Source organism: Delphinapterus leucas, chromosome 4 (genome assembly GCF_059928025.1).
Source record: "Delphinapterus leucas isolate spDelLeu-1000000601 "Yukka" chromosome 4, BTC_Dleu_Yukka2, whole genome shotgun sequence".
Taxonomy (NCBI): Eukaryota; Metazoa; Chordata; class Mammalia; order Artiodactyla; family Monodontidae; genus Delphinapterus; species Delphinapterus leucas.
This window is the reverse complement of record NC_143132.1, coordinates 139,359,171-139,613,778: the sequence shown is the minus strand read 5'-3', so window position 1 is coordinate 139,613,778 and position 254,608 is coordinate 139,359,171. Positions and strand designations below refer to the sequence as shown.

At 44.0% G+C, this 254,608-nt stretch overlaps 2 protein-coding genes and 3 pseudogenes across 6 annotated transcripts; 2 read left to right on the top strand and 3 right to left on the bottom strand.

The window, feature by feature from the left end:
- The first annotated feature begins 59,902 nt into the window (after positions 1 to 59,902).
- SH3BP5 (SH3 domain binding protein 5) lies at positions 59,903 to 138,941 on the top strand. Of its 2 annotated transcripts, XM_022561776.3 has the most exons (9): positions 59,903 to 60,122; positions 61,848 to 61,910; positions 87,894 to 88,022; positions 124,812 to 124,976; positions 131,789 to 131,919; positions 134,310 to 134,352; positions 135,027 to 135,246; positions 136,816 to 137,076; positions 137,478 to 138,941. In XM_022561776.3, exons 1-9 carry the CDS (start codon positions 59,988 to 59,990, stop codon positions 137,687 to 137,689), a joined length of 1,359 nt encoding a protein of 452 aa, XP_022417484.1. In that variant the 5' UTR covers positions 59,903 to 59,987; the 3' UTR covers positions 137,690 to 138,941. The 2 variants fall into 2 exon arrangements, with proteins under 2 accessions (XP_022417484.1, XP_022417485.1); XM_022561777.3 differs by lacking the exons at positions 59,903 to 60,122; positions 61,848 to 61,910; positions 87,894 to 88,022 and adding an exon at positions 123,196 to 124,602.
- An 846-nt stretch (positions 138,942 to 139,787) lies between these two features.
- CAPN7 (calpain 7) lies at positions 139,788 to 177,280 on the bottom strand. Of its 4 annotated transcripts, none has more exons than XM_022561775.3 (21): positions 176,962 to 177,276; positions 174,372 to 174,480; positions 170,521 to 170,678; positions 168,947 to 169,014; positions 166,765 to 166,965; positions 164,932 to 165,018; positions 161,288 to 161,414; positions 160,405 to 160,490; positions 159,052 to 159,145; positions 157,058 to 157,204; positions 155,744 to 155,850; positions 154,505 to 154,625; positions 149,987 to 150,131; positions 149,758 to 149,857; positions 149,337 to 149,472; positions 148,675 to 148,750; positions 145,022 to 145,167; positions 144,182 to 144,244; positions 143,462 to 143,592; positions 141,083 to 141,175; positions 139,788 to 140,989 (listed from the first exon to the last, which is right to left on the bottom strand). In XM_022561775.3, the coding sequence occupies exons 1-21, from the start codon at positions 177,061 to 177,063 to the stop codon at positions 140,845 to 140,847; spliced, it is 2,442 nt and encodes an 813-aa protein (XP_022417483.1). In that variant the 5' UTR covers positions 177,064 to 177,276; the 3' UTR covers positions 139,788 to 140,844. The 4 variants fall into 4 exon arrangements, 3 of the variants coding, with proteins under 3 accessions (XP_022417483.1, XP_089767287.1, XP_089767288.1); XM_089911161.1 differs by lacking the exon at positions 176,962 to 177,276 and adding an exon at positions 176,647 to 176,938; XM_089911162.1 differs by lacking the exons at positions 145,022 to 145,167; positions 149,337 to 149,472 and having other exon boundaries at positions 176,962 to 177,280.
- A 55,392-nt stretch (positions 177,281 to 232,672) lies between these two features.
- On the bottom strand, positions 232,673 to 235,392 carry LOC149749447 (F-box only protein 28 pseudogene; annotated as a pseudogene).
- A 15,695-nt stretch (positions 235,393 to 251,087) lies between these two features.
- Positions 251,088 to 252,261, top strand: LOC111168173 (large ribosomal subunit protein eL15 pseudogene; annotated as a pseudogene).
- A 2,246-nt stretch (positions 252,262 to 254,507) lies between these two features.
- Positions 254,508 to 254,608, bottom strand: part of LOC111168172 (serine/threonine-protein kinase PAK 2 pseudogene) — a 2,285-nt pseudogene continuing 2,184 nt past the window's right edge.

Sequence of the window (254,608 nt, the reverse complement as noted above, 5' to 3'; positions counted from 1 at the left end):
CATGTTTGCCCATTTCCCTCTGCTTTGGTTCATTTTATGTGCCTCCTTAGGACCAGTGTCCACAAATGCCACTTTTGCATTGGAGGTCTCAGGAACACCCCATGGCTCCCTGCTTCGTTCTTGAGACCATCTGTAATTGGGCCAGTCCCTGGCCACAGTGCCCTGAGGGAGACGGGAAGGCCATCCCCTGTCCCAGCTCCCCACTGGGAAATGCGGCGGCAGCAGCTAAGAGGCAATGACTGCCATGGCTAGTTGCTGAGGTGGCATATGGGAAAATCCTCAGATTGGTCTGCTGACCTGTTTCCCAAGCATTCCTGTGTAATGACTTTCTCTTTATAAAATGAAATCAGAGTTCTTTTGGCCTGCTAACAAAGCTGATCCTGTAGGCCATGATGTTTCCTGTTCATGAGAATGGTTGTCTTGAGTGTACTGCCTGGACCGCACACACAGCCAGCTAGGGCCCTTCAACGCCAAACATATTTGAAGGGGAGGGGTCCCTGTGGGGAGGGGCTGGCCAGTAGTCATAGCCGTTCCGTACAATTAGAGTCAGCCCTGCCGCTCCCGGAGAGAAGAGGGACAGGCAGTGAGGCTCAGGCGGCATGCTTGCTGGGTGTCCTCACTCTGCCATCTGTCCCTGACTGCTTGGGAGGGCGCTAAGGGGCAGGGGAAGCAAGAGGAGCCCCTGTCTGTTGCTTTATGTGTTCTCTCCCCTTCTTTTGAAGGCTGGAGGATGGCTATCCTGGGTAAGAGCAGAACTGATGAGGACTAGTACAGAGTTGTCCTTTGAAATCAGCTTGTAAAGAAGATGAACCTGGTGGGGGACGGGGACTCACGGGCTTCCTCATGGAGCGAGGGGCAAGCCCAGCCCCAGAGCAATTTGTTGGGGGAGAGCCTCAACCAGCCCCAGGCTCCCCACCTCCAGTCCAGAGCTCTTTCCTCCAAGTGGCTCCAGCAAGTGCATCCCACGCCCAGCTTCAGCCCCAGAATGCTGCTAAATGCCCCCTCCTCAGAAGTCCTTTCACCTGTTTCCTCCACTAGGTCTGACCAATGTCACTTGGGTTTTAGTGGCTGAGCTGGATAAAAACAGGATATTTAAAGTAGAAAGTGGGGAGCAGTGTGGTGTAGTGTAAGCGTGGGCTTTTGTTGTCAGAAGTCAGTTGTGGCCTCCCCACTCACTCTGTTTGAACCTCAGATTCCTTACTTGTAAGACATGGATAATTGTCCTGAGACCTACCAGAGGTGGCTGATCTGGCCGACCACGTGCCCTGGAGACGGGAGTGACTCTAAAGCAAGCCGAACAGGCTGACGAGGACCTGGCCCCTCTACCTTTGCCAGGAGTTGCCTGAGGGGATGCCTGTAAATGAGGCCCACGGTTTCCTCCAAGCACAACTTGGAGTTGTCTCTGTCCTCAGGAGGAATGATGGCCCCAAATTCCTGCCCCATAAAGGAAAGGCTGCAGATTTTTCACCTGGAATATTTAAAGCTGGCCTAATGACATGCACACCTCTGACACCCAGCCAGGTAACCTCTCAGTAACCCCACTTTAAAATGTGGTTGTAAAACATACTTCTAGTTAAATGAATGCAGTGACATGTCTATCATGGTTTGGGCTAGTGGATTGGGGTAAGAAATAATAAAAACATGGCTTCAGTTCTCTTGCCTTGGTGCCCCCGTGTTCATTCTCCCTGGGACACTTCCATTACTGCACCCCAGATTAAGACAGGGGAGCAGAATCTTCTGCTGGTTGGGTGCCCGGGAGATCCAGGAAAGCAAGGCCACAGTGTGTTTAGTAGCAAAACTCTGTGACAGCATTTGCTAAATCATAGACTGTCAAGAGTCAACCAGTATTGCCTTGTCTTCACAGGCAGAAAATAGCCCCAGAAGGGTAGTGAGTACTGGTTTACAGTGCTATAGAAAATAGCATAAGTACTATAGTGCTCTTTAGTAAGGTATATATACCATATATAGTATAGAATATATATATTATACTATGCAGTGTATACCGTATACGATACTATATGGTACTATTAACTTCATTCGAGTTTTTGATATATACTACATACAACAATAACGCTATTTGGAATATAAACATCTGGGTTCAAGTCCAGGACTTGGCCCATACAAGTAGCCAACTTCTCCAAGCCTCAGTCTTCCCATTTCTAAGACTGAGATCCTGTTACCTGTAGCACAGGACTGCAACCAGATTAAATGAGTGCTTCATTTACTATAGAGTTACAGTCAAGTGCTTGTTATTTCTATTAGTTTGTATTCCCCAAGAAAATGACTTAATCCATACTCCTCTTCACGAAGCAGTCATATTTAATCTGACAGGGCCCTTTGAAAGGGCCCAGGATTTGGATGAGCCACCACAAGGTGGCGCTAGGTGCCAGATATTCCCACTAGCCTCAGCTGGGCCCCAATCTTAATTGCAGTTAAAGCGTGTCCATTTTTATTGTCTTTGAAGAGGAAGGGAAATGCTTGCAAATGTGTTTTCTAGGTCAACTTTAGCTCATAAGATCAATTTTGGCCTCACAGTGGGGATAAGAAAGCAAGGGTGCTTTTCTCCAGCACTCATTCTACTTTGCCTGCTGAAGGCAACATTTTTAGGCAATGGGCTCTGAAAGTGTCTGCAAGGCCTCACCCCTCCTCATCCTCAAGTGGTTCTGTGGACTTGCTTTTACGTTGCCGGGGTTTCAAGCAAGAGAAGGGACTGCAGCGTGGACACTTGTTTGCCTCACACATTATTCAGTTATCTTTGACAGCCTTCGGTTCTCTATTTCACAGCTGTCAATCAAGGGAGGGAAAATTGTGAAGTAAATCGTGTCTACCAAGAGAGTGTTTTCCAGGACCAGGTTTGCTGTTGGGGAGCAAATATTTAACAGAAACTTAAATAGGCTCCATTAATGAAACCAAAAATAAAATTAGCTGCGTTTTCACTTTTCCTTTCTGCCCTTCTCAGATGTGTGGCATTTCATTAGATAGTATTCAGTAGGTACCGGCTGGGCACAGGGTCCCGTGGGGTCACTGTGGCTGGAGTACATCATTGGGAAGGGAGGCAGTGCGGGCACATACTGAGAGGTAGCCCTGGCCGAGTCTTCACTCAGCCAAAGCAAGACAGCTAGGAAACCAAATACAAACACAACGACCAGAGGAAAGAGAAACAGGAAGAAAGGCTATGGGAAACCTGAGCGTGACAACCGTCATCATTTAGAAAGAATATTTTCACATTTTCACAGTAGAGGCATCATACGCTGTGGTCTGGGGCATGGCCATGAAGATGAGAACGTGACACACAGCTCCTTTAGAGTATCTTACCAAGCACATCTAGAAAAACATCAAGACTAACAAAATGAGACAATTCCCAGAGGAATTATAACTGCTAAAAATATGGTCAACTCTAGTTAGAAATAATCACAAATTAAATTGAGACTCTTCTTTTTCCTACCAAATGGATAAAGCTTAAAAAACAATACTCCATGCTGGTAAAGAAGAAATAGATGTTCAGATTTGTTCAACTACAGCTGATACTTTTTCTTCTTTATACTTTCCTGAAGTTTCCATGATTTCTGTAATGAGCATATATTGCTTTTACATTAAGAAAAAAAGTAATCTAGCATCCTCAGAACTCCTTTGAAAACCTCATAAGTTATATGAACTAAAATCCTTGTGACAAATCTGCTAGAAATACCTTTTGAACCTTTAAGATTCTTACCCACCAGGAACTAGAAGACACCTCCCAGGAATAAGAGAATGGGTATCTTAGGATATTCTTTTTGTTCCCAGTGCTCTGGACTCATGGGGAGGTGCCTTGGATGGGGGATTTTCATCTGTTGGGCTGGGCCCTCCATGGCTGCTTTGAATTTGGAAATGCATATCCTTCAGTTCCTTGGGGAATTTTACTCGAAATTTTTATTTAGTTATTCCTCACCACTACCAACACACACATACAAACACCCCACATGTATTTTCTCTCTTTCTGGAACTCTTATTAAAATGTTTCACTTCCTGAACATCCTGAACTCATGCCATAATTTTACAATCTGTTCTCTCCTTCTCTGCCATCTCTCTTTCTTAACATTTTGCTTTCTGGGAGATTTAGCTCACAGTCCTTTCATTGAGTTTTTAAATTTCTGCTTTCACAATTTTAATTTCCAAGAACCTTTTTTATTCTTTCAGTGTCCATTTTATTTTATAAATTTATTTATGTATTTATGTATGTATGTATTTATTTATTTTGGGTACATTGGATCTTCTTTGCTGCATGCGGGCTTTCTTTAGTTGTGTCGAGCGGGGGCTGCTCTTCATTGCGGTGTGCGGGCTTCTCATTGTGGTGGCTTCTCTTGTTGCAGAGCAATGGCTCTAGGCACGCAGGCTTCAGTAGTTGTGGCACACAATCTCACTAGTTGTGGCTCACGGGCCCTAGAGCGCAGGCTCCATAGTTGTGGTGCACGGACTTTGTTGCTCCGCGGCATGTGGGATCTTCCCAGACCAGGGCTCGAACCCGTGTCCCCTGCATTGGCAGGCAGGTTCTTAAACACTGTGCCACCAAGGAAGCCCTCAATGTCCTTTTTTTTTTTTTAAACAATGTTTTTATAATTTATTTTATTTACTTATTTATTTTTGGCTGCGTTGGGTCTTCATTGCTGCACATGGGCTTTCTCTAGTTGCGGCGAGCAGGGGTTACTCTTCGTTGCAGTGTGCGGGCTCCTTATTGCAGTGGCTTCTCTTGTTGCGGAGCCCAGGCTCTAGGTGCGCGGGCTTCAGTAGTTGCAGCTTGTGGGCTCAGTAGTTGTGGCTTATGGGCTCTAGAGCACAGGCTCAGTAGTTGTGGCGCATGGGCTTAGTTACTCCGTGGCATGTGGGATCTTCCCGGACCAGGGCTTGAACCCGTGTCCCCTGCATTTGCAGGCGGATTCTTAACCACTGTGCCACCAGGAAAGCCCTGTCCATTTTTAAAATAGCAATTTAGTCATGTTTCATGGAAGCAATGTCTTCTCTGATCTAAGGCATATACTTTCCACAGGGGCAAAGTTGTCCCCCAAAGGGGCAAAAATCGGTTCTTTGGGGGTTGGCAAAAAATATTAGATATTACAATAAATTGCGGCCCTCCAAAACTCAACCATATTTGACAAAATCATATTCTTTAATACTTAATTTCTATCATTAGGAAAAAATAAGTTTTGATTCTAATTTTTCTCCTTAGAGATGTAGTTTAGTTTTCATCTCCCTATATAGTCTCCCTATCAGTCTGGATTCTCCGGAGAAACAGAACCAATATATATAATTATATATTGTATGTATAATAATATATGTATACATTATATAATTATATAACATAAATAACATAATTGTATATTTTTTCCTTAGTCAGCTTTTTATTATGATTTTGTTATTTGATTTTATCCACACAGTTAGATGTTCAAGTTCTTTATCCACTGAACCAAGTGGAGACATTTAATAGACAAATGGATGGATTTGGGGGTATATTAAGGATAATGTAAACTGATAGCAAAACAAATAAGTGTCTGACATTTAGAGAGGGAAAAACAAGCGGAATGAGAAATTCACAAAAAAAGCAAAGAGATGGGTAATTTAAAAATAAATAAGTAAATAAGGAGAGAGAGAGAGAGATTGGTTTACTATAAGGAATTGGCTCACACAGGATTGGTTTACTATAAAGAATTGGCTTACACACCTATGGAGGCTGAGAAGTCCAGGATCTACAGTTATCAAGCTGGAGGCTCAGGGGAGCAGAGAGTATAGTTCCAGTCCAAGTCTGACGGCCTAAGAAGCAAGATTGTTGATGGTTTAAGTTCAAGTCTGAGTGGGTCTGAAAGCAGGAGAAGACCAATGTCCCAGGTCAAAGACAGGCAGAGAGGAAAATTCGTTTTTACTCAGGCTTTTATTCTATTCAGGCCTTTAACAGATTGAATGAGGCCCACCCACACTGAGGAGGGCAACCTGCTTTACTCAGTCTACTGATTCAAACATTAACCTCATCCAGAAACAGCCTCACAGACACAGTCAGAAATGATGTTTAACCTATCTGGGTATTCTGAGGCCCAGTCATCACACTCCATTTCCTTTTTTTTTTTTTTTCTTTCCTGTTTTGGTCTAAACCTTTATTGTTAGGGGCTGTCCTCAGGTTTGTGGTGATCCTTGGTTTTCCATTCATTTTTTTTTTTTTTTTTTTTTTTTTTGCGGTACGCGGGCTCCTCACTGTTGTGGCCTCTCCCGTTGCGGAGCACAGACTCCGGACGCGCAGGCTCAGCGGCCATGGCTCATGGGCCCAGCCGCTCCGCGGCATGTGGGATCTTCCTGGACTGGAGCAAGAACCCGTTTCCCCTGCATCGGCAGGCAGACTCTCAACCACTGCGCCACCAGGGAAGCCTTCCATTCATATTTTTAAATGGGGAGCTAAAAGCTGGTTAGAGCTCTGAGCATCAGGAGTTGTCAATGTGGGCTTCTCTGTATGGCAATCTGCCTGTTGCTTTATATAACCCACATTTTGATATCTTTAGATCTCTCCAGAAAATAATCTTCCAGTCCCTGCCTGGAAGATACCATCCTAGCTACCCGTGATCTGGGAGCCAAGCCAGTGAGGGGGTGGGGAAAATCTCAGTGTTCAGCATGTAAGCTTTCTCCTAGTTCACTGTGAAAATCTTTAGTACTACCTTCAGAACAGTGCCCCATCCTTAAGGTTGCCTGGTGTACCGTTATCCAGAGACTTTTGTTTTTAGCCACTAGTCTTGTTGTGGGGTTGGGGACATACAGTTGTCTGGCTCTGTGTGCATTGGGAGGGGGTTGGGAGTATAGATGCTCTTTAATGATTTTCAACCAGTTCTGTTTTTAGTCCCTTCTGCACCCACACTTCTAGAAATAGCTGGTGCCGCCAAGTCCTGGGCCACAGAGCCTTTGGGAGTTCTCAATGCAAACTGAGTTGCTCTTTGTCTTTCCTCACTTTGGGCTTAAGGTTCAGCTTCTCATCTACAAGTCAGCTGCTATTCATCCTCCTGTGTTCAAGCCTCCCACATTTTATCGTCTTTTTATTGTTTTGTGCAGTAAAGAATCCTTTTGTTATTTTAGTGGGGTTTCCAGAAGGAGCTGAAATAAGTACATGTGCTTAGTACATGCAGACTAATTAGTCAGTTGGGTTGGGAAGGAAAAGGTAGCACACAGACTGGTGGACAATTTGAGCAGGGAGTAGATTGGCATGGTTGCCAAGGGTAAAGGGCCTGACAGATCTGGAGGCGTGGAGGCAACTCAGGGGAGCTGAACTGGTGGTATGTGCTTCGAACTTAAAAAAGGTTCGTTCCAGGTATTGCCTTGACAGAGTCCAAGGTGTTGCTGAATCAGGATCGGGTAACTATTCAGAGAGCTGCTTCAAGTCGTATCCCAATGTATGCATCAAGGACCTTAGAAATAGCCATACTTTTTTTCCATTAACTTCATTCTTAGGATTCTTGCCTAAGAGAGAAGCTTATATATATTTATTAGTGTATATATATATATATATATATATATATATATATATAGTAGCTTCTCTTAGGAAAGTATACATATGTGTATACATGGACTTTTCCCCAAAGATGTTCATTAGCAGTATTTTTATAATACCAAATATTAGAAACAGTCTAAACCAGGGCTTAACAAATGATGGCCCATTGGTCAAATCCAGCCCTCCTCCTACTTTTGTAGATGGAGTTGTGCTGAAGCACAGCCACCCCCAAGTACATATCGTTTATGTCTCCTTTCCTGCTATAACAGCAGAGACTATGGCCAGCAAAGCCTAAATACTTAACTGTAAAAAAACCCACATAACATAAAATTTACCTTCTTAACCATTTTTAAGTGTACAGTTCAATAGTGTTAACTATGTTCACATTGTTGTGAAACAGAGCTTCATCTTGCAAAACTGAAACTCTCTACCCATTAAATAACATTTCCCTTTCCCCAGCCTGGTATTCTAATTTCTGTTTTTATGAATTTGAATACTTTAGATGCCTCAGACGAGTGGAATCATGCAAGTTTTGTCTTTTTGTGACTGGCTTATTTCACTTAGCATAGTGTCCTCCAGCTTCATCCATGTTGTAGCATGTGACAGAATTTCCTTCCTTCTTAAGGCTGAATAAAATTCCATTTTACGTATATACCACACTTTGTTCATCCATCAATAGGTATTTGGGTTGCTTCTGCCTTTTAGCTATTGCGAATAATGCTGCTAGGAACATGGGTGTACAAATATTTCTGTGAGACCTTGCTTCCAATTCTTTTGGCTATAAACCCAAGTGTAGTGTGGCTGGATCATATAGTAGTTCTATTTTTAATTTTTTGAGGAACCTTACTGCTATTTTCCATAGTAATTGTACCATCCCCCCCACCTTTTTATTGAAGTATAGGTGACATACAATATTTTTAGTTCCAAGTGGACAACATAGTGGTTTGACATTTATATGCAATACAAATTGATCACCACGATAAGTCTAATAACCGTCTGCCACCCTAAAAAGTCATTACAGTATTATTGACTGTATTCCCTATGCTGTACATTACATCCCTGTAACTTATTTATCTTATAAGTAGAAGTGTGTACCTCTTAATCCCCTTCACCAATTTTGCCCAACTCCCCACCTGCTCCCCTCTGGTCACCACCAGTTTGTTCTCTGTATCTATGAGCCTGTTTCTGTTTTGTTGTGCTTGTTTGTTTCCTTTGTTTTTTAGATTCCACATATAAGTGAAATCATACAGTATTTGTCTTTCTCTGTCTGACTTATTTCACTTAGAATAATACTAAATCCATCCATGTTGTCACAAATGGCAAGATTTCGTTCTTTTTTATGGCTGAGTAATATACCCTTGTGTATAGAGTTGACCCTTGAACAACCCCAGGGGTTACAGGTACCACCCCTCTGTGCAGTTGAAAATCCATGTATAACTTTTGAGTTGGCCCTCTGTATCCACAGTTCAATCCACAGGTGAATCCACAGATTCAACCAACTGCATATTATGTAGTACTATAGTAGTTATTTATTGAAAAAAAAAATTGTGTATAAGTGGACCCTTGCAGTTCAAACCCATGTTTTACAAGGTTCAACTGTATATACCACATCTTCTTTATCCATTCATCTGTGGATGGACACTTAAGTTGCTTCCATATCTTGGCTATTGTAAATAATGCTGCAATGAATGAAGGAGTGAATATATCATTTTGAATTAGCATTTTCATTTTTTTCAGATAAATACCCAGAAGTGAAACTGCTGGAGTATATGGTAGTTCTATTTTTAGTTTTTTGAGGAACTTCCATACTGTCTTCCATAGTGGCTGCACCAATTTACATTCCCACCAACAGTGCATGTGGTTTCCCTTTTCTCCACATCCTTGACAAAACGTATTTGTCTTTTTGATAATAGAATAACAGATAATAACGTTCTGACAGGTGTGAGGTGATATCTCCTTGTGGTTTTGATTTGCATTTCCTTGATGATTAGTGCTTTTGAGCATCTTTTCATGTGTCTGTTGGCCTTCTTGTGCAAAAGCTTTTTAGTTTGATGTAGTCCCATTTGTTTATCTTTGTTTTTGTTCCCCTTGCCTGAGGAGACAAATCCAAAAAAATATTGCTAACACCAATGTCAAAGACCATACTGGCTATGTTTTCTTCCAGGAGTTTTATGGTTTCAAGTCTTACATTTAAGTCTTTAATCCATTTTGAGTTTATTTTTGTATATGGTGTAAGAGAGTGGTACAGTTTTTTTCTTTTCTTTTTTGCATGTAGCTGTCTAGTTTTCCCAGCATCATTTATTAAAAAGACCATCTCTTCCCCCCTCCTCTGTTGTAAATTAATTGACCATGTACACGTGGGTTTGTTTCTGAGCTGTCTATTGTGTTCCATCTATCTATGTCTTTTTGTGCTGGTACCATAGTTTTGATTACTATAGCTTTGTAGTATAGTTTGAAATCAGTGAGCATGATATACCCAGTTTTGTTCATCCTTAAGATTGCTTTGGCTATTTGGAGTCTTTTGTAGTTCCATGCAAATTTTAGGATTATTTGTTCTACTTCTGTGGAAAATGTCATTGGTATATTGATAGGGATTGCACTGAATCTGTAGATTGACTTGGGTAGTTTGGACATTTTAACAATATTAATTCTTCCAATCCATGAGTACAGTATGTCTTTCCATTTATTTGTGTCATCTTCAATTTCTTTCATCAATGTCTTATCGTTTTCCAAGTACAGGTCCTTCACCTCCTTGGTTAAATTTATTTTAGGTATTTTATTCTTTTTGATGCAGTTATAAATGGGATTGTTTTCTTAATTTCTCTGACATTTCATTATTAGTGTATAGAAATACAACAGATTTCTGTACATTGATTTTATATCCTACAGCTTTACTGAATTCATTTATTAGTTCTAATAGTATTTTTGTGGAGTCTTTAGGGTTTTCTATATATCGTATCATGCCATCTGTATAGTGACAGTTTTATTTCTTTTCTAATTTGGATGCTTTTTATCCTTTTTTTTTTTTTTCTTATCTGATTGCTCTTGCTAGGACTTCCAATACTATGTTGCATAAAAGTGGCAAGAACGGGTATTCTTATCTTGCTCCTGATCTCAGAGAAAAAGCTTTTAGCATTTCACTGTTGAGTATGATGCTGGCCATAGGTTTGTATGTATGGCCTTTATTATGTTGAGGTGTGTTCCCTCTATACCCACTTTGTTGAGAGTTTTTACCATAAATGGGTGTTGAATTTTGTCACATGCTTTTTCTGCATCTATTGAGATGATCAAGTGATTTTTATCATTCATTTTGTTAATGTGGATATCATGTTGATTGATTTGTGGATATTGAACCATCCTCGCATCTCTGGAATAAATCCTACTTGATCATGGTGTACGATTCTTTTACTTTATTGTTGAATTTGATTTGCTAATATTTTCTTGAGGATTTTTGCATATATGTTCACGAGGGATTTGGGCCTATATTTTTTTTTTGGTAGTGTCTATCTGGTTTTGGTATCAGGGTAATGCTGGCCCTGTAACATGAGTTTGGAAGCATTCCTTCCTCTTCAATTTTTTGGAATACAGTTGACCCTTGAATAATATAGGGGTTAATTCACATATAACTTAGAGTCGGCCCTCCATATTCAGGGCTCCTTCACATATGTGGATTCACCCAAACACAGGCCATGTAGTACTGTAGTATTTACTATTGAAAAATATCTTCATATAAGTGGACCCATGCATTTCAAACCTGCGTAGTTCAAGGGTCAACTGTGGTTTGCAAAGAATAGGTATTAACTCCTTTAAAAGTTTGGTAGAATTCACCCGTAAAGCCATCTGGTCCTGGACCTTTGTTTTTGGGAATTTTTAAATTACTGATTCAGTTTCATTACTAGTGGTCAGTCTGTTCAGATTTTCTAATTCTTCTTTATTCAGCCTTGGAAGAGTGTATGTTTCTAGGAATTTATCCATTTCTTCTAGATTGTCCAATTTGTTGGGGTGTAATTGTTTGTATTAACCTCCTATGACCCTTAATATTTCTGTGGTGTCAGTTGTAACTTCTCTTTCATTGCTGATCTTATTTATTTGAGCCCTTTCTCTTTTTTTCTTGATAAGTCTAGCCAAAGGTTTATCAATTTTGTTTATTTTCTCAAAGAACGAGCTCTTAGTTTCGTTGATCTTTTATTTTCTTTTTTAGTTTCTATTTCATTTATTTCCATTCTGATCTTTATTATTTCCTTCCACCTGTTAACTTTGGGCTTTGTTTGTTCTTCTTTTTCTAGTTCCTTTAGGTGTAAGGTTAGATTGTTTATTTGAGGTTTTTCTTGTTTCCTGTTGGAGATCTGTATCACTATAAACCTCCCTCTTAGAACTGCTTTTGCTGTGTCCCATAAATTTTGGAACGTTGTGTTTCCATTTTCATTTGTCTCAAGGTTTTTTTTTGCAGTACGCGGGCCTCTCACTGTTGTGGCCTCTCCCGTTGTGGAGCACAGGCTCTGGATGCGCAGGCTCTGGACGTGCAGGCTCAACGGCCATGGCTCACGGGCCCAGCCACTCCACGGCATGTGGGATCTTCCGGGACTGGGGCATGAACCCGCGTCCCCTGCATTGGCAGGCAGACTCTCAACCACTGCGCCACCAGGGAAGCCCTCAAGGTATTTTTTTTTTTTTTTTTTTTTGCAGTACGCAGGCCTCTCACCGTTGTGACCTCTCCCGTTGCAGAGCACAGGCTCCAGATGCGCAGGCTCAGCGGCCATGGCTCACGGACCCAGCTGCTCCGCGGCATGTGGGATCTTCCCGGACCGGGGCACGAACCCGTGTCCCCTGCATTGGCAGGCGGACTCTCAACCACTGTGCCACCAGGGAAGCCCCTCAAGGTATTTTTTGATTTCTCTTTGTTTTTTGTTGACCCATTGGTTGTTCAGAAGTATGTTGTTTAGCCTACATGTGTTGGGCGAGTTGCAGTTATTTCCTTGTAGTTGATTTCTAATGTCATACCATTGTGGTTAGAAAAGATCCTTGATGTGATTTCAGTTTCTTAAATTCTCTGAAACTTGTTTTGTAGCCTGTCATGTGACCTATCCTGGAGAACTTTCCAGGATAGATCTTGGAAAGAATGTGTATTCTTTGAAAAGAATGTGTATTCTATTGAATAGAATGTGTATTCTATTGTGTAGAAAAGAATGTGTATTGAAAAGAATGTGTATTCTATTGTATTCTGGTGGAATGTTCTGTAGATATCTATTAAGTTCATCTGGTCTAATGCATCATTTAAGACCAATGTTTCCTTCTTGATTTTCCGTATGGATGATCTATTCTTTGATTTAAGTGGGGTGTTAAAGTTCCGTACTATTATTATATTGCTCTCTGTTTCTCTCTTTATGTCTATTAATATTTGCTTTTTGCATCTAGGTGCTCCTACGTTGGGTGCATAGATATTTACAAATGTTATAGCCCCTTGTTGGGTTGATTGTTTTATCACTTTGTAATGCCCTCCTTTTTCTCTTGTTAAAGTCTTTGTTTTAGAGTTTATTTTGTCTGATGTAAGTATTGCTACCCTAGCTGCCTTTTTGTTTCTATTTGCATAGAATATCTTTTTCCTTCCCTTCATTTTCAGTCTCTGTGTGAGATCTGAAGTGAGTCTTTTATAGGCAGCATGTATATGGGTTTTGTTTTTTATTCATTCAGCTACCTGATGTCTTTTGATTGGAGCATTTAGTCCATTTACATTTAAAGTTACTATTGATAAGTATGTACTCATTTGTCATTTTATTAATTGTTTTAGGGTTGTTTTTGTAGCTATTTTTTGTTCCTTTCTTCTTCTTTTGCTCTCTTCTCTTGTGATTTAATGACTATCTTTAGTGGTATGTTTGGATTCATTTCTCCTTTCCTACATGTCTGTCATACGTTTTTGGTTTGTGGTTACCATGAGGTTCATATATAACAATCTGTGTACACAGCAGTCTTTTTTAAGTTGATGGTCGCTTAAGTTTGAGTGCATCCTAAAAGCACTACAGTTTTACTACCCTCGCCATCACATTTTATGTTTTAATGTCATACTTATATCTTTTTATTTTGTATATCACTTAACTGATTATTTTAGACATGATTTTACTACCTTTGTCCTTTAACCTTCATACTAGCTTTATAGGTAGTTGATCCACTACCTTTTCTATATGTTTGCCTTTACCAGTGAGATTTTTTTTCTTTCATAATTTTCTTGTTTCTAGTTTTGGCCTTTGTTTTCTGTTTAAATAAGTCCCTTTAACATTTGTTTTGTAAGACCAATTTAGTGGTGATGAACTCCTTTAGCTTTTGCTCATCTGGGAAACTCTAAATCTCTCCTTCAAATCTGAATCATAACCTTGCCAGGTAGAGTACTCTTGGTTGTAGGTGTTTCCTTTCACCACTTTAAATATACCATTCCAGTCCCTTCTGGCCTATAAAGTCTCTACTGAAAAGTTAGTTGATAGCCTTTTGGGTATTCCCTTGTATGTAACTAGTTTTTCTCTTACTGCTTTTAAGATTCTCTCTTTATTTTTAACCTTTGATATTTTAATTATAATATGTCTTGGTGTGGATCTTTCGGTTCATCTTGTTTGAACCAGTTCATTTTGTTTCATCCCTGGACTTGGATGTGTTTCCTTCCCCAGTTTAGAGAAATTTTCAGCCATTATTTCTTCAGATAGGTTTTCTGTCCCTTTCTGTCTCTCTCTTCTCCTTCTGTGATCCCTATACTGTGAATGTTAGTATGCTTGATGTTTTCCCAGAGATCCCTTAAACTATCCTCATTTTTAAAAAGTCTTTTTTCTTTTTTCTGTTCCAGTTGGGTGATTTCCATTACCCTGTCTTCCAGATTGCTGACTCATTCCTCTGCATCCTCTAAACAAGGGGTCCCCAACCCCCGGGCCATCCATAGCCTGTTAGGAACTGGGCCACACAGCAGGAGGTGAGTGGCGGGTGAGTGAGCAAAGCTTCATCTGCTGCTCCCCATCGCTCGCATTACCACCTGAACCATCCCTCCCCACCCCGTCCATGGAAAAATTGTCTTCCACGAAACTGGTCCCTGCTGCCCAAAAGGTTGGGGACTGCTGCTCTAAACTGCTGTTGATTCCTTCTCATGTGTTTTTTTTTTTTTTTTTTTTTTATGGTACGTGGGCCTCTCACTGTTGTGGCCTCTCCCGTTGCGGAGCACAGGCTCTGGACGCGTAGGCTCAGCAGCCATGGCTCATGGGCCTAGCCACTCTGCGGCATGTGGGATCTTCCTGGACCGGGGCACGAACCCGTGTCCCCTGCATCGGCAGGCAGACTCTCAACCACTGCGCCACCAGGGAAGCCCCTCTCATGTGTTTTTCATTTCAGTTATTGTATGCTTCAGTTCTGACTAGTTCTTTTTTATATTTTCATCTCTTTGTTGAAGTTCTCACTGAGTTCGTCCATTCTTCTCCCAATTTCGTAAGCATATTTGTGACTATTATTTTGAACTCTTTATCTGGTAAGTTGTTTATCTCTGTTTCGTTTAGCTCTTTTTCTGAGGTTTTGTCTTGTTCTTTCTTTCAGAAGGTATTTTTCATCTCCTCATTTTGCCTAACTTTCTGTGTTTGTTTCTATGTATCAGGTATATCAGCTGTGTCTCCTGGTCTTGAAAGAATGGCTTTACATAGAAAGTGCCCTGTGGAGTTCAGTGGCACAACCCTCCTCCCTGCCATTCCAGTCACCAGAGCCAGGTGCTCCAGTGGTATTCCCTGTGTGGGCTGCATGTGCCCTTCTGTTGTGGTTGGGCCACAATTGATGTGAGCGTGCTGGTGTGCAGGGCTGGCCCCCAGAACAGAAGCCACTTTGGAGGGGCCTGGTTTCAGCTAGGGCCACCCACCAGGTGTGGTGGGGTGGGAGCTGCTTTAGGTGGGACAGGTCCTCGGGATCACTGGGGTGGGGTGCATGGTTTTAGCTAGACTGATGGAGAGTGATAGATATGGCGCCTGCCAGCACTGGCCCAGCTATGTGGAAAACCAGTTTAAAAAAATGGTGTCTGCCAGCACTTCCATCCCCAGAGAAAGTTCCACCAGATCCCTACCTCTGCAACACACATCCTAAGATCAGTCAATGAATCTTTTTCTTGCATGACCCAGGCGCTTTTCAAGCTGCTGCCTCTGCACTGTGACATAAGGCCAGTGAGTTTGTACACGAGTCTTTCAAGAGTGGAGTATCAATTTCCCAATGCCCTCTGCTGTCCCAGATGTAAACCCTGCTGGTTTTGAAAGCCAGACATTATGGAGACTCATCTTCCCAGTGTAGGTCCCCCAGGTTGAACAGCCCAGTGTTGGGCTTGAATCCCTTGCTCCTCAGCAGGGAACTCCATGGTTGTGATATACCTCCTGCTTGTAGGTTGCTGCACCAGGGGTGTGGGTGCTGACTAGACTGCATCTCTGCTCTGCTTACCCATCTCTGCATGGCCTTTTCTTTATATCCTTAGTCATAGGAAATCTGTTCTGCTCATCTTTGGGTCATTCTCAGAGATAGTTGTTCTATATGTAGTTGTAGTTTTGGTGTGTCTGTGGGAGGAGTTGAGCGCATAATCTTCCTACTCTTGCATATTGATCTGGAACTCAGTAGTTGAAACATTTTACAATCCCACCAGTTGGAACAAGGATTCCAATTTCTCCATATTCTTGGCAACACTTGTTATTTTGTGTATTTTTGATAGTAGCCATCCTAATGGATGTGAGGTGATATCTCATTTTGATTTTGATTTATACTTCTCTGATGATTAGTGAAGCTGAATATTTTTTCCTGTGCTTATTGGCCATTTATATATCACTTTTGGGAAAATGTCTCTTCCAGTCTTTACCCAATTTTAGTTGGGTTATTTGACTTTTTTGCGTTGAATTATAGGAGTTCTTTATATATTCTAGCATCCCCTTTTGCTGGAATCCCTTCTTGGTTTTACAGTGGCCTGGGTGTTGTAGCTTCTCAGCTGGTCTCTAGAGTTCTCACAGAGGTATTCTGTTTCATATGTTGTAGGTGTCTCTGTGGGGGAAGGAGGGCCTGTAGCTTCCTAGACTGCTATCTTGCTGATGTGACTCTCATAGGAAAATGTTTTTAGGATTTTAATAGAATGTTCATGTCGTAATGTTAAGTTAAAAAAAGAAAATCCAAATATAAAATTATATAGTCTGTTCTGAACTATGTAAAAATATTCATAGAAAAAATACTGGTAAGAAATTCAGTACCATAAAATGTTACTACTTTTCTGTACTCTCAATATTTTACAACAAATATATATATATATATATATATATATATATATATATATATATATACTTTTATAATCAGGGAGGGGAGGAAGGCAATTAAATAAAACAACCAGGAGCTTAGAGGTAGACTTGGGGGTCAGATTAGGAAAGGAGCCTTTGTATTCAGTGATCCAAAGAGCAGAGAAATAGTGCTCTGAGGGCATGCAGGGTAGAGTTAGGAAAAAAGAACATAATGGTGCAATAAGAATAAGAGGAAATGAGTAGAAGTCAAGCCAGTACCTTTGGGACAGAGGGGTGGGGAGAAAAGAAGTGACCTTCTAAGTCAGCCAAGATGTCTGAGGAGTTGACACTGGAACATCCCCACTAGAGGCATACTTTGAAGGGGAAGACTTCTGCCCACTGTGACATGGTCTATGCCCTTTAAACATAAGGGTTGGCACAAGGCAAGGGAACCACAGAGGAAGAGAAAGGGGAAATACCAGGAATTTCAGTCCTTCATGTAATGACAGTCCAAAGGTGCCCAACTTGAGGAAATTCCCCAAAGTAGGGTGACCAGCAATGCCAGTTTGCCAGGACTGTCCTGGCTTTAGCATCACAGTCCTGTATCACAGGACCCTCAGTACCAGGTGATCTGGGCAATTAGTTACCCTACAAGCCATACTCTTACACACACACACACACACACACACACACACACGGCTACCTAGCTTTGGCAGGCCTTTGAGGTAACTGAGAATGAATTCATCTTTTATTAGACACTTCTCCAGTGGACAGTTTGGTGGAACCCCATTAATGAATGAGTACTTTTATGCAAAATAGATAAAGGTATTTATCTGGGCAAATGCAGCTAGAGTGTAGCTTGGGGTAGTACCTTTGTGTAGAAGGTGCCCTCTGGCAGACAGAGCTCCTCGCTAGGGGACACAGCTTGGCAAGCAGAGCTGTGGCGGTCTTCCAGGCTCCCATCCTCTTAGCAGGTATTTTCATGTGGTACACAAACCACACAATCATTGGTGGTGGGCAGGCCTGCCACTCAGACTCCAGAGGATTTGTTTTCTGTCCCAGATGTCTCTAACATCAGCAATGCCAGAAAAAAGAAAACACTTTCATATTCATTGAACTATATATTTATTTTTTTGCCTAGGAACTTTGTCTGCCATGCGTGTAAAATCCAAAATAAACACTGGATTAAAAAAATTTTTCACACATAGAATTAAGACCTACTGGAAATAGATGAAAAAGAAATAAAAAAACATCTGGAGGGGAAATGCTATAGCCAAGGATGAGACTAGAGGTGGAACTCAGCCCTTTGATGTGCTTCTCTGATTCCAAGGAGAAGGAATTCATCCATAGGCACAAGCATGGAGACTACCTGTTTCTTTTCAGCAGGCTCTTGGCTCAGTCAGTGCTATAAAGGTCACCTTGTCAGACCTTCACTACATCTTTCTCCTTTCAGGCCTCTGATAAAATGTATGGTTAGGCTTTAAAAATACGTTTTCTATGTGTCTTCTATATTTTCCATCTTTTTGTCTCTTGTAATGACACTCTGGATCATTTCTTCAGATCTATCTTCCAATTCTCTAATTCCTTCTTCAGTTGTATTTATTTTGCTGTGAAGCTTCCATTGAGGTTAGTATGTATGTATGTAGGTATGTATTTTGGTTATTGAATTTTTTTTGTTAGAAGTTCTACTTAGTTCTGGGAAGACTATGTCACATGATGGAGTTTCCTATTCCCAAAGATATCAACAAACCCGCCTTGTTAACTTGCCTTGTTGAATTATTTGAGGCTTGTATTGAAGGTTCCTTCCTTCAAGAAGTATTTGCATTTGCTCCTGCAAGGTATATAGAGGCACCAAGAGTCTCAGATCACCTTCAATCAAATTCAAGGATTGATATTCCCTGACCCAGACAATTAACAGTGTCTACCATATGAAGAAATGAACCAAGGAAATGAGAGAAACACACACACATTTAATATGGAAGATGGGAGCATGCTGCAACCAGAGGTTGTCCCTGGGATTGCAGGCTATAGGACGCACTTAATTTCTTCTGTGTAGCAGCAGCAATTGTGTCAACAAGGGCAGGGAGAATAGTGAACTCCCAGGAGAATACGGACATGGTGGGAGCCTGCCAGAAATCAGTCAAACTGCCCCAAACAGCAGGCAGAACACTGTCAACAGAGGAAAATTTTGGGGTCCCCAAGTGCTCACCTGATTGGTTAGAGCTCCTAGTGAGTCCTCCAGGGCTTGTTGTATAGAAATATCAGCATCAATATGTGATATGAATGTCTCAGACATGCCAGTCCATGGCGTTTGCAAGCTGGGGATTGGTAGCTTAGATTTGGGACTTTTTTTTTTTGTTCTAAATGCTGTGTCATCATCATGGAAGGATCACTTCCTCTCTCTGGGCCTTGGTTTCTCCAGCTGTGAAACAACAGCATTGTGTTTGATCAGTGTTTCCCAGTTTTTAATGGTCACACAGATCCCCTAGGGATCTTGTTAAGCTGTGGGTTTTGATTCGGTGAGTCTGGGATCGGCTCAGATTCTGTAGCTGTTTAAGAAGCTCCCAGGTGATTCCAGTACTGAACCATGGCCCACAGTTTGAGTAGAAACTTTTAACATAAGCTCCCCTCCCAGGTGGGTCAAGGCAAATAGGGATGCTTTGGAGGCTTGCTGGTTAAACAAGCCTCCTCCTCCTTGATGGGATGATATTTCAGGGCTGGGCAGGGTCACCGTCTCTAGGAAGCCTTTCTTGGAATCTCTGTCATCAGTGCCTCTGACCCCCAAGCACTGTGATGTCTCCCGGATGGCAAAACCCTGTCTCCAGTATCAGCACAGTGCCTGGCACAGCTGAAACTCAATTAATGTTTGAGATATAAATGAATGGTAGGACAAAATAAATTTAATGGTGGGGTAAGGCGATTGGGGGCAGGGGGTGACTCAGCATATTCCTGACCAGGCCTTAAAAGCCAGGTCTCTGTTTATTCTCAGAATTGCAAATATCCACTTGTCTCCTGTTATGAACTGAATTGTGTCTCCCACCCCACCCCACCCCCACCCCAATTCATGAACTGAAGCCCTAGCCCCTGATATGACTATATTTGGAGACAGGGCCTTGAAAGGGCTAATTAAGATTAAATGAGGTCATAAAGTGGGACCCTAATCCAATAGGACTGGTGACCTTATAAGAAGAGGAAGAGACACTGGGGATATGTTTGAAGAGAAAAGCAAGAAGGCGGCCGTCTGCAAGCCAGGGAGAGAGGCCTCGGGAGAAACCAAACTGCCAGCACCTTCACCTTGAACTTCCAGCCCCCAGACTGTGAAAAGATAAATGTCTGTTGTTCAAGCTGCCCAGTCTGTGGTGCTTCATTTTGGCAGCCTGAGCTGATGAACACGACTCTTGGAATGAATCGAGCCTCCATTTCTAGGCCAACTGCCTCTACGTTAACAGGAGAACTTCGGCCCACAGAGATCTCCCTCTGGGTGTGCTCAGCAATTTTCAGCCGTCCCAGAGACCAGGAGAGGAGAACCTCCTCTGGGCTAGGTCATTTTTGTCGGAAGACCAGATAAAAGGACTGTGCCAGATGGAATTTGTGATACCTCCACTGCTGGTTGGTTCTTGGTGGGACACGTTTGAACCCTAAGACTTGACTTTCAGCTGCCACATGCTTGCCTCACCCCTTCCTCTCGGTGCCTGTACCCGGATGTTGTCTGGGCCTCTTCAGCCTGGTTCCTGCCTTTCCACATTCTACTCTGTATCTCGGGGGCTGGCTGCCTGGAAAATGCATTTCCCGAACTTCCTTGCCAGCTGGGTTCCTTGCCAGTTAGGTTCTGCGAGTGCAGAGCACCAGTGTGAGGTTGATTGGAACGCAGGAGGAAGGAAGAACCCTTTGTTCTTCCTGTTTATGACATCAGCAGCTGTGCTAAGGGGTTGTGGGCTCTGCACTGGCGGGTGCTGCGGTGGGGCAGCAGTGGGGGGCTAGGTGACCACAGGCTCCCCAGTTCTGGTGGCAGTTTCAGTAGCGTGAACCGGAGGCTTTGGCTTTTTACTCAACAGGAGAGGCAGTGATTTTTTTTTTTTTCCGGCTGTGCTGTGCAGCTTGCAGGATCTTAGTTCCCCAATCAGGGATCAACCCAGGCCCTTGGCAGTGGGAGCATGGAGTCCCAACCACTGGACTGCCAGGGAATTCCCGAGAGGAAGTGATTTTAATGGTCGGGGCAGCAGCAGCCACACTCTTGATGTGTCAGTTGTGAATGAGGGCGTGCCTGTGGGCTCTGCATACAGCTACTCTCCCCCCTTTCCTCTGTGTTGCACGTATATCAGAATTTCCTTCCTTTTTAAGGCTGGATAATATTCCATTATATGTATATGCTATGTCTTGCTTATCCATTCATCTGTTGATGGACACTTGTGTTACTTCCACGTTTTAGCTGTTGTAAATAATGCTGCTATGAACATGGGTTTGCAAATATCTCTTTGAGACTCAGCTTTCACATCTTTTGGGTATACACCCAGAAGTGGATTGCTGGATCATACGGTATATTTTCAAGTTTTTGAGGAACCATATTGTTTTTTACAATATTTACAGTGGCTGTACCATTTTACATTCCCACAAATGGTACATGAGTTCCAGTCATTGGTTTCTTAATAACAGTACTTCCTCCTTGGGCCATGGGAAAAAGGTGTGAACATCACAAAAGCGGTCTGAATATAAAAGGCCTTGGGTGCCTTATACATCATTCACATTTGGTGATGTTCTTAAGTTGTTGAACTGTAGGAGTTATGCTGAGGACATAGAGGCGATGTATATTCTAACTCTGATTGGGCTTCTATCAGAGGTGTAAGTCATATGCCTCTCTGGGCCTCAGTTTCCCCATCGGTATATAAAGTGATTGAATTATCAATACATAGTGTTAAACATAATTGAGCTCCGAAACTGTTTCTGAGATTACCTCTTTGGTAGCATGCCTTAACAGAGTCAAAAGCTCAACTCAAAAACTGGAGAAATGATTGGAGTAATTGGGAGTCTTTGGCAGGGTCTCAAATTGGAAACTCAAGGATCAGTCAGCCCACAGATGTTTAGCTGATTGGATGAATATTTTTTAAACTATTGATTTTGAATTGCTGTAATCACAGATACAGGACAGTTTAAAATCATGAAAGAGACTGTTAAATGTCACTCTATGGTAGCAAATGTGAAAACCTAGAAAAAAGATTTCTCACAAAATGTAAAATACCAAAAATTGACATAGGAAAAGGTGGAAAATTTAAATAAATCAGTTATTATAGAAGAGATTAGAAAACTAATGAGATTTGACGTTGAAAAGGCATCAGGATGAAATGGCTGCATAACTGAATTTTATCTAACCTTTAAAATACAGATAATTACCATCTTATTCAAATCTTTGCTACTCAAGGTGTGGTCCATGGGCCAGCAGCATCAGCATCCCTGGGAGCTTGTTCGCCCCCATCCCCACCTTCTAAGCTAAATTCTGCATTTTTTTTTCTAAATAAATAAATTTATTTTTGGCTGAGTTGGGTCTTTGCTGCTGCGTGTGGGCTTCCTCTAGTTGCCGTGAGCAGGGGCTACTCTTCATTGCGGTGCACGGGCTTCTCTTGATGCGGAGCACAGGCTCTAGGCACACGGGCTTCAGTAGTTGTGGCACGTGGGCTCAGTAGGTGTGGCTCGTGGGCTGTAGAGCACAGGCTCAGCAGTCGTGGCGCACGGGCTTAGTTGCTCCGTGGCATATGGGATCTTCCTGGACCAGGGCTCGAACCCGTGTCCCCTGCATTGGCAGGTGATTTCTTAACCACTGCGCCACCAGGGAAGTCCTATATTCTGCATTTTAACAGGAGTTCACTCACCTAGAGAGGTGATGGCATGTATATCAGTGATTAAGAAGCACTGGGCTAGGGCAGTGGTTCTCAACCCTGGCTGAATATTGGAATTATCTGAGGAGTTTTAAAAATACTGGCATTTGGGGCTTCCCTGGTGGTGCAGTGGTTGAGAGTCCGCCTGCCGATGCAGGGGACACAGGTTCGTGCCCCGGTCCAGGAACATCCCACATGCCGCAGAGTGGCTGGGCCCGAGCCATGGCCGCTGGGCCTGCGCGTCCGGAGCCTGTGCTCCACAACGGGAGAGGCCACGGCAGTGGGAGGCCCGTGTACCGCAAAAAAAAAAAAAAAAAGACTGGCTTTTGAATCCCACCCGCAGAGATTCTGATTTAATTAATCAGGTGCATTGCCTGGGCATCTGCATTTAAAAATACTCCCCAGATGATTGAAAATCAGAGATTTAAACTGGGCCGTAGAACAATATGGATAGCTTTAAGAAATAAAGCTGACAAAGAATGTACCCACAAAGGAAAAACCAAAATGAAACTACAGACAAATCTCATTTATGATTAAAAATAAAATCCAGTAATGATAAAAATACAAGACCAAGCAGAGTTTATTTCAGGAATACAAACAGTAGTATGCTGGTTTAATAACCAGCTCTCTGGGAAGGATAGATTAAAAAGGCCTGATTTGTAGCATTTGTCAATTCCTGTGGTGTAAATACTCCTACTAAGACTAATTTTAAGCATAGTTAATTTTAAGCTACCACCATGACCTCAACTGGCTTGAAAATTCCTGAAAATTAAACAACTGGCTCTCACAATCTGATAAGACCTCGCTGCCTCAAACCACTAGAGGTTGATTCAAAGTTAGGAAATCCACCAATGAATCCATTCTGTCAGTACATTAGAGAAGAGTAACACGTGACATTAAAGAATGTCACATCACAAGTGCGCTCGGGATGGGATGTCTCCGGTGGGCTCCATCTCCACACAGGCCCAGGCCACATCCCTGTGTTGTCTCTCACCTAACTGGCTTCACTCGGGTGCCCGACCCACTGGTCCCTGAAGACATGTGACTTTCTGACACCTGCTTGGCTGCCAGGATGGGCCTAGCCCAGACTTGCTGGGGCCACTATGCCCCTGTGGTCCTGGCAAGGCCCAGGCTTGATCAGGTCCTTTGGAGGTGGGTGATGAAGACGTGACCGTCACCTCTATTTTTCAACAGGCAGATCTGGCAGGGGAAAGTGCGCTGCTTCCTAAATCCTCAGACATCCTGCTTCAGACAAGGTTGCCCTTTCCCAGCCCTGAAATGAATGGAAGAGAGAAGGCAGGGGCCCACCTAATGTCCCTAGGAAACGGGATGGGTTTCCTGCCCCTGCAGCGTTCTCGGCTAGTCTTCACGTGGTTCATCTACTCTGCCCTGCGTTTCTTTGCTTCCTTGGCTTAATCATGCCAGTCCATTTCTCCCTCTGGAACTATGAGCCTCTGATATTGTTCTAGTAAATTCCCATTTTATTGAGATACCCAGAGTCCATTTTCATTGCTGCTGAACTATTCCTGGACAACACCATCACTCTTAACTGAGAGGACTGCCTAGTACGGGAATCCATATTGGTGTTCACGTCAGCTGTGGTGACAATTACCAAAGTCATTTTCTGGGCCTTGTAATAGGATTCCATGGCAGTGGGATCAGCAGCAGCTTCTGGGTTTGCCAGCTCTTCCAGGTCACCTTGTGGTTTCAGGGATTCCTAAAGAGCTCCTGGAATCACTGTGCTGTGCGGAGTCATTGCCTCTTGTGTTCCGGGGAGAACGCTGGCCAGCCTGTGAGCTCTTCCTCCACACACTGCCCTCTCCACCTTGCAGGAACAATTGCGAGAAGCTGGCAGGGATTCTGCCACACGAGCTTGTTTATTCTCAGTGGGACAGGTTCTATTTATTAATCACCAAACAAATAATGATTGAGCACCTATTAGGGCCACTTTGTGCTGGGGACAGAGCAGTGAACGAGTTGGATGTAAACCCCTAAGCCCTGTATTTCATCAGGGGAAGGGAAAGTGAACAAAAAACAGACTAAAAAAATAAAAAAATGAGGTGATCTTCGGTGGGCATAAGGGTATGGAGAAAGTAAGAATGTAGAGGCACAGAGAGGAGGCGGGAGAGAGCTCAGAAAGTGAGGGAAGGGCATTGTGGGGAAGGAACCGATCTGAGAGCTGAGTGAGGAGGAAGGACCAGCCCTGTGAGGACGGGCGGGAAGAGCTCTGCAGACCCAGGGAGCCGCAGAGGCCGTGAGGGGCGTGGGCTTGGAGTGTCTGGGGAGCCAGTGTGCAGTGTTGTTGCGCCGGGCCTGGGTCACCAAGGGGCTGGGTGCTGAGCACTGAGGCGGTGGGATTCGGCTTCTCATGGAAATAGGGGTGGGGGCTGGGAGGCAGGGAGGTTGATAAGATCTGATCGGGGCTGGAGAGGTCGCTGTGGCCGCGGTGTGGAGAAGGGACTGGGATGGCGCAGCCAGAGGCAGGACACGGGCTGGGAGGCCAGGGACGCCGGCCGTGGCAAGCCATGGTGACGCCAAGCCAAGCTTAGTCATCTGAGCTCGCTCCTCAAAGACACCTCCACAGTCAGAACCGTTGCTGCAGCCCAGAAACACAGCAGTCACCTGCCAGAACAAAACAACAACAACATGTATTTATGCTGAAACAATAGTGATTACAGGGCAGCGCCTCTTCAGCCATCCCTGCTGACTCCTGATCGCCCTGACAACCTACTTCCTGCACGGGCGGGATCTGCTCGGCCCGCCTACTCTGGCTTTATGGGCCGCTTGATCCCCCCAGGCCTCCGCCACCTCTGCCCGCCTCTCCCCCTGCTAGCGTGGTGGACCTCCACTGCCGACTTGTCATCATGCAGTGTCAGAGGTGCGGGGAGCAGACGGATTTTTGGAAATAAGCGTCACATATTACAAATTATTTGATTGCTTTGACGTAACTTGGTTATTCATCTCCAATCCTTTATCATTCTGGAGGAATGTACCCATTCGTTCCTTTATCCATTTATTCATTCATTCAGTCAACAGGTATTTGTTGAAGCACGACTATATGCCACCTGGCTAGGAGCTGGAGATACTGAGGCAAGGGCACCGAACCCCCCAGGGGCATGGCCACCTGCAGATTTCACTGCCACTGCCTCTTCACTCGGCACCACCACTAACCAGACTTTCAGACCACAGAACTAGACTCTCTCTCTAGTAGAAGGAAGGAAATGAAAATTCTCATTTATCATTTACTCTGCGCCAGATACTGTATAAGGTGCATCTACACACCTAACCTTTAGCTCTTGTAACATCCTGTAAAATAGGTTTGATTGTTCCCATGTTTACTGATGAGTATATTGCGGCTAGAAGAGGTGATACTGTCTGCATGCTGTTATATAGCCAGTGAGTAGCAGACCCAGGACTGCAACCAGCTTTACTTGGCTGAAAAACCCATGCTCTTTCCACTTCACCATAGTTAAAACGTAAGGAAGTAGATCAAACTCAAACAAAAGGGGAAAACTTGAGCACGTGCTCAGGCCTTCCTGAGTCAAAGAAGAGTTTGAGGACAAGAAGGAAGTCAGGGGTAATAAAGTCCCAACAGCAACCAAAGAACTGTGAAAACAATAGTAACAAATACAAAGGGACGTCATGGAAGAACCCAACCAGCTGTTTCATGTCACAGAGTGAGTCATCCCTGAAAGACTTCGGAGGAAGATGAGAAAATGGATAAGTTGTGGAATAATTACTCACTTGAACTTACTGCGAGGCAGAGTCCTGCCAGATGCGGCGTATTTAGCATTCAGCTGCCTGAGGAGGTGGGAGGAGAGCTCTCCTGGGACTTCTGGTTAAAGTCAGCCAAATGGTTCCCTCATCTCCGGGTCAGGAAGAGGAGCCCTAGGTCCCTGGGTACTTGCACCCACTGGATTATTGGCAGGCCAGGGCGTAGAAGAAGAAACAGGAGAAAGAGGACAGATTTTTTTTTAGGAATGTCCATTTTTCTTAAAAATTTGAGCAAAACCAATGACATTACTCTGATAACAAGTGTTAATATATTATGAAAGAGACAGTTTTACAGGAAATTTGAAGATAACACATTTTCAAGGAAGTTTCATGATCTTTGTGGATCACTTCAAGCTTTGTTCCCAGACTCCTAATGATCCATCATCTTTGCAGGCAAATACTGAGATAGTCCTCACGGGTATCTCAAACCTGTGTCAAATCAACTACCCATGTCCCACCCTCAAATCAGTTTTAACCAACATTAACTGAATTCTCATCCTGGGCTAGATATTCCACTGGGTCCTGTTTAAGATGAACAAGGTATTGTTCATGTAGTAAGCCAGAATATATGCCCACAGAAACTATAACATCATGTGTTACTTATGCTATGGTAGAGGCATGTGGAGAGAGTTATGTGCACTTAGGGGAGTGATTAATTTTACCTGGGAGAGGGACCATGGCAGAAGACTTTGCAAAGAAGTTTCATCTGAAGGGAAAGGATTCTGCCATGCGGCCCTTCCTCATTCCAGCAGGGAATTTACTGCCGCTGGGGTGTAAGGAACGTGGGAAGCACTGGCCGGGGGTTAGTAAGGTAAATTGTTGGATTCAGATCATGCAAACCTTGAATGTCATCCTGGGCATCCTAGACTTTATTCTGGAGCCAATGGAGGGCAGGCATTGAAAGGTTTAGAATGGGTGAGAAATACAATCAAACCTGTGTTTTAGGAAGTTAATGAAGGTGGAGGGTGACTTGGAGGGAAGAGGTCTTGTAATTCAGGTTCTGGAGCCAATCACTGAGGTCTATCCTGAAACCAGCCTTTTGGGCAGCTCAGCCCATTCCTGTCACAGACAGATTTGACACATTTATGGAGCCCATTGCAATGTGTAATCACCCCTATAGGATGAAGTTATGTATTGCTAGGTTACAAGTTGTGGTAACATTTTGATAAATGCATTTCAATATAATTGGTTTCCTTTGTAATCTTATATATTTTCTTTTATGCACTTAAAAATATTGTTTTGGGGACTTCCCTGGTGGTCCAGTGGTTAAGATTCCACACTTCCACTGCAGGGGGCACGGGTTCGATAGCCAGTTGGGGAACTAGGATCCCGCATGCCGTGAGGTGCGGTATATTGTTTTGGGAAAGACTCTGTGGACTTCACAGACTGCTAAAAGGGTTCATGGTCAAACGTTCAAAGATACTACATAGACCATCTTCTTCCCTTTCTCCACATGTAGTAACTCCGCAATCAAGCAAGCATTTATCAGACACCTCTCACTGACTCAGGCCTGTGTCAGAGGCTTTACTCTGAGAATGTGGAGCCAGGCTGCCTGGGCTGGAATCCTGCTGCTGCCTTTTCTAGGCAGCAGAACTTAACTTTCACCTCCCAGTTTCCTCCTCTGTAGATGAGGATAACAGTAGTACTCACTTCAGGGGGCTGTTGTGAGAAGGAGATCAGCTAATGCGTGTAAGCTCTACACAGTGTCCAGCCTCCTAGTCCCAGACCGCAGTGTGTTTACAGTAGAATTAGGGGGACATGATGACATCAGGTGACACTGCTCAAGAACACAGCCGCTATTTGGTGCGACTCTCATTGTTTTCATTTCTCTTTTCTGGGTCTTCCTAAGGATGACCTGGAAAATTCGGCTAAAAAAAGTAGCAAGTAGTCATAGAATCCCTTTAAAGTCTGTATTTATCTAAAATTTGGGTAGCTGTCTTAGTTGAGCTCCCGCCAAAAGTGGACCCTGAGGTAAAGGATTTATGTCAAGTCATCTTTGGGAAGCGATCCCAGGAAAGCAGAGCGGGAAGCGGGGAAGTGGGGGAGAGAAGAGAGCAAAGCTGAAAAGGGGGAGTTAACGAGCAGGTTGCCCATGAGGGCAGTGGGGCCTCAATCCTGCTGCGGCCCCTCTGAGAGGCTGTGCAGAACACGCGTCCAGCTGTCCCACTAGGGTGAGGGCCGGTGGGCTCATTCACCAGCTCCTCTCCCTCGTCTCTGAGGCTGGCCTGGGGATCTTGTGTGCCGGCCCAGCCAGCTGCTGTGGCAGAAGCAGCCCGTAGGCGGCCACGTGGGTGCCCGAGGGAAAAGCCAGTGTGTGCGGAGCTGCCTTCCAAAGCCAAGGGGACCACACGGAGGGGCCCGGCCGTTGCTGCTTCAGTGGGGATGGCGAGGGAAACACGCCCTAGTCTGCAAAAGAGACAGGAAACAGATGAGTTTTCCCTTTATTTGATTAAAAATGTTACTGAAGGAGGTTTGATCCCAGCCTGCATCTTTCAACTCCTTCCTGCCCACCCCTTCTTGTCACAGTCTGTGATTTTCACCCAAGGTTCCTAAAGCAATTTCTGTGTGATTTGGTCTTTATGGGTGTGTTTATCAGAAATCCCAGCCACCCACACTTCAAAGCCCGCATATTATTGTAGGTAAATTTGTCAGGGATTTGAAGTTGGGGGAGAAGGTTGTGTCATAATATATTCATTATTTTGGTACCTGCTTATTAGCAAAGAAAATTGAGTCCCTGGAGTGATTCTTCTTTGCTGTTGTCTGTTAATCAAACAAACACCAGGACTTACACAAATGTAAAATCTTAGGACCGTGGGACGTTAGATTCATCTGGTTAGATTTCAATATAAGTAGAGCCATAAGAGCTCGCACTTCTTTGAATAAATGAGTGACTGTCACAGTGTTAAATTCCATAAAAAGCAGTTACATCTGCTCAGTTTCCAGATGAGAGACCATGGATGCTGGGGAGCAAATTTATCATCATTATTTTAAAAAGCACTCAGTAAAGGAAAAGAACTGTAGAATATCACATTTTTATCTATACTGTGAGTACAATAATGTATGAATTACATAACTTTATGGGCAAGAACAGGAAGGTAAAATGGGGAAATGAATATGGTTTTGCCAATACAGTTCATTTTCTTTTTAAAACAGAAGGAGGAGAGGCCAGCAGTAACCTATCATCAAATCCCAGTGTGACATGAAACTCTCGGTGTCCTTTTATTACCCTCGGCAACTTTCCTAGGCTCAGATCAAATTACTGAGGAATTTCCCCAAATTTCCTACCACCCATTTCTGTCTCCTCTAAAAGTAGGCCAAAAAACCGGAGCTGGCCAGAGGGACACCGCAAACACGGATAAACCTGGAAACCAGTACGCTAAGTGAAAGGAGCCGGACACAGAAGACCACATATTGTTCATCCCATTTATATGAAATTTCTGCAAAGAGGAGATGCTATGGATATGGAAAGCAGATCAGCGGTTTCCTAGAGGCTGCTGGGAACAGGGATTGAGTATAAAAGAGCAGGAGGAAAATTTCCAGGGTGATGGAGTTGTCCTAAAACTGTATTATGGTGATGGCTGCATCGCTGTGTAAGTGTAGTACAATTCATCAGATTACGAATTTTATGATATGTAAATTATACAATAAAGCTGTTTGAGACAGAAAGAGAAGGAGAAAGGGAGGGAGGGAGGGAAGGAGGAAAGCACTGGGAATTGTGCGCTGCTACACCATTTCTAAAATGCAAAAAAAGGTTAGACAACAACTTCTGGTTACTGTGGGGCAGAAAAGCTCCCTGCTGGATGAGTTATAACACCTTGACTCGCAAGTAACATCCAGCAGCCCCTGAAAATAAACCTTTACCCCCAACATGCACTCTAGGGGAAAACTGACCTGTTTTGCAAGGGAACTTCAAGACAAACCTCCTGCCCTCCCCTCCAGCAGACTGCCTGCCCCTCGGCCCCTTCAGAATAGATGGGCCAGCGCAGCACTGTCCCCTGGAAACACAAGGGGAGCCACATGTCTGTCCTTCTACATTTTCTGGTAGACACATTAAAAAAGAAACAGATGACATGAACTTTAATAATATATTTTCTTTAACCCAATGTGTTCAAAGTATGATCATTTCAGCATATCATCAATATAAAAATTATTGAGATGTTTTACATTCTTTTTTTCATACTATATCCTCAAAATCTGATACGTGTCCAACAGCACATCTCAATTTCGACCAGCTGCATTTTCAAGTGCTGGAAAGCCACAGGTGGCTATTGCCTTGGACAACTCAGGCCTAGAGGCATCCTGTGGATCATGCAGAGACTTCAGATTGTTTGAGGAGAGAATGGTTTTCATGCAGACTTCCACTGCTAATTAAACAAGCAAACAAGGAAAGGTATATGTTGGATTGTATAAAACCCTACTCATCTCTGTGATCCTCAGTTTTTAAAAAATTAATTTTTCATATGGTCCTGAAGAATTTTTTTAATGTACTCAGGGAGTTTCATTTTCAGGTCTTGGCAGTTAAATCTCTATGGTCAGCACACATGGCAGTGTTTAAAATTAACATTGCAAAGGAGGCATTTTGAGACTAGGAATTATGAAGCAAGGATTTTAGTTAAGATTAAAGGTATGTCCTTTATCAGGAAACTGCATTCTGGCCTTGCAAGGGAACAGCTGTGATGATCTACAGTAATAAGTCTGATTATTGTAGTTATCGAACTCTAAATATCAGCCATCTAGAAATGACGGCATCACAGACCATCTCAACCTACAGGTTGAAAGGGTCTCAGGTGGGCTTTTTTAGCTTGGCTTGATTAGGGGTGAGATAGAGGTTGTCCAGTTTGGGATAATACAACCAGTTAAAGTACTGTCAAGATTCTTACAATATATATTCATTGATGGGTTCTAGTCTGCTGTCTCATTACAGGAGAATCTGATTAATTCTACAATATTCGCTGTCCAACTTTGACAATTCTACTCGGATCTAACTACCCAGCTCTCTTGTGGAAATAAAAATTATTCTGCTGCTGGAGCACCTGAAAAAATATTTCTTTTCCCAGAAACACAAGAACTACATTTTCTCTGTCAACTCAGAGATCCAAATAAGAATAAAGCAACCTCATAAAATCAGCTGGAGGAAGGCAAGTGATTGTTTGATTTCTCAGTTATTGTTGATTGTTCTTGGAAATCCCCCTTCGCTAATGGTGACCTTTTGTTCTGCTCTTCCTTTCCTTGGGTTAAAATCGTGCCCTTGGGATGCAGGTGTGTCCCTATTGGACTGCTTTTTATCCCTGTCTCCTTCTCCTCATTTCCTGCCATACAAATAGCCCCACAGCCAGGGATGGCCTTGTCGTTAGAGCCACGGGCTGATTAGGGGTGTCTTCCATGGCAGGCCCCTCACACAAATGTGGGGATGGGATAGAGGTCTTCACCCTTGGTCCCTGCAGTTGATCTAGACCACCTCTCCTTCACAAGTCTGCTCTGCCCACTTGTTCTCTGACCCTGTAACCTCAATTCAGGCCTCCCAGGCCTCCATGGTCTGCTTGGAACATTTGTCTCTCCCTCAACCCACAGCCTTTTCCATTCACACCTTCCACACTAGGGCTGGGGTTGTGAAATACATCCATGCCCAGGATCAGCCAGGCTCTCCTTCCCTGGCCTATGTCAAGAGTCAACCTGGCAGCCTCACTTTGTTACCAGCGGGCAGAGCTGAACCCCACTTCTTCAGCTTCTGGGACACTCCTCTTCCCAACAGTGCAGCTTCCCTTTTTGTTCTTGTTCAGCAAAGGAGCAACTTTATTTCTGAACATTCAAGATAAACACACTCCCATCATGCTCACTGATGCATGTTTTAGTTTAGGTTCTCCCCCAAACAAACCCTCAGCAGAGACTTGGGTCTTGGGTGCAGGTTGCCTTTTGGGGAGGGTCCCGGGAGGTAGGAGAGAGGGAGTGGGGTAAGAGGAGAAAAAAGCCAGTAAAGGCTGTGTGCATCCACTGGTTATTGTTGTGGACATCAGGGGCTCCCTGTTGCTAGGGACTCTCCAAGGAATGGTGTAGAATGTCTTCCAGAATTGTACCCCTGAAGAACCAGAGACTGAGGCCACTGACTTTCCATCCACCCCAGTGGTTGAGGGTTGCCCTGGGAATATTAACACCCTCTGTTCTTCGGGCTGCCGGTGTAAGGGCAAAGTGAACTATCGAAGCTTCAAAAAGCCCTGAGGAAGGAGCTCAAGGTGGGTGCTGGTGGTGTGCACAGAGAATGTCCCCTCAGCTACAGCTGAAACCCCGGAAGGCCAGAGGGGAAGTGGTGGAGAACACAAAAGCACTGGCTTTTTCATGATCCACCTCACCCCCTCAAAAAAACAAAAACCAAATATGTTTAAATGGAAATGTCCCCACAACCTGATGTAACTTCTGCAGCTGTTTCTTCATTTCAAGAGGATGGAATCCTCAAAGACAGCCAGCTTACACATGGTCAGGTCAGGGCCAAAGCAAGGGCCCTTTCTGCTGGAGGGCCTAGTCTTCTAACTCCTGTCTGTTCTTAAGTTAGATGTGTTTCAGTAGCCAAAGTCAGGCCAAAACTGTGGGTCTTCCCTAGCCCTGTCGTCACTCTTCATCAGTCTATAAGAAGCTGACTCAGAGTCACACGGGGCTTGGGGATAGAACTTTCCCCTCCTGTGCAAGCTGTAGTTTGGGGAACATTCAAAGCCAAGCTGCAAACTGGCCCAAATGGGGACTGCCTTTATTTCCACAGCAGAGCAGTCCCCACGGTGACATCTTCAAATGTAGAGACGACGAGGGGAGAAGTTCCTCGTCTTTGGGGCAACCAAAGCAAGTCCAGATGGCTGCTGAGGACTTTAAGTCTGGGAAGAGGAGAGCTTGGAGAGCTTAGCAAGGAGCCCTCGGGTGCTGCCTATGGGAGACACTTAACGTCAGCAGATGACCTTCTAAAGCCTGTGACCTTTGAAGATACACTTGCTTAAAATTACGCTACTAATCACAGGATTCCCAAAGCATCAAGGTCATTCTTCAAACAGACACACAGACAAGCTGGACTGTAGGATAGGATTACCCAGGAGATCTGGGATGCCCTTCGTAGTCATGGCATAGCTTGGCCTTCTTGGTAAGGGTTGGGTGTCCTAACAGATACTGTCCTTCCGCTGCCATTTATTGTACTCAGAATGCATACACAGACCTTTATTTATATTAGCTTGTTTAATACATGACAGCAAAGTAGATCTATTATCACCAGTTGGCAAATGAGGCCCCGGTGGCTTACGGAGGTTAAGGACCCACCCAGGGTCACACAGGCTCATAAGGAGCAGATGTGGGATTCTAAACCGGGTCATGGGCTAAGACAGAAATGTGGCTCGTGTATGATTGTACATACCCCTTTCTATGATCCGGGAAAACAGGCAAGCTAAAGGATCAGCCTGCACCTGTATAAAATAGGATGGCAAACGGTTCAGAGCTCAGATTTTGGGGTCACATCATCTCTTTGAAGACCCTCGGGGAATAGAATTAGATACAGAATTATCTCTGTGTCTTCTTTACAGTCTTTAAAGTGATTAAATAGTTTTAAAAATAACAATAGGTTCTGTGTACATGAATGTGTGAGTGTTTTGTCCTGGATGTTTGTCATAAACTAAATGTTTCCCAGAAAAAAAAAAATTGAAACAAAAATGATCCTTTGTATCCTTCTGCAAGATGCATTTGTGTCCCAATTTCAGAAATCTGCTTACCCTTTGGGCCGCACGTTTATATTTGGCAACAGATTTCAGAAGTTTGTATGAACTAGCTTCCTTGGGAAAGTGAGGAGGGAAGAACTGCGTGTCCCACCCAGCAGAAATGAAACTGCTGGCCTTATGGGTTTGCAGCCTTCTGACAATGGGGAGAAACCCATGAAAATCTACACTCGTCTCTCTGTGGCTGCAAGCTTTCTTTTTCATTTTGGTTTTTCTTGAATCTCTATGCATGGATCTCTGTTTTGCTCCATCCAACTTCCCAATGAACTATCAGGGAGAAATGCCTCATTAGCGTCACAGACAAGTGATGAGCTGGCCCAGAGTAGGCGTTTCATGGAGCCAAAGCTCCACAGCATTGAAAGGGACTTTCAAGGCCATGAGCCTACAGTGGAAATGCGTGGTTTTGACTCATTCGTTAGCAAAACTCGTCAGAAGAGGTCTCTATGTATTTGCTGTCTCCACTGGCCCACATCCCATGTTTTCCTCAATCCCATCCAGTCAGTGTCCAGGACCCCTACTCACTGAAACTGCTCTGGTCAAGGTTTCAGACAGACCTCCTGTCACCGAATTTGGTGATCACCTCTCTGTTCACCTGTCCCTCCACCACTCAGTGGCATTCAAGCCAGTGGACCACTCCTTCCCATCATCTCCCAGCTCCCTCCCGCCTTCCCAGACACTCCTTCTTAGTCTCTCCATTGATTTCCATGCCGAAGACTGGCCTCTGATTCTTGCCCAGCCTAGGGGTCTCTCCACACCACTTCCCAGGAGGTATTTCTTCCTGGCTTCTGGCTTTCAATACTAGCTATTTACGGATGATTCTCAAACTTGGACTCTGAGCTCCAGACTCAAGTGTTTAACTGCTTACATGACTTTGCCTCTTGGATGCCTGACAAACATCTCAAACTTAGTATGTGCCAAACAGAACTCTTGAATGCTCTTTTCACCCAAACTGCTCCTCCCTGAGCCTTTTTTCTTTTTGTTAATGGGACCACCATTGGCCCAGTTGTTTAAGCCAAAACTTAGAAGTCATGTTTGATTGCTCTTTCCTCTCATCTCTGTAGCCAATGGCTCAGCAAGTCCTGTGGGCTTCCTCTTCTCAACATGTGTGCCAAATTCATCTTCTCTTGGTTTTTCACTCTGTCCTTCCTCATCTGGATGGTTGCCATAGCCTGCTACTAGTTTTCCCACGTTCACTTGTATCCTCCTATAATCCATTCCCAGAGCAGATCTTTTAAAAATGGAGGTCAGATCACGTGACTCACTGGTTTAAAACCCTCCAGTGGCTTCCTGTGACTTAGAATAAAATTCAGATCTCTCACGAAGACATATAAGGCACCCCCTGACTTAGCCCAGGGGTTGGCAAACTTTCCTGTAAAGGGTTGGGTAGTACCTATTTGGGGCTTTGTGAACCGTACGATCTGTGTTGCAACTTCTCAGCTCTGTTGGACCATGACTGCAGCCGTAGACAATATGGCAAACAAATGAGTGTGGCTGGATTCCAAGAAAACTTCATCTACAAAAAACGCAGTGGGTTGGATTTGGCCTGTGGGTCACAATTTGCTGACCCCGATCTATTATCCCCTTTCTGCCTTTCCAACCCTGTCGCATACCACTCTGCCCTTCACTGTGGCCAGCCGGGCCAGCTGGGGTAGAAAGCCTCCCGAGACGGCTGCCACCAGTTCCTTTGGTCCCTACACACTAAAGCCACAACCCCTGAATATGCTGGCCCTACCACTACTTTGGCCGGTGGAAAGTGGTGGGAGGGATGTTCTAGGGCTTCCAAGCTGAGGATTTAAGGAAATTGGCAGCTTCCACCTCCTGTCTTGGAGTCCAGCCACCATGCTGTGAAAAAACAAAAGCCACACGGAGAGGCCACACTCAGGAGAACAGAATTCTGGGCCATCGTCCCAGAGGCCCCCCAGCCGTGTGAGCGAGACACCTTGGAGATTCCAGCCTTTAGATGACTGAGGTCAGCTGGAATCACACGGAGCAGAGAGCTGTCGAGTGAGTCTGGTCATTTCACAGACTGTGAGAAAGAAAATGGTTAGCACCTTAAGCCATTAAGTGTTGGTGCTTTGTCTTACAGCCATGGATGATGGAAACAACCGGCCTCCTTTCTGTCCCTCAAACCCATTCCTCCATCGGCACCAGCTGGTCTCTCTGCCTGGAACACACCTCCCCCAGGTCTTCACATGGCTGGTCCTTTTCATCCCTCAGTTTGGCCTGTAGCACCTCAGGTTTTGTTATTGTTACTGTGGTTATTGTTGTTTGTTTTGGAAAGTTGCCCTTTCTTTGCTCAGGCTGTGTGGCCAAACCCCCACTCTTTGCATCTCCCCATTGTCTGGACTCCAGAATCAACTTGCAGTAAAGGCCAAGGCAATCGGTCGTTCTCCCTCTCCGCACCCCGACCCCCCAGCCTCAGTTATTGATTCAGGGATGGACGTGTGACCCAAGTCAGTTCAATAAGAGTCAGTCCCAGGAATTGTGGGTGAGGGTTGTTAGGCAGGTTTAACTCAAGCCTGGAACTGCTGGTGCCCAACTGTCCACCACAAGGGGCAGGCTTGTCTGGGAACAGAGCAGACACAGGCGAGAGCAGGGAGGAGAGGTGGAGATGGTGAGAGAGACGCCCGGATCGAGCCATACTTGACACTCGAATTTCCTTGGATTTTTAAGTTACACGAACCAGTACATCTGCCACTCCATGGTCACCCCTCCCTTCCTTTCTTAAGTCAGTTTGAGTTGTATTTCTGCCACTTGCTCAATTATTTGACTCACCTTCCACCATCTCCACCAAGGGTTAGGTTAAGCCATATGAAATTGCTGTTCTTGTAGGTCAAAAATGACTGAACATCAGTAATTTCATCTGGCTAACTTATTTGAACACCTCCAGAGACAGGAAACTTGCTACCTATTGTGGCAGCTCAATTGAAAATTAGATAAACTTAACTGACAGAAAATTATTTTTCTAAAATGAAAATCCATATCCCTGTCCCTTCAACTTCACCTGGTGCTCTCCTCTGAACACACTTCACATTTAGCATGGCACTTGACTGCAGACTCCAGGAAGGAGTCTCCCTTAGTTGTCTGCTCTGTAGACACAGTACCTTCAGTAATGCAGCCTACAGCATCCAAATCTTTTCAAAAAATGTTATGTCTTAAGCCATGTTTCTCCATCTTGTTCTAGTTTATTTCAGACTAAGTTCAGGACCTTATATTTAGTCCCAGTGAATTTCACTCTGTTCTGTATGTCCCACTTACCCTAAAGGCTTCTGCCCCTGCCCATAGGTCAAAGTCTTTGTGAATTATTTTCTCTATAGTTGCCATAGTACAACAACACAATGGAAATCCAATGCCACAATCCGTATGAATCATGGTTGTACAATCTGGGTACCCCTTCCAACCTTGTGTATCCTGCAAGTTTGAAAAGCATGCCTTCTCTACATTCAGTGAGTCATCACTACAGATGTTGAAAGGGACAGAGCTGAGAGTCAAGCCCAAAGGAGTGTGTGTGGTTGGACAGTGATCCATGAGCTATTGGGTTTGGTTGTCCAGTCAGTCACTACTTCTCTGACCTGGGCTAGCAACTGCGCATTTCTCAGTGTGTCTGTAGGAAGTCACATGACACCAGCTAAGTGTCTTGATGAAACACATAAGGGGCTCCTCATTACTGGGTATGCATGATCCCATTCCTGAAGGTAAGTAGAGCCGTGTGTTATTTGGGATAGGTGAAGCCATGGTAGTAAACAGACCCAAATGTTGAATGGCTAAACACAGTGGAATTTTGTCTGTAGCTTAGGTAACAATTCAGGCACTCAGGTTGGTACTGTCTTCTGGGCAGCCCCTCTGGGACCTAGGTTCTCTCCACCTCATGGGTGTGCCATTCTCCAGGGCATCACTGTCATCTGTATCCAGCCCAAAAGAGCAAAGAGCATAAGAGAGCGTACGTGGGAAGTTTTTGTGGGGCAGGCCTGAAAATGCCGTATCATTGCCGCTCACTTACTCAGCAAAACCACGTTCAGCCAAATGGGTGGTAGGAAAATGCTGTTTAGCTAAGTGCTTAAAGAAAGGGAGAATGGATTTGGTGAACAGCTGGTGGTCTCCACTATAGGTAACTAACGTCCTCATGACACAAGATTAATCACTAAAAAGCTGACCTCACGCACATTCCTTCCTTTTAAAACCAAGCTTCTGTCCCTGTCTATTGGGTTGAAATCTTTGTCCAGTATCCCCTCTAGAGTTGTCAGGCTACAACAACATAATGCAAATACAAGGCAAATAACATCAAAATTGGTGGCAAAGTGCAACTGTCAGTCTTGCAAAATAAGCTAGATTTCAAGATTAGGAAAGCTATTTTGGGGAACTGCCCTCATCATTTGCAAAGCCATTGACTAATGAGGAAATTGTAGTGTTAGATCAGAGAAAGAGGATGAGGACCAAAAAGACACTTTGAGAACGATATTAACGTCAAAAGGGTAAGAGAGACAACTGGAAAAAAATCAACAAACGCCTCAAGTATTTTTGCCAAAGTTATGCTGTTTATGATTGTGCTGTGAAAGTCAAATCTTAATTGAAGAATTTCATATTATATGATATGAAAAGTTTATCAGAAAAATATGCCAAAAAAAAATCCTCGGGCTTCCCTGGTAGCGCAGTGGTTGAGGGTCCGCCTGCCGATGCAGGGGACACGGGTTCATGCCCCGTTCCGGGAGGATCCCACGTGCCGCGGAGCGGCTGAGCCCATGGCCGCTGGATCCCACATGGCCACTGAGCCTGCGCGTTCGGAGCCTGTGCTCTGCAACGGGAGGGGCCACAGCGGTGAGAGGCCTGCGTACTGCAAAAAAAAAAAAAAAAAAAAAAAATCCTCAAAGACGGCAGAGGGTTAGGAGGACATGGAGTTCATCTCTCTCCGCAGATGCATCAGAAATACATCTATAGATTTAACAATTCTCACCGAATACCACCTGAAAACTAGCAGAAGACCTTGGACCAGAAAGGACTAAAACAATCCCTGCATAACTGGGTGGGACGGAAAAAAGAAGGGAGAAGGAGGAGGAGAGGAAGTGGAACCTGCACCCCAGGGCAGGGGAGCTGAAACAGAGGAGAGATTCCTGAATTCGGGGAAAACCCTCTCCACTGGGGAAACCCGCAATGGGGAAATCGATTGGGACAGAAGGCAAGCATTTGAGGCTCTCGGAAGATGCTGAAGCAGCTGATCTGTGGCAGATGGGGACAGAGTGAGACACAGACGATCTGTATCAGGGCCCTAAGTGTCCCGACTGGGACGTGTGTTCACAGGTGTGCAAGCGGGCTGGGAGCTGGTGCATGGGGACTGGAGAACAGGCCCAGAGTGAGAACTGCTGTTGGCTGTGGGGAGACAGACTGAGGGGACGGGAGGGAAGAAAGCCGCAGCAGGGAATGCCTACAGAGGAAGACAGGACTGCCATGGAAGCAGGCGCTATTGCTGAGTCACACGCGGGGGAGGAGCCACTATTGTAGCCTCTCTCTCCCCACACACCAGCGCCTGCCGAGGACAATAAAAGAAGCCCGCTCAGGGCTGGCTCTTGCACGCTGGCTGCCGAGCAATAAAAAAAAGCTCCCTCAGAGCTGGCCCTCACGTGCTGGCTGCAGGGCAATTAAAAGAATAAGCCCTCTCAGGGCTGGCCCTTGCACGCCTGCTGCTGGGTGCCAGGAAAACCCCAGCCAGGACTGGCCCTCACGGGCCTTATGCTGGGCACCAGAAAAGGCCTCACTTGGGCCACATCTCTTGCGCCTGTGGCCACCGACTTCCCTGTGCATTTGGCACTGCCCGGGCTCCCACGATCCAAGCAGTCATACCACTTCTGTGCCCTGTCCTCACTGGGGCAGACCTAAGAGCTCCAAGGCAGCCTCTGGACCAGACTCCTGTGGGTGGACCACACGCAGAGGTGGGGATAAACCAAAGCTGAACCCCAGGGACGGGGTGACTGAGGGAGAGGATTGAAAATCTTTTCATCAGCTGTATAACCTGCAGGTTAAATCCCCGCGATCAGCTAGGTAGACCCTTGCGTCTATGGAATATCTGAGTAGATAATGAGTGTTCCCATGAAAGAAAACGGTCTAGCTCTGGCAGCTGTGGACTTTGGGGGCAGCACACGCAGGAACTGGGCCAGATCAGAGTATGAGGGGTCTCCACAGGTACCACAGCAGGTCCAGACACCAGCCCAGAGGCAGGACAGCCTCTTGGGGAGACGGAGGTGGGCTATGGCTCACGGCGTGTGCAAGGACACTTACAGCGGAGACCCCAGGGAAACATAATTATTACTATTAATTTTATTATGTTTTGATTCATTCTGTTGTTCAGTCTGGCTTCTTTTGTTGTTGTGTTTTCTTCCTTTTTTTTGTTTGTTGTTGTTTTAGTACTCTTTTTTTATTTAGTCTTCTGAGATCTTCATGTTTCATAACATATTTTTTATTGTTTTTTAAAATATATTACTATTTTTACTTTGCTTTTCTGTTGTTCTGTGTTCTTTTTCCTAATTTTTTCTTCTTTTTCTTTAATATGTTTTAAATTTTTTATATTTCCATTTCTACTTTGCTTTTCTGTTGTCCTGTGTTTTTTCCCTTTTAATTTAATTTTATTATTATTTTTAAAATCATTTTTATCAGTTTGTTCTGTTTCCTTGCTTTATTCTTCAGTTGGCACACTGCTATGGCTTTGTTTTTAGGTTTTGTGTTTTTGTTAGTTTTGATCCTAATTGATTTCATTTTTGAGGTCTTCTATTTGTTTCGTTGTTCTCTTGCTTTTTTGTTTTATCTGGTTCTGTTTTTTTCCTCTTGCCTGTGTGTGTGTTTGCTTGTTTCTGCTTTTGTTTGATTTTGTTTTTACCATTTCTCTGGGGTTTTGTCTTTTTTTTCTTTAATATATTTTCTATTTTACTTTTTCATATTTCTATGTCTATGCTGCTTTTCTATTGTTCTATCTTCTTTCCCCTTTCTCTTTTTCTTTTTATCTTTTTGTCAGTTTGTTTTGTTTCTTTGCTTCATTCTTCAGTTGGCACTCTGCATTGGTTTTGCATTTTTGTCAGTTTCCTTTTTAATTGTTTGATTTTGTTCTTGGGTTCTTTTGTTTGTCTGGTTGTTCTCTTGCTTTTGTTTTATTTGGCTCTGTTTTTGTTTCTTTTGTGTGTGTGCATGTTTCCTTGGTTTTGTTTGTTTGACTTTACTTTTTATCATTTGGGGTTTTGTTAGCCTTTTTCTTTTTTTTAAAATCCCCTTTATTGCAGGGATGAGAGACTTGCGGGGTCTTGGTTGCTTGACTGGAAGTCGGGCCTGAGGCTCTAGGGTGTGAGCACCAAGTCCAGGACGCTGGACCACTGGAGAATTCCTAGCCCCAGGGAAGAATAATGGCTGAGAGCTCTCATGGAGGCCTCTATCTGAATCCAAGACCTGGCTGCACCCAACTGGCAGCAGCTCCAGCACTGGAGGCCTCACACCAAACAACAAACAAGACAGGAACACAAACCCACCCATCAGCACACAGACTACCTAAAGTCATACTAAGTTCACAGACACCTCAAAATATACCACCTGACATGGACCTGCTCATCAGAGGGAAAAGATTCAGCTCCACCCACCAGAATGCAGGCACCAGTCCCTTCCATAAAGAAGCCTACACAAGACACTTCCCTGGTGGCACAGTGGTTAAGAATCTGCCTGCCAATGCAGGGTACACAGATTCGAGCCCTGGTCCAGGAAGATCCCACATGCCGCAGAGCAACGAATCCCGTGTGCCACAACTACTGAACCTGCAGTCTAGAGCCTGCAAGCCACAACTACTGAGCCCGTGTGCCACAGCTACAGAAGCCCATGTGTCTAGAGCCTGTGCTCTGCAACAAGAGAAGCCACCACAACGAGAAGCCTGCACACTGCAATGAAGAATAGCCCCCTCTCGTTGCAACTAGAGAAATGCCTGCACACAGCAACGAAGACCCAATGCAGCCAAAAATAAATAAATGAATAAATAAATGTATTAAAAAAAAAAAGGAAGAAGCCTACACAAGCCACTGGATCAACCTCACCACCGGAGGCAGAGAACAGAAGCAAGAGGAATTATGACCCTGAAGCCTAGGAAAGGGAGGCCTCAAATACTGTTAATTAGACAAAATGAGAAGACAGAGAAAATCTTGCAGGCAAAGGAGCAAGATAAAAACCCACAAGACCAAATAAATGAAGAGGAAATAGGCAAACTACCTGAAAAAGAATTCAGAGTAATGACAGTAAAGATGATACAAAATCTCAGAAACAGAATAGCGAAAATACAAGAAACATTTAACAAGGACCTAGACGAACTAAAGAGCAAACAAGCAGTAATGAACAACACAATAACTCAAATTAAAAATACTCTGGAAGGAATCAATAGCATAATAACTGAGGCAGAAGAACGGATAAGTGACCTAGCAGATAGAATGGTGGAAATAACTGCCACAGAGTAGAAGAAGAAAGAATGAAAAGGATGGAAGTCAGTCTCAGAGACCTTTGGGACAACATTAAGCGCACCAACCTTCGAATTATAGGAGTCTCAGAAGAAGAAGAAAAAAAGAAAGGGTCTGAGAAAATATTTGAAGAGATTATAGTTGAAAACTTCCCCAACATGGGAAGGGAAATAATCAAGCTCAGGAAGCGCAGAGAGTCCCATAGAGGATAAACTCAAGGAGAAACATGCCAAAACACATATTAATCAAACTAACAAAAATTAAACACACAAAAAAATATTAAAAGCAGCAATGGAAAAATAACATACAAGGGAATCCCCATAAGGTTAACAGCTGATCTTTCAGCAGAAACTCTACAAGCCAGAAGGGAGTGATGAAAGGGAAAAACCTACAACGAAGATTACTCTACCCAGCAAGGATCTCATTCAGGTTTGATGGAGAAATCGAAAGCTGTACAAATAAGCAAAATTTAAGAGAATTCAGCAGCACCAAAACAGCTTTACAACATAATGCTAAAGGAACTTCTCTAGGCAGGAAACAAAAGAGAAGGAAAAGACCTACAAAAACAAACCAAAACAGTTAAGAAAATGGTAATAGGAACATACATATCAATAATTACCTTAAATGTAAATGGATTTATCTTAAATGTAAATGGATTAAATGCTCCAACCAAAAGACACAGCCTGAGTGAATGGATACAAAAACAAGACCCGTATATATGCTGTTGACAGGAGACCCAATTCAAAACTAGGGACACATACAGACTGAAAGTGAGGGGATGGAAAAAGATATGCCATGCAAATGGAAATCAAAAGAAAGCTGGAGTAACAATACTCATATCAGACAAAATAGACTTTAAAATAAAGACTATTACAAGAGAAAAGGAAGGACACTACGTAATGATCAAGGGATCAATCCAAGAAGAAGATCTAACAATTGTAAATATTTATGCACCCAACGTGGAGCACCTCAATACATAAGTCAAATGCTAACAGCCATAAAAGGGGAAATTGACAGTAACACAATAATAGTAGGGGACTTTAACACCCCACTTACACCAATGGACAGATCATCCAAACAGAAAATAAATAAGGTAAGACAAACATTAAATGTCACATTAGAGCAGATGGACTTAATTGATATTTATAGGACATTCCATCCAAAAACAACAGAATACACTCTCTTCTCAAGTGCACACAGAACATTCTCCAGGATAGATCATATCTTGGGTCACAAATCAAGTCTTGGTAAATTTAAGAAAATTGAAATCATATCAAGCATCTTTTCCAACCACAACACTGTAAGACTAGATATCAATTACAGTAAAAAACTGTAAAAACTACAAACACACGGAGGCTAAACAATATGCTACTAAACAACCAAGAGGTCACTGAAGAGATCAAAGAAGAAATGAAAAAATACCTAGAGGACTTCCCTGGTGGTACAGTGGTTGAGAGTCTGCCTGCTAATGCAGGTGATGCGGGTTCGTGCCCCAGTTTGGGAGGATCCCACATGCCGCAGGATGGCTGGGCCCATGAGCCGTGGCTGCTGGACCTGTGCGTCCAGAGCCTGTGCTCCGTGGCGGGAGAGGCCGCAGCGGTGAAAGGCCCATGTACTGCAAAAAAAAACTAGAAATAAATGACAATGAAAACTTGATGATCCAAAACCTATGGGATGCAGCAAAAGCAGTTCTAAGTGGTAAGTTTATAGCAGTACAATCCTACCTCAACAAACAAGAAACATCTCAAACAACCTAACTTTACACTTAAAGCAATTAGAGAAAGAAGAAGAAGAACAACAACAAAACCCAAAGTTAGCAGAAAGAAAGAAATCATAGAGATCAGAGCAGAAATAAATGAAAAAGAAATGAAGGAAACAATAGCAAAGATCAATAAAACTAAAAGCTGGTTCTTTGAGAAGATAAACAAATTGATAAACCATTAGCCAGACTCATCAGGAAAAAAAGGGAGAAGACTCAAATCAACAGAATTAGAAATAAAAAAGGAGAAGTAACAACTGACACTGCAGAAATACAATGGATCATGAGAGACTACTACAAGCAACTATTTGCCAATAAAATGGACAACCTAGAAGAAATGGACAAATTCTTAGATAAGTATAATCTTCCAAGACCAAACCAGGAAGAAATAGAAAATATGAACAGACCAATCACAAGCACTGAAATTGAAACTGTGATTAAAAATCTTCCAAAAAAAAAAAAATCTTCCAACAAACAAAAGCCCAGGACCAGATGGCTTCACAGGCGAATTCTATCAAACATTTAGAGAAGAGCTAACACCTATCCTTCTGAAACTCTTCCAAAATATATCAGAGGGAAGAACACTCCCTAACTTATTTTACGAGGCCACCATCACCCTGATACCAAAACCAGACAAAGATGTCACAAAAAAAGAAAATAACAGGCCAATATCACTGATGAACATAGATGCAAAAATCGTCAACAAAATACTAGCAAACAGAATCCAACAGCACATTAAAAGGATCAGACCCATGATCAAGTGGAGTTCACCCCAGGAATGCAAGGATTCTTCAATATACGCAAATCAATCAACGTGATACACCATATTAACAATTTGAAGGATAAAAACCAGATGATCATCTCAGTAGAGGCAGAAAAAGCTTTTGACAAAATTCAACGCTCATTTATGATAAAACCTCTCCAGAAAGTCGGTATAGACAGAACCTACCTCAACATAATAAAAGCCATATATGACAAACCCACAGGCAACATCATTCTCAATGGTGAAAAACTGAAAGCATTTCCTCTAAGATCAGGAAAAAGACAAAGGTGCCCACTCTCATCATTATTACTCAACATAGTTTTGGAAGTTTTAGCCACAGCAATCAGAGAAGAAAAAGATGTAAAAGGAATCCAGATTGGAAGAGAAGAAGTAAAACTGTCACTGTTTGTATGTGACATGATATTATACATAGAAAATCCTAAAGATACCACCAGAAAACTACTAGAGCTAATCAATGAATTTGGTAAAGTTGCAGGATACAAAATTAATGCAGAAAAATCTCTTTCATTCCTATACACTAATGATGAAAAATCTAAAGAGAAATTAAGAAAACACTCCCATTTACCACTGCAACAAAAAGAATAAAATACCTAGGAATAAACCTACCTAAGGAGACAAAAGACCTGTATGCAGAAAATTATAAGACACTGATGAAAGAAATGAAGATGATACAAACAGATGGAGAGATTTACCTTGTTTTTGGATTGGAAGAGTCAACACTGTGAAAATGACTATAGTACCCAAAGCAATCTACAGATTCAATGCAAGCCCTATCAAATTACCCATGGCATTTTTCACAGAACTAGAACAAAAATTTTACAATTTGTATGGAAACACAAAAGACCCCAAATAAGCAAAGCAATCTTGAGAAAGAAAAATGGAGCTTGGAGGAATCAGGCTCCCTGACTTCCGACTATACTACCAAGCTACAGTAATCAAGACAGTATGGTACTGGCACAAAAACAGAAATATCAATAATTGGAACAGGATAGAAAGCCCAGAGGTAAACCCTCACACATATGGTCACCTTATCTTTGACAAAGGAGGCAAGAATATACAAAGGAGAAAAGACAGCCTCTTCATTAAGTGGTGCTGGGAAAACTGGACAGCTACATGGAAAAGAATGAAATCAGAACACTTCCTAACACCATACACAAAAATAAACTCAAAATGGATTAAAGACCTAAATGTAAGGCCAGACACTATAAAACTCTTAGAGGAAAACATAGGCAAAACACTCTATGACATAAATCATAGCAGGATCCCTTTTTACCCACTTCCTAGAGTAATGGAAATAAAAACAAAAATAAACAAATGGGGGCTTCCCTGGTGGCACAGTGGTTGAGGGTCCGCCTGCCAATGCGGGGGACACGGGTTCGTGCCCCGGTCCAGGAAGATCCCACATGCTGTGGAACAGCTAGGCCCGCGAGCCATGGCCACTGAGCCTGCGCGTCCGGAGCCTGTGCTCCGCAACAGGAGAGGCCACAACAGTGAGAGGCCCGTGTACCGCAAAAAATAAAAAAAATAAACAAATGGGACCTAATGAAACTTAAAAACTCTTGCACAGCAAAGGAAACCATAAACAAGATGAAAAGACCACCCTCAGTATGGGAGAAAATGTTTGCAAATGAAGCAACTGACAAAGCTTTAATCTTCAAAATATAAAGCAACTCATGCAGCTCAATATAAAAAAGAAAACCAACCCAATCCAAAAATGGACTGAAGACCTAAATAGACATTTCTCCAAAGAAGACATACAGATGGCCAACAGGCACATGAAGATATGTTCAACATCGCTAATTATTAGAGAAATGCAAATCAAAACCACAATGAGATATCACCTCACACTGGTCAGAATGGCCATCATCAAAAAATCTAGAAACAGGGGCTTCCCTGGTGGTGCAGTGGTTAAGAATCCGCCTGCCAATCCAGAATACACGGGTTCGAGCCCTGGTCCAGGAAGATCCCACATGCCGTGGAGCAACTAAGCCCATGTGCCACAACTACTGAGACTGCATCTAGAGCTTGCGAGCCACAACTACTGAGCCTGCATGCCACAACTACTGAAGCCCGCACGCCTAGAGCCTGTGTTCTACAACAAGAGAAGCCACAACAATGAGAAGCCCACGCAACAAAACCAGGAGTATCTCCCGTGCGCTGCAACTAGAGAAAGCCTGCATACAGCAACAAAGACCCAACACAGCCAAAAATAACTAAATAAAATTTTTAAAAATCTAGAAACAATAAATGCTGGAGTGGGTGTGGAGAAAAGGGAACACTCTTGCACTGTTGGTGGACATGTAAACTGATACAGCCATTATTGAGAACAGTATGGAGGTTCCTTAAAAAACTAAACATAGAACTACCATATGACCCAGCAATCCCACTACTGGGCATATACCCTGAGAAAACCATAATCAAAAAGAGCCATGTACCACAATGTTCATTGCAGCTCTATTTACAATAGTCAGGACATGGAAGCCACCTAAATGTCCATTGACAGATGAATGGATAAAGAAGATGTGGCACATATATAGAATGGAATATTGCTTAGCCATAAAAAGGAACGAAATTGAGTCATTTGTAGCAAGGTGGATGGGCCTAGTATCTGTCATACAGAGTGAAGTGAGTCAGAAAGAGAAAAACAAATATTGCATGCTAACGCATATATATGGGATCTAAAACACCAGTACCGATGTACCTAGTGGCAGGGCAGGAATAAAGACGCAGATCTAGAGAATGGACTTGAGAACACAGCGGGGGAAGGGTAAGCTGGGACGAAGCGAGAGAGTAACATTGACATATATACACTACCAAATGTAAAATGGATGGCTAGTGGGAAGCTGCTGCATAGCACAGGGAGATCAGCTCAATGCTTTGCAACGACCTAGAAGGGTGGGATAGGGAGAGTGGGAGGGAGGCTCAAGAGGGAGGGGATATGGGGAGGTATATATGCATATCGCTGTTTCACTTTGTTGTACAGCAGAAGCTGGCACAGCATCATGGAGCAATTATACTCCAATAAAGATGTAAAAAAAAAAAATCCTTGTCAGTTGACTGATCATTTTTGTGGTGGTGAGTATTGCTATTCTGATGAGCTGGTGGCAATACTCTTTCCTGACTTCTCCAAGGCCCTGCCTCTAGATGTTGGTGTGCTCCCAGCTTCATCCTGGTCCTCTCCCCTTCAGCATCCCCCCTGTCCTAAGTGATCTCATCCAGTTCCATGGTTTTAAATATCATCCATATGCAGTTGACTCTCAAATTTATATCTGTGGACTTGGCCTTCAGATGTGTATCCTCCTGTCTACTTGATGTCTCCACTTGTGCGTTTAATAGCCTCTCAGAATTAGGTGTCCAAAAACACACCTCATTTTTTAAAAAGTTAATTAATTAATTATTTTTGGTTGCATTGGGTCGGTTGCTGTGCATGGGCTTTCTCTAGTTGCGGTAAGCAGGGGCCACTCTTCTTTGTGGTGTGTGGGCTTCTCATTGTGGTGGCTTCTCTTGTTGGGGAGCACGGGCTCTAGGCATGCAGGCCTCAGTAGTTGTGGCATGCAGGCTTCAGTAGTTGTGGCTCGTGGGCTCTAGAGCGCAGGCTCAGTAGTTGTGGCTCATGGGCTTAGTTGCTCCATGGCGTGTGGGATCTTCCCGGACTAGGGCTCGAACCTGTGTCCCCTGCATTGGCAGGTGGGTTCTTAACCACTGCACAACCAGGGAAGCCCACACACCTCATGTTTTAAAAATTTATTTTATTGAAGTATAGTTGAACTACAATGTTTTATTAATTTCTACTGTACAGCAAAGTGATTCAGTTATATATATATATATATATATATATATATATATTCTTTTTCATATTCTTTTCCTTTATGGGAACTGAATATATATCCTTGTGCTATAGTAGGACCTTGTTGTTTATCATTCTGTATATAATAGTTTGCATCTGCTAGTCCTAAACTCCCACTCCATCCCTCCCCCACCCCCTCTCCCCCTTGGCAACCGTAAGTCTGTTCTCCATGTGAATCTGTTTCTGTTTCATAGATAAGTTCATTTGTGTCATTTTTTTTAGATTCTGCATATAAGCAATATCATATGATCTTTGTCTTTCTCTGTCTGACTTACTTCACTTAGTATGATAATTTCTAGGTCAATCCATGTTGCTGCAAATGACATTGTTTTATTCTTTTTTATGGCTGAGTAGTATCCCATTGTATATACGTACCACATCTTCTTTACCCATTCATCTGTCAATGGACATTTAAGCTGCAAAAACATACGTCTTGACTGCAAACCTTTTCCTCAAGTCTTCCCTGCCTCGCTCAGTAAATGGCAGCATCTTTCAGCCACTTCTCAAGTCAAAATCTCAAGAGTCATTCTTAATGCCTCTGCCTCCGCCCATTCCCACATGTTGGATTTGTCTTCAGAATACATCCTCAATCAACTCACTCCATTTACACAGCCCAGCCATGTCTCTTTTTTTTTTTTTTTTTTTTGTGGTACGCGGGCCTCTCACCGTTGTGGCCCCTCCTGTTGCGGAGCACAGGCTCCAGACGCGCAGGCTCGGCAGCCATGGCTCACGGGCCCAGCTGCTCCACGGCATGTGAGATCTTCCCGGACCGGGGCACGAACCCGCGTCCCCTGCATCAGCAGGCGGACTCCCAACCACTGCGCCACCAGGGAAGCCCCTCAGCCATGTCTGTCGCTAGGGCCCCTGTGACAGCCTCCTAACTAGAGTTCCTGCTCCCCCTGTTGCCTTCATGGCCATCCCTTTTCCACAGAGCAGCCATGGTCATCTTTTAAAAATACAAAATGGATCTTGCTATTCCTCAGCTTCAATCCCTCCAGTGGCTTCTCATCACATTTATAATAAAATCCAAACTCTTTCCTGTGGCGTCCCAGGCCCCACATTATCTGATATGTGACCATGGTCATTTCAACACCCTGTCCTCCCTATTCACTCTCTGGCCATCTCAAGGGCTGTCCAGCCAGCTCCCTGCTCAGGGTCTGTGCCATCCGGATCACTCGTCCCTTCAGCGTGTGGCTGCCCCACACCTCCTCATCAAATCTCAGCTCACATGTCATATCCACGGAGAGCCCTCTCCATCTCCCGTCTGAGGCAGCCTCCACCCTCCAGCCTCTTTATTTGGTTTTCCTATGTTTTTTGTTGCTCATCATGGCAATTATCATTATCACTAACTGCAACTATTTTGTTTACTTATATATTTAACTTTTTTTCCTGTCTTCCCTTAGACTATAAACCACAATGAAGGCAGGAATTTTGTCTAATTTGTTCACTGCTGGGTCTTCATTGCCAGAGGCCATCACATAACAGATGCTCAGTAAATATCTGTCAACTAAATAGTCTTTAAAAGAGAAGAAAAAACTTATTTTCATAATTTTAAGTTTATTTTGCAGAGTAAAGCCCCAATAAAAGTCTTTTTTCATTATTTAATGTGAAATTTTGGTTTCCTTTATAAGTGGGTTTATTTAAGTGGCCTTTTCCTCTACCAGTTATCTTTGAATAATGAAGATCTCCTGTCTTGCGTGTTTCCTTCCTTGGCTAGACTAATAAACTTGTGGAATAAGGAAGGGAGGGCAAGGCTGACATAATTTGTTCTTGGTTAACCCAAGCTAGATCACAGTAATCTATCATTTTTCTTCTGGGGCACAGAAATGACCTTTCCCTTTAAAATCCATTCTAGAATCATGCCTGCAATCTGTTATACTCACTGTTTTGCAGTGTATGGAACGCTCTTTCTTTTTAATGGAACACTTTTTTCTGTCTCCATGATTCTGGCACCATTTGAAATATCTGCAGGTCCTTTAAGACCACAGATAAACATTGAAAGTTTCTTTCCTGGGTTCTCTAAGTACTCTGGCCTATAGTTCATCTGGGTCAAGACACTTGAGCTTAATTCAATTTAGGACACAAATAAAGGTTCTCATTAGAGGGGAGCAGCCACAGTGCAAGACAACTTGGCAATACTATATACCGATGTCACCAAGTCACAGAATTAAACAGATGCTTTGTGATCTGGAGGCCCTGATCCCTTTCAAAGAGCTGGATTCTATGGCTCCTTGACTTCTGAGAACCAGTCATCTGGGGGCGAAGAGCATTGTTGAGCGTTTTGAGGTCTGCTTTAAAGTTCTCTTCCCTCTTACCACATGCCGTGGTCCTTTGGAGTTGGTAGGAAGAGAAGGGAGGGTGGGAGGAAGGCAGAGGGAACCTGCACCTCCTCGTCACCTTAAAGCGTCACCTTAGTGCCAGGGTGTGGCCTGTGAGACTGAGCAGGTTGGCCTCCAGGGCTCTGAGGCTAACATATCCTTTCCAGAGGGTCAGCCACTCCTCCCATCTCTGGACTCTCGCCAAATAGAGAAGTGTGAATTTTCTTGTATTGCCTGGATTTTAACTGCTGCCTCAAATTTACAGAGCACCGTGCCAGCCAGACAACACGTGCCCTCCAGTCTGATACAGCCAGAAGCTCCCAATCTGCCACCTCTGACCTAAGGCAGCAGGTAAAGATGGCAGGGTGGACAGGAGAAGATGCTGATGTCTATTTCTTCAGCCACTGCCACCAGGATGTGGTGTGAATGAAGATCCACTCTTCCTTAGTCCGGAAGAGCAGTTCCTATTTTATAGGGGTTAACAAGCAGATGCAAATAACTTTTTAAAAATCCGTGTTGCAGGGAATCTTCATTTAAATGGCATTGAAGTTTGACAGGAAGAGCCTTAATTTCACAGGAAGGAATCCCGTGATTGCTTCCTTGGGGCACAAGTTTGGTGGGGACATGTCTCCCCAAGTAGGAAGACCCTATGACTTTGTCATCTCCATGTTTGGGGCCCTCAAACTGGCACGTGGAATTGTGCATACATGTCAGAGGTGCTTAAAAACGTATTGAATTCATTTTGCTGACCACTTTCAGCTTGCAGATTTCACTTTTAAAAACATTTAAAAAAATCTCTTGTGTAAAATACCTGATTCCCTCAGGTCTAAGCCATGGGGTAGAGGAAGAGAAGACAAGGGAAGCACCATGAATTAAAGTTTTGTCAGGAGACTTCCCTGGTGGTCCAGTGGATAAGACTCCGAGCTCCCAGTGCAGGGATCCCTGGTCAGGGAACTAGATCCCGCATGAATGCCACAACTAAGAGTCCACATGCTACAACTAAAAGATCCCGTGTGCCACAACTAAGACCTGGTGCAGCCAAAATAAAAAAATAAATAAACAAATATTTTAAAAATATAAAATAAAGTTTGGTCATGTGCCAGTAATTCTGTAAATACCATTTTATTTAATCTCCACCTCTCTGATTGGGAGGCACCGGTGTGATTACCCTTATTGTACAGGCAAGGATACTAATGTTCAGCTTGTCTAAAGTCAGCTCACAAAGGGTTCAGCTGGGATTTGAACCCAGTTAAAATATCATTTTTGTCATTGCTGCTCTCCAGGAGCCCCACCAAAAGAAGAGATTTCCACTGCACCTCTGTTTCCTGGAGCCCCTGGTGTCAGAAATGAAACCGGCGTGATCCTTGCAGACCAGCTGAGCTGGACCCCACTTGCTATGGTAGGGAAGTGTATGGAGGCCACAGGAAAGGTCTTCCAAAGAGTTTTGCTCAACCCTTGGGTAACCTGGATCCCTATTTCCAAGTACAACAGGTAGTCAAACCGTCAGGGTTTTCCCTTTAAAATCTGTATGTTCTAAAAAAATGATAATTTATTATCTTCCCAGCCCAAACTTCTATAGCATAGGTCCCAACTAATGGTGTCATCAAGTCCCTCAAACTGGAAAGTTTGGAATCATCTTTGACTCTCCCTCCTTCCCTCCCTCCCTCTCTTCCTCCAGATCTTACCAATCACCAGCTTCCATGTAGTCTCAGGTCCATTCCCATCTTTCTATCCCTTGATTCAGGGATGGATCATCGCTCCCTGGAACTATTTTAACAGCCCCTCCCTCACCCCCTTACGCCCGCCCTTCCCGTTTGATCCAGCTTAGATCCCATGAGCCACCATTAAATCCCTACACCTGCTGTCACGCGCGATTCCCTCACCCCTCTTCCCCACCACTGTGGGAGCCCAACATAATCCCAGCCCTGGTGAAATCTCGCGTTCTTACTACTTTCCACCTGTATCCTGACGCTGAAGTTGGGTAGGCAAAACCATTCATCCTGTGATGAGTGGTCTCATTGAGAATCTCCAGCCACTGATGGGTCCTCAGTGCAGCCTGACAATTATAATATATTCCCCTGGGCACTCACTTCCCAGCTCTCCTGGATAGCCATTCACATCTCTCCTCTAACCTCCAGGGTTTCTTCAATGCCCCCCTTATTCACAGCCGATGACCTTGCTCACAATTTCACTGAGAAAAGGGCAGTAACCAGAAGAGGCATCCTCATCTCCCAGCCTAACTATCTTACTTTCTCTCCCACCAAGCCCCTGGGACCCCCTACACATGCTTCAGGCGCTGGAGTGCTCTCCCCAAAGGGACGTGGGGTTTGCTCTCTCATTTCTTTGGGGTCTTGACTCAAAGTGCCCTTCTCAGGGAGCCTTCTCCATAACCACAACAGCACCCCTCTTTCTCTGTCCATCCCCTGCTTGGCCCTTGGCCCTGATCACCCTGACCTATTATACTTTTATCTCCATGACAGCAGGGAGGTAGTGTCTTTTGTTCATAGTGATACCTTGGCCTCTGGTATAGTGTCTAAAACATATTAAGTACTCAGTTAATATTTGTTGGATGAATAAATGGACAAACGAGTGAACAGCATCTCATTGTCTATGGTCTGTAGTTCAAAGGTTGAGCCTGTCACTCAAGGCCCTTGAGGACCTGCCCCAGACTCTACTTTAGGCTTCATCCCCTGCCCCTTCCACTTCCCACTGTCCCTCCTGGGTCCCAAGTTGAGATGGTCTCTCTCTCCGCTATTCCTGACCGGTCCAACCCCTCCATGATTTCCCCATGTTATTGCCTATCTGGGAAGCCCTTTCTTTCTTTCTTTGGCAAAATCCTCCTCCCTTGTTTGAGGAAATTCTGTTTATTATTCAAGGCCCAGTGTCATCTTCTCCGTAAAACCACGCTGGCCCTTGCAGGCAGAAGATGGGATGACCTCTGTGTCCCCACAGAGTGTGACACAGCCCTTTACGCAGCCAGGAGGGAAAGGGCTGCTCCTTCAGCCAGTGAATGGCCAGCACCAGCCCTCATTCTGCCTAAACTCCGTCCAAACTCCCTGAGGTCAGCAGACCTCCTTACTTCCTCTCAGGCCTCCACTCCTGGGTGTTCATGAGTTTGGGGGAAAAGGTCACGTTTCTCTTTTCACAAAAAAGGCTGAGAACATTTTAAACACAGTTGGAGACCCTCTCTTCACCCGAAGACAGGAATGTGAGGTCCCTTGAACATGGCAGGATTTTCTTTGCGTGTTTATTAAATAAACCCAGGTTTCTTTCCACATCTATGGAAATAGAAACATCCCCAAACGCTCACTCCAACTGGGGGACTAAATAAGGAGAGGGTCTCCCTTTGCTGGACACTTGCTTGCTTTATAATTCAGGCAGGAGGAGGCTTGGATGATAAATGTATGACACCAGTGAGGAGGTGGGGTTACAAAAGGAGAGGTTGACATTAATCCCATGAAAGAAACCAGATCATGACAAATAAGGACCCAATATGGAGAAATATGTAAACCCAGGCTCATCCTGCCAGATACCTTTTTCCTCCTTCTTTCTAAATGTCAGCCCACTGTGCTCTGTGGCAACTGGGACAGCACAGAGGCTGTGATTTTCGTCAAGGAAGATTTTCAGCTTGAGGAAGTGGAGGGGCAGGGAACAAACACACATATTTCCCCCCAGTTTAATCAAATTACAAGGAGATAGTAAAAATAAATTGAACAGTGTGGACAAAGAATGTTGCAGCCATCAAGTCATCAGCCCTGCTGGCGAACCCTGAGGGGATTCAGGATGGAGAAAACCAGGATACTGGCCCTAGATAGTTACGATGCACATCTAAGGAATAATTTCAATGAGCCCAGGCGCTTGCATCTTCACATACATAGAAAAGCATGAAAATCATTAACTTGAGATGTCTGTTTTTGTGATTAGCAGTCATCTTTTGATGTTTGGCTACATGTTTCCCCCCACCCCCAGCAAAAACTTTTAAATGTCCTGGCTTCCCCCACCTCTTTGGAGCAGTTCCTTCAGAGCTGCCTGAGAGGCTGCCTCCCGGGCTATAGTCCTCAGGACGTTCCCCAAATAAAACATAACTCGCAACTTTTAGGCTGTGCATTTTTCTCCAGTGGACAACAGGGAGTATGTCTCCTAGTAAAGCAGTCCTCAGGATTCTGCTAAGACATCGGCCATCCCCACTTTGCCCACATCATGCACCATGTGATCAGGCTGCCAAAAATCACAGCTCTGGTACAGGTGTGCCCCCCACCACTCGGGACCCCCCAAAGCCTGGCAAGCAGAGGCGTGTTCTTGGAAACCACATCACACACAAGGCACTAAAAAGCTGACTGTTTCTCCAAAGGGGCAATGTTATAACTGGGTGATGAATTCTTCATAGGAATTGACAAAATATAGATCCCAGGAAATAACCATAATGATCTCAATCACTTAAATTATATTTAAAGTCTTTTGAAATGGGCAAAAATGTACTGTGCCCCAAATACTCCACCAGTGGGGTCTTGGGAGGGGTGATGAATCTTTTGAGTGAAGGAGGCAGTGGAACATTTATGGAAATAAAAAAGGATAACTCAAACTGGAGGATATGTTTCCTCTGGCTCAGTGGTTCTCAAACCTTTTGTTGCCAGTACTTCTTTATATTTTTTTAAGCCACTGAAGATCTCAAAGAGCTGTTGTTTATATGGTTGCATCTACAGGTGGTTACTGTGTAGAAATTATGGCAATTTTAAAAACTTTAAAAATTAATTCATCTAAAAATAACAACACATTGACTACATGTTAACATAAATATCACAATTTTATGAAAAATAACTCATTTCCAAAATGAAAAATAAAATTGTTTCCAAAACAAAACAAATAGTGAGAAGGGCATTGTTTTACATTTTTGCACGTCTCTTTAACGGGTGGCTTTAGCAAGACGAAGCTGGATTCTCGTATCTTCTGCATTCAGTCTGTTGTATCGTGTCATGTAACTTCTGGGAAACTCCAGTGAATACTTGTAAGAGAATGGGAGTGGGAAAAGCAAGTCTTGTCTAGTATTTGTCTAAAACTAGTTTTGATCTCATGGGCATCCTGAAAGTATTCAGAGACCTTCAGAGGTCTCCAGCCCATACCTTTAGAACCACTCATCTAGATCAGTATGGCAGCTAAAATAAATACTAAGCATTTGCTTGGGTTACGAGCCACTTACATGGTTTGCCTTCTTAGTATGTGAGGTAGTCAGAAGTATAAGATTGCCCCATTTCCTGCCCCCTGCTGTACATATTCCTGTAAAATGTGGGAGCTTGTAAATATAATGGGACAGTCACCACCATGATTAGGTTGTGAATATGGCACAGTTGACTTTATTCTGTGTGGACCTGACCTAATCAAGTGAATCCTTAAAAGGGACTGGGCTTTTCCTGAACAGTAGATTGTAGTGTGAGATGGACTCAACCCAAGGAAATTCTCTGCTGCTGGCTTTGAAGATGGAGGGGGTCATGTGGCAAGGAATTCGGGTTGGCCCTTGGCTGAGGGCAAGGAAATGGGGACCTTAGTCCTACAACCACAAGGAACTGAATTCAGCCAGCAACCTGAATGAGCTTGGAAGGACTTTTTCCTCAGAGCCTTCAGAAAGGAATGCAGCCTGATCAACACCCTGATTCAGTCTGGGAGACTCTGAGCAGAGAAGCTAGTCACACCCTGCCTCAACGTCAGGCCTACAGAACTGTGAGGTAATGAACAAGTGCTGTTTTTATTTTTGCGGTACGCGGGCCTCTCACTGATGTGGCCCCTCCCGCTGCGGAGCACAGGCTCCGGACGCGCAGGCTCAGCGGCCATGGCTCACAGGCCCCACCGCTCTGCGGCATGTGGGATCTTCCTGGACCGGGGCAAGAACCCGCATCCCTTGCATTGGCAGGCGGAATCCCAACCACTGCGCCACGAGGGAAGCCCCACAAGTGCTGTTTTAAGCCAATAAATTTGTGGTAGTTTGTTACACAGCAATAGAAAACTAATACAGTATGCACTTTCAAAATTTATTTTAGAATTACACAAATAATCATTTGTAAAAAATGAAATGTAAAAATGAAAATGTAAACATTATCGAGAGATTAAAAGTTCCCTTTGACATGCCCAACCCCATCCTAGCCAATCTTGGGCCCCTTCATACTGCCTTTTCCAGGGCTAGCCACTCTTTGTTGGGTATGAATCTTCCTTCCAGACCCTTTTCTATGCATTGATGTGCATATGTATGTGTCAATAGAAATATATAGTACTGCTGTGCTTTATTTATTTTCCTTACTTTAACTTCAGAACATCATGCTATAGCTGGCCCAGGTCTTCTAAAAATAAAACAACAAAAGTCTACAGTGATGTTCAGTGTTCAGGAGCAGTTGCCCTATATCCCATAAAGGCTTTTTTTTTTTTTTTTCGGTACGCGGGCCTCTCACTGTTGCGGCCTCTCCCGTTGCGGAGCACAGGCTCCAGACACGCAGGCTCAGCGGCCATGGCTCACGGGCCCAGCCGCTCCGCGGCATGTGGGATCTTCCCGGACCGGGGCACGAACCCGTGTCCCCTGCATCGGCAGGCGGACTCTCAACCACTGCGCCACCAGGGAAGCCCGGCATTTTTTTTTTTTTAAGAGACTACATTTTATTTATGTATTTATTATTATTATTATTATTGGCTGTGTTGTGTCTTCGTTGCTGCACGGGGGCTTTCTCTAGCTGTGGCGATCAGGGGCTACTCTTCTTTGCAGTTCACGGGCTTCTCTTGTTGCGGAGCATGGGCTCTAGGCACATGCGCTTCAGTAGTTGCAGCATGCAGACTCAGTAGTTGTGGCTCGCGGGCTCTAGAGCACAGGCTCAGTAGTTGTGGCGCACGGACTTAGTTGCTCCTTGGCATGTGGGATCTTCCTGGACCAGGGATAAAAACCGTGTCTCCTGCATTGGCAGGCAGATTCTTAACCACTGCACCATAAGGGAAGTCCCCCCATAAAGGCATTTTGAACCACCCTATTGCTCTTAGATCTAAGCTTAAACCGTAATGTAATTTGGAGGCTATTGTTTGAATGGTGATGATGAGGTTCCACCACTTGGGAAGCATTTAGAATCAGGGCTGACCTCATTTGTTTTCAACCTCTGTCTCAGTTTGTGACTCTTAATGGCCATCTTGACCCTGCCTTCATCCATCACTGGAAAATGAAAAGCAACTATGGCTTTAGCAGGGAATTTGAGAACATCTCACAAAAAATTGCTGACTCTCACTTGATTTAAAGAACAGTGAACAGGTGTGACCTGTTCAGAACCAAACCCATGGTGTACACCTGTGTTACCTCCAGGAGACAAGGAAGCTCCTGTGATGGTGGACCACAGTGCCAGAGTGTGTAGGGTGGAACCTTGCCCAAGGAGTAACCCCCCCAACTTAGATTTTGATAAAACCATCATAAGCAGGTTTCCCAAGGTTGGCTTTAATGACAGGCTCTCGGAAAGAAGCTCCTTTCTCAAGCAAGTCTGCCCTCCGAACTCACAGAGCCCACAGGCCACAAGCTTCTGTGTAGAAAGTGTGTACGCTCTGCATTTTTGTAGTGAAGGAGACATTAGCAATGGCCAGTGGCAATGTCCTTGCCTGCTTTGCTAAGGTCATCTGACCCTCTGCTCTCCTGACATCATAGTGGCCCTGCCATTTCATAAAAGCACAAACATTCCCCTTATTCTTTGGCTTTTTGTGATGTTGAATTTGCCAGGCAAGTTCTGGCTCTCCGCTTGTTCAGGGTGGGCAGGAAACCTCACCAGTTCATCAATCCTTGGATGGCGCGTGCCCATGAACAGGGGTTACACTCGCATCTCCTTGAGAAGGGTGTACTGGCAGGCACCCACTCACTCTCGCACATCCCTGATCAATGGATTTTCCATGCTTCCTGCCTCTTCAGGTAGGACCATCCCGCAACTGTGAAAGCACAGGAGCTTGCGTATGGAGCTCTGCTCAATGGGGGCCGCAGCCTTTGGGCAAGGAATCCACGCAAGGAGCTGCAGCTGGCTCCCTTCTTTGTTCTTTTGTGTCTATGTGAGCATATGTTTCAGTTCCCTTTTCTGGGGAAATCTTCAGGTACACACATTTCCCCAGGTTAACCCAAGGGGACAAAAGTGCTTTGAGTGTACACGGGGGTTTGAGTGAGTCTTGGGACTGGTCCAGGGTCACTGAGTACAAGCTTCTAAAGGTGCCTTCAGATGGTGGGAATACCCCAAACTTTCCTTGCATGCAGTCAATTGCCTTAGCAGAGGAGGGAGGGAGAGAAAAGCACCCTGACACCAGGCGGCCGACGTTCGGTAAATTGTGATCTAGTCGGGCTGCTATGGTAAAAGGGGGTGAGGGCTCCCCCATTTCACCACCCTCACGCGTTTTGGGAGTGAGGTTTTGTGACGGAGCCCCGGCTATCCCCGCCGGCCGGCTAGCCAGGTCTAGAGTCGGGACCGCGCAGAGCCGGCGGGCTGGGGGCGGAGCGGGCGGCGCTGCGCTGACGGCCGCGGCGGAGAGGGGGCGACCGCGCCCACTTCCTCCTGAGCTGGGCCCGGGAACCCTCGGCGGCCAGCGGCGCCTTCTGAGCTCGCCGGGCGGTGGCCAGACGGCTCCGGCCCAGTCTGCGGCCGCCACCCCCGCGCTCCCAAGTCCGCCGCCCGCATGGACGCGGCGCCGAAGCGGAGCCGTCCGGAGGAGCCGGCCGAGCTGCCGCCGCCAGCCCGGGACTCGGAGGAGGAGGAGGAAGGGATGGAGCCGGGGCTGGAGGAGGAGGAAGAGGTGGACCCCCGGATCCAGGTAGGGCGCGCGGGGGTGCACAAGGACCCCGGCAACTGCACTGAGCCCGCCTCGCAGCCGCCTCCTCCAACCCCCCCACCGGTGCTTGCGCCCGGGGGAGGTGGCAGCGTTAAGTCCGGGGCTGGAGGAGAGGGTCTGAGTACCCGGTTTCCCCCGGTTCCTGGGAGGCTGCGGTGCCCGCGTGGACGCAGCCTGACTCTATCGCCGGGATTCCCCGGCACGATCCGGGGGTCGCAGCAGCGTGCCCAGCGCTGCGGGCGGTTGCGCAACAAAGAGGAAAAGGGGCGGGGGCGCCACGCCGGCGTCTGGGTACCCGGCCGGGCTCGCGGCGCCGCGGGCTTTGCACAACCTCCGGGCTCCGGGAGCCGGGCGGGCCGCTTAGGCGCGGGCTCCCGGGGCGGTGGGCGTCGTCGGCCCCTGCAGGTGGGCGGCCACCCGTGCCTGGGGGTCAGAGCCTCCTGCTGGCAGAGGTGCCCGGCCTGAGCCATCTCCCTTCTCCTCTGATTCATTGTTAGCAAACCGAAGGGCTTGTTGTCACCACTGGCTCAGCTCTCCGCTTGGCCTCAAACGGTTTAAAACCCAGCTTTCCCTCCTTATGAGGTCGGGTGTGAACAGAAATCTGGGACAAGCGGTGCGCATAGCTGACGCGCGAGAAAGCAAGAGGGTTGGCCCGGTTCCTGTGCCTCCATTTCTCTGGGAGATGGTTAAAAACGATTTCTAAGCCGAGATCTCGGAGTGACAGCTTAACCTCTTCACCGTCCAAGCAGAAAGCACAGCACATCGCTTTCGAAGACCCGTGTTTCTACCCTTTCCATAAAGCTTTTTTTTTTTTTTTTAAATATTGCTTTTCAGCATGCGCTGCGGTTTCTGGAGACTTAATTGGTTTTTCAGCGCGCAGATCAATTAAAAGCTCATTTAACTCAGCTGTTGCATTTAAATGAATTGTTATGGCAGGTTAGCAAGATAAAAATCAGGTGGAAAAATCTTTGCATTAGGAATTCTGTTAAATAAAATCAGTTCGGGCTACTCAATTTTGTTTTCTTTGTAGGGGAATTCTGTTCACAAGGTCCTTTGTTTGCTGAGTAAAATGAGTTAACTTCACGCTGGGCACTTTTTTTTTTTTTTTTTACAAAATGTCAGTGTGTGAATGTTTATTTAAAGGATCAAGATTAAAGCTAGTTTTAGTTGTTTGTTTTGTAAAACAGCCAGGTAGGTTGAATAACTAGCAGTTTGAAAAAGACTTTTCATTCCTACAGAAAAATACTCAACCATGGATGAGATAATGCCAGAATTGTACCCTTGATTTAAATTATTTCATTGGGTTTATACTTTAGGCTTGGCTTTGTTTTCTTTTATTATCTTTTCTGCAAAATCCTTGCTCTAAAGCAGAAAGCATTGTTTTGATTCAGCCTCTAAACCATTTGTAACAGGTGGGTTTACCTGAAGGCACATACCTGGAATAAATAATTGACCTTCTAAGAAAAGACAAATTCCTAGGACCTTAAAGTCATTTTCAAAAAGGCCACCATCAAGAAAAAGGTTTCAGAAATGCTGACATTCATTTGTTCTTCCAGCCAAGGCTCAACTGTTTTCCTTGAGAATTACCACTGACTCCTTCCTCTTCCTACAAAGTGTGCCAGAGTAATTTGCAGGTACTGCGGCTGAGTCATACTGGCAACAAAAGACAAATCCCTGAATCTTTTTTCTGTCCCTTTTCTTCATCAGGGAGAGCTGGAGAAGTTAAATCAATCCACGGATGATATCAACAGACGGGAGACTGAACTTGAGGTACGGAAAGCTGGGTCTCTTTTCTCAGTGAAGTGGCGTCTGTCCCGCTGACACCAGGCTGGTTCATTTTGTTTTAATAGCTGGAGGGTGGTTGCTGGCATTCCCTCCTCGAAGTTGAGCAACAGCCTGCTGCCTGACAGAATAAATTACACCACTGAGGCCAGCTTGTGGGTGGAACACGCGTGGATCCAGTTTCACGTGGTTTTCATCATGGAAGCTCCGAGGGGCCCAAACCAAGGGCATTACACACGCTTAAGCCCTAAAGTTAATGTGTCTGTGGAAAAGTTAAAAGGACTGAGGGGAAAAGTAGCTGTGCTCTTTAATGGACAAGAATGAATGAGCTCACAAAATCTTTTAAATATTTTAGGGCAGCCCCTTTACACTGGTACTCGGAAATATTGTGTTTCCTCAGAAAGACTTAGACTTGTTTGACTTTCCGGCCCTAATCATTCACCCCCTTCCACTCCCCTGCTTTTTTTTATCTTTATTGTCTGCTTGTGCGTAGAATATGATGATCTTAATGGTACCGAAAAGCTGTTTAGACTGGGAAGGGCTTTCCTGCTGGGAAGAATCTTGGGAGCCGAGAACTTGATTTGAATTTCATGAGCATCTTCCAACCTGAGTGTAAACAGATTAGCATTCTTCACAGCTCCCACTTAGTCCGCATCCCTTTTCAGCACCGGTTGGTTTTACCATCCATCAGATTTGAACAACCCCCGCTTCTGTCTGAGAGCTGTGGGAGGACCCGTTTCTGTAGCAGGAGGAATGGCAGGGAAGGTCAGCGGAAGGGGCAGGACACCGCTGGTCCCTAGAGTGAGCGGGTGGGAGGTAGGAATGTAATCTTACCAGCAACACCCTGGCAACCTTGATTTCTGCCTGCATGTCCAGGCCCTGGAGGTATTGTGGCCCAGAGGGTTAAAGCTAGTTTTCTGAGCTGTGTGTGAAGCGTTCTTGCTCTGTTCTGATTCCAGGTGTCTATGAACACTCTTCTCCCCTAGGTGAAGTACAATCTGTGTGTTTAAATTTTTTTCACTTACGATGAATCAAGTCTCTTCGTTGGGCAATTGAAATCTCTCAGAATCTCGCGTTTGTAATACATCCAACAACAAAACCCCTACCATTTCTGTCAGGATTTGGCATTTCCAAAGTGCTTTTACAAGCTTTATCTCCTTCTTGCCTGTCACAGTAGGCCAGAGCTGTGCTGTCCAGGATGGCAGCCTTTTGCCACATGTGGCTATTTGAATTTAAACTTAAATTAATTACAATTAAATAAGATGAAATTTCACTTCCTCAGTCACAGTAGCCACGTTTCGAGGGCCCAGTAGGCACTGTATTGGACAGATCAGAGAAGACTCCCATCACCATAGAAAGTTCTACTGGACGGCGTGGGCCTGGCAGGTAGGGACCGGCAGGGACCACCTCTTCTCCAGGGGAGGACACGGAAGCACAGCGTCCTCACAGTTCAGCGACATGGCAGAGCCTGGTCATTTTCCAGGTCCCCTCCAGCTCTCCTATTCTATCCCAAATATGAACAAACAACTTAGAACTCTTTTTTTTTTTTTTTTTTTTTTTGCAAATTACTGGTTATTCATTCAACACACACCTGTAGGCCTGCTCGATGCTGGCCCCTGTTCTGGTGGTGCTCCCCTTCTGAGGGCACAGTTGTTTCAACTCTTAACTCTTTCTTCTTGATTTCTGAGCCCTCTTTCGGAACACACTTAGGTCTTTGTGTGTCACAGGAAGCCACGGGACGGGTGTTTCCTGCCTGCCTCTGGAGAGTATTAGGCAGTAGCCTAGAGAGGTGGTCAGGGCTGGCCTGTGTCACTGGCTGCCCTTTCCATGGCATTATTATAACCCAGCTGGACTCAGACAACTATAGTGGCAAGCTCTGTACGTCATGAAAACTTCCTAGCAGCCATGCTCAAAAGCAACAGGAAACAGGTGAAGTTAATTTTAATCTAGTTCCTTTAACCCAGAATGTCCAAGATGCAATAATTTCCATATGGAATCAGTACAATCATGAATGAGATGTTTTACATATATTTTTGTACCAAGTCTTGGAAATCTCGTGCATCTGTTACACCTAGAGCACATCTCACTTTGGACCAGTCACGTTTCAAGTGCACAGGAGGTGCACGTGGCCCTGGGCCATAGTGGGCGTCTAATTGGTGGGGTTTCAGCCTCTGTGCAGGCTCTCTGGATGCTTGTCATGCTCCCAGAACCTGCCAGGGACCTTGCGGCCGTGTGTGTGGTGGGCTGTGTCCCTTCAGGCAAGCACTGGCCACCCACCTTGTGTTGGGCACTGTGGCCCCTGCAGATACAGGTAGATATGGGTACAAGACAGAGGCTTTGCCTCCGGGAGTTGATGTTTCAGGTGGGGGTGAGGCGTGGAGGGTTCGCCAGTACTTACTGACTGTGGTGAGTCCAATAGAAGAGTGATGTGACAGAGGAGTCTCCAGAAGACACCTGAGCAGAAGCCTGCTGAGCAAGGGAGCCGGTGTGTGGAGTGGCAGGTGGAGAGAGCAGTGGGGATGATGGCGGGGGGGGGGGAGTGCCAGAGGACGCGGGTCAGGAAGCAGCCACCTTAGTATATGGTCAGTTGTCCTTATTCGCGGTAGTTTTCACTAAGGTCGCCGTGAACCTTGAATTAGTGAATACTGAGCCGTGGCTCCCAAGGGAGATGTTGTGACCAGCGGCGTTCGGGAACTTAAACCTCATTAGGCTCCTGTGAGCCTCTGGTCCCAACACCTTCATCCACTGATCAGTACGTAACCGTGTGTTATGTGTGTTTCTGTTTAAAGACACCTTACTTAATGTGTATTGTTGGTTGAACTTGGCCATCAGCAGCATGGCTCAGCCTGATCGAAGCTCATTTAACACATGTTTTCTCCATAATGCTCACCACAGCTTTCCTGGGCTTAGGACAGTAGCCAGCACTTCAGCGCTAGGCTTGGGGGCTGTTTTAAACAGCCAAATCACCGACACAAAGCACAGAAGTGCAGAAAGCCTGGCACTAAATGGACCGTGTAAAGGATGTTTGTTTACAGCATGAGAGCTGGACCAGGGTGGAGGGCGTCTGTTCATCCTCCCTGGAAGCAGGCACGTCGGGCTACTGGAGTTCCTTGCCACTCTGTGCGGGTCCACAGATGACTGTGGAGCAGCACAGTATTGATTTTGGAATCAGTTTTAGTGAGTAGGCAGATTCACAAATTTGGGATCCACAAATAATGAGGACTGACTGTATATAATTCGCATCCACTAGGGGAGGGTCTTTTGCTGTCTGCATTTCCTTTGCTTTGCTTTTTGATTATGGTCTGCAGGGCCCAACACCCCTCCTGACTTTGAGTGGTTAAAGCCGATTGGTGACCCCAATGTTCATAGCACTATTTACAGCATCCAAGATATGGAAGCAACCTAAGTGTTCACTGACAGATGAATGGATAAAGAAGATGTGGTACATATATACAGTGCAATATTACTCAGCCATAAAAAATGAAATAATGCCATTTGCAGCAACATGGATGGACTTGAAGGACATTATGCTAAGTGAAATAAGGCAGACAAACACTGTATAATAGTGCTTATATGTGAATCTAAAAAAATACAATCAACTAGTGAATATAACATAAAAGAAACGACTCACAGATATAGAGAACAAACTAGTGGTTACCAGTACGAAGTATTGGGTGTAAGAGAGGCTCAAGGATGTATTGCACAACACGGGGAAAATAACCAATATTTGGTAATAACTGTAAATGGAAAGTAACCTTTCCAAATTGTATAAAAAAATTGAAAAAACAACGAATTGGTGACCGATTTGTGGTGCAGTTGCCTCTGGGCAGCCGCAGCTGAGGTGTCAGCTGGGATTCGCCCTTGGATCCCATTCTGTTTCTCGGCAGTTTAAATGGGAGATGACCAAAGGTGTCTGATGGCTGGCCTGTTGTCAAGCAGACACCTGCCCCTTCCCATGACCACGGTTTACCTCTGGCCTTGTCTGGACAGCATGGTATCCCCTTGGCACTCTGATTTGTGTTGAGAGAGCCAGCCTTTTCAAGCTGTTGAAGGGAGTAATCTTTTAACTAGAGAGGCTCTTGGATATAAGCCTGATGTTTCAAGTTAAGAAAGCACATGTATTTTCTCACAGGCGCATTGGTTAGTTAGCTTTAATTATTAACTCATGGAGTATTTCTTGAGCACCTACTATTTGCTTCCGTGAAAGCCCATCTGAAGGGAGCGAGCCTCGGGGCCTTGTGCGGGAAGGGCGTTCCAGCAGCGGGAACAGCCAGTGCTAAGGTGAGAGAGAGAGGGGCCTGGCCCAGCTCAGGACCAGCCAGGGGGACCAGTGCGCTGGGGGTGGGGAGAGCGATGGATGGAGAGAGATAAACAGGTCATTCAGTGCGCAGCAGCCCTGCCAGGTGAGGCAGTCCAGGTAAACGTGCTGATGTACTTTTACAATGCGTACCCAATAGAGCGATCTCTTCTCAAATGTTTGTTAAAACAAGAGGCAGCACAATTTCTAAATCATTTAAATCAAGATTTGTAATAGTCCGTGCCAGTTATTTATTTTTTACTATGATGTGTAGTGTTTTTGTATTCCTCCTGCTTCCTCTGAAGGCGGGCTATTCTAGGGTGTGAGATGGTCCAGGAGGAGGGGGAAGGACACAGCCAGGCCTAGCTGCCCACAGACAGCTTTTCTGGCTCTGAGTAATCACAAGCTGACTTTTCCAGCCTGTCCTTACCTGGGGAGGCAAAGACGGTTGATTGTAAACGGCTGTGTGCTTCCCCTCGGTGCTTGGGCGAGGGCAGTTTGCAAAGCATTTGATTCTGGACATCTGTGTTCCTCAGACTCGCATAAGGCCTGCACCCAGAATCTGCCTTTGTCCCTGCCAGAAACCAGCAAACATTTTCTCTTTAAAAAAAAAAGAAAGAAGACTGTCCTGAGCTTGGAAACCCGGGGTCGGGGGGGGAATTGGGAGCAGCCTGGACTCTCTCGTAATGAATTTTTCACACAAGTCAGGGGAAGAGAGAGATTCTTTTCTGAGAGGACAGTGCCATCACATCTTAGCACTTTCCCCTTGAAGACACGTGTGTGTGTGTGTGTGTGTGTGTGTGTTGTGCATGAGTGAGGCTGGGATCTCTTTTGTAGCCAGGTTAGATCTAGTTTGAGGAAACAGAGGCCTGGAGGCGTTCATGGAACCGGCACTGAGGGCCCCCTGTGGGCTGAGTCCTGTGTGGGGTTCTCACCTCGCGGGGGTGGGGGTGGGGAGGGGGTCCTGGATTCAGGTCTTGGACACAGAGCGAGGGACCCGGGCAGGGTCTTCGAAGCCGGGGGACGCTTTGCTGCAACAGGGGGCGTTGGAGTCGAGGCCTGGGGACCCTAGTTATTTGGGAGGATTAGCAGCCAGCAAGTGGAGGGGACCAGTGCAGACATCCCTTGCAGCCTGTGCAGTGCTACGGGCGGGGAGCATTGCTGATGGGACCCTTTGTTCATTGGCTGGTTGTAAAGATCAACACACTTGAGGTCTTTACTGGGCCTCCTGGGTCCCCGAGCTGGGGCTACTTCTGTCCCCACAGCTCTGACCTGAAGTTTGGCCATTGGAATAGTAGGCCTTAGGGCTTCCTGCTTGGGTAGTGGTCCCCACACTGCTGCTGGGATGTTGGGGGACAGTGACTTTTGACCCAGCAGTTGCGCTTGTAAGAATTTATTTTAAGGGGTTAACTGGGCAAGGATGCAGGTCCAACAGTGCTCACTGCAGCATTGTTTAAAATGTTGCAAAAATTGTGAGTCTGCATGACTGTCAGTAGGGGGTTGAGGAAATAAATGAATACCAAGCCCAGGCGATAGCTAAGAGAATCCAGGCTTTTAGATGATGACACAGCTTGTTATTAACCTAGAAAGGCATCTGAATGGAAAACAGGTTCCAAAAGCTTGGAGTCATGATTTAGACTCATGATGCTATTCTAAAAAATATGTTTATATGCATAAAAATATCAGGAGAGGATTACATGCCAGTTATATCTGGTGAGAGTTGAGTAAGACGTATTCTCTTTATACTTTTCTATATTTTCTGAATTATTTGCACTGAATTGTATTACTTTAGAATCAAGGGGGAAAAAACCCAAAGTCATGGGGAAGGGGTGGGTGGAGGGACGTCTTGGCATCAGGTGACGTGGTTAGAACCCGAGCTCTGCTGACTTTTGGGGGCACTTGCCCCTTTGGAGCCTGAGTCCCCTCATCTGTGAACTGGTGTCATTATTCTTCCTGGGTGGCCTGGGGGACAGGAGGAGACACTGTGTGAGGGAGGGCTTTGCTAGCGGCACAGCCTGGGTGAGGGAGAGGCTTCCTGCGTGCGGGGCTGGCAGCGAGCGCCGGGGACTGCCGGATGCAGAGAAAGTTCCATCGAGATGTGCATTGGAGCCAGGCCCACCGCAGCTCTGCCCTCTTCCCCCCAGGCCCCGCCATGACGTCTCTTTGTCAGAGACCTGCTCTGGGCAAGGGGCCAGAGAGAGGGCTCGTAAGGCTAGGATTACAGCAGGGTGGACTCTGCAGTCTCTGGAGCAAGAGGGCTTTGCTCTGTGGCTGGTCTGCGGGGTGTGGAAATCAGTTGTTTCCCTGCATGAGCCCTGCTGTGTTAGGCTGCCTTCTCTTGGGATTTGCCCGGCACATAATGGGTGCTCAGTAGATGTTTGAGTGGATGAATGTCAACAGGTTGCCCCTTCGTGGCTGTGTGACCTTGGGCAAGTTACTTAATGTCTCTGGGCCTCAGTTTCCTTATTCCACTGCTGGTGCATAGTAGGCCATGAATAAACATCATTGCTGCTGTTACTGGAGCAGGGCAGGTGAGGGCCGCAGCATGGTGGGTACTTGCAGGAAGGACTTGTGTCCATCCTGGAATGTCTTTTCTGCTTGTTTTTGTCTGCTCTTCAATAATAATGATAGTTAATAATAATAACAATAATAATAATAAATGCCTACCATGTACCAGACCCTGTTCTAAGCACTTTGCATAAAGCCACTGAATGCTCAGCACGACTTTCTGTGATAGATACTATCATCCCCATTTTGCTGATAACAAAACTGAGGCCTGGAGTTCAAGTGTCTTGCTCTCGAGGAGTTGCCCAACTGCGCTGTTGACATCGTCTATTGACGTTCTTTGTTGTGGGGGGCTGTCTTGCCCACTGTAGGAGGGTTAGCAGCATCGACTCACTAAAGGCCAGTCAACCCCACCCCCACACCTCAGTTGTGACAGACAAGCATGTCTCCAGACTTGCAAGTGTCCCAGGGAAGGGGGGCAAAGTTGCCCCTGGTGGTGAACCAGTGCCCTAGAGCAGTGCCATCAACGTGTGGTCTTTGCATCGCAGGACCAAGCTGGAATTGCAGAGTCTTGGGCCCCACCCAGACCTGATGACTCAGAATCTCCGGGGGTGGGGGATGGGGCGGCGGTGCCCAGGAGTCTGTCCTCACCAGCACTAGCAGCTTCGCGCATATCCATTAGGCTGTGTTCTGGTCATTTGTGTATTTGGCTCCCCCACTGGACTAGGCCCCTGGAGGGAGGGGCTTGGCCTCCCCATCTTTGTGCCCTAGTATCTCATGTGGTGCCTGCACACAGGGGTACGATGAATGTCGGAATGCATGGCTAGAGTTTGTGGTTAGAACCAAACACCTTGTGGACTCGTGGCTCTTGGCGTTGCCATACACAGTGTCCTGCAAAACCGGCAGGTCCCTTTTCCCTAGTGCCTGCTCTGGAAATGCACTGGTCCCTGGGCTTTCCTTAGGCAGGGCCAACCCTGGGCACAATGGCAGCGCTGCTAAAGCACAACCTGTGACCTCCTTCCGCTCCCCTAAGCCCTCACTCCCGGAGGTCTTAGCTCATGGAGGTATAAGATTCTGCCCTGCTTGGAGATGCCAGGGTTTGAAGAGTGTTTTGCATTAAAATAGGATGACATGTGTGGTTGTGGACCCATGGCCATGATCTATTTAGTGGAAATAAAATCTAGTGGGGGAAAACATATAAAGCTATGTGTAGAGTATATGTAAAAGCATATATACATACAGTAAAAGAACATGTACATTTAACAAAAAATGTCTAGAACAGAGATATTCATAGTGTGGTCCACAGGCTATGATCTGCTTGTTACCAGTTAAGGTGAAGTACATACAGAAATTGAGAGTAAGACTTTAGAAATTCTTCTCTTTAGCAGTTTGACATGGCTGTGACATCCATGTGGCTTTTCACTTTTCTAGTTTATTTTTGTTGTATTCTACAGAAGTGTTGATTCATGTTGGTTGGTGATGGGGTGGAGGGATGCATTACCACAGAGTCTGAGAAGTATGTACCCTCAGATGTTACTAGTGGTTAGTGCTGGCCGCTAAGAATGCTGGTGATTTTAATTTTTCATTTCTTGATGTTTTCTGAATTATTTGCAATGACCATATTTTATCATTTTCATAGGCGGGGCATGAGGGTGGAGAACAAAGCACTATTATAAAAAGATGTCTTTATGAGTCAAAGAGACGAATGTCTTCGGAAGGAATTTTAGGAATGATGAGGGCTGGTGGGAAAAAACTTTCAGATTGGTAGTCCCTGCCCTAATTGTAGATAAACGCAGATGTTGGTGGGTTTGCTTGGTGAATTACTGTATTGTTAAACTCTCATGTGGTAATTCACGGAGGGATGAAAAGTGACTTAAAGGCATTTTAGAATTGTCTGCAGCCAAGAGACCCTCATTTATGAAAATCCAAAACAATCACCAAGATAGAACAGTGGAAAACATTCCAAATATTAAGAATATTTAGATATTCAAACTTAGTTACTATATGGATTTGAGTAGTAGCCTCCTTTCTACATGGATAAAGACTTGTGGGCACATATAAGTGGGCGTCATTCACTGTAGTCACTTAGGCAAAATGATTATTAGTGTGGGCTGTTGGCTAGAATATAGAAATAGCTGTCAATATTGAAATGGAGTCTACTGCTTTAAAAATATCAGATGTGTCTTTCTTTTAAACTATAAAGACCAGTGAGATAGTATGTAAACTTTCCTGGCCCCTTAGCTGGCACCATTGTGGGAACACGGGCCATTGCTGTTGTAGTACAGTGACATGACTGTGTCCCCACGTTTATCCGGGATACCTTCCCTCTGACTTCAGGTGTCTAGAGGTGTCCCCACCTCAAAAGAAGACAGGCTCTGAGGGTTGGCGGATCCATTGTTGTCCCCACGGTTGATAGAATCTTCAGATACCCCTGTTGGCAGAGAGCTGTGGTCCCTGTGGGCTGCAGCCTTTTAATATTGAGCTGTTATTTTCCTTCTGAGCGTTTATGGTAGGAACTTTGAACATAGCGGTGTATTTGTGTGTGTGTCGGCTGGATGAATTAAACATCTATTGAACCTCATCCTTTGGCAGCATCCCGGGTATCTTCGACCAGCCCTCCTTTCCGAGAGTTACTTAATCTGCCTATCACCACATAGATGCTTCTAACAGTAGAGACTGTATCCCTTTTATGCAACACATCTTAACCAAGAGTCTCACGATAATTTGCAGATTTGCAAAGGCACTCTTAGAGAGCTCAGAGAATCAGCCTCTTTCATTTCCTTAAAGGAAGATGGAAAACAATTTCGTTCTATTTTTGCCTGACTTTTTTCCTTTGCTGTGTTTTGCTGGATTATCCAAGAGATATTAATGTTTGCTCTGACAGAAAGAAACTGCCAGCAGGGAGACAATGACAGAAACGTCCGCTGTTTATTCTCACTGCAGCCGAACCCACTTAATGTAAACGCATACTCTGTGGCATCAGACTCACCCGAAGCGTGATGAACAGGGTTCGGGTATGTTCGTCCACCTGACCCTTTTGTTGCCAACACGGAAAAGGCTTCAGCTTCATTCTGATAAGATATGAAACCTGCAGATTTGATGTTTTCTTCCCTGGTTTTGGGCTTTTTAAAAAAAAAATTTTTTTTGGCTGCGTTCGGTCTTCACTGCTGCACGCAACCTTTCTCAACTTGCGGTGAGCAGGGGCTACTCTTTGTTGCAGTGCGCAGGCTTCTCATTGCGGTGGCTTCTCTTGTTGCAGAGCATGGGCTCTAGGTGTGCAGGCTTCAGTAGTTGCAGCACGTGGCCTCAGTAGTTGCAGCACAGGGCTCAGTAGTTGCAGCACGCAGGCTCAGTAGTTGCAGCACACAGGCCCTAGAGTGCATGGGCTTCAGTAGTTGTGGCACGTGGGATCAGTAGTTTGTGGCTCGCGGGCTCTAGAGCACAGGTTCTGTAGTTGTGGCACACGGGCTTAGTTGTTCCGCGGCATGTGGAATCTTCCCAGACCAGGGATCGAACCCGTGTCCCCTGCATTGGCAGGCGGATTCTTAACCGCTGTGCCACCAGGGGAGTCCCAGCTTTTTTGGAAGAAGAGATGAAACGAAGATGTCCTTCCTTATGGTTCTGGTTACTATTTCTACCTAATGAATTACCCCCCAAACTACTTTACCCCAAATCAAATGCTTTATTTTGCCCATGATTTGTTGGGTCGGGAATTTGGAGAGGGCTCTGCAGGGTGGTTCTCGCCGGAGGAGTCTTGAGCAGTTGCAGGCAGATGTCGGTTGCGGGTGGGGTGGGGTGCTCATCCAAACGCCCCACAGGACTGGTTGTCCGAGGAGGCCCACTCCTGTGTCTGGCCGTGGATACTGGCTCTTGGCTGGGGGCTCAGCTGGTCAGTGGTCAGTGTTTACATGCGACTGTCCCAGCACGGTGGTCCCAGGTACTCTGACCTCCTCATGGTGCCTGGCTTCCCACAGTGGGCATCCCAAGATGACCAGGTGGTAGCATCATAGCTTTGGAAGTCCCATAGCAGCACTTCTGTCGTATCCTGCTGGTCCAAGCAGCCATGAACCTGCCCAGGTTCAAGAGGAGATGGCCCAGACGCCATCTCTTGATGGGAGCAGTCCTAAAGCATTTCGAGCCCTGTTTTAGAATGGCCATAGTCCTGGTGGTGATACAGAGACAGTGACTCGTTCTGAGGCCCGCAGGATGTCCGTTTGCTTCATGAACAGCCACATTTCACAGTGCCTTGCCGAACTGCTTTAATAGTTAACCATCCAGCAGAGCAAGGACTTTGATTCGTTCTGTCAATAACCCTTAAACCAACCAGCTACAATTAAAGCAAGAGGGAGCAGTTTTGAGCAGTGCTATGGGTCTTGCGATAGGGAATTCTTTGCTTTGCCTGTTTCTTAAAAATGTTGTCTGAGAGAATATTATGCCATGGCTTCAATGCCTATTACAGAAAATTAGTGGAGCCTAGAGTCCCCAAAGTACAGTAGCTAGACAGACACTTTATAAATTCAGGGGGAAGGTTCTTAAGCTCCTTGGATAGCTCTTGAGCGCTGCTTTCTTTCCCTGCCACGGGTTTTGCTAGCGTCCCCACTGCAGAAATAGGATCCTGGTATTGCATGCATTTGCTGGAAATTGGATCCACTCCCCAAGTTGGAACTTGTTCAAGCAAATCATACTTTGATGCTGTGAACCCTGGGATCAAAAAAGCACAGGAAAACTTGTTTTGGAGCTAATAGAGGAAAAGCATGGGCTTGGGAGTTCAGGAGAGCTAGGTTTGAATTCTCCTTCTGCCTCTTCATAAGCTGTGCAGTCTTGGCAAGGTTTTTAGCTTTTCTGGGTTTTTCATTTCCTGCTCTCTAAAGTGGGAAGAGCAATACCTATCTTGCAGGGTTGTTAAGGATTAAATAAGGTCATGATTGTAAAGGGCCTGGCACAGTACCTAGCATATAATACGTTCAGCCAGCTTCGGCCCTTCCCTTTCTAACCATTGCTATTTATTGAATAACAACACCTGCGTAAAAGTCATGATTATTTATCAAAAGCTTATTGTTATTCCAAGCATTGTGCTAAGTGGTTTGTATAGTTTATCCTGTTAGTTCTCAAAACTAACACAATGTCTTGAGGACATTGATGAGACATGGAGATTGAACCAGTTCTCACGGGTCACATGGCCAATGGGATGAGGACCCAAGATTTGAATCCAGGAGTCTGAGACTGGAGCCCATGCCCTGAAGTAGTTTTTTTTTTTTTTTTTTGCGGTACGCGGGCCTCTCACTGTTGTGGCCTCTACTGTTGCGGAGCACAGGCTCCGGACGCGCAGGCTCAGCGGCCATGGCTCATGGGCCCAGCTGCTCCACGGCATGTGGGATCTTCCCAGATCGGGGCACGAACCCGTGTCCTCTGCATCGGCAGGCGGACTGTCAACCACTGTGCCACCAGGGAAGCCCCCTGAAGTAGTTTTTAATATGTGTGTTTGTGGGTGTGGAGGCTCTGCTTCAGAGGTCCTCACTGAGGCTGGTGAGATGAAAGAATGCTGATCTAGAACAAGCTTTCAGTCTTTGCCCTGACGCTCGCCAAATACACATCCTTGGGAGAGGCTTCAGTTTCCTCCTTTGTGAAATGGCAGCCTCTGAGCTAAATGATGGGCAATGGCTTTTCCAGCCCTGATATTGAATGACCGAGATTTTTAAAAAAAATTTATTTTATTGAAGTATGGTTGATTTACAATGTTGTGTTAATTTCTGCTGTATAGCAAAGTGATTCAGTTATACATATATATACATACTTTTTTTAAATAGTCTTTTCCATTATGGTTTATCACAGGATATTGAATATAGTTCTCTGTGCTCTACGGTAGGACCTTGTTGTTTATCTATTCTCTATATAATAGTTTGCATCTGCTAATCCCACACTTCCAATCCATCCCTCCCCCCCCCAACCCCCTTGGCAGCCACAAGTCTGTTCTCTATGTTTGTGAGTCCTCACAAACTTTTGTAGATAAGTTCATTTGTGCCATATTTTAGATTCCACATGTAAGTGATACCATACGGTATTTGTCTTTCTCTGTCTGACTTTCTTCACTTAATATGATAATCTCTGCGTCCATCCATGTTGCTACAAATGGCATTATTTCATTCTTCTTTATGGCTGAGTAGTATTCCATTGTGTATATGTACCATGTCTTCTTTATCCATTCATCTGTCAATGGGCGTTTAGGTTGTTTCCATGTCTTGGCTTTGTGAATAGTGCTGCTTTGAACGTTGGGGTGCATGTACCTTTTTGAATTACAGTTTTGTCCAGATATATGCCCAGGAATGGGATTGTTGGATCATATGGCAGCTCTATTTTCAGTTAAAAAGAAGAAATTATTTATTTATTTGGCTACGCTGGGTCTTAGTTGCAGCATGCGGGATCTTTGTTGCTGCGTGCAGGATCTTCATTGTGGCATGCGGAATCTTTAGTTGCGGCACGCGGGATCTTTTTTAGTTGTGGCATGCAGGATGTTTAGTTGCGGTATGCGGGATCTTTAGTTGCAGGATGTGGGCTCCTTAGTTGTGGCATGCAGGCTCTTTTAGCTGCAGCATGTGGGATCTTTAGTTGTGGCATGCGGGATCTAGTTCTCTGACCAGGGATCAAACCCAGGCCCCCTGCATTGGGAGCGCGGAGTCTTAACCATTGGACGACCAGTGAAGTCCCTATTTTCAGTTTTTGGAGGAACCTTCATACTGTTTTCCATAGTGGCTGCACCAGTTTACTGGAATGATTGAGATTTTGATTTGAATCTAGCTACATGCTGAATGAGCTGAGTCCCCTCAGTCTTGATGATGGGGAAATACAAAGCATTGGTCAGTCTGTGCTGCAGCCACATTAAAGTCTGATATTTATTGAAGCAATACTTGCACATAGTTGAAGAAAAGCCCCTGAGAAAATGAAAGTCCTCTGCCTCATTCCTTCCCACCCCCAGTTCTGCTAGAAGCAGCCACTTTTCCTGTTTTTAGCCACTTCTGGGTTCTCCCGTGTCTCTTAAACCAATGGCAGTGGATTTTTACTTTGTTTCCTTTACATCCTTCGTCCTCCTTTCTTTCCATTCTGTTCCTTGAGCTGCAGTCAGGAGGAAGGTCCTCCAAGAGGAGCAAGGCAGCAGCTTGCCTGGAGTGCTGGGAGGGGGGTGCATGCTTTCCACAGAGGCCTCACTGCCTGGTCCCTCGAGCTTCCCTAGGCCGGGCCGTGAACTCACCTTTGCCCTGATGCTGACACTCATGTTAATTTAAAACAGACCTTGTATTGCATAACTGTTTGATGGGTGGCTGAAACATCACCCCTGATAAATGTTCACATTATTTGTATGATCCCTCTAAAATCCAATATTTGCACATTTTTTTAAAATAGGAAGGCCTATTTTATTTTATTTATTTATTTTGGCTGCATTGGGTCTTTGCTGCTGCGCGCAGGCTTTCTCTAGTTGCGGCAGGCGAGGGCTACTCTTTGTCGCGGTGCGCAGGCTTCTCATTGCAGTGGCTTCTCTTGTTGCAGAGCACGGGCTCTAGGCCCGCAGGCTTCAGTAGTTGAAGCACGTGGGTTCAGTATTTGCGGCATACAGGCCCTGGAGCGTGCGGGCTTCAGTAGTTGGCGGTGCGTGGGCTCAGTAGTTGCGGTTCTAGGGTACGCGGGCTTCAGTAGTTGTGGTGCATGGGCTTAGTTGCTCCACAGCGTGTGGGATCTTCCTGGACCAGGGATCGAACCCATATCCCCTGCAATGGCAGGCGGATTCTTAACCACTGGGCCACCAGGGAAGTACCCCTAATATTTGCAAATGTTTGAAAAAAAGTGAGTCTTAAAATTGAGGAAATATGTTAAGCCTTTTGGTGCAGACATGGAGATAGTTCACTTGTGGTTGAACTCCATAAAATGCCTCAGTTTCAGCAGTTCTGCCTCCTCTCACACAAAGAATCTTGTGGATTTAAAAACGTGTTTGGGGCTTCCCTGGTGGCGCAGTGGTTGAGAGTCCGCCTGCCGATGTAGGGGACACGGGTTCGTGCCCCGGTCCGGGAAGATCCCACATGCCGCGGAGTGGCTGGGCCCATGAGCCATGGCTGCTGAGCCTGCGCGTCTGGAGCCTGTGCTCCGCAACGGAAGAGGCCACAACAGTGAGAGGCCCGTGTACCAAAAAAAACCCCAAAAAAACCCACATGCGTTTGGCTCTGAATGAAAAAAGCAGCGCGTCCTTTCAGCCTTCTCAGCTCTGCTGTGTATGTGTGTGTCACTGTGTGTGTGAGAGAGGGTGTCTGTGTGTGCATGAGTGTGCCTGTGTCTTTCTGTGTATGTGTGTCTGACTGAGTGTGTGTGTGTGTGTGTGTAGGGTGGTTATGTAGCTTCTGTCCCTCCTCCTGGGCCTCATACAATTGACCGTTGTGCCTGAAGACTAAAGGGCTGTTGGGTTTTCTCCTTTGTGGTGCTTTGGACCTTAGGCTATTTAAACCTATTTTTTTGTAATTGGTTAGATTCCATCCTGGTGGCTCCTGGCTATGTAACATCACCAAAAAAGGTGAATTGAAAGTGAGTCTTTCCCAGTGACAGACATTCTACATAATAACTGGTTCATATTATTGAAAACTATCAAGGCCATGAAAAACTGAAGAATGCTTCCAGAGTAGGGAGACTAGAGAGAGATTGACAGTAGATGCTGTTTGAGTCCTGGACTGGATCCTGGACCAGGAAAAATATCTTTTTCCCTTTGCTGTAAAAGACATTGGTGGGACAGTTGATGCAATTTGAACAAAGTCATAGACTGGTTTAATGGCATCGTATCAATGTTAATTTTCTGATTTTGATCATCCTACTCTGGTTCTGTGAGAGAATGTCCTCATCTTTAGGAAATACACACTGAAATACTTCAGGGTAAAGGGACATCAAGTCTGCATCTTACCCTCATTTTTTCCAAGTCTGAAATTATTTCAAACTAAAAACGTTGAAAAAAGAGCTTTTTCTTTATTCCCAGACCTACCGACTGCCTTAACTCGGCCTCCAAATGGCTGTGGAATCTTGATGTTGCACGAAGCTGGGTGGTCCAGTGTGGGGACAGCTGCGGGGGCTGCTTGTGCTCTGGGAGACGGGAGTGGGTCCTCACCTGCTTGTTTGGAAACATCCCTCTAGTCAAATCAGAATTCTAGAGCACAGCCTTTCTGCCTGGGAGTAACTTGGTTCCACTTAGGCCTAAAAAAGCTCTCAGACCCTTGATAACCTCGGAAGAGGCCAACTGGCCCCAGGAAACCATGCTGACCAACTGTCTTTTCTTACTTTCCTTTTCTCCTCTCTCAGTGGAAGGAAGCTCTTGGTGGCCCAGAAACAGGACAGATGGTGTGGTGCTGTGGAAAGAGGAAGCAGGGCTGACCTTGTCACCAAGGCTGCCGAGCTGCACAGGGCCTGCCCCTGGGTCTGGAGCTGGGATGGAATCCCCTACACTTTCTTCCAAACCACTCAAAGGGCTTAAATAAAAGGCAGGATTTTCCTTCATCAACCCCAAGGGTGGGGAGGGCGTTGTAGAGCCTTGAGCAGGGACACCAAGCATCCCAGCATCGTTATTCGCAGTCCTCACTCTCAAAGGTGCCTTTGCCAAAGGTTGGTAAATGATGTGGCTGTGTAATTGCAGAATTCGGGTCGAGAAGCAGGATCATCGCCCGCATTCCCCCTCTGCTGCCTCCCCTTCTCTCGTTTGCTTTCTCTTCCCTCTCGGTCAACTCTCTCTGTGTCCCCATCTCTCCCCGCTCTGGCTTCCTCCGTTTTGTCCCCTGTGAGAGGGTCTTGTGTCAGAAGCACAGCAGTAGGGCTCTGCTTACGCATGAGGCACAGTCCCCACAGAAGGTGGGCTTGGCAGACGCCTCAAGAAGCCTCTGCCTCTGAAGTTGGGGTTTGAGGTGGGAAAGAAGAGGGGGTGGAGGGAGGGAGCTAGGCTAGAGGTCCCGGTAGTGATTCTGTTGCTTCCAACTCGGAGGCCCTGGTACTGTCTCCCCCTTCTTTCTTTTCCGTGCACGTTTCCATCCTTTTGCAGCTGTCTTCACCAGGCTCCCTGGTTGGATGAAACTCGCTGATGGGGAATTGGGCCTGAGGGGTGCTGGGCGGGGAGGGGCTGGCTCCAGTCCCCCGGGGGCTCCTGCCCTCGCCCCCCCTTCTCCACCTCTGCCTCTTCTCTGCTCCTGGGCCCTCTTGCCTGGGCCTTTCTGGTTTGGCTCCCCAGGTCCCGGCTCTGCCCTGGCGCCGTTTTTCCACTTCTGCCTCTGCTGCAGAATTCCTGAAGGTGAAATCAGATTGTCCTGGCCGCCCTTCTCACAGGGCTGTGACAGCTGCTCCTTGTGGCAAGAAAAACCAGGCAGAGGCAAGGAGACAAGGCAGCAGGAGGACCCGGGAGTGTGGCGTGATCTCTCCAAGTGGGGAGCGGGGTGAAATCTGGGGTCCAGGAGCTGGACCTGTGCTGTCCGGGATGGCAGCCACTAGCCCCATGGGGCGATTTGAAGTATACTTTAAAAATTAAAATTTAATACGAAATCCAGTTAGCTGCACTAAGCACATTTCAAGTTTTCATTTAGCCGCCTGTGGCCGGTGGCCTCTGTAGTGAGCTACACAGATACAGAACATCTGCATTGTTGCAGAAAGTTCTAGCAGCCAGCCCTGGAGGACACTTGATCCCTTTCACCGAAGCTCTAGGAAAATGGTTTCTTTGTGTGTTTTAGTAGCTACCACAAGTGCTGTTAAAGAATAGATTGGATGGGTGGGGAAAAAACATGTTGTAGTAACATTAAAAACGTTTCAGGTACCTTAGAATTGGTCAGGAAGTTGGAGTGTTTCCGGGTGTGCCTTTCATCGTGGAATTCTGGAACATTCCTGATACAGAGACTTTACATCCCCACTCTCTCGTTCTTCTGCCTCTGTCATAATTTTTGCCTTGTTCTAGTTCTTATGTACTGTTTATTCTGTATTTTCCTTTACAAGGATTCACATTCGTACGTAAGTTTGTTTGAAAATGAGACTTCATGACCAGAAGTGAAAAGTCATCAAAGGGAAATAACTTTGTTTCAAGCAGGCTTTTTTTTAAACATTTTATTTTATTTTTTATTATTATTTTTAACATCTTTATTGGAGTATAATTGCTTTACATTGTTGTGTTAGTTTCTGCTGTATAACAAAGTGAATCAGCTATATGTATACATATATCCCTATATCCCCTCCCTCTTGCGTCTCCCTCCCTCCCTCCCACCTTCCCTATATCCCACCCCTCTAGGTGGTCACAAAGCACCGAGCTGATCTCCCTGTGCTATGTGGCTGCTTCCCACTAGCTATTTATTTTACATTTAGTAGCGTATATATGTCAATGCCACTCTTTCACTTCAGTGAAGAATCATATGGACGTGCCCAACTCATAGGGTCCCGCTTGCTGACTTTGCAGAGCAATGCTCTTTTGTTTCCAGTGGGTTTATTGTTTTGCTTACCAAATTCTAGCAGATTCCCTTTGGGGAGGACTCTGAGCCTAACTCCTCCTTTCTTAAAAAGGAGATTAGCAAACGTGAAGAAGGGCTATGAAGAGATAGTGACCCCAAATGGAGGCTTTCTCCTCTTGGGAAAATCAGAAGGAGTAAAGGAAGGCCTGAGAAGGAATAGCTGCTTCTCTGTTACTGAAAATACACTGGTGTTTCCCTCCAGCAGGGTCTCTGCAGGGCAGCCCAGGGGCAGGGTGTGGTTTGGTGGCACCAGCTGACCCGATGCTTCTTTTTTTTTTTTAATTGGGGTATAGTTGTTTTACAGTGTTGTGTTAGTTTCTACTGTACAGCAAAGTGAAGTAGAGTTCCCTGTGCTATACAGCAGGTTCTTATTAGTTATCTATTTTATACATATTAGTGTATATATGTCAATCCCAATCTCCCAGTACATTCCCACCGCTTTCCCCCCTTGGTGTCCATACATTTGTTCTCTACATCCGTGTCTCTTATTCGTGCCTTGCAAACCTCGCCCGATGCTTTTGGGCCTGAGGTTCCTTTTACACTCCTGTGATCACTGAGCATTTCAGAGAGCTTTTGTTGTTTGTGGGGAACATCTACAATATCTGCCGTGTTAGAGATTAAAACAGAGTTGTTTTAAACACTTGTATTCATTCATTAAAAATGACAGTAATAAGCCTATTACCTGTCAGCGTAAAGAATATATCTTATCAAAAATAACTATTTTCCCAAACCAAAAGAAATCCGTGAAAAGAAAGCTGTCATTTTATGGTTTTTATGAGTCTCTTTCATGTCTGACTTAATAGGAGAGCTGGATGCTCATTTCTGCTTCTGCATTCTGTCTCTTGATGTCACCGCTCAAGTAGTCTCTGGAAACTCCACTCAACGCTCATGAGAGAATGAAGGTGAAAGAGGCAAATTAAGTCGAACTCAATTATGAAAATGGTTTTGACCTTGCAGACTCCCAGAAAAGGTCTCAGGGAACCCCCAGTCCCTACCCCTGTGTTCCCTGGACCAGACTTTGGGAGCCAGAGGTGAAGGGAAAGACACATGGAACTTAGGACTAGTGATCTGTGCTCCTGACGCTAGCCTGATGCTCCCCTGCGTGTGACCTTAGGTCAAGACAGCACTTCTCCCCTGGGGCTGAGGTCTCTTATCTGGAGACCGGGGACCGCCCTTCTTGCTGAGCCTGGCCATTTTGTCCTACAGGGTCCTTGTGAGTCTCAGATCATGCCTGTGAAATCTTTCCATGAGCAGAAAGCAGTGTACTTATAAATGGCATTACTAGGGATCTTTTGAAGTTTGGTGTCACCCTTAATTTGTAGGACAGTTATTTTTAAAAACTGACATCGTGTCCTAATCTCGCTTGGTTCTGGGGACGTCTTTGTGAAGGGGAGAGGCTGCCCTTCTCGGCTTACAGGTGAGATCATCGAGGCTTGGGTGAGTGGATTGGCCAGAAGACAGGATTGTCCCCAGGGTGGTGACCCCTGCCCGCTGTTTCCAAGGCACACTGGTGCTGGTTTCGTGGGGCTGAGGTCCTTGTCTGATAGGGGGCTGCATTTCTGACACACGGACATGTTCAATCAGGGAGACTGCCACCCTCAGCAGTTCTCTGCGTGAATAAATTGCCCTCAGCCTGAGTCACCTGATGGATGTGACACAGTTTTGAGATTGGAAGATCTGAGGCCTCATCCAGGCCAAGGGAGCCCTTTTAGAACTCCTTCAAGTGGTGATCTAAAAAAAGTCAGCTGGTAAACAGCCCTGGCTGGTATGTGGCTTATTTTTGTTGACTGGTGAAAGCTCTACTCGTTCTCCTGAGGTGTTCGTACTTCTGAACTGCTTCCCTCCATGGATCACTTACCGTAGGGAAAACAGCCAGCTCTCCTCCCTGGACACTCCTGGAAGCAGCCCCCATTCTGATCTTGGGAGACACATTTGCCTGTAATTGTAGGAGACAAAGAACCACGGTCGAGTCTTTTCTCACACTAGGAAATAAGGCAAAAAACACAAGTTCAATTGTGGCCAGCTGGCCTTAAGATGGATTAAGAAAAAAAAAAAAAAGAAATGCTTTATACAGGGTAGGTTGAATTAAATTCCCCAGACCCTGCTCCTCATAAGCATGGCTTTATTATCAGGGGCAGAAGCCCTCCAGCAGTTACCTGTATTTAGTTACAGTGCTTTGCCACATTATAGACTGTAGATTGACTTTCCCCTCCCTGAATACATTAATATGACTACCTTAAGGCATCTAGTATTTTTCAGTTTTTTTTTAAAAGCTTAATTCAGTTGCAAATGATAGAAATTCAATTCCAACTGGCTTAAACACAACATAAAGCAAGGGGGGACAATTGGGTGTGTGTGTGCATTATTTTGCCTCTAGGAGAGTGGAGTATGGGGTTAGACTGTAAAGCATTGCTAGGACCAAGAGCTCAAAGTGTCATAGGGACTCCCTCCCTGCCTTTGGCAGGCTTTGCCCTCATGGTGCCAAGATGGCTGCAGTCTGCTCCAGCTTTCATTCCATCTTCTCAGCCATCTCAGTGCAAAAAGTTCCTCTAACAGTTTCAGAAAAGTCCCAGAATGAAATCTTACTGGTTCTGATCAGTCCCGTGCCCTCCCTCAGCAATCCCTGAGGCTAGGAGTATCCCCGACTGATTGGCCAGGCGTGGGACCAGTTCTGGGACCAGGGTGAGGCCTGGGAAAATCAGGGCTGTTACGTTGGGTAGGCAGGAAAGGTTTTGGTTTGTGGACTCCCACACCCCAGCATTTGTGGTGAATTATTACTCAGGTAGCCATGACCCTTTGTGGGATGGTACCAGAACTAGGCCCACTCTTTTATCAGGAAGAAGCCTGGTTTTATGTTTAGCTTTTAACACGTCTTGGATGAATAAGTTGTTGGTGCTTGGCTGTCGGCCAGCCATGCGTCATCCTCTCTGGCAACACAGCCTCTTTTATAGAGGGAGACGCTGACGTCAAATCATATTTCCTGGGCCCAACACCCTTTGATGGTCACACGCTTGACCAGGCTGGTGGTCCCTGAATCTGCCGACCAGACTCAAATGAAGACCCCAGTCCACTCTTTGGTAAAACCCAGATTTGATCTGGAGATGCCTCTGCTTAAAAATCCACCGTGATATTTTACTACAATTTTAAAAAGGGCAGAAAACAAAATAAAACAGGCAACACCCTCCCCCCACCCCATCCCCATTTATTTCTCCCTTAGAGGCAATTTAATTGATCAGTTTAACATATTTTAGCTGATTATTTAGGTATTTACATCTGTGACTCTAGTGGCATCTTTAGGATTCTCTATGTATAGTATCATGTCATCTGCAAACAGTGACAATTTTACTTCTTTTCCAATTTGGATTCCTTTTATTTCTTTTCTTTCTCTGATTGCCGTGGCTAGGACTTCCAAAACTGTGTTGAATAATAGTGGCGAGAGTGGACATCCTTGTCTTGTTCCTGATCTTAGAAGAAATGCTTTCAGTTTTTCACCATTGAGGACGATGTTGGCTGTGGGTTTGTGGTATATGGCTTTTATTATGTTGAGGTAAGTTCCCCCTATGCCTACTTTCTGGAGAGGTTTTATCATAAATGGGTGTTGAATTTTGTCAAAAGCTTTTTCTGTATCTACTGAGATGATCATATGGTTTTTCTCCTTCAGATTGTTAATATGGTGTATCCCGTGGATTGATTGGCGTATATTGAAGAATCCTTGCATTCCTGGGATAAACCCCACTTGATCATGGTGTCTGACCCTTTTAATGTGCTGTTGGATTCTGTTACTTCTGTGACTCTAAACAGTAGGCTTTGTGTGGCTACTTCTTGACTTTTTCGTTTTAGTTTTTTTTTTTTTTTTTTTCTTTGTGGTACGCGGGCCTCTCAGTGTTGCGGCCTCTCCCATTGCGTAGCACAGGCTCTGGACGCGCAGGCTCAGTGGCCATGGCTCACGGGCCCAGCCGCTCTGTGGCATGTGGGATCTTCCCGGACTGGGGCACGAACCCATGTCCCTGCATCGGCAGGCGGACTCTCAACCACTGCGCCACCAGGGAAGCCCTAGTTTTAGTTCTTATCTGCAGACACCCCCTATGGAAGATGAGGCTTTAGTCTCCTTCCTCCTGTGTCCTCCTCCACCCCCGTCCCTCCCAGCAGGACCGCGTTGTAGTCAGTGTTCGGCGTTTACACTGTTACAGCTAGGAAAGATCTATTCACAGACATGCCGTCCAGGGAACGATGCGAACTTTTGTTTTTTTGTGGTAGAGAATTCTTCAAGCATTGCTGACGACAGGCATGTGGCAAGTAAATTGAGACTCACACGAGAAACCCACCCTGTCTCCCATTGCGTGTGGGATAGAGTTCAAAGGCCTCAGTGTGGCCCACGTGCCTTTCCTTCCTCCGTCCCACCAGCCCTCCCACCTGCCACCCTTCGCTTTGCTGGTCCTTCGATGCCCCCTTCTCTGTCTGGTGAAATCCTCCTCCATCCAAGGCCTGGCTGGAATGGTGCTTTCTCTGGGTGTGTCCTTCCTGGTTGTGTGTTCACTGCAGTGTGTAGACTGAGGTCTTAGTACTTATCACACTGCACGGTGCTTATTTATTTACCGCTTGAGTTTAAATCTTGGCTGTGCTGTTTCCCAGTTTTGGGACCTTCGGCAAGCTACCTAGTTGCTCTGTGCCTCAGTTTCCCTCTTTGTAAAATGTGGATAACAACCATAGCACCCACAGGGGACTATACTCAAGATTTTGTAATAACCTATGATGGAAAAGAATCTGAAAAAGAATAGATATACATGTATAGCTGAATCACTGTGCTGTGCACCTGAGCTGTACACCTGAAACTAACACAACATTGAAAATCAACTATACTTCAATTAAGAAAAAAAAGGAACAACCATAGCACCTACGTGGTAAGGTCGTTAGTGACTGCATATGCTGATGGAATGAAAGCATCTGTAAGTGTCTGCCCCAAGGGAAACTGTCCATCTGTTCCCTGTACCCGCCTCATGCAGGCAGGTGGCTTATATGCACTGGTGCCCAGAATAGCTCTGGGCAAATCAGAAGTCTCTGAGGGCCTGGCAGGGGAGCTCAGTGAGTGAAGCAGGCTGGGTGTGGCTCAGGCACAGGACATGGGGACTGGAAAGGACAGTCTCCAAGGGGTGTCTTCTCCTTTACTTCTAGCCAGTGGTTGCCAAGTAGGAATGGGGGCCCAGTTTTGCCAGATCATCTGATTTAAAATTTTTTTTTTTTTACGAGAAATGTGAGCATCCGCATTTAAAAAAATATACGATTTTTCCTGACATTTAATACACAGCGTAGCGGCTGAAGGCCCTAAGCCTGTGGGCCCATAGGCCACTGGTTTGGGGCACAATTCTCATTTCCCAGAGGAGGTGCAGAGTGATGGCGTGACCTGCCCTGGGTCACACGCTGACTGATTTGGCCCCTGGTGTTCCCACCTGTGGTCTGGACGTGGTGCTGGCCCCTCCCCCACCAGGGTGCTGAGCGGGAGGATTCAGCCATGTGTGTAGGTGCATCTGCCAAGCCTCTGCCCACACGGTAGCAGGTTATTCCCGCCCTCACGTCAGCTCCCCCTGCCTCAGAGCCACCCCCTTGGTGGTGTTTAATAGGATCGTGGGTGTCTTTTTATGCCGGGGGAAAAAAATTGTGTGCATTTATTGAATACCTGCCGTGTGCCCAGGAACTAGTAGGTGTTTTATGTTTGCATTCTCTCTTATTCCTTCCAACAGCCTTCCCTATGAGATGGAAAGTCACCATTTTATAGGTAATAAAAATTATTCATAAGGAAGTTACCTGATGGGGGCCTCACAGAAAGAGGTTTAACCAGGATTAGATCCATCTCTCTGATACAAATCCCGAGCTCTAGACAACATGTTACCTCCCACGTACAGGAAGTCAAGTCTAACAGAAGCTCGGTGGAGCTTTGCTTGTCCCTGGCGGCCTGCCTGCATCTGTGGCGCGTCCTCTGGAGGACAAGCCTAGTCTTGTTCTGTCTTCGGCAGCTGTAACTGTAGCACGTGACTGCAAGCCTGGCCAGTTAGGAGGGAAGGCAGAGAAAATTATGATAATGAGGAGGATACAGGCCTGGGGGAAGCAACCAAGGCCTCTGTCAGAAGTAGGATGGGACTCAGGAGCTGAGAAGCTCCCATACAAGACAAAGGCCATGTCTTCATATGCTGCAGCCCTGGCACTTTCAAACCCATCTAGAAAACCCACGGTATGAGATGATGGGGGAAAGGAAATTAGAAGTGATCGGGGCCTTCCTCACCCCCATGAGCCATCCTGTTGGCCCAAGAGGCCCGTATAATTTTATGTTTAGAAATAGTTTTCAGATAGTGACGCAGCCCCTTTGTAGCCAGCGGAGCACACGTGTTTTACCAGCAGTGCGGCCGGCTGCTCTTGGGGCCGCCCCATGGCTGGTGATCATGTGTTGTTCCTCTTTCCCTGGGCACCCACTTCTGCTCTCAAACGCACGCACACACCCTGAGGCATGGCTGTGACAGGCCAGTGCCCGAGGGCAGAGGAGTAGAGGGGAGGGACGTGGGGTCTCTGAAGCCCTCACCGACCATCCAACATGTCCTCCTAGACCTGGGACTAAATGTTGTCTTTTTAATTTTTTTTCCTCCTTGTGGCATCCATGAATCTGGTTTCCTGACTTTCACAATGTGGTTAACCCTGGCACCGCCCACCTGCCTGTTCTTCTCTCCCAAACTCTTATGCAGGCCACCTTGCTCGTGGCATCTCTGGGAGGGGTGGCCGCCCTTATCTCTAGCCATTCTCTGCATTCCAGACGTCCAGCTTCCTTCAGTCTCTGGAAAACGCCACACTACTCCCTCCCCCCACCCAGTGGGCACTGGTCTGCCACCTGCTCTGGACTCAGTATTTTCTCTCCTCCCCAGGTGCCCATCCATGATTCAGGCTTCTGTGCAGACAGTAACCCCTGGAAGTTTCCTGCGAGTCTCCCTCTAACCTCGTCCCCCTCCCCCTGCCTGCCTGACCTGGCCTGGTGAGGTTCTCTGCCCTGGGTTCCACGGCACCTGTACTGGTCCCATCCTGGCTCAGACTCGCTGGGTTGGGCTGTAAATGCCTCCCTCACCCACCAGACAGGAAGTGCCCTGAAAGCAGGGACCAAGCCCAAGGCCTAACACAGGGTCTGGCATGTGGGAAATCTGTACCCGCTGTTTAATGTTGACCACGTTACACGGGTGGGGACATCATGGGAGTGTAGCAAATGGTGCCGTCATTAGGGAGTGAAGCTGCCAGGCGTGGCCAGACTGGGCATCTTCCCCTGGATGGAGCCTTTCAGTCTAACCTGCATTGTCCAGTGAGGTAGTCACTGGCCACATTGTTTACATTTAAATATAGTTACTTAAAATGAAAGTTAAAGACTCAGTTCGTCAGTCTTGCTAGTCAGTGTCAAGTGTTCAGTAGCCATGTGTGGTCAGTGGCTGTCATACTGACCAGTGCAGCTCATAGGACACTCCAGCATCGTGGAAGTTTCTCTTGGATGGTGGTGCTCTAGACACCGTCTTATAAAGGCATGAAATCAGGGGCTTGTAGGCCGAGTGGAGGCCCTTCTGGGTGCTTCCGGTTAAGTAAAGCAGATTTCCGCACGTTCCTTCTTAAGCCTGAACTGTGTCCTCAATTTCCTGTCTGCAGGACATTCGTCAGAAGTTCCGCTCTGTTCTTGTTGAGGCAACGGTGAAACTGGATGAGCTGGTGAAGAAAATTGGCAAAGCCGTGGAAGACTCGAAGCCCTACTGGGAGGCACGGAGGGTGGCGAGGCAGGTAAGCTCTCCTGCTCTGCCCATCACCCCACGCCGCGCCATGGGCGCACCTCTGACTCGTGGGCCTCCTGCTGAAGCTCAGGGGCACGGGACAGCCGTGGCTTTGTCCACAGGTGCGTTTGGAGTCAGCCCCTTGTTTACCTCCCCCCCACAGGTCGCTTTCACTCCCGCTCTTGGTACTATTAGTAGGGTGAGCGTGCTGGCATTTGGATGCCCCTACCAGTGGGCGCTGCCTTACTGCTGGAACTGGTACCCAGGTCCACCTCCCAGGCGGCCGGACCAGAGGCAGTGCTTAGAACATCAGGCTTGTCCTCCGCCTCCCTGATGACTGCCTGTCGGACAGCAGGAGGAACACTCCCTCCCTCGTATTCTCCTCCCTGGTTTGGGAGAAATTAGCCATCTGCTTCTCTTGGAACATTGGTTCTTTGTCCTGAGAGCCCAAATAGGCAACAGAGGAACCAAGACCAGAAAAGGGGCGGCAGAGGGGCTGCGGTCAGGCAACTGCCGGGGCTGCTCGTTTCAGAGTGTCTTCCTTGGATCGTCACCGATGCGAGGACTTCCCAGCCTGAGATGCAGGCCCCGTGAATGGGAAGGAAAAGAGCTCCCAACACATGGTGGTACCTGCTGTGTGCCAGGCCCTGGGCTGGGGGCTCTCACACCCCTTGGACCACACTGGGGCTTCCTGCTCAGGTGACTCTTGAGGAGCTGGTCCCGGTTGAGTTCCTGTTCCTGCTGTGTGTTATGTGACAGAAGATTCTGTCGCCTCCCAGGGTCTCTTCCTGTAAGCAGATACTCAGTGAGTGCAGGTACCACGGCAGGCCCCCACTGTGTGTGTGCAGTGTGCTGTTGGGCTGGGGCGGTTGGGGGGAGGCGATGGGAAAGCGAGCCCTTGGGAAGCGAAGCCCCAGGAATGTGTTAAGATGGGAGCCATCGAGGATAAGGGGCCAGGACTCGGGCATTCCTCTTCCTTGCCCCGCTCCGTGCACCCCTCAGATTTCTCATCCCCTTGACGCTTTGGTGGTTCTGCCGAGATTCTAGCTACGTATTTGGGTTTTGCACTCTGAATGCTGAACTGAGCTTTCTGGTTGGAACCTTCCAGATAATGTGGCCTTTGTTCCTAGACAGACCAGCTGCCCGAAACCCTTCCTTCCCTGTCCTGCTGCCCTGGACTGTACAACATCCAAGTGCCCATGACTTGTTGGCCTGCAACAAGCCTGAGCAGCCGTCCTTCTCTCCGCCTCCCTCTGGGGCCCCACCCAGGCTGCAGCTTTCTAGAGAGAAGGAGCCCTTCTCCAGAAGGTGCTCACCAGTCCCCAGAAGCTCCCCAAACCTAAGGCATCCTCCCTCCAAAGTGCCCCACGTTGGCGATGTGTCTCACCCACCATAGCCCAGGGCGGTAGTGGTCTTGACCTTGCAGTGAGAAGGGTTCTGGTTAGGTTTGAGGAGAAATTTCTGATAATTTAATGTAAACATTGGGTCAGTGCTGAGGAGGTCATGAAACCTCCTCTTCTGAAAGTCTTCAACACTTGAATTTATGGTCCCTTTGAGGACACAAATATCTATATAAAAACATCCATGTCCCCATGCCGTGGGGTGATTTCATAGTGGTCTGTGAAAGCATTCCCTTGGAGCCTCGGCAGTGGCTTCCCCACGGGAGTTTCCCCACTGGGTCCCCTGAGCTCAGATTTTGGAGCAGAGCTGGGGAAGGGACCTTTGTGTTCAGGGGCCTCTGGAGGTTGGCCGTTTAGCCACCAGCCCCAGCTGATGGGCCTTACCCTCCTTTGGCTGAACGGATGTCATGTATGCTCCTACCTCAGAGTCTTTGAACCTACTGCTCCCCCTGTTTCTTGTTGTCTTAACCATAGGGTTTGCACGGTCCACTCCATCTCCTTCAGCTTTCTGCTCAGATGTCACTTTATCAACAAGGCCTTCCTGGGCTAACATTTAAATGACAACTGCCAGCCCACCGTCTCTGCTGCCCCAGCCCTCATTCCTTGATTGCCTTTTTCTTCATAGCAGTTCTCATCCCCGACCTGTTATTGTTTACTTGTTTATAGTAGTGAAACTCCACAAATTCCCAGACAGGGAATTTGGTCTGTTTGGGTCATTGCCAGCATACAGAAGGTGTTCATGTCTTGAGGAAACAAACAAATGAACCAATGAGTGAATGATGAGGTTGACCAGGTGTTCCTCCCGGCCTTCCGTTGGCATCCTGGGCTTTCCCTCTCCATTGCCGCTTTACTCACAACTTCTTCCCTGCAGAGGGATAGGAGCATGACTGGCAAATCCAGCTTCATCTGGGTTGGGTTCGTTCAAATCTCATTTGGTGGGTGGGTCCCCAGTTGGCTGTGACACACCTGGAATAGATTTCACACCACTCCCTTTTTGTTCCTCACCCCAATCCTCTTTGATGGAAAAAGAGGTAGGAGGGAGCTACGTTGGGAGGGTCCCACTGCTGGGCAGCAGTGAAGTGTGGCTTTGCGCCTTCCTCTCATCTCTTGGCCAGTGAGGACAATTACCGTGCAGTTACTGAGTCCTGTGGTCAAGCCGCTGAGTCATCAGGCCTCACCAGGTGATACAGACTCTGGGGCTGAGTGACTCTCTGTCAGCTGGCAGAGCCCAGGATGAATGTTGAGGGAATCCTGCCTGGCGTTATGCCTGCAAACACCCCCCCCCCCCCTTAAACTCCTGCCTTCTCGCAGGCAGGAAGAAGGGTAGAAAAGGCTCAGCGTGATGCCTACCCCTTAGCCCCAAGGGACCTTGTTGGTCTCTGGCCGAGGAACTGGAAGGGCGCTCAAAGGCTGAGGCTGGGTGAGGATGTCACTTTTTATCTCTGCGGACGGTGGGCCGTCTGGGCTTGGCCAGGAGGCTGAGTCTGTCTCTGACCTTCCTGGTGGTAAAGGGGGCTGCCAAGTGGGGCTTCCTGTTTTCTTCCTCTGGTTTTACCCCCACCCCTTCCTTTCTAGATATACAAACTCCTCTGACTGTGTGTAGCAGGGATGGTCTCTGAGAGATGCCTTCAAAGCGTCTCCTCCAAGTGTGTCTCGTGAGGCACTGCGTTCTCAGAGCCTCAGCATCCTCGTCTCTGTGGAAACAGTGATCTGAAAACAGTGAAACAGTGATGGTCATGGACCGTGAGAGTCCTGAGGTGTCCTTAGGACTTAAATGAGCTAATGTTTGATGATGGAATCCCTGTATGATCTTAGATTTTGATTTCACTAAAAAAAAGATTGTAGAAAATTCAGAAAATAGACAAAAAGAAGAAAATAAGTCCCCATACCTTCTGTTAATATTTGATGTATACCTCCTTTAAAAAAAAAAAAAAAGAAGAGGTAATGCTGTAGTGATGGTTTTATAATGTCTGAAAAGCTCCTGTCCATCCATCCAGAGTCTCAGCGAACAGCGGAGACTTCAAAGGAAAAGAGTTCTACAGCTTGGTTTTCCATAAAGCGTTTACAAAGACTTGTGATTGTTGGGCCAGTAGGAATTGTGTCTGATCATCAGAAATTTGCACTGACTTTATTGTTCCTGATGTCAACTCATTTTCCTACCAGGAGTCGGATCCAGTTCTGTGATCTTGAAAACCCAATCCACATTCCGCCAAGAGTGGGCAGAGCACTTGTTTTTTTTCCTGGGCCAGGTGGGGGCAGGAAACTGGCTTTGATTTATTTGAGGGTTTTGTCCGTGAGCCAGAGCTTGTTTTTAAGGTGGCTTTGACATATCTGCCAGCCCATCTGGCCTTCAGTGTGTGGCGGGGGACATTCTGAAGGGGGGTGGGTGGGCGTGGAGCCCGTGTGACTCAGCAAACTTGAATGGAAGACAGTTTCTTGCTTTCTCTGCTCCCTGTGTTCTAGCTAGTCCAACAGTGGCCCCGGGCCTGTCATTTTATCACTGCCTGCTCCAACCCTTGTGATTTTTTTCCTTTCTAAAAAATGGTGGTAAACTGTATTTAGCATAGGATTTACCGTTTTAACTGTTTTTAAGTACACGATTCAGTAGCATTAAGTACATTCACATTGCTGTGTAACCCTCACCACCATCCGCCTTCAGAACTTTATCATTTTCCCAACTGCAACCGTGTACTTATTAAATAATTACTCCCCACTCCTCCCTTCCCCCAGCATTTGGCAACCACTGTCCTACTTTCTGTCTCTGAATTTGACTCCTCTAAGTACCCCATGTAAGTGGAGTTGTGCAGAGTTTGTCCTTTTGTGACTGGCTTTTGTCACTTAGCATAATGTCTTCAAGGTTCATCCATGTTGTAGCCTGTGTTGGAATTTCATTCCTTTTTAAGGCTGAATAATGTTCCACTGTATGTGTAGACCACATTTTGTTATTCATTCATCCATTGGTGGACCTTCGGATTTTTTTGCGGTACACGGGCCTCTCACTGTTGTGGCCTCTCCCGTTGCGGAGCACAGGCTCCGGTTGCGCAGGCCCAGCGGCCATGGCTCACGGGCCCAGCCGCTCCGCGGCATGTGGGATCTTCCCGGACCGGGGCACGAACCCGTGTCCCCGGCATCGGCAGGCGGACTCTCAACCACTGCGCCACCAGGGAAGCCCGGACCTTTGGATTTTGAAATGATTGGAATGTGTCAGGAGACTTTGGAACCCTGAAGGGCAGCATAAATGCAAAATAGTGAGGGTTATTCAGTGCTGACGGTTGCCCGTTTTGTGTTTATGGGACCAGGTAAGTCCACGTGCTTTAACCTCCTTTGGGGGAAGTAAGTGGTTGGGGAAATGTTTGAAACTTAGCTGACTTAACTGTAGGACCACTGGCGAAGCTTGGCCTCCGAGCCAGACTGCCTGGCTTTTAATCCCATTTTACCATTTAATAGCTATGGGACCTCTGCAGGTTACTTAATGTTTGTGCTTTAATTTCTTCATCTCTAAAATGGAATTGTGTATCAGTTAGTTGTTGCTATGAAACAAACTAAACTCATTGGCTTAATACATTTATTTAGCTCATGATTTTGCTGGGCAAGTTTTCTGAACTTAGGTTTTGGCTGATCTCATGAATGTGCAGTCAGGTGGTGGGTTGGCTGGGGCGTTGGCTGACCTGGGATGGCTTTATCTGTCAAGCGGTTGACTTGTTGTCAGCTGAGGTGTCGGGTGGCTGGACCACGTGCATCTCATCCAACAAGCTAGTGTGGGCATCTTCATATGGTGCTGGGATTCTAGGAACAGAAACGGCAAGCCCTTTCCAAGCCTCTGCTTGCATCACATTTGTTAATGTTCTGCTGGTCTGAGTAAGTCACATGGCTCGTCCAAAAGAAAGAGGTAGGGAAAAAATAAACTCCACCTGCAAAAATACCTGCAAAGTATTACTGCCATTTTTGCAGTTTACCACAGTGATTAAGTTAGTTCATGTAAAGCATTTGGATGAAAGAAAATGAATGTTAAGTTATTATTCCAGATGTATTTTTCTATCAAATATTATATCTCCAAGGTGGATCTGCTATGTTAAAAAACAAAACAAATACACCACCGCAAAAAGATACCCTGTGGGTGGAAGAAGAAACAGTCCTCTGCTGGCTGGGAGGGGATATGGAAGATGTAGAGACAGAAGGGTGACCCCAGGCAGGGTGGGTACATACCAAGTTGCTTGTGAAGATAAAACGTGGCAGAGGATCGAAAATGACGATGAGGGGATAGCTGACTTACCTTGCGACTGATGGAAAGCCTTCCAAGCCCAAACGGATGAGTGGCGGGGACCTTGAATGGAAGGGAAGTCATGTTTCCAATGAAAGGAGTAAGTCAAATATGTCAGATAATCCCCTGAATTCTTATGTTAATCACTATCATAGTCTTCTGTTGTTGGGAAATCTGGACGTTGATTTTGTTTACAGAAGACCTTCCCTAAGTGGAGAACAGGAAGCCTGGGACTTTGCAGAGATGGGACGAAAATGCAAGTGTATGTGAATACAGGTTATACTCTACTTGTCCATGAATTTTTTTTCTTCTAATTCATTATTTTCTTTCATTCGACAGATACTTACAGTGTTCCTACTAAGTGTCATGCACTATTTTAGCCACTTGTCAAGAACAGAAGAAAGACTGTGTCCCGTAGAGCTGACAGTCCCCTCATAGCAGTCTTATGAAAGTTGTGTGGGATGGAATGTTTTGGGCAAAAGCAGAATCTTTGTTACTGATCTGGATTCGTGTGTGTGTGTGTGGTTTTTCCCCCTTCATTTGAGAAATGGAGTGAAGCATTGCTCCCAGGGAAACAGGATTGTTCCTGAGAGCCTCTGGTCACAATTTCATCAAACACAATTTTGTTTTATGTATGTTTCTCTTTAAAGGCACCTTCTTTAATCTGTATGTCTTATTAATTCTATACAATGTTTCTTTACAATGAAACACTAGCCCAGAAGGGATGAACATTTCCCTGCCCCTGGGTGAGGGAACCAAAAATTTCTCTGGCTTTCAGCCCCACACCGTATTGTGCTTCTGTCGTGACCTCTCATGCATTGTTGCCACACATTTAGCCGCGTTTCCATGGCTTCATCTTGCACTACAGACTTGACGTTAGCGCTTACTGGAGCAGCGTCTTGTACGGATCTGCACATTCATTTCCTCTTCCTTTTTCTGAATGTACTGTATTGTTGATTCATTAACAGTGAACGCATGGCCAACGGCATAATGACTCACGCCTGGAAGTGGCTCATCTAAAACACGTATTTTCTCTGTAAGGCACGTCACAGCTGTCCTGTGCTTAGGGAAGACCCCAGATGGCACTCAGCACTAGGCTTGGGGGCCACCTTAGAGAGGAACCACCAATGAAAAGCACAAAAACGTGAAAAACATGGCACTCAGTAGACCGTGAGAAGGATGGGTGTTTGCAACCTGACAGCCGGAACAGAAGGCAGGGGGTCCTCTCTGCTTGGCCTCAGCTGGCATCATGCACATCAAGACTCACATTTTTTTTGCTTCTCTGGGCTGGTCCGTGAATGACTCCAAAAGTGCAGTAAATGCTGATTTTGGGGTTACAAATAAATCATAGCGGGTAGGCAAATTCACAAATATGGAATCCATTGAATAATGAGGATCAACGTACTCAACAAGTGGAGAGCCCAGTGGGGAGGAACATCTGTTAGAGAACAGGTATAGATGGCACAGGTGTAGACTGTGTGGAGGAAGCCGGTGGAGTGAGGTCACGGGGTGTGTGCGCATGTGTGTAAAGCTTTGGAAACACACTTGGGCCCCTGAGTATGAGACAGTCTGCGTAAAGGACAGAGGAGCCGCAATCTGAGGGTGGAGCCGGCATGGACGGGACCTGGCCTGAGTCCGTCAGCTCCAGGGCTGTGTCGTGGGGCCTCGGGCAGCTGAAGGACCAGACAGGGAGGGAACCGCATGGCCCGATGAGGGAGGGTGCAGCCTCAGCCTAGCCTCCTGCCTGGGTAGAGTAGCCGCGGTGGCTCTTGTGTGCGGGCTCAGGTTGTGTTGGAGAAACTGATGGGGCACTGATGCCACATGTTGGGTTCGTACTGGTGGCAGCTCCGCATGGAGGTCCAGCGGTGTCTCAGGCACCACGTGTCCCCATAATACAGATGAGAAAACGAGCCTCGCAGCCCAGAGACCATCACTCGGGCCTTCACATGTGCCTTTCCCGTGCTGTGATCTGATCTGGGAGGACGTGGAGGGGGCTGGATCGGATCCAGTGGTTAACCAGCTGCCAAGAGTGAGTCATGAGAACTCCAAGGCTGTGACCCGAAGAGGCAGCAGGCAGTTGAAGCGCAGTCGGGTGTAGCCCTGGGAGAAGGTGGTGAGCTTCTCCTCCCCTGAAAGTTCTAGCAGCACCTGGTGCCCGAGTGGGAGCCTCACAGTGATGCAGGCACGTTGCAGGGGGGCTCTGGGCGTGGACAGCACAGAGGTGACTGTTTCCGGGAAGACAGGATGTGGACAGAGCCATCAGAGGTCAAGGATGGAGGGGAAGGAGGGTTGTTGTAATGCTTTTTGTACACCAGGCACTTTCCCAAGCACCAGGGCGATACTTTTTTTTTTATGCGGTATGCGGGCCTCTCACTGTCGTGGCCTCTCCCATTGCGGAACACAGGCTCCGGACGCGCAGGCTCAGTGGCCATGGCTCACGGGCCCAGTCGCTCCGCAGCATGTGGGATCCTCCCGGACCAGGGCACGAACCCGTGTCCCCTGCATCGGCAGGCAGACTCTCAACCACTGCGCCACCAGGGAAGAAGGGCAGTACTTTAAAAAAACCTTCTACAGAGGAGGAAACTGAGGCTTAGAGAAAGGTTATTCAAGGGGCTCCCATGGCCCTCATTTATTCGGATCTGTGGGGTGCCTGGGCCTGCAGGGGTGGGTCCCTTATAGACATGAACCCACTGGGGCCTGACGGAAGGTGGCCAGGCGATGGTATCATTACTGTCATCACACGGAGGGGACGGTAACTAAGGCTTTGGGAGGTAAGGGAACGTGCCCAGACCACAGACCCCGTGGAGAGGAGCGAAGATTTGAACCCCCATTTCCCTGCTTCTGGCTGTTGCCTGCAGCCTGGTGCTGGCACCCTGACAGTATTTAGGGACTGTTGAAAACCTGACCACGTCCTGACACGTCTTATGGGAACAGGTAAGAGAAATACTCAACTCGTAGGGCTAAGGGGAGATGCTGGGCTCACCTGCAGTTATTTCCCTGCCTCTGCTGCCCTGGGGCACCTGGGAGGCTCTTGCCAAGTCATTGGTGGCCCCTTGAAACTTCTTCCCCTCCTGGGACCTGAGTGCACTTCCGTCCTGCCTCCCTCTTTCCTGGTCACTTTTGTTTCTGCTGAGCCTGTGCCTGCCTGGGTGGCAGCTGTCTGCGTGAGGAGGGCCGGGTCAGTGACGTCCGTCCCTGTGATCCTGGTCACATTCCCACTGGGCGGCCACAGGGCAGTTCCTGGGAACTGCATCACCCATGCGCCCGGGCTGAGGGCAGGCCGTTGGGTGATGGGGGCACCTGTCCCGAAGCAGAGTTTCTGGTGATTTACGGCAGGAGGGGGATGTGCTATTAACCCTCCTTGGCCCGCAGGGCCGCCCTGCCTTGCAGTCTTGGCTGGAGATTCCAGGGAAGAAGCAGCCACACTGGGAGGCCTAGAATCTTGTATCAAGATGGGGTCAGTGGGGAGACGAGGGGCAGCCTCTGACCCAGGGTGAAGGCTCCTGACATAGAGCAGGTCTCGAGGCTTCCAGAAGGACCCACCCCCTTTTGGAGCCGTTGCCCCTCCTGCTGGGCTGGCCGTGCTTCCAGCATCCTCCACTCTCCCATGACTGGAGAGGGAGTGTGGCAGATCTGAGGTTTTCTCTTCTGTGGTGCGAGGACCACTTGCATTTGATCCCTTCCTGCCTGGTGGGCAGCAGGAAGCCAGGAATGGGGCTAGTGGCCAGCAGGGTCTCAGCGGGGCAGTATGATGCTGGGGGTGCTGCCCCCGTGCCCCCCGCCGATGCCTAGTCTGTTGGGGGCTTCTCAGGGACAGTCCCCTTTTCCTTTCAATGGCCTTTTGCTGAGGCCTGGCTGATTCCCATAAGTGCTGCTTGAAGCTGACAGATGTGGTTTGTCACCGCAGGATAGTGGTTGGAGGGGAAGCAGGATGTGGAGTTCTGTCCCGAATCTGAAACCATGAGGATCCTTGGATGTTTCTCTTTTTCTTTTCTTTCTTCCCTCCCCCGCCTCCATCCCCCCTTCCGTCTATTATCAATAAAATCAATGAAATTGCTGCTTCCACATGGATCGCCCTTCCCTCCCCCTCCTGTAAACCACTGGCATTCCCTAGAGGGAGCAGCAGGGTGACTGATTTCTCAGTTGAAGAAAATCAGAGTATGGGATGTATTTTTGCTACCAGTTTTGTCAACATGGGTAGGCCTCTTATGTTGCCAGGCAACAGGGTTTGGTCCCCAGCCAGCGGTGACGTTTCTCTTGAACATTTTGACTTAGCTTTCCTCGCCTGGGGACACCCCCTGCCCACCCTACTTTCCTCCTTTTCTCTCCCCCTTCCCAGTGTGACTTCCTGTCCCCCCTTCCCTTCTAGGAAAACTTCCCCCTGAGAAGCTGATGGACTTATTCATGCTGAGAAGTGGATGACTGATAGGCTTCGAGATTTATGGTCTTTGGATGTTCAAGTAGTTCTGCTTAGAAATACTCCCATAGCTTGGGTTTTTCTGATTGGGGCTCATCACGCAGGGGGAGCTTCTTGAAATGTGTGTAAGGGAACCATGCCCATCACACCAAGAGGGAGGTGCTGAGGAGCCCAGGCCATAGACGAGTTTTCGTTTCTGCCTGGTTAAAGATCCTTGTGGAGTTGAAGCCCTAAAGGTAGGGTCGGCAGACAGAATACAGGACACCCAGTTCAAGTTGAATTTCAGATCGTTTTTTTTAAGCATCACTCTGTCCCATGTAAACCTTGGGACACACTTCACTGAAACAGATTATTTGTTTATCTGAAATTCAAATGGGCCTGGGAGTCCTGTATTTTTATTTGCTAAATCTGGCAGTCCTGCTGAGGAGGGAAGCTGTGGTCTGAGTCATCAGCCAGGCGGAGAAAGTAGTTTCAGAGTCGGCCGCCCCTTCTCGGGGCTCCTGAAGTTACAGCGCTCAGCCGTGGAGAGTTGTGGTCCCCACCTTGCCACCTGGCAGGTACAGGACAGGCACTTGTGCTAGGATTCCAAATGACTAAAATGCACTCAGCTTGGTGCTTCTAGGAGGAAATGAGGTTCCTAAGAGAGGTGCCTGAGGCTGACATTTTTTTCTGTCCCTCCCTGGCCCTCCCTAGCTTGATCGCTGCATTCTGAAGGGCCTCATGGGAGGCCACAGCACTGGGTCTCCTCTGAAGGACCTTCCAGAAGGTGAGCTCCCCAGCTGTCCTCCCTCCGCTGCCGGGCGTAAGCCTCCCTCCAGCTCTCTCTCCTTCCCCATCCTCGAGTGCCTTAATTAGTTTGATCATTTATTCATTTGCTTGTTTATTCATGTTTCCGTTTAGAACTTCCTTAGGCACTAGAGGAAAGGGTGCCTCTTTGCTTCAATTAAGGCAGTGATCAGCTGGCTTTAGGAAGCCTCACTTTGAAGAAGTGGTTTAAATGGAAGTAAAATAAACAAAATACCATGTGTTCATCAATTTGTTACTGGCCTCAAGTGCATTCCACAGCCTTTTGGCAAAGCACTGTACTGCAGAGAAGGTGATGGGCCTTTTCTGTTTCTGAAAATCATGGTGTGTCTTCTAAGTTCTCTCATGCTTTGAATTTAAGTCTCTTGATCTCAGGCTCAAGCCAACTGAGCGAAGATTCTCTTTATACAGAGACGACTGGGAGGTGTTTTCACACTGACTCTGGGCACTCAACCAGGGTGGCTGCAGGCACCTGTAGCGGGCTCTCCTGAGAGCAGTTGTTGGAAAGAAATTGACATGTGAGGCAATGTATTAGTTTAGGTAGGTTTCTCTTCAATCTGGCTCCACCCCAAGCCCATAAAAAAATATACAAATGAACTTCTACAACCTAAAATTCTGAAATTTATATTGCCTTGTACACAAAATAATGGCCTCATCCTGTATCAGCCAGGAATTTCCTTTTGCTGCAAGTAACACAGGGCTTAAAAACAGTGGCCGAAACACACAAGAATACTTTCTCTCACCTGAAAGAAGACCTGAATTAGGCAGTCTAGGTTGATACCCTGAGTCCAGGGTCATCTGAGATCCAGTGTCGTATTTATTGCTCAATCCTAGTGTGTGAGTCCCATCCTCGGAGTCACCTCATTGTCCAGGATAGCTCCAGACGCTCAAGCGATCTCATCTGTATTTCAGGAAAAGAGGAAGGGGAAAGGACGTATGCCCCTTGTATTTGAAAGAGTCTACCCAGAAGTCCCAGGCAACACGCTGCTTCTCTTTCATTGCTGGTTCTCTCATTCTTTGAATTTAAGTCTCTTGATCTCAGGCTTACAGCTGAACAAAGTTTCTCTTTGTACAGAGAAAACTGGGGAGGTGTTTTCACACTGACCCCGGGCATAGTCATGGGTAGCAAGAAAGGCTTGGCTTGGAGCGTTTTAGCTAGCAGGGTTGTTTCTAAGGATGAAGAGAAGCATGGATACTGAGAGGCAGCTAACTACCTCTGCCGTGTCTTTGCTGTGGTTTATTCATCTTCTACGGAGGCTCTTGGTTGGAAAGACTTAGAGGTGGGCATATGTGACCCATAGAGCAGGCATAGGACTCCTCCTCCGAGGGAACTGCTGCAAACCCCATACCTCTCTGCTCCATCACTTCTGTCCCTTTCTGCTACATGGGAAACTTCCTCTCCTTTGCATTATGTTGGAGTCCTAGGTGAAAATGCTAGCTTACCATAAAGGAAGGGGTGTGTGTGTGTGTGTGTGTGTGTGTGTGTGTGTGTTTGTGTGATTGTGAGAGAGAGAGATTTTGTAAAGTCACAGAATCTATTCATACCTTCTTTTAACACACACTCATTAAACGACTCATTTCCCATCACCCCTTCTTTGGTGGAAGCCCTCATGTCTTACCTGGATTGTTGAAATCGCCTTTTTCCGTTGGAATTCTGCTTCTCCCAGTCCCCCTTCTCCACTTCTCCCCCATAACCTCCCAACTCAGTCTTGGCAAAGTCAGTTTTGCTGATAATCCTGCTCAAAAACTGTAGTGGATGTGCTGCTTAATTTTTTTTTTTTTACATCTTTATTGGAGTATAATAGCTTTACAGTGGTGTGTTGGTTTCTGCTTTATAACAAAGTGAATGTTACACATATACATATGTTCCCATATCTCTTCCCTCTTGTATCTCCCTCCCTCCCACCCTCCCTATCCCACCCCTCTAGGCGGTCACAAAGCACCGAGCTGATCTCCCTGTGCTATGCGGCTGCTTCCCACTAGCTATCTACCTTACGTTTGGTAGTGTATATATGTCCATGCCACTCTCTCGCTTTGTCACAGCTTACCCTTCCCCCTCCCCATATCCTCAAGTCCATTCTCTAGTAGATCTGTGTCTTTATTCCTATCTTACTCCTAGGTTCTTCATGACATTCTTTTCCTTAAATTTCATATATATGTGTTAGCATACGGTTTTTGTGTTTCTCTTTCTGACTTACTTCACTCTGTATGACAGACTCTGGGTCCATCCACCTCATTAAAAATAGCTCAATTTCGTTTCTTTTTATGACTAATATTCCATTGTATATATGTGCCACATCTTCTTTATCCATTCATCCGATGATGGACACTTAGGTTGTTTCCATCTCGGGGCTATTGTAAATAGAGCTGCAATGAACATTTTGGTACATGACTCTTTTTGAATTATGGTTTTCTCAGGGTATATGCCCAGTAGTGGGATTGCTGGGTCATATGGTAGTTCTATTTGTAGATTTCTAAGGAACCTCCATACTGTTCTCCATAGTGGCTGTACTAATTCATATTCCCACCAGCAGTGCAAGAGTGTTCCCTTTTCTCCACACCCTCTCTAGCATTTATTGTTTCTAGATTTTTTGATGATGGCCATTCTGACTGGTGTGAGATGATATCTCATTGTAGTTTTGATTTGCGTTTCTCTAATGATTAATGATGTTGAGCATTCTTTCATGTGTTTGTTGGCAGTCTGTATATCTTCTTTGGAGAAATGTCTATTTAGGTCTTCTGCCCAGTTTTGGATTGGGTGGCTTGTTTTTTTGTTATTAAGCTGCATGAGCTGTTTGTAAATTTTGGAGATTAATCCTTTGTCAGTTGCTTCATTTGCAAATATTTTCTCCCATTCTGAGGGTTATCTTTTGGTCTTGTTTATGGTTTCCTTTGCTGTGCAAAAGCTTTGAAGTTTCATTAGGTCCCATTTGTTTATTTTTGTTTCTATTTCCATTTCTCTGGGAGGTGGGTCAAAAAGGATCTTGCTGTGATTTATGTCATAGAGTGTTCTGCCTATGTTTTCCTCTAAGAGTTTGATAGTTTCTGGCCTTACATTTAGGTCTTTAATCCATTTTGAGCTTATTTTTGTGTATGGTGTTAGGGAGTGATCTAATCTCATACTTTTACATGTACCTGTCCAGTTTTCCCAGTACCACTTATTGAAGAGACTGTCCTTTCTCCACTGTACATTCCTGCCTCCTTTATCAAAGATAAGGTGACCACATGTGCGTGGGTTTATCTCTGGGCTTTCTATCCTGTTCCATTGATCTGTCTTTCTGTTTTTGTGCCAGTACCATGCTCTCTTGATTACTGTAGTTTTGTAGTATAGTCTGAAGTCAGGGAGCCTGATTCCTCCAGCTCCGTTTTTCGTTCTCAAGATTGCTTTGGCTATTCGGGGTCTTTTGTGTTTCCATACAAATTGTGAAATTTTTTGTTCTAGTTCTGTGAAAAATGCCAGTGGTAGTTTGATAGGGATTGCATTGAATCTGTAGATTGCTTTGGGTAGTAGAGTCATTTTCACAGTGTTGATTCTTCCAATCCAAGAACATGGTATATCTCTCCATCTATTTGTATCATCTTTAATTTCCTTCATCAGTGTCGTATAATTTTCTGCATACAGGTCTTTTGTCTCCTTAGGTAGGTTTATTCCTAGATATTTTATTCTTTTTGTTGCAGTGGTAAATGGGAGTGTTTTCTTGATTTCACTTTCAGATTTTTCCTCATTAGTGTATAGGAATGCCAGAGATTTCTGTGCATTAATTTTGTATCCTGCAACTTTACCAAATTCATTGATTAGCTCTAGTAGTTTTCTGGTAGCATCTTTAGGATTCTCTATGTATAGTATCATGTCATCTGCGAACAGTGACAGCTTTACTTCTTCTTTTCCGATTTGGATTCCTTTTATTTCCTTTTCTTCTCTGATTGCTGTGGCTAAAACTTCCAAACTATGTTGAATAAGAGTGGTGAGAGTGGGCAACCTTGTCTTGTTCCTGATCTTAGAGGAAATGCTTTCAGTTTTTCACCATTGAGGATGATGTTGGCTGTGGGTTTGTCATATATGGCCTTTAGTATGTTGAGGGAAGTTCCCTCTATGCCTGCTTTCTGCAGGGTTTTTATCATAAATTGGTGTTGAATTTTGTCAAAAGCTTTCTCTGCATCTGTTGAGATGATCATATGGTTTTTCTCCTTCAATTTGTTAATATGGTGTATCACATTGATTGATTTGAGTATATTGAAGGATCCTTGTTTTCCTGGAATAAACCCCACTTGATCATGGGGTATGATCCTTTTTAATGTGCTGTTGGATTCTCTTTGCTAGTATTTTGTTGAGGATTTGTGCATCTGTGTTCATCAGTGATATTGGCCTGTAGTTTTCTTTCTTTGTGACATCCTTGTTTGGTTTTGGTATCAGGGTGATGGTGACCTCGTAGAATGAGTTTGGGAGTGTTCCTCCCTCTGCTATATTTTGGAAGAGTTTGAGAAGGATAGGTATTAGCTCGTCTCTAAATGTTTGATAGAATTCTCCTGTGAAGCCATCTGGTCCTGGGCTTTTGTTTGTTGGAAGATTTTTAATCAGTTTCAATTTCAGTGCTTGTGATTGGTCTGTTCATATTTTCTATTTCTTCCTGATTCAGTCTTGGCAGGTTGTGCTTTTCTAAGAATTTGTCCATTTCTTCCAGGTTGTCCATTTTATTGGCATAGAGTTGCTTGTAGTAATCTCTCATGATCTTTTGTATTTCTGCAGTGTCAGTTGTTACTTCTCCTTTTTCATTTCTAATTCTATTGATTTGAGTCTTCTCCCTTTTTTTCTTCATGAGTCTGGCTAATGGTTTATCTATTTTGTTTATCTTCTCAAAGAACCAGCTTTTAGTTCTATTTATCTTTGCTATTGTTTCCTTCATTTCTTTTTCATTTCTTTCTGATCTGATCTGTATGATTTCTTTCCTTCTGCTAACTTTGGGGTTTTTTTGTTCTTCTTTCTCTAATTGCTTTAGGTGCAAGGTTAGGTTGTTTATTCGAGATGTTTCCTGTTTCTTAAGGCAGGATTGTATTGCTATAAACTTCCCTCTTAGAACTGCTTTTGCTGCATCCCATAGGTTTTGGGTCGTTGTGTCTCCATTGTCATTTGTTTCTAGGTATTTTTAAATTTTCTCTTTGATTTCTTCAGTGATCACTTCGTTATTAAGTAGTGTATTGTTTAGCCTCCATGTGTGTATTTTTTACAGATCTTTTCCTGTAATTGATATCTAGTCTCATAGCATTGTGGTCGGAAAAGATACTTGATACAATTTCAATTTTCTTAAATTTACCAAGGCTTGATTTGTGACCCAAGATATGATCTATCCTGGAGAATGTTCCATGAGCACTTGAGAAAAATGTGTATTCTGTTGTTTTTGGATGGAATGTCCTATAAATATCAATTAAGTCCATCTTGTGTAATGTATCATTTAAAGCTTGTGTTTCCTTATTTATTTTCATTTTGGATGATCTGTCCATTGGTGAAAGTGGGGTGTTAAATTCCCCTACTATGAATGTGTTACTGTCGATTTCCCCTTTTTTGGCTGTTAGTATTTGCCTTACGTATTGAGGTGCTCCTATGTTGGGTGCATAAATATTTACAATTGTTATATCTTCTTCTTGGATCGATCCCTTGATCATTATGTAGTGTCCTTCTTTGCCTCTTCTAATAGTCTTTATTTTAAAGTCTATTTTGTCTGATATGAGAATTGCTACTCCAGCTATCTGTTGGTTTCCATTTGCATGGAATATCTTTTTCCATCCCCTCACTTTCAGTCTGTATGTGTCTCTAGGTCTGAAGTGGGTCTCTTGTAGACAGTATATATATGGGTCTTGTTTTTGTATCCATTCAGCCAGTCTGTGTCTTTTGGTGGGAGCATTTAATCCATTTACATTTAAGGTAATTATCGATATGTATGTTCCTATTCCCATTTTTTTAATTGTTTTGGGTTAGTTATCGTAGCTCTTTTCCTTCTCTTGTGTTTCTTGCCTAGAGAAGGTCCTTTAGCATTTGTTGTAAAGCTGGTTTGGTGGTGCTGAACTCTCTCAGCTTTTGCTTGTCTGTAAAGGTTTTAATTTCTCCATCAAATCTGAATGATATCCTTGCTGGGTAGAGTAATCTTGGTTGTAGGTTTTTCTTCTTCATCACTTTAAATATGTCCTGCCAGTCCCTTCTGGCTTGCAGAGTTTCTGCTGAAAGATCAGCTGTTAACCTTATGGGGATTCCCTTGTGTGTTATTTGTTGTTTTTCTCTTGCTGCTTTTAATACGTTTTCTTTGTATTTAATTTTTGACAGTTTGATTAATATGTGTCTTAGCGTGTTTCTCCTTGGATTTATCCTGTATGGGACTCTCTGTGCTTCCTGGACTTGCTTAACTATTTCCTTTCCCATATTAGGGAAGTTTTCAACTATAATCTGTTCAAATATTTTCTCAGTCCCTTTCTTTTTCTCTTCTTCTTCTGGAACCCCTATAATTCGAATGTTGGTGTGTTTAATGTTGTCCCAGAGGTCTCTGAGACTGTCCTCAGTTCTTTTCATTCTTTTTTCTTTATTCTGCTCTGCAGTAGTTATTTCCACTATTTTATCTTCCAGGTCACTTATCCGTTCTACTGCCTCAGTTTTCCTGCTATTGATCCCATCTAGAGTATTTTTAATTTCATTTATTGTGTTGCTCATCGTTGCTTGTTTCATCTTTAGTTCTTCTAGGTCCTTGTTAAATGTTTCTTGCATTTTCTCTATTCTATTTCCAAGATTTTGGATCATCTGTACTCTCATTATTCTGAATTCTTTTTCAGGTAGACTGCCTATTTCCTCTTCATTTGTTAAGTCTGGTGTGTTTTTATCTTGCTCCGTCATCTGCTGTGTGTTTTTCTGTCTTCTCATTTTGCTTATCTTACTGTGTTTGGGGTCTCCTTTTTGCAGGCTGCAGGTCCGTAGTTCCCGTTATTTTTGGTGTCTTTCCCCAGTGGCTAAAGTTGGTTCAGTGGGTTATGTAGGCTTTCTGGTGGAGGGGACTAGTGCCTGTGTTCTGGTGGGTGAGGCTGGATCTTGTCTTTCTGGTGGGCAGGTCCACGTCTGGTGGTGTGTTTTGGGGTGTCTGTGGACTTATTATGATTTTAGGCAGCCTCTCTGCTAATGGGTGGGGTTGTGTTCCTGTCTTGCTAGTTCTTTGGCATAGGGTGTCCAGCACTGTAGCTTGCTGGTCATTGAGTGAAGCTGGGTGCTGGTGTTGAGATGGAGATCTCAGGGAGATTTTTGCCGTTTGATATTATGTGGACCTGGGAGGTCTCTTGTGGACCAGTGTCCTGAGGTTGGCTCTCCCACCTCAGAGGCACAGCACTGACTCCTGGCTGCAGCACCAAGAGCCTTTCATCCACATGGCTCAGAATAAAAGGGAGAAAAAGTAGAAAGAAAGAATTAGTAGAAGTAGAAAGAAAGAGGAAGGAAGGAGGGAGGGAGGGAAGGAAGGAAGGAGGGAAGGAAGAGAAAAGAAAGAGGATAAAATAAAGTAAGATAAAATAAAGTTATTAAAATAAATAATTATTAAGAAAAAAAATGTTTTTTTAAAGAGAAAAAAAAATGGACGGATAGAACCCTAGGACAAATGGTGAAAGCAAAGCTGTACAGAAAAAATCTCACACAGAAGCATACACATACACACTCACAGAAAGAGGAAAAGGAAAAAATAATAAATCTTGCTCTCAAAGTCCACCTCCTCAATTTGGGATGATTCATCGTCTATTCATGTATTCCACAGGTGCAGGGTACATCAAGTTGATATTGGAGCTTTAATCCGCTGCTTCTGAGGCTGCTGGGAGAGATTTCCCTTTCTCTCCTTTGTCCGCACAGCTCACAGGGGCTCAGCTTTGGATTTGGAGCCGCCTCTGCCAGTAGGTCGCTGGAGGGCGTCTGTTCTTTGCTCAGACAGGACGGGGTTAAAGGAGCCGCTGATTCGGGGGCTCTGGCTCGCTCAGGCCGGGGGGAGGGAGGGTCACGGAGTGTGGGGCGAGCCTGCGGCGGCAGAGGCCGGCGTGACGTTGCACCACCCTGAGGCGTGCCGTGCGTTCTCCCAGGGAGGTTGTCCCTGGATCCCGGGACCCTGGCAGTGGCGGGTTGCACAGACTCCCCGGAAGCGGGGTGTGGATCGTGACCTGTGCTCGCACACAGGCTTCTTGGTGGAGGCAGCAGCAGCCTTAGCGTCTCTTGCCCGTCTCCGGGGTCCGCACTGTTAGCCGCGTCTCGCGCCCATCTCTGGAGCTCCTTTAAGCAGCGCTCTTAATCCCCCTCCTTGCGCACCAGGAAACAAAGGGGGAAGAAAAAGTCTCTTTCCTCTTCGGCAGGTCCAGACTTTTCCCCGGACTCCCTCCCGGCTAGCCGTGGTGCACTAACCCCCTGCAGGCTGTGTTTACACCGCCAACCCCAGTCCTCTCCCTGCGCTCCGACCGAAGCCCGAGCCTCAGCTCCCAGACCCGTCTTCCCCGGCGGGTGAGCAGACAAGCCTCTCAGGCTGGTGAGTGCCGGTCGGCGCCGATCCTCTGTGTGGGAATCTCCCCGCTTTGCCCTCCGCACCCCTGTTGCTGTGCTCTCGTCCGCGGCTTCGAAGCTCCCCCCCTCCGCCACCTGCAGTCTCTGCCCGCGAAGGGGCTTCCTAGTGTGTGGAAACCTTTCCTCCTTCACAGCTCCCTCCCACTGGTGCAGGTCCTGTCCCTATCCTTTTGTCTCTGTTTATTTTTTTCTTTTGCCCTACCCATGTACGTGGGGAGTTTCTTGCCTTTTGGGAGGTCTGAGGTCTTCTGCCAGCCTTCAGCAGGTGTCCTGTAGGAGTTGTTCCACGTGTAGATGTATTTCTGGTGTATCTTTCTGGAGGCTAGAAGTTAGGAATCAAGGTGCCATCAGGCTTGGTTTCTGGTGAGAGCTCACTTCCTGGATTGTAGATGGCCATCTTCTCTCTGAGTCCTCACGTGGCCTTTTTCCTAAAATCTTCTTATACTTCCTCACAGTGATAGACTGTGTTAAAGGTGCTCCTGTTCTGCTGAGAAGTGACAGGCATTCACGTGGCGCAGGAGAGGAAAGGATGAGCTGTGCTGCTTAATTTTATGTGTCAACTTGGCTAGACTTCAGTGCCCAGATACACGGTCAAACCTTATTCTGAATGTTTCTGTGAGGGAGTTTACTGGATGAGATTCATATTTACTTCTGTGGGATTTGAGTAAGCAGATTGCCCTCCGTGGTGTGGGTGGGCCTCACCCAATCAGCTGAAGGCCTAGCTACAATGGAAGACTGCCCTCCCCCGAGCAAGAGGCAGTTATGCAGCAGAGGTCTGTGGACTTGACCTGCAGCATCAGCTCCGCTTTGGGTCTCCAGCCTGCTGGTCCACCTCGCAGATTTTGGACCTCCAGCCTCAAAAATAATCATATGAGCTAATTCCTTAATATAAATCTCTTTCTATATACAGATCTTCCTCAATTTATGATGGGATGACATCCTGATAAACCCATCATAAGTTGAAAATATCATAGGTCAAAAATGCATTTGATACACGCAGCCTCCCAGACATCCCAGCTCAGCCCCGCCCACCTCACATGTGCTCAGAACACTCACATTAGCCTGCACATGGGCAGAACCCTCTAACGCAAGGCCTAGTTTATAATAAAGGGTTGACTGTTTCATGGAGTTTATGGAATACTGCACTGAAAGGGAAGAACAGAATGGAGTGCGGGTCGGGATGGTTGTCAGTATCAGTTGCTCACCCCCGTGACTGGGGGCTGCAGCTACCCTGCCTAGGATCAGAGAGAGGGTCATACTGCATGCCGGTCCCCCAGGGAACGGTCCACCTTTGAAGCGTGGTTTCTACTGAATGCATATAGCTTTTGCACTGTCATAAAGTCGATAACTTAAAAGTTGAACCATCGTGAGTCAGGGACCGGCTGTGTATACACAGCCCACTGGTTCTGTTTCTCCAGAGAACGCTGCCTGACACAGCACCTCTTCTGTCTCTGGTGACACGCCCAGGTCTGAGCAGAGCACACAAGGCTTTCACCTCCTCCTCCGCGTCTGCTCCTCTCGGTGCTGAGCCCTGCGTGCACCAGCCTCCGCCGCTACTCACAATTGCTGGCCGCATCGTGTTGTTTCAGTCACAATCTCTGGGTATGTCATGGGGTGTTTTGCATCTGCGTACACTCTGTCCTCTTTGCCTGTGATGTTTTCCTCCCCAGACTGACTAGGTCTGTGAGGTTCAAAACAGTGGCCAGTAGCCACGCGTGTCTACTTAAATATAAATAATAAAATGAAATACAAGCAAAAGTTCAGCCCTTCGGTCTCACCAGCCACACTTCAGATGCTCACTGGGCACATGTGGCCGATGGTGGCTGTTTGGGGACAGTGCAGACAGAGGACATTTCCATTGTTGCAGAAAGTTCTATGGGAAACTTTTGCCCTTTGCCTGATGACCTGATAAAATGAAGGCACAGGTCAGTGCACCTTCTTGAGACTCTTGCTGCAGGCCCCCTCCCACTCTAAGCTTTCCTGCGGCTTTGCTTTGAGAACTGGATGAAAGTTGTGATGTCGTCCTCTGGGAACACACGAATATGCACGGGGGTGTATACATCATAATCACAATTTCAAGGTGATCGTCAGCTCCCCTTGAGGGTGAATAACAAACCCACAGGACAGGTTTGTCCTGTGGGTTAATAACCATGAGCTAATACTACGTCATGCTTGCTGGTGTAACAGCTGACACTTCTGTCCTGTTCGCGCACGCCTGTTCTGAGCACTTTACGTGTGTTAACTCACTTGCTCCTCAGATCAACCCCACAAGGTGGCTTCTGTTGTCCACATTTTGCAGATGAAGGAACCAAGGCACCGAGAATTAAAGTGCTCACGGTCACTCAGCTAATGACCCAGGCAGCCCGAGTCCCGCGTCTGGGTTCCTAACCTTTCCAACGAGGGCTGAGAACCCTGACCGCCCGCCCTGAATCTGAGCTCCTTGATGACAGAAATCGCATCTTATCTTTCTGACCTTTGCAGATCTTCATGACGCATGGTGCATGGTAGAAGTGAAATGATCGCTGGGTGGAAGGAGGGTGCTGGGACTGCCTGAGTTATACAGCGGCTTAAGGCAAAGTTGTCACGGCCCTGAGACCTTGGATTCTTCCCCTGGGTGTCTTTTCCTTTTTCTTTCTTCTTCCAATGGCTGTGGTTTGTTCCTGAGCCCTAGGGCCGGGAGAGGCCCCGAGTCCCTCAGACCTGCTTTGCTTGGCAATACCAGATGGAAAGCCAGCGGGTGCCCACATGGCCTCCCCAAGCCGGGGGCCCCGCTGCACCCTGGCCCTATCACAAGGCCATTCCTGTCTTTCTCAGAGCACCCTAGCTGGCTTGAAGTGGCGTGGGCTCTGAGTCCTGGGTATGCTTGCTTCTGTGTCCTGTTGCAGTGACGGCTTGCTCTGGCCCTGGCTGGGGGCTGCTGGCTTTTCCATATACCGAGCTAGGCGGGAGGTGTGCTGTGCTTACTCTTATTTATATTAGGCCCTTGTTTTCATCTGTGTCCTCCTGACCTTGAGTTCTTTTGGGGTTCATCTTGCCGGTGGTAGTTAAAATTAAGCCAAGTCATGCTAACCCAGAGGCAGAAGATGAGTTGGAGGGGAGGGGGTTGACCTTTCGGTGAATCAGTTGGTCCTCTGGCTGTGCTTCAGTGTCCCAGGCAACCCCTGGTCCAGATGATCCAGGGCAGGCTGAAACCCGGAGAAGGTGGGAAGGGGGCAGCCAAGGTCCCTGGCTGATGAGGGGCTTGGAATAGCTCCTGTTTCCAAGTCACCGCCCTGGTGGGGGCGACTCACAGATGTACAAAACATCACTGCGCGCTTCCCTGGTGGCGCAGTGGTTGAGAATCTGCCTGCCGATGCAGGCGACACGGGTTCGTGCCCCGGTCCGGGAAGATCCCACATGCCGCGGAGCGGCTGGGCCCTTGAGCCATGGTCGCTGAGCCTGCACGTCCGGAGCCTGTGCTCCGCAACAGGAGAGGCCACAACAGTGAGAAGCCCACGTACCACAAAAAAAAAAAAAAAAAAAGTTCAGGAATGGTCTCCCCGTCACTAGGGCTCCCCGGGTCACTGGATTATGCTCTGTAGAGAGATCATGTAAACTCCCTGTGAGCTTTTCTGCTGTGGCACTAACTCTGAGGGCCCTCAGCCTGGAGGACTGACCAGGTGTCTCTGGTCACCAGCATGTGTTGGGGGCCCAGGGGTTGAGTTGTCCTACTGTGCCCCCTCCTCCCTGTCTCCCTTCATGGCTCCTCTGTGGGTGTCTTCCAGCCCTCCAGGCCAAGAGTAGAAAGCTTTGTGAATCCTCTTCCCAACCATCCATCTTTAGTTGCCAAGTAAGTTGTGTGAATGGAAGTCACTTTGGAATGGGCATGTCCCCTGCCCCCGTTAACAGCAGCCTCTTGGGTGTGGAGCCAAGCAGCTGTGTGATGGAGGCACCGGCTTGGGGGAGGCCAGTCCTGGCCAATGTCAGGAAGCTTTCCAATTGAGAAGCCCCTTTTGTGGATCCCAGACTGGTGGGGAAGGGGCCCTTGACAGATACTCCCGTTATATCTTCTGAGTATTTCTTACCTCAGAGGCAGGAGGAATGTTTTTTGAGCCCATTTGTTTTAATAGTGTAGAGGCTGGAGATGTCTTTGGAGCCCATTCAGTCCTTGGTACAGAGCTGGGGGTGGGGAGGTTGGCCGGGACTTGTCCAGCTTTGGATGCTCTACAGAGAGAATGTCTTGGCCAGAGGGCTGGGCAAAGTGAATGTGCAGATGGCTTGTAGAGACAGTTTTTCAAACTGAGGGTGGCCCGGTGGGTTCTGGGTTTCTCATCAGGGTCTAGAGACATGGGTCTTGTCAGCCTCCCCGCTGGACAAGTGGAGTAATGTGCTGTGCTGGTGCTTTTCCTTTTCTAGGGCACTGCAGTCATGGGACCTGGGTCTGAGCCTGGTCTCCCTCCCTCCCTCCCTCCCTCCCTTTCTTGTATAGTTGATTTACAATGTCATGTTAGTTTCAGGTGTACAGCATAGTGGTTCAGTGATACATATATCTGGGTATATAGATATTCTTTTTGAGATTCTTTTCCCTTATAGGTTTTTACAAGGTATTGAATATAGTTCCCTGTGCTATACAGTAGGTCCTTGTTGTGTATTTTATACGTAGTCTATATCTGTTAATCCCAAACTCCTAATTTGTCCCTCCCTCCCTCCCTTTCCCCTTTGGTAACCATAAATTTGTTTTCTATGTCTGTGTATCTGTTTCTGTTTTGTAACTAAGTTCATTTGTATCATTTTTTAGATTCCACATGTAAGTGATATCATGTGGCATTTGTCTTTCTGTGTCTGACTTACTTCACTTAGTATGATCATCTCTAGGTCCATCCATGTTGCTGCAAATGGCACTTCACTCTTTTTTATGGCTGAGTAATATTCCATTGCATATATATATACCCCACATCTTCTTTATCCATTCATCTGTTGATGGACATTTAGGTTACTTCGGTCTCCTTTCTTTCTAGCCGTGTGACCTTGGATCAGTTCCTTAACCTCCGTTTCTTTGGGTTTCAAATGGGTACAGCAATACTTACCAACAGGGCTATAGGCTAGATTCCATAGGTGAATACTGGTACAGCAGGAGTTGAATAAACACCCTTGACCTAGTTCCTTTTATCCTGTCGGCAGTAGAAGTGAGGTGCAGGGCAGGGCAGGGCTTACCCAGGTTTCTGCAGTTTGGTTTCTGCCCTCCTTGGAAGTGCTTTGTGCTGATAACGTGCTTTGTCATTGTTAAGTGGGTGCCCTCCCCCCTCCCCCTGTCTCTGCGAGGGAGGGTTTTAAATCACAGCAGAAGAGATCAAGACTAGAGATGAGAAATTCTGGACAGCCGGAGTGGTTTGCCCACTAACAGGATGGCGGGGGGGGGGGCAGTGTTGGACGCCACCACATTTTTGGTAAGTTGCCCACGTGGGCAAGGTGGGTTTCGAAGGGTCAGGAGCCTTTCCAGTCTTGTAAACCTGTCTCAGGCTTGGTTAAAATTTGGGCTCTTTACCTCCCCTCATTGGCAATCCTACAGGCGTTTTATTTTATTTTTTAAATTTTTATTTATTTTATTTATTTAGCTTAAATTTTGCCTTCAGTGAGGAGCACCTTTGACAAAATACCTTTGGTTTCCCTAATCTTTCAGTGAGTAGCATTTTCTTGAGTTTTGTGATTACGTGGCAGGTAAATAGCAAAAGCGATAACTGATGAACCAAAGCCTTCAAAAAACATTTCTTTACCACGTTTTATTATGGAATGTTTCAAGTGTGCACAGAAGTAGAGAGACTATCAGTGAACCCCAGGCACCCATCACCAGCAGCAACATCTAGCAATCCTGTGTTCCCCACTGTCCCCAGTTTTAATGGTAAAGCTGTTCACAGATACCATATCACTTTACCCGTAAATACTTAAGTGTTTATCTCTAACAGATAAGAACCTTTAAAAGATCACATTTTCACACCTAACAAAATGAATAACAGTTCTTTTTGTATCATCTCATGCCCAGTCCTTTTTCAGATTTCCCTGGCTGTTTGAACAATGTATTTTTCTTATGATCGGTTTAAAGCATTTGACTAGAAACAGCGGTTATATTTTGATTTGATAAATAGTGTGGGCCTCTCCTTTTCCCTCACGTGATGCCCTTACTCAACCCAGTGACATAATTTTGAGTGTGAGGAAAGAACTATGTGGTAGATAAATAGCAAAGTAACAGCTGATTAAGAAGTGCATCAATAAGCAATTTTGTAAGCTTTTTATTATGGAATATTTCCAAATATATACAATAAAGATGACAGCAAAAGCAAAATAGCCCAGTGGTAAACTCACCTGCTGATGGACTGTTTGCACATGTCTAAGCCAGATGCTGTGTTCCAGACCACGGCTTCAAAAATCCTGCTGTAATTACATGTCTTCTGTACTGGGAACCAGGCTCCCTGGGAGATAAGAGAGGCCTTGTCCTTTCACCTCCAGTCTGAGACATCCAGTGACTTGTTCAAGGTTGAAGACCCAAGAACAATGGTCATTGTTGGTGCTGGGAGTGTACCCTGGTGCTCTCAGTTCTTTGGACGCAGGACGGTGCCTCACAGCGGCCCAGCTGTGCCAGGCGATCAATGCCAGTTCTGTGCAGGGCAGGGGAAGGTTTCTTTCGTCAGCACTATGGTGTGTTTAGAACCGGGGGCCCTGGGATTGGAGAGCTGCAAGGGGGGTGTTTGTCCACGTGGTCCCGGTGGACCTGCCTTCTGGAGAGCAGGCCCTGGAGATGTTGGCAGCTCCCTCACAATCCCCAGGTAGAGGGAGGGCTGTGCCCACAGAGGCAGAACGGGCTGAGGGACAGCCAGCCACCTGACTCCCCGCCGGAGAGAAAGGAGAGGAGTAGTAAGTGAGAGCAGGGACAGAGCTCTGCCAAGGCAGCTGCTGTCTTCGGGTGCGAGACTCTGGCTGTGGCTGAGTGGAGGGAGATGCCGTTACTCATCCTGGCATCCCAATTCTTCATCCACCTCTCGGCTCCTGCGCTCCCTCTTCCCCATGGGAAGCCAGCAGCCGCTCATGAGCTGTGAAGGGCCGTCATGAGGCGTAATTACAGAGCCCGGGGCTCTGCCCATGCAAAGCAGCCCCCTCCCCTCCCTCAAAACCTCGGGCCATGGTCGGGGACCCTGTTGTGCCCGGGGTCTGCGCTCTTTTCCAGGGAAGCTTCCCTGACGGGTGCGTGTGTCTTTCTGACCCCGAGACTTGGAGATGCTGTGCTTCTTGTGTCCTGGGAATGACCTGGGGGTGGGGGCGGTTTGGGGACAAGGCAGAGATAGAAATAAAGGGGAGGATTTGCGGGGAGGAAGGTACAGCCCTGCTGAGTCTGGGGAACCCTCCACAGCAGAGAGGCTCGCCAAGTGAGCGCGTATTTGAGGAAGTTAGAGGTGGTATGTGACTTGGCCCTTTGAGCAGGCCAGTTCACTTCTTAGGCTCTTGATTTCGCTTCTGTAAAACAAAACGGTTGGTCTCCGTTGTTTCTGTCTCCTCGAGCCCAAAGACTGTGATTAGACCCCCGTGGGCCAGGGGTCTGGGCCTGGTGGTAGCTCCCGGCGTGCTGCTGGGTCACGAGGGCCTTGGCCTTGGGCACCGTCCCCTGCCTCAGGCTTGCCCTGGACCGACTCGTGCCAGCTTGGAGCCCAGCCACGTGAGCATGGGAGCAAGCGGGAGCCCAGGGGGTGGATGTGGAGGCACTTTTCTGGCTGGGGAGGGGGGGCGCAGAGAGAGGCTCGGCATCTGTTGGGTCCCAGCTGCGGCAGCAAGCATTTGGTTTGGGGGCCCGCGTGGGATGTGCCGTTCCCGGAGACCCTGCCACGCGTGGCTGGCAGGCTGGGTGAGCCACAGTGATCGTGCAGGGGGAGCCGAGTGTGAAGGTCAGAGATGGCAGCGGCTGGCCAGCCCTGACCTGCTGACTTGGGCTAAGAGTCCCATGCCCTCCCTCCTGCCAGCGGCTCTTGGCTGGACCGGGGACCATCTGTAGGGAGGCAGATGGTGCCCACCTGAGGCCGAGGGACAAGCGGCAGGTGAGTGAAGCGGGAAGCCCCCGGGTGTGGTGTGGACGTGTGTGCTGGGCCCAGAGGTCAGGCGCAGGCTGATGGCTCACACAGGAGACAAGCAAGGTGGGCTCCATCCCAGAGGAACCTCCCCGAAGCCCCCAACCGAAACCCCTGAGTCACACCCAGCCCTGGTCACTCTGGGGCCCTGGATGACCAGGGGAAGTGGGAATTGTCCTGCCAGAAACTGGGTCATAGCACCCTATTGAGTGGCTGGGCCTTCCCCGCACCCAGGGCCTCACCACAGTGTGCCTCCAGGGTTCCTTTATGACAGGTTTTTAACTGTATGATTATTTATAAAAAAGAGCAGGAACAAAAATGCTGCTTTAAAAAAATTTTTTTATTTTATTGAAGTATAGCTGATTTACAGCATTGTTAATTTCTGCTCTACAGCAAAATGATTCAGTTACACATACGTATACATTCTTTTTCATATTCTTTTCCATTATGGTTTATCACAGGATATTGAAGATACTTTGCTGCGCTGTACAGTAGGACCTTGTGGTTTATCCATTCTACATGTAATAGTTTGCATCTGCTAACCCCAAACTCCCAATCCATCCCTCCCCCACCCTCCTCCCCCTAGGCAACCACAAGTCTGTTCTCTGTCAGTGAGTCTGTTTCTGTTTTGTAAATAAGTTTATCTGTGTCGTATTTTAGAATCCACATATAAGTGATATCACATGGTATTTGTCTTTCTCTTTCTGACGTACTTCACTTGATATGATAATCTCCAGGTCCATTCACATTGCTGCAAATGGCATTATTTCATTCTTTTTAATGGCTGAGTAATATTCCATTGAATATATGTACCACATCTTCTTTATCCATTCCTCTGTCAGTGGACATTTAGGTTGTTCCATGTCTTGGCTATTGCAAACAGTGCTGCAATAAACATAGGGGTGCATGTGTCTTTTTGAATTACGGTTTTCTCTGGGTATATGCCCAGTAGTGGGATTGCCGGGTCATATGGTAGTTCTATTTTTGTTTTTTGAGGAACCTCCATACTGTTCTCCATAACGGCTGCACCAGTTTATATTCCCACCGACAGTGTAGGAGGGTTCTCTTTTCTCCATGCCCGCTCCAGAGTTTGTTATTTGTAGAGTTTTTAATGATGGCCACTCTGATTGGCGTGAGGTGGTGCCTCACTGTAGTTTTGATTTGCATTTCTCTAATAATTAGCAACGATGAGCATGAAGATGCTGTTTTGATGAACACAAACCAGAGGTTGTGGATGGTAGCTGAGACCTTCCACCAGCCTTCATTCATTGTTGGCCAGTGTCTAGGCCAGCCTGTCCAGTAGAACTTCCTGTGATGCTGGAAATGTTCTGTGTCTGCACTGTCCAGTGTGGGACCATCAGTCACGTGTGACTCCTGAGCCCTTGAAATATGACTGGTGCAACCAAGTAACTGAAAACCTAATTTATTTCATTGTAATTAAATGTAAACAGCCACCTGTGGCCTGTGGCTCCTGCATAAGACACTGCAGATCTAGAGAATAGTAAGTAGGTAATTGCAAATGAGAATCATTTTTTCTTTACTTTTTATTATTGGAAATTTCACATATATACAAAGTAGTGTAGTGGAGCCCTATATACCCATCACACAGCTTCTGTAATCACTAACCCATTGGCCAGTCTTGTTTTGTCTTTACCTTCCTACACCCTGACCACCCCAGCTCTCACTTCTGTATTATTTTGAAGCAGATAAAAGCTTTTTAATTTTTGTTTTTAAACAGCTCATCTTTAACCCCAGGACAGAGCAAAACTATTTGACCTTGATGTTTTCTCATCCCTTGGGACTCTTGACATTCTGATTTATTGATGAGCCTTCCACTAAACCAGCTGCAGGCCCTGTATGATGTCTCTTAAGACTGCTCACGTCTTCCTCGTATTTCTCTAATGAGAAATACGCATCATGGATCTTTCATATAATTTGTAATATATATTGTTTGATATGTTTTATATTATACAGTTTAATATTAACTGATAACAGCTCAAACTGTACATGGTAACAAACTGTACATGGTAACAAACTGTACATGGTAACATTTGGGACTGATTAAAAATTGATTGATGTCCCGTATGTTCAACACATTTCTAGATCTGCAAAAATTGGTCCAGGAAAATTGAGTTTGACAGAAATAATGGAAAACTCCATGGCATAGGCTGTATAATGAGTAAAGTTTGTGGATGAAACTACTCAATGGCTCTAATTGATTTGAAATTGAAAAGAACTGATCCTAATGAAAATAATTTCGACTAAATAAAAATGAAATAATTAGGAACACTGGATATGAAGAATAATCAAGGAACTAAATGGACTTCTTGGCATTCTCTCCAGAAAATGCTTCTGATTAAAATGTTTGTGTCCGGAACATCCTCAGGGTCAAGGTGGCGGATGCCCATCTCTGGCCATTCTTCCATTAACCTCAGACAGGCTTGAAAGGGCGTGGAAGGAGGAATTTTTCAGAGTTGAGAGTCTCAGACTCTGGCAACTTCCCATCCCTGGGATTGCTCAGCACCCTGGCGGACAACGAGCGCTTGAGTGAAACTGAGAACACATGCCCCGCCTCCCGCCCACTTTGATGCTCATCCTGATATCCCTCCCTCGCTGGGGATCTTTCATCTTCCTGAGATGGCTCAGAGAGGCGTCTGTGGCTTTTCTTCATGAGCTTCTAGCTGGGGGATGGATTCTCCCAGCGGCACATGCAACAGTCACCGTAAAGGGGCAAGGACAAAATTGTATCTTTTTTTTTAAATAGGCAAGGACAGGGGGCTTCCCCCCAGCGGATGTCCAGTGCAGCAGGCACCTTGACCTCGTCCTGCTCTCCTGTGGGGTGGGGTCATCCCAGCCAGAGTACTCGGGCCATAGAAGGCGGGCCTCCCTGTGGTGCTCTGAGGCCCATGGCCACCGAAGGGCTGTTGCTGCCCTCACATTCTGGACGGCCTCTGTGCTCCCCAGGCTGGTGACTTTCTGATCCTCTTTAGGAGGCAGTGGGGCACCCTATGTTCATTTCACGCCCAGGCGTCCCGAGGTTTCCGGAAGCCTCTTGTTGATCCGTGATTGTTCCCATCGAGCACTGGGAGGTGGGTGCAGATGGAGCCCATTGGTTCCTAAGTAAACCCAGAGAATCCCTTTGGGTTTCAAGTGCTAAAGGCGTTCATAGCGAATAGGGAAAGCCATCCAGAGGCCTCTGACTTGAATGGGAATGTGGTTTTGATAGAAGAGAAATTGTGACTGCCCCATGCTCCCCTGGGAGTGGGGTCCAAGTTGTTGCCAAGAGCAGGTGAGGGAACAGGGTCGGGGTGCAGGAGAGGTCACGCTTAGAGAGCTTTCAGCATCAGCCTCTATAGACCCCACCATCTGCTCCCCGACTCCTGACTGGGAAAGCGCTCAGCTCTTACACCGGGCATCCCACATCCCTTACCCCCCTCACTCGCACTCTGTGGAAGGGAAACGTGGTCTCCTTGGTGGCTGACGTCTTTTCTCCCTGCAAACCCCCTACCCGTCCCCATCTATTTAGCAGTGGCCAGTGTGACCCTGTGATTAGGGAGGAGAAGTAAGAGGGACCTCGCTTGGGCTTCCCTGGTGGCACAGTGGTTAAGAATCCTCCTGCCAATGCAGGAGACATGGGTTCGAGTCCTGGTCTGGGAAGATCCCACATGCCGCGGAGCAACTAAGCCTGTGCGCCACAACTACTGAGCCTACGCTGTAGAACCCACGAGCCACAACTACTGAGCCCGCGAAGCCCACGTACCTAGAGCCGTGCTCTGCAACGAGAGAAGCCACCGCAATGAGAAGCCCGCGCACCGCAACGAAGAGCAGCCCCCACTCGCTGCAACTAGGAAAACCCTGTACACAGCAACAAAGACCCAACTCAGCCAAAAATAAATAAATATAAACAAACAAATAAGAAAAAAAAAAAGGGCTTCTCTGGCGGCGCAGTGGTTGAGAGTCCGCCTGCTGATGCAGGGGACACGGGTTCGTGCCCCGGTCCGGGAAGATCCCACATGCCACGGAGCGGCTGGGCCCGTGAGCCGTGGCCGCTGAGCCTGCGCGTCCAGAGCCTGTGCTCCGCAACGGGAGAGGCCACAACAGTGAGAGGCTCGCTTGACCAGCACCTCTTGGTCAGAAGTGTGTAGCCCAGTGGGTGGTATTTGGTAGAAGCTTAGCAGGGAGGCACTGGGTCAGGGTTTTAATCTGGACCCACCCTTGCTATCTGTGTAACCTTGGGCAACTTCTTTAACCTTTCTGACCTTGGTCTCCTTTCTAAAGTAGGGATGACACTTGGACGACCTCACAGGGTAATTATGAGATCTAAATGAGATGTGTCCCAGAACGCCTTATTACGTATTATACTCAGAATAAATGCTTCAACAGTAGCTGCTATGATTTTCTTTGTAATCATCTAAATCCACACTTAGGGTTTGTTAGGAGTCAGGTACTGGGTTAGTCTTGTCTTGCAGGCTTTCTGCGTGATCTGGAGCCACCCCTAGCTAGAGCATGGCTTTGGGCAGCCGAGTGACACAACCCCTACTCTTTTTCAGTTTCTGCAGCTCACTGGCTGGTGTGAATCCCAGGTAGGGGCGCAGTCCTGCACAGTTTGAGCTGCTATCTGGTCTTCGGTCCCTCAACAGCTCCTCTGTCTGTGTAGTATTTATGGGTAGACTGTCCACTTGCCCCACGATCATGTCATTGGCAATGTTACCCAGGTTGCAGGCACCTTGTTGTAGAGCAGAAATAGCCCCACCAAGGGTTGGGGGCTCTGGTTTCCTGGCTCTGGCCAGCTACCAAGTAGCTGTGTATATTTAACAGGTGGCCTTGCTTTTTTGGGCCCTCCTTTGAAAAATGAGGGTTGAACTGGATGGCCTGCAAACCTCCTTCCACCTTCTACCTCTGTTGCAACCAGCGCAAACATCCGGGTGCTTTTGTTCCTTCCTGAGGCCGATGGTGGGCTGGCGTGGAGTGGAGTGAAGTGAAGGCCATGGCCGTGGCCTCGACAGTGGCCGGCCTCTCCACCCTCTCCCCCTTTGTTGATGACACCGTGGGAACCCACTTATCAAATCCATTCACAAGCAGCCTTTTAACACTCTCCCCATAGTGCTGTTTCCGTGAAAGCCATTCGTGTTCACGAGTCATGAGGATATTTCACCTTTTTCCTGTGTTGCATTGTACAGCGCCAGCCTGGTTCTGCTAACATCTCCTCCTCAGCGCTGTGTCGGGCAGGCCTCAGCTCTCTGGTTTGCTAACTGGGTTTCCCTGCCGTGCGTGAGCCCCGCTGGGCCGTGTGCGCACTTGGGGAGCCCGGGAGTGTAGGGCCCTTATTCAGATAATGTATTAATACCAGGGCCTGGGTCCTTTGTTGGAGTTTGAAGGTAAAACCTAGTTGGCTGGGCTAAAGATTTCTAGGTATCGTCTTTCATATGACGGTGAGAGCCAGACACAGCCTGCTCTTTTCTTGGACTCTAAGTTGGCTTCTGATTTTTGAGGTCACGTGTTCCTGTTAGGAGGGTGGGAAGTAGTCTCTGAGTTAAGCCTCCTCGGTTAGACATGGGTGTGAGCTCTTGGATGCCTCCTGTGCTCCATGGTGCCTGGTGCCTGACACCCTCTGCTTCGAGAACTCTTCCCTAAGAAACCTTGGACTAATCACCCTTTCTTTCCAACATTCCCATGTGCTTTACACCGGTCACTTGTCACTGTCTGTCTTGAATTGGAGTTTGTAATGAACGTGTCTGTTTACCCGACCGAGTTGGAACCCTTTATGTTGGTGTGAACCCCTCCTCCCCAGAACTCAGCGCCCAGGAGATGCCTCATCAATGTCCAGCGGCTCGTGTCCTGCTGGGGGCGGGCGATGGCATGCTCCCCTCCCCACATTGTGTGCACCCGCCTGGTCCTTCCTTGTGTGTGTGGGTTTAGAAAATGTTTTATGAAATGCCTTACAAACAGGCCATGTGCTTTGGGGTTCTTTAGGAAGCCCCAAAGTTGTTTCCTTGGGCTTAACAGTTATAAAATAGGCTCTGAGCAGCCTGAAAGAAGTTGAGGGAGATCTGACCAGTCTATGCGGGCTGCTATAGTCACATCTATCAGGTTTACAGAATAGCCCAGCTGTGTGGAGGGGAAGATGTGTTATCATTTAGGTTTAGATTTGGCTGAACATAACAGAAAACCCCCAAATAACACTGGCTTGAATATGAGACTTTATTTTCTCTGTCATGTAAAAAGTCAGTTCAGGGCAGGGACCTAATTTACTGTTCCTTCATCCTTAAGAGAGTTGCCTCATGATCCAAAAAGGCTGTTGAAGCACCAGCTGTCATATTAATATCACAGATGGAAAGACAAAGGAGCTCTCCTGAAAGTCTCGCTCAGTATCTATTTATATCTCGTTAGCTAAAAGTAAGAGGAGTACTAGCTAAAAGTTAGCAACAAGGTTAGTAACAGGGGTACAAGCCTCACTCAATATCTATTTACATCTCATTAGCTAAAAGTTAGTGACAGCTGGGAAGTAGGTTTTAGCTGGGACGTTGCCTCACCTGGAGACATGGGGGCTCTATTTCCAAGAAAGATGCAGTGAATAGACAGTGAGTACAGAACACGTGTCCAGCACTTACTTGAATGAATGAATGAGTGAGGGGATAAGTGATGGAGAGATGCCATCTGGGTTAAATGTATACCAAACCCTCATATTAGCAGGATCCGCAATATGACAAGGAAAGCACATTTCTGATACCACAAGAGGGACAGAGCCTTGAGGAAACTTCAGAAACTCCCCAGGGACTCAAAAGAGAGCATGTTCTACAGGGCACTTCAGATGGGCATCCTCTTTTCCCTCTTTGTAGGGATCTGGTTCCCTTATTTGGAACACAGCAGATGCATAGCAGCGGGTCAGGAGGGGCTGGGCCTGGGTCACGGCAGCCACATTTCAGAAGGTTCCCATGAGGGCATCTGTTTTTGGCTTGTCTGAAGAAAGAAAAGCTTCATTACTCAAGCAGGGAGACGTGGCTGAATTGAAATACTAAAATTTCCTTAAACACAGATCCTTTCTTAGAAAATGTGAGAACCTGTGGGGTTAATTATGGTCTGATGGTCCTGGTTTGAAGCCTCTAGGCGGTCTGTGGTTCAGCATGGGACGGCTTCTTAGTGCCACGTGCCCTCCGGCACGTCTGGGCAGGTGGAGGGCCCCCGAGGGCTGTCCTCACACTGGAGAAGCACGGTGGACCTGGAGCTCGGCTCTGGAGCAGTGAGTGTGCTGCTGACAGCAGGTGGTGCTGTCTTCTCAGTGGTGTGTCCTAGAGGGCGGCCCCTGGTCCCCACTGTGTCCCTGAGGCACACCTGTGTGGTCCCAGGGCCACACAGTGGGTCTGCAGCAGGCAGGTCCCCCGGTGGAAGCTTTAGCCTGGCATTCATTCACAGCCTCTGTTCTTGACTCTTTTTTTTTTTTTTTTTTTGCAGTATGCAGGCCTCTCACCATTGTGGCCTCTCCCCGTTGAGGAGCACAGGCTCCAGACGCGCAGGCTCAGCGGCCATGGCTCACGGGCCCAGCTGCTCCGCAGCATGTGGGATCTTCCTGGACCGGGGCACGAATCCGTGCCACCAGGGAAGCCCTTGACTCCCTTTTGAAACCTTGATGGGAGCCTTTGTCAAGCCTCCTACAGACGCTGTTTCATAACTCTGCTTCCTCCAGGCCCCCCACCAACCCACATTTTCAGATCATCCCCATCTCCAGCCCTCAGTTCGGGATCATCCTCATTTAAGAAGCCATCCTGGATTCCCTCCATGGGAAGAAATTTCTCCTTCGTGTCCCCTCCCTCTGGTACTTCTGAATGTCCACTCCTTCCCCAGTTCGGCTCCCTGACCAGGTAGTTGTTGCCTGAGGGTCGGGTCGGGTGTGACCCGCAGTTACACGATCAAAAAGATGGAGGGGGCACCGAGGGTTCGCACAGCTGTCCCTCACCCTGGGGGCTGATGGGCTCCAAGTCTGATTTTGTTCCTCTCAACTGCCTTTGAAAAGTGTCCTTGGCCTGTGGTATCTGAAGACTTCCTCTCAGTCACGTGAGACTCACTCTGGGAATGGGTGTGGGCCCAGATGTTCCACCCACCTCCTGGGTCCCAGGGACTGCCTCGGGGGTGTGCCCCAGTTTATGCAACTGACTGAGGGATCCGGCTAGCCAGGGGTGAGTGGGGGGCTGCAGCAGGCCAGCATCTGGCAGCAGCTTGCCTGAACCCTGGCAGGGAGTTCAAGGTGGGCCTGCTGAGAGCAGTGACAAGGATTTGCTGCAAATTTCTGGTACAACCTCATGGCCCACTCCTGGGGGACGCGTTTCTACTGCATGAAAACAACAGAATGCGAGTCAACTATGTGACTTACAATTTTCTAGTCCCAGTAAAAGATTTAAAAATAGCAGGTGGAATTAGTTTTAAATAATACATTTTAACCCCTTAGGTACAAAATATTGTCATTTCATCATGTAATCAACATGGTCATTATAAAGGAGATCGCTATTCTCTTTTTGTTCTAAGACTTTAAAATGTGGGGTGTTTCACACTCAGTTTGGATCAGTGACGTTTCATGTTCCCGATAGTCCAGGCTAACGGGGCTCTGCTGCCGCTTCTGTTGATTCTCCCACTTGAAGTTTCCTGAAAGCAGGGACAGCAACGAGACAATCAGGGCCTTCCCCCCACCCATCGCAGGTGTCGGCGCGTGTGATTTGAGTGGGGGCCTGTCCCGCAGGGTCACCGCACGGGGAGGCAGGGCCTCGGAGCGGCTGGAGTATGGTCCAGCCGCGTGAGCTCAGGGACGGCCCTGGCCTGTGGAAGCCACGGTTCCCACTCAGAATGACGCTGTTGGACAGTAATCTCCGGGGCTTTTCTGATTCTTACGTGCTGTGAGCTGAACCATGTGTCTGGGCAGGGGTGCTGCTGGAGACACTGATACCCTTGGCCTCATTAGCAAATGGGATCATCTCTGTGAAGGGCCACGGTTGACACTACCCAGCACGGATGGGCCAGTTCGCTGCCTCTAACTCTGACCCAGAGCCTGCGTGTTTATCTGGTATGTTGGGTCCCGGGCTGTGAAGACCCTCCACTCCCCCATCCAGCATCTACACAGACCTGCAGGTGCCCGGCCTGTTCTCAGGCTGCCCAGGCAGAGAAGGACAGGACTCGTCCAGGCCCTCGGGACGCCCACCTTCTGGAGGGTGTGATGAGCCAGCAGGAGCCCCTGCTGTGTCCGAGGCCTCATGAGGTTTCTCTCTCGCGCAGGCGCAGCTGGAAGCTCAGAGAGCCACGCAGGACTTCCAGAGGGCCACCGAGGTGCTCCGCGCCGCCAAGGAGACCATCTCCCTGGCCGAGCAGCGGCTGCTGGAGGATGACAAGCGGCAGTTTGACTCGGCCTGGCAGGAGATGCTGAACCACGCCACCCAGAGGGTATGAGTCTCAGCGGAACGTGTCCGTGGAACCAGGGCCGGGCTGGGCTTACGCCCGGGTGCGCGCCTCTGCCTTGAGCCTGCCTGTGGGCAGGGGCGGGGGGCGGGGGCATGCGTCTGCGTGTGGGCGTGGGGTGGGGAGAGGGGCTGGGCTTGCGTCCGCCTTGGGTTCCTGCGGCCTCGGGGTGCAGGTGCCCATCAGACCCAGACTCCCCGCTGGTTTCCCCGAGCAGAGGAAACAGACCCCCAGGCATGTTGTGCGTCACAGGTGGTCATCTCCATGGGGTCTCTGCGGGCCTGGGACTGAGCCGTACTCCGCGATGACAGTCACCCGGTGACAGGCGTACCTGCCCCTTCCCTGTCGTTTGAGGTTTGTCTGGTTCAGATCACCCCTGACGGTCCTGACTGTGGATGGGGCTTTCCCGAGGGACCCGATCGTTCTCCAGAGTCCCCTCCCTCTGAGTCCCAGGGGACTGACTGGGTTTGGAGCCTGGGGTGGAGGACCTTGCTGAGCCTGGACTCAGGGGTGGGTGCCAGTTGGTGAGAAGCGGGGGCCATGGCAGATGAGGCCAGAATACAGGGGGTGCGCAGGCCGGCCTTCGGGCTGGGCTGGGGTCTGGGGAACCAGTGTATGCACAGGAAGTGGGCTTTGACTCCTAGGTTTGGTGCCATCATTGTTTGGCCCTTTACCAGCTCCCACGATCTGCCCTCTGGCCATATTGCTGAGAATCGGAAGTGGTGGGTATAGCTGGACTTGTCACCTCTTTCCTCCCCTCCTCCAGCTGGTTTGCTGTGGGGAGGTGGGTGAGGCCTTGGATGAAGGGTGATGTAGAGGGTGGGAGCTAGTCTGGATTCCCTGAGAGGCCACCTGCGGGGCTGGAAGAGAACCTTTTCAATGTCACCTGCCACGGTGGCTCAAGTCCTGGGGGACCTGATAATTAAAGATGGCCTTGTGCTTCCTTAAATGGAATGCCTGACACACAAACGGCTTGGACTTGGTGTCAAATGTGGGTCGACTCTGTAGCACCTCCCCTGAACCCCGGGCTCCCAGCCGGGCTTGTGTGGCCTGGGGCCTCCTGCCACCTAGTGAACACGATGTTGGGAGAGCCAAACACAGCTTTCCTGGGTCCACTGGGGAAACGCCAAAGGGGAGGTTGGAAATCTTGGAAATTTACAAGCCACAGCCTGACAGAATGAAAAGGACAAGAAAAAAAAAAAAAAATTAGAGTAGCTCCTTGCAAGAAATTAGCTGAAGGCCTGCCTTTCTTTCCTGCCCTTCGTCCACCCCAAACAAGACCCAAATCAAGCTAGTCAGAATCATTCAGAAATCACTTAATCTGTCCTTTAAAAAAGAACAAAATGGGTTTCTGCTTTTTTTTTTTTTTCCTTCTACTCTTTAAGTCCTGGGACCTTAAGTGGATGGTGAGTGGCAGTCCGGGAGAGGTGTCCTCAAGACCTCCACATCCCATGACTCCGGAAGCACCATTCACACCAGTCTTTGGGAATGGCGCTTCTTGGGGTTGTGCAGTGTGCAACTTGTGGGGCTGTACCAAACGGCCCTGGGCCTCCTGACGTCGCATGGGGCCCCTGAGGTCGGTCCCAGGGAGGGTCATCTGATGTGTGCTCTCACTGAGGTCACTGAAGGTTTCTTGGTCATGGGGGTGTAACCCCTGCGGATGAGCAGATTTTCTGGGTCACAGGCCAGGATTTCCACCCTGGGGCTGCCGTTCCTCTTCCCTAGATTCCTCCCCAGTTTTATGGGCCTCAGATGCTGCTCCTTGACCTGATGAGGGAGAAGGAGAATTGGAAACTGACACCAGCAAGAGACAGAGCCCTTGGCAGAGCTGTCCTCGACCATGTCCCTCTGTCACTGAGAAATCCAGCCTGGAGGGGGCACACTCCAGGGTTGTGACGGATGGTACAGGCGCTCACGTGTGGCTTTGCTGTGAGCCGCACTCTGACTGAGCATGCTCCCGGGGCCATGCGGGCCTGGCACGCTCGGCTTCCTGAGTGCTGCTGGACAAAGACAGCGAACGGCCTGGAATATGTCCCCAGCCTTGGCTGACTTCTAGATCCTCCAGGAAGCCTGTTTCTTCAGGAGAAGGGAGCGTCATCTCACCCTCTTCTCCTGAAGAAACTGCCACATAAGAGTCTAGAGAAAGATGCAGAGCTCAGAAAGGTCCAGGCTGTCTTGAGGAAGTGGCAGTGCTTTGGGCTGTGTGACCTCCACCCCAGGCACAGTGGAAGGATCCTGGGGTCCCCACATTCCTTACCTGAGGCCATCCGTGTGTCCCTTCTGTTCCTTCAGACTTAGGGTGACAATGGGCAGCTCCACTTGGAGCCACGCTGGAGCCCCGGGGTCTCTCTTGTTAGGCCACATGCAGTGCCCCGGGCAGGGACAGAGGAACAGTTCTGCACTCAGAGCTGGGATCAGCAGGGCTTTGGAAGCCGCGACGCACTTGAGTGGCCTTACTGGGGACGTGGCGTCCCTGCTGCTCCCACTTGGGCTTTAGGCAGCTGAGGCCCCTCCAGCTTCACCCAGTTTGGCCGCGGAGCAGCCCTTCTAGGGAGGAGGTGTGGGGAGACATGAACTGTCAGGGACCAGCAGCTCCTGGAAAGGAAGGCCCTGGGGGCGTGGATCTGAGCCCTGGGATGCACATGGCCAGCTTTTCTGTGCTGGTGGGCATGTACCACCTGTCCCCCAAGGTCCTGGGAAGCTACCTCCTTGGTCCTGTGTACCCAGGGCTGCAGGAGGAATCAGAAATCAGCCTGAATGGGCCGAGGATCTGAGGAGACCATGAAGCCACCTTCTCGGGAGCGGAGGACCCTGCTCTTAGCTCCGGGATGTTGGGCATGAGGGTGGATGGCCTCGAGGTTGGGAGAGCTGAATGTGAGACAGAGGAGCCGGGCTGACTGGACGTCTCCTGGTCGGTTGAGCTCATTCTGCCGGCAGGGGACCCAGCCTGGCTGGCAGTGCCCGTTGGTGTCCCTGTAGGAAGTATCTGTTTGAGCATCTTCTGTGCGTTGCTGTGAGCAGAGGGCCTGGGCTGCCCTGCGGCTCCCGGGAGGGGGCCCGTCAGCACTGCTGGGCCCCATTCTGTCTATTCTGCTGACCCAGGGGGAAGCCTGTGGCTTCTCAGGGTCCCGAGCACCAGCGGTGGCCTCCCCACATGCTTTTTCCAGGGCCCGCTACCTGCTGCCTGCCTGGGCCGTGGTGCTGCGGCTGTTCTGGTCACTCAGGCCTCACGCCTGGGGCCTCAAAGCCTCCCATTGGGCAGCAGCAGGTGGTCAGTCCTTGGGCGTTTGGAGCCGGCCCGGGGGGCGGGGTAGGAGCGTGTGTCTGTGGGTTTTGGGAACCCCAGGGATGCTGACTTCTTAGTCGTTAGAATCCGCAGAGGCCAGTGCACCCAGAGGTTAGCACAGAGCCCGTGGGTCAGCCCCGGGACATGGTCCCCCTGGGGAAGAGGGTCCCAGGGCTGTTGGTGCCCAGATAGTGATTTCTCCGGGAGCCTGCCAGCTCTGGGGAAGGAGGCGGGAAGCTGAGCGCTGCCCGCGGAGGGTGGACGGGTGGCTCTGCTAAGCACCCCCAGCCCTAAGTGCTTCCCCGCCCACGCCCTTTCCCCCAGCACCCCGCACCGAGCCCCCCAGCGCAGCCTCTGCTGCCGGCCCCCACCCACGCCCCTGGGCCCGGTGGTCCCGACAGCCTGGATCCCAGCTGCCCGAGTAGCGCGGTGCTGCTGGGCGTCTGCCCTGTGAGGCTGGCGGTCCGGGTTTGGTCTCCAGTGTGCTCTGTGCACACAGTAGGTGCTTAATCAGAGTACGTAGCTCTGAGTTGAATATGCTGGTGGTAAACTGAAGAGCGTGGTGCTGATCGGGGGTTCAGGGGCCCAGAGTCCAGGCCAATTATCTGTCAGCCCAGCCTTCGCGGAAGTCTGGGCGCTGGCGCCCCAGGGCTGGGTTGCACGTGCGTCTGGCCACCTTGAGGTCTGCAGGGACATCTGCGTTGTGCTTCCATTCGTGGCTTCCACCTTCCCAGCATCCGCCCGTATCCCCACATTCCTTTCCCACCTCTGGGCACACAGTTCACAGCTGGTTCCATGTTTCAGGGGCTGCTTGGTTACCTAGGAGACGTAACCAAGGTGACCTGCTTGGGGACTTTCTCCCTAGAGGCGGGAAGCGGAGTGGAGACTCCTGCGGGAGCAGGGGGTTATGTGCACGTGGGGTCGGGGGGTTGGGACGGGGATGGTAGGTGGACTGGTGGGGGTGAATCGGGACGGCGTCCTTGCTGCTGCCTCACTCTGCGCTGGCAATGTCGCCAAGTGCTCGGAGCCTTCCGAGTGTTTAATTTTAGGAAGAGTTTTGCAGACGAAGGGCCGAGGAAGAACAAGGGCCTGTGTGCAGTCGGTGAGAGCCCTGCTCCTTGCAGGGAATGCTCTGTATTGTAGCCTCAGATCAGAGCTTTTGTAGATCGCCTATTTAAAATGCTTTCAGACTGGTCCTTAAAGGTGAACCCTGCATTGAATCCTCTTGCAGTGGAACAGATCACACAATAGGTTGGCTTCATCTGTCTGATATGCTTGGGTTTTGTGTGTTCTTAAAGGTTACAGCAGTGAATCCTTAAAGATTAAGATTTAAGACAGGACTGAAGAGTTACTACCGTTTCCCTAAGTGACCAAGCTGGGGAGGTTTCGAGTGCATTTTATGTCACTGTGACATCTTTGGTGTTAGAAGCCAAGGGGAAGGGTTCTCCGGAGCCCCTTGGTCTTGATTGAGAGGTCATTTTAGCAAGCCTGTCACCACATGCCAGCTTGTCTCACTTCCCTATTTCCATTCTCTGACTTTGTTTTAATTCTGTTTTTAAAAGTATCTCAAGCATTAAAACCATTGTTAAAAACAAAAAACAGAAAACAACAAAAAAAATTGTTAAAAGATATACATTTTAAAGAAGGTAAAGGGTGAACTCTGATAAGTATAAAGTGTTCTGTCAAAGATTTTATTTAACTCATTAAGGATGGAACTAATAAGATGTTACAGCTCTTTCAAAGGAGAATTCAAAAAACACACTCATACAGAAGTTTAGGAATGCTGAAATGAATTTACAAGATACAGAATTGGTCAATATTTACAGGGCAATCAATAATCAAATGCATCTCTACTGGACACAATCTTCATTTCTAGGGGTAAGAATCATTTATATTACTATCAGTTTTCCTCAACTTACAGGGTCATAAAATAGCTCCAAGACAACGAAAGGCAGAGATAACCTGGAAGGGGGCAGGACACCCAGACAGGACAGGGCACCCAGTCGTTTTATGCTCATATCGAAGTCTTTCAGAATTTTTCCTGACACTTAAAAAAACCCCTTATTATAAGTGCATAAGTAAACTTCCCCGGGCTGACTGTGGCTGTTGCCTGGAGGGGGTGATGGACCGCTGGCTTCCTCCTGGGTGGTGTCCTCCTGCAACTGTCCTGCTGGGTCTCCTCCCTGCTGCTCTTTGGGTAAAATAAAGCACGGCCCTCTCGCCCCACCTCGCTGCTGCTTTTCCAGTTCATCCCATAACACTTGGGTGAGTTGTAAGTAAAAGATGAGAAGGAAGTTGTGAGCCACTGATGTGGCCTAAACTGCTGTTTATCTCCTGCATCATCTCTCCTCCCAGCTGGCCTTGTTCTGATGCTTTTTAGGTGATGGGGGAGAGAACCAACACTGTCCCTGTTTCTAGGAATGTGCCTTTGAGCTGCCATGGAGGGCCCTTGATTGTTAGGTTTTGAACTCATTTTTTTTTTTTTTTTTGCGGTACGTGGGCCTCTCCCGTTGCGGAGCACAGGCTCTGGACGCGCAGGCTCAGCGGCCATGGCTCACGGGCCCAGGTACTCCGTGGCATGTGGGATCCTCCCGGACCGGGGCACAAACCCACGTCCCCTGCATCGGCAGGCGGACTCTCAACCACTGCGCCACCAGGGAAGCCCCCTTGAACTCATTTTTAAAACCAGAATCTCCCACCAGAACACTGACTGGTCACCTGGTCACAAATTTTTGTAAACCCCAAAATCTGTTCAGTTTGACCCTCTGGATCCTGGATTCTTGTCCACCAGCTAACTCAGGATATTTGGGAAGGGGCCAAACAGCTGAGGTCACCATTGCCTTGCCGTCCTGACGCGCACATACCTGGCTTTGTAGGGCTCCCAGGTCCCTGACGTCTGAGTTCCCACTGGTACCGCCTGCCTGCCCCTCAGTCCCTGACCCTAGGTGAGAACAGGAGGTACCCACAGTGGCTACTCAGAGGAAGTGGACGTCAACTAAATCAGAGAATGTTTCTTTTTTTTTTCCCTCTGATTTTTTGTTTTTCCTTCTCTTCTTTCCTGCTCATTGCCTCAGCCGATCTATTTCATCTGATCTGATGTGATTTTTCCAGAATAGATGAATAGGGAAAAATAATCCTGTTCTCTTTGGAAGTTCATTTAATCTTAGTCTGCCCACTAATTTCCTCAAATAATTTTTTTCATTTATTTTAAAAACATTTTATTGAAGTATAGTTGATTTACAATGTTGTGATAGTTTCAGGTGTACAGCACAGTGATTCAGTTTTATATATATACATATATATTCTTTTCATATTCTTTTCCCTTATAGGTTATTAAAAGATACTGAGTTTAGTTCCCTGTGCTCTACAGTAGGTCCTTGTTTATCTACATTATATATAGTAGTGTGTATATGGGAATCCCAAATTCCTAGTTTTTTTTAATTACATAAGTAATACCCCAACAAGGGACCATTCTGGGTTTGGCTGGGCTGACCTCTGCTGTCATTTGAAGGTCATGGAGGCGGAGCAGACCAAGACGAGGAGCGAGCTGGTGCACAAGGAGACGGCAGCCAGGTACAATGCGGCCATGGGCCGCATGCGGCAGCTGGAGAAGAAACTCAAGCGAGCTATCAACAAGTCCAAGTGAGCCTGGGCGAGCGGGTCCCTGGACTGCTGCTCGTTTCCTCTTCCTCATCTTCTCAACCTTTTCTGTGGCCTGCCCCACCAGAGCCCCCTGCCCAGGCTACCTGTAACCCCCCAGGGGTGGGGCTGCTCCAACCTGGGAGCACAGGAAGAGGAATTTCAAGAGCAAACCATTAGCTGGCCCGTGGGCTGGGGCTGGGCTTTGGGAAACTCAGGGCGTGCCCTTGGCTCTGTGGTTGATGGTGTGGATGAGGCCCTGTCCCTCATTACCTGTCAGCACAATGGGGTGAACTAGGTACATAATACACATCCTTGTAGACCAAGAGCTGATGAAGTGGAGCAAGACTGGTTTCTTTTTTCTTCCTTCCTCCCTTCCTTCCTTCCTCCCTCCTTTTCTTCCTTCCTTTCCTTCCTCCCTCCCTCCTTTCCTTCGTCCCTCCCTCCTTTCCTTCCTTCCTCCCTCCCTCCCTTCCTTCCCTTTCTTCTTTCCTTCCTTTTTCTTTCTTCTTTTTCTTTCTTTCTTTCTTTCTTTCTTTCTCTTCCTTCCTTCCTTCCTTCCTTCCTTCCTTCCTTCCTTCCTTCCTTCCTTCCTCCCTCCCTCCCTCCCTCCCTCCCTCCCTCCCTCTCTCCCTCTCTCCCTCTCTCCCTCCCTCTCTCTCTCTCTCCCTCCCTCTCTCTCTCTCTCTCTCTCTTGCTCTCTCTCTCTCTCTCTTTCTTTCTTTTCACAGGATATTTATTTCAAAAGTTTCTTATAATGTTACCAAGTCCAAGCTCACTCTGCTCAACACACGACAGGCCAATAAATCAGGAGATGGGGTGTTGAGGCAAGGAATACAACTTTATTCAGAAAGCCGGCAGACTGAGAATATGGAGGACTGGTGTCCCCCAAAACCATCTTTTCGGGGTCTGGATGCCAGTTTCTTTTATAGAACAGAGAGGGGGAGGAAGTGAGGAAGCAAAGTAAAAAGGCCATTAGTTGTGCCTGGCTTGGCCAGCATCAGGGAGGGGTTGTGTTAATTTCTTCTTTTCTGCCGCCATTTTCGGGTGGGCAGGGTCAGATTGTCTCCCTGTGAGCTGAACAAAGGTACTTTAATATTCAGGCAGAGGGGCAGGGTTTCCTGAGGCAGGCCATTATGTATGATTATAATAACAAAAGTGATGAAAAGCAAAGGTTAAAGTCAAAGAAACAGATCCAACATGGAGTCAGATTTTGCTCTTCCCTGTTATAATAATACCAAACACTAGGAACAGTTAATTTGTCCAACAATATAGTCTTTGGTTAAATAAGTCTTGACACTTCCAAACACTGGAATAGTTTAGAGCAGTTAAAATAATGACATAGATTCTGTCTTCATTAGTATATAAATATGTTCATAATATTTATATGTAATAAAGGTAGGCCATAAAACAGCACTGAAAGCACAGTTCATCTTATTACTGACACACACAGATGGGCCCAAAGGAATTATTTTTTTTTAATGTATATATTTTTTATTCAAGTATAGTTGATTTACAGTGTTTGGAAGACTGGTTTCAATGGAGGTTTTCTTCCGCTTTTCTCACTACCACTCCTATATGTTGTCATATGACAGTGATCTTGGGGACTAACCCCGGCTTCACTCACAGTTGCTGGGCCTCCAAGCAAAGAGATAGGACCTGGAATGGCCTAGACCCCACAGCCAGAGACAGACCCCGAGCTCATGGAGGGTGAAGGGCTCAAGAATAAAGTATTGTCAACTCCTCATGCTCAGACACCCGAGGTCCTGAAAGAGCCAGCGTCTTCCCGCTGACCCAGAACCCACAACCCGTAGAATGTTGGCCTTTCTTGTCCTCTCTCTTGCCCGTGACCTGGCTGGGTCAGCACGCTGTCCGGTCCCCCTAGTCCAGCACAGAATCCAAGAGGCCGACCTGAGCCCCTGTCCCTGTGGTGGCCCTGCTGTCCTCAGTGAGGGACGGTGGTGCCTCTCCCTTCCCTGGATGAGCTCGGCAGAGCCGGTGTGTGTTGAGGCAGCTTCTTCTCAGCCTCCTCTGCTAGGCAGCCCTAGGAGAGGAGGTTGGGCCACCTTAGCTGCTGGGCACGCCCTATGTGGCCTTGAACAGCCCCCCCAGAGAGGACAGTGAGCCAGGGTTTGGGGCCCTGGGATACGTGTGCATATGTGTGGGTTTCCCTTGTCTTGAGATAAGCCTTCTGGCAGCTTGGCCCTGGGGGAGTGTCTGTATCTGTCAGGCCCAGGAGCTGGGAGCACCCCCTTATCTCATGGCTCCTCAGAGCTGAGTAAATGCTGGAGGATGGCCTGGCCAGCTGCAGCCGCTGCCCCCTGGACACCCCGTGGAGTTGTTTGGGGGCACTGCTATCGTGCTCTTATAGGTTTCCTTCCTGTCTTCTACAGGCCTTACTTTGAACTCAAGGCGAAGTACTACATGCAGCTTGAGGTACGTGTGGCCTTTGGCTTTGAAGCAGATCGGAGTTTTCTGCCCTCAAAGCCCCCCTTTCTGTAGTGGGCTTTCAAATGGCCCCATGGCTGCCAGTGAGGGGGACACATTCTTGACCAAGTCCTCAGCCTTCAGAGTGGTCTTGCCGCGTCCTTAGTGCTCTCTGCCGCCCTCTGAATCTGCTTCAGTCGCTTTCCATATTGTACTCGGTTAGTGGTTCTCAGCAGGGCCCGGGAGCTTGCTGGCAGTGCAGATTCCCAGTCCTGCCCCAGACCGACTGAACAGAGGCTCTGTAGGCGCGGCCCAGCCATCTGGGTTTTAACACACCCTCCAGGGGGTCCTGATGCACCTCAAGTGTGAGGACCACAGCTCCCGAATCAGATTGCTGGAGTGTGGGACTTCTGTGGGAACTTGACTCCCCCTGCTGCTTCCCTGATGGGCTTATTCCCAGTGGTTGCTCCTGGGTATAGAGCTCAAGTTGTCACCTGGCTGGGAGTTGCGGGGTGGAGGCTGCTCTCATATCTGCTGCGTGGAGAGCTGTGGAAGGGGATCAGGGCCCCAGTCGTGTCTTGAGGGTAGAGTGATGGGCGCAAATGTTTGAACCCGTCCCTCAAGAGCATCGCCAGGCCGGCGGGGGCGGCCTCACTCACAGAGCCCCCCGTTCTCCCGAGCAGCAGCTGAAGAAGACGGTGGACGAACTGCAGGCCAAGCTGGCCCTGGCGAAGGGCGAGTACAAGACGGCCCTGAGGAACCTGGAGACGATTTCCGACGAGATCCACGAGCGGCGGCGCTCCAGCGCCATGGGGCCCCGTGGGTGCGGTGTCGGGGCCGAGGGGGGCAGCCCGGCTGCCGAGGACCTGTCGGGGCGCAAGCCCGAGCCTGACGCTGTTTCTGGTGAGTCAGGGGCACGTGTGCAGCTAGTGCGACCTGCTTCCTGGGGCCTCCCCCATTGGTGGGACACTGTGTTCACCAGGATGCTACTGAGCATCCTCAGAGTCAGGCTTCTGTGGTTAGATATGTTTGGGAAATGTTACACTTTCACTCCTGACATTCCAAGTACACGTTAGGGCATTGAAGGCTCTGAGAAGTCCCGCAGGGAAGAAGAGTCATCTGGAATAGGGACTTGGGAATCAGATTTGATTCAAGTCCTGACCTTCCCACTATGACTAGTACATGACATGGGCTAGGGTGTAACTCCTGTCTGTTTCTTCCCCTGTAAAGCGGGGGGCACATGAAGGTCCCTGTCGTCCACTACAGAGAGCGGTCGTCAGGATTAAATGAAGGAGCGCCGGCCTCCAGTGGTCACTGCACATGTGTCTGTCCTTGGGGACCTGTTTTCCAAGGACCACCCCTGGGAAATGGATACAGAGGGTTGTGGTGGCTCCCTCTATGTCAGTCCAGAAAACGCCCCCAGCACTGTCTCTGCACACATCCTTCTCTGCCTTTTCTGTGGAATGATGGCCGTTGGCCCTTCCCCACACTCTGCCCTTGGGTGTTCCTTAATTCAGCCAATAAACATTCAAGTGCCAGGCCCCAGGTAAAAGAAAAGGAAAACTAATTTGAGCAACCATGATGTGAGCACTTTAGTATACATCATTTCATAAACCCTGTGTGGAGAGGAACATGAAGCTCAGAGAGGTTAAGTACCTTGACCAAGGCTACACAGCAAGTAGTGGAGATGGGATTTGAACTCAGAGCTGAGCCCATTTTCTGTGCTCAGCATTACAGTACTTCTCGTGGATGATCATCTGTGGGATGCTACAGGCTGTTTTTAAAGCAGAGGGAGGAGGAAAGGGGAGTGGGATCATGTGTGGGCTGAGGGGGAAATAGTTCAAAGCTGAGGCGGCTTTCAAACCGTGAGAATGACGTGTCTCTGGGCCTTGGTCATAACGGTCCACAAAACAAACGAGGCACAAGCTACAGAGCACTGTAAGGGAACTGTGTTCTCCTGTGGCCAGTAGTGATCTAGCTGGGCTCCGAGCACGTCTTTTATGAGATCACAGGTTACTCAGAAGATGGTCCCAGCAGACACTCCACGCAGGGCCGTCTCGTCCAGCAGCTTCTGCTGCCCATCCCGTGGAAGGAGGCAGCCCTGAAGCCTGGCTGGCTTGGTTCAGGGTGCGTTACGCAGGCCAGTCCTCTTCCTGTGCACGGGGGGGTCTGTTTGGGGGACTGGGGTGGATAAAACCCCCGATCTGTGGCTGAATTCACCTTCCACCTTCAGGCAGTGTCTGGTGACGCTGACTTCTAGGGCAGGGCTGGAAAGTGATGGTAAGGACACTGAGTATCCATGGGGTCCAGCGGCTTCCCTGCAAGGTGAAGGGATCCTGGGATCAGGTGGTTGGACCCTGCAGCTGCCAAGCCCTGTCTAGCTCCTGCCTGCAGTGGATGCGTCTGGAGACGTGTAAGGAACTGGGTGGCTGGCTGTCAGGCCTGGGTGATGGCTGTTCTCTCTCCTCCTAGTGGCCTCCGAGGCCTTCGAAGATGACAACTGCAGCACCTTTGTGTCTGAAGATGATTCGGAGACCCAGTCCGTGTCCAGCTTCAGCTCGGGTCCCACGAGCCCGTCGGAGATGCCTGAGCAGTTCCCCGCAGCCGTGAGGCCCGGCAGCCTGGACCTGCCCAGCCCCATGTCCCTGTCGGAATTCGGGATGATGTTCCCGGTGCTGGGCCCCCGCAGTGAGTGCAGCGGGGCCTCCTCCCCTGAGTGCGAGGTGGAGCGAGGTGAGTTGAGCCCCCTGCTCGGGGGAGCCTGCCCCGGAGGCCACGCTCAGGGCCTCGGTGCACATGCTGTGGTGTGGCAGCCTGAGATGGCGCCCAGCTCCACTCCCAACCTGCTTCCTTCTGTATCTGCCATCACAACAGTCCTCTTGACAAGCACCTGCTAGAGAGGTTTCTGCTTCCCAGCTGTTACATGCGTGTGACAGATTTCATCTGCAAAGATGAGGAACATATACGGTTTCCCGCACAACGAAAGCAGTAGGCAGTCCTGTGATGGAAGTGCTTGTGTGATGCGCACAGTGGGGCCACACTGGGAGTCTGGAGGTTGAGCCCGCTGATGGGCTGGGGCCCAGGGGACCCTTGGAATTGTCGGTACTCACCCCGTGATCTTTACGTTTCTACAGGAGACAGGGCGGAAGGGGCAGAGAATAAAGCAAGTGACAGAACCAGCAACCATCGGGGTCTCGGCAGCAGCAGCGGTGACAGTGGCGAGAGCCCGAGCAGCACGTCCCCCGAGGGCCAGGCCTTGGAGGACAGGATGCGGCAGCTGTCCCTGCAGGGCTCGAAGGGCAGGGACAGGGTCATCGAGGACATAAACGTGGTGCAGATCGGCTGATCGAGCCGCGGCTCTGGCCCAAGCGCATATCAATATTTAGACATGAAACTGTATGGAGAACAGTTGTGCCAATAATCATTTAATATATGCCAAATCCCAAGCATTGCCTCTAAACTGCACTAATGACGTTTCAGTGAACTTGAGAGCTGAAGATGTTTCTTCTGGGTAAGAGCTCTCAGGCTGGTGTTTTTCAGCACAGAGTCGTTGCAGGTGGGCTGTGACCAGGCCCACGGCCTTTGTGGAATGTCCCCTGTCAGTGCTGTGGAAGCAGTAACCAGTTCCCGGGAAAAATCCCCGAGCCGGTAAAGGGGCCGGGGAGCTGAGCCCCCAGCGGGCTCGACGGCTGGCTCGATTGGGGAAATGGCCTTGTTCTCTCCTTTATATCCCAGGGGATCTAAAGGAAAACAGGTACACAAGACAAAACTCAAATATTCAGAATGACACCTTTTTGACCCAATGAAGGCTTAAAAAAAAAAAAATCCAAGGACACAATTCATTTTCATCATCTCTGGTTTTCAGAGGGGGCTTTTAAAAAAGTGAATTTGCTGGGACACCCATTAAAATCATCTTCTGTAAAAGGTCACCAAGAGCTGCACTTTTGGGGGTGGGAAAGGTGAATGCTGGTGTGGGGATGGGGGGGGGTGGGACGAGGGCAGCAGGGGCCTGTCACAGAAGGGGGTTCATGGCTGTGGAAGAAAAGGTTCTATAGCGTAAACCTCATCCTACCGGCCCAGGGGACTTATTCTAAGAGAAGTGCATGGGGAATGGTTGCCAGTGTTGTTCTAGATTGACAAGGTGTTTCTTTCTCTGTAGGCTGTAACTTTAAAAATAAAAAAATATTTAAGGGTTATGCTGCACTAGTATTTCTTAGAGGAAATTGTTCCTTACAGCTAGGAAAGGGAGGAGGCACATGTTGGCAAAGGCTGTTAAACAGAAGCAATGGTGTCTGTTATGCTAAGTGTAAGTGTTCTATTACTGCTTTTCTTGTTTTCATGGTTACACATATTTAGAGCATTGTATTTTATTTGTCCCTTTTTGTTAAGAAAACTTAGCGTTTCTAAAAGAAAGAAAAGCAACCCCATTCAAGTTGCCCATTAAGTCTGTCAAGCTTATATATTTGTCATTTGTGTAAATCCCTTCATACTGTCCTGTTTTCTCCTTTTTTAATGACTGATACAGTATCCTAATTACAAGGTTATTTTGTACTTGTCTTAATACCTTGAGTGTAATAAAAATGGCTTAAGAAAATGTCTTTCTGTGACTTCAAATAAGAAATCCTGATGTTGCCTAAATCTTCCAGACAATCCTCTTGCCATAAGGAAGAGCATGGAATGCAGTGGTCATCTGTTCTTATTTTTTTTCAGTTAAGGTCCTGGATCCTAACAAACAATTTAAGCCCTGATTACCAGGTTTGAATCAGAATTCCACTTCTGCTGCTACTAAAGCCGAGCAGTACGGAGACGCAGTGGCAGGAAAATAAATAAAGATGAGGTGCTTATGCTGGAGGCCTGGTTCTCCTGTCTGTGGCACCTGGGCATCTCCTAGGTCTCAGCCCCAGAGGTTGATTAGTGATTCAGGTATACTTGGGCACTGGACTTCGAAAAGCTCCCCAGTTGTTTCTATTCTCTTTCTATATTGGTCCAACCAAAATTAATCTTTACTTGTACATCGTGAGTTCTGTTTAGAGCTCTGTTACAGAATTCAACATTACAATATAGTAAATTGTTTATATAGGTCTCCTCCATTGGATTTTGAGGGCAGGGATTAGGTCTTAGTTTGCATCCCGTATAAGATCTTTAACACAAAAGGTTCAAATCATGTCTATAATAAATATACCTCTTATGCTTTAGATTTTTCTTTAAAAAGTAATAGAAAAGTAATCCACCTAAAATATGCTAAAAGTGAAAGCACTATTTATCAAAGTGAAATCTCACTATCAATCACTAGTACAATCTACCGCTATCCTGAATGTAAAAGAACAGACTTTTTTTGTAAAAGTGTCCATTTTCATGCAAGTAATGAGTTCTGCTTTAGATGGAACATACCACATGAAGTCCTCTAATAATTTCTCTAGGTTAAACTATTCAGTTTCCATAAGTATAAACAAACATTTTATTTCAATTAAAGATAATAGAAATACAAAAGTTTTAATAATTAGAGATGATGAAAAATCCCACTGTTTAATTTTTAGATCTTTAAAGTCTTCAGCATCATTCTACTCTGATGAATTTTTATGTAAACAACTGGGAATTTATACATAACAGTATCCTGGCAATTTTTTCAAACGCAACCCAATTGCCATATATTAAATCCTCAATTGTATTTTCTTTAGAGTGATGTTGCCATAAGAACACTGAACTACAGAGCAATTTAAAAAAGACTATACAAACTAAATTGTAATGTCTTCAATGTCTCAGACTACTACTTTCATCAACCTGATAAAAACTACACTGATGAATATACCTCAGTTCTCTTTACATGAGTCAATGGGAGACAGGTATCTAACTTCAACAACCTTCATTCTTAAGCATCAGCATCTTCATGCTAAGTTAATTGGTATTAAAACTTTATCCTTTCATAACCTATGGGCAACAGTAAGCATTTAAAGCCATAAATAATGCAGAATTAAAATCTCACGGTAACATGATTCATTTGATAATTAGGTGCCCAGGATGTACAGCAGACTCACGACACAAGCAGGTCTACCTCAACAACATGCTCTGCCAAGAAGACAACATAACATAAATACTTCAGAATATTATCCCAGCCTACTGTTCCACTCAGTGAGTGAGTCTACACCCCTCACTTTCCTCGTCTGGTCTCGGTTCCCTCTTAGCAAGGGCATCTATCTCAGTGCTTGACTGAGCCTAATCTTTAAGCATCTACACTTTTTTGTACAATGTGGCCCCTAAATGCAAGCCCACTCCATATATACACAAAACCATGTAAATGGTACTTCTAAGTGACATAGGGTAATTCTGACTACATACAGTTCTCACCACACACCCTGACTTCAGCACCAGATTCCACAGGAACGCTTTTAGAGATTTAATTCTGTTCTGATGACTGTGTTCAGTGTCCTGGAGATCTGTGTCCTCACTTGAAGAGATGATGTTTGCTGAGTATAAGATCCAGCTATTGCTGAGGTTTCTCTGTCACTGCAGTTGTGTTGTCTTGATGGGGATAATACTATTAAAGTCCAAGAAAAACGGTCCTTCTTGTTTAGGCAAAAAAGTACTGGGAATGATATTGTAGATCCCAGCAGGTATATTTTCTAGTTCCAGGTAGCAAAACCCACACCTATATTCAGGGAAAATGAGAACAAGGTTTTCAGGTGATGATGCCACAGAAAGTAAAGTGTAAATTAGATAGCAATCAAAATGCCAACACTACCTGTAGTCACCACTAGATTTCCTCTGAAAGCCATGGGGACCAGGGTCTCCCACCACAGAAACTGTTACAACTTCAAATCCAACACTATATTGCCTAGCAGTAAAAAAGAACACATTATTGCTGTTATTAAGTCGTCTCAAACACATACCCAAAATAACTATACCTAAAGTGCAGATGGACTATTAAATCAAGTACATGCTTCTAAAGCTTCAGTAGGAGGAAACAACACTCTGAGACACATGCATACTATTTTTACTCTTAATTACAGAAAACACCATTTATGTTTTTAAATTGATGCCATAAAGATTAACATTTTATTAAACTTACTTTAGAAGAGACTATTTTTACCACAGGCTCTCAGAGAATAATGTTAAATTTAAATGATAAAATAGTGTATCAGGCAGAAAAAGAACAGGAGAGGACCCTGAAATAAGATCTAAATTTACAGAAATAATTAGCGTATGGTACACATGGCATTCCAAATCAGTAGGGAAAGGATTACTTATGTAGGTGGTGATAAGGTGACAAAAGCTTAGAAAAAAAATTGTTAAACTGTATTTCACACCAAATACAAAATATACTCCACATGGACTTGAAACAAATAATGTAAAAAATAAAACCATAAAAGAACTAGAAGAAAATACGGTAAAAATTTATTTGATATGAGGGTGAGAGTTCCTGCCCACAGCAAAATAAACCAAAAGAAACAGATCTGATTATAAAGAAACATTTTTTTCTATGTGAGAAAAAAAATTAATCTGGGAAAAATACCTGCAAATACGTGAAGGAGTTAATACCTTTACATACATACCCTTACTCACGCTTACAATTAAGAAAAACGTGACAAGTCCAACAGAAAAATGGTCAAAAGACAAGAATATATGAATAAAGGAAAAAATACACATCGTCAATAAACATTTTTCCATATTCAAGCTACATGGTAATGAAATACAAAAGGGCAATTAGGTACCTTATTTCACTTATCAAACTGGTAAAGGCTTTTAAAATGACATGGAAAAATAGCTTAGTCTTATCTAAAGGATAAGTTTCTTTTGAAATAGTCTATAATTACAGGAAGGCAAAGTTAAGCCTAGTTTTATTTAGAAGCTAGTACTATTTTTATTTGTATTCTCTGTATTTTTTAAACCTTTTAAAATTGTGAAATATAACACAGTGCATATAAAACAAATATACAGCTTAACAAATAACTGATAAAGTGAACAAACACCTGGGTTACCCCCACCTCAGTCAACAAAACCCTCTCAGCACTGCAGAAGTCCCTGTGTGCTCCCTTTTGATCACCGCCTCTGTCCCCCAGAGCTAACTTGCCTGGTCATCACTTTCCTGCTTTGTCTATAGTCTGACTACATAAGTGTGCATCCTTCAACAATAGTTTAGTTTTACCTGTTCTTGACTTCATACAAGTGGAAGTCAAGAACAGGTAAACAGTCACATATCCTGTTATGTGGCTTCTGTCGCTCAGCCTTGCTCCCAAGACGTACCCATGCTGTGGGGAGCTGTAATTTATTTTCATTGTTACGGCAGACTCTATTACTGTATAACTGTTTTATAATCTTAAATGCCACTGATGAACACTGGCTTTTCTAATTTTTGGCTCTTACACAATTTATTGGCCATTTGGATTATTTCTCCTATGACATGCCTATTCAAGTTTTTGTTTTTATTTTTTAAAAACTGCAGACTTGGGACTTCCCTGGTGGTCCAATGGTAAAGAATCTGCCTAACAATGCAGGGGACACGGGTTTGATCCCTGGTCAGGGAACTAAGATCCCACATGCCGCCGGGCAACTAAGGCCACATGCCACAACTACTGAGCACGTGTGCCTCAACTAGAGAGCCTGTGTGCCGCAAACCACAGAGCCCATGAGCCCTGGAGCCTGCGCGCCACAACTAGAGAAGATAAAACCTGCACGCCCCAACTACAGAGAAGCCCATGCGCTGCAACGAAAGATCCCACATGCCTCAACGAAGATCCCGTGTGCCGCAACTAAGACCTGACGTAGCCAAAAAAAAAAACACACAAAAAAACCGCAGACTTTTTCTTACTAATGTAGGATATTTACAAATCTTTTTATGTGTTCTTTGTGTCTTAAGTCTTTCCTTATCCTGAGGTTCTCATCTCCTGTATTAGTAATCCACCTGGAATTGATTTTTAGATTGGGTGTGAGACAGGGGTCTAATCACCTTTTTGGTATGTGGATATTAATTATTCCAGCACCATTATTGAATGGTGCCCTTTCCTCACTCCTCTTTAATCATAAATTAAGCGTCCACACATATATATATTTCAAAACCCTATTCTGTTCCACTAAACTCATTTTTAATATAACATTATTAAGAAAGTTATTTATCACAAACCTTGGTCCTCTTAGCTCGATCAGTAGTGGCCCAGTCTTCTCTATATGGAATTGGTAAATGGGGTTATTTTTGTGAGTCTCTTGGAAATTTCCACATCCTCCGGCACTCTGACCACTCCACTTTCCATTAATCTAATAAAACAAAGCTTTTGTATTAACAAAACTTCACATTCTATAATTCTATTTTAAAGACAAAATTCCTTTGTGCCTTAAAAAAAAAAGAAAAAAGAAAAAAAAAAGCAACTCTCCACCGTGGCTGCATCCTCTCTCTCCAGGCTTTATTGCCACCAGCAGCCAGCATCCCTCTCCAAGTCAGCCCGGCTACTTTGCTACTCTCAGCCCTGTCTCCAACTCTCAGCCTTCAAGTCTGCCCTGCCAAGAATTCTCCCTAAAATCCTCTTCCACACGTCCAGCCCGCCCTGCAGAGTCAATCTCAAATTCTGCTTACGGCCTTCCCTACTGACCAAGGTTTGCATTAGTCTTCTTTCTCTGAATTAATTTTTTTCCCACAGAATCACTTAACGGTGCTCACTGAAGAGCTTGTATTCCAACCCAGACTGGAGACTACTTACATTTCCCCTGTAGTCCTGTCAAGTCCCAGAATGTTTTTACTTTGTAAGAAATTGTTAAACATGAAAAAAAAAAAATGAGAAAAGGAGAAAAAGGAAAGGGAATTCTAAGATTTCGATGAGATTATGATCCAGAGAAAAAATTCTCTTACCTGCTTTGATATGGTATATGGTGACGGAATCTTTGAAAAAGTAAAGCTGCATGCTGAGTATACCTAGAGTAAAAAAAAAAAAAAAAAAATTATTATAGTGATAAAATTTATGCTTATAAAAACACTAAAGTGATGAAAGAATGTTTTGGAAGACTAAGAAATTAGTTGGCATATATAATAGTCCTGATTCTGTAGGCAGCCTGGCATCAGGGCAGGAATAAACAACTGCGGGTTGGGCGGCTAAGGCTCTGTCTGCTGCTAACTGTATGACTCAGGACATACCACAATCTCCATAGGCCTTGGCTTCTACATGTGAAGAATGAAGGGGTGAAAGCAGCTCCCAAAGTCCCTTTCGTCACTAAAAATCTATTCAAATTGAGCTTCTTGACTGATCTACGACAAACAAATCTATGCAGAACAAAATTACGACGGCCTTCCCAGCTACCTGAGAGCCATGTTTATAGGCAATCGATTTCCTTTCACTAAGTTCAAGGTCTTCTTTTTTAATTCAATAAAAATATTATATAGACTAAAGGAGCTTTTATTGCTCTGTGAATTTATTAGTCCAACATACCAAATTACCTCAGGACTAAACTACTACTCTAAAAATTAAAATGTTCAGTCAAAATGTTATTCAAAATAAAAATTTTACCATTCAAAAGCATTATTTTCTGCATGAAGCATCATCATAATTTAATACTGAATTGTTATACAGATAAACACACACTCAACAATATATAGATTAATCTTTATAAATAAACTTTTTTGTAGATAATCCCACTTACAAAGCAGAGATGTTACGTACTTTCTATTATTGTTCTGTCATGTTGGTTTACTTACCCGGACTGTGTAATGGATTGTGTTCTGTTTTTCATACTGAGAAACCACTAATGTAAAGGTATGGGTCCCAGGTGTGGTTAGCTTTATCTTAGTTAAATAATGAGGGCTGTTAATTCGAATCCCATCAATGTACGGAGGTGGGTCAGCTGCAAATAAACAAGTAGGTTTACAGAAGACAGGACTTTAGTTTTTAAGTTTTATGGTTGATGTAGGAAAAATAATTAAATGGATGGACATCCCCTTAATTAATTCATCTTTAAAATATAATGTACTAAAGAATTAAATTTCAATTTAAAACTTTACAGTTAAGCAATTTAAAACTTTAAAATGAAATAGTTTCTAATAAGTAAAAAGAGATCTTTTGGAATACATCCAATCCCTGCTATTTGCCCTATGTTTTATTCTTCTCTCCTGGTAGAGGATTTTAAAATCAAGATTAACTTTTTTTCTGTTAAGGAAATTTTTAAAAAAGATACAAAGAAGTAAACATATATATGTTTATATATATATAAACATATATATAAAAGTAAACATATGTTTATATATATAAACATATATATAAACATATATCTATTTCCCACCACTCAGAATTAAATTAACATATTTTTTGTCATACTAGCAAAGTTCCTTTTAACCACCACCCTTAATATTCCATTCCACTCTGATGGATTTGATGGGCATCCTTTCAGACTTTCTCTCTCTCTCTCTCTCTCACACACACACACACGAGCATGTATCTAAAAAAACAGACAGTATATGTCTTATCTTTCATTTTTCACTGAAGTTTTTGAGATCCATGTTGATCTACATAGATACAGTTTATTCCTTTTAAATCAATGTGTACAGTATTGTATGCCATCATATGAATAGGACATATTTTATCTATACTCCCCCATCTAGTTATTCAGACAATGTGGAGATTTGGATTATTTCCAATATTTTGCTATCACACACAATGCTGCCTGTCATATCCTTTCACAGTCTCATGAATTAAGGCTGATACAATAAAATCATTTCATGCATGTCAATTAAGTCATTTAAGATCAATGCTATATCACTGAGGTTATTTAGGCACAATGAATATTTATAAAGTAATTCGTAGAAAAAATTTTAGTATCTCAAACAGGTAATAAGTCTCTCAAGCTTAGAGGTGGTGCGATCTAGTGTGAAAGGGAAAAGAATGGGCACGTCTGTGGTCCTGAAAGGTGTGACCTACGTCTCAGTTTACTCTCCTGTCAGATGGAGAACGGTCTGATTTGCCTCAGAGTATTGTGATGAAAACAAAACTAGAAACCAGAAAGTATCCTGAAATGGCAAAGTCACTATGTGTAAGAGAGGAAGCATTGTGTTTTAAAAAATCCAAGTACAAAGAGTAACAAGGTGTTTGAAATTCAAAAGCCATGTAACATGTTAATGCTCGGAATATACTCACAAAATTTGTGCTTTTTTGGTTATATAATGACCAACATGAAAAATGGAAAATTTATCTAGTTTAACTTGACATTTATCATTGGACCTACCGTGTGCCACGCACATGCCAGAAAGCCTTGGGATACCCTCAATGCAGCATAATGGGGAAGAAGGCCATGTCTTCCTATGGTTAAGCAAAACGAAACTGGACAAAACCCCTTTTGATCCCATCTCTCCCATCAGTGCCCATTTCTCTGCACAGCCTTCTTGAAAGAACGGTCAGTGATTGCTTCCTTACCTCAGGCCTTCCTCAATCCACTCCACCTGGGCTTCCAGCCCACCTCTTGCCAACTCTGTTCTTGTCAAGGTCAAAGATGCTGCCAGGGCACTAGGTCCAACAGTTTCTTCTCTAGCCTAATCTCACTGGACCTCAGAAATAGCAATGGGTGGAGATGTCCACTCTTTCCTGCATGGAGTATTTTCTTCCCTTGGGTTATGTGAAACCTTACTCTGTCTCGTCAGGTACTCTGTTCAAATTCTTCTGTGGTAACTTGCCCTCTGCTCAACCGTAAGATGCCAGAGTCCAAGGACCAGGTGCTGGGTGTTTGTCTCTGAACCTACAACTCTCTCCGTAGGTGATTTATATACAGTCCTACCTTCAAATGCTTTCCTTATCCCGACTCCTCCTTCTGTACCTGCGGCCCTACCCTCGTCCCAGAATCCTGCTCAAAACCCCAACTGCCTACTTGGCACCTTCACTTGGAGAGCTAACAGGGATCTCAAATTTAACAAAACCAAAAATTAACTTTTGATTTTACTCCACAACAATTCTGCTCCCTCCCCTGCTCCCACCAACATTTACATCTCAGTCAATGTTACACCTTTCTATGGCTCAAGCCCAAAACACAGGAATCATCCTTGACTCCTCTTTGACCACACATTAACCCAAGTCCTGACAACCCTAACCAAGCCCAAATCTGTCCACTCTCCATCTCCACTTTAGCCCTCTCAGTTCAAACCACCGTCACTTCTCACATAAATAAAATCACCTAATTGGGTTCTCTGCTTCCATTTTTTGTCCCCTCCAATATATGCTACAAATAATTTTCTTAAAAAAAAATCAGATAATGCCATTTTCCTGATTAATACCCTCCAAAGATTTCCCATCGCACTTAGAGCAAAATCCAAACCCTTTCCTGGGCTGATAGACCTCCTGTGATCTAAGCCTGCATACCTCTGACCATTTCTGTGATACCACACTGCCCAGGCCTCCTGGCCTTTCTTCTGTTACCAGAAAACACCTATCTTTCCCTCATTTTAGGGTCCTTGCACTTGCTGTTCCCTCTGCTTATAATGCTTTTACCTCTACTTCTAATGCTTTTTCCTCTACTCCTTTGCATGACTCCTGTTCGTGATTTGGAGTTCCTCTTATCCCTTCTTAAAGAGGCTTTCCATGGCCACCCAACCAAAGTAACCAATGTGACCCTATGCATTTCTTTACAAATATGTGTCACTATCAGGTCTTTTTTTTCTTATTGTTTGTCTCCCAAACTAGAAAACAAACTAACAGCTCCTATCATGAAGTGATAAAATTTTTTTTAATGTGAAAGCAAAATGGTCTCAACCCAGTATGTTAATGCCTTAGGGAAAGATTTACTTTGCCTGGTAGGAAGGTTATCACAGAGAAAATAACATAAACTGGATCTTAACCACATTCATTACACAGAATAGGGTAAAAGAAATATGTGGGCAGAGGGCAGGTAGAAGAGACTCTCGGCAGGAGAAACTGTGTGAAAACAGGGGCAACAAGGGCATGGTGTGTTCAGAAGCCAGACCCACTGTGAAATGCTGGGGCATGAGATAAAGGGGGACAGCGAGGTGAAGTCGGAATATAAAAAGCCTTAGACATCAAGCTGAAGAGCTTGGATTTTATCCAAGAGTCCATGGAAAACCACAGAATTTTTGATCAGGGAAAAAAGATAGGATTTAAATTTCAGAAATAAAGCTCTGACAGCAATGTGCAAGAGTGTAGAAATCCCAAATTCCTGAGGTCTCTAAATTAAAAATAAATCAAAACAAAACACCCAAGTAGCATAAATACCTACCCATCTGTCTGAGTAGTTTCTATTAGTCTATCAGCATAATTATTAATTTCTGCATATCTACATAAAATTTTTCATTTTCAAATTAATCACACAAATAGGATTTTAATGTTTGTTTGAATGTCTGTTTACTAAACATACCTGGGTAATAAACTTTTTTCCCATCAGTCTTGTATACAACCATTGTGATAAATTCTCGATTATTTGCGAAATCATCCTAAAAGCACAAAGAATCTGATATGGTTAGGAAAATGGGCTCAAAATGCTCCTGTGTGTGTGTGTTCATGTATGGAGGTGGGGAGGGGAGGGGAAGGAGATTATTTCTAAGTTTAAGAGCATTTCTATTTAGTGTTATTAAAAAATGTCATTTTTCTCAATTGTCATTTCAATAGATGACCATATTGTACGAAGCAAGATACTAAAAAAAACACTCTAAAGCCATTAAAATCATGGTTACCCTTTATAAAATCAGGCCCAATGAATCGTTTCCAAACCCTCTTTAGCATATTTTTATGTTAATATTGTTAAGATCTAAGCATATAGAATCAACACTAAAACCCTCTCTGGAAAGCATAAACTCCCTCATATTTTTCTTCATAGATGATTTTTGAACGAGATTTTAAGTGTATAATTATAAATGACCAATTTCCTTTGAGGAAAATATTCATTTATCTAAGTAAACACTATTTTCAAGCCACCTATATAAATGAAACAGGCTGGTGATCAAGTTACATATCTTGCTCACAATGGTCTAATTATATTTAAAAGAATTTCTGTATGGGATATAAGAAGGGTATCAGTACCTTGTCTGTTATGTGTCTACTAAGCAAAACCCAAACCGCAGCGCCCCCTTGTGGACACTGCACCTCCAACTTGTACTGGGGATTGTTGGCCAGGCTATAGGCATCTTTCACAGGTCCTTGCTTAGCATCCCAAGTGCTAAAGGACAAAATCAACAAAGAAAGTAGTAATTAAATTTCTCATAGAGCTAAACTGAAATACTATTTTTGTTTTGTGTTTCAAATACAATTAGGTTATCGGGTTTTCTTGTTTTTTAAATTTTTGGCATAACCAAGAAGCATACAAGGATAATAACTATTACACGATAGTCATCTGTGGGCATGACAAAAAGAGAGAATACTAGTCTTCCCAAATAATTTCATTTTAAATGAAAAAAAGGGAGACTACTATAAAGCATATTCTGAAATGTGCCAAAAAAGTTACCTGTGAATACATGTTGACTCTTTAAAAAGACCTGGATTCCAACTCAAATAAATCACATCATAATACTGGCAGAGATCATCCCATGAGATCCAAAATATTCCTGAAAATCAGATGTCTTTGTTAGTCTAAAAAAAAAATCTTAATGACTTGTCAGTTAAGTACATTTCACACTGTTAAAGCATGTTATTTATTTAAAGATCAAATATTATTAAATTAAAAAGATATGTACCATTGTCTATTTTCTGAGCTGTTCGAGGATCAAAGTTTAAACACTTTTGCAACTCTGGGGTCCAGTTTTTTACATCGTTTTCACTATATCTTCCTTTCCAACGTAAATGACTCCAAGGATTTTTCAGTTGGATAAATCGCAGCCCCTATTTAAAAAACCAGGAGGTAATGAAGTTGCAAAACAGTTTTACCATATTTTTATTAGTTATATCATTCTCCAAGTGAGGATGCAATTTGAATACTTATCCATTCTTTTCCCTACAAATAAATTTGAAATTACTATTCTTTAATCGATACTTCCCCGAATCCCATATCTGATCAAAAACTATAAATGGCTACCTATCCCTAGAGCTATGCTGTCCATATGTAGCCGCTAATCACACGTGATTAGTTATATTATAATTAAATCGGGACTTCCCCAGCAGTCCAGTGGTTAAGACTCCGAGTTCTCAATGCAGGGGGCACAAATCTGATCCCTGGCTGGGGAACTAAGATCCCTCATGCCTCATGGCGCAGCCAAAAAAAGAAAAAAAAAATTAGTATCATTTAATTCAGTTTACAAATCAGTTCCTTAGTCACAGTAGCCACATTTCAAGAGTTCAAGGACCAAGTGTACTAGTAGCTAATGCATCGCACAGCACAGACACAGAACACTGTCATCATCACAGGAAGTTCTACTGGGCTGCCCTGCCTTAGAGAATCGAGTCCTTCCTCTCACAATCCCACAAATGATCCTTATTCAATTTCACCTCTAAATGCCTTTGCTCACACTGCTCCTGTTTCTGGGAGGCACTCTCTGATCCCTTTTAACTACTCTTCTCTTCAGATCCTCTTTAGCTTCGTTCTCCACTGTCTCTCAGTGAAGACTGGAGCAATGAAAAAAACACGAACTTTGGAGTCATAATGAAATGGGACCAAATTCCAGCTCTCCTATTTATTGGCTTTATGGGCCTTGGTTGGTCATTACTCTCTCTGAGCTGTTGTGAAGATTAAATGGAGTAACATATGCAAAGTTTCTAGCACTTAGCAACTTCCTTCTCATTTTAATTACTACCTCTCCTTTAAAGTTCATAGTGCTAACAATCTGTATTACGTTAGTTTACAACAAATAATATCCTATCTTATATCGTTTCCTACTTGTGAAATGCAGGAGTCTTGTCTCCCCAATGCAACTATAAACTCCTTGAAATGGTAACACTATTATCCTTTTCAGACGTCTCCACTGAGTTTATGGAACACAGTATGCACTCGGTAAATACTGGGCATGTCTACAGAGTTGATTACATTAATTCAGAAAAACAAAAGAACCTGTAAATCCAAAAGATTTGTCTTATTTCAAGGAGTCAACTTAGAAAATTGTGCTTTTTCTAATGATGTCACAAATCAAACTATTTGGAAGACATTTGAAAAAAAACACATTCCTTTGCTATTTCAAATGTGGCAAAACATGGCCTGGGGAAGATGTGATTTCTGGACGTAAGCCAGACTAATTACTCTCAGGCCATATTCCCTAGAATCTCATTAATACAATTTCTGTTCTCAATCTCTTCTACACCACTTGTGCCTCACCCTGCCCCTGCCACGCATCAGCCAACAAACCTTGAACTGTAACTCCTTTCTTTTCATAAAACCTATTTCTACATGAGCAGGAAATCTCCTTATTTCAGGACTCTATCACTTCTTAACGGAAGGAGTATACATATAAAGGAGAGGAAATTGCCGCTAAGCTTTTCAGAAGCAGGTCCCAGGTATCACTGACATTCAAGGGCACTTTTGGTGGGAATGTAAATCGGGTCCAGCCTTATGAAAACAATATGGAGATTCCTCAAAAAATTAAAAACAGAACAGTCATATGATCAAGTAATTCCACTTCTGGGTATCTGTCCACAGAAAACAAAAACACTAATCCAAAAAAGACATACCCACACCAATGTTCACTGCATCATCATACACAAGAGCCAAGATATGGAAACAACCTATATGTCCGTTGACGGATGAATGGATAAAGAAATTTGGTATACATATATACAATGAAATGTTAGCCATAAAAAAGAATGAATTCTTGCCATTTGCAACTACATGGATGGACCTAAAGGGTATTATGCTAAGTGCAATGTTAGAGAAAGATAAATACCATATGACTTCACTTATGTGTGGAATCTAAAAAACAAAACAAAACAGAAACAGACTCATAGATACAGAGAAAAAACAGGCAGTTGCCAGAAGGGAATGGGCTGGGGGGGAATGAGTAAAATAAGCGAGGGAGACTAAGAGGCAGAAACTTCCAGCTACAAAATAAATGAGTCATGGGGATGAAATGTTCAGCACTGGGAATACAGTCAATAATATTGTAATAACTTTGTATGGTGACAGATGGTGACTTATTGGGGTGATTATTTTATAACATGTAGAAATATCGCATCACTATGCTGTGCACCTGGATCTAATGCAGTATTGTACATCTATCATACCTCAATTTAAAATAAAAAATAAAATGTATAAAAAAATAAACAGGCAGCCTTAATCATTACAGAATAACTGACACATGGGATTGATACTGTGTAAACAATGTTAACTGATTTTTTTGTTTCTGTTTTTTTTTTTTTTTCTTTAGCGGTAAGCGGGCCTCTCACTGTTGTGGCCTCTCCCTTTGCGGAGCACAGGCTCCGGACGCGCAGGCTCAGCGGCCATGGCTCACAGGTCCAGCCGCTCCACGGCGTGTGGGATCTTCCCGGACCGGGGCACAAACCCGTGTCCCCTGCACTGGCAGGCGGACTCTCAACCACTGCGCCACCAGGGAAGCCCTTAACTGATTTTCAACAAGGCTATTATTTGAAATGTTTACTTTACTGAAATTTAACAACTTTTTAATGTTTTGTTTTCAAGTCAAACCACCGGTACCTATTTTTCTCTTAAATATGTTGTTTTTCTAGTTTCCCTTGAACAATCATAATAGTCTTATTACTTGAAGTAAATGATACATCTTTAGAGAAATATTCCTCATATTCAAGCTTACTTTCATATTGACTGTTTCATTATCTAAATTTAAATCTCTTGCCAGACACATTCATTAACACCTATCTCAAAGGATGTTCTAACAATAAAATTGTTACTAAATAATAGCAACTGTTATTCCCAATGTTTTTTTTTTTTTGCGGTACGCGGGCCTCTCACTGTTGTGGCCTCTCCCGTTGCGGAGCACAGGCTCCGGATGCACAGGCTCAGAGGCCATGGCTCACAGGCCCAGCCGCTCCGCGGCATGTGGGATCTTCCCGGACTGGGGCACGAACCTGTGTCCCCTGCATTGGCAGGCAGACTCTCAACCACTGCGCCACCAGGGAAGCCCCCCAATGTTGTTGTTTTTTTTTTTTAACATCTTTATCGGGGTATAATTGCTTTACAATGGTGTGTTAGTTTCTGCTTTATAACAAAGTGAATCAGTTATACATATACATACATTCCCATATCTCTTCCCTCTTGCGTCTCCCCCCACAATGTTTTAATTGGTGTTTGTGGCAAACTACATTCCTGAAACAAACACAAACCTCTCAGCTTATTCAATTTCACATAAATTTTTATATTTTTTGCTTTATGTAGTCAATATTTATTCCACTTTCAAAGGAAGAGACAATTCTACACAGAATGTTTGGAGGCATCACAATGGGGGCTGATTTAGAAAGCTTTGAGACTATAAATTTCTAAATGTTGCAGCAGGTCCCAATTGCCTTTGTAATTCATACAGTTCCATGTGCCACATACGAAAATCAGACTAATTAATACCCAGTAGTACTCTGTTCTTGCTGATTAATCACTACTTCTTTCTATAAGTTTAAACAGAAGAAACTGGAATACACTGCTAGTTAAACTTTCCAGTAACTAGACAGCTTAGTTTCTATACCATCAGGGAAAAAGAGTCCTTCCTTAATAATTTTTGTATCTTCTAATCCATAGAACAGATCTATTTTTCAGTGAAAAATAACTAATCAATAACATGAGAAGTAATGAAGTCAACCGTGCCAACACCCACACACAGAAAAAGGGTCTGAAAAAAGCCTCATAGCATGCAAGGCCTGTTAGGAAAACACTTGCAAACCCACTGGCATGTTTCCTATTCATAGGTATCCTCTTATTTTTTGTCCGTGCACAGCTATTCACTGAATGTCTACTACGCTCTATAGCCTGACACTGCGATTGACCCCCACCGCCAACAGACAGCCCAGAACCTTGAAGGACATGTTTTCACTTTGACCCTGCTACTTTTATGAGAAAAAAAAGAGGCATACAATGTTCCTGTTCTGTCATCAATATCTGTGCTGCTACTGTCATTACACTTCCCATCTTTTTATTTATAATTTCCAATGGTAGAGGTCAAGCTGTTTAATGTAATAGGTGGAATGATTTTAAAACTTGGCCTAAACCGTGATCTGTCAGCATTTAAAAGGCTCATGTATCACTTGGAATCCTTGCAATGTCTTACTAGCAAACAAGAAAAATAAGGGAAATAAATATAAGGCAAAACCTTGAACTCTCTGATGTCCAACACGGCGTATGCGTGTGTGGGAACCAGGCCCCACCTCTCGCCTTCAGCTTCAGTCATCACTCCAGTGGATGCGGTGATGAGGACGTCCCCTTTGTGAAACCTGGAATGGACCCAACAGACCAATAATCAAAGGAAAACACATCTGTACTCTCAGATCACACCATCTTTCCTTTAGCCTCATGGTTTACATGAAAATCTCCACAAAGTGGAAATCTTTTCTAAAATGGGCTATTCCCAACAGCCCCCAGAGAACTTGTAACAAGTACATTTCTATTTTACAGCAAATCAAAAAAACTATCACATTTCTTTCTTTTCCCTCCCAGTTCTAGACAACTTAATTCTCAGGTAGAAACCTATCAATGAAGGCAAATAAATGCTAAATTTTCAAATGATTTACAAATAAAGGTGAAGATGTGAAATACCAAATGTATTTTTCCCAAAGCCACATCCTTTTATTTATCCAATCAGTGAGCTTTCTGGTTTCAATACTGAATGTGTATTACTGTACAGACAGTTTTCCAGCTCTTCATGTGGATTATCCATTTAAGGCTTAAGCTATCTTCCTCTTTATGTTCTCACCCTTCTCTCTTCCCACCTTCCCTCAAATTGGTAAGTACTCAGGAAGTACAAAATTACATAGTCTAGACTCAAATGTTTGGATTCTCTACCATCTGGATTAACTGTAAGCATCAATGAGGATGACTGAGGGCTGGCTGGACCGAGTGCATAAAGTGAAGTCTACTTTAAAAACACAACGTCCCGAATAACTGAAAATGACAGCCTCTGCAATATCCACTCTAAATACGACATGAAGTTTTTATTTTTTAAATAAATTTATTATTTTTTTAAATTTATTTTTGGCTGAGTTGGGTCTTCGTTGCTGCGTGCAGGGTTTTTCTAGTTGCGGTGAGCGGGGGCTACCCTTTGTTGTGGTGTGTGGGCTTCTCATTGCGGTGGCTTTTCTTTTGCGGAGCACGGGCTCTAGGCGTGCGGGCTTCAGTAGTTGTGGCTCGTGGGCTCTAGAGCACAGGCTCAGTAGTCGTGACGCACGGGCTCAGTTGCTCTGCGGCATGTGGGATATTCCCGGACCAGGGATCGAACCCGTGTCCCCTGCATTGGCAGGCAGATTCTTAACCACTGCGCCTCCAGGCAAGTCCCAACATGAAGTTTCTAAATAGCCTCTTTTAGTACAAAAGACAGAGACAGAGAAATGTTTACCTTTGATAAAGCATTCGGAAAGAATTATCCTTACTGAAAGTCTGGCTGTCTGAATGCATGGCGATCCTTTCTGGTATCCATCCAGTCAGTGCATGAAGATCAATATTCTGCAACATAAACACAGGACCGTCAACGTGGTTTTCAAGCTCATAAATAAATCCCCGGGGTAGCTATTAAATCCCATTGATCTGATATGATGATTCTGATAGAAATAAATCAGAAGGTAGTAAGTTGTTCTCTACCAGTAATAAATCTCTTATTTAACTCAAATTCCTACCTGGATTTAAGCACAAGCCTCTCTTCTTACAATCTCTGCTGCTTTTCCTGAATTCAAAGAATTGTTTTACTGATAAATATGATGAAAACTCAAAACGTTTAACAGAAAAAACTGCTCTGATGATGATGATGACAGTCACTCACCATTTACTGAGTTTTTACAATATGACAGTCACCTTTCCTAACATTTTACATATATGCTCCTTCCTCCTCTCTTTAAGCTGACTGGGTAAATCAACAGGCAATGGATTAGAAAGCTAAACTAAAAATATTTGAAGGACAGAGCAACTGAACATGGAGGCCGGGAAGAAATTTTAACATCCTATTACCTTTAACTATGAACTATACATTCTTTGACTACCATTATAAGAACCAGAAGGATGAAGGAGGCTGGGTACTAGGCAAGGATACTAACTAGGTATGAATAATGGGTGATTTGCATATATTACTTCATTTAATCTTTACAGTTCTTGAGAGGTGAGTATTATCCTCACATCACAGACAAGCAAAGAGGCTAAGAAAGGGTAAATACCTTTCTAAGGCAACAGGCCGATTAGTGTTATAATTCAAAGTCATGCTAGTCTGAATAATTTCTGGCATAAGGCCAGTGGTTTACAACTAAAGGACACTGGCACATACCTTGATTTTACAGGTTAAGTTGTGTTAAGGTTGGGAAAAACTAACTCCAAACTCCTTGAACCTGAATTTACAGATCAAAAAAAATATACAAGGATGACAATATGACATATCCCTTTGATTTGCAGAGGCTTCTCTGGAAAGGTACGCTGTATTTAACTGGCCATATATCCCACCAGACACATACACTTTAGGCTTTCCTGAACACCCAATCTATACAATGTGCAAATAACCTTACAAAAGAAAATATGTACTCCCATGATAAGGTGACTGATCAACATTTTTCAGGGGTTGATAATGTTTTCACTTAAACCAAATATATCATCTATAATCTTTTGAACTTAAAATAGTCATATCATATCAGATAGCAAAAGTCTGTGCCTGGATCATCTTATTACTTACTGAATTGGATCCTGGGAAATCATATCCTCCCATGACTTTCATGTATGCTTTTTCTATGAGAGAAACCCATAATTCACTTTTGTTGTTAGAGTAAGAACACAGCAATTCTCCCTTATGATCCACAGGTAACTGGTCATCAATTATCACCTGGAGAAAGGGAACATTAATTTCCTTAGGTGGTACAAAATATCTTAAAATCCTTTCTATCAAAAAACCTCCACACCTTTCATACTGATAAAATAAAAGGCATGCTATGCCTATTGTTAAGGTAATGATAGTTTCAAATTTCTAGAATCTGATCAATTATAAAATGTTTTGTGATGTCTTTCTTCAGGTTGACATCTCCCTGTCAGGTATTAACTTTGAGCCAACTGGTTGGTTAAATGTTATGGATCGACCAGCAAAATTGTTAGAAATTCTAGAAATGTATACTATATCTAAAATAATTACAGAAGGGCTTCTCACTATTAAGCTAAATAACAATATTAACCTAAACCTGCAGAAAGATTCATGCTGTGTTTAGTTGTAAAATATTATGGCTAAAAAATACATTTAAATAGTAGAGAAATATAGAAGTAATCACCACAAAGATACGGCTTCTAATTCACATTATAGAGTGATTTGGGAAACAAGAGGATAAGAAGAATTTTGATCTAATATTAACAGAAGAACTATGCAACTGTATTTTGAAAGATTCTTTAAACAAGAGGTTATCTAAGAATTATAGTTCAGAAAAACCACATCCTCAATAATTTTGTTTAGTTTTTAAGAAATCAGCTAGAACAGTGGTTCTGAAAGGGTATTCTCAGACAACAGTATCATCACCATCGCCTAGGAACCCGTCGGATATTCAAATTCTGGCCTCCTCCGCAGACCTACTGAATCAGACACTTTAGGGATGGGGCCCAGCAATCTTTTTTAACAAGCTCTCCAAGTGATCCTGTGCACAATACAGTTTGATTATCATTCAACTACAGAGCAACTTCTCAGTTTCTCACACGGGAATCACTAGGGGATCTTGTTTAAATGCATATTCTGATTCAGCAGGTCCAGGATGAGGCCTAAATTCTGCAATTCTAACGAATTCCCAGGTGATGCTAATGTTGATCCCTGGACTTCCGTGAGTCGACAGGAGCTAGAGAATCCGAACAACACAAGGCCCTTACAACATGGTTCGGAATCCTTAAAGAAATTAAAGATGTGAAATTTATTATTTTATTTATTTTTTAAATTTATTTTTGGCTCCATTGCTGCACGTGGGCTTTCTCTAGTTGCAGCGAGCGGGGGCTACTCTTGTTGCAGCGCACGGGCTTCTCATCGCTGTGGCTCCTCTTGTTGTGGAGCACGGGCTCTAGGCGCGCGGGCTTCAGTGGTTGTGGCACACGGGCTCAGTAGGTGTGGCTCACAGGCTCTAAAGCACAGGCTCAGTAGTTGTGGCACAGGGGCCCAGCTGCTCCACAGCATGTGGGATCTTCCCGGACCAGGGATTGAACCTGTGTCCCCTGCACTGGCAGGCAAATTCTTAACCACTGCGCCATCAGGGAAGTCCCAAGATGTGCAATTAAAAACTATGTATATATTTCACAAAGGAAAACAATATTAAAGGTATCTTACATCTCAATTTATGACTATACACTTAAATTGTTCTGACCTAACAGACTTAGTATGTCTGATATCCTTTTAATCAAAAAGATAGTTAACAACCATCAGATTAAAATTCATTTTAAGCATTAGCAATCATTAGCTCAATGTCACTTCTGGGAACTTCCTATAAATTTTCCCAAACCCATTTTTTAAAAGACTTTATGCTTGTCATGATTTTTATTTTTAATTATTACTGATGATCTTATTGTAGAAATATGTATAATATCACAGAGTCAAAATCAACTAAACTGACTTTTAAAATGTTTATACAAATAACATTTCTTAATGATTCTACTCAAGAGCCAAAGGTGGGGAAGAGAGAAGGGGCTGATATGGGGAGAAACATTCACCTTTCTAGGGACACCATTGAGGTGAAGTTTTACCATATACTTTCCACATGGGTTGTACTCTGGCTCACCATCCTTATTCTGAGGGTAAATTATGCTTTAATAAGGAAAAGAAATAGTGAAATACCAACATTAATATTCAATATAAACTACTAGGCAGAATATTACATTTTATTTAAACATATGCTATTGTCTTAGAGATTTTATAAAAATAAACATAAGAATATTTGTCTATAATAGGCCTGTAATAGAAAAAGAATTTTACCCTAGTCAAAGTGCTTATTCAATATAAATAAATGAAGAAAATATCTTATGCAATCATACAACAGAGCATACATTTTATAATATTCTGAAAAATGCTCAGTATTTAATTATATACTATAATACATTTTCTATTAAGTGGATATATTTTAAGCCAGTTAAAGTAATCTACTTTTGCCCCCAAGACATAAAGAGAAGACCATTTCCATTAACCACAACTAAGGAAATTATAACTCTGACAGAGATAAAGTTAGCAGAACTCTGATTAAGTACACAAAATTATCTAGTAAGAAACCTGTAGAAACTATCAGTATCAATTTTTTTTCACAAACTGCACATTATTTACTGACATGGTCTGTTTATCCAATGGCAAACGGCTTGAAACTAAGGGCTGTATCTAATTCATCTTTGTACTTTCAGGACTTAACAAAAACCACTCGGGAAGAGTTGTACAAAAAAATTATAATGCTTAATTTTTACAATGAATAATATTAAGGTAGTAAAACTTTTAAAACTTGAAAGAAAAAGGATTTCCCAGTACCATTTCAGTACATTCTAAAGCAGTTCTAGCCAACAAAAATGTTATTTTATATTTCATACATTATATTTTAAAGTCTTATTTAACCCAATATATCAAAAACGTTATGATTTCAATAAATAATAAATATAAAAATTCGAGATATTTTCCAAGAGACATATTTTGGCACTAAGTTTTCAAAATCTGATCCATTTTACACTTATAGCCTATCTGAATTCAGACTAGCCCATCTCAAGTATGTAATATCCACATATGGCTTACGGCTACTATACAGTACAGTGCAGTTATAAATATGACATGATTTTAATGTGACCAATTTCATTTATTTCAAAACATATTTATTTCATTTATATTATTCTAACTATACGTGCATATGTTCTTAGACTGTCTTAGCAAATCTTTCCACACTCACAACCCATCTGCTTGACACACAAGGGCCATAATATTCTAAGTGATATGCCCTCCTCACTTTCTGTGCAGATAAAGCCCAAGCTTTTAATTTCTAGTTACGAGACAATCCTATGAAAAGGGCTAAAGGGACAAATATAAAATTTTACCTGGTAATCAACTTCTTATTAAATCGTCTTTCATAAGCTGCACTGATAGCCAGTGATGCCACAAACGAACAATCTGATACTATTGTCTGTTAATAAGAATTTATTAATACATTCATTTATTCATGCAACTTCAACATTACCACAATATATAAGCATTGCATCTAGAGCCTAACTTTTTACAGTAAATATCATGACTGTTGCTTGAACAGGAAAATAATAAATAGAAATGCCATAGCGCTAACTAACACGTGTTTTGTTCCAACAAATCCTAGGAAAGACAAAGTATTCCAATTAAGTTGATTTAGAATAATTAAATATGGATGAAGCATTCCTACACGGATAAAAAGCATACTCAACTGAATCACACTTTTTAATGACAAAAAATTATGGGCATTTTTAAAAAGTTGGTTTACTATAATATGACCAATTAAAATGAATATGCACATCAAAAGATCTGAATCATGGTATTTCAGGACCATTATTTTTATACTCATGTGGAAAACATCTGTGACTTCAATGCTCAAATGTCATTAATAAACTTTACAATAAAGTCACAGAGTTGTTCTACCACTGAAGTGTTTTAAATTAGCCCAATGCCTTTCTATCTCTCCTGTCCATTCTCTTATCAAAGGTGAAATTCAGACTCTCAACTTTCTCATCCACAAGCACATATCAATAAATAGGATGTATATAAAAATCTGTAATTGTTCAACAGTTATCAAATCTCAGTATGTCTAAGTCAAAGTATGCAGGGTGAACAATTTTTCCAATTATACTAATGCATCTAAATATATAATAAAAATCTAAGAAAAAAAGGCAAATGATATTCAATTATTTTAAAATGTTGGCTTTTCATATAAAATTATACAAAATAAAAGCTTACCTGCTTTATGCTGAAACTAGACACAGTGTAAATCATTGTAGGATTGTTGGTGAGATCTTCTGGTCGTACCCATTTAGAAAATGTAGCTTTTTGTTTAGGTGATAATGGTAGCTTGCCACATCTATCACTGAGGTGATAACAAAAATTAAATAATAATAATAACGATAAAATTAATCTTAAAAGATGACTCAAAAGCAAAATTAAATTTCCTAGAGAATTTTTTTTGGTATAGTGATCACAGCTGAACTATATAATCCGAAAAAACCCTCTGGTCAAATCTGGCTCTTTACACTTAACCTTGAATCCAATCTGATTATCCTCTTCAATTAAAAAAAATGTACATAGATAACTGAAAACAGAAGAGCAACCTAAACTCTTTTATATTTATTTTAAGAATATACTTTAAGAGTTTAATTTAGCATGGTTATATTCAAGAAATTCAGTTTCAGTAAAATGGAGCCATTAACAACAATATAATCTGATTCATTCAAAAGGACCGAAGAAGCTACAGATCTTTATGCTGGCTCTTGACAAACTCTTCTCTGCATGGCTAATAATGAGAGTATCTAATTACTGAGTAATAAACATGTGCCAGGCATCACACAAAAGTATTTTACATACATCATTCATTTAATCTTCAAAACAATTCTATTAAAGCAAATTTTCTAGAAAAAGCTTTAAGTGATTAAATAACTTGCAATGTCGAAGAGCTAAGAAGTAGAAGAAAGGGTATGTGAATCCAGGTCTCTGGTGCCAAATCCACCATCTTACCCATTACCCTCTACTCACACTGTGTAAGGAATATACTGTGTAATATTTCTGCAAAATTGACGTACAGCACAAAATTTTAAAAATCTACCTTTCTTCAAACTGCTTCTAGAGCAAGGGCAACAAATCTTTGGGTTTCAAAAGATTTCTAGGATAATGTAAGTTGTATGATATGCAAACTGAAAAAATATAACATTTTTTTAAAAAAAGGACTGTTGATAGACATTAGGAGAAAGAGAGTTTTGTGGTCAGATGGGATCTGAAAACTCCTCGTTAGAGTATTGGTTTTTCTCATTGGAAGGACATCTCTAAACCTTTAATAAGCCAATGTTTACTGGAACTCTCTTAGAGCAGAATATGGTATATAACACTTCTCAAACTTTTTTGATGATCATCTCATACATCTCATAGAGCCACTGGTGTTCTAGGCAACACTTTGGTACCTATGTACTATCAGGACCTGACTAAACAGACAGTGAGCTGGGTGAATTGAGAAGAATTTAAAGACCGCTATCATAAAACTTTTAGGAGAAAAAATAAGGCTGAGTCAAATCTAACCTGCCATATAAACCAGAATTCAGTAAATCCAAGACTCCTTAATATCTGTTTCTCTCAAGTCACCACTAAATCAACAAATTCAATGCTTATTTCTTAGAACTTTAAAAATATTTTATAAATATAATGTTTATTATAATACATGACCAGAAAAGAAAAAAATTTAGTCACCCAATCTTTCTAACCAAAGATAAATACACTGGGGAGCTTTTAGCCATCAGTCTGCTATCTCTGAATTTTAAAATGTTTACTGTTACTTTTTCTTCTGATTATTCTTACTGTAAAATAATCCAGAAAACAAGAAAGGAAAAATCTTGCCAGTCAGAGCATTTAATTTTACTTGATTTTTCTTAAAATTTAATTAACTCAGTAAGTATTCACTGAGCACCTGCCACATGCCAGACACTGTGCAGGCACACGTTCTCTGTCCTCATGCAGCTTATGGTCCCGTGTGGGGGACAAGCAACAGAGCAAGGGGTCACACACACAATGTAAAATCCCAATTCTGACAAGTGCCATGCCTAAACTAAGGGAGTTGGTACAGTTATATTTTTCTGTTTCCACTACATGGTAAACATTTTCCCACATTACTTAATTTCTTGAAAACTTGACTGTTCATGATTGTACAAAATTCTTCTTAGGGACATTCTGTTGTATGAGCACTAAAAATATGATTTATCTCAATCTGTTACACAAAGACTGGAACTACTTATAAACAGAAGTTTATATCTCTGCTTCGATATAACCATTTAAGAGCATTCTAGAATAACTGATTCACATTTTCATAATTATAAAAATATTGATGAATATCTTTTATATAAATCTTTGACTAGATCTGTAAATATTTTTTAGAATTGGTTTCTTGAATTGAAATCACTGGGCACAGGGGTATAAACATTTTTAAAGTATTTGAAATGTATAGCCAAATTATGTAATATAACTTAGTATTTAACAAAATAATTATGTTCTAATAGTTAATCCTTATTATATAGTGCTTGCTACAGAACAAGCACCATTGTAAGTGCTTTATATTTTATTAACTCATTTAACCATCACAGTAACACCATGAGGTGGATTCTATTATTACTTTAAAATCTGAGACAGATTAAAAAACTTGCAATGTCACACAGGATATGACACTGGAGAGCGTGGGTCTGGATTCTGTGCCCTTAACGTCAGTGCTATAAGCTTCTTAGATATAAACAATTCCTAGATCCAAATCAGTCACTAGCATCACATGGGTGCCTGAGGAAAACGTTATGCTGATAACTTACTGGCTTTGAGATGTTTAACTTCTGCCCATCCAAAAAGAGCAAAACACTTGAAATGAGAGAGCAGCTCCTTTGTTCTTTATAGTCTTTATATATTCTGTACACAATAAGCATTCAACTCTCTGATGCTTTCTGATAATAAATACAATATAACATGCTCACTGCAGAAATTTTGAAAAATAAATACGTTTTAAAAAGTATATCACCTAATTTTGCTGCTTAGAGATAACCACTGTAAACATTTTGATGTATAACTTAACATCATATTTTTCTATATATCTATAAACACAAGAAAAGAAAAATAAAATTTGAATGTTATATATAATTTTCTATCTTTTAAAATTCATATATCGCAAGCGTTTTCCTTATATTCTATGGACTTATTTTTTGTGGAGAGCATAATACGTAATATAATAATATGGACATGCCATTATTTAATCACTCCCATATCGCTGGATACCAACTTTGTTTCAATAATTTTCTGCTGTAACAGACACTTTGGTAAATGCTCTTATTATATACATCTTTGACCGAATTATAGTTTCCTTGGGAAGGCTAGAAGCTGGGAGTCCTGAAACAAACAATGGTTTTAAGTTCTTGACATAAGCTGCCACTGTCCTGGCAGGCTGTGCCAACACTTTCATAATGAACCCTTTTCTTGAACTGGATCTTCTTAGTAAACAACAACCCTGTCATTCTATTCCACTTTTCCATTCAACATCTCTGCTGACTTGCCTTTCTGCTGTGATCCAACGCCAACTGGGCAAATATTTACCCACTACTTACCTTGTGCCAGGTACTGCGTCAGACACTATGAGTATAACCTTAGGCAAAAGGAGGCGCGCACGTCCCGTCACCAGGGAAGGGTCGGAGGCACTCTCGCGATGCTGCCACACCTCCTTCCCACAGCCACACCTCTTTCCCAATCGAATTTTTTTATTATGCATTTTAATTTCAAGGCTATGGATTTAACTGGATTCCAGAGGATGGGAAAAGTACTGAAAAATCAAAATAATTTTGAAAGTAAACGTTGCAGTAGTGTTTACTTACCAGAAAGGCATTGGGTAAGCAAAACGTTCCCTGAGATCAATGTTCATGAAAGGAACATATTCCATACCATTTATTTTTGACGTTGTCCTATAAAATACAAGAAAAAAATCTAAAGTAGATGTTCAAGTCTACCTTGATTACCAATTTTATTTAAACTTCTTAAAATTCAAATGACAAGGTATGGTACTGTAATAAAATTAAACTCACCACCTCATATAATGTTGATAACTTTATTTGAACAAAATTTTCACGAAACAGTTGAATACCAGAAAATAACTAATCCAATTCAATTCAATCAGTTACTCTTTTAAGACTAACATCCTTTACAACAAAACAACTATCTCAAGATAGGGCTACACTAGAGGTACTGAAAGTGTCACCAGGACACAATGCAAATTGTTTCCTAAGCCCAAAGAGAGAAAGCAATTGCTTAGTTATTTGGGGATTTAAAAAACATAACATTTACAATTCTGGGAAATATGTTCTTTATATTTTCTGGTTATGAGACTAAGGAATGGGTAGTGAAGAAGGTAGTGGCACAGATAACAGTTACAGCCTCTTGACAAATTTAAGAAATGTGACTTGTAGTAGTTTTGCATGTTCTCTTCCTGTTTTGTTTATATGTTTACTTGCATATATTAGCTATTTCCTTCTGTTTCTTTCCCTCCTTTCATTTAGAAGGAATTGCAGGGTAACTTCACCATTTAGTCTCTAGGTAACAATATACAATGAGACAATGACTGAACTGGAGGACTAATTAATGCAGCGTGTGATGAACATAACATCTGTGTATCCTCATCTTGAGATGGTGAGAGCTTTTCACTTGTATGAAGGACAGCTGCATCTTGTTAGGTAGAAACACAGAGCTGTTCTGTAGTAGTGCAGAATTTCAAACGTGTGCAGAAGGGAGCATGTGGGTGCTGAGTAGCCAAAGTGTTGGACTGTTACTAACTTGTCTCTCAGGTCCAAAACCACTCTTTTTGTCCTCCTTTGTGTTGTGCTGGTTTGTATGCATTTTTTCTAGGCAAAGAGACCCAGATTAGTAGGAGTAGAATTAAAATCTTTAGCAGGAAGAGAGAAAAATGCCCCCAGGTGGCTGCTAAAGAGGAAGGAGCCCTTCTAGTGCAACTTCAGCAAACTAGAAAGAGCAACATCATGATGCGCGCAGCTCTAAGCAGGCTGATCTCCTTCAAAGCCCAACTGAAGAGCAGCTGTGCTGGCTCAGAAAGCGATCAAGGATTTCCATAGCCTGTTCTTTTGTATTTTTAATATCCCCTGAGGCTGCTTCCAGACACTGAGCGGGCTTCCCAGCCCAGGTGTAGGCAAACTTTCTCTGTAAAGGGTCAGACAGTATCTAGTTTTGGCTTTGCAGTGAGGTCTCTGTCACATATTCTGGGGTTTTTTGTTTTCTTTTTTGCAACCCTTTAAAGAAATGTAAAAAAACCATTCATAGCTTAAGGCTACCCTTTGCTGACTCTGGCTTAGACTGCTATTTCAAGGTAACAATTAGGGCTCTGGTCAAGGTGGAAGAGATGATGAATGGTCTGTCATAGCTCTACTTTGCCCCATAACCTTTATTATTCAATTCTGAAGAATGCTAAGGTTTTCAGAAAAAAATACATCTAGCGGAAACGAGAATACTAAAATATATTAGAAGAAATTTTAACCATTTCAAGTTGTGACTATGTGACAACATAATTTATAATTACATAATAACAGCGTGACACATTATACCAAAGATGTGACGACTCAGCAAACCTAATGAGAGTAACATTACCTGCATTGATTACGTTAACAAAACTGTTCATTACAACCAATCATAAACTGATTTACCTGAGAACTTCTATTTCTTCTGCTGTGTATCTCTGTCCTTGTGCATCACATGACTGTGGACTTATAAATGGCTGAGGTCTTTCAAGGAAGGGGTTAGTCCCTAGTGGAAAATGTGCTCTCACTGGAGGTGGCTTTGGTTTAATATTCGTTGCCTTGATTTTGCATGATGGCTTTGTTAAAGGCTCACTCAATGCTTCTGCTCTACAATAGAGAGAGGTACAGAAAAACCGTTCTAGTTTTTCTTCTCACATTTAAGCTTTCCAGAACATAAAATTTACTTCAAGAACCAGTCAAGCATCCCTAATGTAAAATTAGTATATAAAATTCCTACATACTAGTCAACAGTTCACTACTTAAGCTACTCCCAAAGGTAAGTATTTTTGCAAACAACATTTTATTGACATTAATTGAGCACTTATTGCATGTCAGATCCTATGCAAAGTAAGGGGGATACAATAATGTACGAAACACAAACCCTACTCTCAAGGTGCTCCTAGTGTTGTGCGGAGACAATTGCATCAAAAGTGAGATGCGAGGCTGGAAGTACTCTATGCAAGTGAATGCACAGTAGAAATTACTGACTTGATGGGAAGCGGGTGAGTCAGGGAACATTTTTCCAAATTGACATTTGAGCTGCAGAAGAATCCACCTGGGGAGCAAGGAAGGGTTCTAAGCAGAGAGACCAGCATGAGCAAACGTGTAACAAGCTAAGGTAATTTCAAAAGAATGGACGGGGCCCTTGTGAACAGTACAAATGAGAGGCAGCAGGAGATGAGACCAGTGGCAGGGACTGGATCACGGAAGGTCTCACATGGTATTTAAGGGAATTTTGACTTTATTCTGTCAAAGAAGTAACAATCTAAAAAAACAGAAGTTCTTAATCTAAGGTCCTTATATGAGATTTAGGAGTCTTGTTAACACTCTGAAATTCTATGCAAATAAAATGTTACGTTATCTTTTCTGTACAGCGTGTCCATTCTTTAGAAGAGATCCTAAAAGGAGCCCATGACTGACCCATGCCCCTGCGCTGAGGATGCACTCAGAGAGTACTAGATGGGTTACCCACATAGGTAATAAAAGCCATCTATGATTCTGACTGGGGAAAGAAGTAAAAATGGAGAAGATAGCTACGTGTCGAGTGCCCATAACTTCATGAATTTGGAGAAACAAACTAAATGCTAGCTGATGGTAATGAAAAGGAGGGATAACCGCTATACCTCAATAAAAAAGAAGGGCTGAGGGTAGCACAGCTACCTAGTCTGAGCCTCAAAAGGAGATATTTTAGTAATTCGTGCTATAACTATAAATGCCATTCCACCCTTTTCCTTTGCCTATAATGCTTTGTCTATACAAGAGGTACAATTCTCTTGTGCAAATACATTCATTATTTCTCAACAAATATCTACTGAGCACATATTGTATGTCTGCCCTCTGCTAGGTGCTTAGTTTCAGCATTGAACAAAGACAAAATTCTCTGTCCTCAAAGAGCTTATATTTGGAGGACAGGGGTTAGAAGGGACACAGACATTGATAACAAATATGATAAACTGGGAAATTTCATATACCTTAGAAAACAGTAAGAGTTACAGGAAAGAATATTAGACGAAGCAGGATCAAAGTACTGGAGGAGATTAAATTTTAAACAGAGTGGTGATGGCAGGCCTTATTGAAAAGTTGACATTTGAGCAAAGAGTTAATGGAGCTACACACATGTATAATTTGAGGTATCTGCATGGCTGGCTCACTCTCAGTTTCTCCATTTCTAGTAGTAGCTCTGGAAGGGCTCTCTGGAAGTTCTCTCTTTGGAAGTCTGATATTAAACAACAGAAGGGAGTCTACCATTTCAAATACCATAATCATTTTTGTTTTAGACACAGCAAAAACTAAGTAAAATATTTCTTGACTGATTTGTTATTTTTTGAGTTTAAAGCACGGATGAAGACACAGAGATGAATAAGATGCTCTCTGTTCCCCTAAGGAGCTCACCATCTAATGAGCCACAATGACATGTAGAAAAAAGCAGCAGGAACTAGAGAGGGGTAAATTCACTCAGAGGAAGAAGGCAACTTTGCTCTGGATCTCAGGTTTGCTACCACGAGCTCCACCACACATTCAGGTAAACGACTGAAGTAACACAGTATGCTGCCATCCACAGATAAGAACTCTAGGGACCAAAACTCACCTGTCTAGTGCCTGTCGTGCCAACTGCTTCAGTTTGTTTTGCAGAGTTTTATCAGCGGTTTCATAAGACTTAAGAGAAAGAGAGACAGATGTTCCAAAGCATAATTATTAATTTGCCTGATCCATGATATTTCTAAGCAAAAATAAAAAATTACAATGCACATTACACTTCTTAAAATTATGAGAGAATAAACCAAGACACTTTATTTTTGTCCTTAAAGGTATCATTTAAATTGTGTTGAAAACTCGTCACCACTCAACCTAACACCACTTAATTCGGACAGGGAGTAAGTGGAACACAACCCTATAATCACAGTGCCACAGAAGGCCTGGCAGCAGGAACCCCAGAAGAGCAGGGCTACTGTACTAAGTGAAATAAGTCAGCAGGAGAAAGACAACCACCTTATGCCTTCATTCATATGTGGAGTCTAAAAGACAAAACAAATAAAACAAAATAAAATAAACTTATAGGTACAGAGAACAGATTAGTGGTTTCCAGAGGGGAAGGGGGTTGGGGGACGGGTGAAATGGGTGAAGGGGGTCAACTGTATGGGGATGGAAGGTAACCAGACTTGCGGTGGTGACCACTTTGCTGTGCGTACAGGTGTCGAATTATAATGCTATACTGTGCACTGAAACTTACATAATTAAAAAACCCCAGCACTTACCCGTAGTCTCAGGTGCCTACAGAAATGAGGCTAGATAGTTCCTCTGAATAAAAGACCTTGGACAAAGAGCCGGCCCTCTGAGCAGTGCTGAGAACATCACTCTCTACCACATCACATCCCCTGTGAATGCGCTACTCTTACGCACTAGATGCCCCGGAGAGCTAACAGGCCCACCGGGCTCCTCGGGAAGCAGTAAAAACCGCTCGACATAGAGACTCTACACTGCAAATTAATAAAGCTCTCCCAAACCACTAACTTATTTCTTAGTGTATGAAATTGAAAAAAAGGGGGACGTTTTATTTTTTTTGTGATGAACCAAAGTCGTTTTTTCCCTTTTTTTTTTTTTAAATTGAAGTATGTACAATGTTGTGTTAGTTTCAGGTATACAGAAAGGTGATTCAGTTATACATATATATCTATTCTTTTTCAGATTCCTTCCCATTATAGGATATTACAAGATATTGGGTATAGTTCCCTGTGCTATACAGTACATCTTTGTTGTTTATCTATTTTAAATACAGTAGTGTGTATCTATTAATCCCAAACTCCTAATTTATCCCTCCCCCAGGAAGTTTATTTTAAATTCACAGATTGTGATGGTGAATTCTTCCTATAATAAGTTAATTTTAGTTATAGGGGTATAAAAAGGTCAAAAATGGTACCTATAATTTAAAAAACAATTGCCAAGGGACTCAACCTCAATACTGTCAAATTTTTAACAAGATGTTAAAGTCCATTATTAATTTTCTATTCTTCACTATCTTTTAATGAGGAATAACTTAGTTACATGTATAATAACAGGATAATTTTTTCTTTCTTTAAGGAATTGTTAAGTAAAACTCACTAGTAAGGGGAGAAATTTCTTAGCATAATTCCACCAAACTTAACTTGTAGCTATTATACATACGGTTTTCAGACAGAGATCTACAGCTTCTGTATACAGTTCTATAGCATCTTCAACATTCCCTTTTTCATCTTCATCAAAAGCTTGTGTAACGAGGAAATGGGCACGCTCTAAGTCCAACTGATGTTTTGATTTCAAAGGATCCGCACTCTTTGACTGAACTAGGATAGGAAAAAAAGCCACACAGAAGAACTAGCATAGGAAGAAAGCCACATACCTATATATGTATCCCGGGAACAACATACCATTTTAATTCATTCTTTACCAAAACTCTATAATCCTTCATTTAAAAAGCTTAGCAAGGTAAAAAAAAAATCCTTAAAAAAATTTCCCCTGAATTTCTTTCTGTCCCTACCAGCACTTTCTTCATTTAAAAAATAAAACATAGGAGTTCTCCACATAAAAAACAAAACTGAAACTTGGAAAAGACTAAATCGAAAGAAACTCAATTATGTTTTAAGGTAATTTAAATTTTTATTCAGTATAGACAATAATTATGTAATATACTAGGCCTTGATGATAAAATGCATGCTGTTTCCTATTCATCTGGGTCCAGAATAAGCTATATTTTTACTGCTCTTTGAAATAAGTGCTTCTGTTTGTTTTTAATATAAAGATACGTATCCATAAGAGACCTGCATCTAGAATATATAAAGATCTCTTACAACTCAACAATAAAAGGACAAACCCAATTTAAAATGGGTGTGATGATGATGTCATCAACTTGTGTCAACTTGACTGGATCACAGGTTACCCAGCTATTTGGCTAAACAAGATTTCTGGGTAGCCTGTGAGGATGTTTCCGAATGAAAGTAGCATTTGCATTGACACTGAAAGCAGACTGCCCTCCCCAGTGTGGGTGGGCATCATCTAATCCACTGTGGGCATGAACAGAACAAAAGGCAGAGGGGGAGAATCTGCCCTCACTGCAGAACTGCTTGAGCTGACACACTGGTCTTCTCCTGACCTTGGACTGGAACTCACACCATCAGGTCCCCTGCTTCTCAGGCCTTTGGACTTGGACTGAACCACACCACTGGCTTTCTTGAGTCTCTAGCTTGCAGAGGGCAAATAGTGGGACTTCTTAGTCTCCATAATTGCATGAGCCAATTCCTCATAATAAGTCTCTTTATGTACATCCTACTGGTTCTATTTCTCTGGAGAACCCTGACTTATACCATGGGCAAAGGATCCGTATAGCCATTTCTCCAAAGCAGATATTCAATGGCCAAATGGCACATGAAAAGATGCTCAACATCATTTGACATCAGGGAAGTGCATATCAAAACCACAATAAGATGCCATTTTATACCCACCAGGATGGCTAAAATAAAAAAAAGACAGAAAATAACAAGTGTTGATAAGGATGTGAAGGAAATGGAACATTGCTGGTGGAATTGTAAAGTGGTATAGCCACTGTGGAAAACAGTTTAGCAGTTCCTCAAAAAGTCAGACATAAAGCTACCATATGACATAGCAGTTCTACTTGTGGGCATATATCCAAGAGAACTGAAAACATATGTCCACACAAAAACTTAGACACAAGTGGTCATGACAGCATTACTAATAATAGACAAAAGGTGGAACCAAGCCAATACCCACCAACTGATGAATGGATAAATAAAATGTGGTATACTAATACAATGGTGTATTAACCATAAAAAGAAATGAAGCACTGATACATGCTACAAAATGGATAAACCCTGAAAACATTATGCTAAATAAAAGAAGCCAGACACAAAAGACCGCATACTGATGACTCCATTTACATGAAATGTCTAGAATAGGCAAATCCATGGAGACAGAAAATAGATTAGTGGTTGCTAGGGCCTAGGGTGTGGAATGGGGAGTGACTACTAATGGCTAAGAGGTTTCTTTAAGGGTGACAAAAATGTTCTGAAGTTAGATAGTGGTGATGGTTGCACGACTCTGGGAATACACTAAAAACCACTGAACTGTACACTGTAAAAAGTTGAATGTTATGGTATGTGAATTACATCTCAATAAAACGTTTTTTAAAAAAAAGTTTTAAATTTTGTTTGTCTCAAAATTGTGTCTGATCTTTTAAAAACTGTAACCCTCGGTAACACCTCTCTAAAGTATTTATTAATCCCATTTATTAAATGAATGTTAAAATATTTAGCTCAACGCTTCTTCAGCCTTGGCACTACTGACATTTTCGGCTGGATAATTCTTTGCTGTGGACGGTGCTATGCATTATAGGATTTTCCCTGCTGCACTGTCCCTGCCATCTACCCAACCAGATGCTGGTAGTATACTGCATCCCTACCCCGGCATAAACACCAAACATCTCTCCAGACATTGCCAAATGTCTCCTGCGGGGCAAAACCGATTCTAATTGAGAATAACTATTGAGCCTAAGGTTTCACAGCTACAATGGAAGGGTAGGGACTCAGCTTAGATCCTTGAATTCCAAGTCTTGAGTTTCTTATACTACACTGGTGAATTTCAAACTGGGTTACCTTTCCCCAACCCTAAAGTCAAGCCATCTCTCAAAGTCTCTTGACTGTCAGAAGACTTTATCTGTTTTAAAAATTGGGATTCTGAACAAGATTTTTATTTGATAAAGGACTCTCCTGTTTGAAATAATCATTAAGTAAACCATTTAATTCTCTACAGATTACATGCCATTTATTGAGCAAAATAGGTCAAAAAACCGGCAAAACATTTAATGTATATTATGCTTTAAAAATCCTTTTTGAACTTTACTTCTGTTTCACTGCCAAGTTTTCATTCTTCAAGAGACTAGGGCTGTCTCATTCTGTGCCTGAGTATCATATAAACATCACGTTTATAAATTTAAAAACTTCATCTACTTAGCTGGGAAAATGAAGTGCCTCTGAATTCCATGGTATTTTGAATACATGAATCAGTATAACTTTGTATTAAATGAGGCCCTGACACACAGGCTGTCCACTTTTCAATGCATGCAATTTCTGGGCACTGTCTTAAAGGAAAGTGCCATGTCTGTAAGGGGACTGTCATAATAAGAAATCCAACAATCAAATCTACTTTATCCTAACTATGAGCTTGTAACTGCTCTTATCTATTCAGAATGAGTGGTAGAAAGTAGCACAAAGTCCATCAGAGAATGCTGAATAAGACTCCTCTAAGCTTGTGGCTTTATTACACAGCCACAGAAAAAAAGGGGTTAAAAAGAGTCCTCAGTGACATGAATGCATTCCTAAAACAAAATGTCAATAGATGATCATTTTCTTTCCTACCACGTGAACACCAGATTTCGCCAGGAACCACTTACCTCTAACAGAGCTGCGATCATTAAGCCTGTGAACTTGTTTCACAGCGTTTGCAAAAATAACTACAGGTTGTTCCAGGTCTCTGCTTACATGTCCCTTTTCCAGGATATGGTTTAAAACAAGAGTTTAGCTAAGGTCTTGAGGTTGAGGATATCGATATAGTAAAGACTGTGAACCCACTGTTGAAGTCTTCAGACACTGAAGAGGAGGAGTCATTTAATTTTAATAGCAGGAGAGGGCACGTGACAGATGTTTAAAAGCAGATTTTAACAGGGTCCTAATACTGACTCTGCCAATGATACACTGTTTGAATGTAGATAGTTCATCTCTATCCTCTGGGAAATTAGGATATCAGACTATATCACCTCTAAGGTCCCTCTTCACAGATTTATCACATATTTCCACATTATGATTTTCAAAGATGTGATTACCAAAAAAGAAATGAGCAGCAACCAAGTGAGGATCAAGAATCAAAGATGAAAATGAAAAGGAAAGAGAAACACAGGGGAAAAGTAAGATGTGATGCGACAAAAGAAAAAAAAAATACAGTGACATGGTTAGTAGTCCTTTACCAACCTGCTGAATGTAAAGCCTGCACTCTTTCCAGATACTCATTTATTTTTTCTTGAATATGTTCTAGGCTTGATCCTGCCATCTCAGCATAAATTAAAGCTTGTGCAGCTTCCTAAAAATAAAAAAAAGAATTCAAAGGAATCTAACAGATCAATTACAATCTGAATTTTCTTTACCACTTTCTATTGGTTTCTATGAATGACAAAACAAGAAAGTCTTTGATACCAGTAATTTTTTTTGTAAAGTAAATGAGATATATTCCTTTACTACTTTTTTTCAGTTCTCAATGCTCTCTTTCTCCTACTGTTGAAAATTTATGAAGTCAAATAGAAGGGGTTGATTATAAGTATTTTCTTAGAATAACTGTGATTTATATGTTCTCTGTTTTCCTTTTTCTTTTTGCAATAGGTCAGACTTGAAATTATGTACTGTGAAAAGGTGAATTGAGTCTCGAAAGCATTAGAACAGGTAGTACCCGATACAATTAAATTAAATATCAATAAAAGATTATAAGAAATTATAAAGGTTAAATATCTCACAGTGGAAAGAAAATCTTTTTCTCCACAGAAAATATTGTCAAAGGGGGACACATTTTAAGGCAGATTTCAGTTGTATGAAATAAACTTATTTTAATTAAGAAAACCTGGATTTGTCTTCCAGTTATTCCATGACTTCCTCAGCCAGTTAGGCTGTGCTGGCGAGGAAAAGCCTCCATTCTCGCCATCACCATTCCAGGAGGGTGACCAATGCTACCACACACAAGAACCACAGAGAGACTTTCCCAAGTACCACGACCTTCACTGCAGTAATCTAAGCGTGTGCACTTCAAGGAACCTCACGCCTTGTTATCTGGATCCAAAGAAGCCATCTACTGAGCATCACTTTTTTTTTTTTTTTTTTGCGGTACGTGGGCCTCTCACTGCTGTGGCCTCTCCCGCCGCGGACCACAGGCTCCGGATGCGCAGGCTCAGCGGCCATGGCTTGCGGGCCCAGCCGCTCCGCGGCATGTGGGATCTTCCCGGAATGGGGCACGAACCCGTGTCCCCTGCATTGGCAGGCGGACTCTCAACCACTGCGCCACCAGGGAAGCCCTGAGCATCACTTTTTGAATCCAGTTATTGGAGCAGGACTTGTTTCCCTGAACCTACAAAATCAGTAAGAAGAGTACAGGTTTGATCCAAATGGAAATTGGGGGTAGAAAACATATGTTTTCCTCAGTTTCTGCAATTCAGATATTTCAGGGGAGGAAAATATAATTGTACATGTAAATATTAAAACTAATTTTTTAAATTGTTGGTATCAACTTTATTTTGCTCATTTTGCTTACACTTGAAAGTGATCAACAATTAAGGAATCCCTAGTAGAACAGCATGAAGGCAGAAAACACTAAATATCTGATACAGTTTACATAAATAGCTCCTAGAAACACAACCACTTTTCTGATTCTCTCAAGGAAAAGAAATTCTTCATAACAACATGCATGTAATCCTACAGCAAAACAAGAGGCACTGTACAGTACTTCCTTTCGCTTTAAAAAAGCTATTTTATATGGCACTATTTTCACCTATGAACATTTGTCAGTTATTTCACAAAACTAATAAAACACAGTTTTACTTTTAAAGAAATACCATCGTCATGAAATTGTCAAAAAAAAAATGTCCAAAAAGAATGATTCTGAAACACACCCAAAGTCTCTAAATATAGATTATAAAATGAAGGCAATCAAATATTAATCTGAGAAAAGCAAACCACACATTACTGACAGCATATAGGTTTATGGAAAAAAATTACGACTACTGTATTATGAAATTCTTTCTAAAAGAAAAGATGACAATGTCAAGAGGATACAGCTATCTGCACGGGGAGCCGGAGGGGTGTGTTTGCAAATGCTCAGGATTGGGGAGCAGGCGGTGGTGGACTGTGAGCTCCTACTCTGATTTAATATTTCTGGCCCCAGTAATTTACCCAAAAGCAATACCAAAGAAACGTGTAAAGCATTAGCTATAAGGGTATTATGATGCTGAAGATCCATAATGAACATAAAATGGCCAGAAGAGTTTGTAAATAAACTATGGCACACCCACATAATGGAATACTATACATCTATCATTAACAAGTTTATACTATGAAACTTTAAAAAAATTCAAAAATTTTTAAAAGTTCAAATGCAAAGAACAGATTTTAAAAAGTATAAACAGTCTGATCCAAGTTTGTTTTTTTAAAAAAGGTGTGCACACACACATGCGTAGAAAACCAAAGATACGTAGATGTCAAATACCAGGATACGCGATGTTTTATTTTTGATTGACTTTCTGCGTTCTTCCGTGAGCACTGTTTCCGTGTACATCCGTGACGGTGAGAAGCTGCGAGCTGAAAGTCCAGCTCCGCCGCCGCCCTCAGGAGCGGTCAGCTGGGGACTCGCCGGCCAGGACCGACCCCAAAGCGGCGACCAAGCCCGCCGCTGGCCGGACCCTGGGGCGGGGGCAGGCCTGACCCCTCAGCCCGGCCACCGCCGCGAGAGGGACAGCGGAACAGGGGACCGCCACGCCGAGCGCGCCCGTCCCCTCGGCACCTGGACCCGCCCCCGGCCCACCTTGTAGTAAAACACGGCCTCCGAGTAGCGGCCCTCGTGGTCGCGCTGCACCGCCAGCCGCGCGAACTGCACCGCGTCCCGCTCCAGCGCCGCCGAGTCCATGGCTGCCACGCGCCGAGGACCCCCGCCGACCGCCGCGCGCCCGAGCGTCGGGCGAGGACCCTGGCCGCACGGAAGGAGCGGCGGAGCTCACTTCCGGCGGCTGAGAGACTACCGCGACCGACCCTTCGGCAAAACTCCGACTCCTTGCCCGCTGGCAGCCTTGCTCCGCGGCCGCCGCATTCGCCGTCCCGCCCACCGGCCACACTGCGCAGGCGCAGCCGGGCCGGCGCAGGTGTTTTGGTAGCCTGAGTTGCCGGGCTCGCCGGAGGGTGCGGGAAGGCGCGGGCGGTGGGCAGGGCCCGGCCTGCGCGGTGCCGTGTGCACGTGACTGCCGGGGCGCCCGGGATTGGGCAAGCAAAAGAGGTGCCACGTCTGAGCGGCTGCCGGCTTCGCACTCCGCCTGTCCGGGCAGTGACTGTGGAGCCTGTTGCCGGCCAGGCTGGGAGGAGGGGCGCATGCGCCTCCCGGAACATTTTTCCCCTGAGTGTAAAGAGAAGGTGAGCAGTGCTTCTTCCCAACATCATCTGAGATGACTTTTTTTTTTAATTAGGGGAGTGAAGTAAGGATATACGATTCTTAGATACTTTTTAATGATATTTATATCCACAAGCTGAGTCTTAATTAACCCTGTATACATGCCCCAGTGTATGGTATTGGTTGAATTGCCAACAAACAAGGTAATGCATTTTCCCGTGTACTTCTCCTTAGGTTAACTTAATGCTGTTGTAATTAAATACTCAATTAGGTGATTATTTGATTAGTGTCTCTCTCCCCTAAAACTCCGAATTCAGAAATAATAAAAATAAACTAGTGAGAGGCTCTACAATACGGATAAAACTCAAAATTCACGCTAAGTCAAAGAAGCAAGACACAAGAATACAGACTGAGCGACTTTGTTTACAAGGAACACTAGCAAAGAGGAATCTAATCAATAACGTAAGAAGTTGTTAGGGAGCCATCGACTAAAACTGCCTGCCTTGGCGGGGAACCGTAACACCTTTGCTTCAGTCTCCCACCTCGGGATGCTTCAAAAGAACACAAAACCAGTGAAGGGCCCACAACCAACCCCAGGGAAAATCCAGGAAGGGCCAAGAAACGGAGGAGACACCAGTCCATAAGATGCCTTGCCAATCTCCCCAGAAATCCTTGTGCTGGAAACCATCTTGACTGAAGGATGCACCAGGAAGGGCCCTGAGTTGGACCAAATGAAGGCAAAAGCAAGATGATTGGCCAGAGACAACCGCAACCCAGAAAGCTAACTGCACCACCATAAAGCCTGAGACTGCGAGCCATGAGGCAGAGCAGTTCTCCTGGATTCCCCTACCCTGCTTCTGTCCGCCTGAGGGACCCTTTCCAATAAAGTCTTTCGCTTTGTCAGTGCTGTGTCTCCTCGGGCAATTCATTTCCGAGTGTTGGACAAGAGCCCACTCTCTCGCCCTCAAAGAGATCCCATCCAGTGACAAAATCACATCAATGGTTGGGAAGGGATAAGGGAACCTTTGGAGGTGATGGAAATGTTTTGTATCTTGTTGGTGGGTGATGTCAAAATGTACATCCATTTGTTAAAACCTATTACACTGTACATTTAAAATATGTGCTGCTACCCTATTTACAATAGCCAAGACGTGGAAACAACCTAAATGTCCATCGATAGATGAATGGTTAAAGAAGAGGTGGTACATATATACAACGGAATAATACTCAGCCATAAAAAAGAATGAAGTAATGCCATTTGCAGCAACATGGATGGATCTAGAGATTATCATATTAAGTGAAGTCAGAAAGAGAAAGACATATACCATATATCACTTATATGTGAAATCTAAAACACAACACAAATGAAGATATGCACGAAACAGAAACAGACTCACAGACATAGAGAACAAACTTGTGGTTGCCAAGGGTGAGGGTGGTGGGGGAGGGAAGGATTGGGAGTTTGGGATTAGTAGATGCAAACTATTATATATAGGATGGGTAAACAACAAGATCCTACTGTATATACAAACCATATGGAAAAGAATATGAAAAAGAATATATGTATATATAACTGAATCACTTTGCTGTACAGCAAAAAAAGATAAATGCATGCTTCTAATTTTTCTTAATTACACCTCAATAAAATTGTTTTAGTCAGTTGGCCTGCATTTAAGTGGGACTCATTTCTTAATTAATTTAACCGTTTCTTCATATTTTGTGAAGTTAATAGTAATAACTATCTCATTGGACTGTTGTAAAGAGCATAGGTGGAGAATTTGACTCTGCCTGGCACAAAGATGGTTCCCATCATTAGCTACAACAGTTTTATAACTGAAGCAGGGATGGTTTCTGTCTTCACCAGTTTTACCCCAGAATTAAGCCCAAGCTTTGGCCCAGAGCAGGTGTTGGATAAATGTTTCAAAATGTTGAGTGAGTGAACTCCCCAACTAAATATACTCAATGTGCCCTCCCCCATCTTTATTCTGAAGAATGAAATAGAAATTCCTTAACACAGAGTGGAAGGTCCTTCAGAACAGGAGCTCAGGGTGTGTTCCCAAGGTATCTGCAGCCACTGTCTGGCAGGAACTGATCCCCAAGTTACAGCAGATGAATGCAGTTTTACCCGCTCATAAGAGGACTTCTGTGTCTAATGTTCCCCTCTCATCTCAGCTTATAGAATTCCTAGCCCACCTTGAAGGGGGCTTTTCTAACTCTCCCAGGCAGTTGTGACCCCTCCTGTTACCTGCTCATTTATTCCTTTATTCCTTGTTCACTTATTCATTGAACACTGGATGCCTGCTTGGTGCCAGGCACAGAGTGACACATTGAAGATACAAAGACAAATGAGAGAGAGTGAGATAAAGCTGGGTAAAAGCAAGTCGAAGCTTCAAAGTATCTGCAGTCTTTAACAACATTGAGACTTCCAATCCATGAACATGGTAAACCTCTCCACGTATTCAGGCCTTCTCTCATTGCTCTCGGCAATGTTCTGTAGGGCACAGGTCTTATACATCCATCTTTTGACAGATTTATCTCCAAGCATTTCATATTTCTGATGCTATTTTAAATGGCGTTGTTTATCTAGTTTCAATTTCCAATTGTTTTTGCTAGTATATAGGAATAGAGTTGATATTTATATATTGACATTATATTCTGCAATCATGGATTATCCAGAAAACCCTGGAGTTAGGTGGTGGAGCCTCATGACAGCTGCCTCTGGGGAATGTATGCCAGTATGTCCAGTAGCACTGCCACATGCTCTGCCAGGTCTGTGATACTTACCAGGGCAGAATTTGCCCAACGTTAAGCACTCAGGGGTGCTTGGTCAAAATGCCTTCATCCTGAAGTATGGGGGCCCCCACCCTCCAGAGAGCTGGGAGAGACCTAGAGAGAGGGGTGAGTTCAAGAAGACTGGCCACACCTCTGTTCAGGAAGCCCATGCTGTTGTTGTTGAATCTGTGGCTCCCTTCTTACACACGACTTCACAGGAGGAAGCAGCAAAGCATCCTTGTGAAATCCAGCCTTGCAGAGGCTAATGGAAATAGCACCATCTGAGCCACTGTAAGTAGAAAACAGAGTTGTGGTAGTAGTAATAGTAATAGTAGCAATAGTGTAATGATAATAGTAGTAGTAGTAGTATTACTCTTTTTTAAAGCTGCTAACCCAGTAATGGTAATTTATTACTTCAGTCAACAAATAGTAATTCTGTTGACCAGACAGTGGGGATCAAAACAAAATGACCAAAACAGCTCACCCTGTAGTGAGTAAGACATGCATAAGCCAACAGTTCAAACAGCCTTTAATAATTGCTGAGAGAGGGTAAGTCAGGGGCTGGGAGGGCCAGAGGAGCAGCAACCAAATCAGCCCAGTGGACGCTCACACCACGTCCCAGAGGAAGGGATGCTTGAATTTGTCAACCGAAAACTTAATGCAGCAAGCTGTGAATAAGAAGAGTTTATCTGGGGTCTTGTTTAGTGTAGCCACCTTCATGAATGTCTTAGCTGGATCCTCTAGATAACTTGCTACAGCTTCTATATCAGCACTTGCTGCTTCACTTTGCACTTTCATGTTATGGAGATGGCTTGTTGCCTTAAACCTCATGAACAAACCTCTGCTAAGCTTCAACCTTTTCTTCTGCAGCTTCTTCACCTCTCTCAGCCTTCATAGAAACGAAGAGTTGGGGCCTTGCTCTGGATTAGGCTTTGTCTTAAGGGAATGTCGCGGCTGGTCTGATCTTCTATCCAGACCACTCAGACTCTCTCCATATCAGCAATAAGGCTCTTTCACCTTCTCATCATTGGTGTGGTCACTGGAGCAGCACTTTTAAGTTCCTTCAAGAACTCCTTTGCTTTCACCAATTTGGCTAACTGTTTGGCGCAGGAGGCTTAGTTTTCAGCCTATTTGGGCTTTTGACATGCCTTCCTCGCTAAGCTTAATCATGTCTAGCTTTGGATTTAAAATGAAGATGTGTGACTCTTCCTTTTACTTGAACACTTAGAGGCCATGGCAGGGCTATTAATTGGCTGAATTTCAGTATTGTGTCTCAGGGAATAAGGAGGCCCTGGGAGAGGGAGAGAGAGCAGTCAGAGCACACACAACATTTATGGATTAAGTTTGCCATCTGATATGGCACGGTGTGTGATGCCCCAAAACAATAACAATAGTAACATCAAAGATCACTGATCACAGGGCTTCCCTGGTGGTGCAGTGATTGAGAGTCTGCCTGCCAATGCAGGGGACACGGGTTCAAGCCCTGGTCTGGGAAGATCCCACATGCCGGGGAGCAACTAGGCCCGTGAGCCACAACTACTGAGCCTGCGCGTCTGGAGCCTGTGCTCCGCAACAAGAGAGGCCGCGATAGTGAGGGGCCCACGCACTGCGATGAAGAGTGGCCCCCACTCGCCGCAACTAGAGAAAGCCCTTGCACAGAAACGAAGACCCAGCACAGCCACAAATAAATAAATAAATAAATAAGATCACAGATCACTGTAACAAATATAATAATGAAAAATTTGCAATATTGTGAGAACTACCAAAACGTGACACAGAGACACCAAGTGAGCAAATGCTGCTGGAAAAATAGACTTGCTCGACTCAGGGTTGCCACAAACTTTCTATTAGTAAAAAACACACTATCTGTAATGAGGTCTGCCTATATTGGAAAAATGAAATAATATTCTTTCCCACAAACAGCACCCTGTGACCTCCCACATGGGAAGAGCAAAACCTCATTGGATCCTGGTTTCTTGTTAGAGTTGCTCACGAGTATGATCAGGGACCAGTTTTTCAAATCATTAACAGATTGGGGACACTGGAACTAGAAACAGACAACAGAGTATTCTGAGGGAAGATTGTACAAAATGAGTTTTATTTTCCAACAGATATGATTATTTTGGCCCATTTGAAATATTAGGTTTGACTATATGAAATTGCCATTTTTGTAGGTCAAAAACAGTTGAACATCTGCTGCAATCTTCAATTTCCTATGGTTCAACCTGATATACATATATATCTCCTAATTATTTTTATATCCCAAAATGTATATATATCCTATTTACTTCTATATATTCCAACTATATATCTTAAATTATGTATATATATTTCAATTATATACATGTATCTTAATTTTATACATGTCTTAACTATATATAAATAATATATTAATTGAACATATATGTAATTTACATATTATATATAGTAGGTTATATTATATATAGCTTAAGTATATATAATATGTAAATTACATATGTTCAATTAATCAAATATATACCTAAAATTAGAATATATATATATAAATATATATACACACACACTATTAGAAGATATACAAAATTAGAATGTGTATATATATATCATATATACACATGTATACAGATACCCTAATTCTGTCTCTCTATTCTAATTTTTAAATATATCCTAACTATATATACATATCTTCATTTTATTTATACACACTGTAAAGTTATTAGTATATATTTAAGATACAAATTTCATAACGCTAATTTTACATATCTCCTAATTTTATATAATCCTAATATTATACGCATCCTAATTACATACACACACACTCATATGGTCCTGAATTTGAAGTCTGGCTAGCAATAAAAATTGAGAAAGTGCTTGTTTGGACACAGGATTACATTGCCATCTCACCAAACAAACAAACAGACAAGCATATCAAGAACTGAAAATCAAACAAAAAGGGTTTGTAGGACAGTTCATCCCGTTTACTGCAAAGCATTACCAGCCACAATAAATCTGTGAATTTCTGAGAGCACACTGTCACCATGTGTTTCCATGTGACACTGCAGCTGTACGGCATAGTGGCAGGTTACCACACAGATGTTTATGGTCACTGATTTATTCTTTCAATGAATGGTTATTTAAAACATCTGCCATGATCCCTAAAGAGCACAGTGATTCCCAGTCCCAAGCTTCCCTGGGGCTCTATGGAGTTTATAGCTCCATCCCTGAGGCAAGAAATAGGGACAATGGAAGCAGGCTGGTGGTAGACAGCTGAGTTGAAGAGAGATGCCCTGCTAACTGGGGCAGCCACTGCTCAGCTCTAGAAAGTTCAAGGGAATGTGGGCCCAGAATTTTTTTTTTTTAATCAAGAGAAGCCAGAAATTCAAATTTTAGTGCGAAAATCTCTGATTTTTAAATGAACACAAATTCCAGTGTTTTTCTAAACACTATGAACCAACAGTGCAGATCTGCAGGCTACCTTGGACCCACATCTTGCCATTTTGATCCTCTGGCTTGTACTTTATTTCTCTTCATAATTTTAGAGGGATCTCAGGGAGGATGTGGGTAACTGCTGACAGCTGTGGATGCAGTGATGTGTGGAAATGGGAACAGCCCTCCTCTCACAGGCTTTTGGTCTCCCAGGGGACACAGACCTCAATAAAAAAAATCCAGTAGTGAATGAATAGTTACAGATGGAGGGGGTGCTCCTAAGGTAGTTAACTCCATCCTGTAAAAGCTTATGAAAAAGAAATTGACCTTAACTAGGCGGTCAGCAAAGACGTCCCTCCAGATGGAGGAACCTGCTTGTACAGTGGCCCTGTGACAAGACTGAACAAGACTGGGGAGAAGGCTGGTGTGGCTGGTGCAGAGAGCGTGAGAGGGTCAAGGTGCACAAAGAGGCCAGGGAGGTCGGGGGGCAGGCGCTGACCATGCAGGGCCTTGTTGGCCAAGCTAAGCGTTTGGATTCTGTCTTAACCCTCAGTACACCATAAGGACCAATTTTAGTTTCTGAGTTGCTTTCTGGAGGAATTTTAATTATTTGTAGGAATTGATATTTCAATGACTTTTATTCTTCATTAAAGTTGTTCCAAGGAACCAAGAAAAAATTTCCTATCTACTATCTATCTACCTATTTATCTATCTATTCATCCATCTATCTCAAATCTATCATTCTATTTAGCAGTTATCATATGGGTCTATTGGATCTTTTTAGAGATCACAGCTACCTTTTAGTATCTAAGCAACCTTTGGGGATCTTTTTCTGTGTGTTATAATATTTTGCTATTTTATCATTCTATAAATTACTTCATTATTAATAATTCCAATCTATGCTTAAGAAATACTAAGATAACAGGAAAACAGAAGAAGGATGGAATGCATAAATCAATGAAGTAATAATGAAATAAATCCTCACTATTACATCACCCTTCAGTTTTCTCATTGCATTGCCAAAGTACTGCATCATCTCTCAAAAAGGTATAAAAGAAGTCTGGAGAAACCATCTTTGTAAGGCAGTTTTAGTTTTTTTTTTAATCAAACTTTTACTTTGAGATAATTTTAAATTAATATGCTGTTGTAAGAAATAATACAGAAAAATCCCATGTACCCTTTACCCATTTTCTCCCAATGGTAACATCTTGCAAATCTATTGTACAATATCTGAACAGGAAATTGGCATTGTAACAATACAGCAGTCAACGCTTTCAGTTTTCATGGAACAAAGTTGAGAAATCAGAATTTTAAATTTCCACCAGAATAGCAAAGATGAGAAAATTGACAGAGAAAGTTGTGTCACAATTTTTGTTATGATTTTCTAGTTTGCAAACCTGAGCACACTGCTTAACATCTCTAAGCCTCAATTTCCTCATCTAAATGGGGACAAATGAGCTGACATGGATGGGGGATGTTAATACCTACCTCGCTAAGTTTCTGGAAGATTGAATGAGATGAAGCCTTTAGCACAGCGCCTGGCGAATATGAGATATTTGACCAAGCTCTGTCCTGCTCCACTTGACTATACTCATTATTCTTCTGGCTATTTCAGGAAATGATCTGTCAGCTCAGGGACAGATCATTTGGTCCTGGAACAGTATTGCCTCTGAGCTGCTTGGAGTCCCATTTCCTGGAGACTGATCCCTATGGGGAAACAGAAGCAACAACAGCATCATCTGAAGAGCTCCATTGTTAACAGGCAACGTGAGTGTTTATCAGGTCCTTTTCTTATAGTCTATGAGTGCAGGTCTACCGTCCTTTATCACATCCTCGGAGCCAGATGTGTTTCAGAATTTGGAATTCACAGGACACAACCCCCTGAGAGTCCTGATAAGGAATTGGAAGCCCAGATGTTACTGAATCAGGTCTGGCTGTTCACCACTCAAAAATCAGTACTCAAGAGAGTGACAGATGTTGGTAGAAAGGAAAAATGCTTTTAATCAGAATGCCAGCAATCTGGGGAGATGGTGGACTCAGTGTCCCCAAAAACCACCTCTGAAGAGTTTGTTCGAACATGAAAGTTTTAAAGGGAAAAAGGGAAGTAATCTTGAGGCAGGAGATAGATGGGGCCCAGGCTGAGCAGCTGGAATCTGTCTCCTGTGGACAGATACTTCAAGATAAAGATAATGACAGGATCAAGGAGGATCTGAGTCCTGCTTTGATACAAGATAAAGAGAGCACATATTTCTCATTCTTGAGGTCAAGGAGACCTCCCACCCTACACATGCACAGAAAGGTTCCTCATGGGTCAGAGAAGGGAGGGGGCGCCAGGCCATAATACATTCTAACTTCCGAGAGACCCTCACGCTGGAATCCATCTTGGCTACAAGACGTCTGCGCACACAGGGGAGGACCCTGAGCCAGACCAAATATGGACTCAAAGCCAGACAAAGCAAGATGATTGACCAGAGGAAACCCAGAAGAACTGCCCCGATATAAGTGATTTAATCCACCCCAAAAGCACGTGGCTCTTTTTCTGAGCCCACCTGTGTGTCTATCCACACATACATTTTTTCTCCTGTAAGTAGAAACACGTTACTTACTCTCCTGTAAGTAGAAACACGTTACTTGTTTCGCTGCTTTCCATCTTTTTGCTGAATTCTTTCTTCAAAGCAGACAAAGAGCCAGGGCCCTACTCCTAGCTACTAGTCCCTTGTGGTCTAGTGGCTAGGATTTGGCACTTTCATGGTCGCAGCCTGGGTTCAATCCCTGGTTGTGGAACTGAGATCCTGCTTCAAGCCACTGCAGGCCACCCGAGATCAATCTCAGTTAACCATTGAGATAAGGGGTCAGAGTCATTGCCATCCCCTACTGCGTGCAGGCTTGTCAACTCCTCGGGATCTTCCTCTAGGTGTTATCTTGTTCACACAGTTTGGTCACACGGTTTGTGAGATTACTGAAGGGGAAGGTAGGAAAGAGATCTGGTCATCTGTTAATTACTTATTCTTCATTTCTACTTCTTTGATCTGTGGAAAAAACCAACAAGTTAGCAAGGTATTGTGTGATGAAAAGATTTGAAAGGTGTGCTTGGGCCATAGATGAGTAGAGCATGGGGGTGCCTCGTTTAAAAGTTAGTGACAATATAGCTTTGCTAAAGTGACAAGGAAAAGGGCTTCCTGCTGAGGTTGGTTTCTGGCAAAATGCTGCTTACACAGACACAGCTGGATTTCAGAATAAGTGTGGACTATAGCTGTGTGCCCTGCTTCCCCACCTGCTTTTGAATGGGATTTTCTATAGTGACCATCCTACAGTTGTCTTGTTGTTGTCTGTTGGATGTGATGGGGGTGGGAGAAGGAAGCCGATTACTAGTCTCTTTAATCAACAGCTCTCCAATACAAAGGACTCTTATTAAAGGAGCAGCACACAGTGAATTGCACCCAACGAGTCTCATCTACACCTGAACCTGATGTAGATGGTGAGATCAAGCGGATGCCATGATGGTTGAAGACAGGTTACTCATAGGGACCAGTTTCCACCCAGGCCCTCCAGCAAGTTGCTCTGATAGGATGCACATCCCCGTGCAACCACACCCTCTGCAAAGAGACCTGCAGCTCAGCCTTCCAGGGCATGTGGCCCTTGCCTAAATTTCTCAGTTCCTCCTCGTTCAAGTTCTCTCAGCCCTACAAGCAGTAGCCGCTTTCTGCAATTGCTACTGTAAGTAGATAGATCAGAGGGTCCCCAGAGAAAGAGAACCAGCATGGCTTTCTTGACATAAGAGAACACACTTTCGGCCTAAGCTATTTTGGGTCCTAAGCCTGGCCTCAGTGCTTGCCCTTGAACAGGTCTCAGTAATTAATGATCTTAAGGGAACAAAGAAAAAAAGCAGTCAAACAATAGTGTAATGATAAAGCAGAGTCCTAGTTCCTTCTCAAGGGATATCCATAATAATATATCTTTGAGTCCTGATGGAACACAGGCCCCTACCCAGGAGGAGGATGGTATGATGACGTTGACCCTCCTGACTTCAACCCACTAAAGCTTGGACTCTGTCGACCTTTGCCCCAATTCTATGCTGAATTCTCCTCTGCTCAAGCCCCCTCATGAATATGCATGTACCCTGAGCTTAAAACTTCCCCAGTTTTGCTGTTCATGGAGACACTGCTTGGGAAAAGGTCTCTGGTGTTCTCCTTACTTGCTGTAAGTAATGATAAATCCTTCCTTCTCCCGATCTTTGGCTTGGTTGAGTCTATTGGCTCAACACCCACCAAGAGGCGAACCCAGTTTTTGGGTAACACTACTTCCATTGGACTGAGAACCCTTAAAAATAATCCCTTTTAGTAGTTTACCTCCTTTTAAGAGCTAGCGTTTCTTCACATTTAATTTCCCTATTCAAATTACTTGTATGGTTTCTACCTCCTAATAACTTCTATCTCATAATTAAAATATGTTTTTTATTATACAATGTAATTAACTCTGCCAACTGATTGTAGGATCTGGAACCAAGAAAGAATACATTGTTTCCAGTAAAGTAGGTAAAGCTTCTTGGGACTAGAAGACAGGATTCTCATTGTTTCTGTAGTTACAGCATCCATCTGGCTGATGTCTAAAATAGTATCCACAATCCCTCTCTGGGTAGCCATTTAAAAGTGCTTCCACTCTACAAATTCCCAGAGGTGTGTAGACTGAAAAAAAAAAGCATAACCTAAAAGTCGAGAATTATGTTTTATTGGACAGACTTTTTGAGGACTTAAGCCTGGGAAACAGCCTCTCAGATAGCTCTGAGGAACTGCTCCGCAGAGGTAAGGAAGGGGTTAGGATGCATAGGTGTTTTTGCAACAACACACAGGTAGTTGGAACATCAAAAGATTACTGTTAATTAAAGAAAAAACAGACATCTCAAGGTTATTAGTTTAGTGCTTTTCTATGTATGGGAAGATGCAAGAGTCTGGGCTCATTGAAATCATTCCTTTGATATGCACTTCAGCTGCCTGGGACCAGTATCCTGCTTTTCTCCATCCTGAATCCTCTCAGGGTGCACAGTCAGGGGTGGCTGCAGTGGCTGAGGGCTTGACGGCTTGATGGCCGCAACATCCTTTGTTTACTGATATGGCAGCCGACCTTCCTCGTCCACAGGTGAACTGTGTAATGATATCAAATTAAGGAAGTTTATACTTTTCTGATGATCTCAACCTGGTTTATTAAGTAGAAACTGAAAATATGATTGTTTCCCCCCTTTTCCAAAGAAATTATGTTTTGCTATAGCAGATATTCCTATTATCCAATAGGTCATAGTTGTGTTGGTTTATATACAATTCTTCCTAGGCACGGGGGACCAGGTAATATGAGCAGAACTTAAAACATCCTCAGGAAACAAAAGGCAAAGCTCTCAGATGGCTACCACCCAGCCAGGAGCCTCTTCAGCTCCATTTTAAACAAATTGACAATGAACACCTGCAGGATTTACACACTACTTGGTGGGTTGTACCTCTTCCTGTGCTGGCCCTAAGTAAGAGAAGCCACTGGCTCAGAGAGAATGGAGATTCCACCTGCTTGTCTCAGAATGCCATCCAGGATTCCCACATGGTGTTTTCGTGCATTTACAAGTATCCTCTGAGTCAGTCTCTAGACATCCAGGGAAACCTGCCAAGATGATTATTTCAAGGTAACAATGATCTCTTTTGTTAGGGCTTTGGTGACAAAGTTGTTTATGTTCTGAGTGACCTACTCACAGGCCTGTGTTTCCCCATAAGCCTTCAGTGCTTAATTTTACAGAATACCAGGTTTGCCAGAAACATGTATCATGTCTAGAAGGAATGCATACTACAGAGTATTAGAAATAACAAATTTTATAACAAATGCTGGAGAGGGTGTGGAGAAAAGGGAACCCTCCTACACTGTTGGTGGGAATGTAAATTGGTGCAGCCACTATGGAGAACACTATGGAGGTTCCTCAAAAACTAAAAATAGAGTTGCCATATGATCCAGCAATCCCACTCCTGGGCATATATCTAGACAGAACTATAATTTAAAAAGATACATGCACCCCTATGTTCATAGTGATAGGGACAGAGTAAAGGGACAAAATAGGTGATTTAATAGTTAATCCCACTAGGGGATTGTAAGTAAAGAAAAAAGTATGGGAGTCCCCTATAAGTTAATGATCACACAAGAAAGCAGGTTTGCTTAACCACAAAACCAAGCAGGCTTGCTTAGCAACAAAACCATGCAACAGAAGCATGAGACATGTCCCCAAAACAATAAAACAATAGTGGCATGAGACCCACATCCCTCCCAGTGAGCTCAGTAAGTTAATGATTCCTAGGACACACTCCTCTGTGTGCACTAATGACAAAAGTGTAAGGAAAGGGTGATGTTATACTAAACCCTGAGATGATTTACCATTTTTAGCATAAGTTACCGCCTTTTTGCTCATTTCCATTGTGCCATGACAGACTGGGCTTGACCATGTAAGGACAAGAATACTCCTCCACCTGATGTGGAGGAGAAGCTCATGATGGAAGCGTGACATCTACTCAAGACTGAGGAAGAAGGTGGTCTTTCCCCCCTCCCCTCTTTTCCTTTGATTATAAAACTGTAGCTCACTAAGTTCTCAGGGCATGGCACCCTCTTGCCCGCCTGCTTGTACATACCACAAGCATCCTGTTCTAATAATTCATTTCTTATCTATCACTTTGCCTCTTGCTGAATTCTTTCTGCACTGAGACAAAGGACTGGAACTCCTCAGAGGCCCCCTGAAACGCTACCTAGCAGTTTCAATAGCAACACTACTTACAATAGCCAAGATGTGGAAGCAACCTAAATGTCCATAGACAGAGGAATGGATAAAGAAGATGTGGTACATATATACAATGGAATATTACTCAGCCATTAAAAAGAATGAAATAATGCCATTTGCAGCAACATGGACGGACCTAGAGATTATCATACTGAGTGAAGTAAGTCAGAGAAAGAGAAATATCATATGATATCATTTATATGTAGAATCTAAAATATGACACAAATGAACTTATCTACGAAACAGAAACAGACTCACAGACAAAGAGAACAGACTTGTGGTTGCCAAGGGGTAGGGCGTGTGGCAGAGGGATGGACTGGGAGTTTGGGATTAGCAAATGCAAACTATTATATATAGAATGGATAAAAAACAAGGTTCTACTGTAGAGCACAGGCACCTGTATTCATTATCCTGTGATAAACCATAATGGAAAAGAATCTGAAAAAGAATACATGTGTGTATGTGTTTGTGTGTGTGTGTGTATATATATATATATATATATATATATATATATGAATGAAACTGAATCACTGCTGTGTAGCAGAAATTAACACAACATTGTAAATCAACTATACTTCAATAAAATAAAATTTTAAAAAGTAACAAATTTTATCAGTTTATTTCAGATTTTTAACTATAGGATAATATAATTTCGAATTACATAATATCAACAAGGTACACTATGACTAACGTCAAAGTAGGACAAACCTAATGAGGACAAAATTACCTGCCTTTGATATGTTAACAAAATTCTTCATGTCAGTGAGTCATCAGCTAGTTCCTGACATACTGAGCATTTCCATTTTTTTCTCCCGTCTCCCTGTGTCCTGGCGTGTCACATGGCTGTGGACTTTTACAAAGCTTTTCAGGAAGGAACTAGATAGTAGAGGAAAAAGTGCTCTCATTGGAGGTAGTGTTCCTTTAACATTTGTTGACTTAATTTTTTTAAAAGAACTGTCCAGAATTCACTCAATGTTTCTCCTGTAAAATGAAGGGGAAAGTATAGGCAGAGAAAAATGTTTTTCTCTTCTCACATTTAAACTTTCTGGGAAATCAAGTTTACTTCAAGGCCCAAACAAATATCCTTAGTATAAGAAGTAATATATAAAATTCATATGTATCTGCCACCATCTCACTGTTTAAGCTATTTCTAAAGGTTAGAAAACCATTTCTGTAAACAGTATTTTATCAACATCAGTTGAGCATTAATTATATTCCAGATACTATGCAAGGTGATAGGGGTAAAATGTGGAAAACAGAGTCTCTACCCTGAAGGTGTAGTTTCACAGTTTTGTGGAAGAAGACAGACATTTAAGCAAACAGTTGTATCACAAAATACCAAATGCGAGGCTAGAAGTATCACATGCGAGCAAATGCACAGCAGAAATTATTGACTTAATGATGGGAAGAGGGTGAGTCAGGGAACGTTTTCCCAAATTGACATTTGAGCTGCAGAGGAGTTCACCTGGGGAGCAAGGAAGGGTTCTAAGTAGAGAGAACAGGATGTACAAATGTGCAGACAAGTTAAAGAGCAGAACGAGCTAAGGTAATTTCAGAATGAACAGAGCCCTTGTGAGCAGTGCAAATGAGAAGCAGCAGACGAGGCCAGTGGCAGGTATTGGATCACAGAAGGCCTCACATGGTATGTAAAGGAACTTGGACTTTGTTCTATGGAAGAAATAATAAACTAAAGAACAGACCCTCTTAACCTGGGGTCCATATACCGCTTCAGGAGTATCGTGAATACCATGAAATTAGATGCAAATTCTGTTGATAAACATTTTCCCTAAAAAATAGTCCATAATTTTTAAGATCCCCAAAGAGGCCCATGACTACATCCTCCCACCGGGCAACATTAGGCTGCCCTCAGAGAACACTGGCTGGGGTATCCACGGAGGTAGTAATGTCATCGGTGACTCTGCCTGGTGACGACAATGTGTCGAGTGCCCAAATCTTCGAGTCTGAGGGAAACAAACTAAGGTTTGAGATCTGATAATGATGAAAAGGAGAGGTGTTCTGCCTCACAGAAGTGAAAAAGAGAAGGGCTGGTGGGGTGAAGCTACCTAGTGAGAACCTTGGAAGGAAACAGTTGTATTAATTCATGCAATAAATACAAATGCCATTCCCACTCTTTTCCTTTGCCACCAATGCTCCTCAATTTCTCTATTTTTGGCAGACCTCTCCTCTTTGGAACACTTGAAATATGCCTGGTCCAAACTGAGATGTGCTGCAGTATAAAACTTATACCAGACCTCAAAGACTTAGTACAAAAGAGAGTGTAAAACATCTCATTATCTTTTATGTTGATTACATGTTGAAATGATATTTAAAATATATTGGATTCAATAAAATACATTTAAAAAATCAGTTTCACCTGTTTGGTTTCCTTTCTAAATATTTGTTCTATGGAACGATATTTCTACTAGAAAATTTAAAATTACACATGTGGCTGATGAAAGAAATTTTCACACATTGAGGTCTGGGGAAGTCGTTCTGGCTTATACATGATTTAACTAGCATTTTATGCTAACTAGAACAGCCTGTGTGTGGCCTATCAAACATACATTATACATCTTCTTTAATTTTTAAAGAGAAGTGTGCATTGACCAGAAGTAAAGAATGTCTATGTTAAAAATAAAGATTAAATGCCTCCCTTCCTGGGACTCCAATGCTGGTCCTCCTTTGATGATAAGACTCCCTTCCTAGGTGCCAAGGACATGCTGACTTGCTTCGTATGTGCTGGTCCGTTTTGTTTTTCAACGTTGAAGGAATGTACTCCTGACTTGTTTGACGTTCTTTTTCTGACAAGATATAAAACTGTGCTGAAAACTGTGCTTCTCTGGAGCAGCTCCTCAGAGTTATTTGAGAGGTTGTATTCCAGGCTGTAGTCCTCATTGGGCTCAAAGAAAACTCTTTTCTGTTCCTATTATAGATTGCTTATTGATTATTTCCATCGACATGGCTAATATTATATTTCTGTTAGCAGCATTATCCTAAGACATTCCATTAGTGCATTTCAGACTGTAACATTTGCTTTTCAGACAACGTCTTGGTGATATTCTGTTCATATGTCACATTTTGGGTTCTCAGGGAATCAGATGAAATCAGTTGAAATGGACAAAAAGAAGTCTTACTTGGAACGTTTGTGAAAGAGAACGGGAGGAAGAAAGATTGGGAAGGGGAGCCATCAGCCTGCCATGTAGACCTGACAAAGTCTCTTCCAATCTAATGGAGACACCGAGCAAATACTGCTCTGGAGATGTGTGCCACTTTGGGCACAGGTGGCCAGGCCTTGTATTGCTGCCTTGCTTGGTTATTGGTTGGGGGCTTTTCCAAGAAGAGCATGCCCTCCACTGAGAGCTGAAGCAGATGTGACGGGGTTAACACCTGGAGGCTAGGGGCTAACCACACTTCTCAGCTGGGCACTGAGTTCTTTCTTGTCGTTCTGAGCAGAACATCTCTGTGTTTGCCAAATTATGGTTTTTTTTCTGTTTTGTTTTGTTTTTGTTTTTTTTAACATGAAACATGCACACACACATACACCTTGGAAAGTGATATACAATGAATATTCATAACCCCTTGGAAAGTGATATACTATAAATATATATGTATCACTTTCCAAGATCCCCTCCCTCAATTTCCAGGGATTGCTATAAGGGTCAACAGTCTGAACAATTTCATATAAAATTTAATAATAGCCACTCTTTTGCTAGTATATCCACCCCCAAACTACATATGCCCTAAGGATTCTAATTTGCTTAATCTTTAAAAAATTTAGTTATAATAATCATTTAGAAAAGTGCACTGGTCTTTTGTATATAACTCAATAAAGTTTTATATTTGTGTGCACCCATTTAACTGCACCCAAATTAAAATAGAAAACATCTTCAACATCCTAGAAGACTCCATTGTGTCACCTCTTAGGCAGTATCTCCCTTCACCCAGAAACGACAACTATTCTAACTTGGTTCATTGTAGATTAGTTTTACCTGTTCTTTAATTTCTGTATGGAGTCATGTAGTTATGTGCTCTTTTAGTCTGTTTTTTTTTAACTCATCATTATATCTTTGAGATTTATCTATATTTTTGAATGTACAGTATCAATGGTTTATTCCTTAAAACTACCATATGATATTCATTTGTGTAATGGCATAATTTATTTATTTTTATTTTATTTTTATTTTTTTTTGCGGTACGCGGGCCTCTCACTGTTGTGGCCTCTCCCGTTGCGGAGCACAGGCTCCGGACGCGCAGGCTCAGCGGCCATGGCTCACAGGCCCAGCCGCTCCGCGGCATGTGGGATCTTCCCGGACCGGGGCACGAACCCGTGTCCCCTGCATCGACAGGTGGACTCTCAACCACTGCGCCACCAGGGAAGCCCCTATATATATTCTTTTTCAGATTCTTTTCCCTTATAGATTATTACAAGATATTGAGTATAACTCCTTGTGCTATATAGTAGGTCCTTGTTGGTTATCTATTTTATACAAAGTAATGTGTATATGTCAATCCCAAGGGATAAATCAGGAGTTTGGGAAAACTGCCATTTTTGTAGCCTCATGAGAGGAGGGCTGTGTCTGTTCTTGCTTACCACTGCATCTCAGGGATCAGCATTTGCCTCCCCTCATTGGTGAGACACCCTAGAATGATGGGAAGGGTTAAAGAAAACACAACCCAAGGGTTCAAACCCGGCAGGGTGTGAGCTTAATGTAGTCCACAGATGCCTGATATCGGCTCATGGCATTTAGAAATAATTAGAATTAGTTGTTATCTAAAAACCAGGGATTTTTCAAACCAACACTTGAATTTCTGGTTTTTCTTGGAAAAAACATTCTAGGCCCATATTCCCTTCTTGGAGCAACTGTCTAGGGCTGAGCCGCGCTGCCCCAGCTCTGTAGGACGTGCACTCTCTAACTCCCGTCCCCCAACCAGCATGCTTCTCACTGACATCCTTTGCCTGAGGGTGGGTGGAGCTAATGTGCCCTGAGAGTCCCTGGGAGGCTTCAGACTGGAAAACTCCTGCTTTGAGTCTATCCCACTGCGAGGTTCATGGCAGGTGGTCAATAAATGTTTATTAAGTGAATAAACAAGGGACCCCAAGTCCTCCCCAGGGCAACACGCTGATACTCACATGTAGCTCTGCAAGGAGACACACAGTGGTGCTGTGCTCTCAGAAATCCACAAGCGCCTGCCATGCAAACAAAGTGAACATCAGTCCTGATCTTCCTTACTGGCCAGACTGAATTCCATCTGCTGTGACTGCGCACGTAACCTCAATGATATAAATATATCATAATCTTACATATATCCTGCTGTATATGTCTTTATCTACACATACACACACACATGCATATACAATACTGGAGTTTAAAATTAGAAGATACATAATTAGATGTATATATACATATATTTAAGTAACATATATGTGATTAAAATATATATGATTTGTACATATAGAAGGATTATATAATAGAATACACAGCTAAAATACCTTTAAAATTAGATGTATAATTAATATGTAATATCTGTTAAAATATATAGTTAGGATGTGAAATTAGGGCATAACCTTGGATATATATTTAATATTTATAAAAAATTAAGATGTATATAGAATTTTATATATTTAATATAACTAGAATACATAGTTATGTTGAACCATATGAAATTGCAAATAACTGAGTGTTTTGGCCTTCCAACATGGCAGTTTTATATAGTTGGACCTAACATTTTTCAAATGGACCAAAGTTATTATATCTGTTAGAAAACAAAACTTATCTGTATTCTCGTTCACTAGAACCTTCTCCCTCTAAATTTTTTTTTTTTTATTTTTGTCCACGAGGTGTGGCATGTGGGATCTTAGCTCCCCAACCAGGGATTGAACCCTGGTCTACGGCAGTGAAAGTGCAGAGTCCTAACCCCTGGACTGCCAGGGAATTCCATCAGTTTCTAATTTTAATGTCCCCAATCTGTCAGTGACATGAAAAATTGGTCCCTTATCAGAGTAAGGGAGCCAATATTACCGAGAAACCAAAGACAAACAGTTGGTTTTGCTTTTCACACGTGAGAAGTCATAGGCGGTGTTTGTGGGTAGGGAAGTTATTTCATTTTCCCATTACATGGGAAGGGAAGGGGGTCACTGGGGTTGACAGTTTCTGTAAGAAGTGGGGGCATGAGGCATCAGGGATGGGGTCTGGAGGGGGTATGGGAGCACCTCGTGGTTACTCACCTGCACGCAGGTGACTCATCAAAGCTCAGTCTCCTTACAAATGTGCGAGATGGTGAAGCTTGGTCAGACGCATCGCAGGGTCAAAAGCAAAGTACCCTGAAGGGTCTTAGAAGAAGTGATTAGGAAGGAAAGACACTTCAAGGACACAGACCCGCACGGCAGAGGCAGGATGGCAGGGAAGGAAATCAGCTCACCCCGTCTCGGCACCATCTTCACAATGTGCTGAGTCCCTGAGTGCAGGAATTTCAAGGTCATGGGCCACGGTCAAGGGTCTTGGCTGAGAACAGACTTGAGTTTCCTATGCCTCCTTTCAAATCTAGAAAGGTGCTTCGCCAAGTGTGGCCTCTGGGCCAGAAGAATCAGCATCACTTGGGAATCTGTCAGAAATGCACATTCCAGGCCCACAGAATCAGAAACCCTGGGGGTGGGCCCAGCAATCTGCGTATGAGCAGGCCCCCTCCTCCGGGTGATCCTAATTCAGCCCAAGTGCGGGAAGCATGGCTCTCAGGTCTCATGGCCACCACCTCCCCACAGCCAGACCCAAGGACTCACAGTCCTCCCCATGCCCAGGGCTCAATGCTCTGGCCTCTAGCTGAGCCTGAGTCATCCTCTCTTCCTCTCCTATTTGCTTTTATTCCACTTTTGGGACTTGACTCAAGCATCCCTTCCTCTGGGACATGACGTGAGACTACCCTGGGCTGATTTTGGGTTTTTTTTGCGGTACGTGGGCCTCTCACCGCTGTGGCCTCTCCCGTTGCGGAGCACAGGCTCCGGACGCGCAGGCCCAGCGGCCACGGCTCACGGGCCCAGCCGCTCTGTGGCATGTGGGATCTTCCCGGACCGGGGCACGAACCCGTGTCCCCTGCATCAGCAGGTGGACTCTCAATCACTGCGCCACCAGGGAAGCCCTGGGCGTGGGTCTTTCTCGTTCTACTAGGTAAACTGTTTTGTCCATTTCCTAAAACTCCCAGTGCCTGGCCCATGGAATTTAAAAAATGTGTTGCTCCTGGGCATATATCCCCACAAAACTCTGATTTGAAAACATACATGCACCCCAGTGTTTATAGCTGCACTATTTACAATAGCCAAGACATAGAAGCAACCTAAATGCCCATCGACAGATGAACAGATAAAGAAGATGTGTTATATACACAGCAGAATATTACTCAGCCGTAAAAAAGCATGAAATACTGCCATTTGCAGCAACATGGATGGACCTAGACATTATCATACTAAGTGAAGTAAGTCAGAAAGAGAAAGACAAATACCATATGATATCACTTATACGTGGAATCAAAATATGACACAAATGAACCTATCTATGAAACAGAAACAGACTCACAGATATAGAGAGCAGACTGTGGTTGCCAAGGGGGGGTGGGGTGGGGGGAGGAATGGATTTGGAGTTTGGGATTAGCAGATGTAAACTATTATATATAGAATGGATAAACAACAAGGTCCTACTGTACAGCACAGGGAAGTATATTCAATGTCCTGTGATAAACCATAATGGAAAAGAATCTGAAAAATAATATACATATATATGTATAACTGAATCACTTTGCTGTACAGAAGAAATTAACACAGCATTGTAAATCAACTATACTTCAATAAAATTAAAAAAATAAAAAATGTGTTGAGTGAGATAACAAATTACCATTGCTTGGCTAGCAACTTTAAAATGTAATAATAATAAAAAATAAATAATTAATATTTATGCAGTCCTTCCTATTTTTTTTTACAGATTATAAAGTAGCTTTATTTTTAGTACAATTTACAAATAATAAAATGCACATGTTTAAAGCGCACATTTCAATTTTGAAAAATTATTTACCCCATGTAAACACCATCACTCCCAAAAGTTCCACATACCCCACCCCAAATCAACCTCCCACCCCTCCAACTCCAGACAAGCCCTGACCTGCTTTCTGTCATTATGTGTTAGCTTTGTCTTTCCTAGAGTTTTAGAAATACAGAATCACAGTTTGTATTCTTTTGTGTCTGACTTTTTTTTGCTCAGAATAATGTGTTTAAGATTCATCTGTGTCCTTGTGTATATCATTAATGATTTGTATCTTTTTTGCTGAGTAGTATTCCATTGTGTGGATATACCATTATTTGATTATCCATTCACTTAGTTTTGGACATTAGGATTGTTTCCAGTGTTTGGCTTTTAAGAATAAAGCTGCTATAAACATTTGTGACCAAGCTTTGGGTAAAAGTACTTTTTTTTTTTTTTTTTTTTTTTTGCGGTACGCGGGCCTCTCCCTGTTGTGGCCTCTCCCGTTGCGGAGCACAGGCCCTGGACGCGCAGGCTCAGCGGCCATGGCTCATGGGCCCAGCCGCTCTGCAGCATGTGGGATCTTCCTGGACCGGGGCACGAACCCGTGTCCCCTGCATCGGCAGGCGGACTCTCAACCACTGCGCCACCAGGGAAGCCCTAAAAGTACTTTTTGCTTTTATGTAGTTTCATACACATCTTATCTGAGCTTCACAAAGTCTGGGAGATCTGTCAGGGGAGGGCCTGGCCCATGTGAATGTCTGTAAATACCTGTCGAATGGATGGATAAATATACAAGTGTATCACTACCCATTTGAAAGGGGAGGACATCCCTCCAATCAGTTTAGTGACTTGTCCAAGTCACATGGTTAGTTTGTGATGGCTCTTCTGAGGCAAGGACTCAGCCTCTGGTGTGATAAAACAGAAGGAAAGCCCTGGGCTGAGTGCTTTGGAGAGCTTGGGTGGAAGGGTTCTGACTGCTGGGCATGGGACCATAGAAAGAGGAGGGGAAGGGTGACAGGGCACTCAAAGCTGGTGCCGACAAGGTTGGAGGTCAGACCTATATACCTTCTGGGGCTGCTGGCCACAACCTCCTAGGCCGTGCACTCCAGTTCCAGAGATGCCCTGCACATGGTCTGTGACCTTGCTGCTCAAGATGCAGTCTCTGCATCACATAACAAGGTAGGAGTCAATTCTGCAAGAACACATAACAATTCTTAACATCTACGTACCTCACAACAGAGCTCAAACGCTATGAGGCAAAAACTGATAGAACTGTGAGGAGAAATAGATGAATCCCCTATCATAGTTGGCGGCTTCAACACCCCTCTCTCACAAATAGACAGATCCAGCAGGCAGAAAATCAGTGTGGACATAGTTAAACTCAAAAAAAAAAAAAAAAGAAAAAGATGTGGTCCCCGGACCAGCATTAGCAACACCTGGGGGCTTGTTAGACATGTAGCCTTGCTGGTCCCACCCAGGCCCACTAAGTCACAACCAGCCCTTAACAAGATCTCCCTGGGATTCATGTACAGGTTAGAGTTCTAGAAGCCCTGCCCTGTGACAGGAAATTATACTTACATCCTAGGAGGATGGGGATGGGGTCAGGCTTGTCCTTTATCCTGGTCCCTCCACATCACTCCTCAGAACGTATGATGCCAGCGTGTGTGTGTGTGTGTGTGTGTGTGTGTGTGTGTGTGAGAGAGAGAGAGAGAGAGAGAGAGAGATCCGTGTACACGGTGGGAAATTCCCTGTGTTCCACAAGCGTGCAGGAAAAGCCATGCTTGGGGGCTCCATATTCCGGTGGAGGCTGAGAGGTTGAAATTCTAAGGAAGCTGAGGAGGGGAGAACCCAAAGGTCTCCCCCCATCTACCTGGGAGGTTTCCCAGACAGTGCTGTTTTTATAAGCCTCTGCAAGCCAGGATTTTACAAGGATGCTTTGCTGCTTCTGCCTGTGAAGCCATGTGTAGGGAGGGAGCCAGGGATTCAACAACAACAGCGTAGGCTTCCTGAGCAGGGGTGTGGCCAGTCTTTTTGAGCTCACCCTTCTCTTGGGGTCTCTGCCAGCTCCATGGGGGATGGGGGTCCCCACAGAGGGAGGGTGGGATGAGGGCATTTTGACCAAGCACTTCTGAGTTGCTTAACGTTGGACGAATTCTGCCCTGGTGAATGTCACAGACCTGGCGGAGCAGGTGGAGGTGATATATGACATCCTGGGTGACGTTCTCTGGAGTCAGCTACCATGAAGCTCCACCATCTCACTCCAGGGTTTTCTAGATAATCTGTGAAACCACTAAAATTGCATTCATGTGTCCGGTTGGTCTGTTCAACTACAGAATCACTCTGGGCAGGATGCGCCTTTGCCAGCTAAAAAATTTTCCCACCAAAATGTGCAAATAAGATCCATTGTAAGTTTTGTGGTCTTCCAATCTCTTATAAATTCTGTTTTTGCCCTTGTTCCTTCACTCATTTTGCTAACTGACGCCCTCACCCAGGAGTAAACCCTTTGCATAGGAAACAACAAAGTACGTGCAGAATCGATAGCTATATGTACGAATCATTCTTTGACAAAAATGAATGTCATGGGAAGATATCTAAGATATATTGATAAGTAAAAACAAAATAAAACACTCAACAGCTCATACAGCTCAATACAAAAATCAAAAAAACAACCTAATCAAAAAATGGGCAGAAGATCTAAATAGACATTTCTTCAAAGAAGACATACAGAATGGTCAACAAGGCACATGAAAAGATGCTCAACATTGCTAATTATTAGAGAAATGCAAATCAAAACTACAATGAGGTATCACCTCACCCCGGTCAGAATGGCCATCATTAAAAAGTCTACAAACAATAAATTGTGGAGAGGGTGTGGGGAGAAGGAAACCCTCCTACACTGTTGGTGGGAATGTAAATTGGTGCAGCCACTATGGAGAACAGTATGGAGGTTCCTTAAGAAACTAAACATAGAGCTACCATATGATCCAGCAACCCTACTCCTGGGCGTATATCTGGAGAAAACTAATTCAAAAAGATACATATGCCCCAATGTTCATAGCAGCACTATTTACAATATAGCCAAGACACGGAATCAGCCTAAATGTCCATCGATAGGTGAATGGATAAAGAAGATGTGGTGTGTATATACAATGGAACACTACTCAGCCATAAAAAAGAATGAAATAATGTCATTTGCAGCAACATGGATGGACCTAGAGATTATCACACTAAGTCAGGTAAGCCAGACAAAGACAAATATCATATGATATCACTTATATGTGGAATCTAAAAAAAATGATACAAAACAGAAACAGACACAGAAAACAAACTTATGGTTACCAAAGGGGAAAGGGGAGGAGGGATAAATTAGGAGTTTGGGATTAACATATACATACAACTATGTATAGATAACCAACAAGGACCTACTGTATAGCACAGGGAACTATACTCAATATTTTGTAATAACCTATAAGGGAAAAGAATCTGGAAAAACATATATATATGTGTATATATATGTGTGTGTGTGTATATATATATATATATCTGAATCACTTTGCTGTACACCTGAAGCTAACACAACATTGTAAATCAACTATACTTCAATTTAAAACCCCCCAAACCCCAAAACACTCAGAATCGGGCGAATAATAGATTTTATATATGTAAATTTTAAAAGATATATATATTTATGTACATGAAAACATTATTTATGTATACATGTATGTGTATGTATATGTATATGTATAGAGAGGAGACCGGAAGGATGTACACAAAACTATTTTTTTTTTCCAGCACACCAACAGTCACTTTATTTTCTTATTTTTAAATTTTGTTTACATCTTTATTGGAGTATAATTGCTTTACAATGGTGTGTTAGTTTCTGCTTTATAACAAAGTGAATCAGCTATACATATACAAAACTATTGATAGTGGTTTCCTCTGGGGAGGGAGTGGGGTGTGGGGGGAAGAGCTGGGATGGTTTATGAGGGAAGATTTCCCATATTGCTCAGGTCACCTGAATCCTGCTTGGACACTAAGTGATGTCTTCTGGGTTCCCCAGAGCTCAGGCTTATCTGCTATTTGGAAGCACAAGCCCAGGGAGCAGGGGTGAAGGGTGATGGTTGTGAGGCAGGGAAGAGGGGGGACTGTACAGAGATGTTACTGAATTGACTATTTACAAGTGTGACTGTTTGTTTAACCCCCTGGGACCCCTTGGCAAGAAGCTGTCGAAAGAGCTGAGCCCCAGGATTGTCAGGAGTAGTGGAGAAAAGGGGGAAGAACATATCCACCCTTCCTCACTGGCCTCTGGTGTGTTAACTTTTCTGGCCCTTCTGGGTTGCATGAGTGAGGGTGCTGAGTGTACTTCTGCAGTGGAGTCAATGGGAAGACAGCACAGCAGGTAAGAGGCATGGGCTTCAGGGAGGCTCTGTGGGTTGCATCGGTGGAAGGGAGTCCAAACCCACAAAGAATTGGTGGCAGCAGCAGCAGCAATTGTAGTGAGACACTATTGGGGCCAAGAGGATCTGAAATGGTGCCTAGCAGTTGTCTGATGCTTTGTACAATGAGGGTATATTTGTGTATTGCACGAATACACAAAAATACTAAAAAGTGTTCATTTTGCAAAGGATCGAAATGCCAAAATGTGGTCTGTAGGCTATATTTCAATTTCCCACCTCTCAGATAAAAACACAAATGCACCACTTGCTTCTGCTTCACCTTGATCATGCAGTGCTGGATAGAATGTTTGCATTGTCAATGGAGGTAATAATGGTCCTACCTCATAAGATTATTGAGGAGATTAACTACGTGAATATATGTAACGCACGTAGAAGAGTGCTAGCACACAGTGAATCTTAAGTGTGTGTGAGCTGTGGTTTTATTGAATACTACTATGTAGCAAAGCAGCCCAAAGTTGGTGGCATAACACACAACCACCATTTCGTTATGCTCATGGATTCTGTGGGTCAGGAATTGGGAAAGGGCACAGCAGGGACAGCTTGTTCCTGCTCCATAGTGTCTGGGGCCTCGACTGAGAAGCCCCAAAGCCTGGGGGTGGCACGGCAGTTGGGGTGGGCTCATCTGAAGCATGTTTCCTCACGTGTGGTACCTGGGCTGGAAGGACACAGAGACTAAGCCCACTGAGTCTACGCATAGCCCCTCCACCTGACGTGGCTTCCTCACAGCATGGCGGCCTGGGTTGGGCTTGTTACACGGTGGTGTGGGGCTCCGCACACCAGTGCCCAGAGGACAAGGCAGAAGCTTCACGGCCTCTTATGCTCCAGCCTTGGAAATCACACAGTGTTGCTTCCACCACATTCTACTGGTCACAAGTAAGTTAAATGAGGAGGGACATGGATGCCACCTCTTGATCGGGGAGTGGCAAGGTAGATGAGCCTGTGGCATGGAGCTATTGCTGCAGCCATGGTTGGAAAACACAATTGACCAGAGTTCTGTTATCTATCACCAGTTCCCACAGGGGAGCAAAGCTCACAACTTTCAAGACAACCAACACGCATAGTTTTCTGCTCTCTTTCTTTGTCTTAGTGACTAAAATTTTCCAGTAAACTAATTTCTAATAAAACATTTCAGAGGCTTCATTCTAGGAAAGATGACAAATTTCCCCTTGTGACAGGATTTTGTGTTAGCTTTGTACTAAAGAGTCACTTTATGAGACAGAAAAAAAGTGTATCTATGGCACCAGGGGATTCCAGGAAAACTCGGTCCCACCAAGCTCTTTGTGTTTTCCAGTTTCTCTTTTTCTGTTTACAGAGAGGAAGTTTTTCACTTTCTCTGCATTTTGGTCCGTTTATCTAAAGAAGAAAAAGATAAAGGGGAAGATTTAGGAGAATATTTCAAAAATTTATTCTTTCAAGAAAATATTTCCTCAGTGAGTGTAAAAGGTTAAATTTGCAGAGGTTTTCTTTTAGCCTATAAATACTGAAACATTTAATTATCAAATACCCCCATGCTGACTTTTACATCATTTGTTAGTGTGTTAAATTCAGTCTATTTAATGCACGTGTTTATCACTTGTTTACCTCAAACCATGCATTGGGTTAAACATGGTAGATTCAAAGGAGAAACACTAACCTTGCATAAAAGGAACCTTCACTTTGGTGGCCAGGGACACACAGGGTCGCCTTAGAGATTATCCCTGCTGGTTCCTTCTTAGAAATGATAACTGGGTTCAGTGTAAGTAGCACTGCTTTCCTTATACTATGACTCCTAGAAGGCAACAGTGACTAAGGGTCTGGTTGTCTTTGCTTGGGGGTGTGGGCAGGAAGGTTCTTAGAAGCACTAGACACAGCCGTCAGACCGATATGGGAACTCACTCACACGCCTGCCCACGTGTGAGGGCGACTTCGACGGATGTCACCACAGGAGGAGTGGAAAGTGGCCATGAGGTCCATCAATACCCTTCGAATCCCACCCTCTGTAAATTCTTGGTGGATAGAATCTTCCAGAAAACTAGGTGCTAATAAAACATTCCTTCCTTTGTGATGCATTGACCTGGTTTGGGCTAGCTTTATTCCAAGGCCATCTTCTCAGAAAAAAAAAAAAAATGTTTTTAGGGAACCTGTTTATATAGAAAAACCAAGTTCTAACTCCTCAGTTTGGCATATGCTCCCTCCGTGATGTGGCCCCAGCTCCTGCTGCCCTGCACACTGCATCACAGCCATAGTCAGTCCTGTGAAGCCATGTATACATTCCGTCACCTCTGGGACTTTACCTGTGATGTCCCTACTGCCGGGAGGCTTGTTACCGCCTCTTCCCAATTACACCTAGCTAGCTTCTCCTCCTTTAGGTCACCTCCTTCGGGAAGGCTTCCCTGAACACTCCCCATCTCCAACTGGCTCAGGCTCTCCTCACCTTCCCCAGTTATGGAACTGGTCATGAGCTGCCTTGTGGTTCCACTCTTTGCCTGTCAGTCTCTCCCACTACTAAGAAAGTTCCTTGAAAGGAAGGCCTGGAATCTTCTTTGCTGGTGCCTAGTAGATGCTTGTCACATAGTAGCACTAAGGTACTTATTGGATGAAAGAGGAAACTTAGTTGTAAGGTTTTTATGGTTTATGGTTTTTATAATGCAATACTAACATAATTAGGGTTAAAATCCAGTTCATCTCAAGGGAATGAGAAGACAAGCCACAGCCTGGGACAAAATATTTGCAAAAGACATATTTGATAAAGGACTATCATCCAAAATATACAAAGAGCTTTTATAACTCAACAATAAGAAAATGAACAACCCGATTAAAAAGTGGACAAAAGACCTGAACAGACACCTCAGCAGAGAAGATATACAGATGGCAAATAAGCATGTGGAAAGATACTCCACATAATATGTCATTAGGGAAATGCAAATTTAACAACAATGAGGTTCCACTAAACCTATTAGATGGTGAAAATTCAAAACACTGACAATACCAATGCTGGTGCGCATGTGAAGCAACAGGAACTGACATTCTTTGCTGGTGGGAATGCAAGACGGTACAGCCACTCTGCAAGACAGTTTGGCAGTTTCTTAGAAAACGAAACGCACTCTTACCATATGATCCAGCAATCATGCTCCTTGGTGTTCACCCAAGTAAGATGAAAACTTATACCCACACAAAAACCTGTACATATTTATTTATAACATTTATTCATAACTGCTAACACTTGGAAGCAACCAAGATATCCTTTAGTAATGGAGAAATAAACTATGACCCATCCAAACAATAGAATATTATTCAACACTAAAAAGTGAGCTGTCAAGCCATGAAAAGACATGGAGGAATCGTAGATGCATTTTCCTAAGTGAAAGAAGCCCATGTGAAAAGGCTCCATACTGTATGACCCAACTGTATGACATTCTGGAAAAAGCAACATGGAGTCCGTAAAAAGATCAGTGGTTGCCAGGGGCTAGAAGGGAGAGAGGGTTAAATAAGTGGGGCACAGAGGATTTTCAGGGCAGTGAAACTACTCTGTATGATACTATACTGGTGCATACATGTCATTATACATTTTTCCAAACCCATAAAATGTACAACACCATGTGTGAGCCCTAATGTAAATATGGACTTTTAAGTGGTAAGGATGTGTCAATGTAGGTTTATCAATTGTAACAAATACATCACTGTAATGCCGGGATGGTGACAGTGGGGAAGGCTGTGTGTGTGAGCTGGAGGCATATGGAAACTCTCTGTACTTTCTGTTCAATTTTTCTGTGAACATAAAGCTGCTCTAAAAACTAAGTTTATTAAAAAAATCCAGTCCATCGGACTTCAGTGATTTTACTATGAGACTCCTAACCTTTTCTACTTGAACCAGACTCCTAGAAGATATGCAAACATACTGCAGATATATGTCATGGCCAAAATGTTAACTCTTTTGTGAAATATTTTTTTTTTGCTGTGCTGCACGGCTTGCGGGATCTTAGTTCCCCGACCAGAGATTGAATCCAGGCCCTGGCAGTGAGAGCAGCGAGTCCTAACCACTGGACTGCCAGGGAATTCCCATGTTGCAAGAGTTTAATTAGCCAAAAATTCTGGTTAAGAATAGCTGGAAATGTTGACATTGGCTAGTGTTTAGACTTTTGCAGAGGCAGAGGTATAACAGAGACACGTCAAGTATTTTCTCTAGCTGAAAAGAATTGACTAGACTTCTACTAGGTCAATCCTGCTCATTGACTTGTGAGAATACGGTAAAGGTGGTGTATATGTGATGGCGGTAGTGGTGAGAATAATGACGACGATGGGTTAGTGGTGATGGTGGTGGTGGTAGAGATCTTGGTGGTGGTGGTGATGGTATAGTGGTGGGGGGTGGAGGTGATGTTGTTGTTGGTGACAGTGTTGTTGTTGGTGACAGTGTTGTTGGTGATGGTGTAGTGGTGAGGGGTGGAGGTGATGGTGTTGTTGGTGACAGTGTTGGTGGTGATGGTGGTGGTGACAGTGCTGTTGTTGGTGCTGGTGCTGGTGTAGTGGTGGGGGGTAGAGGTGATGGTGGTGTTGGTATTGGTGGTGGTGATGGTGTCGTGGTGGGGGGTGGAGGTGATGGTGATGGTGGTGGAATGGTGATGGTGGTGGTGACGGTGGTGTTGGTGTTGGTGTTGGTGATGGTGTAGTGGTGCGGGGTGGAGGTGATGGTGGTGATGGTGGTGGTGAATATGATGCTGGTGGTGATGGCTCAGCTTTAAGAAAAAATAGACCCATCAAGAAGTTACCAGGTAGCAGAGATGTGCCTCCCTTCCCTGAAAAGAGGGTTCTGTTATGAATCAGGCACTGTGGAAGTGTTTTTCTACAGAATTTCACTTTATCTTCACAATATCCTTGTGAAGATGTCATATATTGCAAAAAATCTCATATTGCAGCTGAGAAAACAAAGGCCCACAGAGGATAATGAATCGCCTAAGGTTTTACTTTTTCTTACCCAGAATCCCCTGAGAGTGCTGAACATGAGACAGGGGCTTGTGAAGTTTATTTTGGCAAGTGATCTCAGGGAACACAGATGGAAGGAGTAAAAATATATGAGAGTGGATTTTCTTTAATTTGTCATCATTCTGAGCAACGGGGGCTTCCCACTGTTTTGTCCTGGAATCTTCTGAGGGGTTGGGTAGAATGTTCCTCAGAATGGCCAGCCCAGGAGAGAAAAGTGAATAACTTGTTATGAGTTCTGGATCCTTGTGGTCAAGGTTACTGCAGGGGTGTACACACAGCTGATAAGTTCCCATAGTTGTCCCAAGCATCCCCTGCCTTAGACAAGCCTTGAGAGCAGACACTGAGCTGTAATCAGTGTAGCTGAGACAGGCTGCCATCCCCTTGCTCCTGCATGTAGCTGCTGAGCCGAGGAGATGGGAGGTCAGGCACAAAAGGAAGGGCGTGGCTTATAGGTGTTGGAGCAGGGATTTAAACCAAGTCTGCCAAAGTCCAAAGTCCATGATCTTTCTGTGCTCTTAAAGCAGTCAAGGAAGGACACACAAGAAATGCTCAAAGTTATTTATGACTAAGATATCAAATTCAAACCATTGTCGGTTCCCAAAGTTCAGTTCTGACACTCACAAAGCACTAAGATGTTTTGCTTTGCGCTTAGCACATGCTCATGTGGCCTCCAGGTGTCGCCAGCCCACCTGCGGCTGCTTGGAGGTGGCGAAGATGTGTGGGCCGATAGACCAGTCCGGGTGGAGGATGCAATCTGTCAGCCTTCGAGTTCTTTATTAACAGAACAAGTAACGTTTATGAACCCTTAATAGATAGAATTCTAAAATAACCTTGAGAACATCATGCTAAAATAAATTGCGATTTTTATTTCTCACTGCTGCCTTTCTATAAAGATGTTCTCTGCTGTTCCCTCACTTAAAATAGCCTATGGTCATCTGCTTTTGCGGACAGGAAAGACTTAGGAGTTTGCAAGGTGACTTGCAGGCCTCTGGAGAAGTCTGGAAGTGCAGATCTGCATGAGCATCTCTGGGTGTTAGTTAAACACAGATTGGGAGTGTGCATCTCACCTGCACAGCAGGGGATTTTTACGCTGTCGAATTCCTGACTCTAGCTCACGTTCCTTATCTCACTCTGGAGGGCTAGCTCATCAGGAATACATCCTTAGCCGTTTCACGTGTCTAACTGGTACTAAAACCTTCTGAAATGAATTATATGTACTAAAATTAACAAGTGGCAGTTTGAACTCTGTTCCTCTTCTCAGCGTCTTTTCTAGAAACGAACTGTGTGTCAGGGTTGATCGCCAGCTGGTCCACCTGATCCTCTGAGTTGGAGCAAGGCAGTTCATCCTCAGGAGAATGTGATTCTGGACCCATCGCTGGGCACTGGGCGGGTGTCAGCTCCCCTCGGGTGGTGGTGGATTGTACTCTGTCAGCTTATCTAAGTCAGACTGCATTGCCCATAGTTCCCTTGCCTGCATAGTTTCCATCCCGCATGGGCCCCTGACACACTTTGTGTGAATTGTGGAGGGCAGAAGAGACTCAGCAGCGACACTGTTTTTAAGGTTTGAAGGCCGGTGCCAGGCACTCATCGCTGTGGCCACTCAGGCTGGTTGTCACTCATCTGCTGGCTCACCTGGATGTGGGGCACCAGCCAGGCCCATAGCTCTCCCTCTTCTGCCGAATCTCCTCTACGGCTTCTCCAACTTCTGGGCCAGGTGCGTGGTGTTTCCCTCCATGACAAAGGGAACTTCACCTGCAGGTCACTCACATCAGTGAAGGTGGAGGCTGGCAGGCGGTGAGAGCTGTCGTGGCTCCTCCACCCTGTGCTTTCCCGGCACCCTCCAGCTTGTTCTGCTCTCTCCCACCTCACATCCATCCTTCCTTCTGCCTACGGCCCTGCTGACTCAGTCCCCAACACCAGATGTGGAAACAACAGCCCTCCATAAACTGTTGAACGAGCTCTCACGATTGTGTAAGTTCAAATCTGTTTAATATAGCTCTTATTATTTATATTTCTTCTAGTATTTTTGCTTCTCTGATCAAACCCTGACTGATACAGGTGTGGAAAAAAACACAGGAACTCTGATGCCTATATATACACACACTGATTTCTCATGGCTAACACAGTTTCCTGAATTCACGATGGCCACCGCACTAGTGTCATATCAGAGAAGAAGACCTCTCAACAACTACCTTGTTTAATGGCTTGATTGACTAAATCAGCATTTCTCATGTCCCAGGTGCTGTGAATGAGGTTCTAGGTTTAAAGAAATGTGAGATCTCCACCTGGAGCTGGCAGGGGAAGAGTGGGCTGGGGGGTTCGAAGGACACAGTAGACTCCCTGGTTTTGCTCTGCCAGCTTCCTTCTTTGATTCCAAGTTCCCGGGAGGTCCCAGGAAAAGTCCAGGCCTCAGACTGCAGCTGTCAAAGCCAGTGTGTTGGCCCAGCACTGGCTCTGTGGAACCAGAAGACGGTTCTCTGCCTGCCAGAGGTGAGTGGGGCAGGGTCTATGCAGGCTGGATGTCACGTCCTCTGTCCACCCCCCCCATCCCATCCCTTTCCCCTGGTTGGGTTAGGCTGCAGCTAATAGGCTGCACCCCCTGCCTCCCATAGTCCAATATTCTATAAACTTTGACATTCTTCTCAGATATTCTTAGTAGTCAGAACCGGTTTTGCAATTATAAATGATTTCCTACGATTTTCTTAAGAGTCTACTGGTTTTTTTCTTTTGGGTTTGCTTTTCCTAATGAAGAACCAAGTGGGGAAACTATAGGATATTTTGCTTTTTGTCTCATTTAGTAGAATTTACAATAAAGTAAAAATAATATTTCTACAGAATAACTAGTTGGAAAACATAGCTATTTCGAATCGAAAGTCGAGTCAATCGCAGGTGTTTAGCTTTGAGAGGGGTCTTATAAACGTGACAAACGTTATCCTCAATTACCCCTCCCAGATAAAGACTTAAATAAGGGGGTGGATAAAGATTCATGTAGCTTCCTTTCAAACCCTGGCATGGGATGCAGCAGCCCGGCCAATAAGCCCACAGCCCAGAGCTTTGTTAAGCCACAGTCTGGGAGTTAGCTTGTTATATAGGTAATCCCCAAGAAGTTTTATATTTTTTTCTGCTAGGAATAATAGCTACCATGCTTTGAGCTCTCACTATGCATGAGGAACTGTACTAAACCTTTAAAATACATTATTTCAGTTCTTTACAACAATTCTCTGAAGTTGCATCATTGCAGACACTGAGGCACACAGAAGTAACTAACTGCCCAGGTTCAGAGAGATGGCAAGCTCTGTGCTCTGCCCCAGCCATTGTCACAGCAGCAGCAGCACCTGGGAACTTGCTAGAAAGGCAAATTCTTGTCCCCAGCCCAGATCTGCTGAATCACAAACCCTGGAATGGAGCCCAGCAGTCTGTTCAGACCTTCCATGCGGTTCTTACACACACCAGCATTTGTGGAGCACTGCCTTAGAGAAGTCACAGGGCCGTAGACTATTAAGTTTCAACCGAAGGGTCCAAATACCATAGGCCACCGGGGTCGGTAGGTACTACAGGAAGGTTCTTGGAGGAGATGGATCTCGATGTGGGCTCACAGGGCAGGTAGAATCAGGAAAGGTGGAGGACAGTGAAGGGGACATACGTGGAGAGGAAAGCAACACAGAAAGCCTGGGAAGGGGAGTGGATTTGGTTTATGCAGAAGTGTCAGATAACGGATTAGGTGAAGCAGGAAGAAAGAAAGGTGGGACAGAGTGAGTGCTGCTTCATATATATATAATTTTTTACAAGAACATTTAAATTTATTCATGGAAGGAGTTTGGAGCAATATGGAGCTGTTGTAAATGAGCAGGGGCGTGATTCGTTCAGCCTAAGAAACTGTCTGCTCTAAGAGTCTGCTAAGATGGAGCATTTTCTGTGCATTTGTAGTTCAGGGAAACGAGCAAGGGTAAATTTCAGGTGCAAAGAGTGTGGCTGTGCACACGTGCCTATGTGTGTAAGTGTGTAAGTGTGTAGGTGCTGGGACGGGACAGCTCCTACTTGGGCAGCTCCCTCCGATGACACTTGTGAGGAATCAGGAAGTGGAGAGGATGTGGGCTAATTTGCTAAGGCAAAACATTTTGGCTCATTATCTATGCCTACTCCTTATTTTGGGTGGTAAAAGGCCATTACTTATCTGTATTAATTGCAGTTCTCAAATCTTCCAGCTGTCCTTGTGCAATGTTGGCAAGAGAAGAGATGGGGGCAAACTGCACAGAGATTCAATTTCCAGGGAATTTCTTAACAAGCTATGCAAACTGACACGTGTTCTACTTACACACTGCAAGAGTAATTTCCATTTCTAAGGAAATATTCAGTACAAACATTAATCTCATAGTCTTTCTCTTTCAAAGAATTGTGTAGAATCATCTTTACATGTTACTTCTGACAGGAAGCAAATTGTAATGAACTATTCTCTTACATTGTGCTGTTTAGAAATGTAGAGAGACCAGAGATTTTCACATGAAAGCATGTAGCTTGAAAGACTGAACTATGGTTCTGTGAGCTGGGGAACCACAGTTCACGCAGGCAGAACTGGATCATGAATTTTAGGTCCTCCACTTAATTAGCTGTGGGGTCTTGGGCAAGTTCCATTTCTCCACAGCTGCAGAGAAACAGAAATAATGAACCTTAGAGAGTTGTACAAAGGATTAGATATAATGGATGTAAAGCAGGTAGCATGCTGGCCACATTGGAGGCCAAGAAAAAATAGTTAGGATTAAACTCAATAATCCTAACTACTAAATCATTTTGTGGTTTCCTTAAATTTAGCAAATGCACCCACCTTTTCTTTAGTGGAAATGCTGGCCCTGCATCTTTAAAACTCCTGAAATATTAAAGTGTAGTGATTTGAGTTGACCATACCATAAGGTAAAGTCCCAGAAGTGGAATTGTTCCATCTAAGAATGTATGCATTTATAATTTTGATAAATATTTCCAGATTGGTTTCCGTGAGGGTTATATCATGGAATATATATTTACCTTCCCACCAGCAAAATATATGAGTTAGGCAGACAGTTCTTGAACACTGTCAGATGACAAATTCTCTGTGGACAGTATGTCTACATATTCTTTGACACATCTCCCATTGGGAAGTGGGGTCTGTGTCCCCTCCCTCTGAATATGGATGGGCTGTGACAGCATTGACAAATAGTTGTGTTAGGAGTGATACTATGATTTCTGAGGCCCTGTCATAAAAAGCCATGGAGCTTCTGCCTGTTCTGTTGGGATGCTCTCTCTGTGGAAACCAGACACCATGGAAAAAATCTGATCACTCTGAGACCAAGTTGGAGAGGCCATGAATAGGCACTCTGATCAACAGCCCAGCAGAACGCCCAGCTACAGAAAGGACAAATTGCTGGCCAAGTGCATGAGGGCGGCACCTTGGACATCCAGAACAGCGGAGCCATTAGATGACCACAGTCCCAGCTGACGTCCAAGACTCCGACTATATCAGAGACCCCAGCTTCATCAGAGACCCCTGAGAGACAACCATCAACCAAGCCTGTCCTGAATTCCTGATCCACAAAATTGTGAGCAACCATGTCATCCTGCAATCCCTCTCCTGGGCATATATCTGGAGAAAGCCATAATTTGAAAAGATACATGCACCCCAGTGTTCATTGCAGCACTATTTACAATAGCCAAGACATGGAAGCAATGTAAATGTCCCTCAACAGGTGAATGGATAAAGAAGATGTGGCACACACCTCACGCCAGTCAGAATGGCCATCATTAAAAAGTCTACGAATAATAAATGCTGGAGAGAGTGTGGAGAGAAGGGAACCCTCCTACACTGTCAGTGGGAATGTAAGTTGGTGCCACCACTGTGGAAAACAGTATGGAGGTTCCTCAGAAAACTAAAAATAGAATTACCATGTAATCCAGCAATCCCACTCCTGGCATATACCCAGACAAAACTATAATTCAGAAAAATACATGCACCCCTATGTTCATAGCAGCACTATGCACAATAGCCAAGACATGGAAACAACCTAAATATCCATCAACAGATGAATGGTTAAAGAAGATGTGGTATATATACACAGTGGAATACTATGCAGCCATAAAAGAGAATGAAATAATGTCATTTGCAATAACATGGATGACTTAGAGATTATCTTACTAAGTGAAGTAATTCAGAAAGAGAAAGACAAATACCCTATAATATCACTTATATGTGGACTCTAAAATATGACACAAATGAACGTATTTATAAAGCAGAAACAGACTTATAGACATAGAAAACAGACTTGTGGTTGCCAAGGGGGAAGGGGGTAGGGGAGGGATGGATTGGGAGTTTGGGGTTTAGCAGGTGCAAACTATTATATAGAGAATGGATAAACAACAAGGTCCTACTGTACAGCACAGGGAACTATATTCAATATCCTGTGATAAACCATATTGGAAAAGAATCTGAAAAAGAATGTGTGTGTGTATATATATATATGTATAACTGAATCACTTTGCTGTACAGCAATAATTAACACAACATTGTAAAACAACTATAATTCAATAAAAAATAAATTAAAAAAAAGATGTGGTACATACATACAATGGAATACTACTCAGCCATAAAAAAGAATGAAATAATGCCATTTGCAGCAACATGGATGGACTTAGAGATTATCGTACTAAGTGAAGTACGCCAGACAAAGACAAATATCATATGATATCACTTACATGTAGAAGTTAAAAGAAATAATACAAATAAACACCATCTCTATGCTAAAAAAGAAATTGTGAGCAAGCTAAAATGATTGTTCTAAGCATTTAAGTATTGGGTAGTTTGTTATGTAGCAATATTAACTTGGACTCTCTCTACGGTGGTTCTTAAACTTTATTTTCAGCCTCCCCAGAAAACCTTTTATATTCCGGTCCCAGAGGTTGACGGGGGGTAGATGTAGTTTCTAGATCACTGGCTCAACTCCAGTCCTCTCCAGCCAAAGAAAACACAGGAGAAAGTGACTAAGAATGGTATCATTATAGATGCAAACTGAATGAACACTAAGTTAAATTTTTTTTTCTTTTTTTGCAGTACGCGGGCCTCTCACTGTTGTGGCCTCTCCCGCTGCGGAGCACAGGCTCCGGACGCGCAGGCTCAGCGGCCATGGCTCACGGGCCCAGCCTCTCCGCGGCATGTGGGATCTTCCCAGACCGGGGCACAAACCCGAGTCCCCTGCATTGGCAGGCGGCCTCTCAACCACTGTGCCACCAGGGAAGCCCCTAAGTTAAGTTTTAACAAGTTAGTTAGGTAGTTGCCATCCTCAGCTGTTATCAAGGAGGTAGTACAAGGATGCGTGAGAGATCTCGGTGTGAAAATTCAGGAAAGATGCTACTTCATCTCTCTGAGTCTCGATCTCTTTATCTGTATTGATAATACTTAGCTCATGGAGTTCTTGATTCAATAATAGTAATTTCCTACATTAAATAACATGAAGTAGGAAGAATGCATAGTACTGGTTGTCTCAACACACAGTAGTTAGTTGAGACAGGATGCAGAAGAGTTTTTTGTAAGTGCTGCGCGTCTGGGGTGTGTGTCCCTCCAGGCAGGGCAGCACCAGGTTTATTATGGGAGCCCCTCCCTGCAATAATACTTCTATAAAACCGATATTTATAGCCTCTTCAACGGTTACCCTGCTCCCATCTTTGCTCTGGAATAGTCTATTTCCCACCTCACAGAGTGATCTAAGTTACTTCTCTGCCCCTAATGGCGCCCATTTCATCCAGGGTAATGAGAATCGCTGGTGTAGGAAATGGGTGAGAAGAGACTTTGTTCATTTGCTGCAGCATCTTCAGAATTTAGAACAGTACCTAAAATAAAGTAGTTGCTCAATAATACTGTTGAGTGAGTGCTGAATGAATTTATTGAGTGCTGCCTTTGAAGTGCTTTACAAGTATTAATTCGTTTAATCCTCAATGAGTGCTGTGAATTGCGTACAATAATTATCCCATTTTACAGCTGAGGAACCTGAGACACAGGGAGTCAGGGTAACCAGCTGAAGGTCAAACAGCTGGGATGAGCCAGGAACCCAGAGCTCATGTGTTTAACCCAGGTTACATACACTGCCTCTTGACAGGACCAGAGGCCCCAGCAGAAGAGTCAGTGTGCTCCAGGCTGCCAGGTGGGAGAACCTTTTAGCAGAAAAGAACAGAGAGGAAGATTCCAGTTTTTTCCTACTGCGAGTGGGCTTGGGGACTGAAGGAAGAGTGGGTCAGGCAGCAGGAGACACAGGTTCATTGCTTTTCTCCCACTTCCAGGGGGTGCAAAATTGCAGCCGTTCAAACTCTCTAAGTCTCGATTGTTCTGTCTGTGAAATGGGCCTGAAGCCAGGTGTCTAGAAGTATGGAACCAGGTGGGGTGCAGCCAGCTCATTCTGTGCTGAGCAGGCACTGCTGGGCCCCAGGTCACGCCCCCTTGGCCCACCTCTGACGTCAGTGGCAGCTGTGGTGGAGATTTCCGGAGAGCCTGGACCCACCACCCTAGCGACCTGCCCCTCAAGTGTGTATACCGTGTCTTCCCACGTTCTAACGCAGGGCTTTCTCTAATGCTAAAGGGAATCCTTCGGACCTTCTAGTAAGCATGGCCTGAAGTTGATGCCTTGGGAGTCGCCCTCAACCAACAGGGAACAGGTAATTGTCCTGGCCTCTCATCTTTTAGGGGTACGATTCCAGGAGGCACACTTCTCCTGCTTCTTGGGAGGTTTCAGGGGGTCCAGCCCCCCTAGCTCACAGCAGCAGCGATGGATCTAATGACACAGACTCATACCCGGCTCTCCCCACTCCTTCCCTCCTGCTTCCTGGACTCATCTTCCAAATTATCACCTACCTTCAAGTGCTGGTGTCTAAGGCTTTAACTAAGAGACCTGCCTTTCTCCAAAGTAGAAATATGGAAACCGTTCAGGGAGAACACAGTCCCGGGGGCCAGGAGTGTGGCTGGATCAGTGTCCTTGGGCTGTAAATGTGCCCGGCAGCCTGAATGCTGGTCCAAGCTCTGCTTGGATAGATGGGGAAGCAGAGATCTTCCTCTTTCATCCAGCAATCAGCTCATTCATTCCAGCTTTTGAATGAGCTTTGCAGAGGGGCTGACATCTCTAGGTTTTGCGGTTAGAATCTGGGACCAGAGGCTAAAATTTGCTCAAAGTACAGCTTTTAGCTTTTGGATTCAGAAAAGACCTGCCCAGAAAATGCTGCCTGTGACCTGCTCAATGTAGATCAGAGAGATGAGCTCAGCAAGTGGTGGGTCACGTGGCCACGACATTTCTTCATCTCTACCCACTGGGCCCAGCTCTTCTTCTTTCTTGGCTGCACCCAGCTCATCTTCCACCATAGCCAACACAGTAGAAGGAAAACAACCTTCAAAGAGCAAAGCAAGGTGCACCTTCCTTTTTAAAAGGGACCCCTGAAGTTATTTCCGGGTGGTGGATTGTATTTATGGGTGATATTTCTTTTTTCTTTAGGCTTACATTTTTTTTTTTAGATTTTCTGTTAATACCTTAGAGCATGTTTGTGTGCATTTGTGTGTGTGTGTGTGCAACATATAAGGTTAAAAGATAAATTCAGTGCACAGATAATTTGTGAAATAAAGAAATGAATCATAAAAACAGCTGAATATAGAGGGTATATATATCTATATCTATCTATCTATATATAAAATCATATTCTTATTTCATTCCTCAGTTCTTTTTTTTTTTTTTTTTTTTGCGGTACATGGGCCTCTCACTGTTGTGGCCTCTCCCGTTGCGGAGCACAGGCTCCGGATGCGCAGGCTCAGCGGCCATGGCTCACGGGCCCAGCCGCTCTGCAGCATGTGGGATCTTCCCGGACCAGGGCACGAACCCGCGTCCCCTGCATCGGCAGGCGGACTCTCAACCACTGCGCCATCAGGGAAGCCCCCTCAGTTCTTTTTTTAATAGTTCAAATTGTGATAGCTTTATTTCTTCCCAAGTCTTATAAGATTTATTTCTTTTTCTTGTTAAATTGCCTCAAATATGACATCTATAATGGTGTTGAATACAAGCAGTAATAGCAGACAATATTGTTTCATTCCTATTCTTAGGAGAAAACTTTCAAATTTTCTATAAATGTGATATCATTCTTCAATTAAGTCAAATTCCTGCAAACTTTGTCCAAATCTCTCTCCCAACCTCAACCCTCACCCCCTCCCAGAGCAGCTTTATAAAATAAGATTTAATCTCAGGAACCCAACTTTCTGCTGAAGAACAAAGTTAGAAACAGTCAAAAGTGAAACACCTGTGCAAAGGGGTAAAAATTGTTCCCGAGAACGAAGTTCATCAGGGCGCCCTGTAAATGTGGCTGGTGTGACTTTTACCCCACAGTATTTGAGTTTTAGGATAATATGATAGAAACCTATGTAGCACTTATTATATGCCAGGCATCATTCTAATGCTTTGCCTGTGTTAACTCATTCAAACTTGTCAGTCATCCTAGAAGATCAGGGCTCTTACTATCCTCATCTTAGTGATAAGAAAACTGAGACACAGATAGATTAAGAAATTGGCCCAATATATCCAGACAAAACTATAATTCAAAAACATACATGCACCTCAATGTTCATAGCAGCACTATTCACAAAAGCTAAGACTTGGAAGCAATGTAAATGTCCATCAACAGATGAATGGATAAAGAAGATGTGGTATATACATACAATGGAATACTACTCAGCCATAAAAAAGAATGAAATAATGCCATTGCAGCAACATGGATGGACCTAGAGATTATCATACTAAGTGAAGTCGGAGAAAGACAAATATCATATGATATCACTTACATGTGGAATCTAAAGTACGATACAAATGAACTTATCTATGAAACAGAAAGACTCACAGACATAGAGAACAGACATGCTTGCCAAGGTGGAGGGAGTGTGGGGGAGGGATGGATTGGGAGTTTGGGATTAGCAGATGCAAACTATTATATTACATTTTACAGAAAAATCTGAATGAAATTTTTGGCCAACCCAATATATAAAATAGATAAACAACAAGGACCTACTGTAGAGCACAGGGAACTATATTCAATATCCTGTAATAAACCATAATGGAAAAGAATATGAAAAAGAATATATATGTATAACTGAATCATTTTGCTGTATGGCAGAAATTAACACAACGTTGTAAATCAACTATACTTCAGTAGAATTAAAAAAAAGAAAGAAATTGGCCCAGAGACATACAGTTAGTAAGAGGCAGGGCCAGGATTTAAACCAGAACTTTAGACCCCAGAGTCCCTGCTCTTGATGACTACACTAAATTTCTTCTCTGTGTCTTTTTCTCTCTGTGTGATGGAGTTTTCCAAGGATTTACCTTTACCTGCCTCTACCTGGCTGGTAGGAAATTCAACCTCAGACATTATTGGGATTCTCTTCTCATCTCCACAGGGTCAAATAAGAATCCTCAGCTTGGAGCAGGAGGGGGTCCTGAGTCCAAGGTACCTCCACTTGGGCCACGGCTCCCTGGTTCCATAGTGGTAGCCACCACACGGTTGGTTCTCCTACCTGCACCCAGCAAACCAGAGAAGCAGCCCTCTGGGCTGCCCTGGGCTGCAGATTTGCCCTGGTCAGGCCTCCACCACAGGCCGCCATCTCCTGGGGCTCAGGGGGCACACAGGGATAGGCTCAGGACATTTATGCCCCCATTCTCAACCCAGGTAATGGCCTCTGCTGCCTCTTCCCCAGACATCCAGCTGAATCCTCCTCAGTTGTGTTGAAACAGAGGATTTTCATTTAGTTCATGAGGTTGACTGGGGGAGGGACAAAGAATCTTAGTGCTGATTCCTCCCACCAGCGTGGGAATTGGGGAAGGGCAGACTGATAGCAAATATATGTTTATAAATCTTTTTCGTCTTGCAAATTCCCAGGAACAAACATGTGAAGTAAGTAAATCAGGAGATGGGGCAGATTATGGACCAGAAGGTAGAAAAAGCAAGAATCCCTTGAGGATGACGGTTAAAGATATCTGAACCCCACTCCAAGTTCACGGAATCAGATTTCCCTAGAAGATTCTATGTATACCAAAGTTTGTGATTCTTGCTGTGTCTGGACAATTTTTGCTTCACCCATGAACTGGCATCCTACTGTTGACCAAAGAAAGTTAAGTAATATATAAGGGCTGCCAGGATGGCCAGTGCAAACCTCCTGAATATGCCCCAGTTGCAAGGGGTAGCAATGGTGTGTATGTGTGTGTCAGGGGGAGTTGTTTCTGTTCACAGCTGAGCAGTCAGAGAGAAAGCAGGTTACTTGTAGATTAAAGTTAAAAAAAAGCTGTTCAGGAAAATTATCTAAAAGTTGGGAATAAAGTAAAAAGAGGATTACCTGACATTTTAACGCCACGTTAGGGCATTTTCTAATAAGGGTGCCTCAGGGTCATCTGAATCCCAGGGAATAGAACTTTGACTTGGTATTTGAAATTTAATTAGATCCCATTTGTTTTACAGCTCTGAAAAGTCAGACATTAAGTTGTATTAAACTGAGAAAGGACTTTTTTTTCTTGTCCAGTGGAGAAGATAATCCCAAAGATTAAGGTTTTATTGTCTCGTAGGATGTTAATCAGCCTTGTATCTGACTTAGCACTCCTATTTTCAGCTTGCCTTTATTCCACGGACTGTACAAACCAAATTTCTCAAAGCCTCTTGGGACTGGCTTTGTCTTCCTGCTCGTTTCTGCATTAATGAATTGAATAAAACTTTGAATGTGCTTACTAGCTCTTCATAGGAGAATTATGATAACCTTCAAATTTGCTTTCGGCAAAGCATATCAGGCATTTTTAGGTCTGAGGGGGAAGCTGAGGCAGTAAACGGGAAACTAGTCAAAGGCATAAGAGAAATGTTGAGGTGAGCAGTTCAGGATAAAGGCCATAAGCACAACAAGGCTGCCAAGTGTCATTCTGTTTGGGTGCATCCCCACTGGGGTGGACCAGGATTGTTTTAAGACACCATTCTAGACCAGCCACACAATGCTTCCCTGTTTGGAAGCTCAGAGCCAAGTTCTATGCTTAACTGCTATTCTTTTACTCAGCCAGTGGTTTTTGATGTATTTTCCTCCTTTCTTCCTTTTTTGTCACTTGGTCTGTCTCTTTTTGTTCTGTGTTTATTATTTAAGGTGCCTTCTTATTATAAGCTGTTTAAATTCCTATTATAACTAAGCACAGAAAAATCAATCCACAGAAAAAAGGTAGATGCCTCAGTACCACACCCTGACCTATGCTGATGTGGTTGTTCACAATTATTAGGCTCTTTGTTTTTATTTTATTTTAGTTTTTGATTAATATCTGTAATGTCCAATCATTAAAAGCTAGAGCTACATATCTTGCCTCCTGCTTGGCAAGAGGAAGAAAGGGCTAGTTATTTGTCTTATAGAAACAAGACGTTCTTTGCATGAAAGAATGACTCTCCAGAGGCCAGTGTGACAGTGTTCTAGGGTCAGGCTTTGGCTCACTACTTAGGTGAGTGAGGGTATCAAGAATCCTTCCAAATCAGGGCTTGAACACAGAATCTTTGAGAAGCAAGACTCAGCGGAATATTCCCAAAGTACACTAGGCTTGTTAAATTCTTATACCCTGTTTGTACAGTAATGGGAGTGTTTCTAAAAGTGTTTCTGGCAATGTTTCTAAAAGTGTTTCTGGCAAATCCACCCATCTAGAACATCATGGATTTCACCAGAGAAATTCCATTTCCAGTGGTACTTATGCTAATTAACAAAATACCTGCTGTTGGTTGAAGATAGAGACAGCTGAAGCACTGGCTGTAGCCATCTCTAGTGTGTAACCTTTTGATTAAATGCTACTTGACCATCACATTAGGGCAATCCACTGCTCCTAGGGTGCAGTTGAAAATTACAATCCACATGCTATACTGTGGGAAAGTGTTTTAAAGAATTTACCAACCACATCACATCCAGGATATGGGAAATCTCACCGTGCTCTATCTGACTGGTGTAGGAATTAATCAGCCTTGATTAAAATTAAGTTTAATAATTTCCATAGCAGTAAATTTGAAAGAATAGTAAGTCGTCAATGCAAGTGCTTTTGAGAAGGCAAAACACTGCCCTACATAGATTAGGAAGATTAGAAAATACTTATATGCCAGTTGCAAAAAAATTGGGGTTAAACTTATTTATTATTTTATATTTTTATTTTTGGAGCAGGGGCAATTTCATCACATTTATTCCAGCTGGCTGTCTCTTTCTTTTACATACATACACACAGCTTGGTTACGTATACCCCAAACTGTCAATGTCAGGGGTTAAACTTATTTTTAACGTGTATCTTGTCAGAAAGTTGATTTTCGGGCTAAGTCAGTTTTCTACAAAGGCAGAGTTTCCTGTAATGGTCAAAAGTTTACTTAATATAAACCTTAGAAAGACTAGTAACTTTGAGACCATTAGTTTGTGTTATAAGGAACTACATTTGTTAGAATATTTATTACAGAGAGCAGTGTTTATCACTTAAAACTGTAAACTATGTTTGTCACAAGAGGATGAACTTATGGCCAACCTTGGGATCATGGATGCCCTGACTATGACTTCTTGATCTTGTTGTAATCAACTAGTCATTATATGAAAATTGAGCAACTGTTTTTGGAGGAAGGAATGCTATTTTTCCTTCTACAAATTCTATCCAATTAAATGTTAAACATGTGATTTTCCAGGTGAAGACACAAAGCCAATTCTCTCTTCCACAATGGGTTTGGACCTGTTTCCCCGAAACTTGATAAAGTTGTGTAACAGAATTACTGAACATTCTAAGTATAGATGTGAAAATGATATCATACAAATGACCAAAAAGCCCCAGCTTTGGCTGTACCAAAGTTAGTTATTTTTTATTGTTGTTGTTGGTTTATGTTTTGTTTCTCAATCCCTTCTTGTCTGCTCTTTGTCATGGGTGCATCAATCTTGTCTTTCCAAGGAACATAGATTTTGGGATTAGTCTTGGATTCCAAGAGGTCAGGGGAATGCTGTTCCTACTGTGGATACTCAGCCAGCATTTGGTGGTGATAACTGGGGCTCTTCATCTCTGCAGGGATCCAGTTTGCGGGTGAGGATGGAGGGAGATAGTTTTCAAACCCTGATGCCTTCCTGTCTGGCCCCAAATGAGAGGCCTTTATGTCTCTGTTTACAGGGGCTGGGAAGTAGAGAGCAAGACTGTGGTCCTAAGTATCTCCTCCAGCTTCCAGATCAAGAGGTGTTTGAGAGGGAGATGAGTCTGATGTTACCAATGGAAGCTAGTTTGTCCACTAATAAGCACATGCTCTTCTGATGGAGTCTCATATTGGCTCATGGAGTTGACAGTGACCCCTCTTCTTCATTGCTGCTAGCATCTTATCTCCCAAAGATCCCACAAAGATATTCTGAATCACAGATTACATTTATTGCATAATTTGCCTTCTCATCATTTCTCACCCACGAAGGGTGTGTGAAGGGTGGCTTACATCTGAGATTCTTCCACAGCCTGATTTTTTACACAGTTCTGATTGAATACAACAAGCTACACATTTGTGACTACCATTGCTTCCTTCATTCTATTAAGCATGAGTAAATGTCTTTAAGTTTTTAGAGCACTGAAATGTTTTAGGAACTCCTGAGCATAAGACAAGTCAAAATCTTCTCTTGCCAATATACAAGTCCTTCTCCCTGGCTCCTTCATAATCCCTTTCCTTCCTGAAATCATTGTGAACTCTGTCTCTTAAGTAAACTTCCAGGCTTTTGTAGTGTCTGAATAGTATTAATTCCTTGGTTAAATCTCATTATCTCTGCCCCTTTCCCTCCCTATTTTCCTGGGATCATCCCTCATTTTCTGCCATCTGCCCTCCCATCAGTGAAGATGAAAATGGAGACACTCTTACTGATGCAGTTTTCAAATAAAAGGTCAGGGAGAATATAGTGAGAGTAGGGTGGGAGATGTGATCAGTTACCCAAGAAAATGGCTATTAATTGCTTATGTCCCTTGGGCAAATTACATCACCTTTTTGGACCTCAAGTTTTCTTTGCAAAATAATAAGGTTTGACTAGATGATTCACAAGATCCTTTCCAGGGCTAAATTCTGTGAATGTACAAACATTTTCTTCAGCTGGATGTTGTATTTGGTTTTGGATTCCTTGTAGCAGAAGAAAATAGGAATAGATGTTGAATTATATGGTGTTCGTTGTCTGACAAAAAAGGTGCAGGCTTGCATCTGCAGAGATGGAATAAAGCTCAAGTAAGAAAGTATAACATAGGATCCTGGAAAAAGTTTTACATGGGGTCTATGTGAAAGTCATAGGGATTATTCTGAGTTAAAAATGATCAAAATTCATAATTGAGCTAGCTTAAGAGAGGTAGGTAATGTACTGACTTGAAAGAAAGAAAGAAAGAAAGAAAAGAAAGAAAGAAAGAAAAAGAAGAAGGAAGGAAGGAAAGAAGAGAAAGTGGAAAGGGCAGGTCCTTGAACGTCCTCAGGATTTCATTTTTGCTTTCCTCTGTGTTTTGGGAGCTGAGTGCCTCTCAAAACAGAAGCCATGGCAACAGGCAACTTCAGCATTATATCTTTAAAGCTTCATAACCAGAGATGTTAGGAAAAATACCCGAGGGAGGATTTTGATTGGCTAGGCTTGGGTCACATGCTGATTCCCTGGCCAATCATTGCATGAGGACTGTGTTCGGTGGTACAGCTCTCACTGGAGCTGAGGGTGGATGGAAGTTTCCTGTAAAGAGAGTGGTCACCATTCCAGGTAGGCAGCTGTTTCACATTGTCATGGCTGCTCTCTTTACCCCTTCTCCTCTAGGTTAGGTCCACTACAAACTTACCCTTCTTAAAAGACCACTATACCCTTGAAGCCTATAGACCTTTTAAAAAATTGTGACTGAGGGATCCCCTGGTGATACAGTGGTTAAGAATCCACCACCAATTCAGGGGACACGGGTTCGAGCCCTGGTCCAAGAAGATCCCACATGCCACGGAGCAACTAAGCCCGTGAGCCACAACTACTGAGCCTGCCCTCTAGAGCCCCCAAGCCACAACTACTGAGTCCACATGCCTAGAGCCTGTGCTCCACAACAAGAGAAGCCACCGCCATGAGAAACCGTGCACATCAACGAAGAGTAGCCCCTGCTTGCCACAACTCGAGAAAGCCCGCACACAGCAACGAACACACAACACAGCCAAAAATAAATAAACAAACAAATAAATTAATTAATTTAAAAAAATTGTGACTGAGCTCCTGACTGAAGTTTACCTGCCCAGTCTTCTCTGTGTCGAACCCTAGGTACTTTTCATGGTACAGAACAGCAACCTTGATAAGTTAATCTGTGCTACAAGTGGTGTTGTGAAAGCTGGACAGCCACATGTAAATCAATGAAGTTAGAACACTCCCTCACACCATACACAAAAATAAACTCAAAATGGTTTAAAGACCTAAATATAAGACATGACACCATAAAACTCCTAGAAGAGAACACAGGCAAAACATTCTCTGACACAGATTGTAGCAATATTTTCTTAGAACAGTCTCCCAAAGCAAAAGAAATAAAATCAAAAATAAACAAATGGGACCTAATCAAACTTAAAAGTTTTTGTACAGCAAAGGAAACCATAAACAAAATGAAAAGACAACCTACAACCTGGGAGAAAATATTTTCAAATGATGTTACCAACAAGGGCTTAATTTCCCAAATATACCAACATCTCATACAACTCAATACCAACAAACAAACAAACAAACAAACAACCCAATAAAAAAATGGGCAGAAGACCTAAATAGACATTTCTCCAAAGAAGATATACAGATGGCCAACAGGCACATGAAAAGATGCTCAACATCACTAATCATTGGAGAAATGCAAATCAAAACTACAATGAGGTATCACCTCACCCCAGTCAGAATGGCCATCATGAAAAAGTCTACAAACAACAAATGTGGGAGAGAGTGTGGAGGAAGAGGAACCCTCTTACACTGTTAGTGGGAAGGTAAATTGGTGCATCCACTGTGGAGAACAGTACGAAGGTTCCTCAAAAAACTAAAAATAAAACTAACATATGATCTAGCAACCCGACTCCTGGGTATGTATAAGGGAAATATTAAAACTCGAATTCAAAAAGTTACATGCACCCCAACGTTCATAGCAGCACTTTTTACAATAGCCAAGATATGGAAGCAACCTAAGTGTCCATTGACAGGTGAATAGATAAAGAAGATGTGATATATATACAATGAAATATTACTCAGTCATATAAAAGAATGAAGTAATGCCATTTGCAGCAACACGGATGGACTTAGAGATTATCATACTGACTGAAATAAGTCAGACAGAGAAAGATAAATATTATATCACTTATATGTGGACTCTTAAAAGTAATACAAATGAATTTATTTACAAAACAGAAACAGACTCACATATATAGAAAACAATCTTACGATTATCAAATGGGAGAGCAGGGGGAGGGATAAATTAGGAGTTTGGGATTAACAGATACACATCACTATACACAAAATAGATAACCAACAAGGACCTACTGTATAGCACAGGGAACTATATTCAATATCTTGTAATGACCTATAATGGAAAAGAATCTGAAAAAAATATGTGTGTAACTGAATCACTTTTCTATGCATCTGAAACTAACACAATATTGTAAATCAACTAGTCTTCAATTTAAAAAATCTATGCTACAAACAAATTGGCACAGGTGATAAAGTCCACTTGATAAAGACCACCAAGGACACAGGATACAAAGTTAGGTTCACTTGCTGAGCAAGGGGGGGATGAGGAATGCTGGAGTGCCTCACCGGACAAAGGAAGACAAAGGCTGGTTATAGTATTAGGGGGAGGGGTGGGATTCAGGTAAAATTTCAACAAAGCAGTGCTGTACTGGCTCAAAGCAAGGCAGGGCCATGTATAAAGAGGCTGACACCAGGCCTGGCCTGAGATGACAATCCAGGGTCCTGTTTCCTTGGGAATGACCAAGTTAAGATAAATGTGGAGTGTTGTGTGCAAAACCATTATCTGAAGCTCTGCACCTGGGTTGAAAACTGAGGCTATTTTTCTGTATTAAAAGAACTTAGATCCTTCAGGCAAGAATGAGGTATTTCATTCTCACTAAATGTGATAGCAAACAGCAAAGTTTCTGATAGTCCATGATTTTAGAGAACAAGTTTTCTCATGTTCTTTTGTTAACAAAAGCATTGTTTTTCTCCCATAGCTTCTCAGAAGAGATTCTTCCTCCTCGACTTACCAGATATACATTTGATCAGGGTCTCTCTTGAAATAACAGAATAGCTTTTGTAGTCAAACAACAAGGAGTAAGCTAAGAGGACATGTCCTGTCAGTTACAAGGAGAAATTTGAGAAGGTCTTTTGGAGTTGAGGTATATTATTGAGGTGATTATTTGCCATTTATTCTCTCTGCAAATATTTGTTGAAATCCTACTATGTGCCAATCATTACAAAAGAGATAGAATTTCTATCCTCGATGAGCTCACAATTTAGTGATGGAAACATCATGGAAGGAAACTAACCCAGTACTCCACGATGAGCTCAATAGTGGATTTTGGCATAAATGTTTGCAAGAGCAAAAGGGAGGTGTTGTGAACTTTGATTTGAGGAATTTGGTTCCACTCATGGTGAGAACAGTCAGTGGGAGGGGGAGTCTGAGGTTCTAAGTGAGGAGATTTTTCTTTGAAGAAGCTGGGAAGACGCCGTTGATGCCGTGCCCCAGTCCCCTCTGTGCACCTATGAGCTCACCTGTGGCAGGTGGACAGTTCCTGAGCATGCCCACAGCCTCCCATTCCGCCGGAGGGCTTTCTCCCTCACTAGGGGGGCTTCCTCATCCTGCCACCAGGGGCAGTCCTCACCCACTGAAGGGCGACATTTGGTGACTAAGGCCTCTCCCTGGAGCTGTTCTGAGGGTCATTCTCAGTTTCTCAGAGGGTCTCCAGAAGGACTTAACCCCAGTTGCCTGCAGAGGTAGCCTTCATGAAGGCACACTTTTGGCTTTATTCCTCAGGTCTTACTTTCCATATCCCCACACTTGTTTCCTTGGATCACTTTCCAAATAAATTGCCTACACCCAAGTCCTCGTCTCACGGAACTAAGATGGAAAGATTTCTCCCTGCGGGAGAAGTGGGAAGATGGCTTGAAGGTCAAGGAGAGGATCCAGAGCCAAGCAGAGTGGGAAGTACTCTGAAGTAGCAGAAGAAATAAGGATCTTACTACCTAACCAGGGTCAGTGCTGGAGGGAGTTCAAGACATTGAGCCTCAAGTCATCTTGGGGTCTAAGCTGCTGCCCTACGGAGTGGAGAGCTTACAGGAAGGGAATGCTGTTGGGCAGGTGAGTCAGAGGGAAGAATGTGTGGATGGCTTCTGAACAGAAGAGGGAACAGGAGACTGAAAGCACAGGTTGGCATTCAATATCCAGGTGTCATCGTTTTTGCTGAAGAATTTTACATATGAGAGCGTGATTATCTTCCTGAGGGAATCAGAACATTTAGTCAGCACCTGCTGCCTCTTGGCTACTTGCGAGGTGACCCTACTTCCAAGTCGAAGGTGACTTTGCCCCTGTTGTCCGCACATCATGAATGATTAAGGGACATTTGGTGAAGCGTGAACTAGCCTATCAGTTTGGAGGTTATCCTCTGTGTAGAAGGCTCTCTAGGTTTTATGTCACATTTAACAACCCTGGAAAAATACAGAAGCTTGAATTCAACTCTGTTAATGATAGACTCTCCTCTGACAGTTTTGTTTTTTTTTTTTTCCTTCAGGAAACCTCATTTGACTCCATTTCCTCAAACACTTATGCCAAAAACTAAACAACATTCCATTCCAAGTTGCGTCTTCAGATTTAGATAATGGTGATGAACATGTTTACAAATGTGATGTGAATGTTAGCTGACACTCCTTCCCCATCCATCCTTCTCCTCCTTCCACTGTAATGGAGTTGAGCTGGGCACACGGCTGCCTAGTTGAAAATCAAATCTCAAGCCCTCCCTGCTACAAGGTGTGGCTGTGAGACTCAGCTCTGCCCAGCAGAATGTGGGTGGAAGGCATGTAAACAACTTCTGCTTCACTTCGTTTAGGAGAAAGTCTCTGGGTTTAGCTTGTTCACGCTTCCCGCTTGCTACCCTGGTGCTACTTACAGAAGCCTCAGATGCCACATGTTGAATACAGCATGTCTGCATTAGCCTGGGTCCCTGAATGACTGTGTGGAGGAAAGCTGCTTACTGACCTGGAATGCCCACCTTGGACTGAACTATCTCAGAGGGAAATGACCATCTTTGTTCTTAAACTCATATTATTGTTAGGTCTCATGCTATGGCAGCTTGATTCTTATGCTCTATCATGCATACACTTCTATAAATACTTCTATATTTCCTCTGACTCCATCCTGATCTCTAATCTGGTTGGTGTGGGCTAGTTTAGAGCTTCCAAGATGATTACAGACACTTGAGTTTTACCCTGACTGAGTAAAGATTATCATTGTAGGGAGTGTTTGTCATTGTTCAGTTCATTAATTCATTCATCCATCCATCCAATCATTTCACATGCTGCTTTGAGACCTAATATGTATGACTCTTTGCTAGGGGATATGAACGACACAAAGATGAATGGTAAGCACACCCTGCTCTCAGGAGCTTATAGTTTAGAGACTTTAGGTGGAGAGTAAATCAATGAAATAGGAATAATTATGATAAATTTTTCTTCTAGAAAATTCCAATTAAAATTAAAAAAGCTAGTTTCATTTATATTACTTTATTATTATTATTTTTTGAGAATGCTCTCCCTGGCTAGTTTTTGTATTCATTTTTGAGACCAGTGTTGACAGAATGAAGGACCATTTTTATCTAATGGCAAGAAAACATGCGTGAGCATAAGGGGTGTGTCAGTCCCCATAAACACAGTGTTTGCTCCTCCCCTCAGCCCCCTTCATTTCCCCAAGGAGAGTATTAAACACTGGAAAGGCTGAAGTGTCATTGTGCCTTTGGGCCTTCCTGCACTCTAGGGAATTCATGAGGCTTAAGCAGCTTCTTAAGGAATGAAGGGAAGAAGGAGAAATTGAAAAGACCAGACCGAAAGTTTTGGCCAGGTAAGATGAAATTCCCGTTCCCAGGGATAGTTTTATATAAGTGGGAACTCTAGCTGGTTTCCATCTATTTTTGCAAATGCACTGCTTTTCTTTCATTTCCAGGCAGAGAGAGACAGAGATACATAGACAGACAGAGGAGAAACAGATAGAGACTGGGAGACCTCAGATAGCAAAGAGATGGAGAGAAAGAGACATGGGGATAACGACACAGAGAAAAAAACCCAAATAATATCTATTAGATATACAGAGAAAGAGTAACCTCTAAAATGAAAACTATGTTAAAAAGGGGTCTGTAACTCTCTGAACTTTTATTGAGTAGGAAGATGTGAAATATTTTGAGATTGCACCTGGAATTTACCATCTCTGTGGACAGGGAAAGTGACTTATCGGGACTCATGTGAGTTCCATGAATTATTTCACCGGTGCAAATCTTTGAGAGACTTTTAAAATGAAGCTTAGCATTAGAATGGTAAGGCCAAAGGGAGAAGAAAACACTTAAACAGTTAATGAACAAACAAGCTTAGGAGAGATAGAAAACTCAGGTAAAAAATGATTCCCACCCAGAGCATTCCCAGGGGCAATAGGGGAATTTTGAGTTAGAAACAGGAGTTGTTTTCTTCTGTCTAGCTTGCCAGGATTCATATAATTTGACTACCATTTTCCCTTTACATTTGACTACTATACACAATTTTGATAAATAAATGATTATTTAGATTTTTTAAAAAATTGAAGTATAGTTGATTTACAATGTCATGTTAGTTTCGGGTATACAGCACAGCCTGATGACAAAATGACTCCTTTAAAAAAGATCACAGGGTAGGGCTTCCCTGGTGGCGCAGTGGTTGAGAGTCCGCCTGCTGATGCAGGGGACGCGGGTTCGTGCCCCGGTCCGGGAAGATCCCACATGCTGCGGAGCGGCTGGGCCCGTGAGCCGTGGCCGCTGAGCCTGCGCGTCCGGAGCCTGTGCTCTGCAACGGGAGAGGCCGCAACAATGAGAGGCCCGCGTGCCGCAAAAAAAAAAAAAAAAAAAAAAAAAGATCACAGGGTGGATAACGAAATATTCTTTTTCAGATTCTGTTCCCTTGTAGGTTATTACAAAATATTGTGCTAACAGTAGGTCCTGTTGTTTATCTATTTTACATAGAGTAGTGTGTATATGTTAATCCCAACCTCCTAATTTATCCCTCCCTCCCCCTTTCCCTTCAGTAACCATAGTTTGTTTTCTTTGTCTGTGAGTCTCTTTTTGTTTTTATTTTTTTGAATTTTTTTTTTGGAAATTGTTCATTTTAAAATTACCTTCCATGAAGGTAAAAAAAACCATGAAACACTTGGATGTTATTTTATGGCTTTTCATTGAAAACATACTACACTGTAAATGGAGTTTCAAAGTTAGAGAAAGAATTGATAAAAATCCAAGGACAATATTATGTAAGGACAATGTTAAAAATGGATAAGAAAAAGTTTCATTTGGTGAGGTTAATCTAAAGGATGCATAACCATGTCATGTTGGACAGATAAAAAAAAGTAGTGACCTTGTGCTTTTATTCAACTAAGGTACTTACCAAAACCTTAGGTTTTATACAGGTGTCAAACTCCCACTTGGAAAGGAATAGTATTCTATACTACACCTAAGTTTACCTTAAATAACTGAAGCCCAAGGCAACAGTTGTTTAAAAGAACTAACAGGCAGATAATAACTACATAATTTAGTACATTAAAATAAAACTAGGACAGTAATAGTTGTATATTTTGTATATTCAAAAATATACAACTGGGGAAAATAACCACTGTACACAATTTGGAGGTTGTTAAAGTGACCACTTAGAAGGTTGAACAGTGCAAGACATGCTTTTCCAGTTACAAGCTCAAAACAGGAGTGCAAATGAAATTAAAGCTTTCGTTTAAAGTTGCAGGATAAGGAAAGCTTGAAATTAATATTAAAATGCTTCCCTCGGGTCATCCCCCAGAAATGAAGTGATCAAAATGCTTTTTCATAGTAAAATTTTCTTCAGTGAACTTTCTTTCAATGGCAAAACTGCATCCCACAGGTTGGGTTTCCTACTCACACCACTGGTCATGACCACATTTGATCAATGAGCATACACAGTGGTGAGTAAGGAAGAATACTAGTTGCCAGAAGTCTAACATCAATGTAAAGAATTTGGAGTTCTGCCTTAGCCAGTGTACCTGAACCCTGCAGAGAATAGATAAAGCAATGGGCTTTAATACTCTCTTATTCTTGTAAAACTGGAGGACAAATGGACATACAAATACCACCCCGCCCCCAGAGGCAAGCTGTTGTGGTGGAAGATGTTAAGCACTTAAATGAACTAAGATGCTGCTCTAAAAAGTGGAGAAGTGTAGAGGTTCAAGATCAATACCAGTGCAAGAGCTTTTTAAGTGAGTTGACTAGGCAGTGCATGCATCCATCCATGCAAATGTAGGACATGACCCCAAAAGAGAACTGAAAACATGTATATAACAACTGGGTAAGTCCCTTGCCAGTAGTTTATAAAAATATATAGTCAATACTGTAGAGGTCCCTTCTACAGCCAATACTATGGAAGTCCATTTTAGTTACCCATTACTTCAATACCAAAAAGCATTTACGACTTTTCAGGCATTCCAGACAAAGGTCACTTATAACAAAAAGTCAACTTTTTTAAAAAAAACAAGATACTGTCCATTTAAAAAGTGGGTCTTTTCTTTCAAGTGAACAGGACATTTTATGTATTAAACTTAACTTCTAGTCTGTCAAGACTGGTTTAAGATCCTTATGTAATGTGCATATATGCAGAAACAAATAAACTTGCTTTAAACATTATCTGCACAGAAATAAAATTAACTTCTCAAAACCTGATAGGATAGGTCTGGTTAGTACAAATCTATTGCAAAATAAAAGGATTCTGTGCATCAGTTCAACCAGGAGAAGCAGGAAAAGACTGTCCCAACCATGAGAGTTCAAGTTTACGTTGTGTTCTGAAAGCCTAGAGCTAAGGGCCACCATGTTGCTCACAGTGTCCTGATATGCAGAACTGCTCAAGCTACGAAGTCAGGGCTTCCTCTGGAGCTAGAAGCACATTCTGGTTTCTATTTCGGAGATGTTTAGATTTCCTAAGAAGAGTCTATGGCTTCTGCGGCCTTTTTTCATTTCCAAGGAGACTCTTCATTCTGCCCAGACCCTGAGGAGTCTCCTACTGCACTTTCCATTACTTCTCACAGTTTGCTTTCCAGCTCTGCCAACCATGCGTTCTGTTCACCTATGATCTGGGTCTGCTCTACTTTTCACCTACAATCTGGGTCTGCTCTAGCAGTTTCTGGTCCTGATCTTGAAGCTGTTTCTGCTGTTCTTGCTCTTTGGTGCGAAGCTCAGAAATTTCACACCTGAGAACAGTCACCCCAGCACCATTTGTCTTAACCTGCTGCTGGAGTTTGGTAACCTCTTGTCTTGAAGGGTTTTGCTTGGAGAAGAGTTGCATTGTTGTCAGGGCTACAGAAGGTCCTGGAACTGGAGGAGAGCCCATGAGCCTTCCAGATACATCTGATCCTGGTAATTTCCTCTTTAGAACTGGAACAATCTTTTCATCAAAGTATTCTGTTGCCATGGAGGAAATATCCCTTAACTCTTGAAGTACTTCATGAGCTCGCTGAGGGGCTCTGGTAGAATGGACATATCTCAACACATGATAAATCTCATCAATCACCTTTCCTGGGAAGAAGCAACAGAGATTGGAGTCCACATACTTCATGAAAGTCACATTTAAGAGAAACAGCTTTGTTTCAAACAGCAGCGAGGATGTCTGCATGAAGAGCTAATGAATGGTTTCTCCTTTCTGACTCTCTCCTTGGGAGTTGTGCTTTAACTTGTTTCTGACATGGATTATGGTACCTCTCCACTTTTAGAAATCCCTGATTCAACATTCTCTGGCAGACCAAGTCCATTCTTTTACAAACCAGGTGGAGCTGGCTAATTTCGTCCTGGGACATAAAGCTGGGGATGTTTTCGATGGCTACGATGGGCAGCGCCATGAGCATGTTGTTTTGAGGCAGCTGGTCCGGAGCCAGCGCCGAGGCTGGGGGCGCCTGGGACCCCGGCTGCAGGGGCTGGGGCGGGGGCGGTGGGGGCAGTCGCTGGGTAGAGCCGATGGCGGAAGGGGAGCCGCAGTCGCCGTGGCCACCGCCTCCTTCCTCAGCCATCCGCTCCTCCGATGCCGCCGCCATCTTGGGAGTTTGATTCCTTCCTCTCTGTTTTTAAATATGTTCATTTGTATCTTTTTTTTTTTTTAAGATTCCACATATAAGTGATATCATATGATATTTGTCTTTCTGTGTCTGACTTACTTCACTTAGTATGATCATCTCTAGGTCCATCCATGTTGCCGCAAATGGCGTTGTTTCATTCTTTTTTATGGTGATTATTTAGAGTTTTTATGAAAAATTTCAAACATATAGCAAAATTTTAAAAATTCAAACGCAAACACCATTTTTTCCTATTACACAGCAATATTGTTAGTTACAAATTAGCTGGTCTATTAGGACTGTCAGTTACCACGAAATTAAAAATGATTCTACATGTCAAACTCAAATAGAAAATGTCATGCAATATATAAATTACTAACAGGCCTCTGGTGCAGAGAATACATATATACTTATCACCGAGATTCACCATTAACATTTTAATATAGTTATTTAACCACATATCCATCCCTCTACCCACCCATTAATCTATCTTTTTATTTATTTATTTATTATTTTTATTATTATTTTTGTGGTACGCGGGCCTCTCACTGTTGTGGCCTCTCCCGTTGCAGAGCACAGGCTCCGGACGCACAGGCTCAACGGCCATGGCTCAAGGGTCCAGCCGCTCCGCGGCATGTGAGATCTTCCCGGACCGGGGCATGAAGCCGCGTCCCCTGCATTGGCAGGCGGACTCTCAACCACTGTGCCACCAGGGAAGCTCTAATCCATCTTTTTAAAATTCATTTTAAAGTAAATGATAGACATCAGTACACTGCTCCCTAAATACTTCAGTATGCATATAATTTACTAGAGTTCAAGAAAATGTTTATTTTTATAAAGCACTTCAAGAACAGTTCTTATTAAATTGATCGGGATTAGATTTTGTGTGCAATTTTTAGATAACTGGGGCTATGTCTACATTTAAATTCGCTGAATAAACATAGGGATGGTGAAGACTACTAGGTGTGGGGTGAAAAAATTAAATATTGGCTCAGAATTATTCCACAAGATCTACAGGGGAAAAATCTATCACATTTTTATTTTCTTTTGTATGGATCTTCAGAGGCTAAGAAACAAGCCCGGGGCATACAAAATAGAGAAGGATTCTTTTTTTGTTTTGGCCCCTGAGTGTGTAGCCCTCAGGCCATCACAGAACTCTGTCTGGTAGTTTCTGACTCATAAGAATGGAGACTGAGGGGACTTACCCGGTGGTCCAGGGGCTAAGACTCTCCATGCTCCCAATGCAGGGGGCACGGGTTCGATTCCTGGTGAGAGAACTAGATCCCACATGCTTCAACTAAGAGCTTACATGCCGCAACGAAGATCCCACGTGCCGCAACTAAGAACTGGTGCAACCAAATAAATAAATAAGTAAATAAATATATATATATATATAAAAGAAAGAATGGATACTGAAAGGTCTATGGATGTGTTTATTCTGCCACTGGCCAAGAGTGATGAGGCCCTGTGTACATGTTTTGCAGAAACAGCAGGTACGGCATATTACAGAGTCATTAGGAAGTGAAATGATGAATATTGTCTACCTGATACGTTGGCCTAAAATATCCTGAGCCTGAAGACACAATGACTCCTTAAAAAAGATCATGTTTTGTCCAAATACTCCAACCTAAACTTGTTTCTTATGTTTGAGCAATTCACGATCTAAATGAGTCTTTGTGGCTGTGCATTTTGAAAGATTCACCGTTCCCACCACCTCTGTCCCCACCTTGGTCATGGGTTGCATTCCCAGACCAGTTCAGTCACGAGTTCTCAGAGGTCTTACACCAAGGCCCCTTCAAATACTGTGCCCATGATCTGGTTTTACTCATTCTACAAAATTTGCCAAGTGTTTACTTTTATGCTGTTTGTTCTGATTATATTTTTAATACAAATGAGTTAAAAATATAATTGTCACTAAAATGTAAAAGTGAACCCAGGTGGCTTGGTCCTCCATGTATCAAAAAATAATGGCCTTGGGCTTCCCTGGTGGCTCAGTGGTTGAGAGTCTGCCTGCCGATGCAGGGGATGCGAGTTCGTGCCCCTGTCCGGGAAGATCCCACATGCCGCGGAGCGGCTGGGCCCGTGAGCCATGGCTGCTGAGCCTGCGCGTCCGGAGCCTGTGCTCCGCAACGGGAGAGGCCACAGCAGTGAGAGGCCCGCGTACCACAAAAAAAAAAAAAGAAAAAAAAAAGGCCTAGGGGGCACCAATCTACCCAAGAGTGCCTCTGAATCTGTGTACAGAACATTCTCTCTGAGTGAACCAGGGAGCCATTGGAAGGATTTGAGCAGAGGTGACTTAGGTTTTCAAAGGATTTCCCTGGATATGTGTTGAGATTTGACTTCAGGGAGAAAGGTTAAAAGCAGGGACACCCATGAAGGTTGCAGTAATCAAGAAAGAAAGATGACAGAGGCTAAACCCAGGCTGTTTGCAGTAGGGCTGGAGAGAGGATCAGTTTCTGAATATGCAGCTTTAGAGGCAGAGCTGAGAGGATTTCCTGACAGTTTGGATTTGGGGTGGGCATATGAGAGAGGAGTTAATGAGGACTCCATGGTTTGGTGCTATGTTCCCAGGCTACAGGTGCATGAACTGGGAGAAATGAAGGAAGGGAGGAAGAGGGAAGGAAGGGAGAAAAAAAGGAAAGAGGCAAGATGAGAACTGTTCTAGGTGCTGAGTGTATATAAGTGATGAAGACACAGTCTTAACAAATCCCAGTTACTTATTGAAATAAATGGACAAAGTTCAGAAAGGGAGCACAGAAGAGGGAGCGATTTGCCAGCAGGCTGGAGTCAGGGAGGTGACATTTGAGCTGGGTTTTGAAAGATGAATAAGAGACTGCCAGGTGTGTGTGTTTGCGTGCATGTGTGTGCACGTGTGCACGTGTATTGGGGCTGAGGAATGGTGTGCAGATTTCTAGGAAGAGGGAAGGAGCAAGTGAATATTCTGAATCTGCAGATTGTAATTAAGTAACCTTTAGAAAGTTCTGTAGCCTAGCCAATGCATCCCACAATCCGTAAAGAAATAGCTTTATCTTTCTGAGGGCTGGATAGGTTAATGTTGCTGCACTTAGTGGGTTTTTTTCAGTTTGTCTTAAAAAAATTTATTATAAACTATTTAAGATATTTAAAAAAGATACAAAGAACAGTTTAATGGCACCTAGTGATTTTAAGCTGAAGTCCTGGGGGCAAAAGGAAAACATTTAGCTCAAAGAGCATAGACAGCTAGTTTAAAAGAGCTTTTCTCATCTAGGAAAGCTAGATGCCACACTGCCACAAGCTTGCTGTCACACCTGGTGCCCCACTCCTTTGATTTAGGGAGTCTTCTCTCATTGCTGTAAAAGTCTGCTATAATCCAAAATCTCACTTTCATCATAGCATGGTTATTTCCTAGGCTTAATGAAACATATATGCAGTCACAGCCCCTTGATTCAAGCAAAGCACCCCTCCTGGAATAAAAAAAAATGCTGAGGTTTGGTTCTGTCAATGAGAAAGGACTAAATTTAGGGGATTTTGTTCCATACATTATTGCTTGACAATGGTGATGGTAACCTCTTAAATATTATGGCTTTTTACAAAGTTCTTCCTTTCCCATTAGCTTACGCCAACCTCACCGTAGCTCTGCCAAGTGGTGATGGCAAGCGGTCTCTATTTTATGTTGAGAAGAACTGAGCCTTAGAGAGTTCGAAAGACTACAGGAAGCCATGAGACAAGAATGTAGCAGGGGGGCTTCCCTGGTGGCACAGTGGTTGGGAGTCCGCCTGCCGATGCAGGGGACACGGGTTTGTGCCCCAGTCCGGGGGGATCCCACATGCCGCGGAGCGGCTGGGCCTGTGAGCCATGGCTGCTGAGCCGAAAAAAAAACAAAAACAAAGAATGTAGCAGGGCTGACACTTGAACCAGAAAATTCAAAGTCAATTTTGTGCAATTTTTACTGCTCCACCCTCCACTTTCTCTGCAGTTTCTGGAGCAACCTTCTTCTTAAAGGATATAAAAGAAATGAAGGACTGTGTATGATGCCAGTCTAGACAATTGCAGAGGGCCGTTGGATCTTGCCCTTATTCACTACGATGGCCTGCTCGTTCTATGTTTCCTGGGGTCAGGTAACACTGAGTGTCAGAGAGCCCTGACACACCCAGGTCTTTGGAGAAGCCTGATCTGCCTCATGGATTGTAGGCATACTTCCTGAATGAAATGCCTCAGAAAGATAGGGTAGTTACTCCCGTTTCTCTGATGAGTCTAAGCTCATGAAATGCTGGGGTGATGGAGTTTATAAGCCACTCATAAGTTGAAAGATTTTGAGTAAATATTCTTTTCTCTTTTAATTGAATCATTTAGACGTTTGTTCAATCTTTTATATAATGATCAAAAAAGGAAAAGGTCTATTAGTTGGCTTCAATGTACCCAACACTACAAACATTTCCCAGACAGAGGCTCCACCTTCTGTGTGTTCAGAGCCCGGTGAGGGAAATAAACAATCAAGCGGATGACAAGCAATATGGTTAATGGCATAGTTGAGGTATGAACCAGGCTTTATGGGAAACTAGTTGAAAACTTCCCAACAGCTGAGATTTTGTTCAGTTCCAAAATTTTAAACACCTTACAAATTAATTGTGTGCTAGTCTTTTAATTAGGCCGTGATGGGAGTATCATGGCCAACAGCCCCATTTATTGCATTGTACAGAGCTCTGCTGAACTCCGGTATTGTAATCCTTAACCCTCCCTGGAGGAATGCTCCGTGATTCTGCATCTTATTATTTTTTTTCCAAGCCTGATGACACATTAATTGCCATTGAAGTGTTTGGCACATCCTCCCTCAAATAGTCTACAACGAAGTTTTATATGTATATCCAAGCTGTCATAAGACTTGTGAATGGATACGGGAAGCAAATGTTAATGTTTATACAATCAGTTAAAGGCTAACCTTTAGTTTTTTTTCAACTGTCAAACATGCTGTGTGGATTCTGTGATGTGTACAGAAGAATCTTTTCATGTCCCCCAGTTGTTTGTCTTCTCGAGCTTCCTGTTGCCCAGATGTGATACATTGCAGGACTGTCTTGTGAGAAAGCCAAAAATACAGTGCTTAAAATAACCCTGCTTAAGTGACTGGAAAAAAAATTAAAAGGGAACATGTCTCTGGACTTCAGAGGATAAAGTATATTAGAAATCAAACTGAAAAAAAATGCGTTAAATTAACCTTGCACATTAGCATTGGGTCTTTCATCCAAATATTTTGAAGCTTTTGCTTACCTCTCAGTCATGTATATACAAACAAAACATTCTTTAATTGGTCTTCTCTTCCCTTTCCCCACGTAGTTGATAGTAGACACTTGATTTCCTCCACCTGGAGCTAGAAATGCTGTTGAAGGTAAATGGAGCAGATGTCTGCCTGAGTGGGAACCATTGCATGCTGAATGCATAGAGGATGGGTTTTATTTTTATTTTTTACTTTTTAACATCTTTATTGGAGTATAATAGCTTTACAATGGTGTGTTAGTTTCTGCTTTATAACAAAGTGTATCAGCTATACATATACATATACTACCATATTTCTTCCCTCTTGCGTCTCCCTCCCACCCCTCCCTATCCCACCCCTCTTGGTGGTCACAAAGCACTGAGCTGATCTCCCTGTGCTATGCGGCTGCTTCCCACTAGCTAGCTATTTTACATTTCGTAGTGTATATATGTCCATGCCACTCTCTCACTTTGTCCCAGCGTACCCTTCCCCCCCCCCATGTCCTTAAGTCCATTCTCTACATCTGCATCTCTATTCCTCTCCTGACCCTAGGTTCTTCAGAACCTGTTTTATTTTTAGATTCCATATATATGTGTTAGCGTATGGTATTTATTTTTCCCTTTCTGATTTCACTCTGTATGACAGACTCTAGGTCCTTCAACCTCGCTACAAAGAACTCAATTTCGTTTCTTTTTATGGCTGAGTAATATTCCATTGTATATGTGTGCCACATCTTCTTTATCCATTCATCTGTCAATGGACACTTAGGTTGCTTCCACATCCTGGCTATTGTAAACAGAGCTGCAATGAACATTGTGGTACATGACTCTTTTTGAATTATGGTTTTCTCAGGGTATATGCCCAGTAGTGGGATTGCTGGGTCATATGGTAGTTCTATGTTTAGTTTTTTAAGGAACCTCCATACTGTTCTCCATAGTGGCTGTAACAATTTACATTTCCACCAACAGTGCTAGAGAGTTCCCTTTTCTCCACACTCTCTCCAGCATGTATTGTTTGTAGATTTTTTGATGATGATCGTTTTGACTGGTGTGAGGTGATACCTCATTGCAGTTTTGATTTGCATTTCTGTAATGATTAGTGATGTTGAGCATTCTTTAATGTGTTTGTTGGCAATCTGTATATCTTCTCTGGAGAAATGCCTATTTCAGTCTTCTGTCCATGCTTGGATTGGGTGGTTTGTTGTTGTTGTTGTTTTTTTTGGCGGTATGCGGGTCTCTCACTGTTGTGGCCTCTCCCGTTGCGGAGCACAGGCTCCGGACGCGCAGGCTCAGCGGCCATGGCTCACCGGCCTAGCCGCTCTGGGGCATGAGGGATCTTCCCAGACCGGGGCACGAACCCATGTCCCTTGCATCGGCAGGCAGACTCTCAACGACTGTGCCACCAGGGAAGCCTGGGCTGTTTGATTTTTTTGATATTGAACTGCACGAGCTGCTTGTAAATTTTGGAAATTAATCCTTTGTCAGTTGTTTCATTTGAAACGTTTTCTCCCATTCTGAGGGTTGTCTTTTCGTCTTGTTTATGGTTTCCTTTGCTGTGCAAAAGCATTTAAGTTTCATTAGGTCCCATTTGTTTATTTTTGTTTTTGTTTCCCTTTCTCTAGAAGGTGGGTCAAAAAGGATCTTGCTGTGATTTACGTCATGGAGTGTTCTGTCTATGTTTTCCTCAAAGAGTTTTATAGTGCCTGGCCTTACATTTAGGTCTTTAATCCATTTTGAGTTTATTTTTGTGTATGATGTTAGGGAGTGTTCTAATTTCATTCTTTTACATATAGCTGTCCAGTTTTCCCAGCACCACTTACTGAAGAGGCTGTCTTTTCTCCATTGTATATTCTTGGCTTCTTTATCAAAAATAAAGTGACCATATGTGCATGGGTTTATCTCTGGACTTTCTATCAGGTTCCATTGATCTATATTTCTGTTTTTGTGCCAGTACCATACTGTCTTGATTACTGTAGATTTGTAGTATAGTCTGAAGTCCAGGAGCCTGATTGCTCCCACTCCAGTTTTCTTTCTCAAGATTGCTTTTGTGTTTCCATACAAATTGTGAAACTTTTTGTTGTAGTCTGTGAAAAATGCCATTGGTAGTTTGATAGGGATTGCATTGAATCTGTAGATTGCTTTGGGTAGTATAGTCATTTTCACAATGTTGATTCTTCCAATCCAAGAACATGGTTTATCTCTCCCTCTGTTTGTATCATTCTTAATTTCTTTCATCAGTGTCATAGTTTTCTTCATACAGGTCTTTTGTCTCCTTAGGTAGGTTTATTGCTAGTTATTTTATCCTTTTTGTTACAATGGTAAATGGGAGTGTTTCCTTAATTTCTCTTTCAGATTTTTCATCATTAGTGTATAGGAATAACTGAGATTTCTGTGCATTAATTTGTATCCTGCTACTTTACCAAATTCATTGATTAGATCTAGTAGTGTTCTGGTAGCATCTTTAGGATTTTCTATGTATAGTACCATGTCATCTGCAAACAGTAGTGGTTTTACTTCTTTTCTGATTTGGATTTCTTTTATTTCTTTTCCTTCTCTGATTGCTGTGGCTAAAACTTCGAAGACTATGTTGAATAATAATTGTGAGAGTGCACAAGCTTGTCTTGTTCCTGATCTTAGAGGAAATGGTTTCAGTTTTTCACCATTGAGAATGATGTTGGCTGTGGGTGTGTCATATATGGTCTTTATTATGTTGAGGTAAGTTCTCTCTATGCCTACTTTCTGGAGGGTTTTTATTTTTACCATAAATGGGTGTTGAATTTTGTCAATAGCTTTTTCTGCATCTATTGAGATTATCATATTGTTTTTCTCCTTCAATTTGGTAAAAAGGTGTATCACATTGATTCATTTGCATATATTGAAGAATCCTGGCATTCCTGGGATAAACCCCAAGTGATCATGGTGTATGATGTTTTAATGTGCTGTTGTATTCTGTTTGCTAGTATTTTGTTGAGGATTTTTGCATGTATGTTCCTCAGTGATATTGGCCTGTAGTATACTTTCTTTGTGATATCTTTGTCTGCTTTTGTTATCAGGGTGATAGTGGCCTCGTAGAATGAGTTTGGGAGTGCTCCTCCCTCTGCTATATTTTGGATGAGTTTGAGCAGGATAGGTGTTAGCTCTTTTGTAAATGTTTGGTAGAATTCGCCTGTGAAGCAATCTGGCACTGGGCTTTTGTTTATTGGAAGATTTTTAATCACCATCTCAATTTCAGTGCCTGTGATTTGTCTGTTTATATTTTCTGTTTCTTCCTGCTTCAGTCTCGGAAGGTTGTGCTTTTCTAAGAATTTGTCCATTTCTTCCAGATTGTCCATTTTATTGGCATATAGTTGTCTGTAGTTATCTCTTATGATCCTTTTTATTTCTGCATTGTCAGCTGTTACTTCTCCTTTTTCTTTCTAATTCTATTGATTTGAGTCTTCTCCCTGTTTTTCTTGATGAGTCTGGCTAATGGTGTATCAATTTTGTTTACCTTCTCAAAGAAGCAGCTTTTAGTTTTATTTATCTTTGCTATTGTTTCTTTCATTTCTTTTTCATTTATTTCTGATCTGATCTTTATGATTTCTTTCCCTCTGATAACTTTGGGTTTTTTTGTTCTTCTTTCTCTAATTGCTTTAGGTGTAAGGTTAGGTTGTTTATTTGAGATGTTTCTTGTTTCTTGAGGTTGTATTGTACTGCTATGAACTTCCCTCTTAGAACTGCTTTTGCTGCATCCCATAGGTTTTGAGTTGTCCTGTTTTCATTGTCATTTGTTTCTATGTATTTTTTGATTTCCTCTTTGATTTCTTCAGTGATCTCTTGGTTATTTAGTAGTGTATTGTTTAGCCTCCATGTGTTTGTATTTTTTACAGACTTTTTCCTTTAACTGATATCTAGTCTCATAGCGTTGTGGTCAGAACAGATACTTGATACAATTTCAATTTTCTTAAATTTACCAAGGCTTGATTTGTGACCCAAGATATGATCTATCTTGGCCAATGTTCCATGAGCACATGAGAAGTGTATTCTGTTGTTTTCGGATGGAATGTCTTATAAATATCAATTGAGTCCATCTTGTTTAATGTACCATTTAAAGCTTGTGTTTCCTTATTTATTTTCATTTTGGATTATCTGTCCATTGGTGCAAGTGGGGTGTTAAAGTCCTCTACTATAATTGTGTTACTGTCGATTTCCCCTTTTATGGCTGTTAGCATTTGCCTTATGTATTGAGGTGCTCCTATGTTGGGTGCATAAATATTTACAATTGTTATATCTTCTTCTTGGATTGATCGCTTGATCATTATGTAGTGTCCTTCTTTGTCTCTTGTAATAGTCTTTATTTTAAAGTGTATTTTGTCTGATATGAGAATTGCTACTCTAGCTTTATTTTGATTTCCATTTGCATGGAATATCTTTTTCCATCCCCTCAATTTCTGTCTGTATGTGTCCCTAAGTCTGAAGTGGGTCTCTTGTAGACAGCATATATACTGGTCTTGTTTTTGTATTCATTCAGCCAGTCTACGTCTTTTGATTGGATCATCTAACCCATATACATTTAAGGTAGTTATCAATATGTATATTCCTATTACCACTTTCTTAATTGTTTTGGGTTTGTTATTGTAGGTCTTTTCCTTCTTTTGTGTTTCCTGCCTAGAGCAGTTCCTTTAGCAGTTGTTGTAAAGCTGGTTTGGTGGTGTTGAATTCTCCTAGCTTTTGCTTGTCTGTAAATGTTTTAATTTCTCTGTCAAATCTGAATGAGAGCCTTGCTGTGTAGAGTAACTTAACTGTAGTTTTTTCCCTTTCATCACTTTAAATATGTCCTGCTACTCCCTTCTGGCTTGCAGAGTTTCTGCTGAAAGATCAGCTGTTAACCTTATGGGGATTCCCTTGTATGCTATTGGTTGTTTTTCACTTGCTGCTTTTAATATTTTTTCTTTGTACTTAATTTTTGATAGTTTGATTAATATGTGTCTTGGCATGTTTCTCCATGGATTTATCCTGTGTGGGACTCTCTGCACTTTGTGGACTTGACTGACTATTTCCTTTCCCATATTAGGGAAGTTTTCAACTATAGTCTCTTCAAATATTTTCTCAGTCCCTTTCTTTTTCTCTTCTTCTTCTTGGACCCCTATAATTCGAATGTTGGTATATTACTGTTGTTTCAGAGTTCTCTGAAGCTGTCCTCAATCTTTTACCTTCTTTATTCTTTTTTCTGCTCTGCAGTAGTTATTTCCACTATTTTATCTTCCAGGTCACTTATGTGTACTTCTGCCTCAGTTATTCTGCTATTGATTCCTTCTAGAGAATTTTTAATTTCATTATTGTGTTGTTCATCATTGTTTGTTTGCTCTTTAGTTCTTCTAGGTCCTTGTTCAATGTTGCTTTTATTTTCTGCATTCTATTTCCAAGGTTTGGATCATGTTCACTATCAGTACTCTGAATTCTTTTCCAGGTAGACTGCCTATTTCCTCTTTATTTGTTTGTTCTGGTGGGTTTTTACCTTGCTCCTTCATCTGCTGTGTGTTTCTCTGTCTTCTCATTTTGCTTTACTTACTCTGTTTGGGGTCTCCTTTTCACAGGCTGCAGGTTCGTAGTTCCCATTGTTTTTGGTGATTGCCTCCAGTGGGTAAAGTTCATTCAGTCGGTTGTGTAGGCTTCCTGGTGGAGGGGACTGGTGCCTGTGTTCTGGCTGATGAGGCTGGATCTTCTCTTTCCGGTAGACAGGACCATGTCTGGTGGTGTGTTTTGGGGTGTCTGTGACCTTATTTTGATTTTAGGCAGTCTCTGTACTAATGGGTCGGGTTTTATTCCTATCTTGCTAGTTGTTTGGCATACGGTGTCCAGCACTGTAGCTTGCTGCTCGTTGAGTGGAGCTGGGTCTTAGCATTGAGATGGAGATCTCTGGGAGAGCTTTCGCCTTTTGATATTATGTGGAGCTGGGAGGTCTCTGGTGGACCAATGTCCTGAACTCGGCTCTCCCACCTCAGAGGCACAGACCTCACACCTGGCCGGAGCACCAAGACCCTGTCTGCCACGTGGCTCAGAAGAAAAGGGAGAAAGAAAGAAAGAAAAATCAATAAATTAATTAAATAAAGTTATTAAAATAAAAAAATAAAAAGTAATAAAAAAAGGGAAAAAAAAGAAAGAAAGAAGAGAGCAATGAAACCAAAAAACAGATCCACCAATGCTAAGAAGCATTAAAAACTATTCTAAAAAACAAAACAAAAGAAAACAAAAAAGGAACAGACAGAACCCTAGGACAAATAGTAAAAGCAAAGCTATATAGACAAAATCACACAAAGAAGCATACACATGCACACTCACCAAAAGAGAAAAAGGAAAAAAAAAATCTATATAAAAAAAATGAGAGAGAGCAACCAAATCAATAAACAAACCTACCAATGGTAATAAACTCTAAATACTAAAGTAAGATAAATATAAAGCCAGAAAAAAATTGGATGCAGAAAGCAAACCCCAAGTCTATAGTTGCTCCCAAAGTTCACTGCCTCAAGTTTGGGATGATTCGTTGTCTATTCAGGTATTCCAGAGATGCCGGGTACATCTCCTTGATTGTGGAGATTGAATCCTCTGCTTCTGTGGCTGCTGGGAGAAATTTCCCTTTCTCTTCTCTGTTTGCACAGCTCCTGGGGTTCAGCTTTGGATCTGGCCCTGCCTCTGAGTGTAGGTCTCCTGAGGGCGTCTGTTCTTCACCCAGACAGGACGGAGTTAAAGTAGCAGCTGATTAGGGGGCTCTGGCTCACTCAGGCCAGGGGGAGGGAGGGGTATGGAGTGTAGGGCGAGGCTGTGGCAGCAGAGGCCAGTATGACGTTACACCAGCTTGAGGCGGGCATTGTGTTCTCTCAGGGAAGTTGTCCCTGAATCATGCGACCCTGGCTGTGGCAGGCTGCACAGGCTCCTGGGAGGGGAGGTGACGGGCTGCACAGGCTCCCGAGAGGGGACAGTGACCTGTGCTTGCTCGCAGGCTTCTTGGTGGCTGCAGCAGCAGCCTTAGTGTCTCATGCCCATCTCTGGTGTATGCAGTGATAGCCGCGGCTCATGCCTGTCTCTGGAGCTCGTTTAGGTGGTGCTCTGAATCCCCTCTCCTCGTGCACTCTGAAACAATGGTCTCTTGCCTCTTTGGCAGGTCCAGACTTTTCCCCGAACTCCCTCTCGGTTAGCTGTGGTGCACTAGCCCCCTTCAGGCTGTGTTCACGCAGCCAACTCCAGTCCTCTCCCTGGGATCCGACCTTCGAAGCCCGAGCCTCAGCTCCCAGCCCCTGTCTGCCCCGGCGGGTGAGCAGACAAGCCTCTCGGGCTGGTGAGTGCCTGTCAGCACTGATCCTCTGTGCGGGAATCTCTCCACTTTGCCCTCTGCACCCCTGTTGTTGCGCTCTGCTCTGTGGCTCAGAAGCTCCCCCACCGCCACCCTCCATCTCTGACAGTGAAGGGGCTTCCTAGTGTGTGGAAACCTTTCCTCCTTCACAGCTCCCTCCCAGAGGTGCAGGTCCCGTCCCTATCCTTTTGTCTCTGTTTATTCTTTTGCCCTACCTAGGTACGTGGGGAGTTTCTTGCCTTTTGGGGGGTCTGAGGTCTTCTGCCAGCATTCAGTAGGTGTTCTGCAGGAGTTGTTCTACATGTAGATGTACTTCTGATGTATTTGTGGGGAGGAATGTGATCTTCACGTCTTACTCCTCTGCCATCTTGAAGGTCTCTCCAAAGATTGTTTTTTTCTTTTAATTTTTTAAATTAATTAATTTATTTATGGCTGTGTTGGGTCTTCGTTTCTGTGCGAGGGCTTTCTCTAGTTGTGGCAAGCGGGGTCCACTCTTCATCGCCATGTGTGGGCCTCTCACTATCGCTACCTCTCTTTTTCTCTGTGGAGCACAGGCTCCAGATGCACAGGCTCAGTAATTGTGGCTCACGGGCCCAGTTGCTCCACGGCATGTGGGATCTTCCCAGACCAGGGCTCGAACTCGTGTCCCCTGCATTGGCAGGCAGATTCTCAACCACTGCGCCACCAGGGAAGCCCCAAAGAATGGTTTTTAAAATGTGGTTCCTTGGATCAGCTCAGCAGGTAAATTCTCAGGTCCCACCCCAGACCTACTGAATCATAACCTCTGGAGATGGGCTTCAGAAGCTGGGTTTTGACAGGTCTTCTGGGTGATTCTGATGCAATGCTCAAGTCTGAGAGCCCTGCCATAGAACATTAGTGATGGCATCTTTCCATTTTCTTGTTGAATGGTCCACAGAGGAAGAACAGAAACCTTGGACACTGGTATACAAAGCACTGTTGGTCAAATTAAATGGAGTTAAAGAGGTTTATGGTTGAAGATGGAGAAACTGCCCAGGTCCCCTTTTCTATCCCTCCCTCTTAGTTCAGGCATTTCAGAAAAGCAAGGTCGCCATTAGACTCATCATACCTTAAGAGCTCATACAGCTTGCCTTGTGAGCACCAAAGCAGGCTTAACCAAGTCCTCTGCATGCCAAACGTAGGCTCTTGAGGCCTTGGATGGATTCTATTTGGGGTGCCTAATACCTCTCCTGTGCCCTTGCACATGCTGTCATTCTGCCTGGAACCCCCTTTCTCCTCTTGCTCACTTACAAATTTCTCCTCATCCTTTGAGTCCCAACTCCAACGTCATCTGCTCTGTGAAGCCTTCAACCAAGTGCAGAGAGGTGCTCCCCATTGTGCTCCTCAGGACCTTGTGTAGATTTCAATATTATTCTGCTCACCCCATGATAATGCAGCATATCCATGTCTTTCTCTCCACGAGAGCTCCAAGTCCTCTGAGGAAAAGAAATATTTCATTAATCTGTTATTTCTAGTGCCTGACATATTGTCTGGCAAGCAGTAGACACCCGATAAAAAGTTGCAAGAGTATTGCAATGTTTTATTCCTCCCTTCTCTCTCTCTCTGAATTATTATAATTCTGCTGAATATTTGCAAGTTGCTGACCTCAAGACCCTCTGGCCCATAATGTATTGTGTGTATTTATTAATAACAATGACATTCTCTTATGTGACTATAATACAATGATGGAAATTTAACATTGATACAGAATAATTATATAATATTCAGCCCATATTAAAATTTTACCTATTGTCTTAATGTCTTTTATAACATTTTTTGCCAAGCCAAGATCATGCACTGCCTTGAGCTGTCATGTCTTGTTAGAGTGTTTGTCTCAGTTCTTCAGTCTTTCTTTGTTTTTCATGAAATTCATATTTTTGAGGAGCACCGGCCTGTTGTTTTTTAGGCTGTCCCCAAGTTTTGGTTTATATGATTGTTTCCTCATTATTAGATTTAGGTCATGGATTTTGGGGAGGACTACCATATAAGTGATGTTGAGTTTTCTCATGCATAACATCAGGAGGTATACGGTGTTAGTTTATCCTATTATTGTTGATATTAATTTTGATCACTTGATTAAGCTGTGTCCATCATTTCTCCATTGCACTTTTCTTGCCTTTTGTAATTTATAAGTAATTTTTGAGGATATACTTAGAAACTGTGTTAAAACCCTGTTTCCCAACACACTTTTACCCAATGGTGTTAAAATCTCTTGGTGATTCTTCCCTGAATCAATTGTTACTATGGTGGCTGCAAAGTAATTTAACTGAACGAATTAATCTTAAAAAAAAAAGATCTTTCAGATAACTATTTGAGCAACATAGTTTGAGAGAAGTCTCTCTCTACCCCAAACCCACTAGAATTATTTCTAATAGTAGATAGTAAAGAATCGGTATCCTGGGACTTCCCTGGTGGTCCAGTGGTTAAGACTCTGGGCTTCCACTGCAGGGGGCATGGTTTCAATCCCTGGTCAGAGAACTAAGATCCTGAATGCTGTGTAGTGTGGCCAAAACAATTTTTTTTAATTAAAAAAAATCAGTATCCAATGTAATCCCTACCTATTTTACAATTCATTTAATAACTTCATTTTTTTCCCTCCACAATGAGCCCTATACATGTTTAAATTCAACCCCCCTTCTACAGCTTAAATTAGATTTAAACATCCTTATGAAATAGTATATGTAATGTAGATACTAAGTCAATCTACAGACCTTTTTCTCTTCATTGATATAGCACACATATGCACAGCTGTAAAATGTTTATAAACTTTTGACTTTCCCACTAGATTTCCATAAACAGCTCTAGTGCTTTATTTACAATTAATTAAAAATACTTCTCATTTCTTTCTTTTTGTTTTAACATCTTTATTGGAGTATAATTGCTTTACAATGGTGTGTTAGTTTCTGCTTTATAACAAGGTGAATCAGCTATACATATACATATATCCCCATATCTCTTCCCTCTTGCATCTCCCTCCCTCCCACCCTCCCTATCCCACCCCTCTAGGTGGTCACAAAGCACCGAGCTGATCTCCCTGTGCTATGCAGCTGCTTCCCACTAGCTATCTATTTTACATTTGGTAGTATATATAAGTCTATGCCACTCTCTCACTTCGTCCCAGCATACCCTTCCCCCTCCCCATGTCCTCAAGTCTATTCTGTAGTAGGTCTGCGACTTCTCATTTCTTATGACTAATTGCATTAATACTAATAATTAGGACATAATGGAATATGAAAATGTAGATACACTACTTGAAGGTTTTATATTTCATCTAACTTAATTACCTAAGAGTTTAAAAAATTGAAGTATGGTATCATTGTAATAATAGCAATTGTAATCATTATGCATGAATTTATTTTGGATCATTATTTCTGGCTCTTTCAAACTCTCACTCTCTTTTTTTTTTCAGATATAATTTTTCTTGAAACAAGATGTGAATATTTTAATTTAAAATTAATAAATCACAATTCTGTATTGCTTTTAAGATTAAGATTATTAAAAAATGACACATTTCAGGATTAACCAAAGTACATTTCTATTATAATTTAGTTTATCCAAGTAGGTAAAGAATAAACCACACCGTAGCTCCTTAACCTAGGAGTCAGGTTTTAATGACAAAGTCCGTTGCCAGCAATGGACATGCAGGCAACCATCAAAGAAGTTGTAAATACAAATCCCAAACTACTTCTATAAACTGAAAAGACCTTTGTTGAGTCACAGGCATAAAAATGGGGCATTGGCACTGCATTCAGTGAATATGGCGTTTATGACTTATGTATGGAAGTGCCTTCTAGAGTGGTCATGAGGATCACAGTCTTATATCATGTAGTTGGTTTTCTATTTCATTGGTAGCATCTTCTTTATCATAATCCATCCAGACAACTATTTACAAAGAATGTTCAAATATGGAACTCAAGAGACACTGTAGCTTTCCACCAGGAATAAACCAGCTTATTTCTGTAAAGTAAGTTAGTACTAGCTGTAGAAGGCCAATATAATTCAGAGAAAAATGAAATCAAGAATCAAATTGAAAACAGAGACAATTAAGTGCTCTAGATACAAGTTTCACTAATTATCTTATTTTTGTGAAAACCTTCCTGCCTTACCAATTTTAAAAAACCAAAAAACCCACCAGCCATTTCTGTCCTTATACCTGTGTCTTAACACAGATATGATGGGAATGATAGGAAATAAAACTCTATTAAGTTCTCCTAATGTACTCCAAAACATCAAAATTATTTTTATTCATGATTTGTACTATTGCAGGATGGCAAGTCAATTAGGAGCCAATGGTGGGAATAAAAAGCCAGAACCAAAGCACAGATTTTTCTCTTTCATGTGGCTCTTGGCATGTCAGAAGGGGCAGTACTGCCTCCAAAAGCCAAACAATTAAAATGATGAGAGAAGAGGAGAGGAGGGGAAGGGAGAAAAGGCACCCTAATAATTACTCCTACAGGTCACAGACCTTTTTAAAATCTTTAAAACGTAAAATGTATTGCTATCAACAAGCACGTTGCATTATTCTTTCTTTCTCCAGTTTTTTTTACATGCATATTATTTATTCATTTGAAAAAAATCTAAAGTAACATCTCAAATGACCCATGAATTTACCAAGAAGTACTTTGTCACTTAAGTTCTCACAGACAGTAAAAATGTTGGTAACGGAGGAGAAAGGGTCCTTCCTTTCCGTTTGGCGGCAGCCATCAGGTGAGCCGAGATGTGTGCTTACAAGTACATCCAGGAGCTGTGGAGGAAGAAGCAGTCAGACGTGATGCGTTTTCTGCTCAGGGTGCGCTGCTGGCAGTACCGCCAGCTCTCGGCGCTGCACCGGGCTCCGCGCCCCACCCGGCCCGACAAGGCGCGCAGGCTGGGCTACAAGGCCAAGCAAGGTTATGTGATATATCCGGTTCGCGTGCGCCGCGGTGGCCGCAAACGCCCGGTCCCGAACGGCGCCACCTACTGCAAGCCTGTCCACCATGGCGTCAAACAGCTCAAACTTGCCCGGAGCCTTCAGTCTGTTGCCGAGGAGCGAGCGGGACGCCACTGTGGGGCCCTGAGGGTCCTGAATTCTTACTGGGTGGGTGAAGATTCTACGTACAAATTTTTTGAGGTTATCCTCATTGATCCCTTCCATAAGGCTATCAGAAGAAACCCTGACACCCAGTGGATCACCAAACGAGTCCACAAGCACAGGGAGATGCGGGGGCTGACGTCTGCAGGCAGGAAGAGCCGCGGCCTCGGCAAGGGCCACAAGTTCCACCACACGATCGGTGGTTCTCGCCGCGCAGCCTGGAGAAGGCGCAATACTCTCCAGCTCCACCGCTACCGCTAATATAAGTAATGTTTGTAAAATTCTTACCTAATAAACAGTTTAGGACATCCACATCTGCTTAAAAGTGTTTTCTAATCTGTCTGTTAAAACTAGTTGTCTGCAGATTGCTTCATTGAATGCATAGTCAAATTCTGAAAGTTAAAGTGCAATAATGTTTGAAGATTTTAAGTGATGGTGTATCTTGCTTCTAATAAGGGAAATGCCTTTGTTTTTGCTTTATTAGGCAGTTGATATGTCCGTGTGTAAAATGCTGTCTGGTAACAATAGGTGTAAAATTCTGTAAAAGAGGAGCGCAGAAACTAGCCGCGTAGATTTATTGGTGCATGTGATGAAACCTACAGCTTTATTGGGGTGAGGCAATGCTCTGCTGGTTTACTCTAAAGTGGCTGTTTTATGGAGTTTGGCAAGGACAAACTTTAAATTGGTTTTTCCTTGGAAATGTGAAGGATGTCATGATCGTTTATCATGATCATTATGCCAAAAAATAAAGTTGACTAGGGCCCACGTTTTTAGACTTAATCTGCTATTCCATATATGTAACTGCTGCTTCCAAAAGGCGGAAAGTAAAGGAATACCACGATTTTTTAAGATAATTGAATAAACCTGTTGCAAGATGTTTCTCTTACAAATTGAAACAAATCCTGGTTAGCCTAAATTAAATTGCCTTGGCCTCCATGGTACCACTGAAGCTCACATAAAATGTGGGAGCTCCTGGTTCAATCCCGTGGCTCTGATCAGTAGAACACTTAACTTCATGCAAAATAGTCATGGTATTTACACTAGTGTATATTGAAACTGATGGAAATTGAACATTAGGTAAATGAGAAGGGAGTTTTTAACCCTAAGGCTTGTAAGCTAGTGATGCTAGGATTGGGAAATTGGTGTTCATCAGGTCCCTTTCAAGTGTGGGAGGATAGAAGGGGCTTGGATCAAAAATTTAAATGTTTTATTTGTAGTATTAGTTTGTGACCCATTATGAAATCTAAGCCACCTTGGGGAAAATAGGGTTGGTTTTATTTAAAAGTAACATTGCTAAGTCTAATCAGTGTTATCTTGGCTCATCACTTTACCCATTCCCATAAGGCTACTAAGAAGAGTCGTGTAGTTGGGGTCAATACCAGTTCAGCTGGTTTCCGATTTTATGTGTGGTCTACAGTTATTTTCTCATCCCTGCTCAAACTACCCCCAAGAGCCTCACCATTCCACAAACGTGCCAGGCCACCCACCGGTTGTGGTCGGGCGTACCACCACATTCTGCTTGCATCATGACTTCCCCTAGACTGAGCTTCTGTTTCCCAGGGTGGAGTTGAGTGCGTAGGAAATATGGAAGAGGAGTTGCCCCAGTTCTTGGTTTGCTATCTTAATAGGTAGTTTAATTTTGATATCTAATTGCTGGATTTCTGGCAAACCAATTTTCCTTGTATTTTCTTCAAGGGTCTTTTAAAAGGCCCACTTAAATGATTTCCAGAAAACATGTAGCAGGCTCAAAAAACCTTTTGGGACCCAAATTCCTTCCCACTCAGAAAATCTTAAACCATATTACTTTGTGTGTAGAGGTGGTTCAACTATATATAATGATAGACTAAATGTCTATTAAACTAAAAAAAAATGTTGCTAATGGGTTGGGAACAATGTTTATAACAGATCTCTACAGTTTACTGGTCAGAAGCTGCATCTCTAAGGAACTGACATTTCTCTTTCATGAATGTAATCTTATCTAATTATTTTAGAGCTCACCAAGGTTCAAGCCTCTCACTTTGTCTCTGCTAGTTTCAAATATTTTTTACCTTTAAATGGAAAAAAAACGTTAACTTTTAAATTCTGAAAATTCAATGGTTATTATATTATTTACCATGGGAAGGGGGTGAGGAGTAGGGTGAGAAAGGGTTAATTAAAAAACAAACAAACTAGCTAAAATTACAACATATACAGAAACTTACTTCCAAAATGAAGGGGAAAAAGGAGGGAAGGGGAAAGTAGCGGCACAAAGTCCTGAAGCCAAATCTGAAGAGGACATAGAAAGAAAAACGAAACTGTTAGAAAATATAGTCAATGGGACTCTTTTACTGTTTCAATGATTTAGTTATAAATATAGATTATTAGTCTTCTCTCTATACATGTAACAAATGCCAAACAGCTCACTATTATGAAATTATAAAAATTGACTCTTTCACATTTGTTAGAAAGGGTAAAAATCACACACTTTTCTTCCCTTCGTTCAGTTCAAATTCTGAACTGAAATGTTACATGTAACAATAGCTGGTTCTAACTTCTATACAAAGTTAAACCATATTGAACTCCTTTGCCAATATAAGGAGCTATGTCATTTCTATCACACTTGCCTCCAATTTAGGCATAAGAAACATTTCTCAAAGCAACTCAAAAGGAGCAAGTCAGGGGAAAGAAAATTATG

What these genes read in the sequence shown, in the direction of transcription:
- SH3BP5 (XM_022561776.3), top strand. Translation starts at nt 59,988, where the DNA reads ATGGACGCGGCGCCGAAGCGGAGCCGTCCGGAGGAGCCGGCCGAGCTG. An exon ending in AGGTGGACCCCCGGATCCAG is followed by an intron (nt 60,123 to 61,847) that starts GTAGGGCGCGCG and finishes TTTCTTCATCAG; the next exon opens with GGAGAGCTGGAGAAGTTAAA. An exon ending in CACGGAGGGTGGCGAGGCAG is followed by an intron (nt 88,023 to 124,811) that starts GTAAGCTCTCCT and finishes TCTCTCGCGCAG; the next exon opens with GCGCAGCTGGAAGCTCAGAG.
- CAPN7 (XM_022561775.3), bottom strand. Translation starts at nt 177,063, where the DNA reads ATGGACTCGGCGGCGCTGGAGCGGGACGCGGTGCAGTTCGCGCGGCTG. An exon ending in AATAAGAAGTTGATTACCAG is followed by an intron (nt 159,146 to 160,404) that starts GTAAAATTTTAT and finishes TCCTTATTAAAG; the next exon opens with CATAATTTACCCTCAGAATA. An exon ending in AGCTCAGAAAATAGACAATG is followed by an intron (nt 149,858 to 149,986) that starts GTACATATCTTT and finishes TCTGATTTTCAG; the next exon opens with GAATATTTTGGATCTCATGG.